This window comes from Perissodus microlepis, chromosome 2, assembly GCF_051167445.1.
Source record: "Perissodus microlepis isolate ML-2025 ecotype Zambia chromosome 2, ASM5116744v1, whole genome shotgun sequence".
Lineage (NCBI taxonomy): Eukaryota > Metazoa > Chordata > Actinopteri > Cichliformes > Cichlidae > Perissodus > Perissodus microlepis.
In genome coordinates, this window is record NC_140462.1 from 30,904,100 (window position 1) to 31,109,520 (window position 205,421).

Here is a 205,421-nt window from a genome sequence, read left to right on the forward strand (position 1 = left end):
TACATTTTCACTCAAACTTAATTTGTTTCCCTTTTCATGTAAATCCCACTGCTAAGATGAATGATTCAAAAAAAAAAAAAAAACTATTTTATAGAGAAAAAAAAGAGCAAAAACATTTCTAAAATTAAGCAATTTCCTATCAAAATTGCTTAATAAACATTTATTTTGTTTATTTGTATTTTATTAGTATTTTCCTTAAGTGTGTCAAATATATATTTTCTCATCTAAATGTCCACTGCGCTGTGAGCCAGGGGGCGGTAATGCGCCTTAACATTGGTTGCCAACCAAGAAGAAGAAGAAGCTGTGAGTCAGGAGGGAGGGGGTGAGTGAGTGATTTTCGCTCGCTCTATGATTCAGCACAGGAGGGAGGGGGTTAGTGAGTCCTGAGTGATTCGTTCGCTCTTTGATTCAGGACAGGAGGGAGGGGGTTAGTGAGTCCTGAGTGATTCGTTTGCTCTTTGATTCAGCACAGGAGGGAGGGGGTTAGTGAGTGAGTGAGTGATTCGTTCGCTCTATGATTCAGCACAGGAGGGAGGGGGTGAGTAGCTCAAATGTGTTGTTAGCATGTTAGCAGCGCAATGCTACTCTGAACCGAGGAGCTATTTTCTTGATGTGAGCTTCTACTCAGGGTTTTTTCTTCCAGTTCAGAGCAGAAATGCTTTTGTTACGAAACTGGCTGTTTTAATTATAAGCTAGATATATTTCTACTAATGGAATTAGTTTGCTAACAGCAACAGGGATGAGTCAGTGAGTCAGTTGGGCTTGTGAATCATGATTCACGAGTCAGTAAAGTGATTCTCGAGTATTAAACGATTCGTTCACGAATCGAACATCACTACTACCTTTCACTTACACTTAAGCAGTGTTGGGGAGTAACGGAATACATGTACCGCCGTTACGTATTTAAAATACAAAATATGAGTAACTGCATCCCGTTACAGTTACCGTTTAAAAAGGTGGTATTTAGAATACAGTTACTTTGTTTAAATAAATGGATTACACGGCGGTACTTCCCTGTTTCATATTGTCGCGGGTCAGGACTGTTTGGTTTTTGTTTGACGGCTATGTTCTGTTGTTCCAGGCGCAGCGTTACGGTTGCCATGGTTACAGGGTGACGCTCTCTCTCTGCGTGTTTCCTGGGTGATAGAGCGCCTTTTTGTTGTTGTTGTGCTAAGCTAATAGGCAGAATGCTACAGGTATAGCTCTAAAGAATGTAGCATCATAGGCAGTGTAGTCGTGCTGCAGGGAGAATGGACTGCCATACACGTTATGTGTCTGTGAGCGAGGGAGGGAGAAAAAGGTAAAGTACGAGCTGTCATCGAGCAAAAACGGGAGCTGGAAGCATGTAAATGTAATAATAACCACTGCAGCCAAGAAGAGAGCCTGACGAGCTCAGTTGTGAGTAAGCTATTAAGACTCGACTGTACACTGTGTTCGTGTTTTCCTCCAAAAACAATAAGTTCCGTTGGAGCAGCCTTTCAACGCCTCTCTCTGTCTCTCGCAAGCAAAGTTGACCCAGACAACAAAGTAAAGCTATTTTTCGGCTACGAGCCGACACAGAACCCACTGTATTAGTCAGAGGTCCCTTTACTACGGTTCGGAGCCGCGGACGTTCAGTAACAGTAATAAATCACAGCAATAGTACATTCATGTAGTTGTAAACAGCATGATAATATATTAAGTAATCCAAAGTATTCAGAATACATTACTGTCATTGAGTAACGTAACGGAATACGTTACAGAATACATTTTGGGGCATGTATTCTGTAATCTGTAATGGAATACATTTTAAAAGTAACCTTCCCAACACTGCACTTAAGTAATGCATTTCAGCTTTTGGGCTTCATCGTGGTCATCATAAAAATATATACATTTTAATTAAGATTGCTATTGGGTAGAAACAAGCATATCCAGTTGTGTGGCAAAATACACCAGGTGATTTAGTGTATGACGGTCATTTTGAATGTGATATGCTTCCTTTTGCCAGGCAGTCTGAGTATTTCAGACACTGCTGAACTACTGGGATTTTATCACACAACCACCTCTAGGGTTTACAAAGAATGGTCAAAAAGAGAGAAAATATCCACCTCACTGTGTCAAAGAATGGCAAGACTGCTTTAAGCTGATAGGAAGGCAACAATAACTTAAATACCCGTTCATTACCACTAAGAAATTCAGAAGAGAATATCTGAACACACATGTTGAACCCTGACGCAGACAAAACAGCAGAAGACCACACCGGGTGTCATTGCTGTCAGCTAAGAACAAGAAACTGAGGCTATAACTCACCGAATTGGGCAAGATGAGAAGAAACACTGTGTGACATGCTGGTGGTGTAATGGTGTGAGCCATATTTTCTTAGCACACTTTAGGCCCCTTAGAATTACCTGGTGATCATTTAAATGCACCAACCTTCCTGTATAATTGATTTGATGACTATTTCAATCCCTTTATGACTAGAGTGTACCAATCTTCTGATGACTGCTTCCTGCAGGACAACGTGCCATATCATAAAACTTAGATCATCTCATACTGGTTTGTTGAACACAACAATGAGTTTAGTGTACTGAAATGGCTTCCACAGTGACCAGATCTCAAACCAATAGAGCACCTCTGGGATGGGAGGGTCACATATTGGATACGGAGCCAACAAATCTGCAGTAATTGTGTGATGCTATGGACCAAAATCTCTTGCTGAATCTATGCCACAGATTTAAAGCTGTTCTGAAGGCAAAAGTGGGTCAAACTGAGGAATAGTGAAATTTGCCTAGTGTTGTCTTTCCCCTTTGGGTACAAACAAGGGCTTATTAATTAAGGAGTTTTTATAGTGACTGTTAAATTCTTAGTATTCCATTAGATTTTTTTTTTCTTTTTATCATGATGTCTATTTTTTATGATGTATTTCATAAGGTGTTTCACTGCTTTTCCTTTTTTTGGCAGAAGACAAAAGACCCAACCCAGCCGTGTAGGTGTTTCCTTGGCTGATATGTTCATGGACTTTTTAGATTAGTTCTTGGGGAAAAAAACTGGACACAAACTCAGAGGAGCTTGGGAATGATGTGACCTTCAGCTTTCACACGGGAAGCTAACACAGCTGTTCTTCTGTGAGGTACACTGTGTAATGAGCACCTGGATATTACTATTTCCTGAGACAGAGAAAATTTGAAGTAATTATGTTTGATTTTTTTTACATAGCTGGGATTACCTCACCAAAATTACTTTCTAATCATCAATAATCATTGTGAATCAGGAGTACAGGACATAGACACAGCTGTGATTCGAAACAAGAAAGCCTAAAAAAGGAGCACCACAGCTCTCTGCTGATGGATATAATTCAGAAATTGGATACAATAATGATGGACTTGAGCCACCATAAACCCCCATTATCATAGAACATATAAAATCATTTTCAAGTCAGATAGAAATATAAGCAGTGATACTGTTCTACTGCAATTTGTATGCAAGAGTGTTTTTACATGAATATATGCATGTTGGAGAGAGGACAAAAGAGTAAAATAATTGTGAAGATTTATTACTTTCAGCCTTAGTTTCTGTTGTTATACATGGAGCATTATCCACAGGTTTTTCCCAAATGAATGTAATTTTAAGCAACTGAATTTGTACACATCTCAGTACTGGGGTTAGAAAACGACATTTGCACGCTTTCATATTTTTCTAATTATGTTGATGCACCTTCCTGCGGAGACCTGGTGGAGGATAATAAAAACCACGGGTCACTTATTGCCTTAATGTTCTCATGTACGAACGTGACATGATGAGCCAAACGGGGTCAATTAAATACGAGAGAGGAGGTGCAATAAACCTGTTGTGGTTTCACAAAGTATTTACATTTCTTCATTTCAGAGGACATTAGCAAAATTGCATCTCAATAACTACATTAGCATCAGACACTAACTGCTGTTTAGAGGAACTGGACTGCACACTGTGCTGGCCACATGTAGGCATCTTCAGGTGTGTGTGTGTTTTATCTCTGGAAGAAGTGTTGATAATCTCGAGACACATACAACCTAGATAACTGCTGCTGCTTCCCCACAGGTTTCAGCCAGTTACATTTTTAGTTCTTTGATTTGTTCCTCTCTGTTTCTACCAGCATTATCTGAGTCGTTCCAGTCTGCATCAGCTCAGATAATTCTGATATCATTTTCACTGTGCAGTTTCTCCACAGTTATCAGCAGAAATGTCCAGTGGTTAGGGAGACATTTTTGTTTGCCTTATTATACAAAGATTTATACCTGAAGTTAGCACAAACTTAAAACTAACTCTTTAGAAAAAAACATCCCTTCCAGCAAACTAAACACAGAGAAGAATTTCTATCTTGTATGAACACAAAGTCAATAGGAAAACTAGTGAAAATCAGCCAAATAGCACTTTGTGATTCTACAATGTAAACAGACACTAACAGAATTTCTACCTATTAAAGGCTCTGCCTGCTTTCCTGAGGTCAACATACACTCAGCCTTAGCATCACTATGGGTCCTTCACTTCTGGCTTTGTGTTAGTATGTTGTCTTTGCAGATACTTGCACAGGGTCCATGTCTTGTTATCAGCAGCTGTTCCTAGCCTGCCCACAGTTTGCACTTTATCATCATTCTTCACATTCTTGGCTTTTCAGGCAATAAAAACAAATTGCTCCACAATTTTTATCCTGTACATGGATTCATTTGACTAGAACAAATTAGCAGGGCTTTAAAGGGCTTGGAAGGAAAAGACTGTTTGAGTTTCTTGAAAACATTTCACCTCTCATCCAAGAAGTTTCTTCAGCTCTAAAACCAATCTGTGGAGAGTCCCAGATTTTAAGACCTAGTAGGAGATGTCCCTTAAGAGGGTTGTTGAGCCACTATTGATCATGTGCCTCATCAATTTTTTTCTTCTATTCACCCATCAAGCAGATTATTCAAGAATGACTGTAACTCAAATAATGTCACAGTTGTATATCACCATGAGGCATGTTAAAGGCCAGTAACATAAACCCTAGATTGTCGTGTTTTTGCAAAATACAGGCTCAAGGAGCAGACTCAGGGCACATTTGGCAGGTTTTTAGTGTTTACTGCAAAGAAAGAATAGTGAAGGGATTTTATAGGATGGGTGTCAACAGCACTGCAGCTTCACACTCCTGAGCTATGTCAGAGGAGAAAATATGGAGTTAGCAATTGCCCAAGAGGTGAGTATGAATTGTAAGAAGAATCTTGATGGTTCTCAATAGTCTTATTCGTGTGCAGGGTTAAGAATCTTGGAGCGAGTTGGTGGGCAGCTGGTGGAATTCCAGGAGTTGATGCCGAGAGCAGGAAGGCAGGTGACTAGGTGAGTCCTTCCTTTGACAGGTTATGGAGAGCTGGTTTTGGAGTTGGTATGATTAACCTGATATTTCCACATGCAGCAGGTGAGTTGGTTTCCAGGAAAGCAAGGTTTTCCAGGAGGTACCTGAGTAGGCAACTATGAGTATTGAAGAGTGCACTAGGGAGCAAAAGCAAATGATTACTAGGAGCAGGTAACACAGGTGGCCTAATCTTCACCATACTGGCCATGACAGTTTGGAAAAGAACTGCAACCTGAAGTCTGGATATTCTTCATACTTGATGATTCGATTACCAGATGTGAGACAGGTGTGAAATAGCTCAAAGGAGAAACTTAACGAAACAGAAAAGCATGTTTGTCCAATAGCTGAATACCTTTAGAAACTCTGACCACATTTTTCCAAGATAAGATTGGGGCAGGGGCTGTTTAACACCGTCACTGCTACTTTGAGCTTCTTTCCAGCTTTCCTTCACTCACTAGACAATTTACATTTAAAAAAAACACTCCAGGTGCAACCTGAATATGTCAAAGAACCCATACTTATGTCTTTTTTTGTGAAGACAGACAAATCAAAGCCTTTATTTAACATACAAACAATATCTCACCTCTCCACCTCTCTTTTGTACACCAGCCATCTTCTCGTTCAGCTTTGTCCACAAAATCTTGTGGTTAAATTCAAACATGTTCTGTCTTATCCGCATTAAACAAGATGGTGTATTGAAGTTATTCTTCATTCAAAACATATTTTTAATAGATTTTTAAACATGAAACCTCCTGACCAGGTGTTTTGACGAACAAAGTGGTTCATGTTAGGACAGCACAGGTTTCCCGTTGCACAGGGAACACGTGGATAACATCTCTCCCACATTTGTTTATTGAACTGTCCTTCTGACTTGGAAACGGGAGGAGGGAGAAAAAGGAACACGAGAAAAAAAGCAAAGACATGAACAAGACAAGACATGAAGTAAACAGATATGTATTATATTATAAGGTGATTAAAGGTTTAGATTAATGGATTTTTATACAATGAATCTAAGCATATATATTGAAAACCCTTTATTTAACCAGTCTTGATACTCTAAGAAACTCTTTTGCAAGATAGGCACACTCTTCACTTCATTCTGATAATTACAGAGTTTTTCTATTTTCAGCAAGTAATTTTCCAAGAAGGATTTAACTGGGAAACAAATGGAAGACTCATTTCTTATTATATATGATGAATTAGATCCATTTCATTTCGGGTAGGTTCGAAGTCCTCAGATATTTTCAGCTCTGAGGTATCCAAGGATTTCAGATTCTTATAGGTTAAATAACATGTTGTCAGCAGAGAAGTTATTGTTTCAGACAATTTGCTTGTCTTTAGACCCAGACTGCCTGTTTCTCAACACAGGAGGGTAGACAATGAGGAGACACTGTCAGCAGAACCAAATAAGGCAGATACACTGTTTGGTAACACGATGAAGTAAAGTTTCATGCTCCCTTCGCTTGATGTAAAGTCGAGTTTAGTTCCAACTTCAAGATGAGTCATGATGGTTTTTTGTCGACTGGACATTTTCGCAAACACTGATTGTATTTTCTCCTTTGGCTGCAATCCTGTCACATGCATATCGGTACTGACGGTGTATAGTTACACTTTGCATTGAGTTGTTTTACAAGATTAGACCTTCAGATTTATATCATATCATCACACCAAGGCTGGTTGCACTAAGATTAATCATTACCGTGGCTTAGATTCGAGGAGAAATTCTGCAGATTTTATGCATGATTACTTCAGTTGTCAGTGGCAGCACTGTGAGAACAGGTGTCTATGAGCCAGAGATTAGGAGAGAATGAGGTTAGACTTTATTAATATCCATTTTAACAGAAAACCTGGTTTACAAATTGGAAAAAAGAGGGGGGGGAGAAAACAAGATATTTTGTATCTAAAAGTGTTACAGAGTTGCATAATGGAGATTACAGGATGTTGCAATTTTTGATCTTGAGCCATACTAAGGAATATATTCCTGCCTCAGCAGGAAAAGCAAGTGGGGAGGTGGGGTGAACTACATCTACAATTAGCTTTAATTATTTTTGTTGTTGTTTGTTTTGTTTTGTATTTTAAAGCAGCAAAGTCATATTGCTATATTTGGGGAGAATACAATTGGTATGAATATATTTATCTTCTTCTTGTGTATCTGTTTAACTCAGTCTCACACTGAGACTGGATTTATTTGTTAGACCGCTAAGATACTATACTTAAAGCTAGTTTCAGTTCCCGTGATTATATCACATTAGAACTACAGATTCAGCTTACTCTGGTTTATGAAGGCTGAGCTTTGTCAGCTCAATGAAATATAACCCTGCTGCCTCACTCAGGATAAATAATTTTTCTGTTTTTATTTTATCTAGGGGTTTATGATTTGTTCCTTAGATTTATTTATCTGTTTTTGTTGGAAGTTTACAAAGTTATGACAGAAACCTGGAAAACATCAAGCCTGGACAAGTTTGAAGCTGCAAGCCAAGAGATGAATTATTAGTGCTTGGGGTTTATAATGACTGTGTTAGAAATACCAAATCACATTACCCAGCGGTCGCCTCCTCCATTTGTTATGACTGCGTGTGAGTGAATGAGTGAGTGAAAGTAGGTTTTCCCTAGTTAGAAATCTGACTTTACAGCTGATGGCTGTCAGGTATAGACATTGAACATGTACACAAACTCATTGACTTGAGTAGTGGCATACAAATGTGATTTACTGAAACATGTGTAGGTCAAACAGGAAAAAGGGATTTTGCGACCAAAAATAAAGTATTGCTGAAGCCTAATTACTGGGTTTAAATTTGTTGTTGATCCCTCAAGCATGGACCCATGGAGACATAAGCATCTTGAGCCAAGCATTTTGGTAAACTTGATCAAGTGGAGTTTCAGACTGAATCTATGAAGGCTGAGATCACAGACTATAAAACTGGGTTATGATTGGTGTAAAATCTAACTTTGATCTGAAAGTCTAGATTTGATATCACTGGGTTTTCTACTGGTTATGTAGAGATATTGCAATTCAGCATATAGGTTTTCATTTTTACTGGCTAGAGGAGAAATATCACATTGCAGTTTTCAAAATAGCTTCAAAATGTAATTGATTTTTGCTTGAGGTTTTTGTTTAGTTTTTTTTGGGGGGGGGGGTTACATTCACGCAATTCTTAATTGGTCTGCTTTTGTATCTGTGTATCTATGTCAATGTACATTTTTAATGGAAAGGTTAGCTATGGCATTAGTCATTTTGCCCCTGACGCCAGAGACAGTTAAAGTCTTGCATGATGTTTTGGGCATGTCAGAATTGCTATCCAGACCCAGATAATCAGCCCTGGATGAATGGATGGATTGCTTTTACGTATCAGTTGTATTTTTGTTTTGTTTTTGTAAAAGTAATCAGTATAATATTATATAATCAGTATATTATCAGTATAATTAGTACAATATAAAAAAAATAAGGATGGACGTAGCTGTTAAATGTGAAGCCATCATGCAAATATTTGCATTATTTTTAATGGCCACAAGGGGGTGATACCTGTGACTTCTGGTTCCATAGAAGTCTATAGGAAAATGGCCTGCTGACTTGAACTCTGTAAGCACTTTACTATCAAGTTTATGGACTCTGTCACTAATTTGAATAAAAAAATAAGTCAATTATATAAATCTTGGTCATATTATGTTGACCAGTGAGCATGGAGATTCACAGTCAGATGCAGTCAAAATCAGTTTTAAAACAGAAAGATGGTGACAACAAAAATGCCTTTTGGGATTTTTGTCCCAAGTAGTTCATATAATCAATCTCGTATATGGAGAATTGGAGGAAGTCTTCAAAACAGGACTTCAGATACCAATGGTTAACACGGTAGCTACATCCATCTTTTATATTGCCCATGATTTTTTTGGTTGCTATGGCAACATCTCTACTTTGAGGAGTGTCAAAAAGATAGGTGGTGCAAGATGGGGAAAAAATCTGCTAACTAAAATGCATTAAATTCAATGTCATGTTTGTAAAAAGAAAAAAATGGGGGGGGGCAAAATATGTCCATATACATCCTTAAGACCGGGCAGGATATCAGGAAATGAAATGTCTGCGACCCATGTAAGTACAATGTGAGTGATGTTTTAGAACTGACCTTTATCTGGGGCCTGGATCTCCCCCATACCTGCTTCATACCCTGGTGGACGGGGCTATGGCTCCCCACACTCCCTAGCAGATCGTTACATGGAGAAACCTTTGGAATACAAGCATGCTGATCCACACAGGTGTGCACACAGGTGTACACACGGGTGTTCACAGACGCGGACTACACCTTTCTCGGCTGCTGCTTCAAAGCACATTGTGCGCTGTCTATCTTGCGTGCTGCACAATATCGTTTATTATTTAGTATCTACTGTTATCTACTGCTAGCTAGTTTATTGTGATGGTGCTGTTTTTATTATGTTGCTCTTTGTTGTTTGCTTTCTCTTCTGTTTTTTTTCTCCATACAGGTGATCCAGGTGTTTTGTTTGTTTGTTTGTTTGTTTGTTTTTTTCTTTCTTCCCCCCCTTCTCACCGTCTCTTCTCCCCTTTGGTTTTCTTTCTCTCCCTCTCTTTCTTTCATTCTTTCTCCCTGTCCTATCCCCCAGTCATGTCTGTCCCGTTTGTAGCAACCGAAAATAAAATAAATTCATAATTATAATAAAGGTCAATCAAATGGACCAATATGGCAAGGCCATGATGATCCACTTGGTAAAATAAATCCGCTTGGCATCTTTCTTGGCCTTAAGACAACAATTCTGATGGCTAAAGATCCAAACGGGACACAAAAAAAAAACAAAAAAAAAACTGACCTTAATATGATGTAACACCAACATAAGCCATGACCAGTGTCATTAAATACCTCAAAATAGGACATGTCCTGGGAAAGAACATGTGATTTTTCCATGGTGAATTGAATAGAAGTTCGAGCAAGTGCATGACAGTTTGGTTGAATTTTCCCACTGATCCATTCCTGTCACTGGGGTCCTCAGTACATATTTAGCCTACACACCAGATTTGCATTATTACTGTCAGATAATTTTTTCATCCTTTCAAGTTCTATTTTTCTTTGTCTGTCTTTGTGATACAGAATTTCTACTAAAATACTTACTCCCACTGTGACCTCTCACGTACCCTCACCATTGTGGCTTCAGGCGAAAGATTTCACTGCAGTACTCACATACTTCTCTGCAGAAATATGTCAAAACAGATGAGCAGTCTTTCTGTCTCTCTGCTATGCACTAATGGCCTAGTCTGTTTATGTGCCAAGTGACATTAATTTAAGCAATCCCAAATGCACTTTTATGGAAAGACAGTACACACCTGCTAGATGCTCTCCCAGCCCCTAAAAGAATTTACAGACTTTTATATTCGTGGAAGGCTTCTCTTGTAAAAGCCATGCAAATTCAAACAACCTGAAACAGATGGTGTGCTTGTCTTGCCTCTGTTCTTTTTCATGTCTCAGCAGGTCATTTTATGTCATTGAAGCATAAGCTATTCATAAAATTCACTTAAGCTTAGGACTGTATTAGGAAGGACAAACTCTACAAAAGCAATAATTCAGTTTGAGAATGTTTTGGAAATGTCTGCAGTGTTAGAGTTATTGAATAAGCTCGGGCTATTTTAGGTCAAGCCTCAAAGAGTGCAGATCGAGATTCACTTATGACTTCCACATTATATTAAGGAGACAGTCGATGAATGGACTGCGCTTTACATTCATTTGTTTTGTTGCTGTGGTTGTTTTACTCCAAAGGATAATGTGAAATTTTTCATACACATTCACATGACTGGCTTTAAAGCCATGTGGACACTGAGCCGCCAGTTGGATGCAACTTGATCCCTTCAGGTAAAGATAAGAAGATAATCCTTTATTTATCAAAGATCAGGGGAATTTTTTCACTTGGAACAGTATTTTCATTCAGTTACATTTTATTTATATAGCGCCAAATCACAGTCTCCTCACGGTGCTTTGTATTGTAAGGTAAAGACCCTATATTATAAACAATCATGGAACCCAGTTTGAGCAACCACTTGGCAACAATGGGAAGGAAAAACTCCCTTTTAAGACAGAGATTATTAATAACCAATGATAAAATACAGAGTGGTGTATACACAGAGAGAGCAAAATGAAGTGAGTGAAGAAGAAGCACCATGCATCATGGGAAGGCCCCAGTAGTTTACTGCAGTGTAACTAAAGAAGGGTTTAGGGTCACCTGATCCAGCTCTATCTATAAGCTTTATCAAAAAAGAACGTTTTAAGCGTAATCTGAAAAGTAGAGATGGTGTCTGTCTCATTAATCCAAACTGGGACCTGGTTCCCCAAAAGAGGGGCCTGAAAGCTGAAGGGTCTGCTGCCATACTACTTTTAAATATCCCAGGAACCACAAAGTAAGCCAGCCATCTGAGAGCAAAGTGCTCTATCTGTAATAACATGTTATGGTCAGCAGTATTGAATGCTGTGCTGAGGTCGAAGGATAACCACAGAGATGAGTCCACTGTCAGAAGCCATAAGAAGATCATTTGTTACCTTCACCAATGCTGTTTCTGTGCTGTGATGAATTCATACCTGGGTTTTAGAAGTATTTCAATATAATATTTACGGTACGAGCACAAGTAAATTCAGCCAAAGTTAACAATTAAAGAAGCAGGAGAAAACAAATATATTTCTGAGATTCAATATAGTTTCTTGGAGATGGCGGCACTACCAAGAGGACAAGCAGTTAAACTGAGATAGTTTGGACATGAAATATAACCACCACCTTACCTTAAACCCCGACGGGTGTAAGGTAATGAAAATCATGCTGTGTTAACATGACAGTTTAAACACCAATTACCTCTCTGCCCAGGGCAGTTAGCCTCACCTTGTACCTCACCCCAGCCACCTGAAAGGAATTATCTTCTCATACCTGCCTGTCTGAACAAACCTTTATGCATACCTTTCTGTCCGTTTTGCTGCCTGTTGCTGGAACCTCAGTTCCTTCAACACAGACAGAGCTAGACACACATTTTAATGCCCACAACCCCAACAATGGTAAGATACTTACAGGAACATCCTGGTTTCACTGATTTATTCACAATCTTGCAAACAATCTGTTGCAGGGAGATGACAAAACAGAGCATCCTGGCAGTTGTTATTAATTACTCACTTACTATGTGTGTGTATGTAGTGTCCCTACATGTCCGTTCTGCAATTAAAACTAAAAACTAAAAGTACCACTTTTCACAGCTATGATGCATTTTTTGTTATGCAATTAAGGAGAAATCTACCAGATTGTTTTGTGCCTGAAACAGCAAGAATGTGCTTTTCATATAGTAGTAAAAGAGATGTATGTTTTCACATTTCTGTCAAAAACAGATACACGCTCTCATTTGTGTTCATTAACCAGCATGTTCATAAATCTGAGAGAAAAATCGAGGCCTAAGGGAGAGTCCAACCCTTCAGGCGAAGCTTGTATCTGTGATCGCATTCTTTCAGTCACTACCCACACCTCATGGCCATAGATGACCCAGAGGGGCCTTCCATCTTTTTCCAGCTGAGAAGCATGCCCTGAGACACGGACCTGACAGTTTTCATTCCTACTGCTTCTTGCTTGCCTGCAAACCACCCCAGAGTGAGCTGGAGGACACCTGCTGATGAAGCCACAAGAACCACATCATCAAAAGCAGAGAGATGATCCTGAGGCCACAAGACCAGAAATCTTCAGCTGCTTGGCTGAGCCTAAAATCTCTGTGCATAAAAGTTATGTATCGAATCGGTGACAAAAAGCATCCCTGGTGGAGCCCAGCTCTCACCAGGAGCTGATCAGACTTATTGCAATATGAGTGAAACTCTCCCCACAGTTATACAGGTACATGTCCACCATTCTATAACAAAACACAACAGCTTATTACCTCATTTGTAGTGTGATAGGATGACAGCAAACTAAAAAAAAACACCCTGTACAGTTTAAAACATATGTTCTCAAGTTTTTAAACAGCTGTAGAGCTTAACAGCTGATACACAGACAGATGTGCTGAACCTGAAAAGTTTCTGTGCTTTTTGGTTACAGACAGAAGCCTGCATTTAACTGAGACACTCAGCTCCCAACAACATAAACATATTCTGTGTCTGTGTCTCTGTCTACCACTTTCTCTCCTTCTCCCTCTTTAACTACATATCATTCCAATCTAAACAGCTTCTACACTATATCCACCTTCTGCTATGTTTAATCTTGGGGTAAAACTTTACAGTTTTCCTGCGGATTAGGTCTGCATTTACAGCGCTGCCAGGTTCATTAAAAGCCAATGGACACAGTGCAACTTAGTATCACAGACAAATGTTTACAATCTAGCAAGCAGTACAGTTCTGTGTAAATACATGTGGTCCTTCAGTCCAGTCCAAAGAACTGAAGAGAGGGCCACAGCTGCAGGCAGGCAGTGAAGCTGGAGTATTTTGACAGCCACTTTCAGAAAACAGCTGTCTTACTTGATCAAGTGAAGAAAAGTTTTCTCTACTCTGAGAACAAATGTCAGAATATGAAGTGTTTACTTCTAAAATGACACATGATTTTTTTGCTGTCTTAAAGAAAACAGTTGATGCGATCATGAGAAGAAATACAACCTATAAATGTTGAATTATTATGGGGTTTTTTTTTTCACAAATTTAGTCATTTTAAAAAAAAATAAATAAATAATAATAATTTAACAGCAACGGTGTCCAGCTGGGACTTTTCTGTTTAGAGTGTGAATTGCACTGATGTGGATGTGCTATGTAGCGTTCTTTGATATTGCTGTGGAGCTACACCAGACAGAAGAAAGGCTGGCAACAACTGCTTGAAGGCTTTCCATAGTTTATTACTGTTTTTGTTTTGTTTTTTTGAGCCAACTGCTATGTAGCATCTGTGGAAAATTTGGTCCGCTAATTACATTTTCTATTACTATGCTCTCTGCTTCACTGCCAATGCTGCCAGTGTTCATTTTATGTGAATGCAAAGATCAAATGTTGATATATTGTCAGTGTTTTTAATTATGTTCTGGTTAGTAATCATTAGCTAAACTTCAAAAAATGTTTCTCCAAAGCATCATCAACATCAGCTTATTAAGGCTGACAAATGATGTTATTTTCTTTTCAAGACAGATTCAGTTTGGCTAAAGTCCTCCTGTATTTTTAACTGCTGCCTTCACTTCCTTTCTTTCTTTCTTGTAGCTAAAATGATCTAATGGATGAAGACAACTCATGTCCAAGTTATTTTCAGTCATTACAGCTGAAGACTGAAACAGACAGCTGACTGTTGTCTTTCATCCTGAGATCAAAAAACGGGATAGATTCACACAGCTGCAATGTCCTGTAGGGGTCACGTACATCCTAATCTGTCACAGTCCACTGAAAATGATAGCTGGCATCTTGTCCCGCTGCTGTTCATGAAGGGAACAAAGAAGAAATTGGCAAAGAGGTGGTAATATTAAGACAGGTTCACAGCTGATTTGCACACTGTTTTGGCGGTGCGCGCATGTAATCCTGCAGCATGCGACAGATGTACATGCTGCGAGAACTCGTGTAGATACACACCCACAAATATGGTCATGCAGACATGAACAAATGCACGCACACAGGTACATGGTGCGGACAGACAGTTCATGGCTGCTGGTTTGAGTTATGACAGAATCTGATTGCTTCAGTGCAAGGGGCAAAGAGGTGAACACAAGCACAAGTGGGGAGTGAGTATGGGAAACACGCACACACACACACACAAATCTTATTACGCTGGATGGTGATGAATGTGGTTTAATCCTGTGGTTAGAGTGTTCCAGGTGGGAGGGGTCAGACCTTCTTCTCAGGGCTATCTCTTACAGGCCAAAGGTTCAGCCTGATGGCATCCCCAGATACAATGAGTGCATTTATTCATATGCAGGGAACAGAATAAGCCCAAAAAGCATTCACAGAAACAATATCAGCTTTGAAATTCACTGAGTGACATCCAAAAAAACGCAAGAAGGACAGAAAATAATTTGACTTATAGAAAGTGACAAATGTGATCAGACATGAGGTTGTAAGACTTTCATTACGTTTTCGTGACAATGGCTTTTGAAACGAATCAGTCCAGTTTTCTTTCTAGATGCTGACGTCAGGCGAGGGAAATCTTAAAAGGTCGTCTCCAGCTTTTTTATGTTTTCTCTAAACTGATCAATATTTATTATGTTATAGGTTATATCTGATTGATAATATACTCCACGATTTCAACGTGCGTGTATGCTTAAAAAAAGTTCACAGTCTTCTATCAGCAAATGAATTGAATCTTTTGAGCATATATATTCTTAAACATGTGATTTTTACCTGTCAGTTTTTAGCCAACAACACGGATTTTTTTTCTTCAATTTAAGTCTCTGATCCTTAAATGTTGCCTTCACTGACCCACAATGTGTGTTGGGTAACGTATTTTCGTACACGTCAGCCTTCAATTTCACTGTCCTGTCAGCGAGGAGGAACTTTTCCTTTGTCTTGGCTCTGTTGTTGCTGTCATTGTGGCGTTTTTCTTCATCCCACCAAGTTTTCTGTCTGTCAGCCTGAAATCAGGACAAGACACGAACAGACCAGCAGACGTCATCCTTCCAGATTTTGGTGAACAATACGTGCATTTTTTTTTTTCCCTGCCCTCCCTCCCTTTCCACGTTCTCCACTTCTCCCTCGCAGGACACAACAAGTGTTTGATTCGCTGTCTGGTCGTGCATATTAATGAGAATGGGATAGCGGGCAGCTTTTAAAAGAGCTGCTGCCTGCCTTTCCACAGCAAGCGAGGGGGAGAGAGCGACCTAAACTAGTGATTGGAGATTCATCCAAGCGCTCGGGACGCACAGACGGAGTTGCACAATCAGTGCTCCAAAGGGACCCCAAAAAAGCTGAAATCCCCATTGCTCTTCACGTCTGCCTCCCAGTAGTGGATGCTATCTACATATCGAAAGACTTTTTGTTGATATTTCAGTATTTACTGCTTTGGAAGGCTCGGGTTTTGAGGAACTTCTTTAAAAAAAATCTTTTTGGACTTGTGAAGACATGCGTGGGTGCACGACGGTGCTGCTTTTGTTAGTGGTGGCCTTATGCTGCCTGAGCGCAGAAGGTAAACACTTTTTTCCTGTTTATCTTAGTTAAAGTTTGTCATTTTTCAAAATGGGCTGTGCGGCGCTTAAGATGTGATAACTGAACAATTATCGGTAGGTGGAAAATAGGTGGGAGGTGAAAGCAAACGCCTGGTGTGTTGTGTTGTGTTCGTGAAAGGAAAGATTGAGGAATCAACTCATGCTGTGCAGAGTTTGTTTGAAACCAGAGTCAACAGCTGAAGTCAACTTTGCTGAAGGGACTCAGTGGTGCGTTTGCTTGCATGCCTGTGCTCCAAAAATGAATTTAGGTTGGCATAAACAGTGTGTTACCAGTAGTGTGCACTCAATTAGGCACTTTGTTTGTTTCCTAGTATCCATAAACACTGAGATCTTGGAGCTGTAATAATGAATACCACTCTGGTGTAAGAAATCTGCTGTTATGATGAGCCTTATGTTGGCAAGCGTCCTTGCACCCTGAACAGCCCTCTGGGACATACAGCGTCTGGCAAGACAAGCGAAGCCACCCATATGTAACTAAATTAACAGTAAAATATTCCAATTTTAGTTTTTACATAATTGTTTAAAATGCATTTTTCTTTCTGTATCATAGTTTCATTCTCCTTTCGTGTCTGCAGCTCTCAAACTTTGTGGGAAAACTTTGTCTGTATTTGCCAGGAGCATTATTATATTCTGATGGAAACTGACTTTTTGTATAACGTGTTTACCACCATATATATATGAAAGTAAACATATACATCATTTGAGAACAGGTTTAACGGGCATCTCTTTCAGTTCAGTGTGTAAAGTGGTGAAGCTGTTTGCCTTTGACAATATAGTAACACCAGTGTTTGCCCATTTTTATTGGCCTTTGTTGTCTGATATGTTGGTGCTCAGTCGCGCTCCACTGTGGGGGCTTGTGACAGATTTAGTGCCTGGCGGTCTGGACAGATAGCAGATGATGGATGAGGGAAACCTTGGACTATCCAGGTCATCACCTCCCATCACAAATATACAGCCCAGCAAAACTAATTTCCTCTGTGTAATATATTCACTACTACAGCTAGAAAACTTGCCCTGAACAGGCATCATTTTAAGTTGATCGGAAGATGATGGACATACATTATTAAATATATATGTATGCTAGATGACATGTAGCTTTAATTAAAGAGGTGCATAGACTCTGCCTTAGTGCTTGTAGTGCAGGAATTTTATAAAATTAGTGTCTGATAGAGAAGCAACATGATAGTGAGCTAAATACAGGATAGCTGAAGTCTCAAGTTCTTCGTGCAAGGCATTAAGACCTTTAGGAACCCATGCATCGTCTGAGCTTAATGGGATAAATGCAGCATCTTTAATTTTGCTGATGTGCAGTGAACAATCAGCAAAAGCATAAAACTCGTACAGTGTGGAATTCAAGCCAATTTCCTCTCTACACAGATGTTTCCATTTTAGTCATGCTTAATATAAAAAGGGGTCTAACTGCATGCCAAATTATATTTCTATTTTAATGTGCCTTTGACTGTGACTTAAGTAAAAGCATGGAATTTCAGCTGTGTGTTGCCAGATATAAATATAGAAACAGATAACAACCACTTGTCATTTGAATTATAATTCAAAGATAAAGCGGGAGTACTTCGTTGTGATTCCACTCCAGTTTGCTGTCAGATCGCAAAGAATTAACTTCCCTGTCAGTTAAATACCGATCAGTCTCACTGGAAGTAATTGAGCTTGCATGACAAGTTTATTAGATTTGTGTCTTAGCAGTGTAATGTGTGCATTATATTTCTCAACAGCTTACAAGTGCAGGTGCACCAGAAAAGGGCCCAAGATCCGATACAAGGATGTACAGAAGCTGGAGATCAAACCCAAACACCCGTTCTGCCAGGAGAAGATGATATTGTGAGTCAGACTCTGATTCTCTTTCAGTGTGTCACTCTCCATATGTAATTTCTGCATTTTCTCGTTTCTCTCTCTGCTTTTTTCCTCAGTTCTTATTCCTACTTTACATTCTTCTTTTTGCTTAATCCCTTGACATTTTCCTACCTGCTTACCTGTGTTCCCTGTTTTTCCCCCTTTCCTCTGGTTATTCATCCCCTTTTTCTTCCAGCGTGTACTCTGCACATGCTTTGAATACAAATCATACAATTAACAGATTACCAGCATATTTAAAGCCGTTCCTGAAGCATAATGATACTCCAACATACTGTAAACATATTCAGCAGCCGCGCTCACATTTTGAGAACACCCTTTCGTTGGTGCCTAAAACACTCTGAAAGATTTACAGCGTGATAAACTGATAATTTAATTACTCCCTGTAGACAGGGGGTGGGGATGATTTATTACCTGAAAAGGAGGGGATGAAGAAAGCAGCGATTTGCAGAACATTCCACAATGTTCAATTACTCAAGCATGAACATTTCCAGACTTTTATTTGTAAATTCAGACATCATGGGCAGTGTGAGATGTAAGCATCACATAATGATGCAGTCCATTAATCTATCTATTCTACTAATCTATTATAGTCTAGTTAATGTAAGAATAATGTAATGCTTGTGTGTTCAAAAGACTATTTGTACTTAAACAATAAAAAATGAGCTAAATCACAGATCAGTGCTTGATCTTTCTGCCTCTCTCTGCCATCAGACATTTAACCTTTCAGGTCAAAGTTCAAGCACACATACAGCTAATATGCTCATTTTGAGCTACTGAGGAATGCACCATGAACTTCACCATTGATAATGGATTCTTCTCCTATGAATTATATTTCAAAAGAAGTAACCTGTAGCGCTTTAAGACAGACACTCTCACCTGAAATTTATAAATACATTCATATTATGCGTACAGTCTGTACTACATGATTTCAGCTGATGTGAATGAAGCCCCACAGAAGCCAAGAAAAACTATAAAACGCTGTGTGCGTTTCATTTTTTTAAGTTTTTGCTTCAAAGCTAAATGAAGGCACAGCAGATGTGGATGTTATGTCAGCCTCCTGGGACTCTGCTTGGTGTTCAATGCACAATCTCTGCTGCCACCTGCTGCCACATTACAATATAACACAGAGGACACACAGGCTGTGTGATGTGTGGACAGATTTTTATGCTCAAAGTGTATTCTACTTTTTACAAAAGGTTTGAGATAATATCCAACCATTTAAGTCAGTTTATTATATCAATTGATTTTAAACAGAAAACTAGATCCTCTTATCTCACAATTTGCTGCTTTTATAGCAATTTTAATTAAGTAAAACTGATTATTAAGTTTTAAGTTTGCTGTTGTTCCGTTTTTGTTTTATCATTAATAATTTATTTAAGCTCCAAGTACATTTATACTATTAAAATAATTCATTAATGTCCTAATGTTGTTACAGATGCCCTTCCGAAATCAGTACTTTATGGTAATTGGTTGTTGTTGAGTACAGCAAATAAATTATAATATTTGAAAATTTTAGTGTGTTAATCAGTGTTTCAAATTTCATTTGAAAATTTCAACTTTCAAGTGCTGAATAGTTACAAAATAGCTGTTAGATGTTGTCTCCATCTATCCGAACGTTATATTTTTATGAATGTGATGTGCTCTTGAACGCCTTAAGGGAATTTCTTAAAAATTGAGCCAAATGTTAGCTTAGCTGATTACATTTTGAGGGTCAGAAGTTATGATCACTCTGACCTCACAAAAAACATTTTGGGGCTTAACTCAAGAATTTACACTGTAAATACTAATAAATTTAACACTCTGTAAAAGTCATCAGTCATGATAAAGGCTGAAAAGGGCTATTTGAATTCATGACTCCTACCTTACATATTTTATACATAAACTGCAACATAACTGGCTGGCGGAGGAATACAGCTGCAAAGTCACACATCAAGTCAGTCAAGAAATAAATTGTGTGTGCATTCCAAAAGAACAAACCTGTCAGAAGCATTATATTGTATTTGGTCTGCATCACCTCACAGGTCTGTTTTTCTGTAAGGGTGTTACGCGCCACACAGTCATCATTCAAGGTTGCTCTATTAGCATGAGATGGGGCCCACCAGCCGTTAGTGCCTGGTGAAAAATGAGTCTCAGCAGGCTCCGGAAAGCAACAGAAAGAAAGAGAGTGGGAGAGAAATGAGCAAGAGAGTCCCCACTTTGGTCGTTTGGCTTACAGCGCTTAGTTTGGCATTCTCAGCAGCCACTCCTCACCACAAACATGCACAACCTAGGAGCCCCATATACCATCTCCCTATTCCTACCTGTCCTCTCAATTTTCTGTCTTTTCCCTGGACTTCATTCATCTTCACCTTCCTTTTTTTAATGTCCTTATAACTCACGGAAGTTTTCAGTCAGTGGCTGTGCTTCAGCTACCTAGGTGAATGATAATGAGTCGGAACCAAAGCTCAAACGATCACGGTAATTAGGTTAAATGCAATATACACAGGAAGTTTCATGTTCTATCCATCAAACACACTCAGAACTCAGTTCTTCCAAAGGAAAGAACACAGAGCTATCTAACTAAGGCATCAATTGTGAAACAAAGGGACAACCGAATGGGCAGGAAAATAGAGGCAAAACTCTTTAATCTAATCTTTATAACCACTGAATACAGCCTTCGAATCAAAAGTCAAGTTCCTTTGCAGTCAAGTCATTTAGCATTCATGGTTTGGTGAGTCTTTGAGTATGTCACTGGATAGTGAGGCCCCCTAGTATGGTGGGTCTTTTGTTTTTTTATATTTACCACGCTCACTTCTTTCATTTGAATACGCCACATACAGACAGTCTGTCTCTGTTGTTGCCAAAAGCAGAGCATAACAGACAGATGAACTGATTCAATGAGCTTAGATGTCACATTTTTAAGTGGCAGCTCCATAATATTGCTTCATTGCCAAAAAAGCTGGCAAAGCTGTGCAAGCGGATCTTTTGAATTCGGAGGGCATTCAGCTGTGGAAATGTTATTGGAGGCAGCTTAGAATAGCCACTAAAATTTGGGGCAAAAACATGTCAGATGTCTTACTACTTAACCAGTCTCTATTCAGCAGACTCAGACTGGCTTTCAGATGGTTTGACTTGCTCACAACAGTGTTTTTACTCCAATGAAGTTTTGTGCCTTGAGTTCTTAAGCTGAACTTAACCCTCCAAGTCAAATTGAAAACTTTCATTGTGAAATGTTCTTATTTTACTCGCTAGCCATTTTTGTTGTCATGATATGATAGCAGTCAGATTCCGGTAAGTGCTTGGCCTTTAGGGCCACTATATTATTTTTTTTCATAAGTGATGTAGTCATTGAAATGTTAAACGCGATCTTACTGAATAGCTGGCAGCCACATGTGCAAAAATAACTTTTTTTTTTTAATTTTATAGGAATAAATAAGAGTGTTCAAGAGTACATGTGTACTTGATACAGACTGGAAAACCTACATGTCATGTTTTGTGTTTTTTAAAATCAGTATTTAACCTTTGCTTCTTCTCGGCTCCTGTTCTCAGTGTGACAATGGAGAATGTGTCTCGGTTCAAGGGGCAGGAGTACTGTCTTCATCCCAAACTTCAGAGCACTAAGAACCTGGTCAAATGGTTCCGCATCTGGAAGGACAAGCACAGGTAATAGCCTAACACCAAAAAAAATTAAAAAAATTAAAATCAGGTGATGTTAGTTAAAAGTACAGTCAGTCGTGTTGTCAGGTTATTTAATGTGTAATTATATATTTCAGCAAATTGATTTTAACAAACCGAAACATCTAAACATTTTTACAAACTTAGAATCAATTAATTCATAGTACACAGAACAAACACGTGGCCTAGATAAATAAATAAATAAGTCTAGATAAAATTTCATCCTCTTCCTGTATCTGAACGAAACCGTGCATGAACACATTTATTTATTCCAAATACTGTCACATTTACTTATGGTAGCAGAGTAGACATGTGACCCTCCCATCCCTGGACAGATGATAACAACCTGACTAAAAAAAACAACAGCAGCTGGGTATAAGCTAACATTATGCCAGCTAATGTTAGGCTTGAGCGCCCTGAAAGTCACACTTCCTTCTGTTTATCAGAGACAAAGTGTCGCTAAGAGTCCCAGTCCAAAAATGTTAGATCCATGTTGTCAGCTGAGGTGAAAGCAGAATGACAGCCTACACTTACTACAGATAAACAGCAGCTAGAATTGTTTGTCCTATGGAGGCCACCATAGCAAGGATTTTACTCTTGAATTGGTAGGCGTAACAAAACAGAATTAAGTTGAGCGTAATCTGCATTCTAGTGACATCTAGTGGTCATCTATCAGGTTTACATGAGAAAAAATTATATAAACACGTAAGTCAGACAGAGTTAGCTTAGTCAAACCCATAAACTATCGGTGTAACAGTTAAGGTCCACAAGCGTACTTTTTTTTTAGCTTTTATGTCCAATTTGCTGCCTTTCATGGGAAATAGAGTTTGTGCAGTTACATAAATGTACCAGTTTATATACCTAAACATAAAACACTGATGTAACAGAGATAACATATGCTGTTATGGAAACTTAACCCCTTTTAGAGATTTGTTAAAGTAAATAAAAGTAAGAATCTAAAGAACATTTCATGTATTTACAATATCGCACAGCTCCATAACTTATATATATTGTCAAATGTTTACAAAACTTCACAAACAACATTTGATGTAACTAATGGTTATTTGACTTACTTCTGCATTGCTATCATCTAAAAGCAGTCAGGCTATTCTTTTCTGACAAGCCAGTATTTCCCAGAGAACTGTTACTGAATGTTTCCCTTTGGATTAGCCTCTATAGACCCTGAGATGGTTTTGTGGGAAAATCCCAGTAGATCAGCAGTTTCTGAGATAGTTAAACCAGCCCGCACCAGCACTAACAATCATCTTCCCCATTTTAATGCTCAGTTTGAGCATTATAAGGTTATTTTGGATATGTCTACATGCCTAAATTCAGTGAATTGCTGCCATGTGATTGGCTGATTAGATATTATTAGATATGCATTAGCAATCACCTAAACAGGCGTACCTAATAAAGCATTATCACCATTATTATTACCATGTTATATCTTCTTTGTCATTTCATTAAGAAGCAATGCATAAACCACTCATAAACATATGCACATAAAGTTTTTCAAGTTTTATCCCTGACTCCGGGCTGAAACCATATCCAGTGGCCATCAATAAAGATGTGATGCTTTATTGATTTGTTTTGTTGAAACTAGTCTTTTTAACTTCAGAGGTCAGAGTCAGGTCTTAGACAGAAGTCCTCTGGACGTATTTTTTCAAAAACAGCATTTCTAAGGGACACTGTTGGTTACAGAAGCATTAAAGTCATGTTCGTACTACATGTAAACATTTGATCACTACTCAAACAGAGACACCTTTTTTAGGAGGCTGAAAAAAAACCTATATTGTTTGCAACCAAAGGAGCAAATCTCGTAAGAGATATATGTTTGTTTTCCACAGGGTGTATGAAGCATAAAACCGTCGCTCTCAACACAAGGATCGTGTGAGACAAACAAAGGACACCAACTCCACCAGGACTACATTTGTGAAGTACAAGATGTAATCTGCATTGAAGCTGTACTTCTACTTCTTCTGCCTGAGATCTGTCAAGCGCATCAAGAGATATCTACAATTTGTACATAGGCTGGTGGGCTCGCTTTAGTTGGCCATCAGTGTAGTTACAGTCACTCACCACTCCAGTCTTTGCCACTGTAGTTATATTTGTCAAATTGTGGACAACGCCATCTGTGTTCAAACAGTTGTATGGTTGTTATTCAAAGGGGCTTCTGTTTTGTTTTGGCTTTGGTGAAAAATGTGCAAGAAAAAGAAATTCTGAGGAAAGGCAAATATTTCTCTTAAAAATACAGTGTATTGGTGTTTAATCATTGCAGTTTCCACTTTTCCGTATACTATTCAGTATGACAGGTATATTTATATAATCAGTGTATAAGGTTTGGCTACAAGGGCGCAGTTGAAATAACGGGATAAAGGTTCTCCATAAATTAGATTCTCTGTATCTGTAGAGGAGAGTCAGTCAGTGTGTGATTATATTTTATACAGAAGTTGTTTTTATTCAGACAGATTATGGAGATCTGACAGTCAGTGTGTGTGTGTGTGTGTGTGTGTGTGTGTGTGTGTGTGTGTGTGTGTGTACGCATCTGTGAGTGTTTTAACTGTTTCCATCTTAATAAAAATTCATCTTCAGAGGGACAACTGAATCAATTTTTTTGCAAACTGTTCTCATACTTAACCTGCAGAGTGCAGATTCAATAAATATAAAAAAAGCAAACAGGTCATCTGTGCCATCACTGCTACAGTCTGTTTATTGGAAATTGTCCAAATAGGTCATTACTAAGTACACTAAGAATATAAGAATCCTAGCTGTTTATGACGAATGACTATATGTTTCCATATTTTCACACTGGTTGAAATATTTTTTTTAACTGACCTACATATCGTGGCATCCTTAAAAAGATGAGTCAGGCCTGCGATAGCACCAGTAGACAGCATCTTGATTTTAAAACCTATTTAAACTCTTTAACGCCTGCTGAAAATGTAAAATAATAATAATTAGAATAATTTTAGGAAATATTTGTCAGACAGAAGTAAAATGTGCTCTGGGCTTTACTGCACCTACAACAGTACAGCAAAAATAAATTACAGTGACATTATCAATAGTTTCAAACTCTGCCCAGTGCAATAGTCTGGCTTACTGGTGTGTTTTTTATTAGTTTATGGACAATAAGGAAGCTCAGTGGCACAAAAGAATGAACTATATCAAGATTTGGTTACATAGAAAAAAGTTTTTTTTGTATGTCTTCTTTTTGTTGTATGATTTATATATATATATATTTTGATAGTAGAAATGTTGGCTGTTATCAGAATTGTCATTTATGATGGAGTTTGTGTTATTTTGATGTTAGAAAGGCATTGGAAAAGTAATGCTTTGCTAGGGACGATTTGGCTGAATCTTCCAAGAGTCTGAATTACAATTACTGCCCACACAGAAGACAACACTCACAACAATTTAAGCTGTATGGCCATTATGGTTTTTTTTTTCATTTGTTTTCTTTTTCCTATAGTCCTATATGGATGACTTCAGTAGATCTCCTAACCAACTCTTTCATTTTTCCTTTTGAATAATGTGCATTTTATATATATATATATGTATATATATATATATATATATATATATATATATATGTATATATATATATATATATATATATATATATATATATATATATATATATATATATATATATATATATATACATATATACATACATACATACATACGTAAAGAAGCATTTTGGAAGTGGAAACATATAGCCTATATGTTACTGAGAATAAAGAATAAATTCATCTTAAGACTTTATAGCATCATGTATATTGTATTACTGCATTATAGCTGTTTTTTGCTATTTAAATCTTGTTTTGGTAACAGATTCTTGGAGGGTGTGTGTTTGAAATAGCCCACCAAGCTCACTGTTAGACCTTCCTTAGATTGTTAAACAATAAACACAGCAATAAAGTGTCTATAGAGTGTCTATAGAGCTTGTGTCAGTTTGTGTTTGTATTTAATTCATTTAATTGAATTATTGAATTGTAGTTCAACTGAAACAGCAAAGAAACCTTTTTTTCTTACAACATATTCCACCAGGTGGCGGTAAATACCCATTCAGTCACATTTAATATCCTGAAAGTGACTTTGCTCCACTGTATTTATACATAAATACATTTATGTTAAGTAATATAATGCATAACTAATATAGTACATTTATTTATCATGTCACTATGTGCAGTATAGGCTGGCTGGATATCAAATACGTGTAATGCTCTTTTATTCACTTTAACAAATCTCTAAAAGTGGTTACGTTTTCATAGCAGCATATGTTATCTCTATTACTTCAGTGTTTTATGTTTAGACACATAAACTATTCATTTAATGATTAATTAACTTGCAACTATCTTTATGTAACTGCACAAACTCTATCTGCCATGAAAGGCAGCAAATTGAAGATAAAAGCTCGAGAAAAAAAAGCACACTTGTGGACCTTAAGGTTACAATTGTTACACATTTAGTTTATGGGGTGGACTTTGTTGTAAAGGCTCAGGTTTATTATTCTGCCAGCATATGAACAAAGGGGTGTTTAATAAAGTATATGTAGTTAAAGGTTTTAGTTTATACATTTATTCATTAGTTTTATTTGTAAGAAGCAATGTACAAAAACACTGGAAGAGAAAAAACAAACAAAACAAACACATATCTAACATGCAAGTAATAATAAAAGAATCTTTGTATTATTAAGCATACAATAGCAATAGTACTTTATTATTTCTAAAATATAAAAAGAGATTTTTAGACTGAACTTACAGCACTTGGCAAAAGTCTCTTGCCACTCCTTTCTTTTGCTTCCAAGGAGCCAGACTTCCATGTAATATTTTAAAGTGAGCAGCAGTTCTCCAGGCTTTCTGAAATTATTTCACAATTTTTCTTTAGACATTGGCTGCTTTTTCTTTAATTTTCAGTCCATTCCTTGTACCAGAGCATTTTTACATTTTCTACTGTTTGTGAAGCCATTCAAGTATAAAAAAGCCACACAAAACCAGTCTTGCACAATAGTGTAATATAGCCAAAACCAAATTTTAAATCTATTTTTAGTCACTTTGTTACTAGCAGAATGTAAAAACACATTTGGTTATACAAAAAAAAGTGAAACATAACATAGTTTGCCACGAATAAAATGTTTTTTGCGCTAGCAAGGTGCCTCCTAAAGAGAAATAAGCCCAAGTGTGTTTTTGCCTTACACACTGTACTTACTTTTACGTTTACACATTTGTGCGTAAATCGCTGCACCTATTTCATATATATATATATATATATATATATATATATATATATATATATATATATATATATATAACACATACTTGACACTGGATTATTACTGTTATAAGTAGATAAAGAAATCAGCCACAGATGCGTTTTAAGCCGTCTCTGCTAGTCTACAGCTGTCTGCAAGGCGGGGTCAGTATTTGGCAGCTGTCTCCTGCTGCGCTCACAGTAAAAGAGGCGGGGCCAGTATTTGGCAGGTTCGTCCCTGGAGGGTGTGTGTGTGTGTATGTGTGCGAGTCTCTCCAAGTAACGACCTGCGAACGGGCATCCGAGCCAGTCTGAGCAAAAAAACAGGAACCACATTAATTTCGAGTGTCTTTGCAATGTTCCCGACGATATTTCTACATTATTTGCTTTGATCTCGTCAAAGTTACCGTCTCACCAGAAGTCGGCTTCAGAAACGAAACAAGAAATTAATGCATCTCGCTCCGCTTTCCTGTTTGTTTTGACCTGGTAAGGTACCCCGGAGCGTCTGATTAGCTTTCCTTGCTAACAGCTCTTCTTCTGGTTCTCTCAGCATCTTAAACGCTAACTAATGCTAGCCTGCTAAGCTAACTCTGTCTGACCATTTCTATTATGTGTTTATATCATTTTTTTCTCATGTATACCTGATATGATATATCTGCTCTATATGTGTATTTACGTAGAGGCTAATATTAAAGCGCACAGCGGGGCTTAAAACCGTTTGCGACTACATTTGTGGTCACTGTGAGCTAGTGGCTAACGGATAGCACCGAATAGCAGTTCCATCACATCTGTGGCTCCTCCGCAGGCACGGCAAGCTAATTCGGAGACAGAAAAAGAAACTCCTAAATAATTGAGTGTTTAAGGTTTTTATCAGTACCGCAAGATAAAAAAAAAACACTCAATGGGTTTTTAAAAAAAAAAGTTTTGTGTACATTTGATAATATATATAAATTATGGAGTTGTGTGATATTGCTTGTGCATCAAGAATATGAGACGCAGTAGGTAGGATAGTTTAAAATCATCCGGTTATGACGGGTTTTTTATACAGGATTATACGGAAACCGTTTTGAAATCTGTGTTCCTGGAATTCGTGTTCTCCCGAGTTGTAGATGGTTTCATTTTCTGTTCTGTTTATCTCTGGAAAGCTTCATCACTGACACAGATCCTTCCTGCTCGGATGCATTTAACTGTGTGCTGGAATGTTCGCCAATGCTTAGGTTCACATGATTTGATACGAAGCTGTGCTGATCCAGATGAGGATATGTATATGTGCAATAATTGCGTCAGCAATGGCGTTACATTGAAATGAGAGGCTGACGTTTATTTCTGAGCTCTTTGAAGTCTTGGTGATTGCATAATGGCATCCAGCAACATGTCAAGAAGCATGACGGGTTGGTCTTCATTCGCTGTATAGTGTGCATAAGTAAAAGAACTTCCATGTGTATGAAAACTAGACTGTAATTCATAATTATTCATAAATATTTAGCCAATTTAGGTCATAAATAAGGCATTAGTTAAGAGGAATTTACCAGTATATCCAGGTATGTTGTTAGTAATATTATTTCTGTGCCTACCATATAGGTTCCAAATAATTTTTTCACTTCATGACTTGTAGGAGTTAATTCTACATTTCAAACTACAGCGCACCTAATTAATATACATTCACAATTATTAGTTATACCTCTTAAAGTGCTCATTAACACAAATACCTAATTAGGAAGTCACATGGCAGCAACTCAATGGATTCAGGCATGCAGACTTTGTCAAGTCAACCCGCTGAAGTTTAAACTTAGCATCAGAATGAGGAAGAAAAGTGGTTTCAATAACTTTGAACTTGGTTTGACTGTTGGTGCCAGATGGGCTAGTCTGAGTATTTTCCTACACACCTCTCTGTACTATGCATAAGTAAAACAAGTGCTCTCATAATCTAGTTTGAAGTTCAGTCTGGTCTGGAAAAGGGAAAATATCAAGTGAGCAAAAGCTCTTTGGATAAAAAGCTTTGTTTGTGCCAGAGGTCAGAGAAGAAAGCTGCTTTGAGTTGATAGGCAATCAACAGGGGCTTGAATATCAGCAGTTGGGCTCAACTGTCTTAAAATTGTGTTTAAATGGTACATAATAAATTCAAAATAAAATGTTTGCTGCAATGCTACCTTTGCCCCTGTTTTTAAATAAAGTCAATATATAGCAAGTCTTTGTTGTAAAGCTTTGATACAAACTCCATTTGGACTTGTCAGGATAAACAGTGTTTTAGCCTTGAGGAATTACCCAGTATGCTGTTAAGTGGCATAATTGTGTAAATATGAAGTTATTAATTAAATAGTTTGTTTGACAACTTGTGTCCTAGGATTGTTCCCAGTTGAAGAGAGCTATTTGCAGATTTGTAATGGCTGTCCTTATAATGTGTATGATTCATAGGACAGGAACTGTGAGTGAGAAGACTGTACAGTCATAAAAGCCCCCATCTCATGCGCTTCAGCAGTATCCATGGCAGTAATAAGATAAATAATAATATAAGCTATTTGAAAGGACACGGTGGGCGTTGTATCTTTTAACTGGTACAGCATTTATGAAAGACTGGTACACTTCTCAGCACTGCGTAATTTGCAGTCATAAATACCGCGCTTCGAGCTTTTTAATTGTAATAAAAGGCTTTGTTTTACTTTGGTAGTAAATGATACATTTCTGTTGTTTGTCAGACAAAACAAGTTAACTAGATTTCAAATTATGCTATGAAAAGCTTTTTATGAAATTTACATTAGAAAATATATGTGATTAAGTTGATTGGGAATTAAAATGAGTTGTTCTGTGACATCATCAGCTAACCAAATGATGGGGATGGCATTTTGATAACTAGAGATATACTAATATATCAACAGAACATTTGCATTGGTCTTGATCAGTTGCAGAAGTCAATGTTATCAATTTTATAATGGGTAAATATATACCAGGATTGTTACAAAACGCTGAAAGACTTCTAACAGTTTTGTTACAAGCTGTCCAGACGATATCTTTGTTTTTGATATTAGTTTATTAAAAAACAAAAAGCTTGAAAAAATTAGATTATATGTTATTTATGTCACAAAACTGTCTTGGCAGTAATTTAATACAGAAGCAACCTCTGATTTGTTTCCTCTCTGTTCTGATTGGATAATCTATATTGTGTTGAGCTCTTCAGATATAAAATAAGAATTATTTTTATCTACTTTAGTCTTAGGCCTTCTCAGTACAGTATAACCTGTTACCAAAACACTAGTGTCTAAGAAACAACAGGTGGATCTATACAGGTCAGTGGAAAAAATGAAAAGTAGTTGTAAAGTCAGCTGCTGTAAAAACACCTTGGATTTAATCTGACAGTACTTTACAATCTAAAGTGGTCTTATACAACAGTCCTCCAATACAGTCTACCTTAATAAAGGTTATAATGGTCCATGTTTGATGAAACTGTTTAAGCAAAGTGTTGATTCAAGTTTATGGTCATTCTAGAGTTGAGTTCTGGAGTTGTTGGTGTAAATGAACTAGATAATGGGAGCGCAAACATCTCTCTAATAAAAACTGATCAGTATGATTTTATTGTGATTGATTTTGAAATGGGCTGCATTAACTTTAACTTAATGTGGAACTGCAGTTAAAATCTATTTTAAATTTTTATTACTCCTCCAGTGATTTTATCAATTTTAATAACTGGTTTCCTCTCACAGTGCATATACATGCATGTTAGGTTAACTGGTGATTCTAAATTGGCTATAAGTGTGTATGTGAGTATGAAGGGATGACTTTCCATTTATGCTAGACCTGCAAAAGACAGGCCGCCTGCCTAGGGAGTACTTTACCTCTCACTACATGAAAACTGTTCCAGCCCTAAGTTGGGTAAGATGGATGGATGAAACTGTACATTTTCCAAAAATGGTGACAATGGCTCTTACTCTTAGAGGCTCTTAGAGTGGAGTGTAACATTTTAAGCCCTAAATACAGGAGAAAAAGCAGTAATTTATCATATTGTGACAGGAATCGGTATGATTTTCAAATATTCAAGTTGTCATCCACTAATAAAAATGAGTAGTGACTGGGTGCTGGCGTAGCTCACTGGGTTGAGTAGGGGATCCATATGCCACATTCAAGAATAATTGGATAAGTTAGTATTTTTTTCATGAGATGCCTAGATGTTAACAGCTGGAAATTTAATAATTACAGTAATTATTTTACCTCTAGTCACCTATTAACTAGATGTAAGTAACTATTAATACTGAAATCAAATAAAAATTAAATTCTCATTAAGTGTACTTAAACTGAACCTGCAGCCCTTTATGTGGAGTCTCTCACGTATGCACATACCAACAGAGTCAGAACTCTCCAGCCTCCTACAGTGTCAGATAAGACATACATGTAAGACGACCCATAGTTTTTATATGGAAGGAAAAACACACGCACACACAGCAGTGTCAAAATCACACAGCTGCCTGGAGTGTGAAACTATTGTTGCCTAGTCATTGAATGTTGTTTTTTTTTTTTTTTTTTTGTAAATGCTGTGTATAGGGCCCCAAGCCAAACTAAATATGCCCCAAAGTTTGCTAAAGCTGGAGCAATACTACCAGAAAGTTACAAAATTAAATCTCATTTGGTTTATGTTAGCACGTATATAGCAAATATGCTTTGTAACTTATAACTAGTAGAATTGGTGAAAACACCATTTGTATGTTTGTATGTCACGTGTAAGCACAAGGCTAAGTACTCAGTGATGGAAAACAACAAACTCCCATGAAAAGGAGTAGCAATATCAAAGTATGTAGCTACAAGCTGAGGAAATCCAAAGCACTGCCTTCTGTTGTAAATTAAACCAAAACTGCCCGAAGGCAGTGTCATGCTGTGTGTCACTGACCTGGCTCAAAGACTGTGTAAATGGAGATGGTTCACTGGGTGGCTATAGAAACGAAAGCTTCTACGTGAGGGAAAAAAAACCCTCATAGAAGCTTTTTTCCTCATATTTTGTCATTTACCTTGAATAACAAAGAATATCAGAACTTTAACTGTACATAGAGAATAGATGGAAATGATGAAAATCACCCTTTGGTTTGATATGTGTACATGTGTACATGCTTTAGGACTTTCACCAACAGGTATGACTAGTATGATCCTTTTGGCATGTATGTATGTAATTGCTAAGTGCTCTCAAACATGGAGCTATCACTGTTTCCTCAATGACAGTAAACAGCTCAGTAAAAATCGCCGTGTCAGGTAATTATGAAATCAGGAAGTCATGTGAAAGTACAGTTTGTCTCTAATTCTAAAAAACTGACACAAAATGCATTAAGTTATCAAGCTCCTTGTGGTATGAAATAACACTTTGCAGAAGTGGTCAGCAAGGAGAGTGGTGAGGGGGATAGATAGCACTTGGGTCTGGTATAAACTAAATGTCCCACGTATAAACTGATCTCTGGAGAATGCTAGAGAATCAGTCTTGTGTAAAGATCTGACTGATCATCTTTAAAAGATCAGTGATGAGTACCATGAAGGGAAAACTATGAAAAAGAGAGATGGAGTTGGGGGGGAAGTAAAGGTCCTCATTGCACTTTGAAGGACTTGACGGATCTTTTTGCTCATGTCTGAGTGCGAAATACCTTAAAAGGCCTTGCAGCCTCCAGGCTTTGTGGGTCAGAACTGTTTGGGCAGCAACAATAGGCCAATAGAGAGTGGTTACAATCTTTTGACAATTTGTATTTACGTTTGAAAATTCCAAATCAGAAATTGATAATTACATTTATAAGTTTAAAATAATTCACTTTGTTTAGTCTGTTACTAGATAAACAGTGTACTTCTCACAGGTTTTGATCTCGTTTCTATTTGCTGTAGTTATTTGATGAAAGCAGTTCTTAATTTTAGTTTGGAGTTCATTTGAAAAGCAGAGGGCTACAGTATTCAATTAGGCAGATGGAGAAATCCTGTACTGAGCAGCTGGTTGGGGTTAAGTAATCTGGGGCTGACACCGTGTTCTCAGTAGGTTTAAGGGCAGTGCCCTAGCCGTACAGTATCTGCTGAGTGTCGAGCAACCACAGAGATTGCCTGGTGAGCAAGGTCATATAACTGGAAATACAGCATGACAAACGACCATAAAATATATTTGTAACTCTTAGCACTATTTTCTACAGTATTTGCAGACCTTTGTACATTAAGTCTGTGGTTTTCTTCCTGCTTTGGAAAGCCCCAGTCGCTAAATATCTCTAAGCGTATTGGTTTCTATATCTATTTTCAGTTTTGGTTTGCATAATTAGTTGCCACCCTGTCTATAATATGTATATATTAGCTGATTGATTTATATATATATATATATATATATATATATATATATATATATATATATACACACACACACAGCTACCGGAAACTAAAGACTGAATTGGTTTAGTTGCCCAAGTTTCCTTGTTTTTTTATTTGTAGAAAGAAATAGTGACTGACTTTTGTTGATTATTTTTTCTTTATAATGTATGAAAGTGACTTATCACAACTGGGGTGGGTGATCAGTAAAAACAAAACTTGAATTCACCCTTGTTTTAAGTCCTGTTTAAGCCAAATTGCTATCAGTAAAGCCAACAGTCAGTCAGCTATTACTGCATGCTTTCAAACCTCTTGAATTATACTTGTGATAGCTAGAGCAAGGCTTTGCAAATGGCTAATACATTAATTTGACCTTGACCTCAGAGGTGAGTTTTCCTGTCTTGATTTGGCAGTAGTGCTGTTTGGCTTGGATTGAAGGTAAAGTTAGTTTGCTGGCATCAAACTCGGCTATTAAAACCTCTCAACACTGCTCTGGAGCCATTTCAGGTCAAGTCATTGCTTACCTAGATCTGGGATCAGCTGTGCTCACTTGTTCAGCATTGGCTTTTGCACGGAAACTCATTTAATGGGATGTACTTTGGTTTATTTTCATCTGGGCACATTAAGGGTTTATGTTACAATGTTACATGAATATGATGGATACTCTCTATTACTGTTCATATAAATCAGTAAAATTAAGGAAATATTTTTAAACCTTTATAAAAATCATAGCAAACACAGAACTGTTTAAAGTTGTACACAAAGGCCATGCATTATATAAAACTAGACATGCATGGGAAACTGCATTTTAATAATTATTTATATTCGTTTTTAAATATCAGTATCATTAGGTTGAACAACAACAATTAAGTGATTATAATATCATGAAACTGTTCCCTTGAAGTCTACAAACAATAATATGAACTGTTTCCCACTCTTAATATTTTGTTTACATTACACTTTAATAAGTACACAGTCTTGCTAGATTCTGTTGTGCGTTTCCGTTTTCCCAGATGGGTTTCTACTTACAAAAAGAAAATTACATCATTACTCTGGATACTTTTGTACATGCTGTTCCTTTTTCCACACGTGGAATTAGTTGGGTAAAAAATGGTGCTTTTTCAATTACATTTTTTGTCATTTGCCTTGACTTAAATTATCTATTGTACCTCTGTTCTTATCATAGTAAAAATGGCAAACAAAATTTAGCAAGTGCATCTTGAAGAGAAAATCAACTCTTTTGTGTGTTCGATGCATGTGGAGAACAAGCATTGACTCGTGGCCACAGAGCAATAATTGAGAAGCAAATCCTCATTGATCTAAGCTCATTTCTCTGCCCTTTTTGGTGAGAATGCAAAACTGCCTAAACGTAATGGCTAAAATATCCCTCTTAATTAACCTAACTACTTAACACAATGTAGATTTGTTCACTTAAAAAAAAAGTTAAAAATATAAAAAGATGCAGTTAAAGGAAGTAAAAGACAGCAGCAAAAGCTATAATTAAAATGTCACTTCCTCTATTCTCTGTGAAACTATAGTTTGAACTCGTATCAGATTTTGCTTGGTCACTGTTGTTCATTTGTCAGCTTATGCTCACAGCTGGTGTTTTGATCTATTGTTTACACACAGGAACTCACACACAGATGGGAATGACAAGACTTGTACTATCCTGTGTAGACTATTCTGTTAATTGAGCCTCATTCAGTCTTTGTATAGTAATGCAAAGGATATTCATTCTGTGATACGGGACGACAGGCTTCCTCATTGTTTGAGTTTGACTTTCCCATTGCACTGTCACTGCTTTCACAGAGATGCCAGACATACACAATGTACAAAGGCAACAGTGAAGTAAAATACCAGCAGAGTACTGGCCCAAAGTTGGAGTGCAGACATTTGGAAATTTCCATCAATGTGAGAACGAGTGAGAGAAAGAGGTGATACAGATCGATGCTAAATCAATAAAGCTCAAAGTCATTGCCTCAAAGGAGACTGGGCCCAGTAACTCCTCCAAGCTCTGCTAAGGTCGGGCTACCACCTAATCTGTAATGCTTTGATGGTGAACTGAAATGAGTGTGTTGAGGTATATGGAAGCTCTGGAAACAAAACATTTACTTTCAAATTTGTAGGTCGTGTATATCGGTAGGAAGTGTACTTCACACCAGTGGTGCATATTTTGTCACCATGGCAACTAAGAAAAAAGAAAGACATGGCAATCGAATTTACTATGTATTTAATAGATATCAGTACCAGCAAAAAAAATAACCGATTACATACATAATATGCGTACAAGACATGAGATATATATCACCATACAAAACCTATCCACAGATTATACACCTGCTGAATTTAGTGTGAACCACACCTGAATGTTAAAATGACTACTGCAGTTACTTTACAGTACAAGTTTGAAATAGATCTGTTGACTTAAAACCCCAATTTTACAGTAATTAATGTTCTTGTTCATAATCCTTTGCATAATTTTTCTTGATAGAGGGTAATTACTTTAGATGTGCCAGCTCCACATGACTTTGTTGCTGTAGATGCTATCGTTTGATCAAAAACCACTGGTTTATTATTACTTAGTTTTCTAAGGATATATTAGTGTTAGCTCTAGGGGGACAATTTAAAGTACAGTCTTCACCTCTGAAGGCCTGAGGGAAATAATTAAACGTTTATGATTATAAGGCCTCTAAACAAAAAAATCTTCAACTACATAATAGCTCTATTGGGATTGGCGTGATAAAGAGGCTGCACTAAAACGTTGATAATACACTATCAAAAGTCCCTTTTATCTTTTATGCAACATTGCTGAATGTTAGTGATGGCCTACTGTCATCCAGACATAATTCATGACAGTAAAGCCACAGTATATAGCCAATGCTTAGACAGTAATATACACTATGTATACTGTGTAATAGACTTCTTTGGGAGATTGCACAGTCTGTGTGCAAATTACCTTTCTTAAGATGGTTATATTTAATAAAATATGACCTTAACCATTTCTTTAGTTTAAGAAAAATCTGATTTGGGTTATTGGTAAAGTGTTAAAAAAATAAATTCTGTATGTCTGTTTACCCAGATGGCAACCAATCAAACTTTATGCAAATGTCCCAAACAAAATGCTGCTTTCCCTCCACTCCCACATTGGCTGCACAGAGCTGCACTTGTGTTTCCACTGTAGGCGTTAGAGCTTTTTTCAATGTCAAAGCCCTTCTGGGAAGAAAAGAAAGGTTGTTTTTTTTTGTTTTTTGTTTTTACCGTTTCCCTTGAAAGGCACATGAGTCCTATGAAATTTTAAGACAAATTAATTCAAAGGCCTTCATAAATCAGATGGTTGTTTATCCATAAAATATCAGTATAAATTAGAGATGGCACGATACCACTTTTTTATGTCCGATAACAATACCGATATCATAAATTTGGATATCTGCCGATACTGATATGAATCCGATATAGTGTATTTTTTAATCAATAAAACGTTTTTTTAATATCTTGCTGCATTTTGTATAAGTTTACACTCAAGTTTAAATAAATAACAACACTAAAGCTATTCTGTTATACCTGTATGTAAAAAATACACTGCGCCCAAAATATTTCATAGTTCAGCAAAACCAATCAATCTAATAAACTTAAACCTGCTCCATCCTCCCTATTCTGGTATTTTAAAGAGTACTTAGCAGAAATATTAAGCAACCTAACTAATAGGGTTGCAAACTCCCAGCAAAAAAAAAAAATAGGGAACCACCCTCCACCTCATGATGCTTAATTGATGTAATCAAATTTAATTTGATGCAGGGGGAAAAATGCACAGAAATAAATTATTATTTCAAGAATAATTAAATAGATTCAACATCTTTCTTCAACAGAATTGCAGACTGCACAGATGGTGCCTTCCCAAAGGAAAAAGTAGTATAGCTTACTAGGGTATATTAGACTTAACAGTTACTATATACAGTAATGGACTACTATATATTTTACATCAGATTAAAACTTTGGGTGTAAGATTCAGATAATTATTTATTAAAAGCTAGACATTTTAAATGAAAATAAGAAAGAAAAGTATGTCTTTGTTCCCCCTTTTCCCTGTTCATGCCCTATCGGCCCCCCTGGCTAAACTTTGCTAGATCCGCCCCTGCACAGTTACCAGCTACGTAGAAAAAGATCCTGGTGTAGAAAGTAATATTAAATAAATTCTAACAACAGCTTATCAAGCTTAATAGTGCTGCTGTTGTTCAACCGCTGGTTTCCTCTTTCTGGTGAGAAGTGGGCCAAAAACTAAGAAGAGAGACGGACTCGCGACAGAAAAGCCGATCAGCTGATCATTAAGCAGTTTCACGATTGAAGTAGCAGCAGGAGAGAGAGAGAGAGAGAGGCAGTCCCTCCATATATCGGTTATTAAGCTTAACACTAAAATGCTTTACAAACATTCAGAGATGAACTTACACACTTGCTTTACTTCTCTCTGGGATAACTTCCTCGGAGATGAAATGCTGGTTTGGTAGCGAAGCTACAAATACACACAGCCGCTCTATCACGTGATGCATACTGCTGCAACGTGCTAGGTTATGAGCCGAGTTACGCTGTGTAGCAAGTTTTGTGAGGTGCTTTTTTGATATTTAATGGATCGGATTACATTTTTTATTTCTCGCCGATATCCGATCCAGTAATTTGGGTCAGTATCGGACCGATACCGATACGTAATATCGGATCGGTCCATCTCTAGTATAAATTATCAGAAAATTTCTGTTACAGTTTCCAAAAATGTCTGTAGGTTGCATTTTCTAAATGACTGTCCGGAATGATATGATGCGTGCTGCATAGGCTGGTTACATGAAACAAGATTTAGCTCTGTTCACCCCCTTGATCTGTCATATTCATCAGATTCTCTAGCTTCAAAGAAAATCAAGCTAACCAACATTTGACAGCCAGTTGTACTAGTTTTTAAAGTACATGTTGCATGAAATAGTATAAAAATATGTGTTGAAATGGTTATTTTTGTTAGATGTCCCCTGCATCTTCAAAATAATTAACAGGAAGATTGTGAATGTTTCTCGAGGGAAAGAGATAACAAGGCCTGAAAAGAAGATGTCCCCCAAAGACATGTGCTTATTAATTTATCACAGAAGGAGCAGCTAAACTAGGCTAGGGCAGTGAGCTGCTGCTGATGATTCAAGGGCAAACACCAGCTTTACTGCCTTTTTTTTCCTCCTGATCGTCTCCTTACCTCACTTGCCCTTTCTTCTCTGACTTCATTAGTGTTTCTGCACGCAAACTGGATTCTGTTTGAGCAAGATAATTGCCAGTTTTCCTCATTTGGCATAAGAAAAATAAAACACAAACAAATTGTAAAAATGATGTGCCGTCTTTGTGTGGATACACTACTCAATTTTTCCCGTGTGCTTTTCCTCTTCTTATTCTTTCTGTTTAGCCATTCTCTTTATGATGCTCTTTTATTCTCTATAACTCTACTCCTTCTTTATTCCCCCATCTGTCTGTATCTTAGACTCTCAGCCTGACTTGACCTGCTGCTGTCTGCCTCCAAGAAATAGACTATAATTTCAAAGTTGTAAAATAAAATAAAACTTTAACCTAAAATTAAAAATGTTAACTATCCGCAAAATATTTGATTTTGTACTAATAAATGACTGAATGCTAAATAATACTCTTCAACTCTAAAACTAATCTACAGATTAAGCTAGATAGAGTATAGTAGTATCTACTTGAGTCTTAGTAGGAAAATGTATTTATTTATATTAACATCTATTTATATGTAATCCTTCTATTCTGTTGCTTTATACACTTGCCATGAACAGTCTATGTGATAACTCATTAGATGCTATTCAACCTTTAGGCTTTTTAACACAAAGGATAGTGCTATCTATGTATATATTGTTTTAAATTACTTAATATTTTTCTTAAATTGTACAAATTGAGAATAAAACAAATAATAATAATGTTAAGTATCAAATTTGTAATTCTTGCAGCGAGAATCTAAATGACAGAGTATTTATTTCTCACCAGAATCCCTGCTCTCTGTTGTTGCCATTCATGCATTTTGGCCATTTAGAAGTAAGTCTGGTGGATAGTGAACATTATCTGCTAACAGCATGTCACTAGATAGAAGAAGAAAACAAGGAAGTTATTACAACATTACAACAACATCCTTTTGCTGGGACAGGGTGTATCGTTAGGGTGGCTTAGTGCTACAAGGCAAATGAAAAGACTTGGCACTAATACCAGACAGCTTAAAATGTGCACATACAGGTTTTAGGTCAGCTTTCACACCACCTATATGTTTTTGGTTTATATATGTTTTAATAGCTGTTGTATTTCCTGTCTTTGTGTTCGTGCTTTCTTTTACGGGCTCTCCCATGCAAACTGTTTATTTTTCAAAGCCCTATCTGTTAATGTTTTTATACTGAGACTGATACAGCTGTGTGTAATGTAAAAACACCTTAGCTGCTGGGATCAACATAATCACTAGCTGTGCTTAGCAGGTTTTTGATATGCTTCGTGTTATGCAGGTTCTTGCAAATTAGTTAAACATTACGAATGGCTAACTGGGCTCAAGGTAGCAGAAAATTAAAACCATTTCTGTGAGGTGACATGTTGTAAGTAGTATCTGACTAAATGAGTCTCAATTTAAAAGCCGCCACTTTGTGCTCAGTAACTCAGATTGCAAATCAGATGTTTAAGTATACACACTCTGAATGATAAATACCAATGCCTGATACATTTGATGAGTGCTTAAAGTGACGTGTCATCTTCATTACTTCAGTGACAGACCTTTTTTTGGGGGGTGGGGTTGGCGTGGGTCATTCCAACACTATCGACTTAACTAAAGACTTAACAATCAATGGATACATGTAAGAAATGACTTGAGTCCAACACACCTAATACAGTAGGTGTGTGTGGAAATATGAGGCCATAATAATGGTTTTATGGCAGACCATAAAAGTTGATAAAGTTTAGGGGATTCATGTTTCTTCTCACGTTTACCTTTTAAGACTTTCAGGAAAGAGAATGAAAATCTCTTTCCTGAAGATTTTTTTTCTTTGCATGTATGTATCGCAGTTTTATGTAGTTTTCTGTTATTTACCTTTTGTCTTATGTTATGTCTTAGGTCTTATGTTTCACTAAGTTTTAAGACTGGGTTTTTATTGTATCAAAGTATTTACTTTAGTTTCTTTTTTTTTTTCTTTAATGTGATTAAGTAATTACTTGGCAAGAATTGTTCAGGGACAAGGTTCAAGAAATTCGGAATAGATTTGTGAGGCAGTTGAGTCACGTAGACACCCAAGTTCCAATAAACTATTACACGAATTCACAGGAAATTTATATCATTACCTTGAAAGGGAGACAGAAGCAAAGGCTGGAGTTGAACTTGGGGCACTGCAGTAAGGCCTACTGATCCTTAATGCAAGGTGCAGTTACTCTACCAGGTGGGCCGCCAGGGCACAACAAAGGGCTTCTCTCTTTTTTAGTTTTTGGTTTAATATAAATGCTAAAAAACTCCCAGGCACTTTGTTTTAAGTGACAATTAAAACACTCTATTTCTTATACCACTATTATGTTTAATTGAGAGAATAGAGTTGGGTTTTTTAGTTTTTTAGATTGAATATATCTTTTGTATGAGAATGAAGCCTTTTTAATTCTTCAGATTTTGACAAAGTCTATATATAATCTTTTGAAGAGCAAACAAAACCATTTTGAATCCAGGAAGCCAATCTGTGCAAGTATTTTTTTAAGCTCAGAAATTTAAGACAGTACATCATTGAGAATGAAAAACAGAACTACTGAAATGCAGGAAACAGGAGCAGTTTCTGGGTTTGTTCTTATGAAGAGAATTCCTGGCCCAGCTACTTCCTCCAACCTTCTTTTTGTCACCTTGTACTTCCCTCATTTAGTTGGACCATGATAGTTTGGCAACTAATCACAGACTGCAGAATTGAACCACTTTGATCTCTTTTATTCAGTAGATTTCACACCATGGTGCGCGTTGGGGAGAATTTGCTGATTTATTTATAATGCCCTGTGAATATTTTATTTTCATTGTGGTCATGGACTCTGTTTTAATGGAAAAGACACTGTTTTGCACATCAGAGGTTCAGCTTAACAAGTCTTTTGTTCTCATAGTTTTTTCCTCTTTTTTTTTTTGCTGCTGTTATCACTTGGACCATGTCAGTGAACTGTGTGGTCATAGTCATATTGTGGAACCTCTGATCTTTCTGTTCAGGTTTCATATCTATGTGAACACAGGTGCTGCCATACTGAAATGTGATACAAGTCACATGGCAAGGATAGAGTCACGATCCAGAATCTGATTCTCCTGGCAGGTGTAGTTGAACTGACTCAAATCACATGATTAGTTGTGAATATAGTCCCTGGAAAAAAAAATCTTGCCACCTTAACTCAGTTTCTGCAAACTCGTATTTTACTTTGAAAGTTCTGATCATAAGTGATTCATTTCAAATTTGTTTCTGTTCCTTCTGCACCTTAATCTCAAAAACCAGAAATCCTCATAGTCAAACATTAACCAAGTCTTTTCATTAGCAGTGTTTGACTTTCAGAGGGTGAAACAGTTAATTTAGCTTATCTTCTGTGCTTTCTTTAGCACATCAACTGACCGTGTTTATTCTAGTGAGACAATAAAGTACAATTGGAAAATGCCAGAAGACTAGCAGAGCCATAGCCATACGTCTGGAGGTTTATTAGATGCCAAAACAGCATGATGTTTTGGCATCTAATAAGCAAATGTGAAACAAATGATTCCAGTCATTTCATCCTCTATTGCAGCTGATGCGAGGGAAACAATAAGAATATGCCTGTTCCCAAATGATATGCATTCCGGTTCTTTATTGGACCACACGGTCCCTCCCAATTGAAATGTGTGAGCTCATGGCTTTTTACCGTCTTATTGTTTAGCCGTGTGTCTCTGTGTACACCTTTCTGGGTGTGTGTCTTTTTCTTTGAACACCTTCCTTCCTCGTTCTTATTCAGGTTTATTTTTCTCTCCTCAAGCACTTAAAATTTATCATGTTCAACAATGCCCCTTATTGTTTAGAAGGACGTTGTAAAATGTATATGGGTTTAAGACAATCAGATAGAAGCATACAAATCAGTTCTATTGCTGACCAAACGCTGCAGAGATCTTTTAAAGTAAATTTTCATAGCAGGCAAGGCTTTGGTTTAGTTGGTTGTCTAATCTCTTGATTGGAGATTGTCCTCATCTGTCTGTTCCTCTGTCTGACATTGCTCAAGTGTTTTGAACCTGCCTGTTAATGTCAAGCTTTTGGTTCTGCTATTAAAGCTTTCAGCCTGGTGAATTAATAATCATCTAACAATATTCAGAAACAGTAGTTAGGGATTGCATAATGACTTTGTTTTCCGGGAACAAAGCTGTGTAGCTTGCGGGCTCTGACCCAGTACAAGAGTTTTAGCTGCAACAGTGGGATTTTCTCTGGCTTTTAAAGAGGCTTAGCAATGCCAGTTCAGTTGGCCTTAGAAAAACTGGAGGCTGAAGAATCTCTTTATTAGTAATAACTGTGAGTAAACACAAGGGTACTGAAAAGTCAGTTTGATGAACTTAAGTAAAATATCCTATGTAGTCATTGGGAAAGCTTTGATATTAAATATCACTCTCTTAGTTTTTGCGGACAGCAGTTCAGTAAGATGGGAACACTGGTACTCAAACAAAATGGCAGATAGGAGAGTAAGTAAAACTTTAGTCCCCAAACAGACCATATGGTACAAGAGACAATAATTATGTGTGCTGCCTTAAAAACCAAACTTGAAAACAGTTGTTTCTGTTTATTGCAGTTCTTTTCTTCATCACAACATATCACATGTAATCACACATTGTGTATAACAAGGAAGCATGGCTGTGCCTGACAATTATAATATGCAAACTCTGTTTCAGCTGAGTCCCACAAAACCCAGAAATACGATTCCAAGTAATCTGATGGTTGATTTAGGTTTTATATTAACCAAAAATGGCAAAGAGCTCATTTTATCGTTAGTGCTTAAGTCACTGCACTGGAGTTTTTTCATGGTTTTCCTGATTTGAGATTGTAGCTTTCAGAGTTTATAGCTTTCATAACATGGCATAGGCCTTTGTTTCCATATGGTTGTTGCCAAGGCTCTTAAAAAGGTTTGTAACTGGCTCCATTTGATGGTCTTACTTACATGATCCAGATGACTGTTTAGGAGATTTAGGTACTTTTGTAATTTTGAAATCTTACTGTTTTTGCAAAGAGAGGCAAATCTTTTATCTGTCAGTATTTTCCTGTCGTGCCAATTTCTGTTCCTGTTTATCTCTACTACTCCGCTTCTCTTATTGTAGAACTGTTGAATCCAAGTAGGCCAGGTGGGTTGTGTAACACACAGCCAAAACTGTGAATAAGATAGGGAAGAAAGGAGTGAAATGGAAAAGTGCATTTATACACTGTTTTATTGAGTCTGGAGCCTAAATGGGTCTACCTGCCTTTCCTTTGCTTCATCAACATAAAATACAGTTTGTGGTACATATTTCCATACTGACCAGTTAAGCAAAAAGTAAACTTTTCCTCCTAATATACTTTCAGACACATACACTCATCAGCTAGATCTCATTTTGCACGTATTCTAACATGCAACCATGTCCTGTCTGGGCAAATAATAGTTCACATTCATACAATGGCAGTATTGAGACACACATGCACACTCTAAAGGGGAAGGAAGTCAATAGGAACACACCTAATATAGACACATTAAATGGGACTCTTTGTGCATACGGGCAGGCACAGGTCTGTAAGACACTATGGCACAGCTTTCCAGAACAATCTTTATTGGTTTAATTATTGTATTCAGCTCTCCAGCTGACTTTTAGACAGCCTGATATCTCAAACCTTGAAGATTTCATTAGCGAGCAAGGAGAGCAGAAAAACAGAATGGGGAGTGAAGAAACAGGAAAGAAAGGATTTTAATGAAAAAAGATGAAAAGAAAATGGGCTTGGAGCATAGAAAAACTAGAAGAGAAGGGAAAACTGAAACTCGCTGTTGTGGGTTTTTATTGCTGCGATTCCAGCTTTGGTATTGGGCCCAATGCATCTTTCATCACTAAATAACCATGAACATGCAATAAAGCCTGAGAATAGAAACTGGAAGTGGAAAACTATAGCCCACATGAAACCCATTGTTACTACATGAAGTAGCTAATTGTGTTTTTCAACACACCTGCGATTGGTTAATTAAAACGTTCCATCTTTTTTGTCTCCATCCTTATCCTGTCTTCTTCTGCCATTATCTCCTGTTCTTTTCCCCTCCATCTTTTTTCTTTTCCTGGTTCTCTTCTCAGTGTAGCTAGAAGGGAATCCTGTTCGAGGGATTAGCGGTCTGTCAATGAGGAACTACCGGCTCATCTTCTGCCACAACCTGAAGCAGCCATAGATGGTTCAGTGGTTTACTGGCCAGGGGAGGAGAGGATAGAACACACTTTCACTGCTACACGGTGAGTGCACACAAACACACAACACTTACCGAGCCACATCCGTAATTGAAGGGGAAAATAGACTCGGTGCATTTCTAAGCCATGACCACAGATCAGATGCACAGATGCACATCAGGGTTTTTTTTAAGCAGTTTGGAACTTATGTAATACAGTCAACAGTGTGGTAAACTTGCCAAAGCGAGTTTATCATAATGTCTCATTGTCACACAACTATTTCTTAGATTTCATTTTATTATCTTTATGATTCTTGGTGCTATAAAGGGCCCAGATGTGAGGATATAAAGAGCACATCATCCTACAGCCAAGAATTAATTAGCTACAACCGATGAACTCTGCCAAGGGCTGTAAAATAAGCAGTCATTGGTACATGTTATGAAGGTATCCACTTAATAATGCGAACAATCTGTTAAAGTAGGCTTAAACATAGTAGTTGTTGATATTGTAAAACAAACTGGATATCAAGAGAGTAAAAGAGAAGCACACTGAATATATGTAGCTTTATCTACTTACGTTCAATGCATTCTTTGTAATATTTTAAATTATTAGTGCTGATATTTTTCTATTTTCATCTGAAAATCAAAATGTTTTAACATTGATGTTTGAAACTATTAAAATATGTACTCATATTGTATGTCATTTATATTTATATTGCATTGTATGTCATTATTGTAAATAAGGCCAGATTACTTGCTTACATTTAAAAGACCGCTATCATTAGTTACATAATACTGTAAGATTAGTTTCACTGGAACAAATTGAGATTACATTTCTGATAAACTGATGTTCCTCCCCCAGCGATGAGTGGACTGGACACCATCTGTCGATGTTTGCATTTAGATTACTAACCAAAAAACCAACGTCAATATCAGACTTTTCATTTGCTTATTTTGCATTGATTTTCATCCCATCCTGAATGTCATCACCTCTAAAGAAGCTACAGAGGACGACAGAACACATAATATAAGACTGCAGGAAGCAAACAAAGCAATTTGTCATGCAACATTTGTTATAGGATAAAAACACTGGTACAGTATTACAAACTGAAAACCAGACAATTAGTCAGTAGCTATTTTGAATATTGACTACACATTTTAGTCAAAGAAAATTGGAATCTGAATGTTTGCAGGGTAAAGCTTCTCAAAAATGATTGTTTCTTTATTTATTGGTAAATTGATTATGCAGTCTTTGGAAGACTGTAAACAAAACTGACATAAGATGTCCTACTCCCCCACCTACCCTCTTTTTACAAAATCCCTTTGCAGGTCACTACCCTGTAGCTGTGGCCCTGCCCCCTCCCACTCACTGGCACTTAACAGTTAGTAAAGCCAGACAGTCCTGTATGTCCTGCATGACTGTTTACTGGCGCCTTTAAATAATTATTCTTGGTATCTATAAGCCCGCATGATCAAGGACAAAGATTTTTATTTTTAATTTTTTTAAGCCAGGCTGCATTCTGTCTTTCTCTCACATTATGTCTGATCTTACCCATTTCTTCCTTTATAAGACGTCAGGTCTTGGCGGGGTTGTGGTGAGGAGGAGGAGGAGCAGGCCATGAGGAAGAGCGTGTCTCCGTTGCCAGGCAACGAGGGCGGGAGCTCAGCCAGCACCACACGGGTTTTTGGTGTTCCTCTGGAGGATGTGACACACACACACACAATCAGCGGCCATGAGGTTCCTGCACTAGTAAAAGATATTGTCGACTACATTGAGGAGCACGGTGAGTGACTGAGACGCAGTTGAGTTCAGTTTAATTCAGTCCTACATATTTGTTTAATATGCACATTGAAATGCATATCCTAGTCAAAAACGGGTCCAAGATTCCTCACAGTGTTACTGGAGGCTAAAGTAATGCCATCCAGAGTTAAGTATCTGGTTAGATACCATATTTCTAAGATTTGAAGGGACAAGTACAATAATATCACTTTCTATCTGAATTTAGGAGCAGGAAATTGGAGGTCCAGGTCTTTATGTCTTTAATAAAACTTGCAGTTTTGTGCGGTTTAACTGATTAGTGTGTCATCTGGCTTCAGGGAAAGATAGAGCTTGGTATCATCTGCATAGCAGGGAAAGTGTATACTATACATGTATAAAGTAAACAGAACTGGTCCTAGCAAAGAAACCTGTGGAACTCCATAATTAACCTTAGTGTGTGAATAATAGGGATGGGTATCGTTTAGGTTTTATCCGATACCAGTACCAAACCGGTACTTTTGAAACGGTGCCGTTGATTAAACGGTGCTCGAACCGGTGCTTAAAGAATGGAGAACACACATTTTGTCCAAAAACCTCTTATGTTTTGCTGTTTTTTTTTGTAAAAAGATAACAATGTTAGCCTTTTCTGCAGCTATGGGGCATATATGGTATCACTCTTGGCTGGAAGCAGTGCTTAAACAATGGAAAAAACACCAATTTTGTCCAAAAACCTCTCATGTTTAGCTGTTTCCCACTTTTTCTTTTCTTTGGTCATTTTAGCCTTTTTGGCCAGGGTGAAGGGAGCATCTGCCATCAAACAAGAAGACAGCCGCATGTAACTACGACGGTGTTTGCTAGTTCACCTTACGTGCATTCATTTAATAACGTGGTTAGCCTACTCAACGTAAATTACCATCATCATCGGTCATCATTTCTGCTACACTGGCAGGGCTAGGGGCCAAGACTCTCCTCTTCGGGTTCTTGGGGGATGTTGCTAACTCCAGGTCCGATAACAGGCACCACACCCGCAGTAGATGTGCACGGTGTGAGGTCTTGCAGCAAGCTATCAAATACGGTGCATTTCTCGGCTTTTAACAAAATGCTATACGTCGCCAGGTGTTTCATCAGATTCGAGGTGTTACCTCCTTTGCACAGTATCACCTTAAAGCACTTGCCGAGTTTGCATCTTTTGCTGTGAAGTACAGCCAGACTTTGACCGCTTCACCTTGGGCACTTTTAATCTGTAGCTCTGCTCTAAAAGAACGTACGTACCTGGGCCTGCCTACTACGCTTACAAAGATAAAATGATTGGCTAGAATCCAAAGTGTATGACATCTCAGGGAAAAAAAAGCACCGAAATAAAGCACCGAAATGTGCGCTGCTTTTCGGTCTGGTTACTACCGTTTATGTCAGAACCGATGCCATTATGGCACAGGATACTGGTACCCATCCTTAGTGAAGAACTTAGCCTAGTTACAGACATTCAGTGTGTACAAAAGAAGCAGAGAAGTCCATGTATTGATAAAGCTCCTCTCTAAATCTTCTGTGATTAAATTATAAGAGGTGCCTTAAATTTTGCATGTGGCTGAAGCAGATCTTTCACCTCATTTCTTTTTGGTAAGGATCTGCTGCATCTCCCTCAGTTAAAGTTATGAGTCATATTTACATGGAGCGTTTAATTTGTAGCAGGATACAGGCATTACATAATCTTACATAATTACCACTAATGTTAGTTTACTTAATGTAGAAATAACTCTGCAGCTGATGTCAAAATCCTTTTATTCCGTTTTAGCTGTAGTTTGACTCGAGGGGTTGCACCTGTATGTCATTCCGCTTATTTAACTAAACACGTCGAGCCAAAGATTTAAACAATTTCTCAGTACAAAATGTTGGATGTTCAGCTAAATCAGATTACGTCTGTGATGTTTCAGTCCTGCTTTTGTTGAGCTACAGTATCTTACATCATGATAAAACCAAAATATGTTGTTTGTGGGATCCAGTTTTTGATAAGATAAATTCTGAAGGCCCTGGCAGACAGCTCCACGGCTGGCTTCCTTCTGTTACATAACACTTCTGTCAACTTCAGCCTCACTTGTGAAAACAGAAGAGAGTGAAGAGAGTAACCTACCAAGCGCTCGCCCTGGATTTTCCTATAACCCCCTAGAACATTTCTGTATGAGCATCACACAACAGTAACTTCAGTCTTCTGTCATGTTCTTACAAAAAGGAAGTTGGCAGTTAAGACAGCTCAGTCTGAAAGATGAGAAGTAAAATGCCTGACTGTTTCACTAGCCAGATCCAAGTTTTTTTTTTTAAACTAACCAAATCTGAATTGGGCTTGTATATTGGTACTGATTAGATTACACTATCAGTACTTGTTTTATAGCTCTTTAAAACCTCAGCCAGACAGTCTTATGTATGCTAAAGATATGTTGTTGGTTTGACCCTTGTTATATCAATTAGACACTTGTATGTCGTTACCCTTACTGTGTGCAAAATGAGATAAAAAACAACTGAGCATGTAAAGATCAGTTGATGTACTTTGTATCATTAGAGATTGAAAAGCAATTCCACAGCTGTAAATATATCCCACATAAAATGAAGGAATTGCCTGAGAAGACAATAAATGGTTTAAAGTAATAAAAAAAAGATTATCAGGAAGCATCCTGATCATTTAAATAGGATTAATCTTTGATATAGATCTTACAAAGCAGGTCAATGGGACGCTGGACACGCTGGATACATTTTCACGTTAAAGTAAATAAGTGTTGAATAAATACGCTTTTTCTGGAGTTGTCACTGAACTTTTTTTAAACACTGCTGAAATGAAGTACCACTTCAAATTGTTTCCAGTGAAGCAGGTTGGTGATTTGTGTAACTTGGGGGCTCTTTGACTACATGAGGTTATGCAATAAGTCTCCAGGGTCTCTGCTGGTGCAATAATTAGAGCGGTGCTGCCTGTCAGGAAGTTACTAAGACAGTGAAAAGGCCTCCGTCTCTCTGGGATGCCTGGTAGTAGTTGAAGCAGGAAAATGACGTGAAATGTCAATTTGATAGAAGACAGTTGCCAAAAGCTGAAAACATTAGAGGCATGTCTGAGCAAATGCCCAGTGTTTTAATGGATCAGCCAAGACTGAGAGACCGTTTTATTTTATTTGAGTGTAACTCTGCTGTCACTCTGTGTACCTCTGGTGTTCTTCATGTAGACGGCTTTGTGGAGATATAAAAGGGAGCAGGTCCCACGGGATTCCTGTCATCATTTGGACTTAGTTGATTGTCTTGCTTGTTAACAGATAAGAAACTGGAGAGTGAGGCTATAATCAAATGTAATCCACACATCAAACCATTACCACTTAAATATAGTTTGAAGCATTTCGTGTGTTTTTTTTCTCTCCACACCATATATTTGTTGTGTTGTCAAGAACGGATCATTTTCGCACATTTGTGATAGCGATAAGTCATCAGATCTAGAACACTCACCACTAAACAGATGTTCTCAGGTGAAAATGCATGCAGTCAATGTATTTCTTTGGAGCTTTGCTTTTAATGCATTTATCAAATATTCCCCTTTTCTTTTGTTTGTATATGTTTCAGTACATTTTTTGGCAAATTTGTATAAACAACTTACAACTTACACGCTACTTCAACAACTTACAAGTGGTTGGTCAGGTAGCTGCAACCAAGTAGTTGTTACACATCCAGAAAAAGAACCCAAAATCTTTTGCAGCAGATTCACGTGACATTGCAGTGCATAACATCAGGATATTGTTTTACAAGATCAACTGATATGTTTGGTAAACAAGGGGGAAAAATGTTGGTTATTCTAAAAATGTCCTCTAAAAAGCCTTGACAAGATTTACAGATTGGTTTATCTTTTCTGTCACAAACACATGTGATGCTGCCTCACATGCGAATGATATTACAGTATGGTCATGCTTTTTCTGATAGATAAGGGAAGAATCCACATAACCAAATGTTTTTGCATACATACACACACACACACACACACACACACACACACACACACACACACACACACACACACATCACTGTACTTTCTTTTGTTCATCTTATATAAGTTGTGTAACAGTGAAGGATCTGAATCATTCTGCATCAGCAAAATTACAGTACTCAGTTAGTTTTGACTTCCCTTACAGGTTGGTAATTTTCAATTCCTAATTTGGAAACTCTAACATGACCAAGCTGTATTTTGTTGCATCTTTATGAGTTATTATTGTCAGAAAAACATGCCCTGTGGGGGGGGGGAAGCATATGAATCTTTACTGTTTTAAAACACCAATAACAATATAATAGTATTCCTGGTGCTAAACCTGGTTGTTACACTTTACAAGGTGACAATAAGCATGTTATTACAACATCGGTTTTGGACTCTGTAATGCCTGATTTTGTTAAAGAGTTCTCTGACAGACATGAGCTTGTGAATGGGATTGTTGATTGGATCCAGTGTCTCTGTTTTTCTCTGCTTTTGATATCAACTACTAAAAAATTTACTTACATGCAAAATTAATCCAAAGCAAGCAAACCAAACTACAGAAAGCAAGACTGTCACCTAGTATGTATTAGAACTTGCAAAACTACTGTAATGCCTGGCATACCTTCCTGATCACCTCTACAAGAGGACTTAATTTGACAAACCTTTAGCTGCAAAAAAGTGTGCCACCCCTAAGCTACTGCCAAGACCTCTAAAGACTTAAGCATGACAACACCTGTTTGTGAACCACAGTAGGGCTTTGATGAGGTTATCTTAACAATTATGCAAATATGAGAAAGGTTTGATTGTTATATAATAAATATAATTTTAAAAAATCCTGGTAAAAATGAATAAGCAAACCAAGCTAACCAAATACTGAAAATTGAACTGTATATTAACATGAATGGTTTTGAAGTAGTTTGAGTTAATAATTAACATATTCATAACTGCTGCTATTTGTGTCTTTAGGTCACCTGGACTTTGAGGGGCTCTTCCTGGTTAATGGCAATGCAGAGCGAGTGGATTGGTTGCGTCAGCGCTATGACAGTGGTGAGGAGGTGAAGCTAGAGAAGGAGGCCGATCTGGCGTCAGCCGTCAGTTTGCTCCGACTGTTCCTGCAGGAGCTTCCTGAGCCCGTTATCCCGACAGCTATACAGGGACGTATACTACAGCTCTATCAAGGTGTGTGACCGTGGCTGTGTTTCCTCTTCTCATGCTATTTTACGAATTTCTTCTACACTCAACCACAGTCTGTTTTTATCCAGTACAATGCAGTTAACCTCCTTTTTCACCCTGTCTTCCTAAAATCCGGTTGGAGCTTTGAGTTTGTTCTGCTCAGTCTGTAAATGTACTTCCTATGAAAAGAGTGTTGACCATAACTGTTATAAAAACAAGCACACACTCTTCTGCATCATTTCTGGGTCTTCATCCAAGTTGATTTTGTTTTAAGCTGTTAAGGCTGTGCCCATGTAGGCTGATGCTGGTTATATATGCTGTGCGTACACAGTACGGTGGTCTGCATGTAAGGAAAACTGGCTGAAACAAACTCTTTCATAACGAGAACCTGAATTACCTCTATGTTTGCACATCTGCTACGCTGATGCACAGCCTTTATCTTTTCCTTTCTTCATTCTTTGTGCCTCTGCTTGTCCACACTCTTCTCAAATTCAAAATCTAAGGTTGTGTTAACAATGTCCCAGAGAGAACTGCTGTCTTTCAGTGGTTATTAATTCTTCCTTTTTGAGGGATTTTTGTGTATTTGGGTAAAAAATGTGATTGAAAGGCATGGGTTTCATTTCCCTTTTTTGTTTCAGCTCTTTGGCCTGTCCTCTTTCCCCTCTGTTTTTATCACAGATAATCTGCTCTAATCCCCTTGTCACAATGATGGTTGTTCCGGTTGCTGTCATCCAGATTATAGTAGAAGACTGGCTGTGTGTTTGTCGAGACTCCTTGTCATGCCATTTATTTCTCAGTCTATTATATTGTGTAATGGCACCACTGCACTTGTAAAAGGATTGCCTTTTTTGCACATTTTCCTCTCTGTCGCCCTCTGTCTCACCTCTCGCAGAGGTGAAACTGAGCATAATGTTATCTGTGTGTGCAGTTTCTCTTGATAAGATTTTTTAAGGCTATCTGTGAAGGACCAAGAAGGACCCGATAACCCATAATTCACCCCACATTATCATTCGTTTTGAGAACAAGCTCTAAAAGCAACACAGACTACAACAGAAGTTCTAATAGTGATTCTGAAATAAGAGCTTACACCCTTTTCAACTAAAAATAAAATAATTACATCCTGTCTGTGGGGTCGAGCTCTCGCTAGCTGTGCTTCTTCATAGCAAGCACGACCTGCTGGTTCTCCTGGGAGCTGCTTTGCACAGTCCATCAAAAACCTAACGTTCTTTGATGATTCTAAATTGGCCATAGGTGTAAATACTCTTAGCCTTGTGATGACCTGTTGAGCTGTCCAGGGCGTCCCCTGCCTCTCGCCTAATGAGAGCTCCAGCCCCGGTGACAGTAAAGTGGAAGTGGTTAAGCAAAGAAATGAATGTATATTGGCTTAAGTAATGATATCCGGTTTTTCGTCTTCACATTGCTAGATTACGACAACGAAGAAGAGCTGTGTAGAAATTTGAAGTATCTGCTTCAGGACCTTCCCCAGTTGAACTACGGTCTGTTGCGTTTCCTGTGCCGCTTCCTGGCTAGCGTGGCGTCACTTCAGCAAAAGAGCTGGAACGTCGGAGCGCTGGCCGCCGTCTTTGGACCCGACATCTTCCAGTAAGATTCTTCTGCAGTTATTTAAGAATTTCGAATTGTAATTTTGATCATTGTACACAGCTACCGTCTCCGTCTTACAGATGTTTACTTTAAACTTAATGAGGATGGTGTGGATATGTCACTAGTATATATTCAGTACTACATTTCTTGTTTTAGAACTCCTGCTGCTTGTATTCAAAAGCTTCATTGTTACATCTTCAGTGGAAATGATTAATCAAGTGCAAATTATCAGATTATAAAGCTGTAAAGTCAGTGGAAGGAAACTCTTGAAGCCATATACCACATCACATTTAATGAAGCCACAGAATAGAGTGACAGCTGAATATCTATTTTTTATTTTTTTTTAAAGAGTGAAAGAAGTTTTTATTTTTGGCACTTGCAGGAACACGCTTACACAGAAGTTAAAAAAAGAGGGGTGTTTATTCTCATGGGAGTATTATTATTCTCATGGGAAGCAGTGTGCAGCCAACTCAAACTTTTCTGTCATTTTCCATCTGCAGTCTGTCAACAGGAGGAGAGGACCTTCGGGACCAGGAGTCTGTCAGCAGAGTCCTGGCAGAGCTGCTGGACAATCAGGAGGGCCTGTTTGACTCAGAGGACGATGATGTCTCCACCACCAATGACTACAGCTCCATCAATGAACAGGTTCGACCCATCTCTCTTATACCACGCCTCTCAGTATTGTTGTTTCTGCCTTGCGTACTGTCGGTGTCCAATAATATGACAATAATTAGCATAGCACACTTTCTACACTTGATTTTGCAAATGCTTTTGAATTTATTAATGACTGTGAATGGTGAAGATATAGTAAATATAGTTTGTGCTGTCGTGGCAAAACATTTTATCACAGTCCACAGAGAGGTCGTCTATTTTCAAGCTTACTCGTTAATGCAGTTTTTGGTCTTTCCAGCCCACACATGTCTTCCCTCCTGCTGTAACAGATTATTTTCTCCCTGGGATCAATAAAGTCTTCTTCATCTGTTTTTTGTTCACCCCGGTCATTCTCCCATAGGGGTCTTTGTAGCTTTTCTTTTATCCTCAAACAAACACAGTCTCTAAATCTAGAGAGTGATGGTAAATGCCTTTTTAACCTGATATAATAATTAGAAATCTGCAAATAAAAACAAAGTACAAAACAATCAAATGGGAAAACAAGACAAATTTAAAATTTCTTGCCAAGTTATTTGCAGAAAATAAAACTTTTGTAAAAACGTAAATTTATTGGCATCAATCGTTACATATGGACAAAAGCGTGCTTTCACAAAAGCTGTTAGATTCCTCTTTGTCTTCCTCCTCTTTGTGTTTTCTTCGTCCTCTCTGGTGGCATTTGGCTGTAAAATGTGGCATTTAACCGTGCCAGGGTCAGAGGGGAAATTTTTTTCAGCGCTGACGCACAGAGATAGCAGTCGAATCTTATGAAAAGCGAAAGATGAAATTTATAAATGTCACCCAACAGCATAAAAGAATTTAAAAAGGCTTGAAGTGATTGTTCCATCTAACAAGCACGTTCTGTCTTGCGCTGAGGTCTTTTTTTTTATAAATAATAAAATTTTGTTGTTGGCATCAGCAGCAGTAAGTTAGATGTAATAAATGATCAACCTTAAAGGCTAACGTGAGAATAGCAACTGCTTTATTTTGACTCCAGTGACGATGTTGTTATTAGAAATCTAGAAGACATCACATTAACTGATTCAAACCTGTTACGTACAAAAATCTTTCCTTGTAACAAAACTACAGTGTCTCCAACTGGAGTTATTAATTAGCTAGAAGATCAGGCTGAAGTTTTGCTGTAAGGAAATGTAAATAACACTGGTACCAGCTGTACCCACTTCCTCTTGGTAATGTTGAAATGTAAGCAGTGGCGTTTAAGGAAAACAATACAGCATTTTTCTGTAAACAAAATTTTTCTCCAAATGATCTTGGTGTTCCCGCCCAGGGACAATGGCACACCCCTGCATACTTTACACAGAGCATTACAAGAATGTAGTTTTATAGAAACACCTGAGCCTAAACCAAACATTTTCCTCCGCTTTCTAACAACCGTTCTCTTTGCTGTCGTGCACAGTACAAAGAAAGGCGTAGTTAACTTTTAACTTTACAGTGCCCTTGTGCTTTTGTGTGATAACAAAAATACAACAATAAAGAGCCAACATTGATCAGTATCTCAAATGCTGTGCTACTTTAATTTAAGAGTACGTTGTTTGCCACAGCAGGGACTCTTTAAAAAATGTTGGAGTGAAAGGGCAGCCTGTCATTGTGAAAGTATGACCACAAAAAGAAAAAGAGAAACTTTGCTATATATCTACATTGTGTCACCTATTCAAAATCTTTCAGCTGCTTGCTTTGTTTGCTCCCCTCTCCTTATCTTTTATTCTTCGCTTCACACAGTTTTTGCCTCTATTTTAGTGTGCTCTTAACCGAACCACTGCAGACTTTGCTTCCACTTGCCTCGTAATATTGAGTCCTTGGAGTTATTATCTGCCAAATCCTACCTTTTATTCAAGGAAAAGTTTAACCTCTTCAAAGGCTTTGCATTGTAAAAAGACAACTAATTAGATTGTAATTGCGCTCTAAACAACAACAACGTAAAGCACAAGTTCTTTCAAGCAGCGCCATGTCATTTCCTGTTAGCTGTTGACCTCGGTTTTATTGTCTGATTTGTCAGATGAATGAGACTATAATATTTCTAAGAGACATAATGGAGGAGGTGAGAGCAGATGAAGAATGAGAAGACAGAAGCAAATCTGTAAAGACATGTCTGTGCACTGATCCATGTGTCTTATGTAATAGAGAGGGCAAAAAAGTGGGTGGTTTGAAGAAGGAGGGGGAGAGAAAGCAGCCAGGAAGATAGGGGAGAAATGACAAGAGTGCAGAGACAAAAGAGGAATAACTGAAGGGAAGGAGAGAGGGAGGGAGGTAGAGGTGGTGAGACAGGGGAGGAGGATAGGAAAAGAAGCCGGTGATGATGTAACCATGTAACTCACACCTCCAGTCCCTGCTCTACACCGGGGATGACTCTCATGAAGGGGATTATCTCCCACACACACCTGCTTTCACACAGGAGACCTTGAATCAAGCCTGGTTACAAACTAAAGAGTAAGTTGAAAATGCTTGGTCGAGCCTAGCTAGCACACATAAAATGAGCCAATTCCTAAGAAATGGAGAGACATTGTAAAAGCAGCGTAACAGAGAAGTACATGAACGATAATGAGCGGAGAAAGGTGGAAGGCAGGTGTTGTTTTTATAGTGTGTTTGTGCTCAACTTTGGAGCACAACAAGGTGGGAATAGGTCTGACAAAGATGAATATAATCGGAGTCAGTTGAATTTCTGCTTGGGTGACAACAAGAGTACGCTGATGCTTGTTGCTGTTGCGAGGATAATAAAAGGTTTGTTTTTTAGTTCACACTTCTTAGTTTCAGGGTTTCTGCTTGGAATATGAAAGAAAAATATTCTGGATTCTCTACTGAGATGGCTTGTGACATTTTTGGTGCAGCTTAGCTTGGCTTGGCTGGACTGTCTGATAGTGCGTTTTGATTCCTTAGCCCACATTTTCTTTGGATACACACCAGCTTGAAAATATATTATTGCTCTAATCAACCACAATCCTGTGGCACTAAAATGCTGCTCTGTTCTGACTCATAGCTTTTAGACAGACAGCGACACTGCAGTACCAATATTGCAAACATAAAAAGTGCGCACACTGTCCCATCTGAATAATAATATCTGTGATCCACAGTGCCTTGTGTACTGGGGCCACAGTTGATATTTCTGCAGATTAAATGAGGCTTGTAGGCTTGAAGTTAATTTGACTACTGAACCTAAGACCTTTTCCTCTTGAGCTCTTTTCTTGTTACATAATTGTTCCGTTTCATGTCTCAATAAGACCTCAGATCCCTTTGTACATCCCCTGTGCCCGAAGTGGACATAAGTTAAGGCTTCAGCAACAGATGTTTTATAATGCATTTGTTAGGCAGCTTGTGAGAAGACTTAGTATGTGGGTAATTGTTTCTGTTATTACTTTTCTGCTCCCTGCTGCGTTGCTGTATGACCCTTTAATTGCACCAGGTGTCATTTTTTTCTGTTTAATGCAGAGCTGCAACGATTCATGGAGTAATTCATAGAATTCTCTTACAAAAAATTCTCGATGCAAATTCCTTTCTTTGACTGCTTTTGTGCCGTTGTCACCGTAGGAACGTGAGCGCTTTGCAATTTAAAACAGACCTGCAGTACCAACAGATTTAGGAGCAGCATGTGAATAAAAAGTTTAACAACATTAAGCCCACACAGTTTTAAACAAAAACCCTGATGACACAACAACAGCAGCAGTGATGATGACGCTGGCACAGTTTAACGTGTAGTCCGGACTCTGTTTACACACCGCGAAAAGAAAAGAGGAGGAGCCATTACCGAGACTTGCATCCAAAACAGCAGCGCTGTTCCTGTGATCACCATTTAAACCTTTACTGGAAAAATGCTGGCAGAGTCCAACAAACGCTGACATGAGGAAAATTGAACTCTGAAGCTGCTCCATCCACCGCTGTTTGTTTTAAGACAGCAAAAAATCTTCACTAACGTATATTAAAATGTGCAGATGAACTGTTGACTTAGGGTAAGACACAGTGTAAGCCCAGCCCTAGTCATGATTACGTCGACTATCAAAATCGTCGACGACTGATTTAATAGTCGACACGTCGTTTGAAGCTTTGTAAGATCACAAAAGACGCAGGAATAAGTAGTAGGATTTAAGAGTGTAATAACGGACTGAAACAGAAGATGGCAGCACTGCATGTACAAGGATGCCAGCTGCCGTTAAACCCCGAAGAAGAAGAAGAAGTAGCTCTGCCCCAGAATTCATAGTGCAGTTTCCAACAATGGCGGCAGCTAGTTAGTTTTAATATTACTCTTATTATTCTTTCTGGGTCACAAAATAAACGTTTAAGATATTTTCAAGCGAGAATGTAGCTGTGTAAACCTCAAATATCTGCTCAGTTTATCAAGACACCACATATTTTCAAAAGCGCTCCGACGTTTTCGGAGACGTCTGTTACCCACCAGCTCGATAGCTAGCCGGGGCAAGGCTCACTAGAGCCGCTGAGAACACCGGACTCCCGGCAAATCGTTTTCAAACCCACCGCCGTCTTTCACTACTCAGGTTAAACATATATGAGTCACTTAGACAACTTAAAAATGTTATTGTTTGGCTTTTTTTTTAGTATTTTATTTGTTTCTGAGAAATCGGTTTGGCTGAGATTAAAGTTATAGTTTTTACACAGCTGAATAAACGTTAAGCAGACAGCTGATTATCAGAAGTGTGAGATGCTCGAGAATTTACTCCGGTGTCCTGTTATATTTTAGATAGCAAGGAGTTCATTAAACTTCACCGAAACAATCTGCAAATTTCATTAAAATTTAATAAACTATCATCTTGTCTTTATTTTTAGTTAGCACAGACCTTAAACACTTAAGGCTGTAAGCTAATGATAGTTATATAAGAGCAGATGCTGCTGGTGCAATAATCTGTACGTTTTACATCCAATGGATGCATGATCTGATTAGTCGACTAATCGCAAAAATAATCGGTGACTAGTCGACTATCAAAATAATCGTTTGTGGCAGCCCTAGCTGAAAGCAGCTGTCCTGTTTTACATTGGAGCAATACCTGTAGCAAACAGGGGTGAGTCTAAAGGGGGGCGTTGGGTGTACTAGACCATGCATATTTCAGGGATTTTAATAACATTTTTCAGAAAAAGAAATAATATAAAATACTCTATTAAATAATAATTAAATTGCATTAATATTTAACTTTTTTTCACAAGCTAATAAAAATGTACATGAGCGAGACTCTGTTAGGTTGGACACTCAGTTATCATTAGGGATGGGTACCGGTATCCGGTGCCATGATGGCACCAGTTCTGACATAAACGGTAGTAACCAGACCGAAAAGCAGCGCACATTTCGGTGCTTTATTTCGGTGCTTTTTTTTTCCTGAGCTGTGATACACTAGATTCTAGCCAATCATTTTACGTTTCCGAGGATAGTAGGCGGGTCCAGGTACGTACGTTCTTTTAGAGCAGAGCTACAGATTAAAAATGCCCAAGGCGAAGCGGTCAAAGTCTGGCTGTACTTCACAGCAAAAGATGCAAACTCGGCAAGTGCTTTAAGGTGATACTGTGCAAAGGAGGTAACACCTCGAATCTGATGAAACACCTGGCGACGTATAGCATTTTGTTAAAAGCCGAGAAATGCACCGTATTTGATAGCGTGCTGCAAGACCTCACACCGAGCACATCTACTGCGGGTGTGGTGCCTGTTATCGGACCCGGAGTTAGCAACATCCCCTAAAAACCCGAAGAGGAGAGTCCTGGCCCCTAGCCCTGCCAGTGTAGCAGAAATGATGAGGATGATGATGGCAGCAGCAGCCGTTCTTCTCTGCGTGAGTAGCTTAATGTTGTTCGTGTGTAATTTGAGTAGGCTAACCACGTTATTACATTAATGCATGTAAGGTGAACTAACAAACATCATCATAGCTACATGCGGCTGTCTTCTTGTTTGATGGCAGATGCTCCCTTCACCCTGGCCAAAAAGGCTAAAATGACCAAAGAAAAAGTGGAAAACAGTTAAACATGAGAGGTTTTTGGATAAAGTTTGTGTTTTTTCCATTGTTTAAGCACTGCTTCCAGCCAAGAGTGATACCATATATGCCCCATAGCTGCAGAAAAGGCTAACATTGTTATCTTTTTACAAAAAAAGAGGTTTTTGGACAAAGTTGGTGTTCTCCATTCTTTAAGCACCGGTTTGAGCACCGTTTAAGCACCGGCACCGTTTCAAAAGTGCCGGTTTGGCACCGGTATCGGATAAAACCTAAACGATACCCATCCCTAGTTATCATATTATTATAATTAATGTCTACATCATAATAACATCTGTTTTCAGCAGTACAAAAGCTTTTATTAAAGTCAGAAAGTATTTCTTATCTGATTACTCGATTAATTGATGCATTAATCAATAGATTATCCATCAATTGATGGCTGCCCCTCCCTCTTCCTGTTAAAAAGAGTTTCTCCTTCCCACTGTCGCCAAAGTGCTTGCTCATAGGGGATCATATGATTGTTGGGTTTTTCTCTGTATGTATTATTGTAGGGTCTACCTTACAATATAAAGCTCCTTGTGGTGACTGTTGTAGTGATTTAGTGCTGTATAAGTAAAATGGAATTGAAGAGATTACTCTATTACTAAAATAATCAATAGCTGCATTGTAGTGTAGCTGCAATGTGTATACATGCAGTTGAGTGAATGAAAGGAGGTTATAATTTTAAAACCTAGATGAACTAGGATTATGTGTTCCATGTATGAAAGACTTGTCTGTCTACTTAATTACTGTCTTAATGAAAGCACAGGTGCGGTCAGAACTGTGAACAGTAACTCCAACTGGGTGGATGTAGTAAATTCATAAATATCAAGGTGTTCAGCAGCAGTGAACAGCCTGCTTAGGATGGAGGACACACACTTGCTTGGACCTCTGACACGAGTGATAAATTATTGAGTGGTAGCCTATTTAAGTTGGAATGTGGAGTTATTTAAGGAGGATCTGTTGGCCTAGTTGGACAGCAGAGGAGATGTATAATAGCTGTGGAGAGATATACAGTATGAACACACAAAGATCTACGGATTTTTCAATAACGTCTTATAAATACACAGCTACATTCTTGATTTATTTACTTTGACTAAGATCTAGATCACACTGCCCACTCACTGCAGGAACATTAGGCCAGAGGGCTGTTCTCCAGTGGTACTGCTGGAAGTAAACAGTGCAGTCTTGCAAGCAAGAATGAGCAATAAAGCACTGAGAGGAGATTCAGTTGAACAGTTTGGACCTTTACACTTCCAGCACCTTAAAAAAAGTCTACTTCACAGTTCAGCTTCTTCTCTGCAGTAGATAAATCTGAAAATGAGAAAGAACTGCTTCTCGTCTTTGTTCTCTTTAGTCTCAAACCGCTCTGAGCGTACAAATGACCCCTTAGAAACCGCAAATGTAGGCCACAGTTTGAGATCAGTAATGCCCATCCCAATCAGTTGTTCTGTGATTGTTCTGTGTTCTTGGCCCACAAACAGTTTGACAGCCAAGCTAGTGATGTCAGTGCAGCTTGTTCCTTGTTCGCCATCCTGAAACTCTGGATTAGACTGCTAAATAAGAGCCAATGTCGTGACCTTTTGTTCTAGAGTGTTCTCTCCCATCTTTTCACCCACTCGACCACACACACACACCACACAGAGGCGCACTTGTCTATCATCACTGGGACTTGATGTCTAAAAGCACTGCATCTTCTGTTTTTAAACATTAATTTGATAAGTTAGCCCGATTAAAGATTTCCACAGCCCTAAATGGGGGTGGGGTGGGGGTTTATAACTGTTTAACCAACCCAATGAATGATCAAGCAAGGTCATCTTGACAGGGGGATTTAACCTCTCTTATCCTCTAATATTGTTACATCACCTCAAATGCTTTCTGATAACTTACTCAGCACATTGTTGACCATATTCATAACTCCATTTATACCATTTGAATGAACACATCTAGCCCAGGGGGAAGTTATACAATCAAGATTCATTGTTCATGATGTCAACCGCTAATGTGGATACACAGGGGCTTTTGTATTTAAAGCTTATCCACACCAATTTTTCCATGTCACTGACCAGCAGCCTGGATAGAATATGCTTCTGTTAAATCTTTGATCCCAGTTCACGTTCATTGAATTCAATATTAATTTTCCGTGCAAAGAATTTTTCATGAGTTTTGCATAATTTTAATGTTTAACCCGTCTTTCTGTGATTTCCTGCTGTGTGTGTTTGTATCTGTTTGTGCCAATCACATAATCTGAAATTATTTTACACTCAAAATATTCTGATCTGGATTATAACATCAGGAAGGTGTTTACTAAATGACAGTTTCTATATTTATTGTTTCAGCTCTCTGGTTGATAATTATGTGTATGTCCGGGTCAGCGGAGAACGTTTTAATGAAAAGCAGCTGAAAGAAGCAAGCAAGGAAAGTTGCGTTCTTATATATAAATGTCTAAGATAAGAGATGAATTCATATATAAACATCTAAAATTGGAGTTTTAATAAATCAAAACAATATTTCCCTATGGTAGCATGGTTTCCATTCATCCATTCTCTTCCACGTATCCAATTCAGGGTCGTTTCTAGAAAAGTCCAAGTATGATTGTGATGTGATGTGAAGGCAGAAATGAACAGAGTCTTCTCTTAACATCACCATGAGCTGAGCTGCTGCTTATTTTTCCAGCTCCTGTGAAACATTAGCATCACTTGTATTTTTTATGTGTTAATAGCAAAGGATGGTCAGGAGATGAATAATTATCTGTCAGGCTTCCATATAATTTAATCGGTATTTCACACACCTACACGTAAAGATAAATATCACCCCGTAGCTCAGCTTAACTGCATGCTGGGATAAAGGATATTTTCACTTCTCAATTGAAGCTCTGTCATAAAAACTGAGACTGAATCTGTTTAAAAGTCTACGTTCTGCACTTGGTCTCACTTAGACACACACACACTCTCTTACTTCAGGGAATCTTGTGAGTCATCCTCCTAGGTCTGCACATGTGACGATGCAAGAATTTCCCAACAGCCAATCAGGGCTTTTTTTTAACAGAGGTGTTTCCATAGTGACAGTACAGTGACAGCAGCAGATGCTGAGAAGACCAAAGGAGAGAGGCACAGGAAAGGGCAAACAGGGTGATGTTGTTTCCTCATGACAGTGAATCTGGTTTAACCTTTTAATCCACGTTCCTTTCTGGGTTTTTGTAGTTGAGGTCAAACTTGTGTCTAATGCAATGTGAACATAAGGTGTAGCCTGAAGAACCAGCTGATGATTTTACACAGGAAAAAATATCTGTTTATAAAAGTCATATTTTACTAAATCAACAAAAGAAATCCTTGAGCTGGAGCATAAAGTACAGCTTGTTCACCAGAATGATGATGAGTTATTTCTGTCAACATATTTATTCCCCCTCCCACCTTCTCTCCTACATCCATCTCCTTCCCGTCTCCCTTTCTTTCTTTTTACTGGCAGATTCATTATCACTCTTCTTCTTTCCCTTCGGCTCGCTCGCTTGACCTTTTCCTCATCGTATTCACACCTTCTTACATGATCTTAACCTTAAAACCGGAGCTGCGGCAAAAGAAACTCAATAGTTTGTTGTCGAGTTTAGGTTGCACTAGAAACACGCAGCATCAGCTCGTCTTTTTCCATCACCCTGTTTTCTTCTCTGTAAAAGCTTTGAATATGTGGCTCGTGCAGGCCAATCAAAGGATTTTCCTGCACCTACAATAGGACGTGCTCTCTGTGAGTCAAAGGAAAAACAAGACGGTGATTTTTCCTTCTGGTGTGTGTGTTGTGTGTTCAGTTTTTCACAGAGTTTGTGTGATATGGTTGAGTTAACATCCAGAAAGCTCCGCAATTAAATCAAATGTCTTCTGGTGGTTATTTTTCTATATTAATAATCAATTTTTGACCCATTTCTGTGACCTTTCTATATTTGCAGAGTACACAGACCCACACGTATCATACATGTCAACTATGTGCTCAGTGTGTTTACAGCTGTGGATGTAGTCTGACATTTAAAAAAGGTTGAGTATCTGCCATTTAAAAGCAAAATGCATTCACTTGTTAATTTTTAATTTATTTTTATTTTATATCAAACAGCAAAGCTCTACGTGCTGCATACCCGGTGGTCTGGTTTCTCCTTATTACAGTCTTGGAATGTGACTATCATGCATCGGGACATTGCTACGTCAACGAGAAAATGATACATCCTCAAGCCCGAATTTAAACCCTCGTTCCCGTCCTTCTCCCTCCTTCTCGTTTCTCTTGCCCACTCATCACCCCCTCCATCTGTCCGTCAAAGAAATGTTTTTTTCCCTCCCTGCTGAAGACTACATCTGTGCTGTCAATGTGTTACTCATTAGCGTCGTCTATATTTGGATATCTTAATTGAACAAACTGTAACATCTTGGTTCTGCCTTGCAAACACAGAGTATATACAGCTTTATATGAAATGATTTTATCTCTGCAATCACTGAAAGTCCCTGAAAAATAAAAATATAGGATATGTTCACATGTTATTCTTATAACTGTAAACCTAACAGTGAAGTTGGCCGTCTTCATTGGACTCCATCGTGAGGCTGGTTAATGTCAGCGTGTATATTTCCACTCAGCATGAGATACAGATAAATAAAGTTTCACATTACAACCCTAAATCTTTATTGCAAAATAAATATGCCTCGCATTACCCTTTAAGAAACCGCTTTGGTAAACATTTCCAGATTATGCTACACCCGCAGTACAGGTGGACTGTGGTTACCTGTGCTAGAACCTTTGTTGTTCCGTAATGTAATCCTGTTTTTAAATCTAATTGTTTTAGTGCTTGTAGTGTTCCTCATTTACATCCTTTTATATTTCTGTCTGCAGATCACAGAGCTGTTGGATGATGAGAAGTGTGAGGCAGAATGTGAAGAGCTGCCTCAGGACGGGGAGGACGGCCCTGCCTCCGACTCACCGCAACGCACACACACTGATGACAACCCCGCAGTCAGGTGCGGTCACACATCTCTGTCTTTGTTATTAGATCACATGATATGTCAGAGTCATATTAGGCAGAGGATATGACATGTGATAAAGGGTATGACATGTCTTGGATTAAAAACCAAGACGTTCCAGTTCTGTGTTATTTTTCGACAGCCCTTCAGGCCAACTAGCAATGTGGTCACTTTATCAGCTGCTTGTCTCAGTCTGATTAAGAGAGATTTTGTTTGGTCTGTAATGGACTCTCAGTGTAGGAACAATAGCTCATTCACTCATCGAGTCATTTCATTTTATGATGCCCTAGAAACAGTGATTTTTAAAAAGACAAACAAATATTTTAATCCCAAGGCGCACCAAAAGACAAGCCAAACTTTCAAGGCACACCTGCATGCCCACATGTGGAAAATAGCTTCTTTCATGTGAAATATCAGTTCCTCTTTTATTTATATATTAGCAGAAATGGGCATCTTTTACAGCACATTTGTAGCATCTGGATTGTAACGCCTACAGATTAGTTACTTCTAGTTTGCTCCACACAAGAAAGCAGTCTGTTTTATGTTCTCAGTCAGACCCTTTTGATGTGTACTAATATAGACAATTTAGTGTTTTTGCAGTTGCAATGTATTTAGGTCAGTGTATGCTTCTAAAGTTAACTGGATGATATCTTGTTTGTGCTGTGGTTCCATTTTAGCCCACTGTGAACATATTTAACTGTGTTATAGTATAAAAGGTCAGCAATGACAGCAGGGATCAAGTTGGAGTATGAGTGTGTGTATCTTTGGTATTAGCAGTTAATGTTTTGTTTGTGGTTCAATACAAAATGTTTTCCGTGACTGTGTTTATATTTATGTGAGCTTTATTAGAGGAAGATTTAAGGTTGCAGCTATTGTACCACAGTGCACAGACTGCCAATGAAAACAAAGGGGGGATTACATGCAGTAAATTCTTTAAATTAAACAATGCACATGAGATGGTTTTGATCCTGAAGTCACATGGGATTGATTTTAGTTGGTATTAAATCTCGGTTAGCCGTGGCTAGCCTGCAGCCATCACCTCTTTGACCTTGACTAACCTCTTGTCTGGTCTGGGGGGGATTACTGTGGTATTTGTAGACCATGGAGCACCCAGAGCACTCCGCAGAGCCATTTCAATAATGCACAGATTTAGAGATTGTTTTTTTTTTCTTTTTTAATTCCTAGTCCTATTTAGTCCTCTCGAGTCTGATTATGTGAAAAAAATATTTTTATTTTTGTGTTTTCAGAGTTGACATTTTCATAGGCTTGTTAAATTAAATGCATAAATGTTTAGAATTTGAGCATTAAGGATGGTACTGGTTATGATTGGATGGGTTTGTTTTTAGTTTTCTACAATTATAACTACCACGTTTTTGGAAGCAAGCTGGAAACACTTACAGTCGAGTCTATTAATTTAACCCGCGTGCTTGATCCAGAGCCAGTCCTGACCTCTCTGGGGCCTTAGCAAAGTTCTGCCAAAGGATCTTCCTGACAGATCCATGAGCCATTTTAACTATTTATCATTGCCACATAATTACACCAGTGATCCCACTACAAACCTAACTCCCTAAACCATTTAAGGATAAGCACTGCTAGGTAGAACACAACGAGATGTGGACAATAAACAGTATCGTTTCTATAGAACTACGTGAAGTTTTAACATCAGATTTGGAGACTTGTCTAATTTTCTGTTAAAATACACAGAAATGTTTTTGTTGAAAATCAGGTTGGGCTGTTTTTTTGTACTCAAAACTTTTTTTTGAGTTGAGCTTGCTGTTCCATATATGTATATGCCATATGCTTTGACTCCAAAAAGGTAAGTTCCCATCTAGTGATTCAGCGTTACCGGTGGCTCAGTTGTTTGTCTAGACTTGACAGACAGGGAAGGCTGTCCTCTGTGGCTGTTGCTGTGCCCTCTTAATAGACTCTGACAGCCAACACACACACACCTTAGATTCCGACAGCCTCTACTCATTTCAGATCTATATATATATTCCCTGGAATTTCTCTTCTGATCTCTCTTCTTACCCCATCACTACTTCCCTCCCTCTCTGCCCTTGCTTATGTTCTCTCTCCATGTGTGGAAAGTATTAAACATGGGATCACCGAAATACCCTGGCAGCATGAGAAGCATCACCCTTAGAAAGCACGTCTATGGCTAAAGGCGGGAGGAGAGCGATGGATTAATGGAGGGAATGGAGATTCAGACAGCTAAAAGCGCCACAGTGAGATAAGAACTGGAAAATGTCCCTACTTGTGAACGATTTATTGACTTTCAATCTAAGTGATAATGCAATACTAGACCTCAGGAGGAAAAATGTCAGCCTGACAGTAGATTTTAAAAGCATTAGCAAACGTTTGTCTTCAATTTTACCTTTGAAGACAAGTTGGCCTCAATTTTTTACTTTTTAGACCGTCGTACCAGTCTAGCGTGACTGACCTGTGTAGCTCTTCGTGAAGCAGATTACATCTGTGTACATAAAAATCACGCATGAGATTATTTTGTGTGACTGTGGAAATGATTCGTATATCTCACTGGGACACCATACCAGGCTGGAGAGCCTTGTTCTGTCCATTTGTGCCAACAATGTTCATGTGCACGCACACATATATGTGTGGGTCACCTACACTGGCTTTGACCAAATTGTCAATGGTCACAACAATTTGGATATTAATAATCATGAAACTGATCTGTGTTGGTCTGGTCCTAGTTTTGGGCAATGTGCAAAGGAACTGTTTATATGTTTGGGAAACCTGCAGTGAGCTGAGACTGAAGAAGTCACTTGGATGAGTGATGAACTGTTTCTCCAACTGAAAACCCATCGTTCAGATGAACAGAATCAGCTTTTGGGGATTTCCTTACCTGGATGATTGAGCATGCATCGAGACAAACAGTCACTTACTTTTTTACCTGTGTGAATTGGATCTTGCAAGCTTGGTTGTGTATTCTGTATCGTTTTATGCCATATTGCACTGGTCCAAAATGATCTCCAAACTGACCGCTGGAGTCCTTATCAGGTGTAATTCACAGCCACTGTTTTGGATTAACAGGCACAAATTGTACCACAGTCCCCTTACAATTCTTCCCTCGAGTTTGCACAGTGTAAAAGAGCCTTTAAACTCTCTGCACATGAGGAACAGAAAGGAGACAGAAACCATGGTTAGTTTTATATCCTCATCCAGAGCTGAAAGCTTGTGATAGCACGATCTATCACAAATGCTGAAAGAATCCCATCATGTATAAAAAGGAGAGAAAATGTCCCAATTCAAACCACCCTGTCTTGTTTTTCAAAAGCGAAAAAAATAATTGCCGGATTTTTGTGTTCAAATCCAACACATAATTAGCTCTGCTTTCCAGGGATTTGCTGCTTCCTGGTACAAATTGATAAGGTAAACCTGTTCTGGGCTGTCTCTGCTCTGCAGTCTGCTTCCAGAAGTTTTATAAATAACAATCCTTCAGTAAGTATTGACATGTGTTGATGCTGTTCTCCGTTAGGTTTTCCTTACTTGCACCCTGCCCATGCTTAACGTAACCATGACTCGAATATGTTGGCTATAAGATCTCTGCGTGACCTGTACGTGGACTGTATATAGGTCAGTACAGGGGTATCAGCTTTTTGTTTTTGGCGTTTCAACCTACTTAATGGATAGGTCATGTTTGCTTTATTTTCAAAAGCTGACACCAAAAGAAAAAAGGTAGATATGCACACAGACCAAGTTGTTTTTAGATTCTTTTCTTTCTTTCTTTCTTTTTTTTTTTTTAGCATTTTTAAATTGTGATGTATGTTTCTATAGCAAAAGGAGTGTAATGCACACATGAAGTGATGGATCAGTACATAATCAAAACATTTAAAAGGATACACAGAACTAGTCAACACTGTCATAGTGTGTTTTCTTCAGCATGAGAGGATTATTGTAACAAAGAGGGTCTGGAACATGGAGGGGGCTGGATCAGCGGGTCAAGGCAGTGAAAAAGTAATAGGAGACATAAAAAAAAATCTACAACACAATCAAATAGAGCTAAACAAAACTGTCATTGCAGTTAATTTAATGACAGAAAGCTGTTGTCAACTCCAGTCTCCATGCATCTATTTCACTGTGACACTCACGGAACAGAGATTAGAGTGAGCTGGAAACGATAACACAAGCCTTCAGCTTGACTCCCCTATCAAACACCTAAAGGAGAAAACACACAGCCACAGCAGCACTGCAACATGGCATATGATGTGCATCAAGTGACACAAACAACGGCCAAGTGTGACTCGGACCACGTTAAACAACCTGTCTGTGAGGGACAACAAAATAACATACATGGCTGTAAATCCCTAGTGGATCCACCATTTAAACTTTGATTTCTTAGTTGTAGAGCCAGTCTGCAGAGCCACACCTTACCAAGTTTATAAGTGTAGGTGAAGGGTTATTGCAGTAGTGTGAAATAGGGCTGCCACAAACGATTATTTTGATAGTCGACTAGTCACCGATTATTTTTGCGATTAGTCGACTAATCAGATCATGCATCCATTAGACGTAAAACGTACAGCTTATTGCACCAGCAGCATCTGCTCTTATATAACTATCATTAGCTTACAGCTTTAAGTGTTTAAGGTATGTGCTAACTAAAAATAAAGACAAGATGATAGTTTATTGAATTTTAATGAAATTTGCAGATTGCTTCGGTGAAGTTTAATAAACTCCTTGCTATCTAAAATATAACAGGACACCGGAGTATATTCTCGAGCATCTCACACTTCTGATAATCAGCTGTCTGCTGTAAAAACTATAACTTTAATCTCAGCCAAACCGATTTACTCAGGAACAAATAAAATACTAAAAAAAAGCCAAACAATAACATTTTTAAGTTATCTAAGTGACTTATGTATGTTTAACCTGAGTAGCGAAAGACGGCGGTGGGTTTGAAAACGATTTGCTGGGAGTCCGGTGTTCTCACGGGCTCTAGTGAGCCTCGCCCCCGGCTAGCTATCGAGCTAGTGGGTAACAGACGTCTCCGAAAACGTCGGAGCGCTTTTGAAAATATGTGGTGTCTTGATAAACTGAGCAGATATTTGAGGTTTACACAGTTACATTCTCGCCTAAACGTTTATTTTGTGACCCAGAAAGAATAATAAGAGTAATATTAAAACTAACTAGCTGCCGCCATTGTTGGAAACTGAGCTGGGCTGCGCTATGAATTCTGGGACAGAGATACTACTTCTTCGGAGTTTAACGGCAGCTGGCATCCTTGTACATGCAGTGCTGCCATCTTCTGTTTCAGTCCGTTATTACACTCTTAAATCCTACTACTTATTCCTGCGTGTTTTGGGATCTTACAAAGCTTCAAACGACTCGTCGACTATTAAATCAGTCGTCGACGATTTTGATAGTCGACGTAATCGTGACTAGTCGACTAATCGTGGCAGCCCTAGTGTGAAATGTCGCGCACATCATTGTGCGACTAGTCACAGCAGGGTTTCTAATTATACATAGAAAACATTAGAAGCTGCTGTTTTGACACATGCCATTCAGCAGCAGTGTGTTTCTGGCTTTAATTATATGTTTCTATATTACTGCATTAAGTTGATGGGACTGGTTTCTTATGGCTTGGTGAATTGTTGTCAGTACAACCCACTGAACCCATTAATAATGTTCAAACAGGTCTCCTGGTCCTTTCGCCCTTTATTTCTAGACTGTGGCCTTGGCACTAGCTTCGGGCACAGTGTGTAAAATGATATACCAGCTGACCCAGATTGTACCACTCATTGACATGTGCTATCAGTGCTCATCCATAGTTCGGGGACAGCTGTTCTATCTTTCAAGAGTGCTCACGTTTCTAAATCACAATAGATAAAACAGTTATTCTGATTGGCTCTGAAGCCTCTTTGTCAACATGCTGCCCCTGTTGTGTCTGTATGTTATAAATAGAAGATAAAGTTTTAGTTTAGGCATCACCAAAGTCAGCGGTAATACCAGGCAGGCTGAAAGTCAAAGTAGTGTTAATGATTCATGAAGAACGCTTCATAACATTTACACATTCTCCTCGTCTGTTTCTTTCCTTGAGAAATTCCTGGAACGTTGTGTGTAGACAGGTGTATCCCACATGGAAATAACAGAATCTAAAGTTGGATCCTTTAGGAAGTTTGGAACTAGCAGGATTTGTACACCACTGAGCGGATTTGGTGTATTGCACATTTCTTATCTATGATGGTCATGAAAAAGGACATTTCATATATATATTCAGTAGTTGACCACTTGCAGAAGTTGCATTTATTCCGTCTTGAAAAAAATAGTTTTTTTTTAATTTTTGTAGTCTGTCAATAATCTGCAAGTCCATGGTCTTCAAATTGACGGCGGTTAGAGTTATATATAATAATACCCAGTCGTCAAGTTTAAAGTGAAGTTTTTAAAGAATTTATCCAAACTGTAATCATTGAAGTTGTGCTAACTAACTGAAGGATCAGTTGAATTATAAGCAAAGTGTCAATACAGATCTAATATGTTGAAACTGTTAAAAGTTTCTTCCTTTTAAAAAATCATACAGAAAACAAGAATTTGGACCAAGCTTCTCCTAGTTGTTGTATGTGAGGGTTAAATTTTGCTTGGGCAACTGTAAAATCATCAACTTTTAACTTTCACTGTTCTTTATGGAAACTTCCAGAAGCTTCACCTTACAGTTTGTCCAGAACAGAAGAACAGAGGCACACTGTCTGATATAAACACACTGTGTTCATAGTCACACTGAAGCTCCCAAATGGAAAATGCTTATTTTTTAAGTGTAGTTACTTTTGTAGGTACGTTTTGCTTAAACAGACAAAATCAGTATTTGGTTTTCTTTTTTGTAAAATATGTACCTAGTCTTGTATTTAGTATTTAGTATTGCCTTTTACCCAGTAGCTGTAATGTGGTTTCATTATTTAAATGTTTGCTCAGGATGATTCATGATTTTTGTCTTTCTGCTGAGGCCATGCTTAGTGAGCACTGTGCCTCTAAATCTCAGGGGCTATAATGGTTTTAGTCTATTGTTTTCCTTCTCCACTCTTACTACAAGACTCTAAAGCTCTCTAAAACTTCAATATACATCTTTTAAAAAAGGTTAATAACTTAATATATACAACCATGGTAATTATAGATGACAAAAATATTAATAAAATAAGGGAAAAACACATTTTAGTTAACTGAACTAAAAAATAGACTAAAAGAAAGAAAACTAAAACCGATAAAGCCGTCCAGGAAAATTCTTAGATTTTTGATTTTGTCAGTTTACGTTGGCTGATCGGCGAGTGGATATTTTTGTCTTTATTACTTCTCTTTTGAGGGAACCCACAGAAGTTTCTTTAGGATTTCTGATCGAGGCAGTTCCCGTTCAGTTTTACTTGCTTTGTCCGAGTCATGATTATCAGGGATATTTGTAGTCGATGAATCAGCACACTGATAGGAGTCTTCACCTTTAGTCCATTTGTTTCATACTTGTTCTCCCTTTTGTTCCTTTTTAACTCTTCCTTCTTTGACTGGTATAAATGTTTTAGCCTCTTTGTTCCTTCACACCCTTTTTCTTTCTTACACTGCTTCTGTGCCTTTTTAGTCTATATTTTCTAAATGTTTTAATTCTTCTCTTTTGGAAAAAGCTCATACAGGGTGTTTTAAAAGACACAGGCATCTGTTAGTTTGTGTGCATCTTGTCTGTGCGTGCGCGCCATTACACAGCCCACTGGGCTGACTGTAAACTGCTGAGTTCATAGTCGGCACTGAGTGGACAAAAAAAATCAACCCTCTTCCCAGTTTCTGCCTTAAGATTGGCCCACATAGCTTTCCCTCCCTCTTCCCTCTTTACAATTGGCTCCCAAATTCAGCCCCTCCCATCCCATTGGTCCTCCTGGGGTTGTTGCCTGGTTACATCAGAAGCTCATATATTTGAGCAGAGCTCTGGATATTTACTGCAGCACTTTTGGAGGCAGAGTGCAGAGTGAGGCAACCTCACTCACTCACACATCCACACTTGTTCATAAATTCAAGACACACACCGTTTTAGAGGACGCTACAGCATGCACGCTGCTGACACCGTGGCTCTGTTGCTAGACCTGCTTGTACTGACGCTGACACCTCAAAGTGCTCAATTGGGATAACCTCTGAATACAAGGTTGATCTACAGACCTGCCAGATACTCGAAGAAGGAAGGAAAAACTGAGAGTTCAGGAAGAACAAGCTTAACAGCTGGATACTGCTGCTACAGGAGATGTGTCAATTGGTTAACACAGAGATCGTGCAGAGTTTGGCTAAAATTCAAGCTCGCTGCTCACACTGGACTTCAATAACCTACAGGTTGGCTTGCTGAGTACAGTGGAAAGACGAGAAAGAAGATACTCAACAGAGAAACTGACAGAAACTGCACCGCCTACAGGCTTGATCCAGTGGCATAAAAACCCCAAAGCTAAACAAAAAGAGTAGATCACAGTGAGAGGAAACACAGCTGGGAAAATGAGAATGGCCTGTGACATTCTGCTGCAGAGGTAAACATCAGGGGTTATGTAACTCCTGTAGTCTGACTGGAATGAAAGATTTCATGGATGAATAGATGGATGAAGGAGAAAGCAAATATGTGGTTGGATGATTGATGAAGTGAATAAAGAGAAGAGGTGGGGAAAAGTGGATCATTGTGGATTGTTTGAGGGAAAATGACTGTAAGAAGCAGCTGGAAGAGTAGTTGAAGTTTTGATTTAGGTATGAATTGGTGGAAATGTTAGGAATTTAAAACATCATTGTACATGGAAAACTGGAGGGGAAGGAAGATAATTTGTGCTTGCTGCTCAGTCTTTATTTACCAGAGAGAAGAAAGAGGAGCTGTATAGGAGTCCAGAGGAAGTATATACTTGACAGCAGATTTTTTTAAGTTATGTAATCTGAATATAAATGACATAAGAGTGCATGAAGACAGTGTGTCAGCACTTTTTGCACCATAGAAGGAAAGAAAAGGCAAGTTAGTAGGGAGTAATTAGGCGTGTGGAAGTTTATCGACAGAAATTTTGCTAACTGATTAAAGTAAAACAAGTCCTGATGTGCCAAATGCCAAACCCCTGTTTCCTTCTGCTCAGATGTAAGGATTTTGATGCTGTTCAGCTAATGATTAGCAATTAGAAGATGTGACCTTGAGCTTTTTCTTTTCTTTTTAATGCTGTTACCTCACATTTTACAAGCAAATCTATTTAGCAAGAAAATAATCATTGATTCATTTTTGGCTTTTTCTGACATGGAAAAGAATGTGAATTAAACCATCAATATGTAAAAAAAAATATAATGCATAGTTAGATGTAAAATAATCAAAACAGTGAGGGTATCTGTAAATGTGCAAGCTCTTGACAATGTTGCATCAGTTCCTCGTGACTCTGCAAGACAAATGATGAATTAATGGTGGAATGAGGAGGATTTGTTGGGCCAACTTAACCAAAATCAAATCAATATTCTCTGATGGCCAAACTGCTGCGGGACAATTAAGAGAAAATGAATGAATCTGAGTTGTGCAAAGCAAATGATGGAAGCAAACAAATGAGCATCATGGAGGCAGTGAAACAAACAGATGTTACATCTTTGACCTGGTCTGTGTTTAGGTTGTAATCTGTTTGAATACAAACATCTGTGACGGATTTTTGGCGCTTCCACAAAGGACTATAAATGTTTACAGTTTCAGACACAGCCAGGAGAGCTGTTTATGAGATGTAAGATGATGCTTATGAAGAAGAGTGGGCAAGTGAGTGTGTGTTTCAGGTTGTGCTAAGGAAGGAAAGGCTTATGCAGGCAAGGTGTATTTATGTCCGAAGTGGGTAACGAGCTAAAGCAGTGTGCTATGTTTTGTTGAACATGCTGGTTTATATATATATATATAAATATATATGTATGTGTGTGTGTGTGTGTGTGTGTGTGTGTGCGGGGGCTGCTGCAATCACTATTACCTCCCAGCCAGAGCAGAGCCGAGTCAGGTTTGCTGACAACAGCACATCTTTAAAATCATATCTCACCTCTAACTTACCTTACGCGCACACACACTCGTATATTCTTGCCTTTGCATCAGAAGAACCATTGAAAATAATACAAGTGGGTAATTGATTAGTTATTTTATTCTTTAGTGTCATCACTGATAATACAAAGTCCCTCTGCTCTACTTTGCAGTAGCCCACAATCTTTTAGCTGTTTAGTCACCAGTCAGCTGACTTGATGGCGCTAATACACAGCACAGTGGTTCACCTCTGCAGTTCATGCTCTTATCTGTGCGAAACTGATACTGGTGTCCTAAATTTGTGATACACACAGGGTACTATAATGTTTTAGATTTCAGATAATTGCACAAACTCAAAATAGAGTCGAGTAAATTCTGAACATTTCATCCACATTTCTCAATGATTTTATCTCCTAATGCCTGAAGGTCACGTCCCGTGCTGCAAGTATAACATGTGTGATTGCGAGATAATATTAAATCTTACAAGTTTTTCTCCATTACTGAAAGCCAATAGGAGATTTTTTTTTTTTTTAAAACAGCTTTGTTGAATAATGATTGAATTACCTCAGCAGCATGCACAGCAGCAAATGGAAGGATAGCTTTCAACACAGATGGAAATAACAGTCGTGTTTAGACCATGGCAGTGCTGACTGAGATAATCCTTTGGTGGTAAATCAGCAGTAAATATGTTATGAATGTATAAATATTGCTCTTCACAAACGGAAACCCATGTAATACAACTCAAGAAAAATGGCCAAACGTACATGATAGTTTTATATTTATATTCATTTATTGATATTGATTTATATCAAGTTAAGAGCTGAGTTGTGATGATTACTATATCCAAGACTACAAAGTTTACACAAGAGTCTTAATTGTGGTGGTGTGTAAGTTGGACTGTGTCCACTGACCCTGCTGCAGGAGAGATTTTTCTAGCAGAGGGATCCAGGGAGGAGGCAGCAGATTAACCTGATGTGATCTGAGTGATTCTGGCAAGCATCCCTTTTACTCTGACGTGCTCGTCTCTGTACCTTTAAGACGTAGATAATAATGCAGTTAGTAAAATCAAAAAAATCAGTCATAATCTGTTTGAATAATACAAAGTTTAGTGGTCATCATATATGTAGAGACTAAATGAAAGTTGAACTATTTATACTTTGATCACTAACAAAGGGTTTAGAGTATTAATGCCAACAAATAGCCGTAAAAGGTGTGATTCCTTAAAATGTTATTAAGGGCTTATCTGTGTCTGCCGTTGAGGCTTTAGGAGCTGCTCTAATCCAACTACTTGAAGCAAAGCTGTGTGTGTGTGTTCTGGTTGACTCATTGTTAGGTCTCTGCAATACAAGCGCCTTCCTTTTTGTCTGTCCTGCCTTCACACTCACTCATGATCAAGGCTACATTCTCAGGAAGGGAATGTCGGATGTTTGCTGCCTTCATAGTCAGTAAGATGGAAAAAAAAGAAGCAAAGCGGAAGAGAAAGGAGAGCTCAAGAAATGCAGTAATGAAACTAAAAAGGCTTTTTGGGGTTGAGTGAGCATGAATGAAAAGAAACAATAGAGTGATAAACAGAAGCAGATTTGATTTAAAACATAGCTAATGGAAGACAAACACCCCAGAGAAAGAAAAGAGAGGGAAAGTAGCAAGAAGGAGAAGAATAAAGAGAAGGCATTATCCTATCTGCCATTAATAATTCAGTCATTATCGATCAACCTGAGCACTTCTTGTAGCGTTAAAAGTGCATGTGTGTTTGTGTGTGTGTGTGAGAGACAGACCCAGCACACACATACACATGAAAGGCTTCCATAACGTCAGCTGTTGTTTTTCTAATGAGTTGAGTTTGCCCCCTTGACTGACACACACACACACACACACACACAGCAGAAGGTCGTTCGCATTAAGTCCAAGAGCACTGACACGTCTTAGATAGGGGTGTGTGTGTGTGGGTGTGTGTGTGTGTGTGTGTGGGTGGGAGTGTTATATAAATCCTGGCGTGCCTGTCAGTGGGTGTGTTTGTAAATCAAGTGATGGGACACATCACAGCCAACTTCTTGTTTCGTGCCGTGTACACATGCACACACACACACACTTCCCTGCTTATGGAAGAACAAGTATGACATTACATACACAGCCATCTATCTGATCAGCAGGGTCAAGCAGAGCTCTGTAGCCTAAATAACAATCTGCCCACTCAGAGTGGCGCCACTGACTAAAACTGTGCGCGTGATACATTTGCTGAAATTGTCATTTCAGGGCATCTCAGACATCACTGTGCTAATTTTTACATGTTTTTCATTGATTTCACCTCTACTACCTCAGTGCTTGATCCCTGCTCTGTCTCACCAATGCATGTATAGAATACACAGACATACTCATTGTTAACAGCATTGCTAACATTCTTCTTCCCTGTTTTGACTCTTGCGGCTCGACACCCACCTCCTCCAAGGTCAGTGCGGGACAGGAGTCGAGGAGTGCGTGATGTTCTAACCTTGTTGTCCTTTTCCTCTCTCTGGCTCTACAGCTCCCACCTTTCCCCTATATCCATCCTGCCTGCTGACTCTGCTGAGTAAGTCTCCACATATTCACACACACACTCACAATGGCATACTTAGACATAAACTGACGCTCACATATGCATTACATCACAACAACTTATCATAAACATCATAAGCTGTAATAAAATATGTACTCAATAATTCTTAATATTATATCCTGCAAAGGCATTTCATGTTAGAATATAATATTAATGAAACTGCAAATAATCAATAAGAGAAAGACAGAGCCATATTATATGTTAAGCGTGATGAGGCAGTCAAATAGCATTTTCTCAAGAGGCGAATAAAATAATAGAAATCGAGATTGATGTGCAGCCTCTGCTGAGACAAGTGAGTTTTAAAAACTGTACAAGGTTTAGAGGAAGAGACGAGCAGGAAGGAGGAGAGCTGGCCTTGTGTTTTGATTAGGAAGCTAAAGTAAAGCATTTTGCATGGCGTGGCACTTTGACGGTCTCAAGGACACGAACTGCAATCACATGACAGTCAGGCCTTCTCTTCGACGCTGCTCAGCATGGACGCAGAATACAATTATTTCTCTTTGTATAGCGCTTTAATGTGGGTTTACTTATTAGACTTAAACAATGAGGAATTAAACATAAGCTGGAATTCACCACCAGCAGTCAAAGGAGTTTAAATTGTCACATCTTCAGCTGCCCACCAATTTGACAGAAAATAGTAAAGATGGTTTTAAAAAAAGAAGAAGAAACACATGATGATGGAGATGGGGAGACAGTTTTTTGCTGTGCAGATTTTAAAAAAGCAGTTTAATCTATTTTTATAACGCACATGCCAATAAAAAAGTTTCCCTTAAATTTAAAAAGAGGGACCCTGCAGGTCCCACCGAGTTTCCCTGTTGGGAGGTAAAAATTTGGACGCTGTGTGAGTGTAAGTGCTTCTTTCTGTGTGTATGTAAGTAGGAAAGAGTGCAAGTGCATCATCTTTTACTGCTTATGTGTTTATTTCTGGAAGTGGCTGTTTGTGTGTGATGTGCAGTGTAGTTATTATTGTAGAGCTTCCTGGAGGTGGTGGCGAAGTTTGAGTGTATGTGTTCATATATTGACACCTACATTTCATTTATCTCAGCTCAGTAGCTTTATGAGTTTCTGCCTTAAATGGACATAGCAGAAAATCCCTTACAGCTATTTTTCCAGCATCAAGTACTCGATGTGTTAAATTCATGCGTATCTACAGTACCTTGGACAACTTGGTGTCACTGTCTGGACATTTACTTTGAGGATCAGCTTAAGGAGTAGAAGTTATATGATAGAAAAATAGAGGAAAAGTTGGAATAACACGTGATGAAAGCAGATGAAGTGAGTGAACAGTTGGTATGGGGGAGTTGGGTCTTTTCCCATTCAACTTAGGCTCTGCCGCCGTCTAAGCTGGAACAGTGACAAAACTCACAGACTGCATGAAGCCAGAGTAAATGAGGGAGGAATACATTATGATCAAACAAACATGGTCCAGTAATTGAAGCCAGATAGATGGAATCTCAGTAGAGCCGGTGGATCAGGCGTTGCATGTCGGTGCAGAAAAGGTCAGCGTGTGACTGCCGATGTTACCTTTTATAGGCTCTAACATCCCCTCTTTTCTTCTCCCTGACTCCATATTAATCCTTTTAGACCAGGGCCGCACCATTGGCTTAATAAGGACTTGTTAAATAGCTCAGAAGGGGAAAGAAAGCACTGAGTGAAAATGATGAATATTATTCACTCTTAACCTTCAATAAATGTCTCTTATATGTACCTAATTACTATATATTTTCTTGTCTTTCAACAAAGATGAACATATAAATGCCATTTATCTGTTAATTGATCAGCAGAGGTTCCAGACACAGAGGTAGTGCTAAAAACAAACATCTTAATTAAATCTGGAAAAACAGCCCTCTAACCTCGTCAGTATAACTGAACTAAGGATGTCATGTTGATGGCAACAGTTTTAGGCATTATGTGAGCGTTTTTAAAGCATGTATACTAATCACTTAAAAAAAAAAAACACGTTTAACTGAAGGATTAAAAAAATAGTAATGGTAGTGCTGTAGTGTTGGGTAGTTGTTACAATCGGCAAATCAGTTTTTATCTTTTTAGGTTTTTGATATATCGTGTCCTACTGCAGTTCAGAAATAAATACATACACAAGCCCAAATAGTGCGCATGATTCTGGCAGGTGGACGACAGATGGAACTTATCGGTCTCCAGCTTTGACTATTTGCAACATGGCTGAAGTATTTTCGTTTTGGTTATCAAAACAGTTGTTGACGTCACAGACTTTTTCTCTACTCGATATAAGTCAGAGAAACATGCCCAGCATCTTGGGTGTTTGGATTATTGCTGTGGCTCGTTTTATGTGGATACTTCAGGTGGATAATGTTATTTTCAGGTTATCTATTTTTGTTTTTCTGTGGAGTTGCTGCACTGAATGAACAGGAAAAAAACATGGTCACTGGATCTGATGCAAATTAGTTATGTAAATCTTGGAAACTCGGCTTATCCTCTTTAAAGGTAGTCTGAGCTCTTTGGACAGTGGTTAGTGTTAAACATCATTTTAACTTGTATTTCTGCTTTGTTTCCCAGTATTATTCAGCGGACCATCAGGGCTGCAGTGGAGCAGCACTTCTTTGATCTGAAAAACTCCATCGACCAAGACCTCAGCAGCTACGACAGCCAGGGGTGAGAGTGCAACACAGGCAGACCCGAAACCACAAAGTTTCTATGCACGCATGAATTAAATGTCTGTTGCACTTTGTAGTTGCACCTGTTGGTACAAACACGATTGCTCAGTGTTTTAAAGTGGCATCAGATGACTCTAAAGAAGCATTTCCAAGATAGCAAATCTGATGTACAAAGGCACAAAGCCAGCCAGATGGTTCGCGTTACAGATAAACACGTTTAGAGCAGTTGTACTGTAGGTTACTTTAGCATTACGCTACTTTGCATAGCATTCCCCTGGATACAAGTTATGAATTTATATTTAAATAACGGTACTTTCATTGCTTTATTAATCTTTCCATTGTGATATGTTAGGGAGAGTCCCAGTGAGCCTGCAGACCAGGGCTGTGATGGAGACGAGGAGCAACAAACTGACCCTGAAGACAGTGCCTGCGACACAGAAGGGGGTACCCCACTCACACAGCCTGAGCAGCACATCCAACAAAATCAGCGAGAAGCGCAGGTCAGTGGGGGGATGTCATGACGTGATAACCAGAAAGGGAATCTTTGTTTTAGTTGCTCACGCTGCCTGTTACTGTAACATTGGCAGAACAGCAGCTCCCCTGTGTTCAAACAGAAAGTGACATCAGATGATAAGACACAAAAGAAAATCGTAGCAAGCTGCTGTGTGGGCTCAGAGCATTCCCATAGCTAACCTCCTTCCCATCTCAGTGTGTCGCTTCATTCCAAGGCAAAATGTGTTTGATATTATCAGCATAGGCCCATCTTTGTTCTGCTCTGATTGCTACAATAGCTGGAAATTTACTGGGAAAGCGAGAAACAAGAGGGTTGTTTAACAAATACAAACACGCAGACACATTTAGTCATAACTAAATGTTAATAAGGTCATTTTGTACTTGGAAAAAGTGCTGAGTAGCTTCTTTCTCAAGGTTTGGCGACCGCATTTGCCACTTTTTATACCTATCATATACCAGGATGCTATATTAAAAAACAAGGAGCTACTTTCAAGGGCTTTGGAAATTCTTGACCTTGCTTTCTTTACATTTTGGTAAGAATAGATAAGAACTGATAAAATTATTATCCAGATGATGATGCTTTGAGATGCATTATCTGTTTAACACATTCTGAAGGGTAGTAATGTTTCTCTTTATTTTCAATATTTAGTTTTAGGCAGACATGCACGGCACATATTCTTTGTATTCCTGTGCACATCACATACATTTTTATTGAAGCTGTCTCATTGGAAATCAAAACCCTGTTACTAGTGCCCCCCGTTCAGCCTTACTGGCTTTTATCCCAAGAACCATGTTAGCTTCCAGATGGAGGGGTGAGGAGGAGTCAACATGGTAGGCAGGGAGATGAGACCCACGGCTGGAGGAGAAGCTGTCACAGAAACAATAATCTTGATCCAAGTCCTTAAATAGATCAGCCAAGAGTCAAAGAATGACAGCTGCTCCACTGTACTACATCATCACAGACATGCATGTATTTACACTGGTTTTATGTTTAAAAAGTTGTATAGTTGTGCCATGTGCTATTAACAATGAGTTCAATATGTGTATGTCCACATAATATACACACTGTGAAATGTCTTCTCATTTATGATGAGGACTTTTGTGTTCTTACAGAGTTGTCTGTATAGGTCATTCAGGTGATGCTAGTCTTAGGAACTTGAGGGGGGAAACAGAAGGCATCTGGACGTCTTTAAGCTTGTGAAGACATTTCATTCTCATCCAAAACTCCCAAACTCTCTTTCAACGATGCCAATGTTCACATTCTGGACTGAAAAGACAGATGGCTTGAAAGAGGAGTAAATGAAAAAAATCTATGAACAGAAATGGTAGCTTTGTCTTCCTTTTCCTGTAGCGCCTACTCAGCTTGACTTGACTCTACTTGGTTTCAGTCATTTTCCATTACAATTGATTACCAACTTATGTGCATGAGGTTGTTATAGCAACGTCCTGTGACATCTTTTGTATCTGACACAAAAATACATGTCACTCTCATGACTCATCGAGTGATGCCACTGACTAGCCAGTCGGTGGCATGCGGTCTGTTAATGTCACATTTTCGGATCGCCTCAGACTGCTCGGAAGCCCAGCTGAGTAGGTACTAAAGAAGTGGTACCCGTTATTACCAGCTAGTGGAAAACCCTAAAAAACACGTTTAGCTGAGCCAAAAGCCAACCTGCCTACAATAGAGTTTTGAGAACCCTTCCCAGGTTTTTCAAATCTCACTCACAACTTACCTCAGATGTGAGTCAGTAGGTCACATGATGGGGTGGGGCAAGGTTTCACAGTAGTTTCACCCTTAACTTCCCTGATGGTATTAAGCCACACCTTTTTTCCCACCTTGGCTCGTGATAATGCACATGACGTGATTAAAGCGCATGATTAATACTGGGCCAACGACTCTCCAAACCACCTCCAAAGAGAACAACCCCCATGTTAAATACGTGGGACTCTCCACCTTTTGTTTTCAGGACTGAAAAGCCTCACAAACTTCAAGAAGTCCAGTAACTTTTTCAAGATTTACAGAGTTGTTGAAGATGAGCAGAGGCATTTTTAACCTCTAATTTTGGCATTAAGGAGCCTTAAATTATTAACTATTTAAGGTGAAAGAGCTTTATTTACTGCATTTATGATTATCTCACTGTATTCTGGGTATTTTGTGAACATTTGATCTGTTGGAGTGCTACATCTCTGTGTTGTCTCATTAACTGAGGAAGTGAAGCATTACAGTGTTTTACTTATTTCTGTTAGACTCCAGTGTGTAACTCAGTTTGTGTTCTTGCCCATTCCTGTCTCTTGCTCTGCTTATTCCTGTTTAAGTTAAACAAAACATCTTGCCGTCTTGTCTTTTTTCCTCCAGAATTCACTGGACTCTGTCCCCACCCTGGAGGAGAGCTCAGGAATGGACCTGGATGCAGAGTCTGTCACCGATGCAAAGAACAACTTAAACACTGCCAGGTGAGCTGTTTACTTCACAAACACCAGCTGCCTGGATTTACCCTCAGAGTTTAGTTTCGATGCAAAGCAAACGAGAGGCACCAGTGTTGCTGTGCTGATCAGACACCTGCCTTCTGCAAATTGCTTTGACACGCTGTTTCAACCAGAGCTCACATTTTATGCTGCATCTGAAACACATCTTTATCTCAGTCTCTCTCACTCCCAACACTTATTCACTTATGCTTCCTTCTTGTGTACCTTTACATGTCATATGATGATATTACACCCCCAGCTTGTTGTTAACAGCTGTAGTGAGTACACCACCATCAATGTGGCATGCAGTGTTAAAACTGACAAAGGCTGTTTCACACCTATTTATTTAAAACAGGCAAAAGAGAACAAGAGGGGCAAAATACTGACTACACAAAGCACTGATTTTGGTTACAGCTTTGTGAGTTTTTTTCCTCGTCGAATTATTCATGCAGCGGAAAGATTTTTTTGTTGTGTGACTGTGGTGTGACTCTTCGTCAGCTGTTATCCAGGCAAGGTTTCAGGAAGACTAAATATGGTGACAGTGATATGATTGGACAGCTTTTATAAAAGTACACTTATCCAGATGAGTCTGTACACGAGTACCATATTAGTACTTCTTGTTATTGGACCAAAGAGTACTGAAAACGTACATCCCCTGGTGGAGTGTTAATGTGTTTATCTCCTTTATGGTTTAATTTTGAGTGTTTATCTAATTTTATTTAATTCTAATCTTCATTTTCAGGCAGGACAATCAGCCTCTTGTGACGATGGAGCACACTGTCACCATAAGCTGTGTAAGTGACAGGATGTGGAAATGTACACCTTTCATAGACTGTATATAAACAATGGCTATAGCCATGGTTATGTCATCCACTGGCTTGGACCTTCACAGTAAAGCTTTTAAGTATCTGTTAAGGCCTTAATTACACGGGCCTACAGAGCAGTCAGTGACCCCATGGAAACCACCAGATGCTGGGGGAAAATGTTTATTCCCTGATTTGTTGGCAAGTGGTTGCTGGAAGTTGCTAGGTGAAATTGGTTACAAAGGTGCTGGTCTGAAAAACACCTTAGGCCAACATTCCTTCAAACATTTACCTTCATTTACCTTCAGTTATTTGGTCCATTTTCCTTATTTCTTTTATCTCGTATTGATTTTTTTTTTTTTTTCTTTACTCCTCCAGGACTCCAGTTCATGTTGCTGTGATCACAACGCCAACACCAGCCAGCCCAACAGGAACCACCTGTCACCATGCCAACCAGACTCCTCCCACCTCCAGCTTTTTCCCAACAACCAATGGGAAGGTGAGTTCCATCATATCCTGGGAATTCCAGCTTGCTCAGTGCAGCATAAATATTCACAGAAAATTAAAGTGGCATTGGAGAAGTTATGCAGAGGGACAGACTTTTAAAACTTTAAAAATTAATTTATTTTATCTAATAAAAGTGACATAATGGGAAAAGTTAATTTCATTTAGATTGTTGTATGAATTACTCTTACTTAAATATAAAAAATATGGAATATTTTTACTCTAAGCTTAAATATGTCGCTGAGATCTGAATTCAAACCTGCTCAGTTTGATAAATTCTCTCATATAAGTGATGAAAAACTGACGTTGGTGGCATTTGTTTGGAATTAAACACAACACACATTGGATGAATGCTGGTGAGTGAAGTTATGAATGACCTCACTGCTCCTCTTCTGTGCTATCTCTCTCCCTGTCCCTCTTCCTCCTCGTCCTTCTACTTCTCCTCCGTCCATCCAAACAGCGTCACCCCCCTCCCATCTCCACCTCCCTCCCATCGACTTCTCATTGATGCATCTGCAAAAGGAAGGCCAAGGTAAGTTATTTCATAAGCGCCCATTCCCCAGTCTACCCCTCCCTCCTTTCACCCGTCCTTGTTATTGTTTTTAATGGTGGTCACGGGTGACAACAATAAAAGAAACTATATTAAAATAGCCTCGGCTTTTCAAATGTGCGCGTGGTGACGCTGATCGTGATAAATCCCTCTCTGTAACATTCTTCCCTCCATCAGATTTCATGAGAAAGCAGGCGAACTTGTTTTTTCTTTCTTCACTCTTCCCTCTTATTTTTTTTAATCTACACTTTGATTCTGCTGCTCTTATTGGTCACGACCCCTCCTACACTCTCTCTTCCTCCTCGATTCAACTTGGCAGCGTAGCACTGACTGTAAATACACCGGTAATCAGGCTTAGCGTGAGTCAGCAGGTATGGAAGTAAAAAAATAAAAAATAAAGTTGTTGCTGTACATATCTGTCCATCTCTCATGCGCTTGCTAGAGAGGGATTAATCGTCTGGCTTCTCCCTTCCTTCTTGTCCTCTTTTTACTTGGCTTGATTCCTCTCTTTACTTCTTTCCGTCTTCTCCAGACCCCGTCCCAGCTTTTAAATCCTGGCAGGATGACAACGAGAGCGGAGAGGCACAGCTCTCCCCGCTGGCCGGTCGCATGGTTCCTCTCCCTCCGCTCCCCCTGGAGGAGGGTGGTGAAGAGGAACAGGGAGAGGGAGGGCAGGATGACTCCCCTTCCTCTTCCCGCTCCCACCCTCACCTGCTGGCACGACGCTTTCTTGATTTTGGTGTGCACGGTGCCCAGAGATTCCTCCAGCAGGATCTGGACGCCACTTCACCCACCAAAGTACATAGGTATGATGTGTAGCTTATTCACTGTAAGACTGTTTTTTTTTTTTTTTTGGGAGGGTTTAATGGTTATAATGACACCCACAAATCGTTATCTTTGGTCTGACACCTGAAGGGGTTTTTGGGTTGTTTTTCTTTTTTGGTAGTTCTGTCATGCTGGGGGGGTCGCTGTGGCTCAGGGGCTAGAGTGTGTGTGAAAGTGGCTTGTAGTAAAAAGCCCTTTAAGGGCTGAGCTGGAGTCAAAAAGCGCCATCAGGTACCAGTCCATTTTCTATTCATCCTCAGGCCCAGGCGAGCATCGTTTGGTTCCAAAGAGGCGATGAGAGGAGGAGATTCGGTGATGCACCAGCTCACCAAAAAGCTTCAGCATCTGAAGAAGAAAATCAAACAGTTTGAAGAGCAGTTTGAGAAGGAGAGAAACTACAAGGTAAAATCAGAACTTTAATGGTTTTTTAGGTAGAAATTTAAAAAAAAAGAAGAAGAAAAAAAGCCAGTCAATTATTATTATAGCAAACAGTCATCTTCCTCTGCCTTCTGCCTTTCTCTGCATCAGAAACACCAACACATTGTTTAATTGCTTACACTGTCACACATTCTGAAAATGTAATTTTGTATTTTTGTCTTAGCTGTTGTTGATGTTTTCGGTGAAATGCCAACTCTTGGTCTCTGTGTGTCCCCCCCTCTTCTCTCTGCAGCCTTCTCATGCAGACAAGGCAGCTAACCCCAAGGTCCTCAAATGGATGACTGACTTGACCAAGATCCGCAGGCAGATTAAAGGTACAACTACGTTTTGCTGTCGGCATGCATTCATGTGTGCTTGACGGGGTTAGAGTGTCTGTATGCCATCCTGTTCTGTGCTGGACATTTTGACCCCACTTTCAACCTTTGACCTTTTGTGACAACATGGCATGTATGCTGGTCTGACAGACATACGCAGACATGCACGTGCTCAGGGTCAACGTGGCTCTCACATGCGTGGCTCCCACCCTACAGTGTGCTGGTGCGTCCTTGTGAACCCACATTCATTACCTGCAGGGTGAGTTCAGTCAGGTGAAGCAGCGGAAAACACATAAAGGAAGTATTTGAAAATATTTGGTCAGAAATCCCAAACTGTGGTTGCAGAAGCTTTTGGTTTGGCTGCCAGGCAGCATGTCCAAAATCAGATATTAAAATATAAAATGTATAGAAATTCTTTTCTGCCGGCGGATGTTTCTCCTCCCGTTGTTTCACCACACTGAACGAACCCTGCAGGACGCCCATCCACCTCCTTCCTGTGAGGTGCCGGCTCTCCTTTATGGAGTAACGCAGCGGCCAAAACATTTGTCACTGTTTCAAATCAAAACTGAAATCAATAATGTGAGAATCCGCTCTTCACTTTCCTCCTTCCTCCTACTGCCCAACGACCCATTGATTGATTGATTGACTGATCGGCCAACCAGGACGCCAGCACCACCTTTTGCCCAGAAGCACGTTGAGGCACCAGGCTTTGATCCATTCACACAGATGCCACCATGCTCCCTCCTCCCCTTCCTCCTCCTCCTCCTCCTCTATCTGCTCACCTCCCCATCACATACTCACCCCCCCGCTCCACCCCTACTCAGGCCTACTCAGCTCTAGACCGTTTCACCTCAGTAAGTACAAACCCCTCAGTAAGTAGACATCTCAAACACTACTGACAGTCACAGCGAGGCGGCTTTGTGAGAGCATCTTGCTTCCTTGTTTCGGTGTCTGCTGAAACAGCTTGTTGGCATGGGATAATTAATGGAGAGATGGTGAGAAGTGTGAAGCATCATGATGAAATTACACATTTATGGTTCTGATTTCAAAATACAAAACAAGCTCTCTTTTTTGCCAGACATTTTGGGTCTCTGACATGTTAAAAACTGTTGGCAAACTGCAAAAAAACATGTCTAACTGCTGGTATCAGTTCTTTAAACAAGAACGCTACGGTGCTGAAGGTGCAGAAGTGTTTCACCTTTACAGCCATCAGGGGCTTTTGAATTTAGTGATTTTACTGTCTGGCAGTGTTACAAAAAATAGTCTGGAAAAAGTTTGCTCTCTGTCTTTGGCTTTGTATGTTGTGTGGTGGTGTGTTTGTGTGTTGTCACACTGTCTTCTTTCTCCTTATTTCTGATGGGTTAATTGTAATCGTGACGGATAAATTCCTGCATGCCTTAATTGACTTTCTCTGTTTTCTACGTCTCTCCCTCTCTCTCTGCCCTTATTTCTTTCCTCTCTCCTCAACCTCATGTGTTCATCCTTCCCCAGATGCCAAACACCGTGCAGAGACCGAGCTCGGCCCTCAGACTCGGCCCCGCAGCAACACCTTACCCAAGAGCTTTGGATCCACGCTGGATCACAGTGCTCATGACGCAGCAGGGGAGCTCAAAGGCCCGCGGCCTACAAGGGAGGAAACACTGGAGCTGATCCAATGCAGAGTCAAAGAGAAGAGGGAGGAGGACGGCTGGCCTGATGATATCAAGGTAAGGACCAGATATTTTCCAGCAGAGCCACTGCACTTATTCAGGGCTCCAGCAACAGGACAAATAAAAAGGATGTGGATCAGATATATAGTTGTCAAGATGGGGAAAAAGAACAGAATATAACCTATAGAGTTTTTTGGGGTTTATGAAATCCTTCAGATCTGATCAAGCTAAACAAATCTGGGTGTTTAGAAAATACAATTCAGAGGTCTAGAGGACAGTTTTCCCTCACCCACCCTCTCACCAGTTTAAATACTAGTAAATGTATTACTTTTATTTTCTTAACATACAATGGCAGTTACCTGCTGGTTCAGAGGTGTTGCAAGGCCATCAGCCACTAACAGGGCTCTGCACTGTGACAGGAAGTTACAAGCAAGTAAACAAGCAAGATGGAAAGTAAGCAGTGACTACGCAAGATTCTGCAGCACTTTGATGCAGAAAATTAGCAAATGTATGAAAGCTGTTTCAGAATAAACTGACCCACAAGCGCGCGACAGGTCACCTCACCTCGGTGATGTGCAACCACATTGTGCTCGGGCATGTGGACGCTGGCCTGTGCTCTGATTGTGAGCACAACATTATACACGGGGCTCTACATTTCAGCAAAAACATTCTTATATGTTTTTAACTACACGTACATTATTTCTGTGTCTCTGTGTTTTAAACTAGTCAATCTTTTTTTCCCCTTCCTCACATTTAATGACTAGTAATGTTAAAACCAGGAAAGACACTGTTGAGTGTTAAATATCTGTGCATCTCTGTAGAAGATGACAAAAGAGCAATTAACCTGTGAGAAGACTGTCCTGCAGAAGAATCTGCTGCACTACGAAGGACTGCACGGTCGACCGGTACGTTCAAAAACCTAAATTCTGCAAAGATTTGTCTTTGCCTTAAAAAGCAAAAAAGAAACCTGTTCTAACCAGGTCTGTTGCTTCTCCTGTCCTTCTAGGTGACCAGAGAGGAGCGGCTGGTAGTGAAACCTCTGTACGACCGCTACAGGCTGGTCAAACAGATGCTCACCAGAGTCAGCATTACACCTGTTGCAGTAAGTTCACAATCTCCACCAGAGACACAAAGTTAGCAGCACTCATGCAGCAGACAACGGATCAACTGCATCAACCTTCCTTTCCCTCCTCTAGGTATCTCCATCTAGTAAGAGGCGGAGTAAAACCCTGCAGCCAATCATTGAGGGTGAAACTGCTCACTTTTGGGAGGAAATTAAAGAGGAAGAGGAGGAGGAGCAAGAGCAGAAAAGTGGAGGAGAAGAGGAGAGGGATGAGGAGGAAGAAGAAGAGGAGGAGGAGGAGGAGGAGGAAGAGGGAGAGAGCAGCGGTGGTGAGATGCAGAGCCCCGAGGTTATCATGGCCATCGACCCAATGACCTCGAGTGACGGGCCCGTGAGCAGCCAGAACCAGTCTGACCGACAGAGCGACTGTTCAATGAGAGAAAAGATGGAGGAGGGATCGGGGAGGCTGGCGCTCGACCTGCGCCTGTCCAGCTCGAACGCCTCATCCATGTGAGAACAAAACACACGCGGACGCATTCATAGACACGCATTCATGCAACATTAGGGCCTAAAAACTGATGTGTTGTTAAGCTGAAATTTTGCTCAGCTATTTATCATTTTAGAAATACTGAATTTGGGTGATATTGTGAATTTGAATACATATTTGTTGCAAATGTAAAGGTCTACAGTTGTTCCTCTCAGTGTAGCTGCAAGTTCACTGAGCCTCTGCATTAATCTCAAAGACAGGAAAAGTGTAGCCTGCTGTGTTCATTTACTAAACCCTGGAGAGGAAATGTAGTTCACATATTCTTCTGCTTTGCTTACTGTGCAGATACAAGCAGGAAGTGTGACACAGTTTTCACACAGGTTTCAGCAGCTGAGGTGTAATCTGTTTAACGTGTCACAGGATAAATCCTGGCATTAACATACATAGACTCACACCTCTGATCAGCTCAGGTTCCTAAGTCCAACTGTGATGTGTTTCTTATAGGTTGTGACTCCTGTTTAGTTCACTTCCTGCTCACGCTGATCACCTTCGCTCTCTGAATTCAAGTTTTAATTTCTGGTTTATAAGCTAAGTGATTATTAGTGTTAAAGAGAGCAAATGTTGCTGAGAATAAAGCTGTTCTGATGTCTCCACACCACTGTAGTGTTACATGTGGTTACAGCATCCTCTTCTATCCCATCATCCTCCAGGCCAGAGCTGCTGGAACAGCTGTGGAAGGCCAGAGCAGAGAAGAAGAAACTGAGGAAGACCATCAGAGAGTTTGAAGAAGATTTCTATCAGCATAATGGAAGGTAGGTGGGACACACGTTTATTTAAGGAATGAAGTCCAGCTACATCACATATGTTCAATGATTTCAGCTTTGTCTTTTTAAACTCAGCAGAGATTGTTTATTCAGTGAATCAGGACAACCTTTATGTCGGATGTATACATTTGTGACGGACTCCCTTTTCTGTATTCCATGCAGCACTTTTCTGGTCTCTCACAGCTTCTCTATTGTGAAAAAATAAATACCACACCTTCTGACAGGCAAGTCTTTGTGTTAGAGCTTTGTCTGTCTGGATAGATCAGCAAAAAAACAGTCTCAGCCTGTGTGTGGCAGGTAATTTGACCAAGCTGTGAAAATGAAAGCCAGGCGGGGTGTGAGGACCATATAGCAAGGCAAAAAAAGTTTTTTACCTTCATGATATGTTCAAAATGTCACATCCTCTCACTGTCGGTACAGTTACAAGTGATCCACTGACTAGAAAGAGCAGAAGTTTCTCCAAGATCAGTTTTTAGTCAAGAAAAATATCCTTATTGAAGCTCCACCTGCTTGGCAATAAACACACTGCATTTCCTGCCAAAACAAATTAGCTGAAGTGAAGGAGCAGCTGGATCAGGTTCACCATGTCTCAGCAGTAACTTAACAGGTCCGACATGGCTGAAAGCGATCAGCAAACTGAAGGGAACGGCAGGGAAATTAAACCAATAAAAAGTCTGCGTTTCAGATGGAAGCTGCAAAAGTACTGAGAACTGATTAAGGGAAAAATAAAAACATAAAAATAATTAGAAATATCAGACCAGTGCAGAAACCTCACAACTCTGTCTGCTCTCTTTCCCCTTTCAGAAATGTTCAGAAGGAGGACCGGGTGCCGATGCTGGAGGCGTACAGAGAGTACAAGAGGATCAAGGCCAAACTCCGCCTGCTGGAGGTCCTCATCAGCAAGCAAGATTCCTCCAAATCCATCTAGACCCCTTCCTCAAATATCCGCTATCCCCGCACACATCAGCTGTCATCACTGCAGCAACGCTACGCCCAGGACGTCTAGCCTGTCATCACGCCTGGAGAGTTTAACAAAGACTGCAGCCAACAGTCAAACACACAACAAATGACCTCCTGTTGGTACCCTGCAGCCACATCATGGGGAAATTAAGTCAGCTCTGACTGCTTTTATTAAAAAGTAAAAAAATAAAAAATAAAAGTGCCACCGAAATCGTAAATATGGTGTAGCTAAGCTACAAATAGCCTCACAAAAATTAAAATGGTACGGAAACACCCAAAATATTCAAAAAGCAGAGGTCACAAAGAGAAACACATAACTGACTCTGCCACATATCAAACAGAAGAATATTTTAGGGCGGCTTCAAGTGTCATTTCCTTAAATTAAAAAATGGAATGACATCTCAAATGTTTTTTTAAACTTGTTAGTGATCCAATCTGCCAAATGCCTGCAAGTGTGTGAGGACAAACACTGGAAAAGTAAAGCCGTCATTTAATGTGTGGCCAAACCGAGGTGCTTTGCCAAATATCTGAAACCTAGGTTTTAGTTGAACATTTTAAAGTTAAATGTGCGTTCTTACAACTTTTTCCCCCTGATGTGAATGCAGCACGGCCGCTGGTCAAACTTAAAGCAACTTCCATCATCCACATTTGATCCCCGCTGCCTCAGTCTGCATATCATCTGAAAACAAACAGCAGTTTAAATAAAAAAGACACAAAGAGAAAATAATCACTGTGTGTATCATCATCATCATCATCTCACCAATTTGACTCAAGACTCTGCACTCGTCTCTCACCTCCTGGTTTTCTGACCAGGAAGAAAAAGGCAAAAGCATTTTGACTTTTTAATTTCAAGAACATTACTGTTGTCGATCTTTGTGTTTCTGAGGAATCTCATCGGACAGCTCGAGGACTGGCATTTTAGACACTCTTCACTCAACACACTTCGGATTCATCTGGAACGTCTCGCACTGCGCTTCAACCTCTTTCACTTGTTGCAAAGCGGTCATTTTAATAATAATAATCTAACATCCTTACATCCTGGATCCCTCACCTTCTGATTTTAAATATTCATCCACAAGATTTCAAAGCCACTTTGTTTTAAAAAGATGATGTACACGTGCAGTTAGTTACACCGTACAAGATTTATTCCAACAAAAGTATTAATTCTTTTCGTTATTTTCTATTCTTAGGCGTTTTCTTCTACTTTTTGTTTGCATTTCAAAAAACAGTGATGTGGGAGCATCTTGCAAAAAGAAAAAAAGAAATGCTGCTTTAAGTCTTTCGACAGCTCCTAAGGCCTCATTAAACAGAAGATGCTCACAGGAAACAGTTGTTCTCAGCGATGCAAAGGACTGTTGCAGAACTCTGACTTGGCTCCTTGTGTTTCATCCGTCTCCTGTTCAGTTTGCCACATTGTAGTTCCTGAGGAATTATGGGTGATAAATAGGTCTGTGTTGTTTTTCATCTGAGAATCCAAAAGCATGTTGGCAGCGGGCATTAGTAGTCTTGTGACTAATCTGGAGGTTTTAATTGAAATTTGATTGAAGCTGAGCAGATCATTTGTATGTTAGCATGATGTCCTCAATACTGAGAGAGCTGAGGTTGTTTTTAACGAGTGAACGGTCTTTTGGTGTGCCTCTGACCTCCGGTCTGCAGTTTGATTTCCTGCTGGCAGGTCAAAGTAGGGCAGGTGAGGGGAACGAAGTCTGATTTGAGCTCTTCTTTTATTGTTTCCAGTACGATTTGAGGCGTCACAGCGTGCTTTAAAATGTGGGACAAAAGTTTCCGACAGTCACTGAATTTTGGTTTTAAGCTGCGAGCTCGTCAGTCAGCTGTTTGTCGTTTTTCTTCAATCTGCACTTGCATGTTTTAGGCGCACAGGACAAAGCTGACGTACAATTCTCTGCCTGGTTCAGAGTTGGCTGCAGTCTGTCTGTCGGTGGGCATTCAAAGCTATGAATGAGGTGAACCTTTTGTGTTGTGTGAAGATTATTAGGAGTGTGAGAAGTTGGGACAGTTGAAGTTAAAAAGTTTGATGTAAAAAGATGTTATTTGCACAGCATTCACAGAATGCAGCCCTTTTGTGTTTTATAATTTTTTTTTCCATTTGTATTTCTAGAAATGAAGCACTACTTCTATACAGAAATTATACTGTACATTTAAAAAAAAAAAAAAGAAATACCCGAAGGAATGAATGTCAAAAGAAATGTTTAAATTATTTCAAACATTAAGTTTGGCCCCCTTTGGTTTATTATTATTTGTGATGCCCTGAGAATGTGTTTTTTATTATTATTATTATTAATATTATGAATACTGCTTGTAGTATCATAACCATTATTTTGTGTGGTAACGACAATAATAATCCTTTTGTATGTACTCACTAACTGTAAAACCAGCTGTAGACGTTAGTCTGGCACTGTGTGGCGAGACGCACATGAACCTGCTCTGTTTTCTGAATTACTTTGTTGCTCTGTGTAATATAAGCTAATATAGAAGCTGTACTGTAGTGAGCTTGCATGGCAAACAAGAACATAATCATATGAAAAAAAAATTACATTGTTTCCATTATTTGTGCCATGAAGAAGCAGCAATAATATGTTTGTGTTCTCTTTAACACAAAAAAGCATTGTGGGTTTGATCCCGTGTGAACATTTGAGGTACGATGTTTTCGGGGTTGGACAGTGTGTTTTTACCTCTGCGTCACGTCGGCACTGCTGAAATCCAACGTATCAATAAGTCTGTGAAACTAGCAGGGATTGAAAAGCCAATGACAGATGTATCATCTGAAAACATTCCAGTTTTTATCGTCATCAAAAAAGTGAAGAAAAACGATCCACCGTCAATATCTGAAGGGCTTTTATTTCTGTCGACTTGTTTTTCATTGTGCCTGTAGCAGAGTGGTAAAATTCACAAATGTATTCTGTCGGTGTACAGTATGCTTTATCTCACACTTACCCATCTGACGTGCATGGTTGTTTTACACACCAGGAATTCAGAGCAAAACTCCTCTTCAAAGACGTCTCCCAGGCCCTCCTGGAGATACTTTAGAGATTAGACACATTTTTACTAACTGATTATTTAAAGTGATTTAAATAAAAGTTGTCCAGAAGTTAGTTTAAAAGACAGAAATTATATATTTTTCCTTTAACTACAAACAGTCTGAAGTCAAGAAGAAAACCTCAGGACATCCTTGAGATGGGATTTTGCTATAAATTCCTTCAGTCGAGATTTCAGGAGGGATGTGGCATCAGACGCTCCCTCCCATTTCCTCCAGTCGACCTACACGTGACGCGTTTTAACACATTAATATATCGTATGTATCTGTAACTGTTTTCTTACTTTGTGAATGCTTTTTCAGTTGTTCCTTCATTGACAAAAATGAGAAAATACAATCAGTAACAAACATTTACACATGAAAATAAAATTTACAAGCTTGCCACACCACTTCTCCCGACTGTTTTATTTTTTAAATGAAATATACTGGGACCAGGATGTCCCCTGCAAACTTGCCCTGAATATTAAATAACTGTTATGTCCATTTTAAACAAACAAATCCTTAAGATGACTGATTTAACCCAGTAACACTTTAAGCATTAAAACCCATCCAGGTTACAGACTCGTTTTGTACTAGGTTAAATTAGAATTTAACCAGCTCTGCAGCCATTTTTCATCAATCTATGCTAATTTTTTAATTACTTTAAGTAATTATAAGTATTTAATTTGTCTTATTATCACGCAAATATGATTTATAGCATAAACAGATGCATAGACATAATGTCACTTGTCTCTAATAATTTTTCTTCATCAACATGTGTGATGTTCTCCAATTGCAGGCTGTAGTGCCCATAAAAGTAGTTCTATGCTCTATATATCTACAAATAGATAGCGTAGTAGTAAGACCACACTCCTTTGGAGCAGGAGTTGCAAGTTCGATTCCCACCCGTTCCATTCTATATACAATAAGGGAATCTTATAACCTTAGACCTGGAATCTTCAATACCCAACATCCACAGTTGATGGCAAAACAACTAATAGCTCTGTGTTCGTTTGGAAGAAGGGACTGCTCCCACGGCTAGAGACTGACGAGGTACAAAACACATGCTACGGCAAGGGGGAGCCAGGACGCCAGGTCAGGGGGAGAGATCATCACCCCCACCTGAGATTGGGTACCAATTAAGCAAAGAATTACATTTGTTTACAAAGAATTACATTTGTTGAGCTCAGGCATCAAAGGTACATTTTTTATTTCAAAATGTCAGTGATAATATTAGTGTTTTCTCAAATGTTTTCTCAAAACATCAAATAGATGCGAGTAAACTAGTAATCTGATTACTGATTACTCAAAAATCTGACCAACCCTTTATCACAGAAACCTGATTAGGTGAACTACAAATTAGTAATCAGTGACCTCTAGTGGAAGCTAGAGAACACATATGCATATGCACATATGCTGCACAAATACACTCTTCCTTCCCTTTTTCCTACAAACTACAAGTCAAACATACCAGTTAAGATAAGTTATATACCGCCCTTTGTTTTAATTTTGTTGAGACGTCTCACACAGTAAACCATTATTGTTTTTAAAACATATTTTAAAAGTACAGCAATTACCCAACAAGTTGTGTCCTCCAAGTTTCACAGTCTATGAGATCCCACAGCTCGCATCTATTTGAGAAAACACTAATATTATCACTGACATTTTGAAATAAAAAAATGTACCTTTGATGCCTGAGCTCAACAAATGTAATTCTTTGCTTAATTATTATTTGATTTATACATAACAGGGTTATAACATTAAGTGACATTTCATATAATTTTAAATATTTTTAAGCTTAAATTGTCCTCCAATTGTAAAAACACCGTGATATACAAGTTTAACCAGACCTGGAAGACAGGTGTTCTGGAAAAACATCCTACCCAATGTTTCTGCGCAGACGCGGCGCATGCGCACAACACCAAATTAACTTCTTTTTCTCTCACCCATCCGGAATACTTCTTAGGGTTATGGTTAGGGGTAGGGGTAGGTTTAGTCGCAAGTCACCGTCAAATTATAATACGGGTAGGACGTTTTGTCAGAGTAGGATGGTTTCTCAGAACACCGCCATTAGCGCTAGCTTAGCAGGTTTGGCTTACAAACTACTAAAACGAGTATTTAACAAGTCTGTTAATTTATTCCAGTATGCAACAATACGGCCCCTCTCTGTATTCCACCTGGTGTGGTCATTTAAAGTTAAAAGCATGGTAGAGAGGGAAACAAATGACGGTAACGAAAATTAATTCAAACTCACCTCCCGCTAGGCTCTTCTTGCGGCACACACGTTTCCTGATAAATCCTTTTTCTTAATTATATTATTATTAAAATAGTTCAATGGCTAACTGTTAATAGCAACTGCCACATTCGGCACCGTAGCTAATTAGGCTAGTTGCACCTGTCAACAAATCCAAGACCACGCCCACATGGAGTATTTTAAAGTATTTGGACCCTTTTCTTTTTCATCCGAACTCATTCAACTGCTTTTAAAACACACACACACACACACACACACACACACACACACACACACACACACCTTTAAAAGAAATTAAGGCATTAAGAATGTATTTTCTTCCAAACGTTCTCCTTAAAGGTTTGCTTCTTTATAAAAGGAAATAATTTCCCTTAAAATAGATCATGGTTTTGTTTTATATGCTGCTTTGACAAGAGGAAGATGGCATCATGCAAAGAGCACAAAGAGATGTAATGATAGAGACATATAGAGAAGGCCAGAAGGAGCTGCACAGTGTCTTTGTGGATTAGACAAAAGCACATAATAGGTTGCAAATAGAGGATCTTAGAAAGCCCGGAGTGGCAGAGAATATGAGAGCGTGGTGCAGGAGATTTAAGAAGACAATGAGATAGTGGTGAGCCGTGCGGGAGTAGTGACAGACGGGTTCAAGGTTGGGGTGGGATCATGGAGTCTCCCTGGCCTATGAGTTTTGTAGATGGCAACTGCAACCTGTTGTGAGAGTAGAGAGCCTGGAGAGGTGGGGGGAGCCAGCAGAAGAAGGTTGAGCGATTTGGAGACAAACTTAGTGATGCAAGGCTGGAATGTTTGGACACGTGCAAAGGAGGGAAAGTGGATATATTGGACTAAGGATGTTAAACATGGAGCTGCCAGGAAGGAGGAAGTTCTCCGAAAAGATTCATAGCTGTTAGTGAAGGAGGTGTGCAGAGGGTTGGTGTGACAGACAGGACATCATCTACTATGGCAATAAATGTTATGTATTTGGGCTGATTAGAAACCACCACTGTGCACTTGCTCACTCAATACCAGCTGCTTACTACTTTCCATAGAAGGCAAAGTCCACTTCATACAAAACATCCTTAAATTTCCACACAGAGTCAGTTTTAAGCTCCTCTTGCACATTAAGCTCAGCTTCATTTCATGAACACATTGAACAGTTAACAAACTCACAACAGCAGCCGTTTCAGTCACAACATCCACAGTTTATATTAAAAAATATAACATCTGCTGTAAGAACATCATTATAACCTGAAGCTTTGATAAAAATCACCATAATCATGACCAAATGGGTTTAATTTGCCATCTACATGAAACTGCATATTGTTATCATAGCTTTGTTTTTTTAGAAAAAAAAAAAAAAAAAAATTCCCCAATGCTTCTGGTAGAGCAATGTGAACGTCCGCTAATAAACACTTAAATTTGCTCGAGACAGATGCAGGTAAGTGTGAGTAGGTTTAATTTTTTAGGTGAAGAAAAGATGTAAGAAAGTAAAAATACTTGGTGATGCGTTCAAGTGCTGATGGGAGGCTCTGAAATCACCTCTTATTGCTGCCAAGTGCATCTCTCTAAAGTTTCACCCATTTTAGTTAAGTGTCTAAAACTCAGAGTGCGATCTGTGCTTTAAGTAGTGCCGTGAAAAATAAGAAGAAATTTACACACATTTCACCTAATCAGCTTTGAGGATCTATAACATAGGAAGTGGTGAATGCTTTCAAACATAGCAGAGGACATGAAGGAATAAAGAGCCTCTAACCTCACTGAGGAGACATGGACTCCTAAATGCACCACGTGGCTCGAGCCACTTGCGATACTACACAGTGTAGAGGTTAAAGTGGGCTCTTGGGTGCTTTAGTTTGAGTATAAAGGCTGTCCTGATGCTGAACTCTAGCTCTTCAGATCACTACACCAAACTGGAATAGTCACAGTGATCCATTCATATATCTCGAGCAAATTCAAGTTACTCCAAGTCTGAAATTTTAAGAACTATGTAGTATTTATAGTTCTCTGTGAGACTGCTTTGAAAGGTTAACCATTATGTCATGATTTTAGGGAAATCAAAAACAGAAATTACAAAAGTCGACGTTACATAAAACATTTTTTTTTATAAAACTCTCTTCAGATCAAAAGCCATGGCACCAGTCAGTCATCTACATCTAAAAGACACCCACCATCATCCAGATGGGGGCACAAAGTGACATTATGAGGCTAAGACTTGGATGCGGATAAATGCTGTGTGATAAAATTCAACCAAATAATAACAATAAATAAAATGTTAAATCTGCATGTTTTACACATTACAGCTGAATTACTACAGTGCATTTTTGACACGGTCGATTCTTAATTTACTTAAGCGGTAAAAACATCTCCAGCATTTTTTTGATTACGATTCAAACTGGCATACAGTTTGTTTTTTTTTACAATTATTGGCCTTTAAGAAGTGAATGTAAAAGCTCCTGTGAGTGCGATCAGAAACAGCTGAGCGTCCATCTGTCTGACAGCAGGTCAGCGATCAAGTTCGTTGGTCAGTCAGAGAGAGGTCGGTCCGTGTGTCCGCTCCGCCGCTCTGCGTCAGTCAGTGCAAGTGATCAGTGCTTCAGTAGTGTGTCGACAACTGCAAAGTCCCATCAACCGGCCTAGGTCAGAGCCCCTAAAAATATTAAATATCACTCTTAATTTGCATATTTTATACATTCTTTACACTAACTGTGCAGCTCTCCAGGTCCAGGATTCTTGGAGGCGAACCAGCTCAACTCCTCAGAATAAAGTTGAGCAGAGTTGCTGGGTGAGTCCTATAATTAAAAAAATAAAAAAAAAGAAGAAGAAAGGTCTCAACTGCTCACCCAGATTACAATAATCTTGTGAATGATGTTCCTGCAGCAGCCAATCACAGGCCAGCATTGGAGTGTCGAGATTATCGCCTCAACGATGTTGTGAGCAGTCTGAAACCTTTGTGCAGTCCATCGAGTCAAGTTGTTTCTTTTTTCCTTCCTCAGCTGATGTTTCAAAGCTTTAATTCTCCAGAAAATTCTCCAAAAAAGAAAACCGTACGTCTCCACTTGGTCCACTAGGATCACTTCCTTCCTTTGAGTCTTATTACAGCTGCTGGTTGTGTGCTTAGCATTTGAAAAAGCCCACTCTCCTGTGGCTGCTGCTTCTTATCCAGTGCAACACTGCCCTCAAACAGGATCTGACACAGCTTGAATTGAAATGACAAGAAAAAAAAAAAAAAAGATTGAGATCATTTCCGATCGTGTTAGCTGAAGACTGAGGGCGTCTCGTGTTTGTTCCGCTTTTCCGATTGCTTGCTGAGCTTCAGTTCGCTGATGTGGAGCCGATGCCGTCATAACAGCTTGTCAATCACTGCGACTCCTGAAACAACGAGAACGGGACGACCAATCAGAGAAAGCAGATTTACAAACAGGTAATACGTGTTCAGCCCGTCACGTTCATTTCTCCCGGTACTGTAGAAATACTGCCTGCAAGGAGACCTACCAGCATAACTTCGTCCATTGCTCATGTTGGTGGGAATGAGGCTCCACTTGTCTGTGGCTGGGTTGTAAAACTCTACAGAGGACAGATTGCAGGACCCGTCATCTCCACCGATCACATACAGCAGCCCGTTAATGGCACAAACACCTGGGGGGGAGCAATGTAACATGTTTATTTTAAAGATCAGCACAGGAATTTTGCCCCATTTATCATTAAATGACCCAATTTACAAAATAATCAGCATACACCACGTTTACGTATGTTTTATTAGCAATACAGGAGAATGAAGGATTTTAGTCATCTCTTACAGATCTAATATCTTTAAAGCACAGGCCAGTAGATTACATGAACATCTTAAAGCCAATCTGAACATCATGCAAGAAAATATTGTAAATATTTGTACATGTAAATCTAATAAATGGCTCTCTTACCCATAAACGGCAGCTGAATAGTTATTTATTAGTAACAATTTAAATAACTCAAGGATCAAAAACAAAGGCAGTCATCAGCTTTTCAGAGGGAGAAATAAAGCTTTAGCCAGAGCGTACGATAAATAGATCGATAGATGCTGTGGACGTGTGACCGCAGTCTGACCTGCGTTTCGTCGACACATGTTCATGTCGCAGACCAGCCTCCAGGTGTTGGTCTGTGGGTCGTACACCTCCACACTCTTTCTCACCAGAGGACCGTCATGGCCTCCTGCTGCATACAGCTGACCACCCAACACACCCACACCTGGACAAAAATATTTTTTAAATAAATAAATAAATATCAGGAGACTGACAGTGAAATCCTCCAAAACCCAAAATATAGTGCAAATTCACCACAAATGAAGAGCTTTAACAAAACAAGTTCTGATTTTGTTCAGATTGTTTTTACAAAGCAGTTAGCGTCCACTAGGGGGTGCTGTTTCTACCAGTTAAATGGTTAGAAAAAGGCCAATTCACCATCATAGATCGGGATGATTAGACGCTTCTAATACTGATATTACACAACACATTATGATCAGAGTATGTGAGCATTCACTTGGATCCCACTGATGGAAATTTCTATTTTTCCTGAATACTAAGGGTTGAGCTGTGATGCTGCTCCCTGTGTGGATGTACAGTAGGCAGGATACAGTGTGTGGATGTACCTGCTCCACTTCGCCGTGTGCCCATCTCAGCTACATAGCACCACTGATTAGAGACTGGATCATATTCTTCCACTGTACTGAGACACTGGCGTGATGCACCATCATAACCCCCTACTGCGTACAGTTTACCTACAGATAAACACAAACAGGTTAAAAACACCGCATATACATATTTAAAGCTTGGATTTTCATTCTGATGGCATAAAAGGTAGCTGACACACAAGTCATTCTCACCATCAACCACCCCTACACCCACGCTGCTGCGTCTGGTGTTCATGGAGGCGACGTACGTCCACTCGTTGGTTTTATAGTTGTAAACCTCGACTGTTGACAAACCTGAGACACAGATGCAAAGAAAGAAGGGAGAGATGTAGAAATGGGAAAGACTGGAAGCGAAGGTTTGCGGTAAAGGGTTACCGAGTGTGTTATCACATCAGTCTGTGAGCGTTCTACACCCAGCTGGTAGATGTGTTGTGAGAAGAAAATAGATCTCCTGCCTCCCGTGTTTTAATGGGGTTTAATAGAGCATAAGAGTGCTGTGCCACTACAAGCAAATGTATCAAATGAGGAGAAAGAACAGTCAGACGATGATACCAAGGAAAAACAACTGTTTTTCTAAAATGAAAGTATTTTTCTTGACTTGCATAGAAATTGACCTTAATTTCCTTCAGTATAAACAGTTCATAATCAGTATTTTTATATTAATTGAAGGCAGTGCAATGAGATCCCTCTGTGAGCAGCAACTGGATGTGTGATAGTTCTCAAACTGCAATAATGTGACAAATGTTAGTATCTATTCCGACTGAAATTTACTAAACTTAAAAATGTGTTTATTTGTGTTACCAACAGGCACATTATGCATAAACCCACTGCTATTAATAGCTATATGCATTATGTGTACCTATGCTTCCATTAAAGCCTCCCACAGCATACAGTAAATCGCCCAGCACAGCGGCTCCCAGCGTGCTGCGTCTCTCCTGCATGCTCGACACCGCACTCCACTGGTCTCTTGTGCCGTCGTACACGTCCACCGTACGCTCCCGCAGCGAACTGTTGAAACCTCCAACCGCAAACACTCGGCCCGCCATGGAAACCACACCTGGGAAACAAGACAAAGAATTTGCGGATGAGATCATAGCTTGTTAAATTTAAACGCAGGTTTCCAAAAGTCATTGCTTCTATGAGGAAACCACGAGAATGTGCATTTCTGACATGTTGGTTTCTAAACAAAGTCTGTCTTGAATCCTTATATCAGGGGTGTCAAACTCAAATACACAGTGGGCCAAAATTCAAAACTGGAACAAAGTCGCGGGCTAACGTTAATATTTATTGAAATATATTTATTCCTCCAGATATAAGAATGAATCTTTTCTTATGGACACGTTTTGCTGAAAAACTGAATATGGAACAAGCAAAGCTTAATACTAAACAATATATATTAGCTGTATAATACCAGTAGGCCAGCTCTAATAGTAATTTGGTATGGCTTCGCGGACCAAATGTAATTAGGCTGCGGGCCAAATTTGGCCCGCGGGCCAGAGTTTGACACCTATGCCTTATATCTTTAACAGTCTTTGTTACACCCTTGCTGAACCTCGTTCATAGGACTCTAGACCACAGCTGGTCTGCTGCATTGTTCTACTGATTGTTGGAGGTTGTTCCTCCTTTTTTCAATGCTTTTAGAGTAGGGCTGTGCAATATGACCAAAATCTCATATCCCGATATAAGACATCTATCGTCCTGTTAACGATATAAATCACAAAAATGTAACATTTCCTGTAAATTCTGTGAATCTCGGGCAGCTCGACTTGCGGGAAGTGTTTCCAGCTGCGCGTCATGTAGCTGGAGTCGAGTGTTTTAACCGATTCATGAAACGATACAGTTTTAGACATAAGTTGTAACGGCCGCCGTTTTCTTTGTGAGTGAGTATTTATTACACGGCGTGCTGCGGGGAAAAGCCTGTTCTAACGTTTGAGTCTAAGGTTTATTTTTTTTTAGCACCTGGCGGCTCTTTTTTACTTCTCATCCGTAAATAATCTGCTCTTTCACGTGATTCAGTTTATTTTGAAAAGTCTCAACAGGATCTTGAGCTTTATTGTGAAAGGTTTATGTGGAACATAAACAAGCGGACACGAGATGCTGTTACCGTCGTTGTTGCTAACCACAACGCATAAAAACAGGCGCTTGTCTGTCTGTAGTGTGGTTATATTAAATATATGAGAAAGAGAGAACTTTAAGAAATTAATATAGCCACTACAGTGACCATCAAAACCATGAAAAAAATATTGCCGTAAACAGTTTATTTTGCGACACCACGAAACAAACGATAGCGTAAAATGAAACGATAGACGTTTTTATATCGTCATCCGATATATATTGTTATATCGAACAGCCCTATTTTGGAGTGCAGGAACCAAAACCATAATAAGCTTACAGAGCTTTTTGGGGCTGTTTTATCTCCTACTACAGAGTCAGTAGTTTTGGTCCATACATATATGTAGGCTTGAGTAATCTGGATAAAGCAAGACTAGTACAGGTATACATGTATATAGATTAGTCATTGAACATAAATGCAGCACAAGCCACCAGCATTGCAAAAATATACATGTAAACCTTAAAAAGTGGATAAATAAGGAAATATTAATGCACCGTAAATTCCTTATTGATCCTATATAATATACATTTTAACCTTGTATATAAGACCATATATTCCTGTCAACATACTACAGGGCATCCAACACATCGCAAACAAATGTAGAAATAAGAGGTGAGAAATAAGGTTTGGACGGTACACAATTCCCTGGGAACAGTGCAGACAGTCCCCAAAACTGATTGAAATGCAGCCATTATTTGTATTTTTCCATCAAAAGTGCATTTGCAGCAGTATTATCCAACCCGCTGTTTTCAGATGTCAATAGACACACCAAGTAATGAACTAACCTGCCCGGCAGCGTCTAGAGGGCAGGTCGGCCACTTGGTACCAACGATCTTCCTGGAAGTCGTAACACTCCACGCTGCGGATGGCTTTGGGAGCCTGACCACCCACTACAATCATCACCTGCACGTCCACACAGACCCACAGTAAGAAAATACAAGCGCACACGTGTATTTTATGTTAAAAACCTTCAGCTTTGGCACATTTCTGCGTGTACCTTTGGGATGCTGATCGGAGTTCGTGGTCGCGTCCTATCAGTCTTTATGAGGTGACGCTGGTCAGCAGGCAACAGGTGATACTTCATTGCTTCTATGAGGAAATCTTTACAAGTGTTGTTGTTCTTTATCAAAGCTTCTTCCTCTACAATCTGAAACAGGGATCAGATTTCATTCAAGATGAAGACAGCAGATTTTTGTTGAGTACTCAGCCTTTCAGTCTCTGGAGGCATTTCTAAATGTAATAATTCCTTTCATGAAGTCCCTCTGTTGTTGCAATACCCGTTTAAAATGTGGCAACAGTGGCAGAGACATGAACACTACAGGTGGGAGGCGAGAGAAAAAGATTACATGGGAAACCGGTTTCTTGTGTGTGACTTGAGCTAAATAAATAAATAAATAAATCAGTGCTGCTGAAAGATTTGCATGTAGGCACACTAATTGTGGCAGCTGGCCCACAAACATGATGACTAATGTACTGCACAAAGATGAACAAACAGTGATTTATTTCAACATCAACTCTTCTTAACATACTGTGATGAAAACCATTTGTAGCTGTGGGAGTGACTTTGTTATCCAACCTAAAGGCCAGAAACTAGTCTAATATCTTAGTAGAGCAGCGATTCCCAACTGGGACGAGCCATCAAGGTACGGCAAACAAAGCTATGAGCTGAATTTATTGTATATCACATTAACAGTGGGGCTCTCAAATGTAAAGCGGATTGAGAAACTAAACAAGCAAATCATTAAAAATCAAATCAAGGATAACATAATGAAGGAAATGCTTGATACACTGGTGTGATGGTCAAAGTTGTGGGTTGGCCAGAGGAGATTTTTAGATCACATAATGAGCGATAGCAGTCTTAGGTTTGAAAAAGCTCTTTTGAACATTCAATTATATCTGATGGCACGGCTGACTGAAAGCCATGATTAACCCCTGTCACCTGTTGGTCAAAGGCCGATAATGTTTAAACAGAATTCGTTTTACCTGTACCAGGTAATCTCTGGAAAGCAGTGGAAGTCTCACATGCTCCATTAGTTTGGGCATGTATTCCAGACGAGCTGGTTTATCATGTTTGATCCACGATATCATTGCCTCGAACACCTAAGAACAAGGAAAAATATGAAGGATATGGTGAAACTGCTCCGAGGTAGAAGCGACCACAGCAGTTTATTACATAGACTCTCAGTTACTTTGTTTGGCCCCACTTTGTCTTTACAAGTGCTTATCTACATCAGTACTCCACATTTTTGGGGGTGTGTGAAAGTTTGAAAACTTTTGGGATCAAAAACTTTAAAACTGGGAACAAAACCTGTTGACACAAGCCCAATTTTATCCCATCCCCTTGTTGAAGTTAAGAGGGCGTGACAGATTTTTCTTGGAAGCTGCTGGATGTTAGAAATGTGCAGGCTGAGACTGAAACAGTGAGACTACCAGTGTATAAATACACAACACCTCATAATCCCAACGACTTTTCTCTTTTGTAGACGCCATGAAGTTTCAAGACTGATCGCTCCAGGGAGCAATCAATAGAACAGAGGCTGCAGACACTAGTTTCATGCCACACCACATTCATATTCATTGTGCCACTTCAGTCCCATTTATCTCTTGATTGCCTGTAGGGCAGCTCCACAAGAGCAAAGGGGGGGCTGCGTGCCCCTCACATTGTGCACAAAGGACACCAGCGATGGTAGTTGAGATTAAGAGGACAATTGTTCAAAACCTCTCCAGACTCTTATCTTCCAGGGTTAAAAAGGATCTTGTTTCAGAAATGAAAGTGGCAACGTTTTACAAGGCAGATGCTAAAAGCACGTCGAATGTCCTCAGACAGGCACTGTGAGTAAAAATGCAGAGACTCCTGCTGCCATTTATTTCAACTAGAACACAACCAGTACTGTACAAAAGTTTTGTAGCCGATCATTTTCATTGTTTTTAATTTAACAGTGCCTATGAATCATTCAAGCATAAAAAGGCTCACCCAACTCAAGGGATGCACCAGTTTGTCTAAACATAACTAACAACCTAGCAAAAAAAAAAAAAAACTGTTTTAAATCGCATCTTTACACAATTCATTACTTGTGCAAACACAATTTGTTCCCATTTCTTTAGCTGAATCTATGAAAAAAAACACCAAAGATAACAGTTTGACGTGCATAGAAATTATGTTTTTCCACCAATAGGGCAAATACCAAAGTGCTATTAGGTGGAAACCTAACTTATTGTGGCCGTATGCACTTCCAAGATTAGAGGAAACTAGTCAAATAGCAGAAATGGGCAACTGGGAGCTAAAAACTACCAGCAAATAAATCACTATCTGAAAGTTACGTCCTTAAGAAATGAGACAAAATCCAGCAAAAACCCAACTGGCCCTTTTGTTGAGCCATTCGTTTGTTAAAGCCTTGTCAAAAATGGTGTGAGGGGAAGGGTGGCTGTTAAGAAGCCATTCTTAAGGAAGAGAAGTGGACTGAAGACCAGTGGCAAAGGTTTTGATGAAGTGATGAATTCAAATTTAAATTTGGACTGGATTGGGTTTAACCAGAGCCCAAACCTCAACATTACTGAAGCAGTGTGGGATCATCTTGACACAACAGAACAAAAGGCAGCCACCAACATCCAAAGCCTGGAGAACTATTCCTGAAGACAACTCAGACAAGCGTTCTAGTAATTTCTTTAAGAGTCCGGCTGTGTTGAAGAATAAAGGTGATCATAGCAAATACAGACTGTCAAGCTCCTTTGTGTTTATACCAATTCTGTTTTTGCCTTATATACTGTATTTTTATATAGGGTTGCACATTTCAATCCATCACTGCACCCATTTTATATTTTCCTTGCAAAATATAAAGAAATAAGGGGTGATGCAAGACTTTTGCACAATGTAAAGCAATAAAAACTATTCAATTTGGGTTATTCTCCTCTCAACGAAGAGGTTAATAGAGGGGGAACCCTGTTTCAATGATGCATGAACACTCACATGATGGAAGAACAAAGTCAAATTGAGACAATACACAAAAATGACCTCAAGAAGTTGATCCACTCACTTCATTTAATCCACTCACAAAACAGCTGCAGCAGGTAAATCAGAGCTAAATGACTGTGTCTGCTGATGCAGTTTGTTTGGCGCTTCATGGTTAGCGTGACAGCGCCCAACTCCCCGTGTTTATGTTTGAATCAACCTTTGCTGTCAGTGCTCTGACAGCAGCATGTCACACAGCTGCTACATCAAACTCTTGCTGTTTGACAGGTTAACTGCAGACAGATGCGCCATCCCCAGGAATATACGTCTGCTGTCAGATTCAGCCCATCATACACAGCAAGTGTGGGATGACTCTTATTTTAATTGGCTTTACTGTCCCTTTTTCTGAAGTCTGCTTTACTCCAGAGATTTTGTGATCACTGAAGTGAAAATCTGTTATGGATTTCATTTTCACTCAATCATCTTTAAAAAAATATAAAATAAAATGAATAAAAATATCTATCTTTATGGTGACGCCTGACCTTTTCCTCTGTTGACACGGTGAGTTTGTCGCTGGAGATGAGGCTGCACACCTGCTGCAGAGAAAGGCTCAGATACTCCTCGCCCTGCACCACATCAGTAAAATGCTGCTCTGAGAGACACAAACATCCACAGCACACATTAAACATTGTCCCAGCGAGCAAAGCTTAAATGAAAACATGTTTGTTTTCCCCCCAAAATAATCTCTTTGCTGTCCAAGACACCTAATTCTGTTTTGATTTTATATACTGTTTTGTTTGTTTGTTAATTAGTTAGTTTGTTTGTTTGCTTGTTTTAATCAATTTTAAATCCTGCTTTTTATTTGTTTTTGTTTCTAATGTCTCTGTAAAGCACTTTGAATCACCTTGTTGTTGAATTGTGCTATACAAATAAACTTGCCTTGCCTTGCCTAATGTATTCCCTAGACTCGTGTCAGATTTTAAACACCTCATAAATCAGCCAACTGACAAAGTGACAGATTATGTGGTGTGAATAGGGAAAGAAAAAACAAAAATCTTACCAGCGTAAGCATGAGCCTGGTTGAGAAGCTGTGTGCATGTATGCAGGTCAGCAAAGGCTCTGATGCCCAAGCAGTTGGTGGGATGAAGCTGAGATTGCAGGAATTCGCAACAAACCTGACGCACATCCATCAGCTGGAGGAGGCTGGCTGCAGGCAACAGTACCTAATATATTTTTTTTTAAAAAGTCACAAAAAGTTGAGTTAGCAGTTTACCTCCACAGCCATTCCCTGTGTAAACAACTCAAGACTTCATCAGCACAGTAGGTCTGTTATTCAGTGAGCTAATCAAACAAACTCAACTCATCATTCAGGTTAGGAAGCAAACTGATACCCAGTAAGTTTATCAGTAGGATTAACTTTAAGGATCGGACAGAACTGAAGAAACTTCTCGGATGAGAGGTGAATCGTCTTCAAGCAACTTAAAAAAGTCCAGACGCTTTTCTTTGCAAGCTCCTTAAAGTTGAGAAACTCACATTTGGTTTTGATCTCTACTTTGAATGAGGAGCTACTAAACCATTTCCTGCAAGACTTTCAACTTGGTGCAAGAGCCTCTAAAACGAAAGGTCACAAACATGTCAGCCATGCTTGCCACTTAGAGTTTATAAACACAAACATCATGGATTTAACAATTTTCTGCAATTCTTCATCCCTCGATTTTCTTTACCAGCAATGAAAATGGAAAAAAAAAAAAAAAAAAAAAAAATCCAGCCCGGGACCATAATCAGCCAATAGCCATTGTCCTTGGTCCTGACCAGAGTCGACCTCATATATGATTACAAGCCAGTCCGATTCGTGCATGCACAACACATACACACTGACAGCCACGCGCTAACATGAAAGCTTCTCACTGGGCGTGAATACACAACACCGCATGCCGACAAAACCACTTGAAACAACAAACCTAATCAGACACTTAAAATCACCTTCATCTTGCTGAACACTGACATTAACTGAGGTTAACAAAGGCTAAAAAAGTTAAAGCTATCCAGAGCTCAGAGCCAGGACTAAGACGGCAGCCTCGGTACGAGCAAAGGCTCAAAGCAGTTACAAGGAAAATTGCAGAGACAAGTGAAAAAGAGAAAGAGCTTGATGTTCTATTATCTGCTGAAGTTAGGAACACTGGAAAAATTATTCAAGTACCTGAAATTGATTTTGTTATATAAACCTGTTGAACCTGCTTCTGTTTGGTAGGTAAAAGTGGGTGTGCAGCAACTCATTTTCAGTTAGTTATGTGTACCTCTTTCCACTAAAGAAGATCCTGTAACTTACAGCAATTAGGGAGAAATTGTAAAGCTTAGCCTTCATTTTCACTGTAAATCTGCCTCTCTTTCTTTTGTTGTGTTAAAAACAAAGCAAGTCCTTATCCTTTACAGCAGAGCGCTTTCACCCCTCCTTGGCACGCCAAACTGAGTCCCTGTTTATCGCAGCTCAAATAAAGGTAACTAGAAAAGAGCTTTTTATCAACAAGATATAAATAAAGTCCTACATAAAGAGTTATCTGAAAAATCTGGCTCCAGTCCGCCTTCTGCAGCTTTCGTTTGTATTGTGATTTTATTTCCCTCCCAACACATTGTTAGAACACTAGATATTATGCTAAACTCATCACTGTGACATAAAGATAGATGAAAAAGAAAAAAGATTAATAAGCAGACCAAATAAGAGTTTGCACACATTCAACTGGCAACTAACACTTACTGCTCGATCAGTACTGACCTTGGCCACTTGAAACCATTTTCTAGACCAGCCCTCATTTTTTTGGCTATGGCTATGTTTTTAAAACGGGTGCTGCTTTTTGTCCATTTCAACATTTGTGACAAGCATCTAGAGTACTGCTGAGAAACTGATGCTAACAAAGCTACTCATTAGTTTAAGTAGGTCAGTGTCTGCCTGCCTCAACACCTCGCTGTTTCTTCAGACACACACACTCATCCACTGAATGAGTATTGTCACTGTGTCCTCTGTTTCCTGTACACAGCTGCCCTGAAGCCTTGCATCTTCTAAAACACAGCATCAGGCCCAGTGAAACTCTGTTTACAGCAGCTGTGACTGACACACACACACACGGCTGCGAGCAAAACAAAAACATTTTTAGTACAGAGAAACGCTGACTTTCAAGAAAAAAAAAAAAAGAAAAGAAAAAAAAGTCTAAATCCAACTTTTTACAGATTTTTTTTTTACACACACACACACACACACACACACACACACACACACACACACACACACACACACACACACACACACACACACACACACGCTGCTAACAGTTGGAGGATTTCCTGCCTTCTCCATGCACACTTCCTGCACTAATAATCAGAGGAAGTATCTTGCCTGCAGCTGGATCAAGCCGAGCTGTGAGAGAAGTAATGCAGCTACCACAGGTTAATGCCACCGAGCTAACCAAAGCCTCCGTGCTGTGCTTTCACAGCAAAAAAAAAAACAAAACCCACAGAAAGCTCTGTGTTTGTCCTCTGTAGTAAACATCTGCTCCTCAAACACGGCCAATCGGACCATCCTGATAAAAGGGAAAGACTTAAAATGATGACAATCCCTTTCAAGTATTATGCAGCTATGTGTCTGAAACACATTTATGATTATAAACAAAAACAATAATATCATTAAAATGCTTTTGTGAGCAACACACTTTTATTAAAATTAATTTAGGTCTTAAAACAGGTAAATAGAGGCACTTTCCCCAAGAAGGACAGTTCAAAATATGTGTTTAGTTTATAGTTTAGCAACAGTGTTTAAAAATGTTTAAAAATATGCAGTTATTCTTTCTTGTACTTAAACCGGTGAACAAAAACAAAGGTAAGGATAAAGAAAAGGGCAGCAAGTTACAAATTTCCTTCTTAAAACAAAGGATGTTTTGTAAGAGCCAGACTTATGCTGCGATCGTTTTGCTTGGAGCAGCAGCAGCACCACTTTGATATAATTATCTAACTTGTTAAACAAGTGTGAAAAAAGAAAGTGTGACAACATGACGTTTTAATGTGCAGCTCCCCAGGCAGCTCCATGTTTACTTCTCCACTGTTAACCATTAAACAGAGGAGACGACCAGCTTACAGGGCTAGGTGGATAGGCGTTATTAGCAAAGGTGATTATGTTACTGCTGCTAATATACAAGAGTCGTTTTAAAGCACAAGCAGTCTTCAAATGAACACACAAGCCACCATAAGAGAGGAGAAACAGGAAGGAAATGTAGTATTCTCACCTGGACGTTGTCCTCTGTGACCTCGATCTCTGCTGTGTAAATATAGTCGACCAGTTTTCTCAGAGTCTGACCGTCCACCTCTCTGATCTCCACCTGGTGAGCTTTACTCTCACTCATATCACCTGCGCACACACAGACACACACAGCTAAGCATACACACAACTGTGTGCAGCATCATACACAATGCACAAACAATAGTGTGCATGTACCTGTGAACATGGCACAGAAGTAAGGGCTACAGGACGCCAAGACCACCCTGTGAGCTGGCACTTCAACGCTCCCGGCTACCAGCTGGACGTCACACAGCATCTTTTTACTGGAGGAAGGACAAACAGACGGCGTTATGTACGAGAACCTTCAACTGACGATGTCCATAACTAGACATCTGATTTTATCGTTTGCAATTTTCAGATTCGTCATTATTTTTGTGCAGAAACACTCAATTTCCTAATGTTACACACCTACAAACAAGACATTTATTAGAAAGTAAATCTAAACAGACATGTGGCAGTAACACCGTGAGATTAAGGCATTGAAACAAAGAGAATTTAACTCACTTTTCGATAAAGACTAAAAAATTACTGACATTAGAACATAAATATGTCACAGGCATACAATAAACACAAAATAGAGCAGATAAACATTAATGCTTCTGGTCATTCCAGTTGCTTTGTCAATTGAGAGTTCTGGAGGGATTATTTGAGTTGCGTCAAAAATATAAGACAGAATTATTAAAATGTTTTTTGTACAAATGTGAAGTTAAATCTGCACTCAAGAGCCAGAGAAGAGGGGCACCTTTGAAGTCAAAAAACTCTGGTATTCATCACCAGTTGATGAAATATCACAGTAAAATACATGAATCTGGGCCAGTTGTGTTGAGGTTCACATTTCACAATTAACAAGCCCACAGTCGTTTTTGTCATGCATGTGCAGAATAAAACATCCCCACCCAACAGAAGAGGTTTGCCAGTAGCTGTTTGACAGTGATTTGCAGTTGAAATCTCTTCTTTAAAAATGCAACAGTTCAGTTCAGGCAGAAGTAATGTACTGCTGCACTGACATTTTCAGACAAGCCAGGTGAACAAGCGAAGACTTGCATGTCCTTTCTGGCTTACAAAACTCGATACGGCCTCTTCGTTCTCAAGTTAAAACGAAACGGTAGAAACCACAATTTGAGCAACGCACCTCCTCAGGTCGTTCATCAACTGAAACGCTTTCCTCATGTGCGTCTGGTTGAAGGTGTGCATCCCTCCATTCACCGTGTCCTCTTCTGAATCGGTGGTACATGGTGGACGCGGTGAGGCCGGTGTGGCAACCAGACTGGTAAGACATAAGAGGCAGTGTCTGGATCAGTGGATAGCGATGATGACAAAAGGCAACCACAAACCATAACAAAGCCTCCACCATCTTTTACAGATGACTGTAGACACTCACTGTTGTACATCTCCCCTCACCTCCTCTGTACATACGGATGATCTGAACCAAAAATAATTTTATACGGCTTCTTCACTCCATAAAACTTGTTGCTACAGTCCAGTTCTTATGCAATTTGGCATAGCTCAGCCTTGTCTCCTCATTTCCCTTCCTTAAGAACGGATTTTGAACAGCCACCTATCCAATGAGGCCATTTCTGATAAGGCTTCAGCAAACAGTAGACAGATCAACTGAAGGTTCATATGCATCTCTCAGATCCTGTGTCACGTCTTTGTGTAGATACAACACTGGCTCATCCTTGAGTTAGGTGCCTTTTTATCCTTGAATGGTTAACTGGTTAGTGTTAAGTAGAAAGTTTGGATTTCTCAAGACAATCAAAACAATAACAATGACAACAACAACAACAACAACAGAGTCTGGCTTCTTGGAAGCAAACTACAAAAAAATGAGTATGTGTATACTCAAAGCTGATCCATTAGACTGATGGATGTCATCTTCGTGTTAATCCAAAGGTACAAAATAACCATTCAAGCATGTCTATTTAACTGAGGATACCTGCTCTATTCAAGATGATTGGAGGAAAGGTGTTCTTTGACCCTATCCTTTATTAAGGATTAAAGCTGGATACATTTTATGGTCAGTGCATCCTTTGAAAAGGCTAAAAACAGCCATAATATATAGGGTTTCATTTCTTTTAACGAGCTAAGTAATTAGTGCCTATTTGCTGTGGAAGATTAACAAACATCTGCCACACAGATGGCATGTGCATATTACTGGTAACTTCTTTTACACGGGGACTGCACAGAAAAAGAAGCCCTCACACATGCTTACAAAGAAATGGGGGGAGAAAGAGCATACAGAAACGAACCTTAGTATATTAATTTACAAGCAAATGTGACCTGCAGCGAGCTGAAAGCACATCTGATAGCGGTTTTTCTGTCCGACACTGTTTATTTAAACAGTGCTTGGCCGTCTCCACCGTGCATGTACTGTACGATGTGCTATCTTAACTCTCAAAACAAGCCGTCTCTTCACCCACAGATAATCAAGCATTTCGAAGAATTTATGATGCTGCACTGAAAAGTCACAGTAGCTGCCCGATAGTTCGTTTTTGTTTAACAGCTTACGGTAAGCTTGTCTTCATGCGTCCAAAAAAACCAAATCAACAGGAAGCTGTTCAATTCATTTTAAGTTTGTTGTGGGTTAAGTTAGCTAGCTCCTAGCATTGCTAACCAACATATAACCTTATGACAGCCATGAATATCAACTGAAATCGTATTCTAAGCTACTTTAAAAATAATTACAAACCAACCCACATTCAGTCAACTATCTACAGTCTGGTTTGGTTGGCTGCCATCAGCTGAGCAGCCAGTGATGCTAGCTGACTAACGGGCGCTAACTAGTCAACACAGCTAGCCCCGAGTTTGCGTGCTGTGAGCGAGCTCTCGAGCTGTCCGTGTTGGATTTCTGGCCACTACATCGCGTAGGTTCAAATGTCATCCAACAGATGCAGAAGCAGCCTGAATCCCATCTTTAGAAAACATAATCCCCACCGATGAGCCAACTCACCCCAACGACACACCGTCCATCCTCCCGGAGTCAGAGAACACAGCGGGCATGAGCGCCGAGCGGCCGGCTGCACGCAGATCGTCTATTAGAAAGATGGGATTCTCCGCAAGACTGGCATACACAGATGATTTTATATGATGACTCACTCCCTTAATTTTTATGCACATTTTTTTAAATAGTTATACAAACTGTATTAAAACACAGTAAGCCAACCTTTGAAAGATAATAAGTAATGACAAGAATTATCAACAAGACCACAATTTCATAAGAGTTATAGGGTTCATCGTTCTTTCTTTGTATCATTAGTTTTTTGTTTTCATTTCCAGTGAAAACAGGATCAGGGATCAACATTTCCCTGAAATTACTAAATGCTCCTCCCACGATAAACTTGAATTTCTCTTATCTTAAAAACACAACTGATTTGAATTTAAATTAACTGGATGGTTATAATTCAGATATTCCGATTAACTAAAAAGAAAATGCGTTTCGATGCCTGTTGTGTCCATTTGCACTAGAAAGGCAGCACAGTCAATAAATGCTTTTGCATTTGCAGGACTGCATGAGTACAATTGATTTTCCATCATCTGGCTAATCAAATCACTGTTTCAACTCTAACAAGAAATGTGAAATCCATCACCTGGTATAAAGGAGGGGCGTTACCAGCTACTTAAGATAACAGGAAATGCAGCAACGTTGTAGACATAAAATAAAGCCATTTTTTTGTTATTTTAGTTGTATTGCAAGAGCTGTTAGTCTTTAAATCTCTGCAATGGAAGGACTGCCAAAGTAAAAGAAATTAGATGACTTAAAAATCACATCTTAAATAGGCCCACATTATGAATATTTAGGTTTTCTTAAATAGCAAGATTGTACAATCCAAAATTGCTTACTGGAGGGTTGTTTACCAACTGGTGGCCTGCATTTAGTCTAAGGAGTCAAATACAAATAGTCACATCTGGTCACATCTGCACTGAAAGAGTCCCATTTTAAAATCTATGGGAGCATTCAGTGATTGCAAATACCACGAAGCAAAATTCCTACCCATTATTGTGAGCTTTCAAACGTAAGTCAGCCACCCTTTGAATTCACATTTGAGCAAAAGGGGTATGCAGAACTATTTCTATAAGTTAATTGTTCCTATTTTAACAGCACAAACATGCATTTAGTTTACTTCAACAATAACAAAAAATAACTTGAGGAACTTTCTTCTATCAGTTAAGGTTAAAATAAAATGCTTATAGGCTTTGTATTAGCACTTTTATGCACTATTCGGGATTCAGCAAATTATAAAAGTGGCTCAAAAAATAACTCTTTGGACTACAGTTAAAAAAAATTACATATCAAGTTCTGCACGTAGTGTAAATAATGGTCGTCTCTATAATAAATCTTTCTAGCTCCACCCACTGTTTGACTTAGTATTTTACATTCACAGCCAGTGGATCACATCTGTCCAGTGATCGGAGCTTTATTCTGGCTTCCTGTGAGTCAGAGATTTTTCTGCTGTTGTAAAACACTGAACGGGTTGGTGTCAACAGCACTCCTCTCACGAACTCTAAAGGGAATAATTATGAGTTATACACCGGAACCTTCTCAGTTAGCCTCATTTAATATTGCTAATCTCACTCTCTATGAATTGAAGTTGACTTAAAATCCTATTTGTAACCTGTGAAAAACAAAAAAAAAACTGCAACCCTGTGCCTGAAGAACTGAACTCTGTGTGACCTTTGGGGAAGCTGTACCTAGATCCCTGTAGGGTGGCTTTGAAGGGAGGTTGTCATACAGTTTACAGGGAGTAAACACTGGGAAGCATGCTGAACATAGGCACGCTGAAATACACTGGAAAAGCAAAGCTTGGCCTGGTATGTTTGGCATGTGAGAGGTGCTTCACATTAATATTCATTTAGAGTCTACGCTTGTGCACAATACGTGGTTAAATAACAAAGAGAGAAGGTGTCAGCGGCACTTTTGTCTTTCTCTGCTGCTCGTGCTTAAGTCTCGACACCCCAGGGGATAATTTTTGCTCCTTAGTTTTTTATTAGGATCTGTTAATCTGGTTTAAATAAAGCATTATATCTAGCAAGATTATGCTCAAAATACTTTGCAAAACAAGCACTACAAATTAATGCTCAAACCTTTTGTGAAGTGTAACTTTTCATTAAATATATTAAACAGGATACAAGGCAAGGCTGCACAGAAACGTTAAAATCATAGGTTTCCCAGGCCTGTTTTCTGCATTTATTTCTGATTTCCTCTTTCCTTCCTGGAAATGCACATTCTCATCTCCAGACCTCTTAGGTCAGGTTTGTGATGAGTATGTGCATTTCCATGTACTAAACTGATAATAGAAGACCAGCATTCAGTTTTAAGTTCGCTCGAGGTCTCTTCCAACTCTCATTCCATTTAATCTAAAGCCAAAATGATTCAGTCAAACAATGAATATATGCTACTAAACGTGCTTTATAAAAATCAGGCATGAAAGGAGTGATAAAATGCAGTGTACAGCTGTAACAACATCTGGTTATAACACTCAATGTTAAAAAGAAAAATACTTTCATATAAAAACACCCAGTATTTGGATATTTTCCAAACCAGAAACAGGTTCAGAATGAGAGCTCTCACTATATTCTTCCTTTGCCTGTGCACCTACTTTCCTCCATAAAATCTTGTAGGTCATGTAGGTGTTGCTGATGACATCCAGCCCTTACACAAGCGGATTTGGTACACATTTTAGCACCGTGGCCGGTTACGTTCATTTATATCTGCCAATACCCAACACCTCTCCCCTTTGTTTAATGGACACTAAATACTGGTTGCTCCCAGGTAAAAATATTTATCAGCTGGCTGAATGTGTGAGGGTTTTAGGAACCTGATATTGTGAAAACCTGTCATCGATGCGTTTCTGTAGATCAATATGGAGGAAAAATAAAAAGACAACTGGTAAGTCTTAAAAAAACAAAGCAGTTAACCAAAATCAGGATGCTCGTTTATATATATATATATATATATTTTTTTATGTTGTATAGGAATAACAAATACTGCTTTGGTGATTCACCACCTCCAAAATGGCCGATGTAGCAGAAATCCATGATTTCCAGGCAATACTACCTCCTAGTGGTCGCTTCCTCAATCCAATTTAAAGAGGAGAGTTTAATGATTTAAAAAGGAAATAAAAACAATTGTTCCCAAACGTTCCCAAAGTGGGGGGTTTAAAAGCACTTTCTGTTGATCTGAATTAAGACTGCGAGATTAGATAGATTTTTAAAACATTAAAAACTTTAATAAAAGCAGAATAAAACATAGGGGGTGAGCTGAACACATGAATTTCAAAGGATTTTAATCTAGGCAAAACAAAAAACAAAAATAGAAAACAAAAAGAAAACTGGGACGGGAAAGTGGGGCAAGAGTACAGTGAAAATAGTCCCTGACATTTCTCAAAACAATAAACAAAAGAGAGCAAAGAAAAAAAAAGTTTTAGGGTCAAGAAGCTGAAGAAATCCAGTCCCATGCTGCCGGACACTGCCACAAACTTTACCTAAAACCCTGAGTTCATGGTGTGAAAACAGGCAAAACTGACGGATCTGCAAATCAAACAATCGATTTTTTCTCATTTGAAGCAGTGACTGACAAAAATTATACTTAAAGAATTCAACATAACAAAATACAGTTCAATAATTCACAATTCTTAGTATTAAAGTCCATAACGTGTGGAATAAGAGGACAAGAAGGGAAGTCCTGGTGGGGGGTGGATGGGATCCAGAAAGCAGGCTGTGTGGGTGATGGGCGTTGCTTCTTTTTAATTGAATTCGAAGACCACCTCTCACCCCCTACCTGGACATGTGTAGCTCGTGTGTGTAAATCAAAGTCCATTTCAATTAGAAATGAATCTCTCATCGTTTGAGGGCGCCATTAGTAGCCACTGCTAAATCCACCACCCCTGTTATAAGGAGCCCCGCTCCGGTAAGAAGTATAGTTGCCCCCCTTCATCGCGCCATAACTGGAGTGCTGCTGTCCATAGCCGTCCCCAAAGTCCCCATTGCTGTACCCGCCACCCATCTGGCTGTCGTATTCGTCGTATCCCCCGTAGCCTCCGTAGCCATCCCCCCCGTTATAGCCCCCGCCGTAGCCGTAGCCACCCCCGTAACTACCGCCGTAGCCTCCTCCGTAGCTGCCGCCGCCGCCTCTTCCGCCGCCGTAACTCTGCATCCCTCTCCCTCGACCCCTTCCTCCCCGGCCGCTGGTGGACATTTCCTGCTTGGTTAGAGCCTTTTTCACCTCCACCTTGTTCCCGTTGATGGTGTGGTATTTGGTCAGGACCGCTTTGGTGGCGGAGTCGGTATCCTCGAAGAAGACAAAGCCGAAGCCTCTCTTCCTGCCGGTCTGCTTGTCGGAGATGATCTCGGCCTTCTCCACCGCGCCAAATTGCGAGAAGTACTCGGTCAGGTTCTCCTCAACGATGTGGTCTTTCACGCCGCCGACGAAGATTTTCTTGACATTGGCGAGTATGTCCGGGTTGTTGGCATCCTCTCGCGCTATGGCCCTTTTCACCTCCACGTTGTTGCCTTCGACGACATGTGGCTTAGCGGCCATTGCTGCGTCGGCCTCCTCCGGCGTGGAGTAGGTGATGAAACCGAAACAGCGGGAACGTCCAAGCTGCTGGTTCATGACTACCACGCAGTCGCTAAGGGTACCATACTGCTCGAAGTACTTGCGGAGGCCTTCATCGGTGGTTTCCACGTTCAATCCCCCAACAAAAAGCTTACAAAGTTTGGATGTCATGGTTCCTCCGGAGGATGGTGCGCAGCTCAGACCGTCCCTCTTCTTCAATGAACCGACGTAAGGGCGGGCCGTTTCACTCACGTCTTCGTAAGACGTTCCTCTCCCTGATTGGTCACCTTAAACCAAATCACCCCCTCACAATCGCGCGCGATTGGCGTCACTGTCCTGTTCCCTTCAGGTCCCATCGGAAATCTTAATTTCCTGAAAAAGGACCGCGTGAATTTCGACCTTTGTTTTTCTTCGAATACAGTAATAAAGCTACACCCCCGATTAATTTCACTTAAAACACATATAACGTCAATCCGTGTTTTATTTTGTGTCGCACTTTAGACCCACTGGGACAAAATATATTTTTTCCAAGTGTGTACATGAACCACGTTCAACCCTAAAATAAACGAAACTCGTAAGACTGAATTTTATGTTTTATTTTTTTAAGTGTATATTAGCTCTGCACGACTGGCTGTTGCAGTCTTTTTCCAGCAATTACAGCTGTGAAATGCAGTCATTTCGCTGTTTAACTATTATGATCAGAGAAAATCTGAAGTCGCCTACAGCCTTAATAAATTAGGTTAGCTGGAGGCAGGCGCTTCACAATAAACGCAACTTCTCTCAGCGCCCCTCCCCCCTTGTTCCTGGAACACGATTTGAGCCCGACAGAAGCGAATAACTCCCATCAATCACATATTCTGACACACGAAAAGCATTTTTCCTGTGAAATTCAGCTTCTTAATTTGATCCACCTAATTTCTGATTGAAAAAAAAGACATTTTGATAGGGCACCTTGTGGAGATTGTTCTGCAAGCCATTTAAACTTCAGTGTTTAAATGGCTTGGTCGTGCAGATCTGAAGTGTAAATTATGTTATTTCAATTCTATGTGAATTTTCAGTAGTAGTAACCGAGATTGGATATCATTTATTCATTTAACACATACTTCTTTATCTTGTTTGGCAAACGTGTTGCAAAACACCAACTGTAACCAAGTGAAAATATATTTAGTTAAAAGGTACCACCAAGGTTTTATTATTATTGCCACTATTGAACTATTATTTCAGCCAGTTATTTAGCCAAAACATGCAGCAATGTGCAGGCAAAACCAAAATGGAAGGAGACCAAATAGGAGTGGTGGTGATGGGCAGACCTCCACAAGGCACCTTCAAAACTGGCACAGTATGTGCTATGCATATGGAAAAACCATGAAATCCAAGCTGTATAATGGAACACATGGGATGGACAGTAAAGAAGGGCACTCTGCATGTTTTATAAAACTCCCCTAAAACAAAAACACATACCAGCTTTACATCTCTGGGCTTCCACCTCTGCAAACCCTCCACCCAACAGATTGAAAACAAGCAATCAGACTGCACTCAGTGTAAAAAAGCAACATAACAGACATCTTGATATACAAAAATATATTGATTTATTGTGAATTCATAAAAAGAAAGGCCAACATAAGTTTCCTTTTCCTACAGGGTGATCAGAATTCGCCAAGCACCATCATCCTATAGAAAAAAGGTAAGAGAACAAAAGCATAATTTACACTCATGACCACATCAAGCAGTTCCTTTTTAATCAGCACAAAACCTCAGATTGGTTTTCATTTTTATTATTTAAACCCTAACAAATACTTAAGATTACTGTGGGAGTTTTAGTCAACTCTTGTACTGATTTTCTAGTGCTCATTAAAGCCAAGACATCAAGTACTGTCTTGCATTTCATCATTGAAGCGTTCTGTTTACAACGTTTTTAAAAATGAACATCTTTCAATTAATCTGAGAAAACTGCTTCAAGAACCACAAAGACAGCGGTCAGCAGACTTTAAGACGTAAAGCAGTGCTGGAAAAACCAAATAGCTGAATATAACAGTCCACTTTGTGTAGATGACTAGTTTGGTCTACAGTGTTTGTTTATGCAAATTCTGAGTGCATTATGGCTTTTACCTGATACAAAGTAGCATCATCTCCCCTCTGTTCAATTATATATGACTAACGTTCATTGTCAAATGTGGAGGCCGTTTTAACAGCTAGCCCACTTTGCAGCTGTTGAACACTTTAATAATTTAGGTAAGAAGCATTGAGCTGCAGTGGGGTCTGCCACCCATATTTTTATTCCCCACCCCTTCCATTTACTGACCCGTCATGTTTTAATTTTACAACCATCCATTACCACATTAAAAGCCGACAAGTGTATTATTTTAATTACTTATTTGCAAGTTAAAAAAAAAAATGAAGTGTGAAGTCAAGTCTGTAGACGAATGTAGGGTCAACTGTGTTGTTTACCAAGATCAACTAGATTTTTACTGGTCTTGCAAAACGAGTAAAACCAGAACTACAAGAGCCATTTGAACAGTTTCCCCTTTGCCAAAACCCCACAAAGCATTTGACTGACTTGAAATGCATTTTAAAAAGCTTTACAATTATCAGCTTCAAGTGTTAAATACTTTTGAAACAGCGCAAAAACGCCCATGTTCCCTATGAACATTGGTGGTTTCCAACCAAGATGTTGAATCAAGTAGAAAATTCTCAGACTTGACCTCGATTTTATCTGGGCACTGTTACTCAATGCCAAGTTCTCCTTTCATACAACGATTTATTCTGGTATCAAACACAAGTTAATAAGTTAACTAGATGAAAGTCAAAACTGTAAAAGCTCAAATACACCAAAAAGACCACACTAACGAGGACTAAGAAAACGCTTTATTTTAGAAGGTGTTCCAGACCAAAAAGGCTAGAAAACCCCGATTTTGATTCAGTACTTTTTTTTTTTTTTTTTAAACAAATGCATCAAAGGTGTACACTGGTTAGTCAGTAGCACTGGGGTACTGTATAATCAAAATTCCCTGGAAACCCAGTAAGAGTTCACATTAAAAAGCACATTAACACTGCCTTTGACCACACCGGGGGAATCCTCTGAAAACTGACTTCACCTGTGGGGGAAGAAGGCACAACCACTCTTTGGTCCCCACTGTCAGCGTGGAGAGACACACACCCCCATCGTTTCGGGGGTTACCGTCCTCGTGCCCAGGTTACAGAAGCAACCTGGAGGAGATGAGAAAGAAAACAACAGGGTGAGATTCTGCACTGAGCAAAGCTTCTCTGGAGGAGACTCCAATTTACTTGTTCCATCATTTCATTTAATTATGGAACAATACTTGGACCCCCTTCCAACCCCCATCAAAAAATAAAAATTAACCCACCCACCCCTCCCTTTTATTTATTTTAAGATTAGCTATATAAGACGCTGATAAATTAAATAATGGCACACGTGTGCACCATCTCAAAGATATGCCATACAATGACCAACACAGAGTGAAGACAGGTTGATTTACATACCTAGTTTGCTGGATGTGGATATCCTAAAGAGATATTTCAGACTCCTATCACAATCGACCCCAGGTAATCAACAGGGTCCTGATGTAGCCTACAAACAAACTGCTACGGCTATTTTGGCTGGGATAGCCTACTGGAATAAGAGTAAGAACACCTAAATGTAGGAATAATCAAAGATAAATATCAGAGCCCTCATGTCCACATAAATATATGTATTCAGAAGAAAAATAAAGAGTTATTAGCAATATCTAAAAACCACAATTTTAAAACAACGTCACACCCTACAAAGCCTACATGCATTGGCTGTGGGTAGACAACCATTAACCATTTCACCCACCTGAGTGTAAGGGAATAAACTGTGGGAATGATGCCATGTAACTAAAGAGCAACAAGGTGATGCCACTTATATACCTGTGGATGAACTTGAGGAAGCCTGGTTAAATAAGTAAAATAACTAAGCTAAGTGGTATAACGTTTTATTTAAAATGAACATACATGAGCATAGCAAATTGTTTTTTTAACAGTAGGTTTTGTTCTCCAGACATGAAAGTATACAATATACATTAGATATTGCTACAGGTAAAGGAAACATGAACAATATTTAGACTGAGACTGGCTGAGAGGTTTGGTACAATAAGGGAGGAAACAGTGGTCCTGCATCCCGTCCCGCCTTTGCTGAATGACCCAATAAGTAAATAATACATATGTCCGTTATCAATAATGACATAGCTATGAAAAACCATAAACATGCTTTCTCATCCTCATACATTGAAAAGTCACACTAAGTTTTCTGCAGAAAAAACAAAATCGAAAACGAACTGCTTTAAAATGCAAATATTAAAAATAAATCAGAACTTGTCAGCAAAACAATCCTACATCGAAAAAATCCAAAAACAACGAGTGAACGCAAATAAAAAATAAATTCAACTCTAGACGACAACTAGACGCCGGAGGCGTGAGTACATAATAAAAAGCGATGTTATTCTTCGTCTTAATGTGTCCTAGTTGAACGGCAACAACCGCTTCTCGTTATAATCAGGTGTTCTGGGAAGTGACCTTCCTACCTGTTTGGGTTTGGAGGTCTTCGTAATGATTTGGGGGAGGGGGTCTTTGTGTCCGTATCTCTGCCATGGTTGGATTTCACGGCAGACGCCCCGTTACTGGCTTTGACTCTTGGCGTCCAATTCCGGGCTGAGGGGAGAGGGCAATTTGTGGGACAATAGTGGGGGTTGCTTTCCATCGTGCAGTCTCATTTAGTAGCCGCCGCCGCCGTAGCCCCCCCTTGGGTAGCCGCCACCGCCGCCGCCGCCTCTGGTGTAGGGAGCTGCGCTCCTCTGGCCGCCGAAAGGTGGCCCTTTCATGGGGCCATAGCCAGAAGGATGCTGGCCATAGCCGCTGCCAAACTCATTGTAGCCGTTGCCACCGCCATAGCCACTTCCCTGATCTCCATAGCCACCCCCATATGGCCCGCTGCCGTACCCTCCGTAGCCGCCACAGTTGTAGCCTCCGCCATTACCGTAGTTGTAGTTTCCGCCATAATCCCTGCCGCCGTAGCCATTTTGATTTCCTCTCATACCTCTACCGCCTCTGCCTCTCGGTGTCATAGAGGTTCTGTTGGCTGCCTGCATCTCCTGTTTGGTCAGGGCTTTCTTTACCTCAACTTTGTGTCCTTTGACAGTGTGGAATTTCACGACAACCGCCTTATCGGCCGAGTCGTGATCGGTGAAGTACACAAAGCCGAAGCCCCTTTTCTTTCCGGTCTCCTTCTCTGAGATCACTTCGGACTTCTCGACCTGCCCGTACTGGGAGAAGTATTCGGTCAGATGCTGCTCTTCGATGTCGTCTTTCAGACCGCCAACGAAGATTTTCTTCACCTTAGCGAGGGCCTCGGGCTTGTTTGCGTCTTCTCTTGCCACGGCTCGCTTCACTTCGACCGCGTTGCCATCGACGGTGTGCGGCCTAGCCGCCATTGCCGCGTCGGCCTCCTCCGGCGTGGAGTAGGTTACAAAGCCGAAGCAGCGAGATCGCTGGAGCTGCTTGTTTACGACGACAACGCAGTCGGTGAGCGTGCCGTACTGCTCAAAATGCTTGCGTAGGCCATCGTCGTCGGTGTCCACGTTGAGCCCACCGACAAAAAGTTTACAAAGCTGGTCGGTCATTTTTGAAAAATGGCGAATCGATTGCACCCAAACACCCTCAACGATGCTCTGATCTCAAGATGGAGGTGGGGGAGAACGCAGCTGTATTTATATCATACGCGCTGTGACGACATGCTAGGCTGACTATTAGCACCGCCTTTTCCGGTCCACTGCTGTTTCTTTTGTAGAAAAAGACTGAAGATACATGACTAATCCATGATTTAAAAACACTTAACTACAGTGAATAGTTTTGGCCATGCTACCCTTTTCTCACGTATTACTAAACCACATCGATCTCAAAAACTTTGACCTTAAAACATGGAGGTGGGGAACCTTGTTATGTATTGCGTATCTCCTCCTAAAATGACATAACTTTATTCTTATTATTTTAAAGAGTGCGAGGCTATAACCCAATAAATCGGATGAAAAACAAATACTTATTCATTCAGACTTATTCTCTTTTCTCTCCGAAATATGGCATTGGAAGATTTGCTAATGAAATTACAATTTTTATATTTGGTTTTATCTACGGAAGAGGATTAGGGCCACTGGGGAAAAAAGTGGGCACGTCTTTTTCCCCCTTCTTTTCCAGAATTCTGAGATTGAAGTCAGAATTCTGACTTTTTTCTCAGAATTCTGGAAAAGAAGAAGAAGAAAAAAAACAGACGTGCCCACGTTTTTTTCCCAGCAGCCCTAATCCTCTTCCGTATTTATCAAGGTAAGAAAGGCTGTAGAAACTGAAGAGGCTCTCAACTAGTGTGTGAAATTGTAGCCGACATTATTTTTCACTAATTTACAGATTAAACAGCAAATGAGAAAAATACTGGATTGCATCTCTATATAAGGTCTGTTATTAACCTGGAGAAGAAAACCTTGTCAGTGGCTGATGTGTTTTCTGCAGAAGTTGCATGTTTCGGTTGTTAGATACAGCGATAACAGATAAGCCAATTATCCTGCCTATTTTCCCCTTATCTTTCCTGCCACGATCTCTATGTAAGTGATCAAACACAAAGAAAAGGCCAATTCCCCTCCCTCGAATCCCGACGTCCTCGGGCTATGGCGATGTAGTTTCAGGTGAAAGACACGGCATTTGATTTAATTACCATGTGCAGAGAATAACCACACCTACCAACAGCTTATGGTAATGCAGATTTCAGAGCAGACAAGAGCAAAGCAGACGGCAAACAAAGAAACACCAAAATCAAAGTTTACTGAAACCTTTATGAGGCATATTGCTCATGAAACAATCCCCATTTCTACTCTACCAACACAAACACACACAGGACAGTCTGTGTCTGCACAGATACAGCTCCAAACTATAGATGGACACAAACGACGTGACTCGTGGTTTGCTGATAAAACAACAGATGGAAGAAAGGACCGACCACAAAATTGATTATGTTAACCTGCATTTTTTGGTTATTCTGGGTGTTCAGGCTTGATTTTCAGTGTGACCTTTAGGTCCTTCTCCATAATATTTTATATCCCAGTCCTTCTATAGTACGTTTGAAAGCCATAAAGGTTGAATGTGACTCCTCTCCTCCTCCTGTCTTTGTAAGGAAAGACAAAGTCTTTACCTTCAGTAAAGGCATGTGAATGAATATTAAATGAAATGATCTTTTAAAGCCTGTAATAATGGTGCTGCAAGCAGCTTCAACATAGAGTACAAGACTGGTAACGCATCGCCATTGTCTTTCTCTTTATTATCGAGGCTTCACTGGGAAAATAGTTATGAAATTCAGACTGTAGGCAACGTCCAGTTGACTAAAAATCACCCAGAATGTCTTTTTTTAAAGGCAAAATTTCAAACAAACTGAAATAAAGTGTCAACACCAAACCTGTCACACCAAAAATGGGAAGACTTTTTTGTTTTTTTCATTTGGAAGCTAAAAACATCAGAGATGGTTTTCTTGTCTGAAAATTTAGTACATTTCTTTACGGGAGCAAGTACCACTTAATTTATATTACTGTCTGTGAAACTACGAGCTTCTCCAGATATGAGAAATTATAGGCAAAAACCGCTTGACTTGAGGATATTGAAGGCTACATCAGGTTTTAAACACCCGAGAAAACACTCAAATTTACACAGCAATCTGTGCAGATGGCAAATATTTTGTTTTTTTAAAATGACATTTCTCTAAAACTCCTGAATTTATAAATGAAGATCAAGTCCTACCTAATATTTACATTAAAACTGAAGCCTTTTGTAGCCCAACACATCCTCCAGTTTCAATCGTGAGGGAGATAAATGTAATTAATCCAGTTAGGTAGTTTAAAGGAAGCATTTAAAAATATTCCCTAACAACCAACATAAACATGGCTATAAGACAAACGATGCAGACAGCATGCACCACAGGAGGAGATGTGACTAGGAAGCCATGTCTGTTCACAAAAAAGGCTCAAATCTTGTGTTAATGGTTAAAGCAGCGACTTAACACATTTCTGCCACATTATTTCAGTAACAAACAACATTTGTAAAAGGAAAAAAGTCAAAAGTAACCTCAACAGGATTTTATTTGTTGTAGTAAAATCAAACATCTATCTAGCAGTTTTTCCACTCTTCAGTCTTTTTCTCTACTCTCTAATCTTCAGTGTGAAGGCCTGTAAGATAATGACAATGCTGATAGTCCATGTGCTTGAATGGATCAGATTAAACAACTTCTAGCCACATCTAAAACAGAGTCTTAAAGGAGAGGAGCCCAGTTTGTCAGATAAAATGGAGGGGGTGGGGGGGCACGGGGTCTGGATGGGCTAACTTGAGCTGATCATGTAGAGGAACTGGATGGGATGGGTTGGGGTGGTGGAGTCTCCACGGACAAACCCGTTGTGGGTTTTGTCTGTGGGAGGAAGAAGGGCACTGGATCACAGCTCCACAGGTGGCTCTGAGCAGGCCGGGTCACAGGTGATGGGCGACGGGCCGTATCTGATGTGGTTGATACTCAGAAGCGTCATCCGAGCAATCACATGATGTACACTTTCTCCGCCTGAGAGAAGTTGAAGACTTCTTTGGTTCTGGGACACACCACTTTGTCATCTTGGCGAATGGACAGAAGAGACTGGAAGAGATAATAATGAAATATCAAGGAGTGTTTTATGAAACTTTATCATCCTTTAAGTCTGCATTTTAAATTGCTTCAACATGGATGGAAGCACCTTTATACAGTCCCAGCTGGCATCATACAGTTTACTCACATTGTAGCCGTAAACATATCCATTAGGCAGCATCATGGGAGGGTTGTTTTCATTCATGACCTCTCCAGAGATTTTACAGACTAGTCTGGAATTGGCGCAGTGGGCCATGGGTAGAGGCTGAGCCAACTTGTTAAGAGATTTACTGCACACTGGGCAGTCTGGGTTTTTAGAGGTGCCATCCTCCTTGTAGCACTGACTGGTTTGGAAATGGGAGTTAAGGATTAATGCAGTTTAGGGAATAACACACAGAATAGACCCTCCTTAGAACAAAAAACACTATCCATCTTCATATAGCTTAAGAAGTTGAAATGACAGGGTTAAGAGTAACCACACACTGGAAGGATACGGTGTCTTGATGGCAGACAGACCAGCCTGCAGGGTGATGGTGAAGACAGAGTTGTTTCCCAGCTGATGCAGTCTGTAATTGTCATATCGGAACTGCTGGATCAGCATCTTCCAGCGGGCTGGATCCAACAGATCCTGATAGATCAGAAAGAAAAAGAGAAAATAAAAGGAAGATTTTTTTTACAACTGCATTTCTGAAAAATAAATAAATAAATAAATAAATAAATAAATAATCAAGTTTAATTTGGCACAGGGGGCTTTTATAATTTGTACAATATAAAACAAGTCTGTGAATTAAACAAAAAGGTCTACTTTTGTGCATAAAAGGCATACATTTGTCTTTGGTCTGCGCATGGTGAAATCAGCTTAAAACACAACTGAAGCTACATTTGAAGGAGCGTCAATGTGGGTTAAACAGGAGACAATGCTGAGTTTTGTTTACACAAACAGATCACAACTCATCATTGTTTGTATTTAGTTTCACAGTTCTGTTTATTTATGATATGCATCTATTTTACTCTCCTAGTTCAGTCTCTAACCAGTCCACATTTTCCAACATGTAGGTTAGCCAGGTTACTGCTGTGCCAGCCCAGCCAGCCAGCAGGTAGAGAAACATGAGGGAGAAGGATCATGAGATGGTCCAACCTTCATGTATCATGTGTAGAGTGACAACTTGTGAACTGAATAACGAACTTAAAGCTCAACTCTTCAGTGTGACACTATAATCATTAGTTCATGTGCTGCTAATGGTTCGAAACGATTTTTCAGACCACAAGTCCTGCGAGTCAGAACAGCTCATTATACAATGAAGTACATTTAACTGCCTACTGGTAAAGATCAAAACAACACTGCTAGTAGGGGTGGGGGAAAAAATCGATACTGTGTAGTATTGTGATATTTTGTTTGCTAATAATGTATCGATACAGGGACAACAGAAATCGATATTTTGTTACAAAAAAGGTTTTTGTGCTCTGACTTCAGAGCATGTTGATCCTTTTTCTGAGCAAGAATCCTGACATTCCTTCACTGTCCAAATGTGTTTAACTTTTTTTTGGCAGCAATAAACATGACAGTTTACTTATTTTAATTTAAGACATGTTTTATTTTAATTAAGTTTAAAACTTTTTTTATGTAAAATTATATTTTGTTTTCAAATTCTTCAGTTGCTGAAGGGGCTGCATAGTTTTGATAAATTGCATAGTTCAGAATAGCTATAATTGTACCAGATGGTTGCATTCAGTTAAGTTGGACTAGACTGTAATGCAAACCGTTCAGTTTGTCAACAATAAAACTGACTGAAATGAGAGAAAGACTGAGAGTGAGACTTTGATATTAGATAAAATGAATATTGATAAAGTTTACCTTTATGTACAGAATCTGAATATCGCAAAATATTTAAAAAAATTGCAATAATATCGTATCGTGCGTTAAGTATTGTGATAATATCGTATCGTGGGATGTATGGTGATTCCCACCTCTAACTGCTAGTAGTTACACCATTCATTTTTAATTTTTTAAAATAGTACCCGCTTTAGATCGTCTGCTTTGATAGACATCGACTTGCTTTTTTTTAATAGATATTTTTTTCATAACTTTGTTGTTTGTTTGTTTGTTTTTTAAAACATGAAGAGAAGAGAATTAACACTTAATAACTAAAAGCAAAAGCCTAAAACAAAACTGGAAGCCAGCTAAAAAGAAATAAACACACAAACCAAAAAAGGAACACTTTTTTTAAAAACAAAAGGCTATTCCACACCTTTGCCTGTTTAAAGCTTGAGTCAAATTCCCCTGGTTTGAATTCAACATCATAGGTGATCAATCTTGGAAGTCCAAGTTATTTTCCCAATTTTCAAAGTAAATATCATTATTGAATTTGAACCCTGCTTTTCTTTCAGATAGCCTCTGTCTCACCAATACATGCTTGGACTGGGTATTTGAATGCAGAGGGTTCAGTATCTTTCTACGGAGCAACATAATTAGCATCAGACCAATAGGCAAGTTGATGTTGTTGAGCTGCATGGAAATATACTGGACCCCCTGATGCTTGTCTTCACACAGCTCACACACACCAATCTTAACACATCCTCAGTCATCAAACAACCCTGCCCCCCCACGTCCTCCAGCTGGGGGGCACCCTGTCTAGTTAGCAATGTTGGGACACCACAGGGTGCACCTTAGACTTCACGTATAAAACAAAATTTATGGTCGAGCAAAGGTTTGTTGTCCTCTCCATTCCAGGAGAGCAAAGTTATAACATACAAAGAGCTGAAATTTCAATGTTTAAAACAATGAAATTTGTGTTGTATTTTTTGTGACAACATAGCTGGCTCAACAAATTGATTCACAAGGCTGGAACATCATTGACCATATTCTGGGGGGGCATAAGATTCCACACATATTCATCACATTTTTCTTCTTGGAGCAGTTTCTAAGCTACTTTTATAGCAACAACAACAATAACAATAATAGCAACACTATTACACATTTTTACTTCCTCCAGAGTCTATTACAGTAATGCTCTCTTTTCTGGACCACCTAAAAAAGACAAAAAAGAAGCCCCACTGAAAGTCTTAGATTCTGACTTGGTCTTTAATCAGCGATGTTGATTTCAAGTGAATTGTGATTAACGGTTTTTCCAAGAACAGCTGAGACTGTAGGCTGTAATCCTATCAGTAATGTAACTGAGTTGTCTAAATTAATTACAGTTTAATCCTTTTTAATCACCCCTGGCAGTATTTTTATTGAGCATGATTATATTTATGATTACTTTTATTATGATCATTAGTAATCATGACATTGAGGAAAAACACTATGATAATAATGAAAGCTGCTAAGCTCTCCCTTTAATAGCATACTGGCAGGGAAGAGAGGCTGTTTCTGTAACTCTGGCACAAGCAGCTGGCACAAACACTACACTGGCTTGCCTAAAAGCGAAAGAAAAAAAAGCCAAAGGCTTTTTGAGAAAAAGCCCTGGTGACAGTGTGCCATAGTACAATTCAGAGGATGTTGGAGTGGAAAATTAAAAATAGCAGTGCCACTGAAAGCCTGTACAAAAAGGGAATTGAGTTTTTTGTAAAAGACAACGGAGGCCCTCTGGTGGCTGGTCTGTGTCTATAGCGCTTTTTACTTCAAACACACAAGAAGTCAGGGTGGTTTGTTCACAGCTCTGCCCAAAGTGGTACCAATATTTCCATGAGGACAGACCCATGGAGTTTAAAGTTTTTCTCAAAATTTTCCCAAATGTTTTTCTTTCTTCTTAACACAGAGCAAGAGATTTTCAACATAGCATTTTTAAACATATCAGTTTTCTTTAGAAAGCATAAATTATCTATATTTGAACACAGAAACAAAACAAAAATGACCAGGTCAGAATTATTAGCTTGACTGAAAATCTGACCTTTTTATTGAGCCAAAGCACAAACTATTGCTGTGTAATGACTTCTGATCAAATAAAATGACATCCTTGTAGACATTCACACTGATAAAGACCACTAATGTTACCTTGTATGGAGAGATGTGTGTATCTGATGGAAAGGCCAGCATGCCCATCACCTGCCGAACCTCATCCAACTGTCCACCTTCTGCTTGGCTGAAGTGCTTTCTAGCATGTCTAATACACACAGAGAGACTCACAATCTCAGTAACGCAACTGCAAATGTGGAAATACATGAGTAAAAGGCTTCAGGTGAAAAAATTATTTGTGTGTGTGTTTTAAGTACCGCACTGCATCCATGCGCTTGTTTTGTCTGATGAGCTCAATGAACTCCTGGATTCTCAGACTGAACTCAAGACAACTCTGCCAGAGAAAGGAAAGATGGAAGAGGAGGCATCGAGTTTAAAAAAAATGAGGCAACCCCCCCATGGTTAATTAATAATGTCCATGGAAATCGAGACAGAACAAACAACAAAATGATCTGTTAATATTTTACCATCTAAATGGACTGAGCAGGGAAAAAAATCCACATCTGTTACCAACTGGAACTATAGTTTTTCTGATTTACATATTGCCCAACTGGCAAGAAGCTAAACTAAACCAAATCTTACTAATGTTCTCACGAGAATGAAAAACAAAGCCACGTCCATATAAATAATTAACAGCCAACAAGTCAGATTATTGACTTCCGTCTGAATTCTACTGAGGACTCAGACCCTGTCTAATAAAATAATCTTAGGATTAAAATGGGAACTTGCTGGGATTCTCAGCAGAGCGAAAGCTACAAGAAAAGCAATCAAGACTTAATTTTTTGCATCAAAAACCAGTTACACTGCTGACTGTTGTTTATTAGAGCCAAAACTATGCAATGTAAAAAACTGATAGCAGGGTTTTTTTTCAGGGTTCACTGGTATCAAAGCTGGTATTAAAAGCCAGATCAGATGCTAAGATAGTTCTTCAGTGTGTTCTTACTTCCCTGCTATATATAATAACAATGCCTTGAAACATCATGAATTATTCTACCTTCATCTTGCGGAGGCGGGACTTGTTGTCATGGCACCAGGCCAGGCAAGTGGCTGTCTCCTGCCTCTCCAGAGACTCCTCCACCTCCTTAGCTGTGAGGAACATCTCAATGTTCACCAGATCCTAAAAACAACAGAGACAGAAAAATACAGGGTATTTCTGTATGTGAAAGGTATGTGTGAACGAGAAGATTTTTCTTTTAACTAACAAGCTGACAAACAGCTATGAGGGTATTAATTTAAAGAAGAACAGATCTATTAAAGTCTGATCTTCGCTACACATTTTTCATGAAGTCAATCGTGGCTTAAACAAAAGAAATCTCTGAGGACCTCAGAAACAAGGACGTGATGCTCATTAGGCTGGCTATTGAGTACTCTCTATAGAGGCTGACTGCATTGTAAAAAAAAAAAAAAAAAAAGAAGAGAGAAATTCAAGACCATTGTTACCCTCCCTGGGAATACTTGACTAACAAATATTCCTCAGAGAGCAAAATGTGTAATAGTACCCGAGGTGACAAAGTAACCCCGGGTAACGTGCTTCTCAGAAACTAAAGGCCTCTCACACTGGCTAACGCTCATGTTTTTGAGCACACCATCAGCAGAACACTGAACAACAATGTTATCCATGTCACGGTTGAATGGAGAATGCCACTGCTCTTCCAAAAGAACACAGCTGCTCATCTGCTGTTTGTTAGAGAAAAGACACTGGAACTGTTTGGTGTAAATCATGAGCACTACATTTAAAGAAATAAAAAGACAGCATTCCAGCATCTGAATCTCATCCCATCTGAAATGCACTGTACTGTTAGAGTCATGGTTTGTAGGCCTTGTCTGCCGGTCCTTAGTGGGGCGATTCATTTGAATTATACTACAAAATTCTAAAATGTCAGGATGTGTCTGTAAAAAAAGAAAAAGAAAAGTGGGTTGTGCAGCAAGACAGCAATGCTCAGCACATTCTACGAAAGAAGGATTAAAAAGAGTAAAGGTAACGTTTTGCAACATGTGCTGAGCAAATCCAATACAAATGCTCTGAAAGGACCTGAAGCAAGCAGTTCAAAATGATGAAGCCACTCAGAATTTCTGTATCCAGCTGGGGGCCATTTAAGTCCCAGCCAAAAATCACACAAATCTTAGATGATTAAAAAAAATATTATAAATATTTTAAAAAATGTTCTGAAACAGTATCTCGAGGACAAAAAACTGTAAAATAAGTGAGGGGAAAAGTTTTAGAGACAGGCATGGATGGGGGACTTCCTGTCCTGTATAGTAATCACTAATTACAACTAGTTTGGTGATATGGTTTTTAAAATACTGTGTAGATTTCATGCATTGGGTCATGAAATCACACCATTCATAGCAAAGTGATGTCTGTGCTTCAGTATTCAAGTAGTTGTTCTTCCAGCAGAAACTGTGATTGTGTGGGCTGCATTCAACTGAATTTTGCAGAAAAAAAGAAGCACTGTAATGCTTTTGGTGTGTTTGGGCAGGGCATGTTTGTAAATAGACAGTTTTAACTGACAGCACAATTTATTTCCATGTTTTTCAGTAGTATTATCCACAGACAAATGAACTTCACAGTGTTTGTTTAAAACACTGTGCATTTAATCTTTTAGTGATTCCACATTACAGAAACAGTACTTTGAGGCTACGTTCACACTGCAGGTCTTAATGCTCAATTCCAATTTTTTGATCAAATCCGATTTTTTTGTCTGCTCGTTCACACTACAAATAAAATGCGACAGCAAACACGCTCTAGTGTGAACGCTCAAAGCGGCCCGCATGCGCAAAAGAAGACGCCACACACAACGCGCTCTGTTTAGACCCAGAGCAATAGTATTGTTTGACTGATGGCCCTTAATGTAAAGACTTCGGACTTTACGTTTGCCAATTTTTGCTTTAAGTTATTTTGTTATTTACATAATAATGTAAATAACCTAATAATTATCCTTATTGCTGTTTTAGAGGAGCAGTGCTTCAAAGGATAGTTGCAGATTTCCGTCAGAATCTGCAGATTATACAGTACAAATTAAATGTTCACGTTTCTCCAACGTTGTCTTCCCAACAGTTTCACTGACATCTACGCTGGACGGCCAAGAAGTGTTCACGATGTCTTCTCGGGCGCCTCTCCGGAGCTGATAATTGGCATCTGTCTTGTGTCAGACGTTGAGTTTGAAGCAAGTTGAGTTTTGTGCTTTAGTCTGTCAGAATTGATCAGCTGATCAATAACTGAAAGGTTGCATCAGACTTCTGGTCTGTAGCTCACTGGCTCCGCCCCCAGGCACACCAGAACTGCTTGGCTTCATCCTTTCAGCCAACAGCAGAAACCTGATTTTTCTTTATTGAATATTATTGATAATCAGTTAATGATCGCATTAATCGCATTAAAGATGGATTTAATGCGACCTGACCGTTCAAACAGCAGTCGCTTTCTAAAACATCGGATATGTATCGGATTCAGTACCACATACGAAAGTGACCCAGATCGGATTTGAAAATATCGGATTTGTGCCGTTCACACTGTCATGCCATGATCGGATATGGGTCGCACAGGGTCAAAAAAATCGGATTTGATGCGCTTTCGCCTGCAGTGTGAACGTAGCCTAATGCAGGCTCCCTTTTGGCCATTTGGCTTGTTCTCTCATTAAAACTACCCCCATTTTAGATTTCCTATCAACAAATAAATCAATATCGCTGCAGATACAATTAAATATGAGTTCCCATTATCACTGCTCTTCCTGTTGGATAAACAAACTAATGTTTATCCATTATTAATGTAAAACCACATTCCTACTTAGGGGTGTCTACATGTTATAGCTGTTTATTATGAACAGAGGGGAAAGTTGTCTTGTTCATGTACGCGCTGTTGTTGGTCTTTTTGGTTTACCTTCAACTGCAAGTCTAAATCATAACAAAGACCTTTTATGGTGTAAAGAAACAGAGTGTTAAGAACAATGAAAGCTGTCCAGTGTAGCCACAGTCTGTACTTCAAGCTGCTGCTGAATTCCACTCTTGCTCCCTTTAACTCTACCTTTGCCTATCATCACCACCGTAGTGCCACATGCTGCTGTTTTGAATGACCATATGCAAGGACATGTGCAAAGACAGAACATCCATAATCCTTCACTCTCAAAAGCCAAAAGCCTATCCACAGAAACACAAGGACAGTACCATGAATTCTGCTTTAAGAGTCAGGGCTGTATTCACTAAATCTCCTAACAGCCAAGGAGCAGATGGAGATCCAGCAGGGATCTGCCACAGATCTGAACAGGGCCTGCCACTGACCAACCAGCTGGTCTGTATCAGCGAAATCCTTCTTGGAGTTAAACACTCTGTATATAAGGAACTGGTTAAAAGTCCTTTAAACTGATGTGCAGAACGACAAGTTCTGCACATCAGAAGTTAAGTTGCAAGGTTAATACCTTTTCCCCTTGCAGATACATAATACTGGATCAAACCCTCAGTGAATAAATGTAAATCACAGAACAATTTCTTTAATTAGGTTCTCTTTTTAAAAAAAAAATATTTCAGGTCATATTTATGAAGAAATACAGAAAACCCAAAACCTTTGCCTCTTTCTGTACATGAACTGTAGGAGCCCTGTAATTACCTCTATACCGCTCTGTCTGGCCAGTTTCACAGCTGTGTTGTAGTAGCCACAGCGCAGCAGATGCTCCACCATCATGCGGTCCATCCGTTTCTTCTTCCACAGGTTAACTGAAGCTGGCTGGTCGCTGCTGTGCTCCTTTAAGTGCTCGATGCGACGCTTACACAGCTTGGCACTCTCGTCTTCTGCTTGAATGGACTCTGCAGCCTACGGGACACAAACACAATCACGAGAGCTACAAAATGCTTCCTGTTAATTGTTTCTCTAAGAAGGATAATTAAAATGAATTATGTTTATGACATGTAACATGGTTGACTTTAGAAGAGGAACAAACCCTGAACACTGAAACCAAGAAGTCAGAAACCTTGAACGCTGCTCAAGTTTTGTTGGAACAAAACTGCTGCTTCCTGCTTCACAGACATGGCAGGATGTAAATTATGGATCACAACCACAAAGGAGTAATTTCTTTCCACTGTTACATGCAGTAAGGACTCAGTGATCGTTCTGCACATAATTACAATCCTAGGCTTTTCAGCACATCTTGTACTTTTAGAGTAAATTTAAAAAGAAACAAATATAAAATTGTATAACACCAATTTAGATAAGCATTGTTTTCCTGGTAGAAATGGAACAAAGCAAGTTTTATTTTTCACTTCTCAGATTTCAGATGCCAAATCAGTGCAGTGTCTAATATGACACAATTAAAGTACCCCCCTTCCCCCGCCCAAAATGAACCTTTTGTATCTGCTGAGAATGTCGACATAAAGGTAATTTTTTTTTAAAAATTTTTTAAAAAGCAAAAGTGCGATTTGACAGCTCAACACACGAACCACCCTTGGAGCATTCCTTGGCAAACAAATGCAATCCACCTAATGAGGTGCTTTTGCTAAAACAGTGATTACTGTGGTTTTCCATGGTCGGCTCTACGTGAAGCAAGATTTTGTTTGTAAAGAAGATAATACATGTGATGTATAGATGTATAAAAGCTTTTCTACTCCAGGTTAACAAGATGTAGGTGGTTGGTTCTGCTTTACCTCTTCACACTATTTTACATGTTAGGCAAAATGGTGGTGTGCAGAGGGGTTCGAGTAACTTAGAAAGGCCCACAGAGCATGACCAAAATTTAGCTGCATGATTGAAGTACCTCTTTTAAGGCGTGCACTTTATGTCTTTACAAAAAGCATCAAATTATTTCTTCCCTCAATCGCGTTCAAACAGCTGCCAAGTAAAATTGAGATTTCTCTGGCCTTCTGGAAACCGTTTTCTCTCTTTCCAGAAGCGAGATTTTAAATAATGCCAGAAACATTTTAAAACACAGGCCTGTAAGTGTAGCAATGACAACATACACAGGGATGACTATTATGATAAAACTATATACAGCTGCACAGTTGCACTTGAAAGCCATCTTCCTGTTGGGCCTGATTATCTCTGTAATTGGCTTTTTGTATAAAAGCAGTGCTTCAGACTGCTTCCAGAGAAAAGGCTAAAGTTGAAACTGATAGAACCTCTATTGTGTGGTCAGCTTCAGTGGAACAGAAAACAAGCAACCGCAGAGAGTCAGCGACATCAGAGATCTACTCTGTTAGGGATGAAAAGAACATGTGCAAAGCTATGCATGTTCATAAAATCAAGTGTTATCATACAAGGTGGCGGAAAATATCGACTTTTATGCCTTCAAAAACATGATGTTCAAGAGCTGCAAACTCCCTCACTAAAACTAAAAGGAAACTTGGCACTCTTACCAGTCTGGAAGGACTTGACTGTTACACTTGGAAAATGTGTATGCCTGTATCTCTTACCTTCCTCTTCAGGGCACTGAGTTTCTCCACCACTCCATCCAGCAGGGACACCACAGAGTCAACCACGGGGAAGCTGCTGAGCGTTTTCTCCAGCTCCGCAACTACCATTGTGACGTGACTCGTCTCCCTGTCGATGTTCTTCTGAGCCGCTCTAAAGCGTTTGTTCAGAGTCTCGTATGGCACCTGTAGACATCATAAATGTTCTATTTCAGACATTCATTCAAGGGGATTAATGCATCTTAGTGTAATTTTATAAGCTACAATTATAGCTCAATATGTGAATTACCTCAAGACAATATGGTAGAAATACGGTAGAAAAATGTTTAAATACTAAAGCTTTACTTTTTCTTATCCTTGATACAGAACAATTGGCCATCATTATCCTTAATTTAAGATGTTCTGTTCTCTAATTTATGCCGTTTCATCTGGAATGAAGAACAAAAACATAATGCTAAACTCCTGCTTAAACATTTCCTAATACTTAAACTGAAAACCTGCAAGCAGATTTCTGTAAAAATGTTACTTTCTCCATCAGTTCACTTTAAATAAAACTTCCATATCAATTTATGGTCATTCAATCTTAGAACAGCAAGTAAGCTGTCACAACAGATTCAAGAACTTCATCCAGACCACAAAGAGAAGGGGGGAAAAACACCATTTCCCCTCACCAGTTGGCACACACTGGAGCGCAGTCAGAGTCTGTAAATTTCTTCTGAAAACTCAGCTTGAAAAAGCTAAAAAAGCATTCGAAACCACATCCTTTTCAGAGAAACCTGCTTTGTTAAATTATGTACTTATTTTCTTTGCACAACAATAAAAGTTCTTAACTAGTTTCATGTGATTCTTGATATTCCCTCTGCTGACATGCTGGATCAACAAAAGAAGTGCTTTGACCGATTGAAAGGAGCGTTTCTTTTAATTCAGAGCCAAGTTTATGTCACAGATTACAAAGATGGCGAGGAAGGAATCGGGGGGGACAAACTGGAAAATGCAGCACCAAATGCAAAGCCCAAATGGGCCGCATTTCTCAGATAGCTTACTTTACCACATATTGGCTCCAAAAAATTATTGGATGTCCTTTTTTCGTATTACACTAACAGCTCCCATCAGAATATAACAGAGATTAAACATTATCTTTATGTCAGCCTCCACTCCCTAAGATCTTTCAGTGACGACTACATTAGAGTCAGGATTCGCCACAGACAAAGTTTATACTTACTTATTGACCAGCAAATATTCTGGTTGCCCAGATCAACAAATAACTACCGGTACTCATAACTCAAATTTTTCAACACAGAAGATGATGATTTTAGCAAGATGTAAGGAAGAGCCGAGGTATATTTATAACGTAGGCAAAAGTTTTTCCTGGCTCAGAGAGGGTCATTAGAGAGCATAATCAGTTTGCATTACGTCAAAGTCATTTCAATATATCTGTGTTACATTTTTAATATAAATCTATTAATTGTCCTGCTGTTATTGGCCAGCTGACAGACAGAAATGTGTAGTCTCCTCAGTTCACAACACTTATTGAACATGTCAATGTTTTTGATTTTGTTCTGGGGAAAAACACATGTAGCAGGCTTTGGTAACATAGTAATATAGTAGCTAAATGGTAGATTGGTATGCTCTAATTAACTTTTGCAAAACTCGGTGCTCATTTTTTAAAAAAGCTGCTTGAAAATGATTACATATTTTTTCTGTGGCACTCATCCTCATGGCAATTCAAACAGACTCAGATAACTCTGATTTTTTTATACTTTTATAAACAACTTTTTCTGTAGATGGTCATGTCAATGGCATACCTGCTGGCACAGACTGTGCTAACCCAGGGTTTTTCCTGGCTCAAAAAGAAGGCTTTGAGGGTGGTGACCACACATGGAAGCACACATTCTCCTTTATAATTTAGCCATAAAGTCTTTTACTTGTTAACAGCTTTTCAGATACATTTTTATAAAATAAATAGATTAACACATACTCTTAAATAATCCATAAGGCCCATGTCTGCAAAAATTTTTTTAGCTGCATGTTGGGAAAACTGAAATATCCCCTTTCTGAATTTGACTGGCTACTAGATGTTATAACATTGCTAAGATTAGTAACCCCTTTATGATATGACCTTGATTTAGTCAAGAGTGAACATGTAATTCAGCCATGAACACAAAGCAGACTGTTATCACAGTAAAAGTCATACAGTATATGAGTATGGTGGTTATCATTCATAATTGTTTTAAGTGAATCCTTAGAAGAGACAACAGGAAGCCCGTTTCAAACAGAAAACATTACATATTAATAACAATCACAGTAATAATCAATACAAGGCTCAAGTGATTTAATTATCATTTTGACTGCATTTTGCTCTCAACATTTTAATACCTTTGTGTCTTAATTGTGAGATCTTTATATATGCTTAGTAATGTAGAAATACAGATCAGATTAGAACCTTCTTCAGTTTCTGGGACAGGCATTATTACAATGATAAAATTCTGCTCAATACAGCTCCAAATGTAATCAACACTGCTGTCCTGCAGCTGTAGACTCCCATTTGATGCCAATTACAACCATCACTCCTGTCTTAAAATGGTGCCCATCATCTCACTGCAGCATCCAACCATAGCAGCCAGAGACATTCCCAAACCAAAGCCATGCATGCTCAGCACAGAGGCATTTTAACATCAGCTGCAGCAGGAAATGCCTCTATCCATCATGCAACATTACACAATTAGTTACCACACAAAAGCAGTAAATGCGCCGGTACTCACAGCCCTGCTGTCTTTATATGACGACGCTCTCCTGATCACAGGAAGCAGCCCGGACCTGTCTTTTAGCAGCGGTGTCGCAGCAGCAGCGTTATGTGGAATGGAGGAAAACCGTGCGTGTGTGCGGCGGCGGCAGGCTGTGATTTCTCTCACTGGCCATTTTGAAGTACAGAGAGGCAGCAGCAGCAATCTGATGACACTGCGCTAACTCACAGTGCTGCTTCTCCGCCTGACAGCACCGGGTTAGGGGATCTTCCTCCTCCCCCGAAAGCTTTAAACCCACCTATCTCCGAACCAGCCCGGATTTCGCTTGCTTTGACGTTATGAATTGGGCAGGCTGCTCGTTAAACACGACAAATACTGGTTTTAAGTGCCGTAGCTAAGCTAACGGCCGAGTTAGCAGGCCAATCACGTTTGCATGTCACTTCTCTGACTGGGGACGAGTAACCATGCTGCTTCCATGTAACCATATAAACTGTAACCCTTAAACCTCCTATCCCAGTGTCTTTTTTAAATGTCCAGGTCAGCGCAGGAGACAAGCTGTACACTCGCACACATACACTACACAAAAAAGCATGCTTCCCACAAGCCAGCCATCTTTAAGGTGATGCACCGTTAGGTAGGTGGTAGGTACTTAGGTGAGCTCACGAGCCACGGTTAAAAGGATAATCAGGCCAAACCCAACAAAAAGTCAAGCTATCAGCTTATGGGCCTGTGACGGACTCAGAGTCCATAATAAAAAGAATTAACCCAGCAGGAAGCTAACCAACTAACCCCCAGCTTATATCATTTAGGGGACCACTCATATTTTTACATCCGTTCATAAAAACAAGCACTTTACGGACCCTAGGTGCCTGGCTAAGCTAATTCAGCTAGCGTTAGCCTCCCTGACGAGTTCACTCGCTATCTAATGAACGACTAATTCCGATTTCTTTCCAAGTGGCACAGTACGCATCGCGCATTTTTGCAACAGCAGACTCATTGGGCTATCAATATACACCATTTTGCGTTTGTGTTTACCTTCAGGGTGGGATATTCTTGGACTTTGAGAGCCATGGACAGTTGAGATGCTGTCTCCTGCACCGCCATCTTGGTTTTGTGGTTTTCTTGTGGTTGTTTGTGTTTTTTTTCTATCAGCTCAGAATGGGCTCAGCGCTCACTATCGCCATCTGGTGGTACGGTGTAAGTACTGACTCTGAAGACGTTCAGGATTCAGCACTTACTATGCAAACATAACGAAATGACAGTTATACTCCCTCCCTAACCTTGTGCACAACATTTACACACAGCACAACACGCACGGCCGTACATACACAAACAGTAGGAGGAAAATAAATAAAAAATAAATAGGATAATAGAAAAGTATTTATACCTTACAGTTATTTTCTTGCATTCCTAAACATAAACGTTTTTGTAGTTTGATTAATTCCTCACTTTTCAGAGAAGTCCAGTGTGTTGCCTCAAACTTGGGTATAGAACATTATTTTGGTGGGTATTTCTGTCTGTCTGTCTAAGTAAAAAAGGATGTAAACAGTAAGGACATAAGACATTTAAACAGGTGCAACTTCCACCAATACTTTCAGATTTGCAACTCTGAGAAATGAAATTGGGGAAAAAGGACTAATACACCTCCAGGAAGAAGTACAGAAAGGTGGTGACATCCGGGATGAGTGCTGCACTGTTTTAACCCATTCCAGTTTGTCCTGTTTAGTGAAAGGTGATTTTGTTTTTCTGTGTGTAAGGATGTGTTTCAGCCTATTTGCGTGTTTGTACACCTCTGAAGTACCTGCTTGATGGGCGAAGCTTGAACAAATGGAGGTCTGGAGAGTCTTTGTGGCCTTCTTCACACAGCAAGTGGTGTAAAGATGATCCATATATGGCAGCTCTGTGCCCACAATCTTTCCACAACATGCTGGAGGGCCTTTTGTCAGCTTTGGTACAGCTACCACACCAAGCTGCGAGGATGCTCTCTACTGTGCTGTAAAAGCTGCAGTGTGGTGAGCAGTAGACTCTCTCTATGGATGTGTAGCGGTGTGTCTGTGGTTTTCTTTTTGGTTCGGGACTCTATAATCATCTCTTTGGTGTGTGTGTTATTAAAACACACACATGACATCATATTGCTATGATGTCAAATTGAGTGCAATGGCTGTCGTATCATCTGTAAACGTAACAGTGGTATTCGTCTTGCGGATGCACTGATGGTCATGTCTGTCCGGAGCATACAGGAAGGGTCTCGGCACATAGCCTTGCAGAACTCCGTGGTCAGAGTGAGGATGGGGAGTGTTTGCCTGCCCAGGCTGACAGTCTGAGAGCAGTTGGTGTTAAAATCTCATACCTGGTGATCTACCTCCGCTGTGACGCATAGCTTTATGTGATTGAATAGCAGTCTTTCAAAGTATTTAGAAATGATCATGGTAAGAGGAATTGGCCAATTGTTGTTGACACAACTTACTGTAGATTTTTTGGTCACAGGTTCAATGATGGTTAAAAAAATTACCTCTCCCAGTTAGCAGGGCCAGCTGCTATACTTGTGTTGATGCTGCTGCACCTCATAAGTAAGTAGAACAGAGGTCCCTGGGTTGCTGGGTTGCCTATTGGCTTACAATTGTGTTCCTCTGCTAGGCTGACAGAGTTATCAGTATGTGTGTAGTGTGTGTTATTTTTCTTTTTGTAATGCACAATGGACTTGATACCTTGCAACATCCACCTTGAACTGGAATTATTGTTGAAATACTCTTTTATCCATAGTTGCTGGTCATTTTTGTGTGTATGAAGCGCTGTTTTCAGATGTTTTTAAAAAGTTTGAAGTTATTCAGCAGGAAGAAGGACAGCATCAAGGGAAAGGGATAAATGACTGAATAATCCTTAAGTGTTGGAAAAATGTAAACAGTTTTTGCATGTTGGTAAGAAACATTCTTATTATTGTTATGAAATATCCCTTCTTTAGGGCTGGAAGGACACAGACCCAGTGTCAGTCAACTAACCCCCAGCTTATTTGTATTTAAGGAGTATTAGCGTACTCCCAGTGCCAGTCCCAAGCCTGGATAAATAGGAGGGGAGCATTCAGAAGGGCATCCGGGGTAAAAAATGTGCCAAATCAAACATGTAGTTCTATCTGCTGCAGAGCCCCTTGGGTAAACAAGGAAGCAGCCAAAAGAGCCCAGCCATCATCATCATTATTATTGTCCTCTAAGTGTTGAGACTTGTGAGAATAATGTAAAAACAAAAAAGGCATATTTTGTCATTTCACATCCTTGAATGTCATGAGCAATAATAGAGAAAAATAGCTTTAACAACCATAAGCACCCAGCGTTGCTATGAGATATTTCTGTAATGAAATCAGTAAATAAATAGTGGCTATATTTACATGGATCTTAGTTTTTGAATGGTTTAAAAGCCCAGATAAAGAAAAATGCTTCAAATAAAGAAACTCAAAAAAATTAATGGAAAAATTAGTGGCACGTGGGAACACTAGCCAAAGTCATAACAAAGCTGTTGAGGAAGACAAACAGATGATGCATTTAACAGTTTTGATGTAAACACCGTGCAGTATTAAAACCATATTTCACATGAACACCTGGCACCAAATCTTCCATCCAAATAAAAATAATAATGCGCGATTTAATAACCTCTTATTGTGTTTATTGGTTTCTCTAGGCTTGTTTTATTGAATCATCCCTTTCAAGCAGAGCTTAGTTTGATCCTTTTTAGTCACTCATCACATTTATTTATATATACAGTAGAAATGCAGTTAAATGAAAACCAACAGGGATAAGAGAAAAAACGAGGTTTTGGGCTAAAAGCAGAACGAATGGATGACACTGGAGACACTTAAGCTGCTTTCAACATGCACTGCATCCCTGAACATTTCTAGACTTTACCCTTGTGTCTCTTTGGTAGAGGAGAAGCAATTTACATGCATCAACCAGGCAGGAGCAGTTCTCTTACTTACATGTTGGCCTCAAAAGGACGTCTGTAAATATTCCTCAGGTGTGCAGGTGAGGCAGCTGCCAGGGTAGAGCGTGCAAGAAGGCAGACTCTTGATGCCCCGTGGTTTACTCTGAATTTACTGCGTAATTACATGAGTTGTCTCACACATGCAGACTTTGTAAAAGCCTAGAAAAGCTCAGAGCTGAAGCACAAAGCTGTGGACAAAAAGCCTGGCCCAGAGTTCTTGTATAACCGCATAATGCTTAAACAATTATTGAAGCTGGTGGAAGAACAGAAAATTTGCTACTCCTACAATAATCAGGATGAGATATCAGTCTGAAAACAACATTTTTATCTTTCCAAATGCCAGAATTCGGCTGCTTTCATTGTTTTAAATCAGCATAAAGGATATTTTGAAGTTTGCAGGACAAAATAACAAACTCAAGATGATGAGCTGGAGTCTGGAAAATTATACACTACAGTAAAGGCTGGTGACGATGACAACGAGTTATATGTGGTGCACAGGAGTGACTCATATTTAAACATTAATAACACGTTGCTACATTTACAGAAAAGGCAGAAAGAGATAAAAAAGGATAAAGATGAAAAATTGTTTGTGGCATAGTGTAAAAAAATGACACTGATGGAGAAAAAGCTGTTAGTTATTCATTTTGTTCACATTAGTCTGTTTGGAAACCAACTCTGGGTTTTGTTTAAGGACGTCCATCTAAAAATAAATTGTATGTAATCAATTTGAAAAAAAAAAATGAAACAAAATTGTAAAAACATATTTACACACATGCACTGAATTATAGGAGGTACTGTAAAAAGGCTCAGCCACATTTCTTTTCCTGTGTGTGAGCGAGAGCGCCCTCCCCCAGCTGCGCTGAACATCTTGCCATTGGCCACAGTCCAGTACCAGGCTGTGCTGATTGGTTGGCTTCAACTCTAATCACTTACAATTGGCCCATTATCTACTGCATGCCACACCTCCCGTACGCACACACACACACCTCCACCCAGCTTTGGGACACAGTGGAAGAGTGGACACACTGAGAGGAAGGTGATGCAAGGTTTGTGATGTATTTTTGGCCCCATATCACAGACTTCCTGTGTGTAATTTTCTGTGTGTGTCTATGTATATGTGTGTGGGTTTGTGTGATAACAGCGGCTATTCTGTAGTGTGTTTAAGGTCTGAAGAGATAACTCTGTGCCAAGCTAATAAGAGTGAAACAACTCCCCCCCCCCCCCACCCCCTTCCTCTGTGTACTTAACAGTATGAAGGCTTGGTTGTGTGTGAATGTAAGAATTTGTTTATTTTTCTGTGAAAGGGTTGTTGTTTAGTAAGTAAGATGTTTGCAGAGACGTGGGGATTACTGCGTCGATGAATTCTGCCCAGAAGGGTTTTTACATGTTGCTGCTGGTTTTATAGAAAAAAGTCTGAGTATCAGCTCTCATCGTATGACAAATACAGCATCTAAAACATCCTTATAAACCATAAATAGGGAGCCGATTAGAGAGCGAGTCTTTAAACTTAAGTGTTCAGAGGGCTGTGCGCTCCTCAGCGCATATGATCAGTGAAGTATGTGAGGTATTAAGAGCCAAAACCACTGTGAGCCCCCAAACTTAATATTAATAAGCTTAGATAGGACACTTCATGCAAAAGTTGCAAAACCCCTGTTTTACTGTAGCTACACAACCTATAACAAAATAACTTAAATAAAGTAGAAAATCTGAATGAAGTGAACACAATATAACAAATGACACAAAGGAGCCTAATAGGTAAAAATCTAAACAAAATCCAATAGATCACCATTAATAACACGGTTAAAATACAGTAATCTTGTGTAAAAAACAAACAATTTTACAGGTATCTCAGTGAAAAACTAAAAACTTAGTACACTTTGTCTCAAAGTATTTATTTACTGTATGGCTTTATCAGTCTCTCACACTGATGTGGAGGAACTTTGTCTCACTCTTCTTCACATTATTGCTTAAATAAATTCATTGAGGTTTGCAGGTATTTGTTAATGCACGGCTCTTTTGTGGTTCTACCACAGCATTTCAATCGGGTTGCAACACCTTGATTATTTTCTTTTTTTAACCATTCTGTTGTAGCTTTGCGTCTGTGTTTGGGATAACTGACCTGTTGCATGATCCAATTTGGGCCGAGCTTTAGCTGTCGGACTGACAACCTCACATTTGGCTCGAGAACACTTTGGTATTCAGAGGAGTTCACGGTTGACTCTCTGACTGCAAAGTGTCCAGGTCCTGTGGCTGCAAAACAAGCCCAAATCATCACCCGTCCACCACCGTGCTTGACGGCTGGTATAAGGTGTTTGTGCTAATATGTTCTGTTTGTTCTTTTCCAAACATGCTGGCATGTTCGATTTAGAGAACAGGCTTTCTTATGCTATATCTTTTTTTGGCAGCTTACAGGGTTTTAAATCATCCAGTGCCCAATTATTATTTCTACATCCACTTAAAAGCACTTGGATGTAAACGGTGACAGCGAGGGTCTCTGCAGATGTCCGCAGAGGATTTACATAACAATGCACCAACTACCCATGCGCCCCAGGCGGCAGACTTCAAGAAGTATAACAGGAATGACTGCTCGGCCATTGCGCCTCGAGCTGTCTGTGCTTGTCAATGATCAAGGTATAACGTGATCGGTGTCCCAGCCACTAGAGCGTCAGAGTATCCAGTTTGTAACCACTCTCACACAGCCTTGTTTGAGCCCAGATGCATGGTTCTAATCTTTAAGTTTTGGTCTGCTGTTTAGCATAATGAAAACATCTAAAAGAGTCCATTTCCTCTTTTATTAAACAGCTCAAGAAAGCAGCTCATCCAGTAAGAACTGATTTTTGTTATGCTGATCAGATATTGGAGCATTTCTCATTTTTAACCTCACACTCTCATACTGTTATTGAGTTTTCAAATAGGTTCTTCTCTACTCCTTGAATGAAACAGGAAGATAACACAGCACAAGTTTCAGGCCAGAATCAAAGAGACTACTTGACTACTTCCTTTATTCTTTTCTTACTGTGCCCATCCTTTTGCACTCCTCAACTTCCTCTTCCCCCTTCCTTTTCCTTTCTAGCGCTCTGATCCTTAATCTCTCCCGTTGGTCCCACCTAGTCAGCCTCTTTTCACTCATCTCGCCCCCCCTCCTTCCCTCCTTGTCTTCCACATGTTGGCTGGATTCTTCACGCCTGCGGTACCCATCTCCACCTACAGTAGATTAGATTGTTTCTGCAGTATCTACTCTCTTCTGTAGTGGCATCCACATTGTTCTGCAGCTCACTGTCAGCATCCATAAATCCAATTTGTTGCCCATGCGTGTGTCTGTATGTGCCTGCGTCTGCATGTTTGCTTCAATGCGATGCAGCTGCCTTACGTTTAGTTGTCCGCGTGAGTGCATTTAAGTGTCGCAGGCATCCTTTTGTTTGTGTGTGCTGCAGAAATATTATTTCCGTGTACCTGCCTTTCAGTGTCAGTACGTTCGTCTTGCATGAGTGTGCATTTATTAAGCTTGTGTCTTTGTGGATGTGCAGGCGTGTATCTTTGCAATTGTTTTGCGAGTGAGCATGCGTGTGTGTTAGCGATAGCTCTGGGTCTAGTTCGCTGTCAGTCTTGATAAGGCCAGTGGTTGGGAGGCGTCAGTCAGGGCGGCTGCTCGCCTGGCCTCTGCGTGGTGGATCTGCTGAGGAGCCGAACCATTAGACACGCTGCAGTGTCTATAGAGAGAAAAGGAGTGGGAGGGTGGAGATGTATAGTGAGAACGCCTGAGAGTGGGAAAAAGAGAGAGAGAGAAATGCAGGAATGAGCAATGGGGTAGGGGTGGAGTGTGTTGTGGGGGTTGATGGAGTGTGAATAAGATCAAGATAGAAACTGGGAGAGAAAGATGATAAAAAACATCACAGTCAGATAAGGAGGGCAGATGCAGGCGAGGTGAAGGCAGTTAGAGAGAGAGGATGAACAGGAAAAACCAAAGGAAGTCTATCCCCAGTTCTTTCCCTCTTCTGTTTCACCTTTTCCCTCGTGAAAATCATTAAATATTCAATCTCTTTTAAACTATTTTTTTCTTTTTTCCCTTATATCTCTCTACTACCCATCCACACCCCCTTTGTTTCCTCCTTGCTCCCTGTGGAGCTTGAACAGTTCAGATATCCCCGCAGTGTCGCCTTTCTCTGTCCTTATTTAGAAGCACCAAATATGCTTCATATTTCTTCCATCTCCTGGGGAATATTTGTCTCTCGTATGTTAGCTGAAGTCGCTGTCAGCCTCAGAAACAAGATAAACACGTCTGGTGCTTCTCTAGTCGACACAGGGATGTCAGTTTGCATTTGGTCTGAGACCTCGAGCACCTAACACATTCCTTTTAATAGGCTACATGCAACTGTGATGTGTCAGAGAGACATTTCTCAATTACTAATCAGTTTAACTACTAACTGGCATAATTTGTTGAGTTCAATATATCACGGTTATGATATTAAAATATGAGACAGCTCGGGTGCTTCTTCTTGAAACAGCAAGTGGCTGATACATTCTGCAGTGTGGAGCAAATCTCACAAACCTCCTAATCCCACAGCAAATTTTTAAAGTATCTGCTGCAGTTTGCACCTAATTTATACGTTGGTTCGTGGGCTTTTTGTCGTCGCAAATTTGATCAGAAACAAATTTAGTTAGACGTGTTTACAGTGCAGAGGTGGAAAGCGTCTCAGGTCTGTTCCCGCCAGCTGCTGCTACTGGCTGCAATAGAAAAGATTACTTCAAGTCAAGCTTTACAAGAGAAACATTCAGGGGTTTTACCGCTTCCCCACTCCACTGTTGCTCAAAAAATGCCATCGCTTGCCACTGTTCGGTGCTGCAGTGTGAAATAAGCATGAAAGTGTTTTGGAAAAAGCCAGGAGGACCCAAAACAGCCAAAAATAACGTGTTTTAGTACATCAATTGTCACGGCTACTCATATAAACTACGTAAATTCTGCATATTTGCAAATATGAGGCAATCTGCAGCTCGTTCCCTTTGACCTGTTTTTTATTTGACAGATGAATGACTGTTGTCTTGTCTAAACTGTGTTTTTTTTTTCCTTTTACTATGTTTACCCTTGGAAAATTTGGAGTGGACGTAATTTCCATCACTGGCCAGAAAAAAGAGGTTGGGTTATTTTATTAAAAAAAAAGAGGCAGTGGCCCAGAGCCATGTATGGTCCACTTCACTGTGTAACTAAAGTGGAAAAAAAGGTAAGGGAGGAGGGTACTGCTCATTTTTAATTTTGTTTAAAACAATTCAACAGTGCATGAAAGGAATGATGGGAGGAAATGCTGGTGTTGAAAACAACAGTTTCGCTAACCCTCTGCCTCTTTTTGGATTTGAACAACTCGCCCACTGGCTGTCTGTGACATTTACCAATAGTGAGCGTGTGATGTAACCATCATTGCTGTTAAACTAGGTTAGGCGCCGGCAGTTAGAGGGGCGTCTGAGGCCGCTTATATCACAGCCGTTATCAAGTGGCTAATGTGTAGATGACAGAAGCTCTAAAGCCATCACTGCAGTCAGTCTGGACAGGTATTTACTGTCGGTGACCAGACCAAAGCACCCAGATGGAAAATTGGAGACTAATTGGATGACACACTAGCTGTTGCTTGCATTTTTGGACACACCTATGAGGTATTATTAGGGAACAATAGAGCATGAAGGAGACAACGGCCATATTACATCACTGATAAGATTTGATAAGGCTTAGTTTTTATGCGCAAAAGGAATCAACAGAAAATAACATGATAACAATGGCGAGGACATATATACTCGCTGCCCACTTTGTTAAGTACATCTGTTCAGTTGCTCATTAATACAAATATTTCACGCAACAGCAACTCAGTGCATTTAGGTATATAGAGTTCAAAACGAGCATCAGAATGAGGAAGAAAAGTGATTTTTAAGTGGCTTTGAATGCGGCCTAGTTGTTAGCACCACAAAGATTGGTCTGACTATTTCATAAATTGCTGATATTCTGGGATTTCTCCACATAGCCATCTGTAGGGTTTACAGAGAATGGTCCAACAACAAAACAAATATGGACTGAGTGGCAGTTCTCTGGCTGAAAATGCCTCGTTGATGACAGACGTCACAGAAAGTAGGCAACAAGAACTCAAATAATCACCTATTATAACCAAGGTATGCAGAAGAGCATATCTGAACCTTAAAGCAGAGCAGCAGCAGAAGACCATACCAGGTACTAATGCAGTCAGCAAAGATCAGAAAACTGAAGCTACACTTCACACAGGCTCACTAAAATTGGACAAATGAAGCTCTGATCTGGTGAGTCTGCTGTAAATAACATGAAGGCATGGATCCACCCTGCCTTATACCAATGGTTCAGGCTAGCAGGGGTGGTGTAATGGTGTAGGGGAGGATATTGGCAATTCAGTAGAGCAACTTTGCATTGTGAATGTTCAACCAACAAATTCATATGGATTTAAGCATCTTTTAATCTACGCCATCCAAAAAGCAGTTCTGAAGGCAGGAAGACGTCACCTAGGTAGTAGGAAGGTGTACCTAATAAAGTGGCCAGTACAGCACCTAAACAAGATAATTAGAAAGAACCACCGACATTTTTACTCATAAGTAATATTTTATTTTTAAATAGATGGATGATTTAATAAAGAAACACCATAATGCAGTAATAAGAACTTTTCACTTATAAAATTTAATGTTCTTTTTCTGGAGGAAATCATTGTCACAGGTTAAATATTTAGCCAAGCAAAACAAGTTAAACTTATATAACAAGGAACTATAGCACAATCATTTCATACGCTTACTTAAGGCGGGGTAGACTAACAGCACTGACTTCCTCAAGTAACTTCCTTAAAATATAAAAACATGAAGCTGTATTCATGCATGGCATAAGCACAGTGTATTTACCCATATAGAAAGTGTGCATTACTCATGGAAGTGGGTTAAGTCAAAAATATAACTAATCACTCGCAAAAATAAAAAGTTTGAATGTTCTCAAACAAACACAACGCAAGAGTAAACTTATAAACCAAAGACGGTGATTAAACGGGTGTTACTAAAGGCACACATTGATTGCAGTGTTACAACTTGTCTCTTCATTATTCTAATTAAGTTTTGTTATAGTTTCGTTTTTATCACACAGAACTCGTTTTTCCTCTCTTGCTTCAGCCTTGAAATTGCATAACTCTTCTTTCTTTCATCTTTTCTCCTCCCTGTCGTCTTTCAGGAAACAAAAGATGAATTTTGGCCCGCGTTAGCTCCTCCCCATTCCTGCTCTCCCTATCGCTCTCTCTTTTTTTTCTATGCTATATACCCCCCCGCCATCTCTTTTGCACTCTCCCGCTCTCATAAACGCAGCAGCTCTTGCAAACTGTGTGTGCTTCTTTTTTTGGTGACAGAGAGCTGGAAAGACAGAGAGATTTTGTGTATTAGAAAGTGGGAAAGGAAGGGGAGGGAGGTACCTAAAGACAGCGGGGAGGGAGGGGTAAGAGATAGAGAGAGCAGGCGAGCGAAGGGGACGGAAGGGAGGGGAGAGAGAGAGAGCGAAAAGAGGGGGAGCACATGTGTATGCTTGTCACTAAGGGGCTGGGAGAAGGACTAAGGGAAGCGAGGTAGCTGGCCACAGCCGCCATATGCTGACTGGATTCCTGTTCATGTCTGCTGTGTGAAGACTGTAGGTTTCTGTTGTGTGCTGGCCGGCTGGGGAACACACCATGGGAAGCTCACATCTCCTCAACAAAGGCATGCCTTTAGGTAAACAACCAGCACTCTGCTTTTATGTGGGAACTGCATATCACTGTGTGTGTGTATGAGTGTGTGTGTGCCAATATTTGTGAACTCAGTGTAGATTATTCTGCCTCCTTCTCCCCTCCCCCTTCTCTCTCTTCCTCTCCCTTTTTCCGTCTCCTCCTCCTCCTTCTCTTCTTAATTCACTCACACTGTTATCTTTTGTTTTTCCTTAATCGCTCAGCCGCTCTCATCACACAAGAATGGTTAGTCTTTTCTCTAAAGATCTCTGTGTGTGTGTTTGTGCGTGAGTGAGTGTATGTGCACGAAGAGGCAAATCTCTGCTATTGAAAGCTGCTTGAACACCTCTGTTTGCGGTGACAGAAATAGATCTCCCTCTCCTTCGAGGGCTAGCAAGGACATGACACATATTTGCCTTTCATTGTGCTTCTTTTAATGGAAAGTGGTTGCCTTCACTGAAGTGTGCGCACAATTTACGTGCAAGCACACTTACACACTCACACACATAAAAGGGAACTAAAGTGACACACATATTCAAGCATAAACATGCATGCCCCCAGCCGGATTCACAGGTAATAGATGCACCTTATGATAGGGGCTGCAAAAGACTGTTCTAGAAAATGGGATCAAGGTAGGGCTGCTAGGAATAAGAAAGGGGTGGGAGGGGAGGGGAGGAGGAAGAGGGGGGTCGGGTGTCGAGCCGGAGGATGAAGGTGTGAAGACAAACGATCATTCCCCGTGTTATCGAGTTATTATATCAGGTAAATCTGCATTTGTGAATCCATTTCTTCTTCAAAGAAAGCAGACATTATTTGATGTCATCAAGAGGCTGAAGGCTCTTTTTCCTGATGACATCAAAGATTAAAGTTGCAGCTATTATCTTGCCCCCCCCAACCCTTTTTTTATTGCCCCTCGCTTTGGGCAGATATCTTCTCCACATCCACGCCGGCAGCTTGAGAATCCAAGGTCACAGGACTAAATGACTGAGAATTCCGGCTGGGCAAGGTTTGTCCTTTTCAAGACGCTCATGCACAAATCTCCACCAGTCAATAATCGTGACACTGATTGGGTCGTGGGGTCTGTTTCAGTGCACGGTGACAAGCACTGAACCTTTAAAGGGTGCTGTAAAATCAGCTTGCAGTTTCAGGTGATTGAGAGATTTAGTGATTCATCTTTCTGAAGGCAGGGGAGCCTCTGATCTCTGTGTTGTATCGTGTCTGAGCTGATTATGAAGGCCTAGATGAGTGACACCCCTCTAAAACCCCGTTAAACCAGATCTGCTGGTAAAACACAAAAAATCTAATGTTGGTAAATGCATCCTATGAGGCCTTTACACTGTAAACACGACTGTTATAGTTCCAGGCAGTTTCCCACTGAGAGACGCCTAATGTCAAAGGCAAAAATCGAGGGAAACCGCTCATGTGGTGGCATGTTGTTAGTTTAGAGAAATCCAGAGTAATCTGAAACGGCTATTAGATTACAAGTCACTACACATCTATGTTGGAATGTGAAATAAGGGCTCCAGTACCATTTCACACACTTATAAAAACAAATACAGATTTTTTTATACTGCACTACTGCCATATAAAAGGCAGGAATCTCCTCAGGTGTAATTTACAGCACTTAGAAATCTATAAAGTGCTCAGCAAAGAGACTGTGGCACTAAGAGCCATTAAGATCCTTGGTCTTTTATGTCAAATGCTTACAGAAAAATGACTGAACTAAAATGGGAATCAATAGTGAAAGATGTGCCAGTGAGAACTAATACACTCTCACTCTTTTATTCAGTCAAGGTTAGCCTTATGTAATACTTGCAAGCTGCATTTGACAAGTTCGTTTTTTATTGAGAAGGGCTGTTCAAAGGGGGAAATGTGATTGAGACAAAGTGGCAAGATCAAAAGACGAGTACAGAAAAAACAAAACACAACAAAAAACCAACAGACCTACAATTTACCACCCCAAAACAACAGTTAGCAGGTAGGCTATAATTCAGCTATGATAGGTAATTAGCAGCTTTGCATTATGATGAGTCCGTGCATACTCGTTATTAATTTATATGTTAACACTGTCAAGTGAGTCTGATTGGGGTAAAACCTGCAGATTAAATAACTTTTAAGATGATACCTGTAAAATGGCTTTAGGAGCCTCTTTAAAACTACCAAACAGCACTTTAAGCAGTTATTTTAGCTCAGCTCAAATAAACGGTGCGATGTGTGAAACTAAACCCTTTTTTTCCTTTTGCTGGGAATACCCTTGAAACTGCTCAAAGGCCCCCCTGCGGGTCCCCGCACTTCAACAAACCCGTAATCTAAATGCAGTAAATGCTTCATAGCCTTAATAATCCATTACGGGGAGGCGTTTACACCAGAGTGTCCAAACTGACCCAATCCAATTCAAACTTCAAAGTGACTGTGATTTTAAAAAAATGTATATTAACAATTAATCCAATGTAACAGGCCAGCAGCCATACAATAATCCAGTTACAGCCTTATAAATGTATTTTTTTCCTCTAGTGCAAATACTGTACGCCAGTACTTATAAACAGTTTATGAATTCCTGCAAACAAACAGTGGGTACTTGTGACATTTGTGGCAATCTGGAAATTGAACACTAAGTCATGTCAAATTGAAAATAATTGACTTCACAATTGTAAAATAAACATTTTCCAGCAGAAATAGCTTAAAATAATAAATATTTTTTAACAATTACAATTTATTGATCTATTAAGCTAGTCTCTGGAGTATTTAAAGTATAGGGCTATGCTTTTAAATCATAACCTCTGCCTTTTCCTCATACTTCTCCTGAATTCATAGCACAGCTGGAACTATAGCCTGCCTCATCAAACTTTGAACTGGTTGCCATTACTGAGTTGCTGTCAAATGTTATTGTGCGTCCTTGTCTGTTTTGCTGCTGGTGTCTTTCATTATGAGAACAAAGACCTGACAAACCTGAACTGCTTTGCTGACACCATACCTGCAAATGAGAGCCCTGCATGGTGATCGTTTCTATGTGTAAGCACCTGTGTGTGTCATACATCACTGTATATTAGTCCAAAAGCACTGATTGACGTGGCAAGAGTGTAATACCTGTGTTACTGTGTAGGTGTGTGAGTCCATGAAAGAAGGAGGACCAGTGGTGATGGATATGTCTGTCTTCTTATTTTTCCTTCCTGGGAATTGAAGTGGGGGTAGGGAGAGAAAGACGAAAGACAGAAACATCAAGCCACCCCTGAACACTTTGTTCCTGGATATTCACCCGCTTTTTAGCAATATAAATACAACTATTATACATACACGCCTTCATGAATTGCTAGGGAGTTGTGCAGAGCGGGAGAAAAGAAGAAAAATGGCAAGGGAGATGAAGAAAGCCTGGGGAAGTGAGACTGAGATGAGAGATGGAGACCAAAAAATGAGGCAACATCAGATGAAGAGATGTTGAGACGAACACTGAAGGGGTGAGAAGGAGGATACGGGGGCTCTTGTGGTTGCTGCACGCCACAAGAGCCAGTAGCATTATAAATCAGCCATGCTGCGGCTCCATGATTAGTTTCTACGGCTGCAGGCGACTTGAGCGATCACAGGTGCCGACAGCAATGTCGTCCCCGCTTTTCTTCCTTTCCTTTTTCTCGCTCGCACAGTGAAAAATAAAAACACTTGATCTGCTGGAGCTGAATGTAGTCAAACGAGGAAAAGGAATGTGAAGATTTGTTTTTAAATATTGAAATGAAGAAAACGGGAACTATTCTTCTAACTATTCTTAGCTTATAGCTTAATAAATAAACTGTAACAATAGTTATGACCTTTTTTCAGCTGACTAATAGTTCAACACAGAGGAAGGCCTATAGATGCTTCGGAGCAGTTTACCCTTGTTACTAGAGTGCACGTTCTTGTGGGAAAAATCAGGTCCGCTGCAGCTTGTTTTGGCAGATCATTCTGCATCGAGGCTGGCCGACGTCCCGTTGACCTGTACGTTTAAAACGCATGAAATTAGCTGATCCTTTTAATTGTCTTTGTTGACTGACAGTGTGAAAACACGGTCTCCCTCCTCGGGGACAAAAATCCAGCTGTTCCTAAGAGCTGGTCAAGGACAGCTGGATGCAGGCAGGCCGCAGGGCTTTCCCATTGGCTCTCGTGCTGCAGTCCCAGCAGTCACTGGCAGATGCTTTTTCAATTTCTAAATGTCAATCAAATGGCATTACCATCATTTTGCTACTTTGGGATGGAGCCTATTTTCATATCTATGATGTCATTTGATCTTGCCCCCCCTCCCCAGGCTCAACTGTTACTGTACAGATGGTTATTGTATTATAGTGAACAATGAACAAAACTTTCTTTGTTTTCGTTTTTCCTAAGTTGCAAATCAGTACCACTGCTTTGCTGCGTTTACTCAAAATGTCTACTGTTCATGCTTGTGCATCTGAGTTAAAGAGTACTTGTTCGGAAATGCTGGATGGAAAAGCACGAGCAGAGCTGAAGCTCTGGCCCCGTTGGCTGTCAAGAGGCCTGTTTGCACTGTGAAAGCCCTCAGCAGTCACCAAGCCCCGGGGCTACGGGAGAGGTAAAGAAAGACAGAGTGAGAGATTACTGGAGCATTTAATATAATGAGAGAGGGAAAGGAGAGGGATAAGCGTTTACAGTTAGGGAACTGGAAGTCTGGCCAATTATTTAATATAATGAAGGATTTAATGAGTGTTTAAAGTGACGGGAGAGCGAGAAAAATACCAGTAATAAAAAAAGACCAAGAAATAATGACCATTTGAGTTGGAGGATTAATATTTACAGGGCACTGCTGTGGTTTGTGAGTGTGGGGGAAGAGACAGAGACAGTGAATAAAGCAGTGTTTTATTGCCTAGTGCTACTCAGCAGGCTGAAGTGCTGGTACTCCCAAGGTCATTCATGGTGCTGGAATGAGAGCTATTTCCTCCCTCAGTCTGACCAAGTGTGTGCTGGAGAAATGTCTGGAATCTCTGTAACCCCCCCCCATAAAAATAATACCAGAATGACAAGATTTCATGAAAATCCTGTCTGCTCAGTTACTACTACTTTTTCCATGTCAGTGCCAAAAACTGAGCAGCGCGGTGCCGTATTTCTTTTCGCTGCCGCTGTATTCCATTTTCTAAGCTGTGCACCATAGATTTTATATTGATGTGTAAGTGCAATGGCCTCCAGGCAAATCCTATTAGGGATAGCTGATGTTTTAGCAGGCCACATAAGGCACCATGTGCAAGATTTGAGTTTCACCTCACTGGACTGCTTCATCAGATCACGTTTCATGCTGTAATCTGACAATGCAGATTTAAGAGACAATGCAGAAGTCGAGTGATGGGTCGCGCGATGTTGGGAGCTATTCTTTGTCTCCGTGCAGCTTCTGAGTGCACTTGCTTTTCTTTTTTATCAGTGGAAGTATGAAGGAAATGCCCATATTAAACCAGGACAACATGCTGTGGGCAAAACTGAGGTGGAAACCAAGTTTTAGCTCACGTACAAGTAGCTGAGCTTCTGTTGTGGCTGCACTACAGCTTCATACCACATGAAACCAAAACTGAAACGTGTTTGAACACAACTGTTGGTGCTCAACTGTTGGTGTTAAATTCCCGACAGCGAAGCGGCTCTCTATGTATTTTGTCATGCGCTTATAGCGTGCTAGTTTAAAAATAACCACACGACTGTGCTGCTTTAAACAAAGGGAAAGTTAACGGTAGACGGAACAAACGAGACACAAACTGAACGCAGACCCCTTGTATCGGTTTTCTTAATATAGACTGTGAAAGCTTATTTTGTGTCACAGCAGAACTCTAATGGCTGCAGCCTAATGAGACGTACAAGCTGAAATGCAACGTAACGCTGCATACATTACTTCCTCATGCATGCACACCAGTGAAAACTGCTGCAAGTATGTGGGGGAGAAAGTCACAGAGTTTCAACCTTAATGACCTATTTACTTCCCACGATGGGCTTTTCACATGAGAAAAAAATCATCATCCATCATCATACATACTTTTATAAATAGAAGTTAATTGGATGTTTTCCCCCAGTCTGCCCCTTTTCTCTTAATTATACAGTTACACTTATTTACTCCTAGTGGTTACAAATACAACACAGTCCTCATCTTGTAGTGAAGCAAATGGAAGAAAAAAAAGATCAAAGCAGCAACCAGTTCCTGGCCAATGTAATTAATGTTAAATGCAAATTTCCAGTGTTAACAGAAAGCCAACAAAGATTAAATAATCAAAACATCAATGCTAAAGGTCAGGCTCAGACATCAGTCCAAATCAAAGAGCAGAGGTGTCTCTCTGAACTGTTTTGCAGCAACATAAAACAGTCACACAGGAAGAAATCAATCCACTGCAGGAAAGGTTGGGACACCGACTTCTCCAACAACAGGATGCAACCTCAAAAAACATGTTGCATTACTCAAAAGGTTTAATAAATTGGAAAGTCCCTTTATGTTTCAGTCATTCTGAAAGTTGCATTCATTCTGCTTCTTTCCCCCCATGTTTCTGTCTTCAATAATATGAAAAGCATGAACTCACTGTTTGAAGTAGAGAAACGCAGCCTTTAAGTACAAGAAAACAGGTAAACAGCAGCAAAATCCAAAATGACAATGAGCTTCAACTGGGCTCTCGTTGAAGCTGTAGCTGCCAGGAGAAGAGTGTTATTTTTTCAGATTTCTCAAACTAATTCATAAGTTTGGAGCTGCCAAACTTCTGTCCACAAGTATGGTTCTCAGGGATTCTTGGCATGCAAAGTATTGCGTAGACCCTAGAATCTTGATTTCGTTTAATTTAAATGACTGGTTTAATAACTTGGCTTCTTTTGCACGATGTTGGGTAATGCAAATGGAAAACACGCTAAAACTCGGGGAAGGTCAATTGTGTATCCTTTGAGTTTTGAGTGGAATATTTTGAGTGAACTGACAGAGGAGGCTGCTTATTCGAGATGTCAGACTGCACATCTCAGATGGGGGGAAAAGTCAGCGATGAATGATGGGTTTGTCAGCATCAGCAAAAACAGGCATAACTCTGCACTTATTTCATCTGCAGTGTTTCAGAGGGCTGTCAAAACTTTACATGTCAAAAAATCCCTATTACACACACACACACACACACACTGCCAGGACTTTCTTCAGAATCTGCATCTCTATGTCCCTCAGATGTCTTCTGTCTCAGGCTGTAAGGCCCTCAGTCATCTGGAATAATTATTCCATCGGTTATGTGGAAAGAGAAAGGGAGGGAAACGATGCAGGAAAATGCAGCAGGAAGGAATATTCAAGGAAAACTAATAAATCCACCTCCTATCAACCCCTGTTCTTGTTATAACTTCAACAAAGGCCCACTAGTGGGGTCATTTGGCATATCTTCATTGTTAAATACCATTTTTCCTCCTGTACAGCCCAGCAGCACTCTCAGGGTAATGGTTTAATCTTTAGATATGATTTAATAAAACATCCTGTGGCAGGGGTGCAGGAGGAGTTCGCTGTAATTCGGTTATTGACAGATTTCAGTCGGATTTCAGAGACTAGCTGTCTCGCGTGGCAAACCTCTCTATCCCTTGCGAACTGTTGCACTTCCTTACGCACCTGCACGTTTACCCCTTTCAGCGATGTTTCGATGTTTTTCTATTTGCATTTTTCTTGTATATTTATAAAGAGACACTTGGTTTCATCCAAAATATGCTGCACAATAAACAACTGAGATATAATCTAGTGCTTCAGGCTGCATGCCTAGTTATTTTCGTATCAACACCGCCCCATTTTTTCCAAGTAAGCAGCTCCCAAGATGCACTCTGAGTCCATGGGGATGAGCATTTACATTCAGTATATAAAGACTTGTGAACAGGCTGGAATAAAAAGTATTCTTCATTATCACAGGCTGTTGTTTTTCCTCATTATTAATAACACTAAATTCATATAGCAAGATTTGCCTTTTCAATGCTATTTCCTACTAGAACAGCTACGACACCCACCTCATCCATCTTCTAAATTACCACCTGTTTCATAAAGTCAGCAAATTTAATCCTAAATCAGCAGTAATTAAGCAAAAACAGTGAAATATTTCAAAGTTATGAGGAGAAAAACAGCTGTGAAACATGACCTCACACAAGAGGAATTAGCTCCGCAACAGGCAGACAGCTGCTCCGAGAAACAGCTTTTTTTCCTCCACGCCTATTGTCACTGTTGGCATGGCAACCACCACCTCAGAACAGAAACATTATGGGATGCAGATACAGCAGCGGCCTCGTGTGTGCCTGGGACCTCATCCTTATTTTCACTTTAAAATTTCCTACACAAAAGTGAACGCTGGAAGTTTTAATGAAGTACAGAACAAGTATCCTCATTCCTTTTGTAGGAGATTTACACTGGTGGTGTTTCAGCACCACAGCCTACTTTTCCACCCATGTCTTCCCCGTCTTCTTTTCTTCTTTTGTTCTGCCGATCTGACTCTTTGTCCCTCACTTCTTGTGTTTTTAGGCATCAGGCCCCCCATTATGAACGGGCCCATGCATCCGCGCCCCCTGGTGGCGCTGCTGGACGGGCGAGACTGCACTGTGGAGATGCCCATCCTAAAAGACGTAGCAACCGTAGCGTTCTGTGACGCTCAGTCCACACAGGAGATCCACGAGAAGGTAACATGCTTGAAGTAACATGTACACATAAAGTGCAATAATAATTCTATCTGGATGTTTTTGTGTTTCAGCTAAACAGAAAAAAAAAACAGGCAAAGTAAAGCGTTTGCTTTTACTAATTTTGCATATATGGATTAAACAGAAAGATAACCAAGTAGCTGACATGAAACTTGTCACCATGGGGTAAAGGAATAATGAAAGCAACGTCAACCAATTCAGAAACCAGTGATTTAAAACTCTTTTCCTGCTTTCCTGACTTAATGATGCTGCCATATCTAATAGGCTTAGAATGCTTAAAGAGATATGAATCGGTAAAGGAATGGCACCAAAAAGAAGATTTAATTTAAAGCTTTAAAATATAATACTGCCTAGCCCAAAAAAGTCACCATCTGGATTTAGCTAAGAAACAGGCAACAATACACACACAATGTCAAAAGAACTCAAGGGATTACGACTAAACAGCTACACAGTCTTTAAAAAGTCTTGGAAAAAGTTCACGAGACTTGAGAAGCCCAGATTTACCCTGTTTCAGGGTGATGGGAATGAAGAGATGTGGATGAAGTGATTTACCCATCATGCCCAGTGCTTACCATACAAGTCTGTTGGGGCAGTGTTATGTCTGGGCTTCCTTCAGTTGGTCAGGTCTACATTCAGAAATGCTATGTGCTTTCCATCAGGATGACAAAGGCAGGATTCGCCAGACTCAGACTGAGAAGAGTGATTCAGGAAGCATGAGACATTATTTTCACACTGGCCACCACAGAGCAGAGACCCTAACCTCAATGAGAAACGTTTAACCTAAGAGAAGAGTCTAAAGTTAAATAGATGATGTTAAAACAAAAGGGATGCACAAAAATCAAGTACAAACTTGAATGTGGGTCAGATTCTGCAACAGTCACTACGGATTGCAAATGGGTTTGTATGTCTGGCAGGGTTATGTCTTGTACTGGGTGTCTGCCAGGCGCACTCTCTCTGTGAGCGCGCTCAGTAGGCCACAGTGTGGGAGAAACAGATGGCACTCCCTCCCTCGCAATCCTTCTCTTGCTCTCTGTCTCTGGTTCTCTAATAAGCAGCCACCTCATTGTGTAATTAAAAGGGCTTCTTTACTGTAATTGAACCGCATGTCATTTTCATCCCCTCGCACATATGAACCAGGGGGCTGGCAACATTACAGGAAGATCACACGATTCCTTGAGAACCAATTAAAAGGTGTCGGCTCTGTAATGTATTCAATTCTATATGATAATCTTATTATCTGCTTCTGAGCCATTAAGGTTATTGTCAGACAATAAGCTAGAAATGATTAAAAGTCACTGAGAATTCAGTGTGAATCGTATTAATTCTAATATTAGACAGTTCAGATAGATGCAGACACCTTATCTTAATTTATCTTAATCTTACTTCAAAAGGCAAAATATCAATGAAATGTAATTCTTAGGGAAACATAAAAATAAATAAAAATAATAATAATTTCTTCCTATATGTTAACTTGCTCTATATGTTGTGTTGTGTGTGTTTCCAGGTCCTAAATGAAGCTGTAGGAGCGCTGATGTACCACACCATCACTCTAATGAGAGAAGACCTGGAGAAGTTTAAAGCGCTGCGTATCATCGTCCGAATCGGCAGCGGTTATGACAACATTGATATTAAATCTGCTGGAGAACTTGGTAGGAACATGCACACATACGTGCACATATTTGCGTAATAGTTCTTCCCAGCTGTTTCAGTGCTCTGTCTTAAAGACACAGGCAGAACTGGCACACATTTTAATTTTCCTGTTAGTAATCTAACAAGAAAGAAGCGTCTCTGACAATTTGGTCTACTGGTCTACTGTATTGTTGCAACAGCCAAGTTCGACTTTGTTGTTGCCAAACCTGTTTTACTTGTTCAGCTTCTTATTATGTTTTATGTTTTAAAATACTTAAGATGAGCATTGGCGTATGAATTTATTATTCAATAAAAAACGATCCAGTCTTTGGTATGACCGACTGTCCTTCCTATGTGAGGGGGGGAGTGGCTTCATTTAGTAAAGAGATGCTTTTTCCAAAATTAAGCACAAATTTCATCACACTTATGCTGTTCCTTACTTTCTATTGTAAATTTACTCTTGCAACTATGGATGTTAACTTTTGATGTGTCCAAAATTTAAAATAAAAAAGACAAACAAAGCATTTAAAGAAGTTTTTTTTTGCATGCTTTGGGAACAGATCTTGCTATAAACACAGAAGTAACACCCACCTTGTGTTTAAACCTTTTGTTTTTGCGGAACAGCCAATCACAAGAATCCTGGCTTAAAGAGTGTGAGAAGTGAGCCAAATCTGTAAAGACATTTTCGAAATTAGAATAATAGAGCCCCTTTAAATACATTTTTTTAAGTAATTTAATATATGAAACACGAAAAAGTCGACTGCAAGCTGTGTAAATGCATATGACCTAAACATTAAGTCAAATTTTAAACTTCCTAGCTACCAGTTCCTGTTGCCATGTTTGCAAAAAATCTGTAATAGAAAAAAGGAGAACTTTTTTAAAACTCAGTTTGCTCCTGCAACAGCCTGAACTTTACTAACTTCCCTTATCTTCTTCTACCGAGAGCCTCTGCCATTTTAAAGTGTCGAGTAGTTTTGTATTTTGCACAGGAAAAAAAAACTGCTGACACCTTCAGCTCGTACTTCCCCACAAAAATAGCTTTCACCAAACTTCATTTCTCTCTCAAAATGGTTTTTAAAAGCTGTTACTAATCCTTATCTGCTTTCTGGTCCAACAGGCATAGCTGTTTGTAATATGCCAGCCGCCTCCGTGGAGGAAACGGCAGACTCCACGCTGTGTCACATCCTCACCTTGTACCGACGCACCACCTGGCTGCATCAGGTTTGTAGCTCCGTGTGGCTGATAAAAGAGTCTCAAATTAAATGGATTTAAGCGACTTATTTTAAATGTCTTGGTTAGTGGTGTGCATTCGGTTATCACAATTTTAGTTTCAACAGTTACTAATCAGAAAAATTGAAACGTTCATTCATTTTCTTTAGAATGTGGCTGTATTTGAAAGACGTTGATGTAAGATGTAGAAGGTACAGTAAAATGATTTGTTCCTCAAATCATTATTTAGACTTATCACCTGAAACGACTTAGACTTTGGTCATTGAGTCCAGATATTATGATGTATGGCTGGATCATGTTCAACTGTAACGTTTGTGTGCTCTGCCTTGTATATGCGTGTAATAACTAATTGGTATTCGTGCCAGGCTCTGCGGGAGGGGACCCGTGTTCAGAGTGTGGAACAGATCCGTGAGGTGGCATCGGGAGCAGCGAGAATCAGAGGAGAGACCCTGGGACTCATCGGGCTCGGTGAGTAACAACAAAGACGAACGTATGTGAAGCAGAGCTCAGCGATACACACCAAGGTCAGCATGCTGAGGTGCTCACAGTGATAATACTAACACGCAGGTACAATGTTTGGTCAGCTGGTCACAATGTGCTGTCTGTTTGTTTTTACATTTCCAGTGATCGAACATTTGTTCTGTCGTTTCTAGTTTGATTTGGGGAAGTTTTGTCCTTAGCTCAGCTAAATTGGCTTCCCAAGGGGTTACTGCCAATAAAATATAAGCGGATTAACCAGAAGCAATGCAAATCTCTTCCATGTACATTCTAAAGGGTTTTTCCAGTAATAATGAGCAAACGTGGGTAGCAGTCAGAGAATCGCAGTATGTAATTTGTGTTAGCAAAAGACAAAAAGCGGAATATTAGATGCACGTGGATATAGTCTAGATATATAGGTTTTATATATCTATATGTTTGCAGTTTTTCTAATGCCCCTGCATGAGTATTGGTGTTAATGTAATTCCACGCCCGCGGGTATTTCTGTGTTTCTAGGTCGAGTGGGCCAGGCTGTAGCCCTGCGAGCCAAGGCCTTTGGCTTCAGTGTGATTTTCTATGATCCTTATTTGGCTGACGGTGTAGAAAGATCCCTGGGATTACAAAGGGTCACCACACTACAGGTAAAACACACACTTGTGAAACCATTTTATATTTTAAACATCAGCCTCTTTTCACTTTTGTCAGCTCTTCTGTATTCAGTCATTATTTTCAAATGGTAACTCCATCACTGTTTATGCTGTGGAAGCACAAACAGGGTACTCCTGTCTGAACGCAGATAGAAAAAATAAGCTCTGCCTAGATTTTACCATGTGCACGTCACCTTACTCCTCAACCATTTGAGAGAAAATCGAAATGGTTAATGAAAGATTAGAATGATTATTCTGATTGATTATTATCTGATTGATATTGAATGATGATTTTTTTTTTTACAAATTTTGGAGCCAAATTTACAATAAAAGTCCATTAGTCCTGTGTGAATCTTGATCAATAGAAAGTTAAACTCATAGGCAGCCTTTTCATACCTCTGCATCCTTGACATCTACAGGCATCGGTCGTATACACTATGTGACACTGAGACCATAAAAGAAGTGAAAGCTAATTAAATTCCATAGCTAATTTGATTTTGAGAGGATTTAAGGGCTACGTTTAATGAAAAATTGCAATGGCTTGTGAGTTACTACTGAGAATCGGATTTTAAGGGGAACGTGCTATGCTCATTTCCATCTGCATATTTGCATGTTTTCACTGATTTTCACAAGAAAGAATCCTTATTTATACATATACACTAATACTAATATATACATATATTTACTTATACTTACCTATACGTATACTGGGCTTTGGTGTATCTCCTCAGTTCATGCTTTGAGTGATACAGGCAGTTTTAGCTCTTTTTCCTTTAACTTTATTCTGACTGCCTGCCCCTAAGTAACATGTGAGCACGACCCCTGAGCCCAGCTCTGACCGTATAAAGGCTATTGTTGACAATAGAGACCCAACAGTGCCAAAAATTGGTAGAAAGCCAGTGTTTAGATTAATGTGAAGCTATAGCTGTCACAGTATATGCATGACAGAAAATGAGGAGAAGCAGATCAAAATGCACCTGTGTCAAGAATGATACTTATTGCTTTGCACAAATATCAGCAAAGCACCTGTCACACAACAATGCTCACCTGCGTGTGTGCCAAAAACAATTTCCACTCAGCTCGTATTTAACCAATAAGAGCTCATCACTAGCACAGCATTTAAATGGATTCAGACTAAATCCTCTTTTTACAGGGAAACAAATCCTTTGTCTCCAATTCTCTTTGCTGACAAGAATGCTTTCTCCACAATCCGCCGTGACAAATAGGCATTTATTGCAATGGTGCTGTGACCACTGTGTGTGGAAAAGGAGAGACGCCACCTCGTGTTAAGTAACAGTAACTGTCGTCTGGACCTGGTTCAACATTTCTGTTGGGATTGGGATTAAGTGGCTCCTTTTTTCTCTTCCTCAGGATCTGCTCTTCCACTCTGACTGTGTGTCTCTGCACTGCAGCCTCAACGAACACAACCACCACCTGATCAATGACTTCACCATCAAACAGGTAAAGATCGGCATTCGCACTCATCACCCAACTCACGCAACACTGAGCAGGTACACCGAAGCATAAATGATTTCTTTAGCCTCACATCAACTACTGAGTCCCATAGCCATAAATATTAAAGAGGCCTACACCCAGGGAAGCACACCATTTTACAGATTAATGAGGTTCTGTACCACGTCTGAAGGACTATCAGATATTGGCTTTTCTCCTTAAAGGATTTTAGCTTTAAACACTTCTACCCTAACTGGGAGAGGATAAGTGAAAAGACAATTGCTCAGTGTGGGCCCATAAAATATTACTGGAAATTCTGCTCTGTGAGCAGAAAATGTGATTTCTTTTTTATTAGCTTTACTGAAAGGGATTTGTTTCATATTTAATATCACAGAGTCTTTATGTACAGGGGCACCGATCTTAAAATGTAAATGTGGTGTTAAGCTCAACTGAACATATATCACTGACTGTGTGTGTGTGTGTGTGTGTTAAAGATGCGTCAGGGGGCGTTTCTGGTGAACACAGCAAGGGGGGGTCTGGTGGATGAGAAGGCTCTGGCTCAGGCCTTGAAGGAAGGAAGGATACGTGGAGCTGCCCTGGATGTTCATGAGTCAGAGCCTTTCAGGTAACCTCCTGTTTTAACTGCTAGCTATATTTGACTTTATCGTTAATAAACTCATGAATTATTCCATCAATGCTACTGGCCACTTTATTAGGTATGTATTCAACTGCTGGTTAATGCAAATATCTAATCGGCTAATCGTATGGCAGCAACTCAGTCAAGGCAACCATCAGAATGTTAAAGAAAGATGATTTAACTGATTTTGAACATGGCATGGTTTTGGTGCCGGTATTTCAGAAACCGCTGATCCGCTGGGATTTCACACAACCATCTGTAAGGCTGACAGAAAATAGAAAAAGAGAAAAAAAATCTATTAAGTGGTAGTTTTCTGCGAGAAAATGCTTTGTTGATACCAGAGGTCAATGGCCAGACTGGTTTGAGCTGATAGGATGATAACAGTAATCTCAACTAACGACTCAGCGCAACCAAGGTATGCGGAAGAACGTCTCTGAATGCACAACCCATTGAAACTTGAATCAGATGGCCTACAGTAGCAGAAGAAGAACAGGACACTGAGGCTAAAACTCACAACGGTTCACCAAAATTGGATAATAGAAGATAATAGAAGGTCTGATGAGTCTCAATTTCTGCTGCAGTCTTTAGATGGTAGGGTCAGGCTCTGAAAGCATGGATCTGCCCTACCCTGTATTGGAGTGGGGAATATTTTCTTGGCACACTTTAGGCCCTTGCTGTCAAGTGAGCATCATTTGAAAGCCATTACCTAGCTGAGCATTGTTGCCTACCCTCTCTAGCCTATCATGACCACAGTGTACCCATCTTCTGATGACTGCTTCCAGCAGCACAACACACCATGTCACGAAACTCAAATAATGTCAAACTGGTTTTTTTTAACATAGCGATCAGTTCAAGTCCTCAAATAACCTCCATAGTCAGCAGATGTTCATCCAATATTACTCCTTAGAGATGTGACAGAATGGGAGATTTGCATCATGGATTGGCAGCTGATAAATCTGCACGATGGTTTCATATCTTATGGACCAAAATCATTGTTGAATATTTGCAGCATCTTACTTCACTTCCATGAAGAATTAGGGGCAGTTTACAGGAATGTTTACTAATTTTATGTTTAATATCATGGTATTCAATGACATCTGTGCCACAGCATAGGTCATCAATAAACACAAAACAAAAGCCTTTTGTGGTGCACAAAATCATTTTGCTGCAGCTCAGAGTGATTGTACTGCTTGTGTATTTGTCAGTTTCAGTCAGGGTCCGCTCAAAGATGCCCCCAATCTGATTTGCACACCACACGCTGCCTGGTACAGCGAACAGGCATCACTGGAAATGCGAGAGGAAGCAGCCAGGGAGATCCGAAGGGCTGTGACAGGTAGTGCACACACACGGTCACAGAAACACAAACTTTAGCAGACAGCATGATTTCTGATGAAAAAAGCCCAAAAAGTGGTATTTTAAGGAATTCCATGCTTCCTGTCGAGGAATTTTAAGGGCCTTCTTTCTTTTTCTTCTATCCTATTTTTGTTTTCTTTAAGGTCGCATCCCAGACAGTCTAAAGAACTGCGTCAATAAAGAGTTCCTCACCCAGAACAACCACTGGGCAGGTGTTGACCCAGCTACCGTCCACCCTGAGCTCAATGGGGCATACAGGTATCAACCAGCAATTACTTGACTGGGTTTTTAGTTGTTCCTTCTTTTGGCATTATTTCTACATATTTTCCAACTATATGGAAACCTTAACCCTTAAGCTTTCAGGGTAAAAGAGCTACAATCATCAGTTGATGTTTGTTTTGGTCTTTCAAATGTACTCGAGCTTTAAAGGAGCATGTTGCTGCCCTGTTGACTTCCAGTCTGTTAGTACTCGCAGATGTGATGACAGCTCTGACTACACACGATAAGAGAGGCCACACGGCAGTCTATAATTATACTGATGGGTAGACAGCGTCGCTGCCTGCCATGAGGAATTCAGCCAGGCAATGTCAGCACAACTAAACACTGGCTGCTGGGGTATTGAAAAGTGCTTGCAGGGTGTATCACATCCTGAAATAGCAACACAGTTCAGCTTACCAAACACTGCACTACATCTACTACACAAAGCACTGTTTGGTGATGTGAAGAAGGTAATGAATATCCCACTTATAATTATTAGTTTATATTCAAATTAGATTTCTGCAAACCACAAAAAATGGAGGCCAGATTTCTGTACGTACAGCAAATCTAAATATTCCACAGCGACACATAATAATCAAACATGCTGTCGTAATCGAAGTAGTGCCAGTGTTATGGTTTTGCTAGTTTTTTGGATTTCTGTTGCCCATGGGGTTTTTAAGTGGTCTTTAATGTTTAACATGTGGACATGGTTATGTCTAGGGCTGTGCGATATGACCAAAATCTCATATCCCGATATAAGAATTCTATCGTCCTGTTAACGATATAAATCACAAAAATGTAACATTTTCTGTAAATTCTGTGAATCTCAGGCAGCTTTTTTAGCACCTGGCGGCTCTTTTTTACTTCTCATCCGTAAATAATCTGCTCTTTCACGTGATTCAGTTTATTTTGAAAAGTCTCAACAGGATCTTGAGCTTTATTGTGAAAGGTTTATGTGGAACATAAACAAGCGGACACGCAATGCTGTTACCGTCGTTGTTGCTAACGACAACGCATAAAAACAGGCGCTTGTCTGTCCGTAGTGTGGTTATATTAAATATAAGAGAAAGAGAGAACTTTAAGAAATTAATATAGCCACTACAGTGACCATCAAAACCATGAAAAAATATTGCCGTAAACAGTTTATTTTGCGACACCACGAAACAAACGATAGCGTAAAATGAAACATAGACGTTTATCGTTATATGGAACAGCCCTAGTTATGTCACTCTTTTATCATTTCTGCGATTCCTGTTTCCATCCATTCAGATGTTTAGTGTTTAGCTTTGTTTTTGTTGAGTGCTTGAAATGAACAACCCCCTTGGTGGGGGTGTCCTCTTGGAGCTGGACCTTAGATTTATTGACCCACCCTGTAATCGTGTTATTACTGTCAAGTAAGGTGTGAATCCTTTCTAAGACGCTACCCTGTGAGTTATTAAGGTTGCATAAGTGAATTTACAAAAATGGCTTTAATCATATTAGTTTAACTGCATTTAAGATGACTCAGTTCTTATTCTCTCAGATTTTATTCTCTCCCCATGTCTGTTACCACCAGGTATCCCCCAGGAGTAGTGAACTTGCCATCTGGCGGCCTCCCTCCCCCTGTTGAAGGCATTGTACAGAGCGCCGTGCCAATCGCGCACACCCTTCCGCCCGCCGTCACACACCCTCCTCACGCCCCGTCTCCCGGACAGAACACAGTGAAGCCACCAGAGGGCGACAGAGAGCAGCATCCAAATGACCAGCTGTAGCCCCTCCACAAACACAAAACACACACGTTCCCGTGTTGTCTAGTGACTGGTGGTGGTTGGCACAGCAACCGGTGTCATTGCGATAAGTTCTCTAGTGACAATTGTTATCAGGTTTGGTGTCAGATTGACCGGTTGACGTCCCAATTACAATCAATTCAAGAACTCTCTGGCAACTGGTTTCCAACAGCCGGTTCACACTCCAAAGAGGAAGACAAGGAAGGTGGTGATGAATTAAAGAGCAAGGCAGCTGTCTGCTGCCCCAACCAGAAGTTGGTCTTCCGATCGCTGGATTTTCTTCAGATTCTGTGCCAGAAGTAAATAAAAAAACAACAACATAACAATAACTATCTGTTGATTTGGGAAAAAAACTAGGATCAAATTCCTCTGTCTTAGACTGTAGTGTGTCCAAAGTTAGAGGGGCGGGGTTTATGTCTTTCTCTCTTTTCTGTGTCTTTTCCTTAGTTTGATGTACAAGCAAAGTTAGTAGGTTATAAAATGAATGTAACCTGTCTGTGTACAGTTTTAGACTTAAAGCAAGAAGATACTGATATTTGTATTCGAGTCTTAACAAAAGCAAAGGTGATCTCTCTATGTAGCTGAACCAGTTGGAGAATACAATATCCGTTTTTTTATTTTAATGTCCCCAAATTAGCAAGCCCCCCCAAAAAGAGGCAGCTTTTTGCACACCATCTCAGGAGAGTAAGTTTCCGCAGTTGGTATATTAGTTATTTTTTGTTTCTTTTCTTTTTTTTTTAGTTTTGTTTTATAAATTCTTTTTTCATGCCACTTAGTGCTTTTGTTTTTCTACCTGCTTGCCTTTTCGTGTCCCGCTACATTAGAAAAAGAACTTTAACAAGAGCTAAAGTTGAACTAATGTTTGCTTTTGTTAGTTATGTTTAAGGGGCATGTGACTTTGCTCTTGGGACTTGTCTAAATGCTTGACCGAAATCAAGAGGGTTGTGGGAGGAAAGGCTGCAAGAAAGCGGTAAAATGGTATGCCAAGGCTGGGAACTTATCTCCTTGTCTCTATTAATATATATGTCGACAAAATGATGCACTGAGAGCTTGTAGCAGACCGCACTTTGAGAAACACGGATGTTTATCTTGTCCTGTCTAATGATACAACAGTACCCCTATCACACATAGTAAATGTGCAGGTCATGGAGCATGAACAGTTTGATGAATCACTGAGTCATGGTTCATCATGCTGCAAAGTCAGTATATTACTGAAGTTGTCCTTGCAGATTAGATCTCTCCAATCAGCCCGTAGAGTTGCAAAACACTCAACTTTCCATTTGAAGTTCTAAACTCACTCCCAGATGTCACATCTAGTTAAGCAAAGTTAATGTTTACTGACATATGAGAAACAGTCATGCGCATGAACTTGAATCAAATGAAATCTTCATACTGTTTAGGACATTTTAAAATACAAAGCAAAGTCAGTAAATAAAAATAAAAATCTCATTTCACCAGACTACTATCCCTTTAACATTTCAAGATGGGTCCTTCCTTGAGTATACCGTTTAGCCACTCTCTGTGGCCTCCGTGTCTATGTGTACATATGGTGTTCTGCCTGCCTGTGTCAATGTGAGTTGGTTGTATCTGTGTCTAAAAAAGCAGCACTGGGAGGAGGGGTGGTGGCTTGTGCTCTCCACAAAGCATCATTACAAAGACTGCCATTAACAAAATACTTAATACGAACTATAAACACCTGAAATTGAAACTGATTCCAAACTTAGCCTAGCAATCTCTCAGAAATTAAATCTCTTACAGGTTACATTCCCACATAACAAGAAGAGTACAGTGTCATGCAAGCGTAAAACTCTGCCAAACCCTTTTCTCGCGTGCTGATGTTAACCAGCCATCTGAGTGAAGGTGCTTTCTGATCCCCTCCTACCAGCAGCTGAGTAGTTAAAAAACAGTTTACTGTTGCCTACCTGGTCTTCTTCATGGTTAGGTAGTAAGCGTAGCAATCAGGGATGGAAATTTTGCCAGCGATATCTGAAAGGGGCGCCTCATACTGAAGGTACTGCCAGGCTAGAGCCCCAAAATCCTCAACATCATGCTGAACTGTTTTGAACTTGAATCTTAAACAAGATGCCATTCTTTTTCTGTGGACGAAAGTCTTCTGCTTGTTTTTTTCTAAAACAAACTGCGAGCATTCCTTTATTAAAATGATGGGCGCCACATCAGATTAGCTTTTTAAGTGTCGAGGTGCTCCTTGAATTTCCATCCCTGGTAGTAACACACAGTCCACTGTTGCCTACCTTGGTCCCCTTTATGGTAAAGTAGTAGGCGTAGCAATATACAGTATACATAATCTATATTCTACAGTAAATATCATTATTTTTGGTCAAAACTGACAACCTGACAAAGATACGTTTGTGACTGTATGCATTTGTATGAATTATTTTAAAAGAAATAAACTGTGGAAAGGTGATGGTTGTTTCCTTAATGCCAATGTGTTTGGTTTTAAGGGGAAGTTATGGGTATGTACAAGAGTATGAGAGAATTTCTGATTTAAAGTAAGCATGAATTATGGTAAATTTACCAAGGAAAACCTATTACTGAATGTTTATGGAACACACACCACAATATGATGTTTGAAGCTCATTCTTTAAATTATTAAGTTCAAACAAAGAATTGAGTGGTCAATACAACACGATAAGTAACTGTTTTAATAGTTTAATAATCGTAAGGTAGGGTAGTTAGTCCAGCAATGGGCAGCATAGTGGCTAAATTTGTTAAGTTTCAAATCTATACACCACGAGGTGACCAGCTCTCCTAGTCAAAGTTCTCAACTGGGATTTCCAACTTGTAAAATTGAAGCTGTCCAACCAACCACAACTTAGAATATAGGACGGTGGCAGTGAATGCAAATGTAAATGCCACTGTAAAGCATAAGCAATCTGTACTGACAAGTGCAATTGTGAGTTTCTAAATACAATACATGGAGAGGAAGGACTGAGCTTTATCCCCCCAAAAAACAAGCACCACGGTGTTCTGCTTGACATGCACGAATGGCTAAAGAGCAAAACAATCCCTATTTTTTCTTCCTTTTCCGACTTTACTCCTTCAACGCGCTCAACTGGGTAGTGAAGTGACTCCCAACTCTAAAATCAGGCTTCCAAGGTAAATAGGACACAGCATTAAAAACCAGGTTTGTATCAAACATCTATATATTAAATGCTCAAGCCATTTAAAGACTTGAGTGAATACAATTCTATAGCTTAATAGAAGCAACTGCAGATAGGTGACAATCAAACGATTTTTGAAATTCCAGCAGCAGCATTTTGAAGTAACTGTAATTGTCTGAAGGTCTTTTTAAGGATGCAAATAAAAAGACATTGCAATAGTCAACCGTGAATAAGAATTAAAGGGATAAACAAGCTTAGTTATTATTACATAATATTATCCAGAACAGGAAAGCACAAAAAAGTCTTCCTTTATACTCTTCTACTAAACATGACAAGTACTTAAAACTGCTGTTACATTTACTACTACACTGCTCAAAGGTGGCACATTAGATAGGTTTCTCTTTTTATAATTAAGCACAACACACTCTGATCTTTTTACTTAATCAATATGATTCATTTGGAGTTATTCAACCTTGAATATATATCCTACTTTATTCCACTAGATGTCACCAGCACAACTGCAACAGCCACTGTGACATCCAAGCCAGATGTAACATCTGAATCTGCTCTGCTACCTGCATGTGTTAAATGTATTCACACCAAATTTATGTTCATCTTTGTGTCTTATTCCAGACTTATACCACGCACCTGTGTCACATTATATGTGTGGGTGTCAATATTTCTTGCTGGACTGCTCAGCCAAGCACAGCAGTTATTGGCTGCTCAAGCAAAAAGCCTGGTGCGGAATATTAGGTAATAGCGTGCAATCATTAGAGAATTGTTTATGAATTATATTTTACACAGACAGAAGAACAGGGCATCAAAATAATTACTTAAAACTCTCAAAATCAATAAAATGTCATCCATATCACTGGACTTTTGAGTGAGCAAACAGGAAGTCAGATGTCTTTGCAAATCTTGTACAAGCTACGGATCCTCAATAAATAATGAATTTCATTTCAATTCAAAAAGAATAGAAATCTATCAGCTATGAGGCAGATAGACGTAAAGTTAGGTCCGTATACTTTTCTGAACACTGGCATAATTTTTGTAATCTCACCTCTGTACACCAACACAGTGCAGTCCAAATCAGACACTCAGTATGTGAGTGATGTGCAAACTTCATAAACGCACAGCACTGGCTATACGTGAGTTCCAGCCAAATTTATACATATACCTGCGATCAATGATCAGCTGAAGTTTAGAAATCAAGGACATCACCAGCTCTGCTGGGCGTTTACTGCAGCCAGGTTCAGTTGCTGCTTTTTTGTGGGTCTCTCCTTCAGTTTTGTATTTAGTAGCTGAAAAGCATGCTCTACTCTGCAGAGGTAGGTGACTGCCTTTGCCATTGTAGAATATCCTTTTTCTTCGCCTTCAGAAACTCTTGGGTAGCTTTTGCAGTATGTATTGAAAACACTGATGGGATACAGAAAGGTGAAAATTTAAACTTTAACATTTAACAATAAACAGAACTTGAAAGTTCAAAAACACAAACAATGTCCACTTTCACAGAGTCTATGGTTATTTTAAATAATGCACCAGAATAGCTGCAAAATAGAGCCCTGGTGACATTTTATGTTGGGTGCTGAACAACAGGACTTCGACAGAGTTTAATACTAGCTAATATTAAATGTATATGATTAGAAAAAAACTTTAAAGACATCTTAAAGATATTAAAAAAAAGAATAATCTGCCTTTAGGTAAATATTTTAGCTTTGTCATGAACAGCTATTGTGGAGCAGCTGTTAAGTTTTAAGCTTTGAGGATGACTTTTAAGTAAACCTAGCACACCAGCACACTCTCTTGTGTAGGGAGGACACAAATGCACAAATCCCATACATTAATAAGAAATATAAAGGATAATAATTAAGGGTAAAAAACAAAGAAAGCTTAAAATACAGATAGTAGATAAATACAGATACAGTAGATATTGAGACACCTTTTTTGGGCTTGACACTGAAATGAAAACACGAAGAAGTTACTAATGGGAACTTAAATTTGTTTTGGTTACTGATATGTGATAACTGTTAGTACAGAAAATGAGCTTGTGCAGCTGTTTGGTTTGAAGCTAGGTTTGACTGCTTTGATAAGATGTGTAACTAGTAATACGAAGCAGGAGTATGCCTCAGTGACTTTCATTTTGTCAAATTAGCTCTCTAAGGAAATAATTTTGGGAACTCCGCTTTACTCTAGATTGTTACTTTAGATAAATAAAGCCCCCAAATGGAAGAAACAAATGGACGAAACCACAGGAAGAATAAGAGAGGAGGTTTCCCTCTCCAAGGCAGACAGATATGCATCAGAGTGATGATGTTACACAGAAAGGAAAAATACAATACAGATGGTCAAGTTACAACGTTTTTTTTTTAAACTTTTATTGCCAAAAATAACAAGGCAATTCACATCAACAACATGACCTGAGACCAAATCTGCAGCATATAATGGTGAGGGTTATTCAAAAACTTAATTTAAAAGAAAAAACATATATACACATATACACACATACATACATACATACGTACCAATACCTAAGCACAGATGTAACAATGTTAAGGCTTGAGTGTCCTTTCAAGATATTTTATAATTAGTCTCCATTTTTTCCTCAAAGGTTGGCACTTTTAGTTGTAGTTGAGCTGTTATCCGTTCCATCGTATAGACATGTCTAGTTTTCAGAAGCCACTGGGCAACTGTGGGTGTTTCTGGTTTGAGCCAGTGAATTGTTATCATTTTTCTTGCAGTCATGAGGAGGAGATGCAGGAGAAAGTGCTGCTCATAGGAGAAACAATCAGGAAAGATATCCAACAAAAAGATCAGAGGATCCATTGGGAGGTTGACTGACAATATGTTTTGTATAATGTTCTTGACATCCATCCAGTACTGTTGTATGTAAACACAGTCCCAAAAAATATGCGTCTGGTCACAAACCCACACCCTCTCCAACATTTATCACTTACACTACTTTTGGATAGAAAGGTTTTCAGTGGAGTTCTAAAAAATCTTAATTTAACCATCCAGTCGAATTCCTTCCACATTTGACTACCCACCCCTCTATAGCAGCCACAACAGACACTCTCCCATGTGACATCATCCAACATTATATTGAGTTCCATTTCCCATTGTTGTTTTATATGATTGGTATTATCAGACATGTCAATCAGCAGTTTCTGGTAGATCAAAGACACTTGGTTTTTCAATGTACCCGACTTTTCAGGCAGTTTTATAAAATGGTTTTCCAACCCGATTGGTTCTCTTCTAATATTGTCCCAGTCTTTATGCTTTGTAATGTAGTCCCTTAACTGTAAGTATCTATAATGGTCCCCTGGGGATAAAGCATATTTAGCACTTAGCTGGGCAAAACTTTTAAGAGTATTCTTTTCAAACAGCTGATTGACTGTAATCAATCCTTTCTCCGCCCACCTCTCAAAACTCTGATCTGACAACGATGGAAGGAAGTCAACATTTCCATTTATGGGAACCGCTCGAGACATGGTCAAATTCCCTTTTAACATTTTTAACACTTGGTTCCAAATCTTTACGGTGTGCTTGACCCATGGGTTAGTTATTTTAATCTTTTTCTGTGATTGTGGGTTGAGAAATGGGAGACTCCGAAGGGAGATACCTGGTAATGAATACTCTTCCATAGATACCCACTGCATTTCTGAATCACGAATAATCCAGGCAGCCATTGATTTTAATTGAGCTGCCCAATAGTACATTCTGAAGTTAGGCAACTTGAGGCCCCCCTTTTCCTTTCCAGACATTAACATTTTGAGTCTGACCCTTGGTCGTTTATTCTGCCAGATAAATTTAGATGTAATGCGTTCTAATAATTTGAATGCAGACTGTGGGATCAAAATGGGTAGGTGCTGAAATAGGAATAATAGGCGTGGAAGAATATTCATCCTTATACATTCAATCCTCCCCATAAAAGTGAGTGGGAGTAGGTTCCATCTGTCCAAGTCCCCCTTAATCTCCTTGAACAACTGATCATAATTGAGTGCAAGTAACTGATTGGTTTTAGGAGTAATAATTACTCCCAAGTATCTGAAGCCCTGTTTGGAGTGTCTAAAAGATACAAGATGATCTAGCTGTGTGGGCCAGTTACCAACAATCATTAACGCCTCAGATTTATTTGTATTTATTTTATAACCTGACACTGTACCATAATCTTTAAGGTTGCTCAGAAGGGCAGAGGTGACTGGATTATCTAAAAATAGCAGAATATCATCTGCGAAAAGTGACAGCTTATGTTGTGTATTGGTTTCATCTCTAATTCCTTGTATGAGAGGGTTGGATCTGATCAGTTCAGCTAACGGTTCAATACTAAGAGCAAATAAGGACGGCGATAACACTTCACCCTGTCTAGTGCCACGGCCTAGAGAGAAAAAGTCAGAGCAGTGACCATTAACCCTTACCCGAGACCTGGGATTTTTATATAGTGTTTGGACCCATGAGATAAAAGTCTCATTGAAGCCCATATGCCTGAGAGTCTGTTGCAGGAAGTCCCAATCTACCCGGTCAAAGGCCTTTTCCACATCCAAGCTCAAGAACATTGAAGAGGTATCCCTTTCCTGTGCCATAATCTGAAGATTGAGGGCCCTTCTAACATTATCTGAACCTTGTCTGTGGGAAATAAAACCCGTTTGGTCAGGTTTCACTAGTTTTCTTGTATGTTTTTGAATTCTATTTGCAATAATGGTTGTAAGAATTTTTAAATCAACACAAAGCAGGCTGATAGGGCGATAAGACATGCATAAAGTCGGGTCCTTGCTTTCTTTATGGATGACACTAATAATAGCTTCAGACCATGACTGGGGGGGGATCACCTTTAAATAATGCATAATTATAAACTTTGCATAACAATGGTGTTAGCTCTTTTTCAAAAAATTTGTAATACTCCCCAGGCAAGCCATCCACTCCGGGGGACTTGTTGTTTTTCAGTTTTCCAGTACTGTTTTTTATTTCTTCAATGGTGATTGGATTTGTTATTAGTTCAGCCTCTTCCTGAGACAGTTTACTAAGATTAATCGGGTTAAGAAATTGTTCAATCTTTTCAATCTTATTTGGGACATTTTCTTCTTCATACAATTCCTGATAATACAAAGAAAATGCTTTCGCAACTTCCTTAGGTTGGCATACAATTTTTCCGGAGTTTGGACATTTAATTTTATGAACAACCCTACTTGATTGCTCTTTACACAGCTGAAATGCCAGCAGTCGGCTTGCCCGATTGCCATATTGGTAGTACTTTTGATTAACAAAGCGTAGTTGTCCCTCCGCCTTATACGTTAGTAAATCATCCAACTTTTGCCTCTGCTCTTTCAATGAGTTCAAAGTCCCAGTGTCTTTAGTTACCTGATAGACTTTTTCTAATTTCTTAATTTTGTTTTCTAGTTCTGTTTGTTCTGCTAGTCTCTCCTTTTTCAGTCTTGATGAGCCTGCTATAATATTACCTCTCAAATAACTTTTGGCACTCTCCCACAAGATTGAAGGAGACACCTCATTATTATCATTGAATTGAATATATTCAGTCAGACTCTTTTGAAGTTCTTGTTGGGTTGTTTCATTATTCAAGATAGATACATTGGCTCTCCAATATTTAAAATGATTGTTTGGATTCATTCTTAATGTCAGACTAACCGGGGCGTGATCAGAGATAGCGATTGCTTCTATGCTACACTGTCTAGTCCTATAAAGGTCCGTCCTAGGCATTAAAAACATGTCTATCCTTGAATGGCTGCGATGTATATGTGAATAAAAAGTAACATTTTTTTCTTGAGGGTGGAACTGGCACCACACATCCACTAGGCCCAATTCTTTAATCATTGTATTTAAACTACAAGATTTTTTGGATTTGGGGCCATTGTGTGCCGGGAGTCTGTCGACAGCTGCTTTCAAAGTACAATTGAAATCACCTCCCACCAAGATCATTCCTTCAGATTTTTCTGCTATTAATGATGCAATATTCTTGAAGAAATTTGGACAGTCCTCGTTTGGTGCATATAAATTTAGTAAAGTAATTTTAGACCCCCCTACAGAGCCAATCACCATTACATAGCGCCCTTCCCTATCCGCAAATGTTTTTTCATGGTGGAAATATGTTGACTGGTTAACAAGAATTGCAACTCCTCTTTTTCTCCCATCCTGATAAGTAGAGCTATATTGTTGTTCAACCCACTCTCTCCTCAACTTCCTGTGTTCCTTTTCAGAGAGGTGAGTCTCCTGGAGCATTGCTATGGAGCACCTAAAGTTTTTCAGTTGGTTCAGTACCTTTTTCCTTTTAATTGGACTATTCAAACCCTTTACGTTATACGAAACACAAATTGGATCTTTCATATCTTAGACTCATATCCTATACAGACAAAACTAAATTATTATACTCAATGAAATAATGGTCCACAATTAGTCTCAGGCCATCATAAACAAAAACATTTAGAACTAAACAAACAAAGAACATTAAGAACAGTAGCTTCCACGTACCCGACTGGATTAATAACAACCCGAGTAATCCAGTCCCCGGTGTACCCTGGGCGGAGGGTGGTGACGAGTCCTCAGTGGGGGAAAAACACAATGTGTTATTTCGTCGCTGTTGCCCGCTTGCAGAGCGGCTCATTGCGGCTATATAAGTGGGGGGTGGTATCCACTTGTGTGCGCACTTTCCATCCATTGTACAAGTGAAATTTTTTTTTTATCTCTTCCTAACATTTATGTCCAAGAAAAACTAAAATGAACTCGGCGGGAGTGACATCTCAGTCCTCCATAAAGAAGGTTTTTATATCGGCAAGGGAGAGGGTCATACCTGCCCTAGTTCCCTCAGCGGACCATCGGCACCGGGATAGCTCCGTTTCCATGCGCTCCCTCTGGTTGACTCGCACTTGTATCCCCAGCTCTTGAAGCGTCGGCAGGGCTTCCGTCAAACTTGAGAACGTCTTCTCACCACCATCCTTGAACAGTCTCAGTTTTGCTGGAAACACACACTTGGCTCTTATGTTTTTCAGCTTTAATCGCTTTACCGCATCTCGTACCAGTGCCCTCCTCTTTTGCAATTCCGGGGAAAAATCATGGTCAAAATATATCTGCGTGCCGTTATATAAGACACGCTTCTGGTCCCAGGCTTGTCGTAGAATGGTCTCTTTCACAGAGAAGTCCAAGAATCTGACCACCAGTGAGCGCAGTGCTGCGTCTGGGTTCTTGGGTTTAGCAGCAAGGGCTCTGTGTGCTCGCTCTATTCCAATGTTAAGATCAGCAGGAAGTTGAAGAGTTGATTTACACAGCTCTAGTACAAACAGCTTAACATCTCTCCCCTCACTCCCTTCTGGGACACGATAGATCCTCAGGTTGTTTCGCCTTAGTCTATTTTGCATGTCCTCGCATCGTGCTGTGAGATCCATTTCTCTATGTAACAAGTACCGGAGGGCTCGTTCATGACGCCTGGTGGAGTCTTCGTTGTCGCCGATCCGCTCCTCCATCTCCGTTGTTCTGTTTTCCAGCTTTGTCATATCTTCTCTCAGAATCTTGAAAGACGCCTCCAGTCTCGTCAGAGCTTGCTGTGTTTCCATATGCCCGTCTTTGTTATCTTTTCTTATCTTCTCCAGTTCTACTAATATCCTCGTATCTGCATCACGAGTGCTAGCAGTAGCATTAGCATCTGCATTCGAGGACAAAGTTAGTTGCTTCAAATGCTCGCCTTTATCTTTATTTTGATCCTGTTTGCCTGGATCCCTTGCCTCTCAGGGACGATGCCATGCTGGTTGGAATGGAAATTGCCGAGTTTTAAAAATTGTAGTTAGGAGTAATGTATTAATCTGGACGGAGCTCGTTCCTTATGCTGCTTGACTAGATCATGGCGTCGCCGGAAGCCGAACACTCCAAGTTATAACATTTTTATTAGGTATTATTATAAATGTATTATCAGTTTTAAAGAGTTGGGGGTTTTGTGTGGGTTTCTTTTAGGTTTTGTTCTCTTTGCATGAGAAATCAAGAGATTTAACCAGGAAACATAGATTCCTGGTTATCTTAAGAGTACCTTAATATTAGGTCATGATAGTCCAAGGAGCTTGGAAAGAAAACAACTGGACTTCTTCAATTCTCAGAGCATCTTAAGGAAACCTAAAGAACTGAAGAAGCCTCTTAGATGAGAGGAGAAAAGTCTTCATGAAACTTAAGGAAGTCTAGTCGCTTTCTTTCCAAGCTCCTTCGAGAGGGTTAGTCACTGACCAATCTTTTTCCAAACTTTTCCATTACTTAAAACAAGCCACCATCTCTTAAATCTACAAGCTTCACAATGGAAGATGTGACTGCTTTGACCTTACTGATGGTTTTGTACAATGTCTCCAACAATTTAATTACAGCCTGTTGATGGTCTTGAGGTTTATGCACCCTATTTTTTTTCCCTGACAAAAAGTTTTATGCAGTCTCATGAAAACTCCTCTTCCCCTTTGCATAGTGCCCTTTGGAGATCCCCATGCTAGCCGAGTTAAACGTGCCCTATGTTTGTTTTCTTTCTTTCTTTTTTTTCCTTTATTGCATCTGGTTCCCATCCTGCTTCCTGAGGTTTAGATTAAACCATCTTGAGTTTCCAGCTGCTGAGGAGCCTGTTCCAGTGGTTGTAACCCCGAATGGATGAACCAGAGAAGGAGGAAGAAATAAAGAAGAAAAAAGAGAGCATGATGGAGAGATTGAGGGTAAGCTAAGGGCAAAACAGGGATCGCTGCAGAGAAAAGCAAAGAGAAGCTAAAGCTCACGTCTGTTTCTGCACCAGAAGAACCTTTGGTCTCGCTCAAAATTTGAACTTTTGAACTTTGAACAGTTTTAATAGTTTATTTATTTCTAATTTTATTAAAGACTTCAACAAGACTGAACAGTAATATAACTTGAGTAGTGCTTTCATCAGTAACTACAATTTGGTCTCTTTTTTTTGGTCAACAACACTTTTACATTTTGTTCTTTTTGTTATTTTGTAACCCACTAAATAGTCTTTTAAATCCATTAAGATTTGATCAAAATGCAAACTTTCAGCTCCCTTTTATCAGCTTTTGATAGATCAGATCACACAGCACCAACAGCACAGAGACAGCATAGATCCAGTTTAGTGAATTAGTTGGGATCTAGCATACAACAATCAGTCGAAAGGAGAAACTCTTTCCTGCAAAACTTACTTTTTAATGCAATAAAGTTAAGAATTTTAACGCAGGAGTATTTTGGAATCTTTGGGGGATACACTGGCTTTGGTTTTTAGCCTCAGAGGCTTCATTCTTCCTTTTTACATGAACATTTTGTCTCTATCAATTTTGCTGCTTTTGATTCTCCCTTGATTTCACGTTCTTTGAGTCTCTGGTTCTATTTAATTTCCCGTTTTGTGGGCCGAATATAACTGACCTTAATAATGACGCATTAAGGAAAATTACATTGGAGGATATTTTAGAGCATCCACAGCCTACTATATGCATCTGGTATCAATTTAGTCAGCTGCAGTCAGTACAAGGAAAACCAGCTTTGATTATAGACTACACAGTCTGACTACTTGATGAAATGTTAATTTATTGTTGTGTCAGGTTTGAACACTCACTGCAGAAAGAATTTGTGAATTTAACAAAGCTTGTGCCAGGCTTTAACAGATGAACTGGTTGATGATGGAAAAGGAATAGGGTGGTTTTCACACTTCCTCTCTGCATCTCCTATTCCTGTCTCTCTGCTCTTCTCACCTTTCCTCTTACATCTCCTCTCACCTCTCTGTGGTTTCTCCTCCTGACAATATTCTCCCTTCTGTTTTCTACTCTGCCCTCCTTTCCCCTCGACTGGTCACAGTCCAAATAAAGCCTGACAGAGGATTATTATGTGCAGAAGTATAGTGGAATACAGTGGCAGCCCTAACACTGAGAAGGTGAGGCATCATGCTGAGATGAGTTCCCCACAAAGTGTAAGATTTCCATTAGAATTTGTTTCAGTGGTGGGTTTCAGTGTCCACTGGGTACACACAGTGTTTCATAGGGTCCTTCAACCCTGCCATGAAAAATGTCTGGTGGTTAATAAACACCAGCCACGTGCTTGTAAATGGTAGCTGGTGCCTGAAAGATGCCAACTCCATTAGCTGCTTTGGCAGGTCATCATTTCGTAGTTGGCCAGTAGAAAAGGATTTAATTCCAATACGTCTGCAATTTGTAGCATTTTATACATTTTTACAACAATCACTCCCCTTAACACCAAGCATGCAGGCCTTTGTTGATTTTTTACTTTTTTGCCTCAGATGTGCCTCAATGAAAATCTGATGTTTTAATGAGGCACAAAGACTGGCTCTAATTCCTCAAATGTGTCTGTTAAAGTAGATTATATTGTTGTCTCTGGTCTATTGGGTTTTGTTAGGCCCATACAATGTTGGAAGACCCTGTGCAGTAAAAAAATAAACAGACTGTTGGATAGAGCATGCACTGCTGGAGAAACCACAGGAATTAAATGGGTGGATGAAGATTATGAGAAAGGCAGCTTTAGATAAATATAGAATAAACATGGAGATGACCGTGAATAACTTTTCTGATTTAATATTTTAGGAGAACAATAAAGCTTTTTTTTCAACCATCCTTTTTACATTTTTCACAGGAACTCTAAGTCACGTTTTAACATTTTCCCTCAACGTGAAAGAAACCTGTGAAGGTGGTGACCCACTTTCTACTGCCAAGTTCCTGGGGTTTGGTTTTTTCTCTTCCCACTCGTGTCTGAGGTGGGAGGAGCTGACACTTGACAGTTGCCATGTGGTCCATATAAACATGTACATAGAGAAAAACACACACTGGTAGGACTACATATGTGCTCAATGACGTTCTTTATATGCTTCAGAGTCTGTCGACTAGTTTCACTGCTGGTAAGTTTCTCAAAAAGTACATCTTGAAACCCTAACACATTTATTCTGTTGTTATGTCCTTTCAAACTTCAGTATTAGATCACAATCACACTAAAAAGTGTTACAACAAAACTGATTTGTGCATTTTTGGTAATGTAATGCCACTACTACTTGCAGAGTAGATGAACCGCTGTAGTTGGCAAACTACATGTGCTAGCTGACAGATTTAGTGCAAGTTTCTATTCGTTCCAAAACACGTTTGCGAGCTAAGAAAAGGTAAATGGAAACAATTCAAGCAGGCTTAATGTAAGGGCCATTCAAATTTCCATGTCTGGTCTGACAATCCTCATTTTAAACTGTGAAGATCAGTTATAATCCACAAAAACATAATAAAAGACAAATAATCTCCATTCATAAATCGGTTACCACATACAAGATGCTATTTGCTTAAGCCACAAAAACAGAATATTGTTTTTATAGACCTCGACCCTGTCATTTTTCCAGAGAAAAACCCACAAAAGGCACGCTGTTAATCCAAAAGCAGGATATTTCCAAGAAACATTTACCCAACAGCAGGAGTGCCCAACATTTAAACAAATCTTGAGTCTTCTTGTACTTCTAGTCAGTGAAGAGCAACAGATACACTGAAGCACTGCCAATAATGGGGCAGTGCTTCATTCCTTCAAAAATGAACAACATCATGTTTTCCAAATGTTGATCCAGTAAGATGTTTAATGTCCTAGAGGCCAGGGATGATTGTTGTAAATGTTATAAACAGGAATATTAAGAACAAACCAACAGGAATACAAAATGAATAAATATTAACATGTGATTATTTGCACAGATCCAAGCCTGAGTAGTGATGTCTGCACCTATCCGTGCAGGCAGCAGAATATAATCCTCACCTTAGTGACTGTGGATTCAACAAGGTCGTGAAATAACGTTGGTCCATACTGACATGACAACAACACTTTGTTGATGCCATTTTTATCTCTTTGTTGCTTGGCTGGTGCAACTAAACTTGATTCTCAAAATTCACCTTAAAGAGCAATTCAGCAGTTAAGACCAGTCGGAGCAACCACCTGCTGGATTTTCCCATGAACTGCAATGACTGTGATCAAACTCAGTGGGGGAAATTAAACCAACTTTAAAAAGCAATCATAAAATCAAATCAATGCTGTCTTGGCCAATAATGTCCCTTTATTCAGAGATGGGACAATTCAGATCAAAATAATCCCATAGGAGAACAAATGAGTAGATTGTTATCCTTCTGGTTTGGATTTGTACTTTGAATTCAGGTTGAGCAGGTCCACACAAGACATTATTGAGATCACCACTGAGTACTACTTTAATAAATTCAAAGAATAAGATCACATCCATGATTGGGAACTTTTTCCATGTCACCAATTTTACTTAAAGCAAGGCATGACTTTTCTAAAAAACACCTTTTAGTTTCATTGCTACAGTTTAAAAGTTTTTAAATTAATTGACAGATGAAAAAAGCAAAAATGAGAAAATCTGAGTTGATATCATTCATGTTCATTCATGAAATGGCCAAAAAAGCTCTTGTTCTCATTTGAATAATTCACAAAGCTGAAATAAGCAGCTTTAGGTTTTATCATCAAGCAGTACAATTGCTGCATGTAGTTAAACCTCAGAGTGTTTTAACTACAGAGAAGAAAGAGTTGAATTTGTGCGCAGCTGATAAACAGACTTGTTGCTTGGTAACGTTTCAAACTTCATGGCTGCTCTGCGTGCCAGATGGGTATTTTTTTTTTCCAGCTTTTTACGTGTGTTAGACCTCTGGCTTTAATGGACGAAGGCTACAATTGTTTGTAACGTTACTGCAAAATAGCTTTTGCACTCTCAGTCTCGAAGGAAGTCTGTTCTTGTATTCTATCCATAGGAAGGGATTTTTACATCTAAATACAGACAGGATTTCATTCCAGTCCTGAAATAGGCTCAGTTAGGTTTACGAATCAAAAACTCAAAGTAGTTTGTATCTATTTGTCAGCTTAAAAACTGCTCAGTTTTAGTCAGACTCAGAGCCACAATTGTCTTTTACAAGAGCATCTGTTCATACTTAGGTACTCTCAAATGCCTCCAACTATACAGATAACAAGCCCTCCAGTGAACAGATAAACAAGTTATTTTAATCACTCTTCAGATTCAAACTACATCCCTACAGCAGAGTTGAAACTAAGCACACAGTAATTATTTATACACCTAAATTTGAGCAGTTTGCTTCTGTCTTCATTAACCTCCCAGCATGGCCCACACAGACAGGAGTGAAAGAGAGACAAAAGCCCACAAACATAGGTGGGCAGGCTTCCTCACAATCACCCCCCTCAGCTGTCAGAGTTCTGGTGAGGACTTCTCTCATCTGTCATCATTATTTCATTAGAATAGAAACCTGAGAGACACCTTCTGGCAAGGCTATTAACACTGAATATTGTGCAGTAACTGCTCACACCTATGAAAACAAAGTGGAGACTCTATGACTCTGTCAAGATGTCAGAGGTAGGAAGAAAGAGATTAAGGTGTTACAGTAATCTCACTTAAAGCACATACCATCTTATCCCACTGTAACATTTGACAGATATATGAGAGAGGTCATTTCCAATTACATAATGCACATATAATTCAGGCATCTGTTTGCATTTTGGTAAGTATGGTTACGTGCCAAAGTCACAAACAGCCTCAGAATTAAAAACTTTGCTGATGAAGAAACCAATAAGTTATGGGATACAAAATAATAAATATACTATAAACTGATTGTCTTGTCTTATATTTTGTAGTTTGAAGGCAAAAAGTGTGCACATTAAACTTATTAGCACTATTGGCACTGAAGACATGTATAAAGTTGACAGCTTTTTACTTCTTTTTTTCCACTAATGTCAATACAAATGAAGACTCTTGGTTTGTCCGAGAAATACGTGGTCATGGAAGAAATAGGTCAGAACTAACCGTGGTAATGTTGTACTCATTACAGCTGAGATTGTTAGCTCACTTAGTGGCACTCTGAATTTAAGATGGGGAACTGGACAAGCATGCGCTCAGAGCTGTGATTATACACAATCTGGACTATTTTGGGTCTTACTTTGTAATTCACACTTATCCTGTTAATCTACTGTAATACTACATACTTGACATCAGAAATACAAAGGACAACACCATTACTGTACAACTCTGCAAAGAGTTTCGACTCAAATCTGTGCAAACTTTAGTCATTTGGGGTCTTAGTGCAACCATCTGGACCGAAACATAGTCTAATGGTTTAAAATCATTAACCATTACATCAACAAGGAACAGATTAGGCAAAGGAGAAGGACGCATACGCAGGACACATGAGACGCAGTTTAAGTCCAGATTCATCAAAATCTTTAATCCTAGTTTCCAGGTTGGGTCTCCATGTGGAAGTAGTTTGATAGATGAACAAAGCAAATGAGGTGCAGGCAAAGGGAAAAGTACAGACAACCTACCACAGGGTCACAAGCAGAGCTATAGACAGTGAGGAACTGACAAAATACAGAAATACACAGAAGAAAAAATAATCTTGACTATGAGAACAGTGCTATCTAGCAAAGGAAACAAAGGGAAACAGGGGTTGATTGGGAACAACTGTTGAAACTGAACAAATGTTAGAAGTAGAACTGCCAAAAGTACATGATAAACAGATTCTAAACTAAAACAGAAACACTAAAACCTGCCAGTTTAATGTTTTTTGTAAACTGACGGTATACAAAACCGTCAGTTTACAAATGTAGAAATGGAGGCTGCAGCCTGGCTGCCCTTCAGTTTGTTAGCTGCTGAAATTCTGGGTCTGGCCTCTAGGCTGGGGTCGACATTCAGTGTTAACAAGCCTTCGGTGCAGGTGCTTGCAAAGAGCCGAAGTTGTGTTAACAGCATAATGCAGCCATTTCTGTCCTGGATGCAGTTTGGACTTCCTTTTGTGGAATAAAAATAAAAATAGTGTCCATATCCACGGTGAAAACTACAACTATACTATTTTCCTCCTCCGGCATACAAAATGAAATCAACTGATTGTAGCGCAACTTCAAGTGGAACGGATAAGCGGGATAGGGATTGATAGGCAAGCAGACTAACAACTCCAAGGAACTGAACTACTTTGGTTCCTATCTCTAGTTGGTACTTCATTATTCCAATAAGGGTCTTCCCTCAAATTTGAATCTCCATTCCATAAAACAGTTAAAAGCATAAAGTTTTCTACCTCTAAGTCTTCAGAAACCAAAAAAAGTCACAGAAAATAAATAAAGAAATGCAATCTTTGCTTTGACTTAAAACTTGCTGATGACAAATGACAATAATGACAAATGTTACAAAAAAGTACAGTGAAAGTATGGCCCATTGTCTCAAATGACTGTCCCTTTGCAACATCCTATTGAATGTCTTGAGAAATGTCACCAACACAATCCCTTTTTATGAACTGCACTCTGCAGTTTTGGTGACTGTAATATTGAATTGCAATAATCCATGTATGAACCAAAATCACCTGTCAAAAGCTACCATGGCAAAGGGGAATTTATGAGGTGATTAGGTGAGTGAGGGATCATAGGTTTTACCCAGGTTCATTTTGGTTAGCACGGTTCATGGAAACAGCAGGTGCTCCTGATAGGTTTTCTTGAGAATCACAGGAGTTCTGGGCAGTGAAGCAGCATTACTTAACGATTCCTCAGAGAGGGACAGTAAATCCCTGAACAGAGACGAAGACCAGAGGTACTAGATGATCCCTCTGGCTGACTTACTGAAAGGGAATAAGGTGAGTGAGTGTGTGTGAGAGCTTCTATTATGTCACTTTTGCTGTGTGCATTTGTATGTCGTGTGCATTAAAATCTCTTGTGTGCTGTTCTTCAATAATACCACGAAGAAATGTCTGTATTTTTACGAGACTGCACAAGTGTGAGTCAGTAGTTCTGCACTTTTTCAGCAGAGAAATTCTCCTTTTGCATAATAACAAAAGCAGAAGGTCTACTCTTCTTTCTGCAGACATCTGGTCTAACATCAAACCACATCTTCACCAAAAGGTTTCTGAATGTGTTCTTGCATTTTTATTCATCCTGTTCAATATTCATAAGTGCAGTCCTGTCACTATGTTTGCAATAAAAATCAGCGATGTGCACTGTTTTGCAGACATTGGACTTATTATTATTACAGCCTGTCAATCAGGGTTTGATTTACAGCAAGAACTAGCCAAAGTTTAAACTAACACCAAGGGATTGGGAACAAAGAATCACTGTCCAGATGCAGTTACACAACAGTACGGTTGTGTGGAAATCTCCTATATTCACATTTGGCTTTTGCTTCATTTTCACCTTGACTTTAAAGCTGACATCATCCTCCAACATGCTGAGGGAGTGATATGACCTTTGTGTCTGCAGAACCCATTCCATTACCCAAAAAAAGGCCTCACCATGAAATAAGAATTGCTTTTTTCTTTCTGCTGTGCTGCAAAATCAATCTATTATAACAAGTCCTTCAGTGCAGAATGGAGGCTTTAAACCTTATTGTGCAGAAAGCTACTGAAGCAAAACCTGGCAGGAGACAGTGAAGTTTGCTGAAGCAAGCTGGTTTGTTTAAGCAATTTTCAAGTAATGTCAGCTTGATAATCCTGAGATGATATTATCCGTATTTCACAATGTCATCGCTTGTTTTTAAAACCGCTCTGGTAACCAGTGAAATTATTTCACACATTTTCACCTCCTTAAAAGAAAAACAACATCTTAAGAATTTTTTCTGCATGATGATATGTCTTCTGGGATTTAAGGTTTTGTTTTTACTTCAGTAATACTTTAATATCCTTCCTTGTCTCTTTATTTCCCAACTATTAGTAACTCATCTGCAAAGCCTGACAGTTGGATAGACTTCTGCCCAATAGGTTTCTCCTCTTCATTGTCAGTGAAAGAGATTCAAACAATCACAAGTCAAAGTACATAATACAGGATCTTACTTGGACAGATTTCTCAGTTTTTGTAGGTGTCGTCAGTATCACATTTTGTTGGGACAGCTTAGACACCAGTGTTCACAGCATATCTCTGGCTTTGTTATCAAGTCTATTAAAAACAGGGGAACAAACACAAACCTAATTAGGAACAAAAAAAGCAACAGTTAGTTAACCGGTTACTCTAATTTAACATAAGTTAACTGGCACAATTATTACATTATTACATTTTTACATCCGTCTCCTTCGCTGTGGCTTTTAGAGTGATTATCCTGACTTCAAAGCTGTTTTCAGAGCAAACCAACCTCTAAACTGGAGGACTAGGGATCATTCTGGGTCTATCCTCTACTCTTTAACTCTCTCCAGCATGGGTGAACCTACCTGGGATAACTCTAGGGTTCACTGAAACACGCAGGCTCCACGATCAAAATAAGGTGGCAATCCAACAGTTTTAATTAGCTACAGGACAGAGGACTTTGATGGTCCCCTTTGATGGTACCTGACATAGTAAATATACTTATTTTTTCATGCAGAGAAATGTCATCTGCATTCATTCACAGGGCTGGAAATTTGTTTTGTTTTTTCATGCAATACTTTTTTCATTTACTTTGAATATGGTGACTCCATGGCCTACCAAACTGAATTGGGAATGCTTTGCTTCACTTTGTTTGTGGTGCTTGCAGTGAAGAGTTCAATACTACAATCACCAGTACAGATGCCAACAAATCAAATCACATTTATTTAAATTGCATTATGAAAATATCCCATACAGAGTCTATGAGAAAGGGATGTGGTTGCTGGTATATTTTGTCATGTGACATCAAAATTGACTGTTGTTATTTCTATGCCCATTAGGCATGCCCACAGTCAAGCATCAACAGAAAGCCAGCATGTGAAAGCAGCGGAGTAGGAGTTCATTTAATACCTGCTGCAAATGTGAAAAAAAACAACAAAAACTAGTCCGTTATGTCACTATGTTAATGATGTTATATAACAGATGACTATGACTCCTTCAGGCATGCATTAATCAAAAAAGCTCTGTTTGATTATTGATGTGGACGATAAACTTAAAGCCTCTGTCTTCCCCCAGTTGTTCTGCAAAAGCTTTCACCTGTAACCACTAATGGTTTTACAATACAGTTACATGAGAACATGACAGCATAAGACAGCATCTATAGAGCAAGAGGAAAAATAGAGTGATCCACCATCACTGCATGTGTGTGTGTGTGTGTGTGTGTGTCCTACAGAGCAGTGAGCTCTTTCCAGGAGCTAGTCAAAGGTTATATTTACATATATCTAATGTAATTTGTGATGTGGGTAGTAATTTACATTTATATGTTTTTAACATTAGTCAGCAAAGAGTGATGCTGTTATATGGTAAGTCCAAAGTAAACTATGGAGGTGCATCTTGGTTTGGTATGATTTCACTTTGATTGGTTCATTTGGTCATTTAGGTACATCTGGTCATCTCACTAACCATTAAGTGGTTAGCGAGGTGACACAGTGGTAAGCACCTCACCGAAAAAAGGTTCAGTGCCCGAATCTTTAAAAAAGTACGGCTTAAAGGTGATGGCACAGTATTAGTGTAATCATAATGGGCCATATTTGCTTTACTGTTTCATTTAATAATACATGTGAACAGCTATGTAATTTGACTGTACTGTATGTTTGACCAGCTATAAACAGCTTACCAGTTTGTCCAATTAAGTGCAGGGCTGGAGGCGGCTGATTAACAATAAATTAGAATCGCACATAATATAGATCGATCAGGCATAGCATTATGACCACTGACAAGTGAAATGAATAACACGGATCATCTTTTCATCATGGTACCTGTTAGTGGGTAGGCTATATTAGGAAGCAAGGGAACATTTTTCCTCAAAGTTTAAAGAAGCAGTAATAATAAATGGAAAGCGTAAGGATTTGAAGGCGTTTGGCAAGGCAAAAGTGTGATGGCTGTGACAGAGTGACACCAAAACATTTGGTTACATGCGTAACTCATGTTCTCTGACAACCTCACTCGGTATCTCACTATTGGAAGTGCCCTCTGATTGGTCATAAATGGATTGGTCATGCCAGAGTGCGCTTCCCATACTGAGTGAGGTTTGAAAGAGAACTGAAGCTCTTGCTATCATTCAGTTTTTGATGATTGTTTTTTGAGGATCACTTCTGTCCTAGTTTGTCTCTTTTCTAATATTAGTAAGAATGCTTGTGGCAGGGTGTGGTTTGTGGTTGTAGAAGGAGGGGTGGAGCAGTGGGTTGAGGGGGTAGTGCCAGGGGAGGCTGGCTGGCACAGCTGTCAGCCATCACACCAATTACACCTTCCCTATTTCAGTAGCCCCCTAACCCCGGAGGAGAAGGCTGTGTGGTATGTGTGAGTTGGAGAGGGCAGCTGAAAAGCTTTGTGTACATGAATCACTGTAAATAAAAACAGTTTCCTGCCAAGTGCCAGGTCCTTCCTACCACAATGCTATTTTCTTTTATGTCATTACTATATCCTCCAGCGCTCAGTTTGTATTCTAGTCCATCTAATTATGTATCTTCTAGTTGAGTCCATGTGTCTTAGTTATGTAGTATTTTTCTCTGTTTCTGTTTTTCCATTCCTGTCCCCATGTCTGTCTAGTCTCTCTGTGTTCTGTACCCATGGTTGTCTGGTTTCCCCAATTCATTGTCTCAAGTTATTCTTGTCTTCCCATTCAGTTATGTCTCTTTTGCATGTCACTGTGCATTTAGTCCTCTGCCTGCTTTGTTGATTATACCTTTGTTAGTTCCCTTTTGTATTCCCATCCGGTTCCCTTGTCTCTGTTTGTTTTTGTCCCTATGTCAGATTCGCTTGTGTGGGTCTGTCATCTATTACTTCCTGTTTTACTTTGGTGGTTGTTTGTGTCTTGTATTTTGCATCTAGTTGTGTCTACTTCCCTTCTCTCAGCTTCTGAGATCAGACCATGTACACTTTCAAAAGGATAATGCACCATGCCACAAAGCAATCATTGTACAAATATGTTTAAAGCAGCACAACAACGAGTTTTAGATGTTGACTTGGCATATAAATTCCCCAGAGAAACAAGTCAAATCCCGAAAGGCTTCATCTTGCATTTTACAGGACTCAAAGAATTTGTTGCTAACATGTTGGTGCCAAATACCATAGCATACGTTCAAGGTTCTAGTGGAGTCCATGCATTGATGGGTCAGGGCTGTTTCCTTTCAGTGGATCCACTCTGTGCAACACGCAAGTATGGTATATCACATCCTCGTGTGTCCTGGCTGAAGAAACCTTTATTCACGCCTTTAAGGCGGATGACCTGTGATAACATATGCACAGCCCTGCCTGCACATACATCCCCTGTCATCACAGTCACCCCTCAGTTCTTACGCTCTTCACCTCGCTGAGAACATCTTTGCTGAGTTGGGTTAATTAGCTTAACTGCCCTTGTTGGTGTTAGCCTCCACCGCACACTTGGTGCGTAGGCTGTCCACAGAGCGCTAATTTCAAGTTTTCCTGTGCAGCGTTTTGATTTGCGTTTTGAAATGGACTCCAAACTGAAGCGAGCAAAGCAGAAATGACCAGCACAATGCCTGCCCTGTTTGCTGGGGATTGTCCATGCTAGGAGAGCGTTGACAGAGCCCAAAGCCTGTGCATTCTGTCACCAGCACCAGCGCTCAACCCTGGAAAGACGGATGATGTTTGTGGAGAAAGTGCTGGGACGGACTGCTGTCGCATGGCATGACCCTCTCCTCTCGTCTCGAGTCTGGCATCTTAACGAGGTCAGAGTCGCCACAGATTACATCCTCTGTGCGCCCCACTGTACAGCACTCTCCCAAGGCAGAGGGATGGCTTCAACCGTAGTGGCCCAGAGGCACCTGTGGCTGAGCCTCTCTGATGTCCCAGACAGGGACAGGGCTGTGTATCTGGACAAACCAGTGCAACAATCGATCTAACAGATGCTTATTTTCATGTGGCTATACACCCAAACCAAAGGGAGTTTCACTGCATTCGAGGGCGTAGCCTACCAATACCTTGTGCTGCCGTTAAGCGAGGTTGTCTCTCGCTTCTCGGAGCCAAGGCAGCGCTAGCACCCCTCAGAGCACGAGGGGGAGGAGGTTTCACCCTTTGATAGTGTCCCAGATTTGGATCTATTTGGCTAGGCGTAAGTAGATCTTTTTGCCTGCAGGGTAAACGCTCACTGCCCCCTGTTCTTCTCCGTAATTGACCACGATGCACCCTTGGGCATGGACGCAACAGTGTACCAATGGCCAGACGTGCTCCTGTGTGCATTTCCTCCAGCGGAAATGATATCTCCAGTTCTAGAGAGAGTGTGTCGGCAGTATCTCTCAGATTCTAGTGGCCCCTTGGTGGCCTCCAAGGCCGTTGTATACAGAGATAATCGGTCTGCTAGCAGTGAGTCCTTGGCAGCTACCTCTCCGTAGGGACCTTTTCTCTCAGGCGGGAGTAGAGGTGTTTCATCCGCGCCTGGATCTGTGGCACCTTCATGCTTCAATTTGATTGCTAAGGGTTTGCCACCTAGTGTGTTAGTGACAATTCAGAGTGCTAGGGCGTCATCCACTAGAGGCTTGTACGCTTACAAATGGCAAGCCTTTGAGCTATCGAACTGAGGGATGACTGTGATGACAGTGGGTATATGTGCAGGCGGGGCTCTGCGCATGTCAACACAGCTCATCTGCCTTAGAGGCATGAATAAACGTTTCTTCAGCCAGGACATGAGAGGGCGTGGTATCCCATACTTATGCGTTGCACCTCATTCCTCTCCTTCAGGGAACAGAAGTTATAGATACAACTGTTTGCTTTGGCTGCAAAAGTGGGACCAATACATTCGGTGTTCGGTGTACATTATATTAAAGAACAGAACTACAGTATGATAAGCTGACATAATTCAGGCTTGTTGAAACATGCCAATATAGAGAACTTCCTGTTCCTTGAATGAACTTCTGGATTGCATTGTTTTATCAGGTATTTACATAAATAATTAGTCTAAATTCTCAAACTGGTAATTAATCATCAAGTAGAGATAGACTCTAGCCAAGGTCTCTCTGCACAGTACATTCAAAGCTTGATTGTTTTACCACATCATGTTCAGAGAAAGCACTGCCATCATTTTGCTTCAACTGTAACCCTTCAATTACATAACCAGAATTTATGACCTAGAATATGCTTTAAAGCTATTTAAAAGGCAGTTTTAAAATGTGTTTTTTTACCTATTGAATTGTACAGTCATTTACTCTGTTCAACGTTAACTGTAACCCTTTTTATTTGACATGGAAGTTTAATAAACTACATTTTATTTTACCTCTTCAGTTTTGCTATTGCAAGCAAATGAATTTCAACAATCTGACTTTGGGAAGCACAATAACTGTTAATAGCACTCCAGCGGCACCATGATGTTGACATCGATTCAATGGATTACTCTGAATCAAATTCTTGTTTTCATGCAAGATGAATGTTACAAACCTGAACCATTAGTTTTCCAAACAGCACACTCATCAGTTCAAAATTCTATTTTCTTTTGTGATTTCAATTATACCAACAGGATCGGATCACAGACAGGATCCAATCTCGTCTCCAGTCTTGTTTGGGGGATGAGGGGCAGGATTTCAAGGTACAGACTGTCGAGGAAGGTGTCCGTTTTGTGAACCTAAGAACAGCATCCCTTCTTTTCACAGATGATTCTGCTGGATTCATCGAATCGTGACCCAACTGTGAAACAGCTATAATGGAAGCGAGCAAGGCAAAGTCTGAGGCTCTATGTTGGATGTAAGCTCCCTTTGGGTCAGGAGAGAAAGGCCACCCCCAAGTGACAGAGTTCAAGTATTGGGATATTCTTAACCCATAATGGGAGAGCAAAGCATGAGTTGGACTGACAGATTAGTGCACAATCAGCAACAACGTTGGTGTTGTATCGAACTATGAAGGTGAAAGAATAGCTTAGCCAAAATTTGTACATCAAGGACAAAGATCTGGGTAATGTTCAAAAAAGTGAGGTCTCAAATACAAGCAGCTGAAATTAGTTACCATCGCTGGCCTTTGCATGGTTGGGCTCAACCTTACAGATAGGACGAGGAGCTTGGACACATCAAAAACCTCACAGTTGAGCCACTGCTTCTTCGTGTCAACAGGAGCCAGTTGAGGTGGCTCAGCAGTCTGGTTAGGATGCCCTCTGGGCACGTCCTTTTGCATGGTTTTTTTGGCACAACCACCAGGGAGGAGACCTCGGGGAATACCCAGAACTCATCATAGAAGCTATATATCTAATCTGTCTTAGCCTGCTGCCACCAAAATCTTCGAAAGATGAAAGTAATGGTTGGATGAATGGACTATATATTATGTTATCCTCACTCTGCTAGCTGGCTGTAGACTTTTAGTGTAGCATATTTATAATGTAAACACATTTAGGACAGTTAAACATCTCCATATCTAATCATGTCCACCTATAATTATTAGTTTGTCATTGCTTTAGATTATTTTCTGTTTGACATGCTAGAATTTCCTGTTACCTGGCACTGTGTTTTGTTATTGTTCTTCTGTAAGTTTAATCAAAGGTCACCTTTGTTTGCTTTACCTGCCTGCCTTTATATTAGAACTGTCACTCAGGTTTATTTATCATTTATTTTAGTTTAGTTGCATATTTTCAGTTTCTCATAACATTTGTTAGATCTGTAATTACTTTGTTTCTTGTTGTGTTTCCATATGTAAAAGCCTTTATGGGTGTTTGGGGTTTGTTTTGACACTGGAGCACAGATATACTGGTTTGTTTCCAGCAGTAAAATTTATAGGCTCAGCCTGTCACAACTTCACAGTAGTTTTATTCATGAGGAATGTCTGTCTGGGTGTTGTTGTTTTTCAAATGACAAGAGAGATGAGATGTTGAGCAGCACACAGTGTGTGTCTGATTACGTAGGAGCATGGTAACCTCCCTAATCTTCCCAACATATGTCTGTGAATTAGTGCTTAATAGCATAATACTTGAATTTCACTCACAAAAAACTGAAGCACAACTTTGCAGAGAGTCTGTATCACACAGCAAACCACATCATTTGCCAGTAATTCCATTTAAAATGCTCCAAATGGCAAAACACTACAAACATCATTCAGTTGAGTGACTCGAATCGCAGACGTAAGGACTAGCACAAACCGATCAGCTTACAGCTCTCTTTGTCAGCATACCTGTCAATCAAAGCAGCTAAATTTCCTATACTGAAGCCTTACTGGTATCCAAGTGTGACGTAGACTCGAAAACACAAAACCTCTTCACACTTCTAATATGCACATTTACACAACTAAATGGCAGTATTAATGAAAAGAAAAACATTCAACAAATCCATTTAAACCTTAACACAAACAAAAGGAAGCATCTCTATGAAAAAAAGAAACCCCTCCACTTGGTTTGTCCTGATGATGTCATGTGTGACATCACCAGGATTTTAAAATGAGGAAATGCCAAGCGGGCGTTTCCCCACACCTGACCCTCATGAAGACTGAAAAGACAAACAAAGTAAGTACAAACAAATGACTTAATCTGTAAGATAATAAAATATAAAGAAACGTAACTGAGTATTTGTCTTAATTTGCAGAATGTTTGATTTGCCAGCAACAGAACGCTTACACAAACAAACCCGGGATAGTGAGTGAAGCAATGTTACTTGACAAATAGCAAATCATAGCAAATAAATAGAAAACAGAATAATGTGTATAATGTGCAAAAAAAGGTCAACACATATGGGACAAATGGAGAGCATTGCAACTGCTCATCCACTTTGTCACACCAAGTAGTTGAAGTATAAAACAAAAATCAGCTAGTACTCTTTCGTATAGCTGCTATCGAGGGATAAACTATTAAAAAAGGACAAAAGTGTTTTTTAGTACCAGATTGTACAGATTTTTACAATTGTTTTAATTCTGTTGTACATTTGGTAGTCGGTCAAGATTTGCTCACTTTTGGAGTCAATCATTATATCTTCAATTTTGTATTCATGAACTGTAAAGAAGGGTCATTTGAGTTGAGATCAGGTGGCTAACTTGGCCAATGTTGACTATCTTATTTCTTTGCCTTGAGAAACTTGAGTTATCTTTGCAGTACACTTTGGGTCATTATCCATTCTAACTTCAAAAGGGCCCTCTGTTGCAGCATTTGGCAGAAAAACTGAGTGCGGTCCTGTGCGCTTCAGAATTTATCCTGCTACTTTTGTCAGCAGTCACATTATCAATAACCACTGGTGATCCGGTTCCACTGCAGACATACATGTCCATGCCACATCATAGCCTCTATCATGTTTGACAGATGATGTGGTATGCTTTGGATCAAGTTGTTTCTTTCATATTACAAACCTTTCTCATCATTCTGGTACAAGTTAATCTTGGTTTCATTTCATTTCATATTTTTTCTATAGAACTGGGCAGTCATAAAATCCACTGTGGTATACAGAGGCAATACTTAAAAGTAATTATCATTGTCCAAAAACTTATGGACCTAATGTTATTGTCTGTATTACGCATGCCGGGACTGTTCCTAATTTATCATTTGATCAGCGTCTATACCAAACACAGATACATTTTCAATTTGAAGTCAACCCAAATTTTTGGCTGTCCCTCTGCCTTTAAGTGTTAACATACAGTATTGTTTGGGGGGGGTGGGGGCTAAGTCACACTTGGCTATATGAAATATGATCATAGTTTCTCAAGTCTATGTCCAGTGCCTGCATTTTGTATAATGGGCAGCAGATCATCTGGTTGTTGGTAAACAACCCTATTGCTCACTTAATCTGTCACCTTGGTAAAAACTTTACTGATGGGCTTGTAGGATTACTTTTAATAAATGAAACACGATGTGCAATTTGTGAATTATGGTCCCCATTAGATTAAGAAAACAATGACAAAGAAGAATTTGATTTAAAGTGGATCTGTCTTGTAGATAAGAAAATACCCACAGTGTTGTCAGTCAATGGCACCCCTGGTTGTTGCGTCCAGTTAAAAAAAAAAACACAAACATGACTAAAATTCTCAGCTCATTAAACTTCACTAAACCAAAGGTGAGGTGCAAGACAAAAAGCGATTCAAATAACCCTGGGCACAGTCGACTGGACCCTTGAGTTTTTATTCAACATGGAGTAAAAACTCATGGGTCCAGTGTACCCTGCCTGGAATAGGATTACTGCGGTCCTACCCTTGAAGTAGGCCTTGAGCAGAAGTTCTAGGGTAAGCGTCTGTTGGCTGGGACTTAGCCCATGGGACCTAGTCGGGCTAAGCCCACAGAAGCTACATGGGTCCATCCTCCTGTGGGTGGTGGTCCCTTTTACCAATTCTGCTTACGGTTTTTAAGGATAAAACATCTAGGGATAGTCAGGTTATAAAGAGTCTCCACTTTGGTGGCCTTTTATTTGCAAACTGTAGTTCAGCAGTGGTTCAGTTTGCACTGATGCGGTTTAGAGCTGAGTGTGAAGTGGCAAGAATGAGAATGAGCATTTCCAAATCCAAGACCATGGTTCTCAACCAGAAAAGAGAGGACCACGAGATTGCTTCTACTGTATTCTTCTGGCAATCTGTAGCATTTCAGGTTTGAACTGAAATAACATTGAAGATCTTGGTCACAATAACAACATCCATAAGGAAATCCACATGAATAATTTCTGATCTCACCTGAATCACATAACAGTGTTGAGGTTAATGGCTCCAACTGCAGTTGCTGTCAACACACGACAGGTGTTTGGGATTTGATGTTATGTAAATATGATACGAGGCGTTAAATACCACAATGATGTGAGGCTATGATTTTGTGGCATGTGGTGAAATATCAGAACCTAATTTTTGCATTTAGTGCAAGAGTCTCATCCCAGTCGAACTAAACAAGCACAATTAGATATTTATACCACATAAGAGTCTGGAGAGAAAACGTCAGGCTTTTTACCTCTACAAATTGACACCTTTCAGCTTTCCAGTGTAAACAGTCTTCTGCTATTGACCATGGACCTACTCCAGCTGACCAGCTGGGGTTAAAATGTCTTTGTTGCTTAGGGATTAGAAACTTTTGTTGATTTTTTTCTTCTTAAGTCTGTCCAGAATGTAAATTCTTGACTTTCTAGCCACAGATCTCCTGCTCCAACTTCCAGGCTAGATTTTTGTACTATTAAACAGAATCAGTGTTTGGCTTCAAACTCATAACTGATCATAATGTATAACTACATCAATATCAGAAGAAAGCATTTATTCTGGAAGACTTTGTAGTGTTACCTCTATTTGTTAAAAACATCGTGATATGCTTCCAAGGTTCAACAAAATAAAAAACATTCCAGGGTTAACTGGTATCTTGGATTAGTAATTCAAAATATTATTAACTAAAACAGCCACTGTGTGATGTTTTTCAGAAAGAATTTTCCTCTATTCCAGACTACCAAACATCTAGTACTTACTTCTGAGAAATATTGACTGCAACGCCAGTATTGTCTGATCAAAACAGAATTCCACTGGCAGTGATGTAAGTCCACATTTTATTTTGATTTCGTCATCTCAGAGTAAAAGCAACCCAGCTCCACTGCTAATTCACATTAATGATATCCTTGCAGACAGCTTTCCAGGACACTATTTAAAAATTAAAAATCAGGTCATTCACCTTTGATCTCTTCTTCAACGTGTAGAAGGCTGCACAGTTCAGCTTCACACTGTATATATTTATGTATGTATAAGTTTTTGCTACACAAAATAAAAAAACGAGACTTCATTTAACTGGGACTTCACATCCCATGGTTTCTTTTAAACCACAGCATCACTGAGTGTCAATAGCACAGCCTTGGGCCTTAATGTTTAACTGTTGTTCCCACTTCCTGCACTTAGATCAATGTGCTTGTGTGAATGGGTGAATGCACAAGTTGTGTAAAGCGCTTTGAGTGCTCAGAAGAGTAGAAAAGTGCTATATAAGAACCAGTCCATTTACCATTTACCATCCAGATATGTCAACAGAACCCATATGGAGAAAACCAAAACCAGCTTTAACATTGTTTTCTTCTCCTGTGGAAATGCATTTTGGCACTTTTGCAGGATGACAAAATTGGACCACACCATGTCGTTGTTGAACTGACATATATCAAGTAAAAAAAAACCAAAAAGACCCCAAAAACACTGACGAGTGAAACCTGCATTGAAGCACAGGGCTACTGTGCTGGAAAACTGATCTCTCTTTTTATGTCTTCTTTTCTTTTTTCTTTTGCTGCAAAGGGGCCCTGTAAATCATGTCCTTTATACCTCCGGCTGGGGGTTCACTGCCTCACCACAGGGTGGGAGGAGAGCATGATGGGAAAAACATGATGGGATCTTACTTTAGTGCGTCAGACCAGACAGCGGGAGAGAAAAGAGGGAAACGAGAATGAGAAGCTCCAAACGGGTAGAGAGACAAAACCAGCAGGAGGGTAAAATATTGAAATACAGTCAGAGAAAGACAAATAAAGACACAAGACTATGAAGACATAAAACTGCAGTAACAGTAATAAAAATTAGACTTACTCTTTCAAAACATTTTAAATGGCCAGCTCTGTAACTCTATAACTCTGTAATAGCAAAAGGGCACAAAATGTAATGATATACTAAAACATCAGCCATGACCTACTCAAAAACAAAAAGGAAGAAAAAGGGAAACCGATACATAAATCTTCCTAACTCCTTATTGGTTCGACCATCATTTTTTCAACAATAGCACAATTTTTGTAGCTGTGTTGTATTTGTAGATTTAAATAAATAAATTAAGATACAAATGAAATGCAGACTTTCAGTTTTGGTTCAAGGGTTTTAACAAAAGTAATAACTGTTTCTGAAGTAATAGTCATTCTTATATACAGACACCCATGAAGGATCAAAATTAATTGGAGATCCATTTTCATGGCGAGATGACATCTGTTTTTATTCCATGAAAAATTAAGAACATAAAAGTTCTCGAGTTGATTTCAACTGAATAAATGAATATATTAACGGAACGCAGTGGCTAGCTCGGCAACACCAACAGGCCTGAAAAACCACAGAAGGAAACTGAAATGCATGATGACTGTTATTTTCTATGGTTAAGAAAAACAACTTCACATCTAACAAAGAACACTCTCAAAGAGGTAGGTATATCATTGTCTAGGTCACAACTAAAAAATGCTTTCAAGACTATGATGGAAATGGAATGTGTCAAACATAGTTTCTCAAGGTAAGGGTATTCTTTAATGGTCAAGTCAATCATCTAATTTGAACCCATTGGAGCCGACCTTTCAGTTATTAAATGCAAAACTGAATGCAGAAATACCAACAAACAAGCAACAACTGTAGGTGGCTGCAGTAAATGCCTATCAGAGGGTCTCAAGAGACGAAAAACAGCATTCGGTAATGGCCATGAATTCTGCAAATTACCAATTACCAAGTACCAACATGGAGCATGAAAATGATTATAGAGCTTACGTTTTTTTAAAGTTTAAAAGTGTCTCCTACTCCTATGGCAGATATGGTTGAACAAAAGACAAAGAACGAGAGAAGACAAAACATGTATTTATTTATGAGGGATTTATTTATTGATAAGGGATACTGTACTTCATGAAATGAGGGCTTGCCAACCAACAATTTCAGGATCTGGCACTCAGGTCATGGAGGCATTTCAGAATTTTAAAGTACACCTAGTGGCCATCTGATGCAGTTTTTTGCAATTTTTCATATATAATTTCTCTTTAGGGTTTTATAGCCACCAACAGTTACTCGCACAACGCAAGCTCTCTAAGAAGGCAAAGAAAGGCTTGCCAAAAAATAGAAATAGCAAATGTTATTGCAACTAAGAAGTAAATGACATGAGTCACTAACCACAGCGCTTCTCTCCTCTACATGAACCCTTATGTCTATTTGAAATTACCCTTGTGCAAATGTTCTCTGTGAAGCTTTTAAAAGCCTTCCAACAAAACCTAGACGACGCAATCCAGGTGCCAACTGCTCGAAAATTGCCACAAAAGACACAAAATCGAGTAAGAGGAAGCAGGAACAGCAAGCTCAGCAGCTGTGCGTTCCTTGTGGTAAATTTATGTGTTGTGTTTTAATACTCTTCTGTCACCTAATACTCTAAACAGAGCTGTTCATCCATAATTCTCAAATATAAATCGCTTTGGTCTCGACATCTAATATTGGCTTGTCTGAATGTGGTCGGTTCTGATGATTGATTGCACAAACATTCAACAAAGTCAGTTATAATATTCTGTTCCTGTGGAGGCAAACGGTAGGAATCATGAATGATTCATTACAGAGTTAAGGTAGGTCAGAGGGTTTATGCGATTAAACTTTTTTTTTTTTTTTTTTTAGAATTATCATTATAAGAATCCAAATTTAAGATCTCAGTGATTTAAAACAAGTAGCAATTTCAGACAGACATACAAATGGGTTATATGTTTGTGTCATCATGTAAATAAATCTGGGACTCTGATAGTACTGCAGCCATATGTCAGCAAGCCATGTGCTACATAGATACAAAATACCACAATCAAACTTGTTGTCTCTTCTTTCTGTGCTGACCTGTTGCATCCATTAGACGGGGCGCGCGCGTGCACACACACACACGCATATGCGCAATTTATCCAATAATGTGCAAATTAATGCACAGGCACAGATTGCTCCCACACAGCTGAGGAAATTATTCCTGGAAATCAACAGCGATTATTACAATAACAAGGACCTGGGGACATGCTGAGTGACGGCTTGTTAAGAGAACAGTGCGAAAAAGGTTATATGGTGAGGAAAGGGTCTAAGGAGCTTGGAAAGAAAAGCGTCTGGACCTGAAGACGTTTCACCTCTCATCCGAGAAGCTTCTTCAGTTCTAAGGTCAAATGGTGGAGAGTCCCAGATTTAAACCCAGTGGGAGTTTCCCCCCAAAGAGGGACAAAGGACCCCCTGATGATCCTCTACCTAATCACATGAGCCAAGGTGTGAAAGCGGGTGTGGGTCACAATCAGCCAGGGTTTCAGGTGAGCTCATTGTGAAACCTGGCCCCACCCTATCATGTGATTTCCTGAGGTCAAATGGCCCAGGATGTGAGTGGGCGTTAAGGCGTCTGGGAAGGGATCTCAAAACTGGATTAAAGATGGCATTATATATCTGGGATTATAAATCTGGGACTCTCCACCATTTGACCCTTAGAACTGAAGAAGCTTCTCGGATGAGAGGTGAAACGTCTTCAAGCAACTCAAAGAAGTCCAGACGCTTTTCTTTCCAAGCTCCTTAGAGTACGATGACCTGGATGACTGAGAACCTTCACAGACATGGTGAGGAAAGGTTTCAG

General features: G+C 39.5%; 7 protein-coding genes across 14 annotated transcripts; 3 read left to right on the forward strand and 4 right to left on the reverse strand.

Moving 5' to 3' along the window:
• Nucleotides 1-16,037: 16,037 nt before the first annotated feature.
• cxcl14 (chemokine (C-X-C motif) ligand 14) lies at nt 16,038-25,945 on the forward strand. Its single transcript, XM_084907589.1, has 4 exons — nt 16,038-16,438; nt 18,212-18,317; nt 21,879-21,992; nt 23,852-25,945. The coding sequence occupies exons 1-4, from the start codon at nt 16,375-16,377 to the stop codon at nt 23,865-23,867; spliced, it is 300 nt and encodes a 99-aa protein (XP_084763715.1). The 5' UTR covers nt 16,038-16,374; the 3' UTR covers nt 23,868-25,945.
• A 1,540-nt stretch (nt 25,946-27,485) lies between these two features.
• Nucleotides 27,486-95,183, forward strand: fam13b (family with sequence similarity 13 member B). Of its 4 annotated transcripts, XM_084907603.1 has the most exons (24): nt 27,486-27,743; nt 44,902-45,054; nt 46,559-46,771; nt 51,707-51,919; nt 53,338-53,515; nt 54,016-54,160; nt 65,011-65,135; nt 77,642-77,686; nt 80,249-80,344; nt 80,699-80,846; nt 83,216-83,313; nt 84,068-84,119; nt 84,507-84,627; nt 85,093-85,164; nt 85,715-85,988; nt 86,268-86,409; nt 86,678-86,759; nt 87,422-87,613; nt 88,251-88,465; nt 89,230-89,313; nt 89,415-89,510; nt 89,605-89,981; nt 90,669-90,770; nt 91,587-95,183. In XM_084907603.1, exons 3-24 carry the CDS (start codon nt 46,606-46,608, stop codon nt 91,708-91,710), a joined length of 3,147 nt encoding a protein of 1,048 aa, XP_084763729.1. In that variant the 5' UTR covers nt 27,486-27,743; nt 44,902-45,054; nt 46,559-46,605; the 3' UTR covers nt 91,711-95,183. The 4 variants fall into 4 exon arrangements, with proteins under 4 accessions (XP_084763729.1, XP_084763735.1, XP_084763751.1 ...); XM_084907609.1 differs by lacking the exon at nt 77,642-77,686; XM_084907625.1 differs by lacking the exon at nt 87,422-87,613 and having other exon boundaries at nt 27,487-27,743.
• A 3,025-nt stretch (nt 95,184-98,208) lies between these two features.
• Nucleotides 98,209-115,136, reverse strand: klhl3 (kelch-like family member 3). Of its 2 annotated transcripts, XR_014797116.1 has the most exons (16): nt 115,033-115,136; nt 113,215-113,349; nt 112,239-112,345; nt 112,030-112,151; nt 108,816-108,978; nt 108,298-108,407; nt 105,790-105,906; nt 104,804-104,953; nt 104,592-104,709; nt 102,553-102,750; nt 101,886-101,987; nt 101,652-101,780; nt 101,111-101,251; nt 100,520-100,663; nt 99,868-100,396; nt 98,209-99,674 (listed from the first exon to the last, which is right to left on the reverse strand). XR_014797116.1 is itself a non-coding variant. In XM_084907638.1 (15 exons), the coding sequence occupies exons 1-15, from the start codon at nt 115,080-115,082 to the stop codon at nt 100,368-100,370; spliced, it is 1,815 nt and encodes a 604-aa protein (XP_084763764.1). In that variant the 5' UTR covers nt 115,083-115,136; the 3' UTR covers nt 98,209-100,367. The 2 variants fall into 2 exon arrangements, 1 of the variants encoding a protein (XP_084763764.1); XM_084907638.1 differs by having other exon boundaries at nt 98,209-100,396.
• Nucleotides 115,137-118,283: 3,147 nt separating this feature from the next.
• Nucleotides 118,284-119,890, reverse strand: LOC146392905 (heterogeneous nuclear ribonucleoprotein A0-like). Its single transcript, XM_084907723.1, has one exon. It carries the CDS (start codon nt 119,806-119,808, stop codon nt 118,939-118,941), a length of 870 nt encoding a protein of 289 aa, XP_084763849.1. The 5' UTR covers nt 119,809-119,890; the 3' UTR covers nt 118,284-118,938.
• Nucleotides 119,891-121,203: 1,313 nt separating this feature from the next.
• LOC146392906 (heterogeneous nuclear ribonucleoprotein A0-like) lies at nt 121,204-125,371 on the reverse strand. 2 transcript variants are annotated; one of them, XM_084907710.1, is made up of 3 exons: nt 124,200-125,371; nt 122,733-122,844; nt 121,204-121,308 (listed from the first exon to the last, which is right to left on the reverse strand). In XM_084907710.1, the coding sequence occupies exon 1, from the start codon at nt 125,292-125,294 to the stop codon at nt 124,389-124,391; it is 906 nt and encodes a 301-aa protein (XP_084763836.1). In that variant the 5' UTR covers nt 125,295-125,371; the 3' UTR covers nt 121,204-121,308; nt 122,733-122,844; nt 124,200-124,388. The 2 variants fall into 2 exon arrangements, with proteins under 2 accessions (XP_084763836.1, XP_084763826.1); XM_084907700.1 differs by having other exon boundaries at nt 122,733-125,371.
• A 1,103-nt stretch (nt 125,372-126,474) lies between these two features.
• Nucleotides 126,475-142,577, reverse strand: maea (macrophage erythroblast attacher, E3 ubiquitin ligase). Of its 2 annotated transcripts, none has more exons than XM_084907675.1 (9): nt 142,445-142,577; nt 138,669-138,851; nt 136,873-137,076; nt 133,267-133,389; nt 132,530-132,606; nt 132,312-132,420; nt 128,812-128,945; nt 128,466-128,661; nt 126,475-128,329 (listed from the first exon to the last, which is right to left on the reverse strand). In XM_084907675.1, the coding sequence occupies exons 1-9, from the start codon at nt 142,511-142,513 to the stop codon at nt 128,234-128,236; spliced, it is 1,191 nt and encodes a 396-aa protein (XP_084763801.1). In that variant the 5' UTR covers nt 142,514-142,577; the 3' UTR covers nt 126,475-128,233. The 2 variants fall into 2 exon arrangements, with proteins under 2 accessions (XP_084763801.1, XP_084763811.1); XM_084907685.1 differs by lacking the exon at nt 142,445-142,577 and adding an exon at nt 141,428-142,410.
• A 3,808-nt stretch (nt 142,578-146,385) lies between these two features.
• On the forward strand, nt 146,386-173,637 carry ctbp1 (C-terminal binding protein 1). Of its 2 annotated transcripts, none has more exons than XM_084907661.1 (11): nt 146,386-146,427; nt 161,591-161,745; nt 163,268-163,412; nt 164,510-164,613; nt 164,988-165,090; nt 165,616-165,740; nt 167,118-167,207; nt 167,693-167,823; nt 169,041-169,168; nt 169,332-169,446; nt 171,002-173,637. In XM_084907661.1, exons 1-11 carry the CDS (start codon nt 146,421-146,423, stop codon nt 171,195-171,197), a joined length of 1,299 nt encoding a protein of 432 aa, XP_084763787.1. In that variant the 5' UTR covers nt 146,386-146,420; the 3' UTR covers nt 171,198-173,637. The 2 variants fall into 2 exon arrangements, with proteins under 2 accessions (XP_084763787.1, XP_084763779.1); XM_084907653.1 differs by lacking the exon at nt 146,386-146,427 and adding an exon at nt 152,869-153,127.
• Nucleotides 173,638-205,421: the final 31,784 nt, after the last annotated feature.

Excerpts from the sequence above, each read along its gene's own strand:
- cxcl14 (XM_084907589.1), top strand. The coding sequence starts at position 16,375 with ATGCGTGGGTGCACGACGGTGCTGCTTTTGTTAGTGGTGGCCTTATGC. Across the intron at positions 16,439-18,211 it reads ATGCTGCCTGAGCGCAGAAG|CTTACAAGTGCAGGTGCACC; the intron begins GTAAACACTTTT and ends ATTTCTCAACAG. Across the intron at positions 18,318-21,878 it reads TGCCAGGAGAAGATGATATT|TGTGACAATGGAGAATGTGT; the intron begins GTGAGTCAGACT and ends TCCTGTTCTCAG.
- fam13b (XM_084907603.1), top strand. The coding sequence starts at position 46,606 with ATGAGGAAGAGCGTGTCTCCGTTGCCAGGCAACGAGGGCGGGAGCTCA. Across the intron at positions 80,847-83,215 it reads AAAATCAGCGAGAAGCGCAG|AATTCACTGGACTCTGTCCC; the intron begins GTCAGTGGGGGG and ends TTTTTCCTCCAG. Across the intron at positions 84,120-84,506 it reads ACACTGTCACCATAAGCTGT|GACTCCAGTTCATGTTGCTG; the intron begins GTAAGTGACAGG and ends TTACTCCTCCAG.
- klhl3 (XM_084907638.1), bottom strand. The coding sequence starts at position 115,082 with ATGCCCGCTGTGTTCTCTGACTCCGGGAGGATGGACGGTGTGTCGTTG. Across the intron at positions 108,979-112,029 it reads TCACAGAGGACAACGTCCAG|GTACTGTTGCCTGCAGCCAG; the intron begins GTGAGAATACTA and ends AAAATATATTAG. Across the intron at positions 101,988-102,552 it reads AGGCTTTAATGGAAGCATAG|GTTTGTCAACAGTCGAGGTT; the intron begins GTACACATAATG and ends TCTGTGTCTCAG.
- LOC146392905 (XM_084907723.1), bottom strand. The coding sequence starts at position 119,808 with ATGACATCCAAACTTTGTAAGCTTTTTGTTGGGGGATTGAACGTGGAA.
- LOC146392906 (XM_084907710.1), bottom strand. The coding sequence starts at position 125,294 with ATGACCGACCAGCTTTGTAAACTTTTTGTCGGTGGGCTCAACGTGGAC.
- maea (XM_084907675.1), bottom strand. The coding sequence starts at position 142,513 with ATGGCGGTGCAGGAGACAGCATCTCAACTGTCCATGGCTCTCAAAGTC. Across the intron at positions 128,662-128,811 it reads CTGTCTGCCATCAAGACACC|TCAGTGCTACAAGGAGGATG; the intron begins GTATCCTTCCAG and ends TTTCCAAACCAG. Across the intron at positions 128,330-128,465 it reads GATATGTTTACGGCTACAAT|TCTCTTCTGTCCATTCGCCA; the intron begins GTGAGTAAACTG and ends TATCTCTTCCAG.
- ctbp1 (XM_084907653.1), top strand. The coding sequence starts at position 153,088 with ATGGGAAGCTCACATCTCCTCAACAAAGGCATGCCTTTAG. Across the intron at positions 163,413-164,509 it reads TAAATCTGCTGGAGAACTTG|GCATAGCTGTTTGTAATATG; the intron begins GTAGGAACATGC and ends CTGGTCCAACAG. Across the intron at positions 165,741-167,117 it reads AAAGGGTCACCACACTACAG|GATCTGCTCTTCCACTCTGA; the intron begins GTAAAACACACA and ends TCTCTTCCTCAG.